Source organism: Podarcis bocagei (assembly GCF_964188305.1).
Source record: "Podarcis bocagei genome assembly, chromosome: 7".
NCBI classification, from domain to species: domain Eukaryota; kingdom Metazoa; phylum Chordata; class Lepidosauria; order Squamata; family Lacertidae; genus Podarcis; species Podarcis bocagei.
The window spans coordinates 84,655,782-84,869,854 of record NC_138132.1 but is presented as its reverse complement, the minus strand read 5'-3'; the positions used below and the strand labels follow the sequence as shown (position 1 = coordinate 84,869,854).

Sequence of the window (214,073 nt, the reverse complement as noted above, 5' to 3'; positions counted from 1 at the left end):
CCCTCTCTGCCCCATTGTTGTTGCACAGAGCCTCTCCTGAAAAGGGTCTTACGAGGAGTGAAAGATGAGTGGAACAGCATCCGAGAGAATGCACGAAAATATATTAAGCCAGAAAGGGCATCATCTAAAATTTAAATAGCTGGCTTGCTGCGTTCCCATTCTCCGTTGCTAATGAGCTGGAATGTATTAAAATAGGTTTCCTTTTGAAGTCTCTGAGCCTTTTTGGTGATGCGAAATGTCAGCCTTTTTTCAAAATAGACATTGTTATTCTGGGAGGTGGATAGTTCCTTCTAAGTACGTAACACTTTTAGTGTTGAAAAACTAAAACCGTACTGTTGGTATTTCCAGTGATCTGATTTCTCTTTGGGGGGGCTGGACTTGGGGGCAACAGAAAGTTGGGGGAGGAGAGAACATCATGCAAAAATAAGCCCCTCCCCTTTCAACCCCCACACTTTGATCTGAGTCGCCTAAGGAGCTCACCGCAACTTTCCACTAGGATTGCCAGCTTTCAAAACAGCCTCCGTTCCTGTTCCTTTCACATCTTCCCTAAACAATAGCCTGGCATGCAAAAATGTCGAGCAGGGAGCTTTCCTTATCATTTTTATATCCATGCCACAGAAAAGGCGCCTCTCAAAAGCTCTCAGAACCCTTAACAAAATGCATCTCCCAGAATTCTTTGGGGAGAGCCATGGCCATAGCTGTCAACTTACAGATTTGAAATTAAGGGACCAGCAGCCTCGAAAATAAGGGATCAGCAACCAAAATAAGGGATTTCAGTCAACCAGCTGAAATACGAAGTTAAAAGGGACCAGATAATTTGGGAGAGCAGCGCCGGTTTTTAGCCCTTCGTTTCCAGAGGTTGCTGCTCAAGACACCAGCTGATGAAACACTGCAATTAAATAACTACAAGCAGCAACCACATTTCGTGCAAAATGAAGTCCAAGCTACGAAGATGCTGCTGCAGTTCTGTATCTTTTCTCTCGTGCTCCATCTGCAGCTCTCAATTCCATCAGGCAGGGCGGGAGGAGGGGGGGAAATAGTGCCTGAAGTAAACCCGCAGATCAGACCATCTATGCTAGTCCACCACTACAAATCTATGGGAGAAGCGCTTGCGGTCCTTCCCTTGTAGCCCTGGGAACACCTGCCCATGCCTCCGCCTCCTCCTCTTCCTCCTCTCTCTGAACTGCTTTCTCTATGGTTGCCCTCGCTCTCCTCTCAAGGCTCCTCAGCAATTCATAGACCGCGCCAGGCTGCCCATCTCATCCAGGTCCTTCAGTGGTGCAGCCGCAGTACGGCCTAGTGGGAGCGGTGGCAGTGGCGGTGGGCAGAGGGGAGGCCCTAGACAGAGACGCTTGGTTCGGCGGCCGCAAGGAGGATGGCGGCAGAAGGATCTGAGGCTCCCGCCAGTCCCGGCGGGGAGGGGCTCCCAGGGGCTGAGGCTGGTGAGAGGAGGCTGGAGGGGGGCGGGCCGGGCAGCCAAGCAACACAGTTGGAGCCTCCCTCCTCCCTGGCCAGCAGGGAGGGAGGGAGAGGAGCTGCTTCCTTTGAAAACCCGGGAAATTTAAGGGACATCATCAATAAGGGACAGCAGCGGGACATGGCGCTGGGATGAGGGAGTTTCCCGCCAAATAAGGGATGGTTGACAGCTATGGCCATGGCTGTTTCAAGTAGCATCATAGCGCTTAGAATGTGTGGTGTGAACATTATCCGAGGCTCGCTGAAGGCATTCGCCAAGGTTGTGCTGGCTGGGAAAGAGGCTTTGCGCATTCCCCAGCTGCCCAGCCTTCCCATCTCATCAGACTTTAATTGAGTGGCCCCTCTCCAAATGGGATACGCCTTTAATCGGATCTGCGGAGACACCTGTCTGCACAGACGTGCAGATTACGCAGCCTGGTAATGCTCTCGCCGTTTGCCCTTTTGCAAAGTGTCACCCTGGGACCTCCTGGACTCCTTAGCAAACATTAATTAATTAAGCCCTGAGCCACCGTTGCCAGGAAAGATCATCCCTCCGCTACAACCATCGATGCGCCGGGGAAGCAGGGGGCGTCCAAGGATTTCAGCTGCATCACAAGAGACAAGGCAGCAAATGCAAGAGTTCCTTGACAGTTGAGAGCAGCAAGGGAGGGAATATTTGGGTAGAGAAAGGGAAGCAGTTGAGATAACACTCCCAGGTTAGGGACCTGACGAAATGCTAGAATGACCCATTAGAAGGAGAAGGAATAGGGTCCTGACTGGGTGCTTCATTATCCCCCATCCTTCCAGAGGATCCCTGCTCATTCTGAAACCTGGGAGACGTCATCCATCTTCCAATAAGCAGTGACCAGGCCTGCAAATTTCATCCACTTCTGGCAGAAAATGAAAAAGTTACAGATTTTTCCTTTGTTTTTTTTCCCCCTTTTAAATCAAACTTTCTTTAACTGCCTTCCAGTTCAGCATACATTTAAAGCAGCATTAAAACACTTTAAAAGGTTGTGGCTTCCCCCCGAAAATCATGGGAGCTGTAGTCTAAGGGAACTGAGAGTAGTTAAAGGTAAAGGGACCCCTGACCATTAGGTCCAGTCGTGGCTGACTCTGGGGTTGCGGCGCTCATCTCGCTTTATTGACCGAGGGAACTGGTGTACATGGCCAGCATGACTAAGCCGCTTCTGGCGAACCAGAGCAGCGCACGGAAACGCCGTTTACCTTCCCGCCAGAGCGGTACCTATTTATCTACTTGCACTTTGACATGCTTTCGAACTGCTAGGTTGGCAGGAACAGGGACCGAGCAACGGGAGCTCACCCCGTCGCAGGGATTCGAACCACCAACCTTCTGATCAGCAAGTCCTAGCTCTTTAATCCACAGTGCCAGTAAGAAGGCCCTTTATTCCTATCCCAGAGCTACAATTCCCAGATTTCCCTGTGAGGAAAGATTAACTGTTAACTATGTTGGAAATTTTAGCTCTGTGCCTCACACACCCCCACTGCCCTCTCGGCCCCCAACCACCCACCCCTGCCAAAATGTCACCTGCAGGGGTCAGACAAATGTTGTGTTTATGTTTTGAACTGTCCTGAGATCTATGGGTGGAGGGCGGTAAACAAATTTAAATAAGTAAATAAGAAGCTTCCTGTGAGATCCCATGTGTGGCTAAGATGTGAGAGAAGCGCTTAAAAGGCAGGTTCCAGATCTCAGAAAGTACCTTTCAAATAACTTCCAAGCGGACCCGATTCTAAAGATTTCCTTTGGTGGCAAATTATCTATCATTTTGAAATAGCTCCGTAATGCAATATAATCATGGGGGTGCAGGAGTCTGATGTAGCAGGCTGTATCCACATTACGGAATTCACTGGGATGGCTTTGGAAATGGGTTTGGCAAATGTAGAAGGAGGAGGATAGTCCTGTTAAGAGCTCTTAGACCTGATTTCCAGGGAAAACCTCCATGTTCAATGGTAAAAAGGTAAAGGGACCCCTGACCATTAGGTCCAGTCATGGACGACTCTGGGGTTGCAGTGCTCATCTCGCTTTACTGGCCGAGGGAGCCGGCGTTTGTCCGCAGACAGCTTCCAGGTCATGTGGCCAGCATGACTAAGCCGCTTCTGGCGAACCAGAGCAGCACATGGAAACGCCGTTTACCTTCCCGCAAGTCCTAGGCTCTGTGTCACCCACATCCCTCACTTTTCCTTAGGATGTCCCTATTTTCCTTGGAGAAATGTTGGAGGGTATGGAGTTATCCAACCCCCGAGCCGTCTGAAGGCAATCCTGTATAGGGAAGTTGTTGTTTTTTAAAAAAATGTTTCATGTTTTATTATGTTCTTATATATGTTGGAAGCTGCCCAGAGTGGCTGGTCCAACCCAGTAAGATGTGTGCAGTATAAATAGTAAAATTATCATCATGGAATGGGACACCCCTATTTTCATCGGAGAAAAGTTGGAGGGTATGGGGCTGGACCCGAATCAGTGGGTTCAAATGACAAGAAACGAGATGCCGATTAAACGCTAGGAAGAGCTTTCTTATAGTAAGAGTTGTTCAACAGAGTACTGGATTCCCCCGGAAGGTGATGGACTCTCCTTCACTGGAGATTTTTAATCAGAGGTTGGAGGGCCACCTGCCAGGGATTCTTTAGCTCAGATTCCTTCATTGAAGGGGGTTGGGCTAGATGACCTTTGGGGGTCCCTTCCAGCTCCACAATTCACAATTTGATTTGATGAAACCCAAAGATCCACTGAGTGCAGCCCAAAGTAGCCGACTGAACGCCACTGGAAAGCCCACAAGGAGGGCGCAAAGGCAAGAGCCTTCTCCTGTTGTTTAGCCCCCAGCGCCTGGGAATTAGGGACAGACTACCATTGAACATGTGACGCGGGTGGCGCTGTGGGTTAAACCACAGAGCCTAGGGCTTGCCAATCAGAAGGTTGGCTTAGTCATGCTGGCCACATGACCCAGAAGCTGTACGCCGGCTCCCTCAGCCAGAAAAGTGAGATGAACGCCACAACCCCAGAGTTGGCCACGACTGGACCTAAGGGTCAGGGGTCCCTTTACCTTTAAGGAAAAGTGGGACATTCTGGGTTCAGGTCAGAAATTGGGATTGCTTCTCTAAATCAGGCACATCCCTGAAAAATAGGGACACTTTGAGGGTCTGCAACCCTCTGGAGTAGGAGAAAACATGTAAATATTTGAAGGCAGCTTTTCTATCACCTCTCAGTCTTCTCTTCTCTAGGTTTTGAATATTCACAGACTGGAGATTGAGGTGGTTTTCCCCTGCCAGTCCCAACTCCAGGAACCTCATTTTTGCTGCTGCTCCTTTTTCGCAGGCATTCGAAGCTGCTGATTCATTCCTTCTGGCTTGCTGGGGAGGCCACGCCGGCTGCCTCCCCCTCAAAAGCGATAATAGACCAGAATTATGTACTGCTAGGAAAGGGCTGCCTCTGAAATATGATCTTACCTGCCCAATAAAACTGGCTCGATGAGCTGTGATGAGCGATTGCCTTATTAAACGGCGCCCAATGGTAGCTGTAGGTTATTCCGAGGCATTATCGATGAGGCCCGTATCGATCAGATGGGAGCTGAGTAAAGCTGGAGTGGCATTGCACAAGGAAGGGGAGGCAGAGGCGGCGAGGAGAGCCGCGGCAGGTCAACTGCAGCAACACTCCACTTTGACAGAAACAAATTAATTGATTCTCGTGGGTCCAGCCGCTGGAGCAGCGGCAGATCAGCGGGTAATCGATTAGGAGTCCGGACAGACAGTCCCTGAGGGAAGAGGTGGGGGCGAAGGGTTCAGTATTTCCCGAGGAGACTCCTTCAGACTTGAAACACAACGTTAAGCAAAAGCCTGGCATCCGAATGATGGGGCAGGTGTGGCCAGGTGAGACCTCTTTAAAAAGGTAAAGGACCCCTGGACGGTTAAGTCCAGTCAAAGGCAACTATGGGGTGCGGTGCACATCTCGATTTCAGCCCAAGGGAGCCGGCCTTGGTCCACAGACAGCTTTCCGGGTCATGTGGCCAGCAGGACTAAACCGCTTCTGGTGCAACGGGACATCGTGACAGAAACCAGAGAGCACAGAAACGCCATTTACCTCCCCGCAGTAGCGGTACCTATTTTTCTACTTGCGCTGGTGTGCTTTCGAACTGCTAGGTTGGCAGGAGCTGGGGCAGAGCAACGGGAGCTCACAAGAAAGTCTAGTCTTACCAAACCCAGAGCCACAGGATTGCAGCAATGGAAGAGGCTCCAAGGGTTATCTAGTCCAAACACCTGCAAAACAGGGATCACAGAGAAACAATCCTTGACAGATCGCCATCCAACCCATGTTTAACAGGGTGCAGTTTATTATTATTTATTTTATATAGACCTGCTCGATCCATCTAGTCCAGCATCTGATTCCCAAAGTAGTCAACAAGATGGCTCAAAGGGAACACAAGAGCTCACTCCCCACTGCTGTTTCCATCAGCTGGGATTTCACCCCTCCCATATCCAAGAATCTGCTGATGTTCTCTGCTGATTCTCCAGAGAGGAGGGGGCGGTTTCTACTCTCTACTTATTACGTTCCAGCCTCACATCACAGAGAGAGAGAGAGAGAGAGAGAGAGACTGAGTGTTAGAGAGAGATTGTATGTATAGATAAGGTTGCTGCTAAGAGCAGCTGCAGACACTCAGTGCAGTTCAGCATTTTTTGTTTAGACCTGATTTAGCTCTGTATATAGTTGTGTACTATAGTTGTAGATAGAATAAAGAAGATATTCTACAGAACTGCTCTCCGAGTCGTTTATGCTCTGCTATACTCTGCTATACTCTGCTGTGCGACGACTATCTTCTTGTGGAAGTGAAACCGGTGCTCACAACTCTAAGCTGTGAGTCCACAGCACTTTGACCTGTTCCTGTGAGGAAGGTGGTCTCTGGAAGTGCTACCCCAACTCGCCTGGCCCAGTCGGGGCTGAAGTGGATGAGTCCAGTTCGTGGCACTGGCTCAAGGGCAATGCTGACAGTTTAACAGGGTGCAGTTTATTATTATTTATTTTATTTAGACCTCCTCGATCAGGCCAATGGCACATCTAGTCCAGTATCTGATTCCCAAAGTAGTCAACAAGATGGCTCAAAGGGGAGCCAGTGTGGTGTAGTGCTTAAGAGCGGTGGACTCGTAATCTGGTGAACCGGCTTCGCTTCCCACATGCAGCTGCTGGGTGACCTTGGGCCAGTCACACTTCTCTGAAGTCTCTCTGCCCCACTCACCTCACAGAGTGTTTGTTGTGGCGGAGGAAGGGAAAGGAGAATGTTAGCCGCTTTGAGACTCCTTAAAGGGAGTGAAAGGCGGGATATCAAATCCAAACTCTTCTTCTTCTGGGGCAGGATTCGAACACAAGAGCTCACTCCCCACTGCTGTTTCCATCAGCTGGTACAGTGATACCTCTGGTTAAGAACTTAATTCGTTCTGGAGGTCCGTTCTTAACCTGAAACTGTTCTTAACCTGAGGTACCACTTTAGCGAATGGGGCCTCCTGCCACCGCCGCACCACTGCCACGCGATTTCTGTACACATCCTGAGGTAAAGTTCTTAACCTGAGGTACTATTTCTGGGTTGGCAGAGTCTGTAACCTGAAGCGTCTGTAACCCGAGGTACCACTGTGTTCAGAAGCATTGGTACCTCTGACTATGGAGGCAGAACATATCCATTGTGGCTAGTAGCCATCAATAGCCCTCTTCCTCCATGAATTTGTCCTCTTTTGGGGGAGGAGCCACCCAAGTTGGTGACAATCACTGCCTCATGTGGCAGTGAGTTCCATTGTTCACCTGTGTGCTGCATGATGAAGTAATTTCTATATAAAAATATATATTGAGGTGGTGTAAAGGTAAAGGTAAAGGGACCCCTGACCGTTAGGTCCAGTCGTGACCGACTCTGGGGTTGCTGCGCTCATCTCGCTTTATTGGCCGAGGGAGCGGCGTACAGCTTCCGGGTCATGTGGCCAGCAGGACTAAGCCGCTTCTGGCGAACCAGAGCAGCGCACGGAAATGCCGTTTACCTTCCCGCTGGAGCGGTACCTATTTACCTACTTGCACTTTGATGTGCTTTCAGCAAGCCCTAGGCTCTGTGGTTTAACCCACAGCACCACCCGCGTTCCCAAGCAGATAAAGAAGATCTTTAGGTATACGTTTTTGAAAAAAAACAGAGTCATTCCTGTTGGGAATGGTGGGAGAGGATATTGATAAGAATGACTGGAAACTGTTCTTATACGCAAAAACAGTGACGAGGTTATTGCTGGCCTAGGTGTGGAAACAGCAACGATTGCCTACAGTAGAAGAGTGGCAGTACAAGGTTATGGAATATGCAGAAATAGCTAAACTAACAGCAAAAATCCGACATCAGGGTGATGAAACATATCAAAAAGAATGGGGGAAATTTATGTTATATATAGAGAAGATGATGTGAACTGCTAGGTTGGCAGGAGCTGGGACTGAGCAACAGGAGCTCACCCTGTCGCGGGGATTCGAACCGCCGACCTTCTGATCACAAAACAACAAATTTTACCCAAAAAATACATATGCAGTTGCATATAAAAATGTTCCTATAATACAGAATTACTAATACACATAATCCGATTCCTTCTCCTAACAAGTTGACTCTCTTGGCTCTTCCATCAACAGTAGACATCCCCTGATATATTTATTTTTAATTTTAAAAAACCCCAACATTTACAGTGTTATTCTATTCATTTTATTTATTTCAATAAAATGTATATACTGCAAGAAAGAAAGAAAGAAAGAAAGAAAGAAAGAAAGAAAGAAAGAAAGAAAGAAAGAAAGAAAGAAAGAAAGAATCCTCAGAGCGGTTTTAAAAAAGAATAAAGTGATAGAATGATCAGTAAAAAAAAAACAGTTAAAAATAGCTCTAATGGTTCCAGGGGTTGCTCGTGCGTAAGCCGGTGCAAACACCTGGCTGGGTTGCCTGAGTGAACCTTTTCTGTCCGGACAGCCACTCACCCGTGGCTGTCTCAATCGCTGGCAGAATCCGTCAGTGGGCATTTCTTAAACTTCTTCCAGCAAAGAAACTCTTTGATGCCTAGTTTCCTCCTACTCTCTCTGCGCGAAAGCCTTCTGCGCAAGGAGGGCGCAGGCAGCGGAGGACCCCTACTCTCCCCCCTGGTCCCCAGCAAGGAGTCATGGGACCGCCTCGCCGCTTCCCCCATCTGCCCCACTTCTCCACTGGTGCTACATTGATTCTCTTCCCCAGAAGATGGGCTGCCTCTCCCAATCCCGGGACACTCTCTGGAATCCCTCTGGATTTTGCTCTCTCCCTCCGGCACTGATGGCAGTTCCCTGAATAGCAATTTAGAACATTTGAATAAAATGTTCAAATGTTAGAGTCAGCGGTACGTCAAAAACAGATTAAATGCATATATGCAACCTAGGCCTGTCTAAGCAAAGATGTTTTTAGCAGGGGCCAAAGAGTGTACAGTGGTACCTCGGGTTAAGTACTTACCGTATTTTTAGCTCTATAAGACGCACCAGACCACAAGACACACCTAGTTTTTGGAGGAGGAAAACAGCAGTGAAAGCAGCAATCCCTCTTGCTGTTCTGGCTTCTGTGATAGCTGTGCAGCCTGCATTCACTCCATAAGATGCACACACATTTCCCCTTACTTTTTAGGAGGGAAAAAGTGAGTCTTATATAGCAAAAAATACGGTAATTCGTTCCGGAGGTCCGTTCTTAACCTGAAATTGTTCTTAACCTGAGGTACCACTTTAGCTAATGGGGCCTCTCGCTGCCACCGAAGCACGATTTCTGTTCTCATCCTGAAGCAAAGTTCTTACCCCGAGGTACTATTTCTGGGTTAGCGGAGTCTGTAACCTGAAGCATATGTAAACTGAAGCGTATGTTACCCAAGGTACCACTGTACAGTGAAGACGCCTGCCTGATGTCAACAGGCAGGGAGTTCCAAAGTCCAGGTGCTGCGACACTAAAAAATCGATTCCTTACAGATGTGGAACGAGGATTATGTGGCAGCTGGAATGCTGCCAGTTCTGTAGATTGAAGCTTGAAGCTGGAGCACTTGCTCTGCATGAGGAGAGTCCCAAGTTCGAAGTCCGACATCTCCACAGCCGGCTGGAAACGTCCCCTGTCTGAACCCCTGGAGAGCTGCTGCTGCTGCTGCCAGTCAGTGTAGACAGTATTGACCTTGATGGACCAGAGGCTTAATGAGACAGTTTCTTTTGCTCCTGGTCCGATCCATAAACAAGGTGGAAGACGTCAGCTGCCCATCATTTCTCCCTCGCCTCCCCGCCCCATGCAAAAGCAGCAGCTAGTAATCTTATATTGATCAAGCGCCTGAGAACTGGAAAGGAGCAATTGGAAGCTCTTGGGATTAATAAAAACGTACCTCTCACCCAGGTCGTAAATCTCTCTCTCGCCTCCAGTCTTGCTGCCTTTGTCTACCATTTCCTTAAGCAAGCTATTGATTTGTTTAAAAAAGTGCACCACTGAAGGAGCCAAATGAGTCCACACTGGCAGATAGTTAAAAAGGTGGAGAAAGGAGTCAAGTCTGAGTTCCTCATATCTCCAACCAAGGGAGACTGTCTTTTTTGAAAGAGAGGGAATACTGGCCACGTGGGGAAAACTCAACCCTGAATACCTGGGAATACCCTGGAACACGGCTGCATGTTGTTGTTGTTTAGTCGTTTGGTCGTGTCCGACTCTTCGTGACCCCCTGGACCAGAGCACGCCAGGCACTCCTGTCTTCCACTGCCTTCCGCAGTTTAGTCAAACTCATGCTGGTAGCTTCGAGAACACTGTCCAACCATCTCGTCCTCTGTCGTCCCCTTCTCCTTGTGCCCTCCATCTTTCCCAACATCAGGGTCTTTTCCAGGGAGTCTTCTCTTCTCATGAGGTGGTCAAAGTATTGGAGCCTCAGCTTCACGATCTGTCCTTCCAGTGAGCACTCAGGGCTGATTTCCTTCAGAATGGATAGGTTTGATCTTCTTGCAGTCCATGGGACTCTCAAGAGTCTCCTCCAGCACCAGAATTCAAAAGCATCCATTCTTTGGCGATCAGCCTTCTTTATGGTCCAGCTCTCACTTCCGTACATCACTACTGGGAAAACCATAGCTTTAGCTATACGGACCTTTGTTGGCAAGGTGATGTCTCTGCTTTTTAAGATAACATGGCTGCATACACCCCACAATTCCATGCTAGCACAAAATACCATGCTGAGTGCAGGATTTCTTAGAATTTTGGTTTGTCATTTTGGGGGTTTGGGATGTTCTTTTTCAAGTTTCTAGACCTTATGGATGCAAAGCAATAGCCAGCATTAGAGTTTTGGGTTTAGAGTTGTGAGTTTTAGTACTGAACATCAGGTTGAGGGTACATTCTTTTATATGTGGTGGGCCTGTAAAAGGGTAAAAGAGCATTGGGAATTAATTTATAATGAATTGAAACAAAATGTTTTTTAAAAAACACAACAGAGTCCTTTTTGTTGGGGATAATTCAGATGGAAATTCCCAGGTGTCAAAAAAGGTTATTTATGTATGCCACCACTGCGGCCTGTGTTTTGTTAGCCAAAAAATGGAAAATGAGTGAGGTTCGAACGAAAGAAGAATGGCAACTGAAACTGATGGAATATGCGCAGCTTGCGGACCTAACATATAGAATAAGACAGGGGTCTGCAAACTAAGGTCCGCGGGCCGGATCAGGCCCAATTGCCTTCGGGATCCAGCCTGCGGACTGTCTGTGGATCGGCGTGGGGATTCTGTTCGTTTGGACTGTGCCATTTCTTTCCTCTCTCCCTGATGCACCATGGCGGCGCCTCCTCCCTCCCTCCTCCTGGCTTCTCCCTGCCCTGCCTAAAGGAGGAAGGAGGCTGGACTGAGCTGGCTGAGTGCCATTTTAAGCAGCCCCTCTCCAGAGCCAGACCTTCCGTGCCATTCATCTTCCCTCCGCTGCCATGGTGCTCCCGTGAACCAGAGAGTGGAGCGGACGAGCTCACTCTGCCTATCCACAAGAAGAAGCAGCAGTGGAGGCGGTGGCAGTGGTGGCAGCGGCAGCCCCTGGGAAGGTAAGCGCAGTGGCTGGGATTGGGGCTGGGGGCTGGGGAGGAGGCCTACTTGCCCCCCTCGCCTCTTCTTCCAGCCCCCCCCCCCCAGGGCTGCTTCTCCAGCCCACCACAAAGGTCTGAGGGACAGTGGACCAAGGCATGATTTTCCATAAAAAGCAATGCAAAACGGATTAATCCATTCCAGACTTCTAAAAACAACCCCTAAAACAGCAATTTAACATGAATTTTACTCTCTAACGAGACCACTGATCCATAAAATGAAAGCAATAATCAGTGAACTGTACTATAAAATAAATAAGACAGAATTGTAGGTGATAAGTGTTGGTGCTGACCTTTAAAGCCCTAAATGGCCTCGGTCCAGTATACCTGAAGGAGCGTCTCCACCTCCATCGTTCTACCTGGACACTGAGATCCAGTGCAGAGGGCCTTCTGGCAGTTCCCTCATTGCAAGAAGCCAAGTTACAGGGAACCAGGCAGAGGGCCTTCTCGGTAGTGGCACCCGCCCTGTGGAACGCCCTCCCACCAGATGTCAAAGAGAAAATCGACTACCAGACTTTTAGAAGACGTCTGAAGGCAGCCCTCTTTAGGGAAGCTTTTAATGTTTAACAGACTACTGTATTTTAATACTTTGTTGGAAGCTGCCCAGAGTGGCTGAGGAAACCCAGCCAGATGGGCAGCGTATAATTTTTATTATTATTATTATTATTATTATTATTATTATTATTATTATTATTAAAATTACTTTTTTTCTTACCTGCACTGATGATAGTCATTGTTTGGATGGGGGGCTTTTATCCATTGCCGCAGTCACACAATCAATCAGTAGCTGAACTGGGTTCCACACAGTCGCAAAAACAAATGAACCGAAAAACCCTCAAAAACAAAAACACAAAATAAAGAGCAAAAACAAAAGCGCCAAACTTAATCCGTTCCGGAAGTCCGTTGGACTTCCAAAATGTTCGAAAACCAAGGAGCAGATTCTGATTGGTGCAGGTGCTCTGGAAACAATAGCCAACAGCTGCATTGGACGTTTGGTTTCCGAAAAACGTTCAAAAACCAGAACACTTACTTCCGGGTTTTCGGGGTTTGGGAACCAAGGCGTTTGAGTACCATGGCGTCTGAGAACCAAGGTACCACTGTACCTGCATCTCTGGGGGGTTCGGCTAAATGACCCTTAGAGGTCCCTTCCAACTCTTATGATTCCGTGAGAGTTGATGCCAATCTGAGTAGTCAGTAACTGGACTCAAGGGAGAAATATTCTGACCCAAGATAAAGCAATTCCCCATGCTCTTAAGGCAAGGACCCTGCCTTCCAAAGTCACTCCCGTGGCAACCCGGGTCACAAATCCATTCAGACCCGCCTAATATGTATTTAGTGCCTATGCCCCATTATCACCAATCAATATAACAGTTATTACTTAATGGGCTTCAAAATTGAAATTCTGGTCTCTCCAAATCTGTGCACAACATCGCAGCTAATTGCTGCGGAACTTATTTTGGGATCTTAATGAAAATGCAAATGCGGAGGCATTAATCAAACAATTATTTCTTAACCACGAGACAGGCAATGCTCAACCTAATTAAGAAATAAACAAAGTTAATCAGGGAGCCGACAACATCAGTTAATCGTACATATGCGGCATGAAAAGAAATATTACACGACGATTTATTAACACGACCCTCCCCGCATCTGTTCTCCTGCTGTAGCTCCTAATGAAGCAGTGATGTAGATGCAAGGGAACAAAACGCTTGCATTGTTTTTTTGTTATTCACAAGGAATTTCATTCCTTTGAAGGTCTAGCTGGCAGCGGAGAAAAGAGAGTGGGAGTGAAGAAATTGCACAGACAAAATTAAGAATCGCAGCCATCTACCGAAGCAAGCCTGAGATATGGGGACATGTGCAGAGGAGGGAGACCGAGAAGATTAAAGGCCTGGAAACTTTATAAGGTATGGCTGAGGGATTTGGGTATGTTTGGAGAAGAGAAGATATGAGATATGATAAAGGTAAAGGTAACTCTGGGGTTGCGGCGCTCATCTTGCTTTATTGGACGACGGAGCCGGCGTACAGCTTCCTGGTCATGTGGCCAGCATGACGAAGCTGCTTCTGGCAAACCAGAGCAGCACAAGGAAACGCCATTTACCTTCCCACCGGAGCAGTACCTATTTATCTACTTGCACTTTGACGTGCTTTCGAACTGCTAGGTTGGCAGGAGCAGGGACCAAACAACGGGAGCTCACCCCGACCTTCTGATCAGCAAGCCCTAGGCTCTGTGGCTTAACCCACAGCGCCACCCGTGTCCCTATGAGATATGATAGCTGCCTTCAAATAGCTCAAGGGTTGCCCCATGGAAGACGGAGCAAGCTTGTTTTCTCCTGCTCCAGAAGGTAGGACCTTGTTATGTACTGAGTTGAATAGGATCCAAAACGCAGCAGTCTGATTGGTCCTAGAGCAATAGGATCCAAAATGCAGCAGTCTGATTGGTCCTAGAACAATAGGACCCAGAATGCAGCAGTCTGATTGGTCCACAAGAGCCACCCAACCAAGCTCCAGGTGGCAGTGAATCCGCAACCTGATTGGCCTACAGGAGAATCCCGGAATTAGCCAATCACGTGGGGCCCATTGTGTAAATAATGTATATAAAGCAGACGTTCTGGGGGAACTTCCATTCCTCCTCACCGCTTTAGCTGAATAAAGAGCATGAAATCCACTCTCGACTCCGAGTATATTTCAGACCTGAACCAATAGATTCAAAGGACAAGGGAAGAAGATTCTGACTCAACATCAGCAACAACTTTCTGAGGGTAAGAGCTGTTTGACAGTGGAATGGACTCCCTTGGGAGGTTGTGGACTCTCCTTCCATGGAGGTTTTAAACAAAGGTTGGAGGGACATCTGTCATGGATTGGGCTTGAAGACCCATCTGCAGTGATCATGGAGCCCAAGAAAGTAAAATCTCTCACTGCCTCCATTTCTTCCCCTTCTGTTTGCCAGGAGGTGATGGGACCAGTGGCCATGATCTTCTTCTTTTTTATGTTGAGCTTCAGACTATATTTTGCGCTCTCCTCTTTCACCCTCATTAAAAGGTTCTTTAATTCCTCCTCACTTTCTGCCATCAAGGTTGTGTCATCTGCAGATCTGAGGTTGTTTAGTCGATTAGTAGTGTCCAACTCTTCATGACCCATGGGCCAGAGCATGCCAGGCACTCCTGACTTCATGATAATGATTATTACTATTTAGAATTTATATGCTGCTCATCTGACTGGATTGCTCCAGCCACTCTGGGCGGCTCCCAACAAAATATTAAAAACACAATAAGACTGATGTGATCCACTTTATTGTCTAGAATAAATAAGATTAAATAATATATATAAATAATATATATATACTGGGGGGGGCGTTTTTGGAGCTCGTAAAACCGACCTCAACCAAGAGGCAAACTTTCAGTCACTTAGTTATTCTCCTGCTCAGATCAAAATCCAAAACAGAGGAGGATTCCCAGCCTCCCTCCAAATTTGTGTTTTTCAAATTTCAAATTACCTCACAGGGAAAATCCTTACCATTATGAAACCCCAGTGGAGGAATCAGGCAGTACCGGACATCTTGAGATATATATATATAAGATCAGGGAACAAATGAATTTGATGGTCCGGGGGTTAAGGATGGCTGAAACTAATCTCAAAATTGGTTGGCTTTGCATTGCGGCAGCTGTTCGTGGCTTCCCTGGGCGGATTTGAAAGTCAGCCCATCGCAGGCAGAAGCAATCTCTAACACGCTCGAGAGAAAAGGACAGAGCAAGATTTAAAACTGTCTCAGCTGGAAGGCTCAGCCTCATGAATACCTGGAGATGAAGCCCATGGAAGACTCTCCTCCATCCGAGAGCCTAGTCTGAAAGGAGGAGATGCCATTTGTTCAGTTCCGGGGAATAAAAACTTGCCGCTTGCAACAGAAAGGCAGCTACTGTTTATTTCTCTAGACCAGGGACGGGAGACTTTTTTTAGGACTCCGAATTCCTGCTAACAACGCTTGTGGCAACGGGGGCAGATGGAACCCAGCAATGCCTGGAGGGGCTCCCAGGTACCCCACTCTTGATACAGGCCAGGGGTTACCCTCTGCTCCAAGGGCAGCCTTCCCCCTTGGCACACACAAAAGCACCCTTGGCACATAATTCTCCCCTCCTCAGCTGATCCATGCAAACAGTCTTATTTTTATTCATTTCCTAAAATTCGTATACTGCTTGACTATAAACCAGGGGTCAGCAAACTTTTTCAGCAGGGGGCCGGTCCACTGTCCCTCAGACCTTGTGGGGGGCCGGACTATATTTTGAAGGGGGGGGGGAGAGAGAACGAATTCCTATACCCCACAAGTATCCAGAGATGCATTTTAAATCAAAGAACACATTCTACTCATGTAAAAACACCAGGCAGGCCCCACAAATAACCCAGAGATGCATTTTAAATAAAAGGACACATTCTACTCATGTAAAAAAGCGCTGATTCCCAGACCGTCCACGGGCCAGATTTAGAAGGAGATGGGGCCGCATCCGGCCCGCGGACCTTAGTTTGCCTACCCATGCTATAAACCTTAGATGGGTTTACAGAAAGGACGGAACATAAAAAGTTGTCCATGAAAACAGTGGATAACAGCTATTTAAAACGTTCAAATGATAATTAAAATCCGCAATAAGCTAAAAACATATTGAAACTTGTGTCTACATTCTGTTTATTTATTATTTCATACCACTTCCATGGTTCATTTTACATATCATAAATCCCTGCATATTTTACAAAGTGCAATATTCCATTATTGCATCCATCAAAACTTGTTTACACTGTTAATTTTATCTTAATGCTCCCAGCATTTCCAGCTGTACACAATTATTTTCCCCATATTCAACAAACGTTTTCCAATCTTCTTTAAATGTATGTTCTTCTGGTTCTCTTATTCTATATGTTAAGTCTGCGAGTTGTGCATATTCCATCAACTTAAGTTGCCATTCTTCTTTAGCTCCTTGCTCCTTTTCCATTTTGGGGCTAACAAAACACGGCCGTAGTAGTGGCATACATAAATAACCTTTTTTGACACCTGGAAATTTCATTCTGAATTAACCCCAACAGAAAAGACTGGGTTTTGGGGGGCAAAGTACTTTTAAACAATTCAATTCATTATGGACCATTTCCCAGTACTCTTTTACCCTTTTGAGAGTTCCATAGTTTAACTAAGCACGGCATGAAATTTTTTTCTTCTGTCTGCCCATTTGGCCACCATCACAACGCACACCTTTTCACCTTAATTTTTCTGATGTTCTTAACAATATCTGAGGAGTCCCTGGTAAGAAAGATAGAAAACAGACATGGAGAAAACAGAAATCCACAAACCACAGGGCATTTCTCCTTAGGACTCAAAGGAGGCCTACTCTCAACAAATGAGCCCAATGGGAAATTTTAACCCTGATAAATATCTCTTTCCAATTAATGGGATGGTGCCCTATTCCTGCAGAACCAAAGCTTTCTATCTTAGTATTGCATAACTGCGTAAAATTGATCCACCAGCATTAGACGTTCCATTTGGGAGATTAACCAGGCTGGGTATGGAATAATTTCCTGAGAATCATTAACCTAATGAGGGCGGCTTTCCATAAACTGCTTAGCCAGGTTGCAGGAAAATGAATCCAGATTTCTTGGGGGGTGGGGGAGTATTTTTGGAAGAATTGTAAAAGGTTCTGTGCCATTTGTGTCCATCACCTGGTCACTGCTGTGATTGATCTGTGAGAGAGCTACTTATATTCCTCAGGGAGGGACATCAAACTGGTCATTCTGATGAACTGATTTATTGCAATAAAGCAGAAATCAAAAGAAGTATCAGATCATGACATTTCTGCCTCTTGCACTTTGAGGGCTGACTCAAGGTTTTGTAAACAGTGGGTAATACTTGACTTCTTTCTTTTTATTATTATAGTTAAGAACAAGCCTTGTTGAAGCAGAACCAGCATGAGCTACTGCACACATTTTGCAAAGCAGGAGTGGGGAACCTTGTGCAGCTTGAGGTCCACGTTCCCTTTAGGGCAACTTCCATGGGGCTTTAATACGAAAATATGCCCTTACTCCCTTATGGGGGACACAAGAGCCCTTATAGAGTCCTTTGTACGTTCTCCATTGGTCGGAGGAAAAAACCAGAGGCCAACCAGAGAATACAGTGGTAATGAGGCATCTGATCAAGGCCTGTATTTTAAAATGAGCTTAAAGATATATTTGCAAATGTTTGTACGTTTCATGCCAGGCAGAAACCAGCTGGCTAAGTACTTTGGCAGTTGTTTATCTTCCTGCTCTCCTGAACAAGCCCCCCCCCCCCTGATTTATAGCAGTAGCAGGAGACAAGTTTCTCAAAGTTGTAAAAGGGAATTACAGGCTGGGAGCAAATGTTACACTGACCCTACATATTACAGAATACAATCAAGCTGCAAAAACACTAATTAAGAGTTGGTGAATAGTAAGATTTATTGTTTAACAGAAAATAGTACCATGTGCCTCCCATCAGACTCTAGCCATATTTTCCTAAGGTTTAAGGTATACTGAGAGAGTTAAAGGGCAATAAATTTTGGGAAGAGCTAATGGGAAAAGCAGCTTCTTTTGAAGCTGTTTTTACTGAGTTCCTTTTTTACTTTGCAAAGGCCTTTTCTTCTAAAAAGCTATCTATGTATGAGATTTGTTGGCTTAATGTAATTATGCAAAGGATTTAGAAAGTAAGAAATGTTAGATTGTTATGTTAGATTCTTATTTCATTGATGGTGTGTGAGAATGTGAACCCAAGATCTCTTTTTAGATGGAATTTAATACCATGAGCCATTTGTTTTAGCCATTTGTTTTGGAATGCAGGGGCAACAGGGGCAAAAGGTGATCTGGTAATTAAGGTGCCTTGTCGAGGCAAATGTAAGATATATGGCTACTTGTCTGCCATTTATGGATAGAAGGAAATATAGCTCTTTGTCTCCCATAAAAGGTAATAGGAAATGGGTGTATCTTTTATGATTGGTTCTAGCAAACAGCCAATAGGAATTTCAACCAAGCTGATTGGACAGAGGCAGCCAAAGGAGGAGCAAGGGGGCTGGGCTGAGGAAATATAAGTGCTGGCCATCAGGGCTGGAGGGGGGCAGAGCTTTGGTAACCATATACCACTGTGCCTATCATTTATTTGTCTGACAAATAAATTATTATTTTAATTTCTCTATTGCTGCGTTGAATATTTCATTCTAGCTAAGCGTTAACCACAAACAGGGTGCTACAGTACCTCGGGTTAAGAACTTAATTCGTTCTGGAGATCCGTTCTTAACCTGAAACTGTTCTTAACCTGAGGTACCACTTTAGCTAATGGGGCCTCCCACCGCCGCCGCCGCCGCACGATTTCTGTTCTCATCCTGAAGCAAAGTTCTTAACCCAAGATACTATGTCTGGGTTAGCAGAGTCTGTAACCTGAAGCGTATGTAACCTGAAGCGTATGTAACCTGAGGTACCACTGTATTCAGAAGCAAAGCAGCTTGTAAGCCTGATCTTTATTGAACTGTTGCAACAGGGTGCTCCCTTCACACACAGGAGAAGGAGGAGGACCCAGAACCAAGGTGTGTCCGCCCTTATATAGACATTTTGAATTACCAGCCCTGGAGTCCAAGACCACCCCCAGAAACATCATACCTACATCACAGAAAGGGTGGGGCTAAAGCAGAAATCTGAGTGGGTTGTTTACCTCCTGACTGGCAAGTTACCTGTTAATGCTTACTGGATTGATACTCTGGGGAGCCTGGCCAGTCTTTCGTAATGATAAATACCGTATTTTTCGCTCTATAACACGCACCCGACCATAACACACACATAGTTTTTAGAGGAGGAAAATCCGTAGGCATGCCACCCGTAGGCATTCCCTCCATAACACGCACAGACATTTCCCCTTACTTTTTAGGAGGAAAAAAGTGAGTGTTATGGTGCAAAAAATACGGTACTTAGTTCCTGAGCCAAGTCACCGGCTCACCCTCTTCATACACAGACATACCCTTAAGACAGGATTTGTGAAGGAAAAGACAATGGGGAGGCTCCTCCATTTGACCTTGCAGAGAAAACACCTGCTCAGCCTGGGAGTCAAAATGGCTCCATGGCTGCTCTCCTGTGCAGCTTCAGACATGTGGCCTATATATCTATGTACGTGTTTGCTTGGTACATTTATGAACCTTTATTATATACATAAGACCTTAATTTCTTTATTTCAGGCTGCATATCAGTTGTGGGTCAGGGGGAGGACAGAGGCAACAGTAGCACATCATACTCCTACAGACTCCTACTCCTCAGAGTAGGCTGAATGATGATGAAGTTATTTGTACCCTGCCCATCTGACAGGGTTGCCCCGGCCATTTTCGGCATCTTCCAACAAATATAAAAGCATAATAAAACTTCAAACATAAAAAACTTCCCAATACAGGGCTGCCTTCATATGTCTTCTAAACATGGTGTAGTTGTTTATCTGTTTGATATCTGATGGGAGGGCATTCCACAGGGAGGGGGCCACTACCGAGAAGGCTCTCTGCCTGGTTCCCTGTAACTTCACTTCTGGCAGTGAGAGGAAATCCCAGCCACAGAAAAGTCAAATGTTTATACACATAGACACACTCACCCACCCCTCACATTCCAGTCTGGCCAAGGCACCCAGGTGAGGAATGGAGGAGGGCAGGTGCAGAGTCCAACCTGAGGCTTTGGAGCCTGAGCTCTCCCAGGCCTGTTTTAATGGGGCAGGGACCCCATTTCCTTTTTGTATCTGATCACTAGGGTTCACCTGTCAGGAGCATACCAGCCGCTGAGATTTCAGGACCCAAACCTGAGGTGTAGGGGTGGTCCCTGATGATGTCACAGGGATGGGCCCTGGAGATGGAGGTTAATTGGGAAAGGGGAGCAGAGGAAGGCAGACCCCCGGCTGAGAGTGTCAATGCCATAATTTGCAGCCAGCTCCTGCCAGGCTGAAGCTGACAAGCTGCATGCACACTCTGTCTAATAACAAAGGTAAAAATATTTTAAAGGCACTCCTGCCTGGGAATATAAAAAAGTAAAGAACTTCTAGGAAATGATATATAATGAGATGAAAAAGATGTTGAAATATACATTTTTTAAAAAACCAGAAGCATTTTTACTTGGTATTATAGGTCAAGACATTAATAGGAAAGATGTTAAATTGTTTTTATATGCAACAACTGCAGCAAGAGTGTTGTTAGCCCAGAAATGGAAACAAGAAGAAATTCCGACGAAAGAAGAATGGCAGACGAAATTAATGGACAAAATGACAGGAAGGATTCGAAACCTGCGGGACCAGAGATTTACAGAAGATTGGAAGAAGTATATGAATTATTTGAAGAGCAACTGTAATCAAGAAATTACGCTAGTAGGATTACAAGAAGTTTTGTAAGGAGAAATACACGAAGTGTTACAAAGTAGAAAAAGATAGAGATATTGGTTATGAGTTTGAAATGTAATAGGGAAGATAAGAAATGCATACTGAGAGATTAGATTGGAAAAATTTCAGACAGGATTGGTGGAAGTCAAAAATTTGAATAAGATGTAAAAGTATGTTTAATTATTGTTGAAAATGATATGTTAAAAAACTAATAAAAAATTATATACAAAAAAAGGCACTCTTGCCCCCCCCCCCCTTGCTACCTGGAGAGGGCGAAGCAAACCCAAAATCTTCAGGTCAGCCATGGAGGTCTGGCAACTTTACTGATCGCCCTTTCTAAAATTTGATGGGCCCTAGCGACAGCGTTCTCTGTCTCTTCCTCCAAAGTCGACGCGCCACCACCTCCTCCCCGTGAGCAGAAAGGATTCAAAAGCAATCAGTGTCTCCCTTGCATGTCTTCTCAGCCACGGAAGGGATCAGCAGTTCAACCTCTGCTTAAACAACCTTTAATGACTAAAGCTGGGGCTTAGTTCCTTAATAAGGACAAGCCGGGGCGAAGCAATATCCATTGCATCCAATATATTACCAAGCAGAGAGAAGCTCATATTTAATTATTCAGATTGAACGGGGATTGGGGAAATGAGATTGCAGGGAGTTTAGGGTCTTTGTGCCAGAGAGAGGAGATAGGGGAGGAATATAGCAGGTCACTTTGAACTCTGATCAGTCACAGAAAAATCACGCACAATTTGTGTAATCCTCGGGAATGCAAGCAGAGGCCTGGTGGTCGGCTGGATTGAACCTCAAGATAGAAATAAGAATTGTTGGAAGTGTGGGGTGAAAGAAGGCAGTTTCTTCCACATGTGGTGGACATGTGACAAAGTAAAAACGTATTGGAAAAACACATATAAGGAACTAAAGAAGATCTTTAGGTATACGTTTTTGAAAAAACCAGAGTCATCCCTGTTGGGAATGGTGGGAGAGGCTATTGATAAGAATGACCAGAAACTGTTCTTATGCGCAACAACAGTGGCGAGGTTATTGCTGGCCCAGGTGTGGAAACAGCAACAATTGCCTACAGTAGAAGAGTGGCAGTACAAGGTTATGGGGTACGCAGAAATAGCTAAACTAACAGCAAAAATCCGACATCAGGGTGATGAAACATATCAAAAAGAAAATTTATGTTATATATAGAGAAGATGATGTGAAATAGGGAAACCAGTAGAATTGAAATAAGTCTCATAACAGGAAAATACAAAGAAATTTCTTGGATAATGATATCAAAATGAATTAAAAATGTATATTATGACCATTGTTGAGCAGTATTTGTAAATGAGTATTGACAGACAACAAGAATTGTACATATAGAAAGATTTATTTGTTTACAGACATTTCATGGACAAAAATTGAAGAAGAAGAACTATATACAAAATGGATAAAGACAATGCAAAAAGTTAAAGACGACACAAAAAAGCCAGAAGAAGGAAGGAGGGAAATCAGCTCTGGAGAGCAAGAACAAATGTAAAATGTAATGTAATATGTGTATGTATAGTATGTAATTTAAAAAATCAATAAAGAACATCTTTTTTTAAAAAAGAACATCAAGATACAATTTCCAAGATACTGGAACTCGAGGACATGCGACGAAGCTGAACGTTGGAAGATTCAGAAGAGATAAGAGAAAGTCCTTCACGTAGCACATAATTAAACTACGGAACTCACTCCCACAGGAATCAGTGAGGACCACTAACATGGATGGCTTAAAAAGAGGATGAGACATATTCATGGAGGAGCAGAGGGCTGCTGGTGGTGTGATAGGAATTTTATGGTCTTAGATATATGGTAATGTTCATAAGTGTACCAACCAAGCACGTACATAGATCAGCACAGGAAGACCAACCTGGAACCATTTTGATTCCTAAACTGAGCAAATGTTTTCTCTGCAAGGTCAAAGTGGAAAAGCCTCCCCATTGTCTTTTCCTTCACAAATCCTGTCTTAAGGGTATGTCTGTCTTTGAATAGGGTGTGAGCCTGTGATGTGGCCCAGGAACTAAGTATTTATCATTACAAAAGACTGGCCAGGCTCCCCAGGCAATCCAATCACGTAACCTGCCAGACAGGAGATAAACGACGACAGGAGAAAAACAACATTCAGATTTCTGTTTTAGACTGCCTTTTCTGTGATATAGGTGTGATGTATCTGGGGAGTGGTCTTAGGTTACACCCCTTCTGTGATGTATGTTTCTGTGGGTGGTCTTGATCTATAGGGTGGGAATTTCAAAAGTATTTATAAGGCCTTGCGCGCCATTGTTCTGGGTTCCTCCTCCTTTCCTGCGTGTGAGGGGAGCACCCTGTTGCAACAGATCAATAAAGATCAAGCTTACTAGCTGCTTTGCTTCTCAATACAGTGGTACCTCACAAGACGAACGCCTCGCAAGACGGAAAACCCGCTAGACGAAAGGGTTTTCCGTTTTGGAGGCGCTTCGCAAGACGAATATCCCTATGGGCTTGCTTCGCAAGACGACAGCCCATAGGGAAATATCCGGGACAGCGGGGAAGCGCAGCGCGTCTTCCCCACTGTCCTCGGACCTCCTCCGAAGCCGGGCGGTGGGGCGGGAACGCCTCCTCCCGCTGCCGCCGCCGGGCTTCGGAACGATGCTCCGAAGCCGGGCGGCGGGGAGGGAACACCTGCCCCCGCCGCCCGGCTTCGGAGCATCGTTCCAAAGCCGGGCGGCGGGTAGGGAACATCTGCCCCCGCCGCCCGGCTTCGGAGCATCGTTCCGAAGCCGGGCGGCGGGGAGGGAACACCTTCTGAAGGTCTTTGTTCCCCCCTGCCTGCCTTCCCGGGAGAGCGGAGAAACACAGCGCGTTTCTCCGCTGTCCCGGAGGGCTTTTGAAGGCAGGCGGGGGGGAACAAAGACTTTCGCCCCCCGCCCGCCTCCCCCCTGCCTGCCTTCCCGGGAGAGCGGAGAAAGGCAGCACGTTTCTCTGCTGTCCCGGACGGCTTTGGAAGGCAGGCGGTGGGGAGCAAAGACCTTCGCCCCCCGCCCGCCTTCAGAAGGTGTTCCCCCTGCCTGCCTTCCCAGGGGCTTTTAAATCGCCCCGGACAGCGGAGAAGTCCTCCGCTGTCCCGGGGCGATTTTAAAATGCCGCCCGCCAGCATTTTAAGATCGCCCAGACAGGGGAGAAGTCCTCCGCTGTCCCGGGGTTTTTTAAAATGCTGGGGGTGGGAAGAAAAGCCCTTGTCCCCCCCCCCAGCCTTCAGAAGAGGTCCGGGGACAGACTGTCCCTGGACCTGGTCTGAAGGCGGTTTCCCTAGGAACGCATTAATTGATTTTCAATGCATTCCTATGGGAAACTGTGCATCGCAAGACGAAAAACTCGCAAGACGAAGAGACTTGTGGAACGAATTAATTTTGTCTTGCGAGGCACCACTGTATTCTCTGGTTGGCCTCTGTTATTTTCTCCTACCAATAGGGAACCTATGTAAGGACTCTATATGGGCTCTTGGATACCCCATAAGGGAAAAGGACAATTTTTGTTTACAACAGTGGTTCCCAGCCATGATGGCTCTGCTCCCTGCTTGAAACCTGGGCAAGCTGCTGCCAGTCAGTGTAGACAATACTGTGTTAGATGGACCCATGCTCTGGCTTGGTATAAGGCAGCTTTCTCTGTTCCTCTGCTCTTTTCAAAATCACTTGACTTTTAAAAAATTCATCCCGAAAAGGACTCTGTCCTCACAGCCCCTTCTCAGCTGGAAGGATCTAGGGCTGAATTATTTAGTGGGGAGGAGGCAGAGGGGGAAAGCAGTGGATGTTCTTCAGGTGCACTCCAAAAATCAGGCCAGAGCTGTCCAGCATCGTGCCCCCTCCCTCTCCACCTCCTGTGATATGGATCTTCAGCATCTAAAACCAACTGAGGCTGCAAGCTCTTGACAGCGATGCAGGAAGATGGACTGGGGGGGGGGCACCTATTCCTCTTCAAATCTGGAAGCAAGGAAGAATGCCATTGGCTGTTGCTTAGCAACCACTTACAACATCCCTCACTTCCTCCCTGATGGACCAGATGCAAAGGAGAGCATCAGGACTCTTGTAACCTTTGAGGGCTCTACATATGCGAGGGGGGGATTTTTAGCCTAGCATCTGCCATCTTCTGGTGTGGCAACTGCCCAAATAATGTCAAATCGCCCCATTCTGCGCCCCCCCTCCACCAGCACAGCCCTTCCTTTCCCCCCTCTGTTCCCCTTAAAAGGCAGGACTTGGGAATTGTGTGCTAAAATTGAGGAAGAGTCTTTTGCACAAATTTCACGCCAGCAAGATGTGAAATCACCACCATTTCTCCCATTAAAATCCCTTATTATTCTGAAGGGTCAGTCTGGGAACTTGGAAGTTTAAAAATCTGAACATCATTCTAGACCCTTTAGTTTCAAAGATATAAGGTGGAAGGATTTCTGAATCTACTGAGTTATTCAGCCAACCATCTCCCTCTCCCCATAGATCTGGCCAGTTGATGCAAAGCAAGCAGCCAGTTCACATTTTTCCATAATGAGATACCTTTAACTTAAGCTCATTAGACAAGGTCATTTTAGCGTTTTGCTGTTTTGTTTATCAGATTGCAATGCTCACACTCAGGCAATGATCCCACAATTGCCGCCAGGACTTCTGAACTCAAGGACTTCTAAAGACGTACTACTCCCTTGGCAGACAAGGCTTTGGAGCCTTAGCCAGGAAAAAATAGCAGGGCTCTGTTCTGGAATGTTTTGCCATAAGCCAAAGCAAGAGTTTCCCTAAGCATGTGCAAAGGGCAGTTATCTAAAAAACAGTTTTCTTTACATACCCACAAGCTGAAGGCAAAAGGAAAGAGTATGGTTGTCTTGGCAAAGACACAATGTAGTGTAGTGGTTAGAGTATCAGACTGGGAAACACGGGTTCAAATCCCATGACACAGCCATGAAACTTCCTGGGTGACACCATCTTGGAGAAAAGGGCAGGATATTAATGCAATAAACAAATAAATAAACTCATACCCTCCAACATTTCTCTGATGAAAATAGGGACGTCACATTCCATAATGATAATTTTACTATTTATACCCCACACATCTTATTATTGGGTTGCCCCAGCCACTCTGGGCAGCTTCCAACATATATAGAAACATAATAAAACATTAAACTTTAAAACTTTCCTATACAGGATTGCCTTCAGACGGCTCGTGGGTTGGATAACTCCATACCCTCCAACATTTCTCCAATGAAAATAGGAACATCGTAAGGAAAAGTGGGACATTCCAGGATCAAATCAGAAATTGGGATTGCTTCTCTAAATCAGGGGCGACCCTGGAAAATAGGGGCACTTGGAGGGTCTGTAAACCTATGTTTTCCTCCGGCTGCTAGGTTTCCGAGGAGAGTCTCCAGGAGAGAAATTTGGCAACTGTTACCCCGCTGCAGATGGGATGCAGGTGGCGCTGTAGTCTAAACCACAGAGCCAAGGGCTTGCCGATCAGAAGGTTGGCGGTTCAAATCCCCGTGATGGGGTGAGCTCCTGTTGCTCGGTCCCTGCTCCTACCAACATAGCAATTCGAAAGCACGTCAAAGTGCAAGTAGATAAACGGCGTTTCCGCGCACTGCTCTGGTTCACCGGAAGCGGCTTAGTCATGCTGGCCACATGACCCGGAAGCTGTCTGCAGACGAACACCAGCTCCCTCGGCCAGTAAAGCGAGATGAGCGCCGCAACCCCAGAATCGTCCGCTACTGGACCTAATGGTCAGGGGTCCCTTTACCTTAACCTTTACCTGTACCCTGCTGCAGAAATTGGCAGTTCAAGAAAGGGGATTCCAGCTCAAGAAAGGAGAATCCGACTAAACATCAGGAAGAACTTTCTGACAGCAAGGACAGTTCAACAGCAGAATGGACTCCCTCAGAAGGTGGTAAACACTTCCATGCATGTTCTTAAACATAGGTCTTATGGCCATCTGTCAGGGATTCTTTAGCTGGGATTCCTGCCTTGCAGGGAGTTGGACTAGATCATGGGTAGGCAAACTAAGGCCCGGGGGCCAGATCCGGCCCAATCGCCTTCTCAATCCGGCCCGCAGATGGTCAGGGAATCAGCGTGTTTTTACATGAGTAGAATGTGTCCTTTTATTTAAAATGCACCTTTGGGTTATTTGTGGGGCCTGCCTGGTGCTTTTACATGAACAGAATGTGTGCTTTTATTTAAAATGCATCTCTGGGTTATTTGTGGGGCATAGGAATTTGTTCATCCCCCAATATATATACATATATATATATGCTTTCGTAGATTTTCACGGGTACAGGAATGCAGGTTTTGGTGTCTTCGGGTATCTTCCCGTGTACGAGTTGGGGTGTCTAGGCGACGTTTCGACGAGGTCTCACTCGTCATCTTCAGGCTGGTGCTTTCGGCTTCTTGTTACTAGAACAGAGCAGGATCTCAGTGTTTGAGTTCCTATAAATACTGTTGAGGGGGTGTGGTGTATAGCCTCCAACGTTCTGGGCAGAGAGGAAGTTCCCAGGTTATTGTGCCTTTTCTTCTTTTGTTCATTAATTACTTGAGGGATATCTTGAGTGATTTCTTGAGTGATATTCTGAGTACCACTTAGGAGGGTCATTAGGTGTGGATTAGTTGCTAAAGCTTTCGTGTCTTGACCTCTTGAGCTTGTAAAGAGTTTTTCTGAGAAGATGGCTGTACTGCACTTAGTTGTGCTCTGGCTTGGCTTCGTGTATAGGGGCGAGCTGTGGTTTTGTGCCCTGTGCCAGCCAGATCTGTGTTGGGATTGCAGGGGGGTGCAGCATCCGGAGGTGCCACTATGGTCACTATATATATATGGTCCATTCCCCCACAAGTTTTGAGGGACAGTGGACCAGCCCCTGCTGAAAAAGTTTGCTGACCGCTGGACTAGATCATGGGTAGGCAAACTAAGGCCCGGGGTCCGGATCTGGCCCAATTGCCTTCTCAATCCAGCATGCAGACGGTCCGGGAATCAGCGTGTTTTTACATGAGTAGAATGTGTCCCTTGATTTAAAATGCATCTCTGGGTTATTTGTGGGGCATAGGAATTTGTTCACCCCCCCCCCAAAAAAAAATAGTCCATTCCCCCACAAGTTTTGAGGGACAGTGGACCTGCTGAAAAAGTTTGCTGACCGCTGGACTAGATTATCCTTGGGGGTCCCTTCCAACTCTATAATTCTATGCTCCACACCAGCTTTGGAGCCATGAGTAGAGTTTTCTGGAAGCCAATTCCAACTGCTCCCTCCTTTACTGGAGATTTGCAAGGGCGGTGCCAAACCGGCAAATAAAGCACTTTCCACTGTATATATTTCCAATAAAATCAGCACAATGCATGGTTAATATTCAGAGCCTGATTAATCAAAAGCCTGCATCCCCCCCCCCATTCTTCCACTTACACTTGCTGTTCACCTTCAACTCCCGTCTTCTTTGCTTGTAAAAACGGAGTCAATTGCTACCCTGGATTTATGGCAGAAGCTGAAAGGTACATTCTCTGGTGGTAATAACTTATTTTCCTATTTATGCAGCATACAGTTCTTTTAATAATAGTAAAAAACCATCAGCAACAGCAAGGATATTTACTTCCTGGGGATTTGAAAAATTCATAGAGGCACACCTAGCAATTAACTGCATGGGTGTTTATATTTCACAAACGCCGCCAATGAAATGATGAATCTTGTAGGGGGGTGTTGTCTGCACTATTACTCACACCTCAAAATTTCACCCCAAAGGTGTAGCTCCTTACAAAACCAGCCATCAGAGGTTAATAATAATAATAATAATTTATTATTTATAGCCTGCCCATCTGGCTTGGTTTCCCCAGGCTCTCTGGGTGGCTTCCAACAGAATACAGTGGTACCTCAGGTTAAGTACTTAATTTGTTCTGGAGGTCCGTACTTAAACTGAAACTGTTCTTAACCTGAAGACCACTTTAGCTAATGGGGCCTCCCGCTGCTGCCGCACCACCGGAGCCCGATTTCTGTTCTCATCCTGAAACAAAGTTCTTAACCTCAAGCACTATTTCTGGGTTAGTGGAGTCTGTAACCTGAAGCGTATGTAACCTGAAGTATATGTAACCTGAGGTACCACTGTATTAAAAACAGAATAAAACATCAAACATTAAAAACTTCCCTAAGCAGGGCTGCCTTCACGTGTCTTCTAAAAGTCAGATCTTTGACATTTGATGGGAGGGCGTTCCACAGGGCAGGCGCCACTACCAAGAAGGCCCTCTGCCTGGTTAGAGCTCTGCCAGAAATTTCTCCTGTGCTTATTCCCAACAATTCTCAATAATGAGAAAAGAAATTGCATCAAAGGAGAGGGGAAATTCTGGTGGAAATCTCAGGGGTGGGATGGAGGGGGTTTTATCGTGTTTGTCTTATGGTTGCGATCTCTGAGTGACAAGAGACTCCAGGGGTGCCTGAGAGTTTCCCACGGTTCGGTTTCTTTGGAACCGAACGTCAACAGATATATGGTAATATAGGATGTATGGTCTTACGTATATAGTTGGCTCACATCTTATGCTGGAGTTCAGTTTCAAGCATAATGTATGTATGTAAAAGTTGCATATAGCTGAAATCAGGGCTATCCCAGGATGTTTTAGCCCTTGAGGAAAAACAGAAAATGCTGCCCCACCCCCAGGGATATATTTACCTATTTATTACATCCAAGCAGCTCCAGGTGTGCGTGTGATTCTACCTCCTCCCATCTCCTCCTCCCAGCAAACCTATGAGGTAGTTTGAGCTAAGAGGCAGCGAGTCAACCAAGGTTGAGCTTCATGGCAGAGTGAGAATTCAAACCCCGGCCTCCCAGGTCTTAATCTAGGAGGAGTCTGTGCACTTTCTAGAATTTTACAGAAATTCTATGAGAATCAAGCGGGGGGGGGGGGAATGCCTTTCTTAGGGGAAGAAAACTTGAGAAATTGACGTGCAGATTTCAGTATCACTGAGCCCTGGAGACAGAGGTTAATTGGGAGAGGAGAGAAGGGTGCGCCACCTTGAAATGTCTATGGAACTTTCAGAGATTGATGAAATTATTTGGGAGGGAGCGGGGAGGGAGGCAGACCCTTCCGAAACAGAGTGCATGCAACAATTTGCAGCCAGCTCCTGTAGGACTGCAGCTGGCAAGCTGTATGCAGTCTTCTGAATTAATGAGATGTAAGGGGGGGGCAGGTGATGCCACAGGATCATAGCTGTCAACTTTTCCCTTTTCTTGCAATTAATCCTATTCGGAATAAGGGAATTTCCCTTAAAAAAGGGGAAACGTTGACAGCTATGCACAGGAGGGGCCCTGGAGACAGGGGTTAATTGGGAGAGGAGAGCAGAGCAGAGCAGATTCCGCCCAAAAGCGTCTATGCAACAATTTGCAGCCAGCTTCTGCTGGGCTGCAGCTTGCAAGCTGCATGCATAGTCTTCTTCATAATCTTTTACTATCACCCACCTGGAAATTCAAGCCCTCCACCTGCCAGGCAACCTAGAGACTTCTGGTCAGCCCTGAGGTTTGGAAACCTGAGTCCAGCACTAACCAGGACTGCAGATCCTACCTGCTTTGGCATGCTCATAAAAATATGGGAGAGGCACCAGGACAAGTTGCAGCACAGAGGGGAGGGGGGTTTTCTCCTCCTTCCTGCCATCATCAAAAGCAAAACCTATGGGGGGGGAGCCCCAGGGGGAGGGCTTTTGCTCAAGGGGTGTGGCCTTCTCTTTCATGGGCCAAAGGCCAGAGTCAGCGCCTTCTTCACATCCTCAGCCAAAAGTATTTGGTCCCTTCAGTGGCTGGAGCTGGCCTCCGCCCCAGCGTAGCAAGGAATTGGCTTTTGTGTCCAAACCGCTTAGTCGCCGGTCTGCTGCGCAGTCCCCTGCCTGCCCCAGGGCCTTTACAACCTCTCAGCAAAGAGCAAGTATGTATTGATTTCCAAGTGACTAAAACTGTAAATTATTAGTCGTGACAACCGGCTCAGCTGGCTCCAAGATGAGATTCCTATCGATTGAGCCAAATCATGTTAGTGCGCAAAAAAAAAAGGGGGGGAGGGAGGGAGGGAGGCAGGAAAAAGGCGTTGGATCAGAAGTCAAGTGTTGTTGGGGAGGGGGTGTCCCCAAAAATGAGGACTGCCCTTTCATATAAATGCAATTGGGCAACATAAGTTAGAGGACTCTAGGAAGGAGCAGGTTGAGCGATGAAACAACATAGGAACCTTAGCGCCTGATTCCAGCAAGTGGGCGGCGATCACTGAACAAGGAAGGAAAGGCACTTTGCACAGGCTCAGAGACACCTTTGTTTTTGGTAGTTTTAAATTATATGTCGCTTGTCTGAGCCCTGGTGTTGAAATCAGGTTCCAAAGATGAGCTCTGGTGAGACCAAACTAGACCTTGATCCCATTTCTTCTGTGCAACAATGCGAGCGCCACCTGTCTGTCAGAAACATCCACGGCATTAAAAGGTGTCTGAATGCAAGAAGAGTCTTCTGGATCAGGCCAGAGGCCCACCTGTTTTCACAGCGGCCTGTGAGAAACCCAGAGGCAGGATTTGAGCACAATAGCACTTTCTCCCTTCCTGTGGTTTCCAGAGACTGGGATTTAGACGCTGCCTCTGGCTGCATGAAGAAGTCCTTTCAATGTCCTTTTTGAGGCGAGGCAACCAGAACTATATACAGCATTCCAGCTGCAGTCATGCTATAAATTTACATAACAGAATTATGCTATCGGCAGTTTCGTTTTCAATTCCTTTCCTAGTGATCCCTAGCATGGATTTTGGCTTTTTCGTGGCTCCCACCCATTGGGCTGATTATTGCAGAGCTCTTCCATACCCAGCTGCGTATGTGCACCTGTATGGCTTCCCGGATTGGTGCCTTGCCAGAAAAACTGGACACACACACACACCACCCCGCCAGTGTTGAATCCTGCCCCCCTTCACGTGCTGCTGTCCCAGAGTTTTTGCTGACAATCATCATCGTCTTTTGAGTGTTACTGCCACCTGCTGCACGCTTAAGATGATTACAAGAAGGTTCTGATTATTCCACCCAGATTCCCGAAGGTTTGTTTTGAAAAAGCTCTACACAAAGTTCTCTTTAAGCAGATTTGAGTTAAATAGGACTCTTCTTCGGATGGGATGTATTTCATTTCAAAAGCTCACATATCATGGACCAACACAGAGGTGCCAGCTCAAGGGTGGGGGGCTGAGCTCTTGGGGGGCCCTGGGGCTTTTCTGCAGCGGGAACTCACCAGAACTCAGTTCCAGCACCTCTCAGGTGGGTGCCATTGCCATTACAGTGGTACCTCGGTTTATGAACTTAATCCGTTCCAGAAGTCCGTTCTTAAACCAAAACCATTCTTAAACCGAGACGCGCTTTTCCTAATGAGGACTCCTGCCACCGTTTGTCTTCCATTCTTAGACCGCGGTAAAGTTCTCAAACCAAGACACTATTTCTGGTTTTGCTGAGTTTGTGAACCAAATCGTTCTTAAACTGGACTGTTCTTAAACCAAGGTACCACTGTATAAGAGAACAAGGTGTTCACGGTGGGTTCTGGCCAGGGCCTCTTTCCTCGACAGCCCCAGAGAGGAGGAGGTGGAACCAGGAAGGAAGGAAGGAAGGAAGGAAGGAAGGAAGGAAGGAAGGAAGGAAGGAAGGAGACTGAGAGACAACGAAGAAGAAGAAGAAGAGTTTGGATTTGATAGCCCGCTTTATCACTACCTGAAAGAGTCTCAAAGTGGTTAACAATCTCCTTTCCCTTCCTCCCCCACAACAAACACTCTGTGTGGTGAGTGGGACTGAGAGACTTCAGAGAAGTGTGACTAGCCCAAGGTCACCCAGCAGTTGCATGTGGAGGAGCGGGGAAGCGAACCTGGTTCCCCAGATTACGAGTCCACCGCTCTTAACCACACCACCACACTGGATCTCTTGGTTATACTGTAGAGTTATACTGTAGTGTGCCAGGCCTCAGACAGGATTGGAAGACTGATCAGATACCTTCTGCCCCACCCCACCCCTCCAACGATCTTGGATCCATCTTATTTATCTATTGAATTTCTAGCCCACCTCTTCCTCCAAGATGCTCAAGAAGTCATCTACATGGTTTCCCTGCTCCACAACCGCCCTGCGAGGTAGGTGCGGCCGAGGCAGTCAATGGCCCTGGGACACCCGGTGTGGCCAAGTGGAGATTTGACCCCTGGTTTCTCCCAGGTCCTAGTCCAACAATCTTTAACAAAACTGCACCACCCTGGTTCTTGGGAGTGTTTCCACCTCGACTTTTGCCTCAGGTGCATGTGTTCGAGAAATGCAGGTGACAAAAACACAAGGCAAAGTGAGGTTTCCCCCCAGGTTGTTCTCACTTTATTAGGTATGACATGAAGAAAAGTGGGGGGGGGTTCTTACACCTGCATGCAGCAGAAGGTCAGGTGGGATTAGGTTTTTGTGTTGTTGTTTTTAGTACTGGTGGTAGGTTGGCTGTTAAATAGTTGTAAACTGTTTATTTCTCTGTGAAGTCTCATTGCATGCTTGAGAGAATGCAATTGTCAAGAGAAGGAAGGGGGGGAGGGGAGGGGTGTGTACCATTCCTGATCTAAGATGTTCATGCTTTATTTACAAAGAACGAAAGCGGGCACATTACAAAATGGTCACAAACTGCCAAGAAGTTGAAGGGGTGGAGAGGGGGTGGACATCCATGAAAATCTGGGAGGGCGGATAGGAGAAATGCAGGTCCTTTCTTGGTTTTTCCCCGACAAGAATCTTCACACCGCGCTGTGCAAAAACCAGACTTTGGAGGAAAACAAACCACTTGCACAAAGAAGGCGTCTCCAGACGGCATGTGAAATGGAGGAGAAGAGAAACGCTGGCGCCAGAGGGGAGGAGTCCCTGTCTGGGCAGTGCTTGAAGGCCTTTGCTCTGCATCTAAACTTGGCATTAAATGAGACTGGCATCAGCCTTTGGGGGGAGACTTGCAACAGGTTCCTCTTGATGTGTATTTTGGAAAGAGACGACAGGAGCAAAGAGAGAAGAGTGCCACGCTTTGCACTCGCCTCTCTAACACCGTCCCAACTCTCTCCAGGGACACACACATACACACACCACACACACACACTCCACCCTACAAGAGTGCTTTGGCCTGACAGATGTGCCCTTGAAAAGCAGTCAGGATGGAAGACAAGAGATATTTCTGGCGGGAGGGGTGTGTGTGTGGAACCTCTTACATGTTTGTGAAGCTGGAATGTCGCTCATCATACAAAGTTCTGAGGCACCTCTGCTGTCTCACTCGTTTTGGCTTCGGGCTCCCACCCTCCGTCGGCAGGTGAGCCCCAGAAGTCTGCCCACATATGGTGGCCCTTGGATCAAAAAACGTTCACCGCCCCAGTCTTCATCCACCTGATGTCCCAACCATCTCATTGCCGTTCCCCAGAATTTAAATGTGAAAGAGAAAACATGCTTTCCTAGCATGAACCAGTGATCTTGGTTACATTCGAGGGAGAGCACTGTGAGTGGAAGTCCTGTGTGCTAGCAAGTCCCAAAGATACACCAGATCTGGGACCTTGTCACCAGCATATCACAAGGGATCCATTAGCCTAAAGTTCTGCCAGGTGGTCAGATGGCTACCAGCACAGCTAGGCTGCTGGATGGTTCTTGCTGTCTACAAAAGGAACCCAAAAAAATTCCCAGTAAGTTTTATGAAATCTTAAAAGATTTGTCTGGACAGATGATTAGATAGACAGAGTTGGGGACGGACGGACTCAAAGAGTCATCTAGTCCAACTCATTGCAATGCCAGAATGGATAGAGAAATAGAGTAATACTACAAGGTCAAGGTAGGTAAATAAGTTTGGCTGCACCAGAACTCTGAGGCTGTGACCTTCTGACAGGCCAACAAGGAAAAACAACACCCTGTTGAAACTCTCATCCAGGACAAGATAGCTGAGACATCTTTCATGAAGCTGTCCTTCACAAATGTACAACTAAGAGTCTATTGGACAAGGAAGATGAGAGGGAGATTTGCTACTGGAAACCACAGGGAAGAGTGGCCATTGGGGCCCTGCTCTGAAACAGCAGACCACTGTCAAGAACTGGGCAGAGGAGGAATGGCAGAGACCATCTCCCTCAAATCCTGACCCTTCCAGGGAGGAGGAACACTGGTTTGCGGGAGGTCACAGAGGCAGATGAGGGGAAAAGTTGGGAAATAATGGGAGAGAAGGAGGCAGAACTGGAACGGCCAGTCTTTAGAAAGCATTCCAGACTCTCCATCTCCCAGGACCCGGCGAGCCTTAAAAGTAGGACAGCAAAGAGCTTAAAGACAGAGGTCACGGAGCAGGACCCGTAGAAGTGACAGATGAGGAAGTGGGAGAGATTCACTCGGGACAATGCCATTATCCAAGAGGCTGGGTTCTCTTTAGCCTCTCTCTGTAATATCGGAATAAAAAAGGACAGTAAGAAACTTTCCCTTGTTTTTATACTTTCCTGGGCAACCAGCCAAAAGCCACTAACAGCATCCTGACACCCACACAAAAATGGCCCAGGTGCGAACTCGCAGGTGAAGGGTAATGGAATCAGCACTCCTGAAGGTGAGGCAGGTGGACGAGGAAGCGATCACAGCTCAGCGCCTACTTTTTACATAGGTTTGAAATTGTGCCATGTTGAATCCTTCCTGTCCGTTTCCAGATCAGGGTGGCCAGTGATTTGCATGGACTGGGGTTGTGTTTTTGTTTTCAAGTTTCAACACAGGTATAAGACCTAAGAAGTATGAAAATGTTGTATATCCATACAGATGCATGCTGGGCTTGAAGCCACAGCGAACGTGACCTGGGAGATTTCAGGTGGGCATTTTGACGGTGCCGCCACCAACAAGTCCAAGCTAAAGGAGAGGGCTTTGGGGAGAACTAGCTCAACAAGCAAGGAAACCTCTTGAGTGGCAGATAAGCCACATGGCGCTGCCCCTATTTCGCCAAAGCTTCTGGGTCAGGCTTGCTCTTTGCTGTGCACAAGAAGGGCCCTGCACAAATATTGCAAATGCACCACCGCTCCAAGCTGCCTCTACCTCTGAACGTCTGAACCTTAGATTCTGGGTGTGCTCCAAAAACAGTAGGGCACGGTCAATGGCAACACCTCTTGGAACTTCCATGTATCATTGGACTCCAGATCCCATCATCCCTGACCATCTGGCCAAGCTGGCTTCTAGGGCTCATGGGAGTTGGACAACACCTGGAGGGCACCAGAGCAGTAACAGCTATCCTATCCAGACAGCTGTCCTAGACAGGTCCCATTAACATGAACAGGACTTTGTCCAACAGCACCACACAGTGGGTGGGAGCAGAAGCACAGCATAATTTCTTTTTTTTTACTGGCCATTCAGCCCACGTAGTTGCCAAACCAGGAAGGACGAAGGTGGTTCTTAAAAGTGTCCGAGGTGGCACCAAGCAACGCTGAGAAATGAATCTTGGCGGAATTACATCTATGGCGGGTCACAGAAAAAGGCGAGACCAAAGTGAGGCTAAGAGTCGGAAGCCCAAGCTTTCTACAGCGCAGGCGTTGGTTTCCGAAAGACTTGTGCTATCTGGCTGGTTTGGTCTGGTTTCGTTTCAGCCGCCCCACATGCTCGGAGCAGCCGGATCAAAAAACCGTAGCCGTGCATTTTCCCATGAGCGATGCACAGAGTAGTTTGAGTGTGCAAAGAGGAGAATGAGCGCAACCTTCCACATGCCCAGGTGGAGACTGGAGGAAGGTGGGCAAGGAGGTCAATTCAAGGGCACTTAAGAGTACAAAGAGCTTTTCAACAGGTTGGGGAGAAGCACGGCGAAGTCGGGTCAGGTCGGGTGGGTGGGTGTCATTTAGCTGTCAGGATAAGCAGAGGCCAAACGTAAAATATTTCCAGTGCTGGGCTATTGCTTGAAAAAGTCTATACATCAATGCACCCACGGCAGGAGAAGGTGGCGGTGGCAGGAATGGGTCACGATACAAAACATAAAAGAGAACCTTTATCCTTGGCATGGAGAATAGAGGAGAAGCAAGAGAGAAGTTGCTTCCCGGAAGGAGGCAGACAAAGAAAGGGAAGGAAGAGAGAGAGGGGGACGAAGGGAGCAGCAGCTGCTTCCCGAAGGAGACAGGAGACAATGGAGAAGAAGAAGGAAAACAAGAAGAAAAGGGAGATGATTAAGAAGGAGGGAAGCCTCTCTTGCGAAAGAGGCAGGAGACTAGAGGGGAATCTTTTCCCCAGCAGTGAAAGAAAGACGTCTGGGAATCTACAAGGAGTTGGGTGGAGGAGGGTTCAGGTATGGTGGGGTAGGGGGCAGTTTCTCCTAATCACTGGCCACGTGGTTCTCGTTCTGTAAGGCGTGCCAGCGCTCTATCTTCTTGTCCTTGTTCTTCAGACACTCGTACCAGTGTTTCAAGCGCTCGCCTTTGGCTGTGATGCCCAGCTGGCACCCACCTGCAAGAGACAGAAAGGCAGCTGCAGAGAGAGGAGTTCCGTGCATCATAAGGTACCCCTGCCCGTATGGGCCAGTCGTGTCCGACTCTAGGGTTGTGCGCCCATCTCACTCTATAGGCCGGGAGCCAGCGCTGTCCAGAGACACTTCCGGGTCACGTGGCCAGCGTGACGAAGCTGCTCTGGCGAGCCGGCACCAGCGCAGCACACGGAAACGCTGTTTACCTTCCCGCTATAAAGCGGAAACTATTTATCTACTTGCACTTAGGGGTGCTTTCGAACTGCTAGGTGGGCAGGAGCTGGGACCGAACGACGAGAGCTCACCCTGCCGCGGGGATGCGAACCGCCGACCATACGATCGGCAAGTCCTAGGCACTGAGGTTTTACCCACAGCGCCACTCGCGTCCCTCCGTGCATCACGGCAGGCCTCAAACCGGGACCGCACTTCCAGGTTATCTTTTTTTCTTAAATCTGACAGTTCGCATCTCATTCAACCAAAACTCAACAGTTGCCCTGGGTTACCTGGCTGAGATGACCCCCTGCAATGCCCACGGTCCCATCAAAGATCCGGTGCCACCTCCCCTAACCGGGCCCCCCCTCCCAGGGGCTTTGGACTGCAACTCCCATCAGTCCCCAGCCAGCAAGGGCTGAGTGGGGCTGCTGGGAGTTGTAGTCCCAAAGCATCATTGGGTGGAGGAGGACCAGGAAGACCTTGCACTGAAGATTGTACTGCAAAGCACCTCTTGGTCTCAACTAGGGCCAGGGCCTTTTCAGTACTGGCCCCAACTTGGTGGAATGCTCTGTCACAAGAGACTAGGGCCCTGCGGGACTTGACATCTTTCCGCAGGGCCTGCAAGACAGAGCTGTTCCACCTGGCCTTTGTTTGGACTCAGTCTGACCCTTAGGTTTGCCTCCCCTTATGGTTTTGATCTATGGGCTACTATTAAAATGAGGCTGCATTTTAAATTGCATTTTACCCCGTATTTTTAATTGGTTTCCCCCCCGCCATTATGTTTTTATTGTAATTTTACTGGTGTTAGCCGCCCTGAGCCCGGCTCTGGCCGGGGAGGGCAGGGTATATTAAAAAAAATATTATTTGTTATTATTATTATTGAGAAAGAAACCCAATAAACAACCCATTCCTGGATATCCTAAGAACCTAAAACTCAATTTTTTTACACACCCACACACGTCACCGTGGTTTAATAAACCCTAATTAAACAAGCTGAGAGTCCCCCATTGTTTCTGATAGCACTCACCGATATAATCATTGGATTTGCCAATGTCGTAGTCCCAAACCGATATGTCGAGCTGCTTCTTGGCTAGGTCGCTGTGTTTGATATCGTAGAAAAACTCCTGCCAAAAAGATAACACTCTCCATCAAGGATCAAGTGGTGGAGCTTTGGGGAGGGGGTAGAAGGCCTTGGCCCGCTAGCCTCCCCCTCCTTGTTCAAAGCAGGCTTCTGTCGATAACCAGGAAGAAGAGGAGTTTGGATTTGATATCCCGCTTTATCACTCCCCAAAGGAGTCTCAAAGCGGCTAACAATCTCCTTTCCCTTCCTCCCCCACAACAAACACTCTGTGAGGTGAGTGGGGCTGAGAGACTTCAGAGAAGTGTGACTGGTCCAAGGTCACCCAGCAGCTGCGTGTGGAGGAGCGGGGACGCGAACCCGGTTCCCCAGATTACGAGACTACCGCTCTTAACCACTGCACCACACTGGCTCTCAAACTTCGTTCAGACGAAGCAAGGAGGGGGTTCAGTTCTAGGGACGGATGGAACTGAGCACAGGTGGGTTGATGTGAAGCCAGCCTAGCATTCACTATCTACAATATATACACCACAAACTCATCCCTGTTTCATCACTGCCCATTTCTGGGGCTGCCTCTAAAGTACTGCCTTCCTGACCACTGGCTATGTTGACTAGGGCTGATGGAAGCTGGAATCCTATCTGGGCCGGGTTGCAGCCCGGACTTTGGTAGCAAAGGGGTGGAAGGAAGAAGAAGCCCCAACAGTAACGGACTGGCATAATAAACTACACGAATTTGCTGAAATGGCGCAGTTGACAAATAGCCTGAGAGGCAACTCAAAACAAAAATTTATGGAAAAATGGGATAGATATATGTTCAAAAATATAGTAAAGGTTCGCTATCTATGCTAGCGTTCGATTGACGTTGGAGAGAAATTGAGTTGAGAAACATAATTAAGGGTACATATTGATATAGGAATGTATTAGATAAAATGTAAAGAAATATACAATAATAAGAGTACATTCATTTGTAAAAAAAGAATATACAACGAGATTGACAGGAAATCCATAGTGCTGGTACAAATATTATTTTGAAATGGCTTTATGTCTTTGTTTCTTTTTTCCCCTTTTTTTCCTTTCTTTAGGTACATAAATTTGGTATATAAACTTTGTATACATGTTGGAAATTATATTATAATATGCCCTGTAATGTAATATGATAATGTATTCATATGTGACATAAGAACTTTAATAATAATAATAATAATAATAATAATAATAATAATAATAATAATAATAATAATAATAATGAATCCTATCTGGGCCTTTTCAGTGGTGGCTCCTGGCTGTGCAATGTCTTCCCGAGTGAGGTGCACTGGTACCTCCCTCTTTATTGGCTTTCAGGAGGAATCTGACAACATTCCTGTTTTCACCCAGGCGTTTGGTGGCTGAAAAAGTACTGGATGGAAGAATGTTTTTGAACTTTGCAGAAACTGATTTTAGATGTTTTTAACAGTGTTTTTAGAATGTGTTAAACTGTTTGGTTTGTTTTGTTTGTTTGTTTGTTTAATGGTACATCTGTTTGTCACCCAACTCCTTGGGGAGGAAGAGCGGAAGGTTAATACAGCACATAGATAATAATGATGAATAAATAATCTGGAGACCATCAGGCTGGGGAAAGCCGGTGTGTGTGGCAAACAGGCTCTGAAAATCTCAGATCCACGAATGCACCACATGGAATGTGAGAAGAGGCCTTAGAATCATAGCGTCGTGGAGTTGGAAGGGACCACAAGTATCATCTAGTCCAACCCTCTGAAACACAGGAATCTTAGCCTTGCCTCACCTCATTAAACTCCGGGTTCAACGTCTTCTTTTTAATCTGAGTCTTCTGTTTCGCTTTCTTCCCCATGTCCGGCTTTAAGCATCTGAAAAGAAGAAGATGAGAGCGTTTTTCTCCAGAACTTGGAGGATTGTGAAAGACAGCTGGAAAGCTAAAAGGGGCAAGCATCAGTCCATGCGGAAGGAAATAGGGTCTCTCTTCTGACCAAGTTTTTGGAATGTAACGGTGATGCATAATCGTGGAAAGAGAGAGCAGGGAGGTGGTTTGCTGAACTGTCAAGCTACCATATTTTTCGCTCTGTAAGACACACTTTTTCCCTTCTAAAAAGTAAGGGAAAATGTGTGTGCGTCTTATGGAGCGAATGCAGACTGCGCGGCTAAGCCAGAACAGGGAGAGGGAGCACTGTGCAGGGCTCTGTCTCGCTGTTCTAGCTTAGGGGTTAGCGACGCAAAGCCTCCTCAGGGCAGTGGGGTGCCTTCATCCCACTGCCCTCCGGAGGCTTGGCGGGCTGTCCCAGAAGCCTCCGCAGGGATGAAGGCTCCCCATGCCCTGCGGAGGCTTCGCACAAAGCTAGACCAGCTACAGGGAGCGCTGCGCAGCGCTCCATCTAGGCATTCTGGCTTTTGGGTGGTCCCGCAAAGCCTCCGCAGGGCACGGGGATGAAGGCTCCCCTTGCCCTGCTGAGGCTTTGCGCAAAGCTAGACCAGCTATCCCAGCGGCTATCCCAGAAGCCAGAACAGGAAGAGGCTATTCCAGAAGCTAGATCCCTCTTGCTGTTCTGGCTTCTGGGATTCAGAATTCCCCCCCCCCATTTCCTCCCCCCCAAACTAGGTGCGTCCTATCATCTGGTGCGTCCTATAGAGCAAAAAATACGGGTATTTCTTTGGGGGGGGGAATGAACAGAAAACAGATTATCCCAGAGGTGATGGATTTGTGACTCTCCACAGGTGACAAACATGTTGGGCCACCGCTCCCACCATAGAAGGAGCAGCTGCTTGGCATGTAGAAGGTTCAACACTCCTGCCTGAAACCCAGAAGAGCTGCTGTCGTTCAGTGTAGACAATACTGAGCTCATGCTGCTGCTTCCCCTCTGCTACTCCTCCTCCTTCTGGCTCCATCTCCTCCCAACAGGGATGGGGCAGAAAGTTGGTCCAGTCAGCATTTTAACCAACCCCAATCACAGTTCCCAAAGCATTATGCGAACCAGAACACAGCCAAGCCCTAAAATGTGCACTTTCCCATATTTTGTGAGGGGTCCCTCCAGCCAAAACAAATGAATGTTTGCAAACATGGATATTTAGAGGAAAGCGTGCATATAAATGCATGTAAATTGAGGAGGGGAGAACCCAACGTTGCTCTGCATTCCGCTTGGAGAAATTCAGCTTTTCCTATGCTAAAAAGTCCCAAACACTGAAGCCTTTCTTCATAGGGGAGCCACACCCTTGCCTGCCACTTCCGTCCTGGAAAAAATGGGGTTGGATCGCAACATTTGCCAAGAGTTGCGTTATGTCACACTGGTGGCCAGCAGAGCTGAACGATTTGGTAAAGCGGCGAGATTTAGTAGGAATAGGGAAGGTAATGCAAGATTACATGGCAAAGCACCAAAATTCTTGAGGAAAGAGGCACACTTTTCCTGAGCGCACTCAGAATTGCAAGCGACTAAGTAATTAGAGACGTGGGTGGCGCTGTGGGTTAAAACACAGAGCCTAGGACTTGCCGATCAGAAGGTCAGCAGTTCGAATCCCCATGACGGGGTGAGCTCCCGTTGCTCGGTCCCTGCTCCTGCCAACCTAGCAGTTCGAAAGCACGTCAAAGTGCAAGTAGATAAATAGGTACCGCTCCGGCGGGAAGGTAAACGCCGTTTCCGTGCGCTGCTCTGGTTCGCCCGAAGCGGCTTAGTCATGCCGGCCACATGATCCGGAAGCTGTACGCCGGCTCCCTCGGCCAATAAAGCGAGATGAGCGCCGCAACCCCAAAGTCATCTGCGACTGGACCTGATGGTCAGGGGTCCCTTTACACTTTGCCTTTACTAAGTAATTGACAGGGACGCGGGTGGCACTGTGGGTTAAACCACAGAGCCTAGGACTTGCCGATCAGAATGTCGGTTCGAATCCCTGTGATGGGGTGAGCTCCCATTCCTCGGTCCCTGCTCCTGCCAACCTAGCAGTTCGAAAGCACATCAAAGGGCAAGTAGATAAATAGGTACCGCTCCGGTGGGAAGGTAAACAGCGTTTCTGTGCACTGGTCTGGTTCGCCAGAAGCGGCTTAGTCCTGCTGGCCACATGACCCGGAAGCTGTACGCCGCTGGCTCCCTCGGCCAATAAAGCGAGATGAGCGCCGCAACCCCAGAGTTGGCCATGACTGGACCTAATGGTCAGGGATCCCTTCACCTTTACCTTTACCTAAGTAATTGACAATGCCCAGGTGTTTGTGCCCAGGACGTACATTTTCACAAAAGGGTCAGAGTAGCCGTTGGCGTCCATGGCCGCTAAATGGACGCAACGCACGATGCCGACGACAAGGCCTCCTTTTGGAGTGCTGTACATGAGGGACACCAGGATTTTGCCCCGTTCCTCCACGTCGCCCGCTTGGCCCATCTGTGGGGGAGAAAGAGAGAATCTATATTTTGGGATAGAGTCACAGAATCACAGAATTGTAGAGCCACCTCATGAGAAGAGAAGACTCCCTGGAAAAGACCCTGATGTTGGGAAAGATGGAGGGCACAAGGAGAAGGGGATGACAGAGGACGAGATGGTTGGACAGTGTTCTCGAAGCTACCAGCATGAGTCTGACCAAACTGCGGGAGGCAGTGGAAGACAGGAGTACCTGGCGTGCTCTGGTCCAGGGGGGTCACGAAGAGTCGGACACGACTAAACGACTAAACAACAACAACAAATGGTCATCATCCGAAGCTCCTGCAATGCAGGAATCACCACTAAATCATCCCTGACTGGAGGCTTGCATATGTCAGTCTGCATTTCTTAGTGCAGAAAGCGTTGATCTGATGGGCAGAGATCTTTTCTATTCTGATTACTTCAAGAGGGTTCTGGAAGCTTCTCTGTGTGAAGGAAACAAGCAGAAGCTTCATGATGTTTGGGTTATTCCTTCAGAGAAGCTGAGTACAGCTGCTTTAAACTGGTTCTCTTATCTCTTTCTGTCAAGGTGATACTGGCCATAAAAGAAAGGCCATATGGGGCCTTCTGGCCTTTTCCTTCTGGTGTGGTGTTCTGTATACAGTGGTACCTCAGGTCACAGACGCTTCAGGTTACAGACTCCACTAAGCCAGAAATAGTACCTCAGGTTAAAAACTTTGCTTCAGGATGAGAACAGAAATCGGGCGGCGGTGGCAGTGGCAGCGGGAGGCCCCATTAGCTAAAGTGGTACCTCAGGTTAAGAACAGTTTCAGGTTAAGAACGGACCTCCAGAACGAATTAAGTTCGTAACCTGAGGTACCAGTGTATAGTGTTAAGGTTTAGCCTTATTGTAAGTTATTGTAAGTTTTAAGTTGTCTGCTGCAACTGGATTTCTTATAACACAGTGCCAATCCTGAATGTATTGGATTTGTGACCCGTAGGCTCATTTGCCTTCAGTAGCAATAAAGCTCTGCTGGATGAAATATTAATTGCCTCTGGTCTATTTTGGGGGGATCCTGAAACGTTTTTTAAGTTGTTACTCTGCTAACTATACAGTGGACGCTCGGGTTGCAAACGGGATCCGTGCAGGATGCGCGTCCGCAACCCGCAGCGTCCGCAACCCGCAGCGGCGCATTTGTGCACGCACGGGTTGCGATTCGGCGCGTCTGCACATGCGCACGCACAAAGCGCTTCTGTGCATGCACGACCACCGAAACCCAGATGTAACCCGTTCCGGTACTTCCGGGTTTCGGCGGAAAAAACGCACCCTGAAGCATCTGTAACCCGAGGTATGACTATACATTGGAATCTGCTCTGGATCAGTATTGAGTAGAATTTCCATAACAAAACAACTTCTACTGAGAAACTTCCAAGGGAGTCCTGTTCTGCTGTCGAACAGTTCTTCCAGGTACTTTAGCTGAAATCTCCTTTCTTGTAATTTGAATCCATTGGTTCAGCTCCTCCCCTCAGGATCAGCCTAAAACCAGCACTCTGGCCTTGTTGGAATCTGCCCTTGAACTGGATGGAGGAGCGGCAGCTTTAGAAACCTTTAACTCAACGGTTCTCAACCTGTGGGTCCCCAGATGTTGTTGGACTACAACTCCCATCCTCCTTGACCACTGGTCACATAGGCGCCGACTCCATGGGGCTTGAGGGGGCTCGAGCCCCCTCAAAAAAAATTTTGGGGGGGCTCAGCCCCCCCAATAATCTCGGGCGGGCGCCCTTCCAGCAGAGCGCCGCCGCCGTCCGCCGCCGCCTCCTCCTCACCTGCTCCTTCGCCAGCCAGCCAGCCGCGCGCCCTAATCGGAGGCACTGCCGGAAATCCCGCGAGAACAGGGGAATCCCGACTGGCCACACCTCCCAGCCAGCCAATCAGCTGGCTGGGGGGGCGTGGCTTGCCCTATTTAGGGCCGGAGCCACTTTATTTGCATATTCATGAGCTTATTTATTATTCATGAGCTTTCCCGGGCCCCCCCAATATTTTTTCTAAGTCCGCGTCCCTGACTGGTCATGCTGGCTAGGAATAACGGGAGTTGTAGTCCAACAACATCTGGGGACCCACAGGTTGAGAAACACTGCTCTGACTTCAAGCCCCACCCCCCACTCGCATGTGGCCCCTGGAAGGCTTGCCTTTTTGGCAATGTGGCCCTTGGGCTGAAAAAAATGGTGTAGATCATCTAGAAAGATATCAATACGGATTGGGTATTTGAAGAAATAAGCATTAATTTGCAATTGGGTTGGGGGTTTTTTGCCGGTTATTTTTGTTGATTTCCCAAATTGTTACAAATTGTTGCCAAATTACTTCAATTTAATACAATTTCCAATTAATCTGCAATGGTGCAAATCTTCTAGGAATTTCCCCCCCACCCCGATGGATTTCAATATGAATTGTGGTATATTTAAATCTATTTAATAAACTGATGGTTTTTTATATCTAAAAATTATTTTTTTAAAAAAAAGTAATCTGCATAGGGAAACACATTGTCTGCCTGGGTGGCCAAATTCAGTTCTCCCTTCAGTCCAAAGAAGCTTGGGTTGCCTTCACATTGTCATGTTAATCAGATCTACTCTATAAACTACCAGATCAACCATGCAAACATGAGAACAGCTTCCAACATCTGTTTGGAAGTAGCCATTTGAAAGCTTCATTCACAGGAGCCGGCATGGACGTTTCACATACAGTGGTACCTCGGGTTAAGTATTTAATTTGTTCTGGAGGTCAGTTCTTAATCTGAAACTGTTCTTAACCTGAAGTACCACTTTAGCTAATGGGGCCTCCTGCTGCTGCCGCGCTGCCGGAGCAAGATTTCTGTTCTCAACCTGAAGCAAAGTTCTTAACCCGAGGTAATATTTCTGGGTTAGTGGAGTCTGTAACGTGAAGCATCTGTAACCTGAAGCATATGTAACCCGAGGTATCACTGTATTCAGGTTGTCATTTGAGTGCTGCAGTCATCAAGTGACGGTCTCAGAAGCGGATTTAGGGGGTGGGGTGCCAAATTTTGGCGTCACACATACCGCTGCTAAAATTTGAGGCCCCAAGATCTGCCACTGATGGTCCGAAAAGCACAAAACAGACCCTTGGGTTTTCAAAGAGTAACTCAGAAAATGCGGTGAAATGTTAAGTGTGACCACATGAGGGCACCTTGTGCAAAAAAACCGTTCTAGGGCAGGGGTAGGCAACCGACGGCCCGTGGGCCGGATGCAGCCCAATCGCCTTCTAAATCCAGCCCGCAGATGGTCCGGGAATCAGCATGTTTTTACATGAGTAGAATGTGTCCTTTTATTTAAAATGCATCTCTGGGTTATTTGTGGGGCCTGCCTGGTGTTTTTACATGAGTAGAATGTGTGCTTTTATTTAAAATGCACCTCTGGGCTATTTGTGGGGCATAGGAATTCGTTCATTATTATTATTTTTCAAAATATAGTCCGGCCCACCACATGGTCTGAGGGACGGTGGACCGGCCCACGGCTGAAAAAGGTTGCTGACCCCTGTTCTAGGGGGAGTGGGATTTGCTCAGCAAGATTGCCCAGCCACCCTCCTGGCACCCAACTAGTTGGTTTCTGTCCTACTGACCCAGGCTTTCCTCTCCAGATTAAAAGAGTCCTAGCAGTGGTGTAGCGTGGGGGGGTGCAGGGGGGGCCGGCCGCACCGGGCGCAACATCGGGGGGGGCGCGCTCGCACTCGCAGCTCTCTGCCCCTACCTGGCTCCACGGGTTAGGGGGCGCAAATTACTTGCCTTGCCCCGGGTGCTGACAACCCACGCTACGCCACTGAGTCCTAGATCTCTCCCCCTAAGCTTCACATTTTGCAAAGCCAGCCAACAATCCTCAGAAAAGCGAGGAAACAGGAAAGAGACTAACAGCACTGCAGTCGGGAATTACTAACTGGGAAGACTAAACTAATTCATTCTTCCCCGCCCCATGGATTTCCAAATGTTGCATCTTCCAAAGACCAGCTTAGAACGGGACAGGCACCGTTAAAGCATTTTGGACTGCCGTCTTTTAGGAAGGAAATAGAAAAAAAGAACTGAGAAATTGCACAAAACAAATGAAATACCGTGAAAATCCCTGAAACGAGAAGTAACAGTCTTTAACATCAGCAGTAACACCTAGACCATGGGCGCGTTCCAGCCCTGTTCTTGAGTTTGTTCAAAATCTAAAACAGCTTTATCTCATATTCCTTTCTTTGAATTTGTGCCGTTTAGGTTTTTAAACCTTTTTGTAAAAGCAGCACTAGAATTTTCAGAGTTGAGTCCTCAACCCTTTATTATTGTGCTTGGCTTTCTTCAAGCTGGGCTTTGTTTAAAACTTGCTATTTAGGTTTTCAAACCTTTTTTGTAAATTCAGTATTAGAAACTGTACTTTTAAGTCCTCATCCTTATCCTTTATTACTGCGCTTTGCTTTACCTAGGTCAAGCTAGGATTATAATACGTCAGAATTTTTGGGGTTCTACCCTTGTTTGAATTTTGGTCATTTAAAGTTTATGATTTTTCCATTTCCTTCTGAGGAAACTGAATAGTTCAGTGAAACGAGGTTTGTAGCCGGCATCCCGTTAAGGCTTTGTTCTATTTTAGGTTTTTCTAATTTTTTCCCCTTAAGCTTTTTGATTTTATTATTTAGTTGATTTCCACATTATTTCTAGTCGATTACTTCTTGTTTCAGGGATTTTCATGGTATTTCATTTGTTTTGTGTCTTTTAGGAAGGAAGATCACAAAACAGTCTGTTCAATGCACTCCACAACTGGCCTTAAGGATGAATAGAAAGACCTTTTCCACAAATAACAGATCACCTTTCTACTGGTTGCAGCTTGTCTACTGATTGCTCCAAATCTGAAAGGTTTGGATAATTTGCAGTTGTCTGCTTGGAGATGAAAGGTTTGGACTCTGTGGCTCTCAAGGAAAAGCCGACTAAACAGTTAGCAGCACTGAATGGAAAACGAATGGAAAGCTGTTCTGTAGAAACAGGGTATGCCTTTACCTATCAGAAACTGACTCTGGCCTGTAACCTCTGGCATGGAGGTCCAGGAGGGATGAATTAACCATTAAATAAGCATGTGCTTGGGACGCGGGTGGCGCTGTGGGTTAAACCACAGAGCCTAGGACTTGCCGATCAGAAGGTCGGCGGTTCGAATCCCCGCGACGGGGTGAGCTCCTGTTGCTGTCCCAGCTCCTGCCAACCTAGCAGTTCAAAAGCACATCAAAGCGCAAGTAGATAAATAGGTACCACTCCGGCGGGAAGGTAAATGGCGTTTCTGTGCGCTGCTCTGGTTCACCAGAAGCAGCTTAGTCATGCTGTCCACATGACCCGGAAGCTGTACGCCGGCTCCCTCGGCCAGTAAAGCGAGATGAGCGCCGCAACCCCAGAGTCGGGCACGATGGACCTAATGGTCAGGGGTCCCTTTACCTTTTCCTTTTTAAGCATGTGCTTAGAGCATCAAGGGGCTGGAGAGCAGCACAGAAATTTTCCATTGCCAGATTTACCATGGACCATATGGTGCCGCTGAACAAGGTTCCACACAAAAAAGGCTCCCACAATAAATGAAAAAATTACATACATAATTACATTGAAAAATAATAATAAAATAGCAACAATAAAATAGTAATAACGATCAATTGTACTAATGATATACATTAATCTTGGGGATACAACAAAATTAGAATCTAGTAACTGGTAAACTAAAGACGCGGGTGGCGCTGTGGGTTAAACCACAGAGCCTAGGGCTTGCCGATCAGAAGGTCAGCGGTTCGAATCCCCATGACGGGGTGAGCTCCCGTTGCTCGGTCCCTGCTCCTGCCAACCTAGCAGTTCAAAAGCACATCAAAGTGCAAGTAGATAAATAGGTACCACTCCGGCGGGAAGGTAAACGGCGTTTCCATGCACTGTTCTGGTTCGCCAGAAGCGGCTTAGTCATGCTGGCCACATGACCTGGAAGCTGTCTGCGGACAAACGCCGGCTCCCTCGGCCAGTAAAGCGAGATGAGCACCGCAACCCCAGTTGTCCCCAACTGGCCTTAACGGTCAGGGGTCTCTTTACCTTTACCTTTAACTGGTTAGCTGCCACTCGGTCCACTGAGGCTTACGTGATCATTCCAGGTCTCCCAGGTCCTGATCTAACCACTGAACCATCACTGCCTTCCCCTGTCCTGCACTAACAGTCTGATCAAGGCCCTGGAACTAAAAAATATGTTTCAGTCTAAGAGGGCATCTGCTCAGAAAATAATTTAGCGTTTCTCCTCAGCAGCTTAGTTGTGGCCATGGAAAACGAGGCGAAACCTCCCCTCAGTCTAGGTAATGTCTTACCTCATCTTCGTACAACGCCATCCCTCTTGATGATCCAGTTGTACCTCCACGCTTCATCTTGGGGTTAGTGGCGAGTGAAAGATGGGGGGAGGAAAAAAAGGTTTCCTTTAATATTGTCCAGAAGGTAGCTTGAGAGACCTTGAATTAAGGAGTTCCTGGACCACTTTTTCCTACTCAAATGTACCGTATTTTTCGCTCTATAGGACGCACTTTTCCCCCTTCCATAATTAAGGGGAAATGTGTGTGCGTCCTATGGAGCGAATGCAGACTCCTTGGCTTCAGCGATAGCAACGCGAAGCCACCGAAGCGCAGAGGGAGCGCTCCCTCTCGCTCTCCAGGCTTCACGGATAGCCGCCTGAAGCCTTTAGAGCGCAGCGGGAACTCACACTGCGCTCCGAAGGCTTCGGGTTCCTTTTGCTGAAGCTGGGAGAGCAAGACTCTCCTGGCTTCAGCAGAGAGGGAGAGCTGCGCAGCGCCCCTTCAGTGAAACGGAAGGAGAAATGGAAGGGGCTCCATTTATCCTGCCGCTTCGCTGTAGGGGCGCTGAGCAGAGAGGGGGAGAATTTTTTCCCCCTTGTTCTCCCCCTCTAAAACAAGGTGCGTCCTATGGTTGGGTGCGTCCTATAGAGCGAAAAATACGGTATCTATGACTTTCTCTCCCCCCCCCCAACAACCCCCCACAAGCTGTGTTTGAATGAAAGCAGGTTTATTAAATACGCAGGCTGTGGCCCCAAACATTATCTCCCCAGAGGAATTTTCCCACTGAGTTCAATGAGGCTTCCCCCCCCCTACGTTTGTGTAACGGAAAATTCCTGCCTTAGCCAATTAATGGTACAACTTTCACAGCGCATGCGTTCGCTCACAAGGAAATCCCACATGTTTCAAGGCACAGAGCCAGAGTGAAGACCGCATCCTGAAAACATAGCGTCAGAAGACCTCCCTGTAGCTGGATCAGGCCAGTGGCCCAACTGGTCTAGAATTCTGTTCCCACGGTAGCCAACCAGATGCCACAATGGGAAGCCCGGGAGCAGGATCCAAGCACAAAAGTCCTCTCCCCAGCTTGTATTCAGACTGGGCACAGTACGCCATGATCGTGTCTAACAGCATTCTCCTCCATGAACTTGCCTAAACCACTTTTAAGGCCGGCGAAGTTGGCAGCCATTGGCACATCCTGTGAGAGTGAGTTCTGTAGCTGAACTCCGTATTTTTCACTCTATAAGACGCACCAGACCACAAGACGCACCTAGTTTTTGGAGGAGGAAAACAAGAAAAGAAATATTCTGAATTTCAGAAGCCAGAAGAGAAAGAAGGATCGCTACACAGCGAAAGCAGCAATCCCTCTTTCTGTTCTGGCTTTTGGGATAGCTGCGCAGCCTGCATTCGCTCCATAAGACGCACACACATTTCCCCTTACTTTTTAGGAGGGGAAAAGTGAGTCTTATAGAGCAAAAAATATGGTATGTGTTGTGTGAAGACTCCTTCCTTTTGTCTGCCCTGAGTCTTCCGGCCCCCAAATTCTACATTATAAGAGAGTGGTTTTCTCGCACATTTTTTCCACACCATACAAGGATTTTTCCACACTATGCAAGGATCACATCACCTTGTACTCGACCCAGGGGATGGATCAAGGCTGCAGCGCTTGGGACTTTTTACTTCAGATAAAAGGCAAGTGAACAGGTGATAGCAAAGAAGCTTATAAAATTATACACGGCATGGAGAAAGAGTAAAGAGAGGGGGGAAAGGTTTTCTCCCCCTTTCACGGTGCTGCAAGCCAAAAGCATGCAATGAAGCTGAATGTTAGAAGATTCAGGAAGGGCAAAAGAAACTACCATTTCACACAGCACAAAGTTAAACTATGGAACTCACTGCCGCAGGAGGCCGTGATGACGGCGACAAACTTGGACGGCTTTAAAGGAGGACTGGGGAAATTCATGGAGACAAAAGCTATCTAACTCTTGAGGGCTATGCTCGGCCTCCACAGTTGGAGGCACCAATGCTTCTGATTATCAGTTTGTTTGCTTGCTTGCTTCTTGATTGAATTTATATGCTGCCCTATACCCGGGAGTCTCAGGGACTCACAGAATAAAATCAAGATATAAAACCACAAAATACCTAATAAAAATAAAAACAACAACCCAATAGCCCCCTCCCCCCCCAAAAAAAAACATTTTAAAAGGGCATAGGATGTAAATCGGATCAACCAAAGGCCTGGTTTAAAAGGAACATTTTTGCCTGGCGTCCAAAGGTGTATAATGAAGGCGCCAGGCGAACTTCCCTGGGGAGAGCATTCCACAGACGGGGAGCCACTGCAGAGAAGGCCCTGTTCTCGTGTGGCCACCCTCCAGACCTCTTGAGGAGGAGGGCCTCAGAAGATGATCTCAGGGTCTGGGTGGGTTCGTATGGAAAGAGGTGGTCCTTGAGGTATTGCGGACCTGAGTTGCCGGAAACCACAGGAGGGGAGAGGGTTGCTGTGCTCGGATCCTGCTTGAGGGCTTCTCAGTGAGGCGTCTTGTTGGCCACTGTGAGCACAGGGTGCTAAAATAGATGGGCCATTGGCCTGACCCCAGTAGGGTCTGCTTATGCTCTTATCTGTCTTTAATCATAGATGCCCAGTGATGAAACCATGGATAGCATTTGCTTCCTTCTCCTTAACCCGCCGTGTTGATTCTTAGTTAGAAAAAGCCATCCTTCCAACTGTCTGCCCAGCAGACAACCTCTCCTACTCTTCCCAACTCAGATTCCCATCCCCTCTGTGCTACAGAGCAGGTCCAAACATGTTCACGTAAGAAAAGACACACAAACCATCACAATGAATGGGACAAGAACATAGACGACGGTGAAATGTACCGGGATGACTCTTTCCAGACAGATGTTGAAATTCTTCTTCTGGTTGGCCTTCACTTTCTTCAGGGCCACCCTCGTCTCACCTATGAACTCGTTGTGGCCAAATTTGTCCTCGTCACACACAGAGATCCTGAAAGGAACAAACATGCATGCTCTGGATATCTCCCGCTTGGACTACTGCAACATGCTCTACGTAGGGCTACCTCTGAAGGTGACTCGGAAACTGCAATTAATCCAGAATGTGGCAGCTAGCCTGGTGACTGGAAGCGGCTGCGAGACCACATAGCACAGGTCCTGAAAGACATACATTGGCTCCCAGTACATTTTCAAGCACAATTCAAAGTGTTGGTGCGGACCTTTAAAGCCTTGGCCCAGTAGACCTGAAGGAGCGTCTCCACTCCCATCGTTCTGCCCGGACACTGAGGTCCAGCTCCGAGGGTCTTCTGGCAGTAACCTCCCTGCGAGAAGTGAGATAACAGGGAACCAGACAGAGGGCCTTCTCGGTGGTGGCGCCCAACCTCTGGAACACCCTCCCATCAGATGTCAAAGAAATTAACAACTATCTGACGTTTAGAAGACATCTGAAGGCAGCCCTCTTTGGGGAAGTTTTTAATGAGTGCTGTTTTAATGTATTTTTAATCTTTTGTTGGAAGCCACCCAACTTGGGGAAACCCAGCCAGATGGGCAGGGTAGAAATAATAAATTATTATTATTATAAATAGCTGACTGGTAGCAGCTCTCCAGGGTCATAGAATCATAGAACTGTAGAGTTGGAAAAGACCTCAAAGAGTCATCAAGCCCAACCCTCTGCAATGCAGGAATCTCAACCAAAGGATCCATGACAGGTGGCCATCCAACCTCTGCTTAAAAACCTCCAAGGATGGAGTGTCCACTGTTAGAATTCCTGCTCCATGATTGCAGTCATGGGATTGTTGTCTTTCACATGACGGTATATGTTTTGACTCCACAGAGTGGGAAGTGACGGAGACAGGATGTTTGTGTTACTGTGTTCCGTGAAGTGGGACTATTGTCCTTTGTTCATTTGCAAGAGAGGGAGAGGGAGCTATGTTGCAGTGCTCCGTGTGTGTTTATATGTAAATAAAGTAGATTAGCCAAAAAGCTAAGTTGCTGAGGTCTATCACGTGCATGATGCACAAACTCTGCGGATCCCTAAGTGTGCCGGTGTCGGTTGCCATCGGTCGCTGTGATGTTCGGGCTGAAGAAAGCTTTTGAAGCTCCCGAACGATCGACCAGGAGGGAGAGAACATGCCAGTCGGGCATGTGTCTCTGCCAGAGTCCTACTCGAGTGTAGGCAACTCCTGAACCTCCAGAGGGAGACCAATCCCACTGTTACAACAACCCTAGTTCCCGCCCAGCCCCATCTCAGAAGGACCTTTGAAGACGCTTTGCATCAGGTCTCCAGAGGTAACTTTGTGGGTGTAAGCCGGAACGATCCCATCATGTTTGATTCAAAGTTTGACGCTTAACCCTTTGACTTGCCTCAATGTCTTCCTCTGCATGTCCTCATCCGTGATGCCATGGTACACCAAGGTCTCATTCCATGCAGGGTTCCGGGTGTTCCTCAAAGTCTTGGTCCTCAGCTTGTTTGACTGGAAAACAAGCAGAACTATTAAAACATGTATGAGTCCTTACAAACCTCCCTGATCTGAATGCCTTTGAATGGGCCATCATGCCTGATGGACTATATCAAGCCATATTGGAGTGGTTTGGGTTTGTTTTAGCATACAAATGCGCTATATTTTAATAGGTACCTTTATTCTGCAGGATTTGTCAAGGCTGTCTGAGTAAGACACCAGAAGGAAACTTGCAAAACAACCTTGATCAATTGACCCAGCTGAGGTCTTATCCCCATTTAACTTTCCCCTGCTCAGTCCACAATTCAAAGCTCTGTGCCTGAGCATTTCACAAAACTCACTGGCATTTCCTGTGGGTGGACAAAAAGTTTAAATTTGTTTGGCAAAGGGAAACGCCTCCTTGCTTCAGACTGGGACAATCCTGTCCTCCCTAGAACTTAGTTGCATAGAATTCCCCTTGCCCCACAGAGCACAGCTTGGCAGAGCTGCTCTTTGATACAGCAAAGAGGAAGAAAATCCATTAGAGGAGTTGAGTCACTTGTCAGCAGGTGCCCCTTTTTTCCAAGGTACCAATTAGACCTGGATAAAAACCTTCGCAGCAAACCAATCTTTTTAAACCCCCGGTAATAATTAGATTTTCGGGCAGAGGCTTCACCTCGCGGTAACAATGCCACTTTCTAGACCCGCCATTCTCATTAACCTGTTTCCCCCACAGAGTGCAGCTAGGAGCTTTGACAAAGGCTGTGGAACAGGCACGGAAAACTTCAGCCCCCAAAAACTGGGGATGGGGAAAGGTGTTGAAGGGGGGGGAAAGAACTGCATTTAATTTAACCATTAACAGGAGTCAGTGGGTGGATATTCTGGGTTAATGAACACAGATGAAATAAGAAAAGCCTGCAAGATCAGGTCTATGGGGTCTCATCCAGTCCAGCATCCTGTTTTCACAGATGGCCAAACAGATGCCTATTATAGGAAACTCGAAGGCAGGACCCGAACACCAGAGCCCTCTCGCATCCTGCGTTTTCCAGAAACTGGGATTCGGAAGTATTCTCTAGTTATCTCCTGCTTGGACTACTGCAATGCGCTCTCCGTGGAGCTACCTTTGAAGGGGACCCGGAAACTACAACTAATCCAGAATGCGGCAGCTAGACTGGTGACTGGGGGCGGCCGCTGAGACCATATAACACCGGTCTTGAAAGACCTACATTGGCTCCCAGTACGTTTCTGAGCACAATTCAAAGTGTTGGTGCTGACCTTGAAAGCCCTAAACGGCCTCAGCCCAGTATATCTGAAGGAGCGTCTCCACCTCCATCATTCTGCCCGGACGCTGAGGTCCAGCTCTGAGGGCCTTCTGGCGGTTCCCTCATTGCGAGAAGCAAAGCTACAGGGAACCAGGCAGAGGGCCTTCTCGGTAGTGGCATCCGCCCTGTGGAACGCCCTCCCATCAGATGTCAAAGAGAAAAATAACTACCTGACATTTAGAAGACATCTAAAGTTCAGGGAAGTTTTTAATGTGTGACCTTTTAATGTATTTTTCATCTTTGTTGGAAGCTGCCCAGAGTGGCTGGGGAAACCCAGCTAGATGGACGGGGTACAAATAAATTATTATTATTATTATTATTATTATTATTATTATTATTATTATTATTATTATATTTCTGTCTCCAGCAACGGAGGCAGAACACAGCTTCTATCATGACTAGTAACCACCGAGGGCTTTCTCCTCTGTGAATTGGTCCAATTGCATTTTAATGGCTTCCAAGTTGTTGTTGTTTATTGAATTTATATACCGCCCTATACCCGGGGATCTCAGGGCAGTTCACAGAATAAAATCAAGATATAAAACCACAAAATACCTAATAAAAATAAAAACAACAACCCAATAGCCCCCACCCACCCCCAAAAAAAAACATTTTAAAGGAGCATAGGATGTAAATCGGATCAAAGGCCTGGTTTAAAAGGAACATTTTTGCCTGGCACCTAAAGGTGTATAATGAAGGCACCAGGCGAACTTCCCTGCGGAGAGCATTCCACAGACGGGAAGCCACTGCAGAGAAGGCCCCGTTCTCGTGTTGCCACCCGCCAAACCTCTTGAGGAGGAGGCACACAAAGGAGCGCCTCAGAAGATGATCTCGGTTGGTTATCACTATTTCCTGTGGGAGCCATTTCCACGGTTTAACTATGCGACGGGTGGAAAGGTCCTTTCTTTTATCTGTCCTGGACGTTCTAAGATTTGGGTTCGAGTTCTCGCCTTATGAGAGGAGAAAGGAAGCTTCCCTCGTGTCTGTCTCTAAACCCTTTATCTGCCCCACCAGCTCTTGAAATGTAAAAGCTGAAAACATGGTGGCATCGATTTCTGCTCTCCTAGGTGAACAGAGCAACCTGACAGGCGATTAAGCTCCTTCTGGAGGTCAGGTGAGCTGGGAGGAATGCCCTTCCTGGTCAGGGTCAGCTGACATCTCTGCTGATCAGGGTCATGTGCCCCGTCAAAAGTGTGTGATTTGCTCGGGCTTTTAAAAGCCGGTTTTAGTACTACCTTCGAGATTTCCTTTATTGCTATGGTGTGTCACTGTGACACTGTGTGCTACTGTTTGGCTGACTCGACTAAGTTCATAAGTGGTGTAATTACACCGTGGTTCCATGTGCTGTGTTCTGATTTTGGAAAGGAGGGAGGATATTGGTTCATGTCTGCTGCTGCTTTAGGCCTTGGAGATTTCCTTCTCCCCATCTCCGCTGAGATAGGAGTTCGTGCATTTCCCCTTAATTCCTCAAAATGTTTTCATACAGTTTTCATACAGTCAGGGACGGATTTAAGTTTGACGAGGCCCTAAGCTACTGAAGGTAACGGGGCCCTTTATATGTCCAGCTGTCCTTTGACAACAACAAACCGTTGTTGTTTTTTGGTGTTGAATATATGCTATATGGTAATTTATGGACCTAAAGCCATTTGCGCATAACAAAATATGTATTTTATCAAAGTAATTGTTGAACTGAAATACAATTAAGAAGTATATTTATAGTGAAATACAATTAAGAAGAAGTATATTAATAGTGAAATAATTATTAAGCTCTAACTGTATGTTTTATTTGTTTTTTATCTTATATTTTGGAAATGTACATCCAGGGTGTTTTTTTCCTTTAAATTTTTTGGGGGCTCTAAGCTATAGCTTGTTTAGCTTATCTTCTTCTTCTTCTCTGGCGATCCCTCGTAACCAAGTAAGATTGTCTTCCATAAATATGGTTTTAACAATGAGTCCTTCAGTGACTGTGGAGGCCAGTTTTGGATCCACACATCCTTCCACAGTGGGGACATTGGTTTCCAGGTGGGAGTTGATCACGGTGAGGGTTTGCCAAGCGTGACTTCCTCTTAGCATGTTTCTCCCTTGCGTCCTGAGTTCGAGTGTCTTCAAAGCCCATGACACCTTTTTGTTTTTTATCTTATATTTTGGAAATATACATCCAGGGTTTTTTCCCCTTAAAATTATTTTGGGGACCCCAAGAGAGTGGGGCCCTAAGCTATAGCTTGTTTAGCTTATACATAAATCCAGCACTGCATACAATCATAGAGCTGGATGTGATCCATAGCTGTCAAGTGTCCCTTATTTGAAGGGACAGTCCCTTATTCCAGCGCCATGTCCCGCTGCTGTCCCTTATTGATGGATGTCCCTTAAATTTCAAAGGAAGCAGCTCCTCTCCCTCCCTCCCTGCCGGCCAGGGAGGAGGGAGGCTCCAACTGTGTTGCTTGGCTGTGTTGCTCACCCAATAAGAAGTCTAAGAACGACTGGGGGGTGGAGCTTGCATGCCTTGTGTGTGGCTAGTTAATGCAAGCTGAGAGGTTTTTTGAATGCTGGACGCCATTTTGTTGCACGTGCTGCTGCAAACTTTGCAGTGCAAAGCCAGGCCGGGGAGCCATCTTAAGTTGAGGCTGCATAGGCCTTGTGGTGCATGTGATTCAGATTCTATTCAGCTGAACCTCTGGTTACAAAGTTGGTTGGACAGTGTTCTCGAAGCTACCCGGCATGAGTTTGAGCAGACTGCAGGAGGACAGGAAGACTGGAGTGCCTGGAACAGGTGAGGCTGCAGGTCCCTTATTTTGGCTGCTGGTCCCTTATTTTCAAGGCTGCTGGTCCCTTATTTTCAAATCTGTAAGTTGACAGCTATGATGTGATCCCTCGAGTTATTTAGTCCAACCCCCTGAAATGCAGGAATCACAGCTAAAGAATCTCTGGCAGGTGGTCATCCAACCTCTGCTTCAAAGGCTTGGTTTCCAGACCCTTGACCATCTTGTTTGCCCTCCCCATAGCACCTCCCAGCTTGTTGTCCTGGATACAGTTGCCTCTTATCAAAGGAGGAGGACGAAGGGACAAAATTGCCTTACCTTACTGGCCCCTGGCAAAAGGTGCAGCTTCACATAAGGGTCTGCCAACCCATTGGAGTCCATCGGTTTCAAGCCCTGGGCAGGAATAAAATCAGGGCAGGCTCATTAACTCCGCCAGAGGCCAAGTTGTCTTACTGTATTTTTCGCTCCATAAGACGCACCTGACCATAAGACGCACCTAGTTTTTAGAGGAGGAAAGGGGGAAAGCCCCATCTTTTGGGGGAATCAGCTCACAGTTGTGCAGCTTCTTTTGCAAAGGGAAAAGTCCCGGTTTTTTGAGGATCAGCTGAAAGTTGTTGAGCTTACTTTGCAAAGGGGAAAAATCCTGTTTTTATGGGGTTCAACTCACAGTTCTGCAGCTTCTTTAGGAAAGGAAAGGGAGCCCTTTCTACAGTTTCCAGACAGATAATCTATTCAGCCAGTCCCATGTCGCTGGGGAAACAAACAGCCTCCGTCTGCAGAACATTCAATGGAGGCCTGGGCAAGGGGGTGAGGCCAGAAAAGGAGCCAGCGATCGACCACACATTCGCTCCATAAGACGCACAGACATTTCCCCTTACTTTTTAGGAGGGAAAAAAGTGCGTCTTATGGAGCAAAAAATACGGTAACTCATGCAATGATCAAACGAGGATGGAATAAGACGGGGTGGAGAATCCTTTCGGCTCTGTGGGCCAGATCTTTATCAGGATCTGCATAATGGGCCAAATTTGACGCTGTGGTGGGTCATCCACCCATTAATCACATGACTTAATGTGACTGACAGGCGGGCGGGGCTTTTTGCTCCAGTCTTAATGGCGTGGGGCTGCTTTAAAGCACTTTCCCCTGTGAGAGGGGAAAATCTTTCACTGCCCTCCGCTGCTGCTAGGGATAGGGTAGAAATTCAATTCAGTTTGCACTGGAAGGCAGATCTATCAAATCTGCACTTTCCAAAACAAGCAGCAAACTGAAACAAGGCTACCCAGATTCACACACCCCCGTAGAACAACTGGAAAGGTTTGTGCAGAAGACAAATAATAGGCATTGTGGGCCACCTCTGAGCCTGATAATCTTCCAGTTCTCTAGCTGATTTCCTCTTGAAGGACCCAAAGGGTGGCGCCAGTCCTGTGGAACACCCTCCCATCAGATGTCAAAGAAATTAACAACTATCCGACTTTTAGAAGACATCTGAAGGCAGCCCTGTTTAGGGAAGCTTTTAATATCTGATGAATTACTGTATTTTAATGTTTGGTTGGAAGCTGCCCAGAGTGGCTGGGGAAATCCAGCCAGATGGGCAGGGTATAAATAATAAATTATTATTGTTGTTGTTATTGTTATATTATTATTATTATTATTATTATTATTATTATTATTATTATTATTATTATTATTATTATTATTTACCTTTGCCTTGATGAGGGTGCATTGCAAAGAGCTGTTCTCCTGGTCGTACAAAAGGCTGAATTCCAGAGCACCAAGAGTAGCTGGGGAGAGAGAAGGGTTAATGCTGACAACATGGTTGGGCCCGTGGTGTTGCAGGAAGGTTAGAGGGAAACAATTCTAGCATTTGTTTTCCAGGAAAAAACGACTTTGGTGGTGGGTGTCCCACTCAAAAACAGATACAGTGGCACCTTGTTACTCAAATGGCTTGGCTCGAGAACAAATCGGCTCCTGAACGCTGCAAACCCAGAAGTGAGTGTTCCGGTTTGCAAACGTTTTTCAGAAGCCAAACATCTGGTGCGGCTTCCGACTGAGCACAGGAAGCTCCTGCAGCCAATCGGGAGCAGTGCCTTGGTTTTAGAACTGTTTCAGGAGTCAAACGGACTCCCGGAACGGATTAAGTTCGAGAACCAAGGTACCACTGTAGTTTGGCATAAGATTTGGCAGCAGTTCGCCTGTGAGATCACCTTACCCCAAGTATGCCCTCTCAACCGCACCAGTCTGCAGAACTGGCACTATTACAGGGGCCACATAACATCCGTTGTGCGCTGGTAAGAAATCAGTCTTTTAGTATGCTTCCCACAGCCTGGATCTCCCTGCATACCCACTTCTGTCTGCTCCATGTGCCTTTGCATCTGCCACTTCACCCTGCCCAACAGTAGAGCCGGCCCCGAACGAGAGGCTGAGCCAAAGGCTGTGCAAGAGAGATGCGTTTTGGGGGATTTGACACAACTCTGCAGATGATTCACATCTCTTAGGTAAGTCCGAAGATGGAAGATTCCAGTTTTTGCCTTTCACGTCGTGGGGCTCCCCACCCCCACCCCGCGAAAGAGCAGAGCTACATAAGAATGCCTGCAGGCTCCTGGATGAATAATTGAAATCATCCAGCGTGGGTGGGTGTTTTTTGTAGGTGTGAGCAGAGATGGGGTTGTCATCTTCCACCAGAGGAGAAAAACAGTTGCACTCCACCATTCCTCTCCCCAATTACTTATTTACTAACCATTAAAAGCACTTAGGGAGGCTCTGGAACGATGTCACGAGCCCCCAAAGGAGGGCAGCCACCATTACTTTGAAAAGGACAGCAGCCTGAGAAAATCTAGCACACTTTAAAAGTATAATCCAGCCATGAAAAATGCAGGAGACAAAACTAGGGAGCGCAACATGGGACTTCTGCAATGGCGTCTCCCATTGCATCACAGAAGCAAGGCAGTTCAGAATCTTGCATTGAATCACGGCAACACAACCACCAACTTCAGCTTCTGTTCGTTCATGTTGCAGAAATACCGTATTTTTCGCCCTATAGGACGCACTTTTTCCCCTCCAAAAATGAAGGGGAAATGTGTGTGCGTCCTATGGGGCGAATGCAGGCTTTCGCTGAAGCCTGGAGAGCGAGAGGGGTCGGTGTGCACAGACCCCTCTCGCTCTCCAGGCTTCGCGGACCTCTCCGCAAGCAGCGGGAGCGCTCCCGCTGCTTGCGGAGAGTTGCCTGCATGCCAAAGCCTGCGCGCGCTGAGATCAGCGTGTCCAGGCTTCACGGACCTCTCCGCAAGCAGCGGGAGCCAGCGCTGGGCTCCCACAGCTTGCAGAGAGCTGCCTGTTTGGGGGCTGGGGTCAGGGGAAGCTCGCGCCTCCCCAGCCCTGGGCCTGGGGGGGAAATAATTTTTTCCCCTTTATTTCCCCCCCAAAAAACTAGGTGCGCCTTATGGGACGGTGCGTCCTATAGGGCGAAAAATACGGTAAACTTTAAAGGCTTATTGGTAGGAGGCTTGGGGAAAGCTCCCAGGGCAGAGAGGCATGGACATTGGGAGATCTAAGAGCTCTAGGATCCCTCTCTGATCCCACCCACCACATCTACAAAAGAAATCAAAGTGATCCGTGTTGAGACAACCAGGATTGCATCTTACGTGGGGGTTCGGGTCCAAGGGTCCCATGTATATGCAAAAACGTGTATATGCAAAAACTCCATGGGGGTATATATTCAAACTGCCCCCATGGAGTCACTGCCTATGTAAGCATCCCTAGCCTTCCTGAGCAGGTGCTCTGAAGGGGCCTTGCCCCCTAGCAAGGCAGATAGCTTAAAAGCTCGAGGCAAAAAGAGCTTTTGAGCTTTCTGCCTTGAGTTTAACTTGTGGGATTTCAGCCGGCCAGCCTTCAACCTTATGCGGTTGAAATCCCGGGAGTTAGGTACGTGTAAGAGGCAATGGGACACGGGTGGTGCTGTGGGTTAAACCACAGAGCCTAGGACTTGCCGATCAGAAGGTCGGCAGTTCAAATCCCTGCAACGGGGTGAGCTCCTGTTGCTCAGTCCCTGCTCCTGCCAACCTAGCAGTTCGAAAGCATGTCAAAGTGCAAGTAGATAAATAGGTACCGCTCCGGCGGGAAGGTAAAGGGCATTTCCGTGCGCTTCTCTGGTTCGCCAGAAGAGGCTGTCATTCTGGCCACTTGACCTGGAAGCTGTATGCCAGCTCCCTCAGCCAATAAAGTGAGATGAGCGCCGCAACCCCAGAGTCGGTCACGACTGGACCTAATGGTCGGGGGTCCCTTTACCTTTTTAAGAGGCAATCAGACTGTATGCTCAGCATCTGTGTTTGCAAGGCATATATTCCTGGCCTCTTTAGAAGGAGGCACTGCCCTGTAGGCTAAGGAAGAGCTGGATAAGGATGAGCTACTTTGGCTTAGAGTCATGCGGCCCGTTTTATGTGCCCTGCAGAGATAGGGTGCAGGGACAAAGAAAGGAGGTGGCATGGTGGATCCCTGCCATGTTGCAAATTCCATCCTCTTTGACTCTGGTCCCACTCACAGCCAATGTGCACCCAAACACCTCGAAGCTTGTGACTCTTGGCAGAAATCAGGTCACTTGACACAAAAGTTGCTCATTCCTGCAGTTTTCTTCTCCAGTTTTAAATTACCGTATTTTTCGCTCTATAAGATGCGCCCGACCATAAGACGCACCTAGTTTTTAGAGGAGGAAAACAAGAAATATTCTGAATCTGCGCAGTGCCTCTCCAGCAAAGCGGGAGGAGAAATGGAAGGGGCTCCATTTCTCCTCCCGCTTCGCTGAAGGGGCGCTGCGCAGCTCTCCCTCTCTGCGCAGTGCCTCTCCAGCGAAGCGAAGTCAGAACAGCAAGAGGGATCGCTGCACAGCGAAAGCAGCGATCCCTCTCTGCGCAGTGCCTCTCCAGCGAAGCGAAGTCAGAACAGCAAGAGGGATCGGTGCACAGCGAAAGCAGCGATCCCTCTTGCTGTGCTAGCTTCTGGGATAGTTGCACAGCCTACATTCACTCCATAAGACGCACACACATTTCCCCTTACTTTTTAGGAGGGGAAAAGTGTGTCTTATAGAGCGGAAAAATGCGATATAAATTTCCCGAATAAAAAAGAAAGAGTCAAGCCATATCCTTGAAGCTTGAGTTGCCTAAGGAAGCAATCTTTTATCAATTGGAAATCACTAGAGACTAATCAGTGGGGCAGGTAAAAGTATAAGGTAAAGGACCCCTGGATGGTTAAGTCCAGTCAAAGGCGACTATGGGGTTGCAAAGCGCATCTCTCTTTCAGGCCGAGGGAGCCGACATTTGTCCACAGACAGCTTTCCGGGTCATGTGGCCAGCAGGACTAAACCGCTTCTTGCGCAACGGGACACTGTGATGGAAACCAGAGCGCATGGAAATGCCGTTTACCTTCCCGCCGCAGTGGTACCTATTTATCTACTTGCACTGGCGTGCTTTGGAACTGCTAGGTTGGCCGAAGCCGAGACAGAGCAACGGTAGCTCACCCCGTCGCGGGGATTCGAACCGCCGACCTTCTGATCGGCAAGCCCAAGAGGCTCAGTGGTTTAGACCACAGTGCTACCTATGTCCCTGATTAGTGGGGGCAATTCTTAATTGGCAGGTCTAAGGTTGGAGCACTTCCTTATCTTTGAAGCCGTGTGCCTCTTATGGGTTCCTCTTACACAGTCATGGATAAGAAAGAAGAAATAAAGAAGGAAGGAAGGAAGGAAGGAAGGAAGGAAGGAAGGAAGGAAGGAAGGAAGGAAGGAAAGAAAGAAAGAAAGAAAGAAAGAAAGAAAGAAAGAAAGAAAGAAAGAAAGAAAGAAAGAAAGGGAAATGGCCACTTTGCAACAAGAAAAAATGGCCTTAGCTCAGTCGTTGGAACTACAACCTACTTGCTTCGTCCGAGTCGTAGCTGTTGGCCTCATCTTCCTCCTCCTCTGGAGGCGGCTGCCGTTGGGGTGCAGGTGCAGCAGGAGGGGCAGCAGTTTGGCTGTAGGGAGCCACCTGGCGCATAGGTCTCTCCCCTGCGGGTGACGGATATCCAGAGGCAGCTTTCTCATCCCTCGATGTCCCAGCGGCAGAGATGGGGGGATCAGCTTGGGGTGGAGCCATGGAAAGACTTCCTATGCAAGCAGAGAGAAAGACAGCGAGAGGAAGGAGACTGGTCACAGGTAAGAGTTCTAGGGTAGATTTCTTTCCTTTTTTCTAAAAAAATGTATAGTATAGTATAGTATAGTATAGTATAGTATAGTATAGTATAGTATAGTACAGTGGTACCTTGGGTTACATATGCTTCAGGTTACATACACTTCAGGTTACAGACTCCGCTAACCCAGAAATAGTACCTCGGGTTAAGAACTTTGCTTCAGGATAAGAACAGAAATCGTGTTTCGGCGGCGCGGCAGCAGCAGGAGGCCCCATTAGCTAAAGTGGTGCTTCAGGTTAAGAACAGATTCAGGTTAAGAACAGACCTCCGGAACAAATTAAGTACTTAACCCGAGGCACCACTGTATAGTATAGTATAGTATAGACAGAATCCAAAAGGAAAAACAAGACATGGTCAGGTTAACAAATACAGTCATACCTCATGTTATGTTTGCTTCATGTTACGTTCTTTCAGGTTACGTCCCGTGGCAACCCGGAAGTACCGGAACGGGTTACTTCCGGGTTTCACCACATGAGCAGAAGCGCTAAATCGCGCTTCGCACATGCGCACAAGCATCAAATCGCGCCACGCAGCTGCGCAGATATGGCACTTCAGGTTGTGCTGTTTTCATATTGTGAATGGGCCTCCGGAACGGATCCCGTTTGCAACCAGAGGTACCACTGTACTCAAGACGGCTCGTGCACAGATAAAATAGAACTAGCTAAAAACAAAGAAAAGATCTTTAAAATGTAAACAAACACCAATAGTATTCAAATAATATAAAAAGGTCCGTTAAAAACACAGGCAACAATTTAAAAAACTATCACTGCATCAACCCTTTCCTCAAAAACATTCAGTCCCTTGTTGTTTAGTCGTTTAGTCATGTACGACTCTTCGTGACCCCATGGACCAGAGCACGCCAGGCACTCCTGTCTTCCACTGCCTCCCACAGTTTGGTCAAACTCATGCTGGTAGCTTCGAGAACACTGTCCAACCAATTCAGTCCCTAGAGCAGTGTTACCCAAGCCTGGGTCTCCAGCTGTTTTTGGACTACAACTCCCATCATCCCTAGCTAGCAAGACCAGTGATCAGAGATGATGGGAATTGTAGTCCGAAAACAGCTGGAGATAACAGTCTTGGGTAACACTGCCGTCGAGGCCAGATGGAATAGGAATTTGTTAATATACAAATCAAACAGTTTGTACCTTGTCTTTCTGGAAAGCGACCTCCAGGGCCTGTCCCTTGCCTCCCCGCAGCAGCTGGGCCTGCAAAGCAAAAGTCTGCACTGAACTATAGGTATTCCCAACAAGGCACTTCTATTTCTCGCTCTTTACATCTTACATTTCAAAAGCAAAGAGGTGCGTTTAGGAATATCCTAAGGCACGGCCGGGGAAAGGGGGTCGATCTTCTATGGGACAGCCCTTAAGATATTTGAAGATGGCTCTCATATCTCCTCTTTGTCTCCTCCATCTTCCAGGCTAAACATACCCAACTCCTTCGACCATTCCTCATAAGGCTTTGCTTCCAGACTCTTGATCATCTCTCTATATATATGCACATAGTTTTTCAAATTAAAATTTTACAAAGATATATCAAACATAAATCATAAAAACAAGATTCCAAGGAAACTTCTGGACTTCCATTCTCCCCTTTGTGGGTGCTATTATTAATCATTTCTTCCCGCATCGTTGATGATGATCCAAATCTTTTACATCTCCACTGTGTCCAGAATACACCCTTAAACTACAAGTGATATTCCAATCCTACTTGCAATTTTAACTGTTTACAATGGTCTTTAAGATAAGTTATAAATTTTCCCCATTCCTTATTAAAATGTTGGTCTTCCTGATTTCTGACTCTTCTGGCCATTTCAGCATAGTCCATCAACTTCATCTGCCATTCTTCTCTGGTAGGAACTTTATCTTCTTTCCATCTCTGGGCCAATAACATCCATGCAGCCATGGTCACATACATAAATAGTCTTTTCTGCTCCCTTGATGACCCTTGATCATCCTGTCCGCCCTGCTCTGCACACCTTCCAGTTTGTCAAAATCCTTGCTGACAAACGGCTCTCTGTCCTTCCTTCATCCAGGTGACCAGAGCTCAAGAGTACATTTCAGCTGGGCAAAAACACTAAAGCAGGAAGGGAAGACCAAGAAGGGAGGCGGTTTGGGGAGGGAATGGCCTCCAGAGTGCCCCAGGGGGCAGATAGAGAGGCCGAGGGGGCAGTTTTGATCCTCTACCCCTGTCCTAAGACCAAGGTCTCAAAGGGACATTTCAGCTGGTCGAGGGAATGGGGGTGAATTTCATGGGGCCTGGCATGGTGCTGCCTCGTCAAGCTGCCAGGGCGTTTGTAGAGATTCAAAATGGCAGCCAGCAACAGGAGAAGAAGAGGGTGTGCCAATGAGTTCACCTGCCTGCTCTCAGGATTCAGCCCCAGCACCCCCCAAAAAATACCAAGAGGACAGATCTTAGCCTCTGTTTCCTTACAGAGCTGCACACATACCGTATTTTTCGCTCTATAGGACGCACCGGACCATAGGAGGGGGAGAATGGGGGGGTCTTGTTCTCCCCCTCCAAAACAAGGTGCGTCCTGTGCGTTCAAGGTGCGTTCACCCAAAGCCTCCAGAGTCCAGCGGGAGTTCCCACTGGGCTCCAGAGGCTTTGGGTTCCTTTCGACCTGCTCTTTGGGACTGGCGGGGGAGAGCGCGGGGGGGGAGAGACCAGGCCGGGGAGCAGTGGGAAGGCGGTGCTGCCCCCCGAGCTTGTGGGGCTGGCGGTGGGGGGAAGCGCTGCTTTCCCCCACCGCCAGCCTCCAAACCAGGTTGGGGAGCAGCACAGAGGCGGCACGCCGCCTTCCCGCTGCCCCCTGAGCTTGTGGGGCTGGCGGTGGGGGGAAGTGCTGCAGCCTTCCCCCCACCTTCGTACAGCCTTTGTAGCCTCCACAGGGCAGCGGCGTGAAGGCACCCCGCTGCCCTGCGGAGGCTTTGCGCAGCTAACCCCAAGCTAGAACAGCGAGACGGAGCACTGCGCAGCGCTCCGTCTCCCTGTTGTGGCTTTGGGCTTAGCCGCGCAGCCTGCTTTCACTCTATAGGAAGCACACACATTTCCCCTTAATTTTTGGAGGGGAAAAATGTGCGTCCTATAGAGCGAAAAATACGGTATATCAGGGCATTCAGCCTGGCAGTGAAAACAAGAGACTCTATCCCAGACTTCCTCAACTTCAGCCTTCCAGATGTTTTTGGCCTACAACTCCCATGATCCCTATCTAGCAGGACCAGTGGTCAGGGATGATGGGAATTGTAGTCTCAAAACATCGGGAGGGCCAAGGCTGAGGTAGCCTGCTCTACCCCTTGTCCAAAACAGTAAGGAAAAGCAGCACAAGGTCTCTTGTTCCAATTTATTCTGGTTTTAAAAGGTACTGTTGGAAGGGGAGAAATACCCTGGAACTCAACAATCACCAGGCATACCTTGTTCTGCCACCTGGGCAGGTGGATTCTGGTGAGAAGCCAGAGGCCTAGCACTTGCAGCCTGGGCAGAAGCAGGTTGCTTCACACCTTAAAAAAAGAAGAAAGTATAATTGTCAGCATATCACAAAGTTCCCGGAATTTGTGTTATTGAATCTGTATTTAAATGAGAACCAGGACCTGGCAGATAAACCATTTTTGGGGATTCTCTTAATGGCAGCACAAAGGGTTAAAAAAATGTGCAATTTTTTATTTTTTATACTAACTTTGTTGACATTTTTAAAAACAATTACCAAGCATATAGTGTTGCCTTCCAAGACAGATGTTAAGCCTTATGTGCAATCATCCGCATGGGCATCAATACAGAAAATCTTAAAACATTTGAAAACTTGAACACTTGATTCAGGAGAGTATGGGACATTGTCGTTAATGGGGATATTGACCCACAAATGAAGACTGGCAAGAGGAACAAAGCACAAGGATTGCCTTTAACAGTGAAGCTTTATTTCGTTCATAAATTCTCCAGAAAACACACAGGATTAAACTAGCTTGTGGGTCACTTAATAAGAATGAGTTTTACAGATGTGTATGGCTATAAGTTGTGGTGCATGTACAGGAACACAGGTATTTATAATGTATTTGGGGGGGGTGACTAGGGAAATTTAAAGAATAAAAACTATTTTTTAAAAAAAAAGTGGGGGGGGGGAGAAAGCAGAGATTAGGGAGGAGCATCACATGTCTCAGGCGGAATAGTCTAAGTGCCACAGCTAAAGGGGCTGTTTAGAATCCATTATGCCTTGGAGCCATAACAACTATCAGTAGAGGTTTCCTCAGTTTTGCTACCAGAAAACCAACCATTGCCTGTACACTCCTCCATTAGTGCGCCATCTTTGTTCCGCTCAGACTCCTCTGCGATGCGCGTCGATGAGTGCATCCAATTGTAGTCTCAAAGCACCAGGACCATCTTTAGCATATCATAGAATCATAGAGTTGAAAGAGACCACAAGGGCCATCGAGTCCAACCCCCTGCCAAGCAGGAAACACCATCAGAGCACTCCTGACATATGGTTGTCAAGCCTCTGCTTAAAGACCTCCAAAGTAGGAGACTCCACCACACTCCTTGGCAGCAAATTCCACTGTCGAACAGCTCTTACTGTCAGGAAGTTCTTCCTAATGTTTAGGTGGAATCTTCTTTCTTGTAGTTTGGATCCATTGCTCCGTGTCCGCTTCTCTGGAGCAGCAGAAAACAACCTTTCTCCCTCCTCTATATGACATCCTTTTATATATTTGAACATGGCTATCATATCACCCCTTAACCTCCTCTTCTCCAGGCTAAACATGCCCAGCTCCCTTAGCCGTTCCTCATAAGGCATCGTTTCCAGGCCTTTGACCATTTTGGTTGCCCTCCTCTGGACATGTTCCAGTTTGTCAGTGTCCTTCTTGAATTGTGGTGCCCAGAACTGGACACAGTACTCCAGGTGAGGTCTGACCAGAGCAGAATACAGTGGCACTATTACTTCCCTTGATCTAGATGCTATACTCCTATTGATGCAGCCCAGAATTGCATTTGCGCCGGGGTGCAAAGATTCAATCAGCGCCCCAAATTACCATATTTCCCCGTGTATTAGACGAGGTTGTCCTATACACGGATGGGGGGAGGGGAGCTGTGCACTGCCAGCATAGCTGTCAACTTTTCCCTTTTCTTGCAAGGAATCCTATTCGGAATAAGGGAATTTCCCTTTAAAAAAAGGAAAACATTGACAGCTATGACTGCCAGCCATCTGATTGGCAGGTGCGCAACTCTCTCCCATGCCACTGCGGGAGGAGAGCACTTCCCGCAGAGGCTTAGGAGGGAAGCTGCGTGCCTGCCAGCCATCTGGCGCCTCCCAGAATTCAGCGCCGGGGTGCCCTGCACCCCTTGCATCCCCGGGTAAAGACGACCCTGCAAAGCACTACGCCAGAGCTTTCCAAACTCCTTATGTCGGTGACACACTTTTTAGACATGCGTTATTTTGCAACGCAGGGGACACCGGTGGCGCTGTGGGTTAAACCACAGAGCCTAGGACTTGCCGATAGGAAGGTCGGCGGTTCGAATCCCTGCAACAGGGTGAGCTCCCATTGCTCGGTCCCTGCTCCTGCCAACCTAGCAGTTCGAAAGTACGTCAAAGTGCAAGTAGATAAATAGGTATCACTCTGGCGGGAAGGTAAACGGCGTTTCCGTGCGCTGCTCTGGTTCGCCAGAAGTGGCTTAGTCATGCTAGCCACATGACCCGGAAGCTGCACGCCGGCTCCCTCGGCCAGTAAAGCGAGATGAGCGCCGCAACCCCAGAGTCGGCCATGACTGGACCTAATGGTCAGGGGTCCCTTTACCTTTTTATTTTGCGACACAGTAATTCAGTTTCACTAGCAAGGTAAAACGAACCCCTTATAAGAGATACGGACCCACATCGTGCGACACACCTGCACACTGCGGCCGACACACTAAAGTGTCACGACACGCAGTTTGGAAAGTTCTGCACTACACACACCCAACCCCCTGCCGTCCAATCTGCCTGCTATACCCATTGTTATTTCCTTCAATAAAGGCTTGTTCCCCAATTTTCCTTCTCATCCATCCGAAGCCACTCGCTCCACAGCCATTTAAAACTTTAATTCCCTCAGCACCTCCAGCGGCCAGAAAAAGCAGGCAGCGGGCAATCGCAGCTCTATCTGTCCAATAGGAACCAGAAACATTCTATTTAGGCTGTTAAACCGAGGAAAGCTTGTTTTTCTCAATGAAATCATGGATAAAACCGTTTGTAAATGCAGGATTCTTGCTTTTGGAACTTGAAAATCGTGTGTGGCCCCTTGCATTATGGGAAACCTGGTGTCTGCATGGTCTTTTTACCTTTACCTCAAAGTGTGAGACCACGTAGGCCGATACCCATCAGGGGAAGCACCTAAAGGGTTCTCCTTTCTTTTCCTTTTGATCAATGACCCTAGATAGCGTCAACGGTCCCCAAATATTCTACTGTTTGCCCAGGTGCACTGCCTAAAGGGATCATGAAGGCCCTGCCAGATATCACGGTTGTCATGTCAACAAAACCCAGCAAAAACCTATTTCTAATGCCAATGCTTTGTGTAAACTCCGTCTGGAACTACAGTGGTACCTCGGGTTACATACGCTTCAGGTTACAGACTCTGCTAACCCAGAAATAGTGCTTCAGGTTAAGAACTTTGCTTCAGGATGAGAATAGAAATTGTGCTCCGGTGGCGCGGCAGCAGCAGGAGGCCCCATTAGCTAAAGTGGTGCTTCAGGTTAAGAAGAGTTTCAGGTTAAGTACAGACCTCCAGAACGAATTAAGTACTTAACCCGAAGTACCACTGTATGTAAATCTTGCTAATAATCAGGAACGTGACACACCTTGACCTGCCTGGCCCACTGTAACTGCACCAAATGTGTGGTGTAATTTTGACATTTACCCAATGACTCTGACTGCTTTCTTGTAACATCTCCTCATGTTGTCTTATGAGGAAAGCGACCCCAGACTCAGTGGGAGTTCTCCAAGTTGCCAATCTAGTCACTTAAAAATGGAAACTGATTATCCCTGATCTGTCTGTACCCACTGAGACTTTTGTCTCATCCACAGATGCCTAGAAAGCACTTTTGCTTGTCCTGAGCTTTCTTCGGCACGAGACCAAGCGGTTTTGAATTTGCTCCGCCACTTTCCCCCGGAAAACCCATTCTTTAGCGCTAATCGGAACAAACAGCAATCTGTAGGAAACCCAATTGCCATTTGTTCTGATTCAGCACTAAAGATCAGGTTTCCCCAGGGGAAATGGAGGTGTGGATTAGCCCTCTCTCACTACCAACGGGGCTATACCTGATGTGACTACAATTGGATTAAGTCCCAGACCCTTTGGGGGGGGGGGAATGGATAGCTGGGTGCGGTTACCTGTGGAAGGTGGGGAGGACACTTAACACAATCTCAGAGGCAGTCATGTTCTGCCTATTCTAAAGGCTGACTCGTGGAAATATAAAATACTAGGTTTTGGAGCACAATATTAAGCCCCGGGACTTAGCTACAAAACTGTGCAGTTTTACTCCTAAAGAAGGCAGAAAATAATCTCTCGCTTCCCCCACCAGATAAATAACTCAAGTGGGTCAGCTATATTTAGGATAAAAGGAATAAAAACACAGCCAGCGATCAGAAACTAGGAAGCGGATAAGAGAAACCCTGATCAAAAACACCTTTTTAGGTTGTTGTTGTTTTAAAAAAAAATCTGCATCCATTACTCTGAAAATCCCTGAAGAAAAGATTGAGAGGTGAGATGAGAGCTGTGATGGCCTGGGACTCGGGCTTGGTCTCGGAACCAGAGGAGACTCAGTCTGCACCGGATCCTTTGCCTCAGGCATCATCTGAACCAAGTCTGGGGCCTGATTCTGAAGAGTCCCAGTCTGCACAGGTTCCTCTGCAACAAACACCATCTGGCCGAGTCAGGGGCCTGAGCCTGCCCTGGCTCCAGATGCGGGGATGACCTCGTTGCCTTCAGCTGGGACATCACTTACAGCTGCTCCACTACTGGTTTGGTCAGGGGAGGCTGAGGTGTCCTCTGGGTCTAGTAACCCACCGACATCTCCCAAGCTGCAGAGACTCAGGTCTGAGAGAAGGAGACACCTGAGTACTCGCAGTAGGAGTGCTCGCCTCCGGGTGAAACAGGGAGGTGAGTCGCCGGGGGATCAGGACCGGCCGTTACCCTGACAAAGATAAAAGGCTGTTGGACCCCGCCCCAGGTTGCGGGAGCAACATTGCTGTATGCCAGATCCTGCCTGAGATCCTGTACCTGTCCTTGCCTGGTTTCCTGCCTCGTGTCCTACCTTGGCCCTGTCAGACTGACTCCTAGAGGAACCTTCGGATTCTGGACTGGTCCTGGATCGCGTTTTTCGGGTTACCACCGGGCCCAGCACAAGAGCCATCTTCAAATATCTGAAGGGCTTTCTCGTGGAAGATGGAACAAGCTTGTTTCCTCCTGCTCCAGAGTCTAGGACTCGCACCAGCAGACTCAAGTTGCAACCTTAGCAAGAACTTTCTGGCGTTAAGAGCTGTTCGACGTTGGAGTGGTCCAACTCAGAAGGTGGTGGACTCTCCTTCTTTGGAGGTTTCAAAGCAGAGGTTGGATGGCCACCTGTCATGGATACTTTAGTTGTGATTCCTCCCTTGCAGGGAGTTGGACTAGATATCTCCTTGGGCGTCCCTTCCAACTCTACAATTCTGAGTCTAAACAGAAACCCCATCAAAGGAAAGGAAAGAATTGCCCGACAGTTTGGTTGTTTTCTCCACCCACCCGCTTTCTCAGACTTCCTCTATGCTCACCTGCCTCAAACAAACTTGAACGTGTTATTATCACAGCTAATGAATCCCTGACAGGCGGCCACCCATCCAGCTTAAAAACCTGCAATGAACAAGGTGGAACGGAATGCAATTAAAAGGATTGATGGACCAGATCTGTAGAGAGGGAGAAAGGTGCCAAAGTGGATTAACTGGGGAAAGACTTTCTGTCAAGAAAAAATGAACTGTTTTCAGCCTGCAAGCAAGAGGCTTAGGAATGTGACCCTGTAAAAACAGCAGCAAAGGGAACGAGAAAAGGGACCCAATATCCCTCCGCAACAGGTCTGAGAACATGGATTTGAATGACTACACACGTGAAAGGGAAATATGGAAAACAAAAAGAATACTGTTTGTGAAGTTGTATACAGTGATACCTCGAGTTACATACGCTTCAGGTTACATATGCTTCAGGTTACAGACTCCGCTAACCCAGAAATAGTACCTCGGGTTAAGAACTTTGCTTCAGGATGAGAACAGAAATCGTGCTTCGGCGGCGCAGCGGCAGCGGGAGGCCCCATTAGCTAAAGTGCTGCTTCAGGTTAAGAACAGTTTCAGGTTAAGAACGGACCTCCGGAACGAATTAAGTACTTAACCCGAGGTACCACTGTACAGTGGACGCTTGGGTTGAGAACGTGATCCACGCAGGAGGCACATTCGCAACCCGCAGCCTCCGCAACCTGCAGCATCGTGTCTGCGCATGCGCAGGTTGCAATTCGGCACTTCTGCGCATGAGCAAGCACCAAAACCTGGAAGTACCCATTCTGGTACTTTCAGGTTCGGCGCAGTGCGAAGCATCTGTAACATGAGTTATGACTGTATTGGCAGCTGTGAGAATGCTTTACATCTAACGAAGATTTCAAGCGGATTTTAAGAAAAAAGGAAGTGGCAACAACAGACGAAATGGACGTATGTTGGCAACAGGATTGGGAAACCTGATTTTTTTTTAAAGTATTAAATTAAATAAATTAGGCTTGATTTGTATCAATTTGGAAAACGAATAAAATTATTATTTTTTAAAGTAAACTGGAAGCAAAAAACCTGCAATGAAGGAGAGTATACCACCTTTTGAGGGAGTCTGTGCCACTGTCGAACAGCTCTTGCTGTCATAAACTTCTTCCTGGCGTTTAGTCAGAATTTCCTTTCCTGTCACTGGAATCCATCAGTTCAGGTCCTGCCCTCTGGAGCAGCAGGGAAAAAAGGTTGCTCTATCTACCATGGGCCAACCCTTCAGATCATTGAAGATAGCTCTCTGAGATACCTCTCAGTCTTCTCTTCTCCAAGCTAAACAAACCCAACTCCCTATACAGTGGTACCTCGGGTTACATACGCTTCAGGTTGCAGACTCCACTAACCCAGAAATTGTAGGAGTGCAAATATCCAGAGTGTGGGGTCAGGTGGGATTACTATGAGGAATTATAAAATATGAATCAAGCCATTGTGTCCACGATGAATGCATTGTGTTGACTGGGTTAGATACATTGACAATAGTTTCTGATCAAATCCCACAACCCTCTGCATCTCTGGCCATTTCCTCTACTGTCCATTTCTCTTGCTTGACAAGTCACGTACACAGCCCAGTTGCTTCGCCAGGCAGGCATCCTGGGCCATAAAGATAGTGGGCAAGTTTCTTTGATGTAGCTTTTCTGATATGTTAATCTTAGGATGTTAATCTTAGGGCCAGGAAACAGATCTCACCTGAAGGTGATAATGATCGCTGTCCTTCTGACCATCCTTCTTATCATGTGTATTGCTTGTTTATGACCTCAGGGGTTGCCAAATGCACCCCTCTGTAGTTCTGTTTTGTTTACCCCAGGGACACGGGTGGCGCTGTGGGTAAAACCTCAGCGCCTAGGATTTGCTGATCGCATGGTCGGAGGTTCGAATCCCCGCGGTGGGGTGCGCTCCCGTTGCTCGGTCCCAGCGCCTGCCAACCTAGCAGTTTGAAAGCACCCTCAGGTACAAGTAGATAAATAGGGACCGCTTAATAGCGGGAAGGTAAACGGCGTTTCCGTGTGCTGCGCTGCCTCGCCAGAGCAGCTTCGTCAAGCTGGCCACGTGACCCGGAAGTGTCTGCGGACAGCGCTGGCTCCCGGCCTCTAGAGTGAGATGAGCGTACAATCCTAGAGTCTGTCAAGACTGGCCCGTACGGGCAGGGGTACCTTTACCTTTTACCTTTGTTTACCCCAGAAATCTGTGTGCTTAATTAGTTCTGGTAGTTTAACTTTGTCCCCACGTGGGGTTTGTTGAAATGCTCAGATGAAATCTGATTGGTTCTTATGAACACTCTGTAAAAAGTTCTTTTGTGTACCTGGGCCGAGGGGTGGAGAGACACAGAGAGATTATTATATGCACCCTTCCTAGAGTCTTGCTGGTTCAAGCCTCTGTGTGTATTCTTATTAATCAGAGTTCAATCCTTCCTTTACTTTGGGAACGCCTCAAGAAATAGTACCTCGGGTTAAGAACTTTGCTTCAGGATAAGAACAGAAATCGTGCTCCAGCGGCGCAGCGGCAGCAGGAGGCCCCATTAGCTAAAGTGGTGCTTCAGGTTAAGAACAGTTTCAGGTTAGGAACGGACCTCTGGAATGAATTAAGTACTTAACCCGAGGTACCACTGTACTACCACTGTACTACCATTTACCCGAAGAGAAGCCCCTGCGGAACGCAAGGGAACTTTTTATCCCCAGCGGACAGATGCAGGATTGTACTTTAATTGAGTTTGCACTGTGGCAAGATTTGGACAGGAGAGATGCTGGCACGCAGTCAGCCAGTTTGCTGCCCCAGATCTTGAGATAATGAGATCAAACATTGCAGCATCGTTTTTTGCAATTCAGCCAAGATGAAAGCCAGGAGTCCATATGGCAGGAGGCGAGGGGATTACATGATGGGTATATCTCTTCTGCGGCAGGCTGTTTAAACATTCCCTGCATCGCGGAGGAATCTTGGGTCCTTTCCAGTTTGTGTTTAGCTCACAGGGCAAAAACCTACCCTCTTGGCTCCCCTAGCTAAGACCCCATCAAAAGACCCCGTCATCCTACAGTCCCCATCTTGGGAGACTCGCTCCTTGACAGATGCTGTCCATCAGCTGTTAGCTTTTTTCCGTACCAGGGCAATTTCCAAGGCCATATTACACCAAAGTCTAAAGGGACAACGCAGCTGCGAAGCAGGGAAACACAACTGACAGCATCACAAACACAGCAGCTGTGTTAATGTCAACTTGTGAAGCTGCAGTCGGTACAGAATGCTGCAGCACAATTGCTGGCAGGAGTGAGACCCCAACAGCAAAGAACACCTGTGCTCAGAGAGCGGCGCTGGCTGCCAATTTGCTACTGGGCCCAGTCCAAGGTGTTTATATTGGTACATAAAACCTTTAACAACTTGGGACCAGCTTACCTGTGAGAACACCTTGCCTCATATACGCTCCCTCGACTGCTTTGATCTGCAGAGCTGGCATCGCTACAGCTGCCACATAATCCTCGTTACACATTTATAAGAAATCAGTCTTTCAGTATGGCAGCACACAAACTTTGGAACTCCCTACATATTGACATCAGGCAATCACTTCTTTTGGCACCTGCTAAAAACCTTTTTCTTTAGACAAGCTTACTCAGGTGTTTACAAAGTCAGCGAGAGTTTTAATGTTTTTAGCTTCCTGCTGATGTTAAAAATCCTTTTTTTCCTGTTTTTCAAATAGCTGTTTTCAACTGCATTTACTGTTTCATTGTTTCCGAAAATTGCTTTGAGATTTGTTTGGGGTTTTCTTTTGCAAACAAGTGGCATATCAATTTATTAATTAAAAATAAATTAAGGCGTTATAAAGGCATTTTTCCTAAAAATCGTAGAATTGTAGTGTTGGAAAGGACCTAAATAGGTAGAATGTGAACCTGTGTTTTCATCAGTTTAGGGTTTGCTGTTTGTTTTAATTATTCTCTGAATGCTTTAAATGGCTGTTTTTAAGATGGTGACAACTCTTGCCTGCCTCCAATCTGTTCTCCCAGGTGAGCGGCATGGGGCTTAGCATGGGGCACTAGAATATATTATAGGTGGAACATTCTCACATGAGTGCAGGTACCGTATTTTTCGCCCTATAGGACGCACTTTTTCCCCTCCAAAAATGAATGGGAAATGTGTGTGCGTCCTATGGGGCGAATGCAGGCTTTTGCTGAAGCCTGGAGAGCGAGAGGGGTCGGTGCACACCGACCCCTCTTGCTCTCCAGGCTTCAGGAAGCTATCCGCAAGCTTGTGGAGCCCGGCGGGAGTTCCCTCTGGGCTCCGCAGGCTTGCGGATAGGTGCTTGCAGCCCGAAGTCTGGGGAGCGCGGCACTGCACACCCCAGGCTTCGGGCAGCTATCCGCAAGCCTGCAGAGCACGGCGGGAGTTCCTGCCGGACGCCGCAGGCTTGCGGATAGCTGCCGTAAGCCCGGGGTGCGCAGTGGGCTACAGCGCTGCACTCCCCGGGCTTTGGATAGCAGCAAGCTCCGGGACCGATGGCGAGGTTGAGTGCAACCTCGCCATGGCTCCCGGACCCGTTCTGGGGGCTGGGGTCAGCTCGGGCTTCCCCCGCCCCCAGCCCCGCAAGCTCCAGGAGTGATGGCGAGGTTCAGCGCAACCTTGCCTTCGCTCCCGGACCCCCAGCCCCGAGGCTAAAAACGAAGCCAAGACAGCTAGTGGGATCAATCCCGCTCGCTGTCATGGCTTCTTTGCTCTTTGGGGCTTGGGGGGGGGATTTTTTTCCCCTTTATTTCCCCCCCCCAAAAAAATAATAAGTGCGCCCTATGGGCCGGTGCGCCCTATAGGGCAAAAAATACGGTAGTTCTCTGCCTGCTTCTCTCTCACCTCCAGGGCTTTGACCAGCTTCATTCTCTCTAGTGTGTTCCCAGTTTTGGGTGTCCTCACTAATATATTCGCTGCCACCAGGCGCCATCTTGGCCTCAGAAGGTTTGCGGCTAATTTGTGGATAATTTCTCCGACTGGAAGCAGCTGTGGTTGGCTCAGCGCCTGCATAGACATCAGAAAAAGAGGGGCAGGGGCACAAACAGTAGGGAAGTTACTTTCCCATCGGAACAGCAGATGCAAAGAAATTCAGCTGGAAGTCATGACAACTGCAAGCAGGAAGGAAATGCAAGAAAACTGCAGAAAGGAGGGCTATTTGCTTCCTGGAAGCTCGCCAACTGACCTGCGGTGAAATCACAGAGAGGGCTGAGCATCCAGTGATGAAGGGAAAGTGTTAAGTTGTGGGTGAACATATCAGACGACACAGCGATTCTTCAAACAGCTCTTTTTTATTCACAGGCCAGAACAGAACTGAACTGAAGGGTTCAGCCAGCCTGCTTATATAGAGCTCCAGTACAACGCAACTGTAACACTTGCTGTAACTATCCAATCACTGAACGTCACTTTCAATCCCTTATTTGCATATGTCGACCTGAGTGAAAACTATGTACAGTATCCCCCTGCTGGCCCAGGGTGAGAACTTCAGTACATAACAGAAGGGATCAGTTGCAGAATGCTGACAACAAACATGACTCCAGTGCAGTGCGAATGGACAATATTTGGGTTGGGGGACTATCTTCATATAACCCTGTTCTAAAACTGTTTACTTTGCATATTGCTCAGCTTGAACTTTAGCATATAAAATAAGAGAACAGGAAGAACATACATTTAGAGAAGATTGGAAAACGTTTATTGAATATATGGGAAATTATTGTGTACAGCTGAAAACGTGGGCAACATTAAGATAAATTCAACAGCGTAACTAAGTTTTGATGGATGTAATGGTGGAATACTGAATGGTTTAGTTTTTGTAAAACGTGCAGGGATTTATGCTATGCAAAAAGAACCATGGAAAGAGAAGAAAGGAAGTCACAGATATTTTAAGGACATGAAAGTGAGTGTTTTAAATTGTATCACAGAAAAATTAATAAAAATTATATTAAAAATTTAAAAAGCAAAACTGTTTATTTTGGCCTGGGAATAAACAAGTGTGAGTTGATCTCCTGTGCTGTTTCCTCGCTTGGCATGTTGTGTATCTTAAAGTCATTGCCTTGTTTTGTAGGACGCCTTACCCCCAACCTGCAAACTGCCGGTTCTGTAGAGGTCGCTTGTGGCTTTTAAGTTCTACGTGCAAGGAACTCTGCATAGGCCCAGAGGCTCAGCTCTGGCACTGAAAACGGGTTCTAGGGCTAGAGCACTTGGGACCTCTAAGTTCTCTCAAAATCTCTTTTCTGGTGAGAGCAGCTTTTGCATCTCATTTGGAAACCAAGGACCCAGAGTCTGGAGGAAGAATGAGGAGGCACACAATGCTAGATGCTTGAAGTCCAGTGTAAAGTTTCCACAGTCTGTGTTGATTTGGGGAGCCATGTCATCAGCTTGTGTTGGTCCACTGTGCTTCATTAAGTCCAGGGTCAACACAGCCGTCTACCAGGAGATTTTGGAGCATTTCATGCTTCCTTTCGCAGATGAGCTTTATGGGGATACTGACTTCATTTTCCAGCAGGACTTTGGCACCTGCCCACACTGCCAAAAGTACCAAAACCTGGTTCAATGCCCATGGGATTACTGTGCTTGATTGGCCAGCAAACTCGCCTGACCTGAACCCCATAGAGAATCTATGGGGCATTGCCAAGAGAAAGATGAGAGACATGGGACCGAGAATTGCAGAAGAGCTGAAGGTTGCTATTGAAGCTTCCTGGTCTTCCATAACACCTCAGCAGTGCCACAGGCTGATAGCATCCATGCCATGCCGCATTGAGGTAGTAATTGATGCAAATGGGGCCCAAACCAAGTACTGAGTACATATGCATGCTTCTACTTCTCAGAGGTCCAATATTGGTCTATTTGCAATACTTGTTTTGCTGATTTCATTCAATATTCTAATTTTCTGAGATTGTTAATTTGGGGTTTTCATCAGCTGTACGCCATGATCATCAGAATTATAACAAATAAAGGCTTGACATATCTCGCTTTGCATGTCATGAGTCTATCTCATATATTATTTTCACCTTTTAAGTTGAATTACTGAAATAAATGAACTTTTCCATGCTATTCTAATTTTCCGAGTTTCACCTGTAAGAAAGGTATGAGCCTGGGGGGAGCAGTTACCCTTTATTCCACATGGGAAGGAGGGAGGGAATTTGGAATAGATTGACTTTTTATAGATTTTTTAATATTTATTTTTAGATTTTTAGATTCTTACTCACATCAAGCGAATTGCAATTTTACTGGCTCGCTGTGCCAAGGGGGAAGGAGATTCTTTGCAATTAGGAAAGGAGACTTGGCTTTCCAGCTGACAGCTAAGAGCCAGGCCACAATTGCAGTGTGCCAGCGCTTGCGTGCATCATCTGCCGCCACAACGAGCAAACTAATGACTGTCTTGACGGCATCAATCACCCAGCCAACGCCTGGCATTCCCGTGGGCGCCAGGCTCTTCCCTGCGATTTGCAGGCTGATCCAGATTTTAATAATGGGGCAATCACTCAAGATTAGCACCTCCTGATGAGCAGCTGACAGCCCCTCAGAATGACAGCGGAAGACAAAAGCTCATCAGTCTCTCAGGCCTAAATGGTGGGAAGAAGGAAGCACCAGGGAACTTGCCCCCGGTAGAACAGTTGTGTAAGGCCAAACTGGTCCAAGTTACTGGTTAGTTTACAAGGAGAAAGAGGTGCAGGGGCTGAAAGCTGCGGAGAAGTCAGGCTTTCACCCACTGAAGCCAGTAGAGAAAATTCACTGCACAGAGGGAGGGAAGGAATCCGACAAGTTTAGTTCCTGTTTCTTATTTTTCTGATCTTAAGCTAGGTTCTCAACATTTCTGCATCAGTTTGTTTAAAAAAACCAAGAAACGAGTCCTCACAAAAATTTGCCACTTTTTTAGTGCACTTTTCTGCTAATACAGTGGTACCTTGGTTCTCAAACTTAATTCGTTCTGGATGCCCGTTCCAAAACCAAAGCGTTCCAAAACCAAGGTGCGCTTTCCCATAGAAGGTAATGCAAAATGGATGAATCCGTTCCAGACTTTTAAAAACAACCCCTAAAACAGCAGTTTAACACGAATTTTACTACCTAACGAGACCCTTGATCCATAAAATGAAAGCAATAAACAATGTACTGCAGTCACACAATCACTCCATCAATCAGTAGCTGAACTGGGTTCCACACAGTCCCAAAAACAAAACAAAAAAGCCACAAAAACAAAAAAGCAAAATAAATAGCAAAAACAGACCTCAGCGTAGCACTCAAAACGGAAGTGTGGCACTCAAAACAGAGCACGTTCAGCTTCCAAAAAATGTTCGCAAACCAGGACACACACTTCCAGGTTTACAGTGTTTGGGTTCCAACTTGTTTGAGTACCAAGGCGTTTGAGAACCAAGGTACCACTGTATATGCATTTTTGAAAGCAATTTCGCCTAGTAGAATACAATGGAAAAGCTACAAATGCAATGAAGAGGAATAAATATGCCAAAGAAGTAAGATTTCTTACCATAGGATTCCTGCTCGATGGGGGCAGCTGCTTCAGCTTGACCTTGGAAGCAAAAGGAAGGGATTGTTTATTGAAAGGAAGTGAACAGGGCTGTCTTAAGCTTATGTGGCGCCGGAGTGCAAAGCTCCACTTGGCACCAGTCCCCCTCCCTGGTTGCCCTGTCCCAGGTGCGCAGGAGGGCAGAACCGGCCGGCTGGCTGCCTCAGCATCTCGCTGGCTCGGTCGCCCCCGAACTTGTGGCACAGAAAAGCCCGCAGCAGAAAAGCCCGCCGTGGCGCTCCGACTGACAGGTGGGCTCTTCCCCAGGCTCAACTCTCGGGCCCCGGACTCTCGGCCTGGTGCCCCTGAAATCCTGGCGCCCGGCACCCCTGGTGCTTATGGGTAAGATGGCACTGGAAGCGAATTCATACAACAAAAAAGGGAGTTTCAGTCCTGACCAGGTGCTATTGGAGGCAGAGCAAGCCCTGCCCCAAGGTACCATCTGTAACTAAGCAGAGCCAGCACACTCTTTGAATGCTGTCGATCTGATCTTTTAAAATTATTGAAAAGTCAATGTAAGCAAACTACTGCATTTGTTCATTTATTTTTCTGAACACATTGATAGATTGCCTTCCATATTGGAACAACACCGTGGTTTCCTGAATGAAATCAGTAAAAACTGTAAGAAACTAAAAGCAAATGTTACAGATATACAAAATTTTCAATAGCCAGTACAGTGGTACCTCAGGTTACATATGCTTCAGGTTACAGATGCTTCAGGTTACATACTCCACTAACCCAGAAATAGGCTTCAGGTTAAGAACTTTGCTTCAGGTTGAGAACAGAAATCGTGCTCCGGCGGCGTGGCAGCAGCAGGAGACCCCATTAACTAAAAAGGTGCTTCAGGTGAAGAACAGTTTCAGGTTAAGTACGGACCTCCAGAACGAATTAAGTACTTAACCTGAGGTACCACTGTACTAGAGAACGTCATGGCAGGTAAAGGTAAAGGACCCCGAACAGTTAAGTCCCGTCAAAGGCGACTACAGAACTCACCTCGTTTTCAGGCCAGGGGAGCCGGCGTTTGTCCACATACAGCTTTCTGGGTCATATGGACTAAACCGCTTCTGGCACAATGGAACACCATGACGGAAACCAGAGCGCATGGAAACTCTGTTTACCTTCCCGCCACAGTGGTACCTATTTATCTACTTGCACTGGCGTGCTTTGGAAATGCTAGGTTGGCAGGAGCAGGGACCGAGCAACAGGAGCTCACCCTGTTGCAGGGATTCGAACCGCCGACCTTCTGATCGGCAAGCCCAAGAGGCTCAGTGGTTTAGACCACAGCACCACCCGCTCCCTGCATGGCAGAACACCATTATCATAGGTGCCACAGAATCTCTAGGGGATGGTCATACCACTGCATGGGGGCCACTGCAGAGAAGGCGCTCTCGCGATGCAACACCAGGTGAATCTCTGCCAGGAAATGACTAAAAGGGCCTTCTCCAACAATCTCAGGCTGGATCTACACTGATCTAGAAAACGTTATAAAAAATATAGCTCTCAATGCAATTTCCCATTGGCGACAGATCACTGCTCTACACTGCCCTCTGGTGTCACATTTTTTATAACACATTTTTAACATTATAACTCACGAGTGTAGATTAGTCCTCAGTGAATGGGCTAGACCAGGGTTTCTCAGACTTGGGTCTCCAACTGTTGTTGGACTCCAACTCCCATCATCTATAGCTAGCAGGACCAGTGGTCAAGGATGATGGGAATTGTAGTCCAAAAACGGCTTGAGACCCAAGTTTGGGAAACCCTGGGCTAGACTAAACAACAAGTATACAACGTGCAAGTCATCAAAACATGTGCACCAATTTTATAAGCAAGGCTGAACATTCTCAGGAAAGGGAGGAGCTTAATATCGAGCCAATTTCAAATCAAGCAGGGCGGGGAACCACAATTTTTAACCATTGCATCTCCCATGCCTCTCTTCTTTCTTACTGCATAAGTTTGCATTGTAAACTCCTTGCAGCAGAGACCTATTATTTTGGAGTTTTTGTTTTTTAACCTATGCTGAAACCTAATCTAATGATGTTGTAGATTATCAGCGGTGCAATAATCAGTAGCATATTTTGCCTACCGCGATTCTGCTGGCGAGGATACGGCTTCGAGTCCTGAGCAGGGGCGGCTGCCTCACTGGGCAGCGGCTGCTGTTTGCTCTTGCTGATGGGCATTGGTTCGGGGAGCATTTGCTTTGGCACCCCCTTGAAGAACCACGCCCCAGAGCGCTTCCATACCTGAAAACAGAACAGGACAAAGACGTGTGAGAACCGTGTGTTCAGAGACGGCTGATGCTGTACAGTTTTCTTCCTGGGAATTGTACCGCTGGCAATCTGGGTGTCACCTGATTGAATGCTCTCGATTCCAGCATTGCAGGTAACTCAACTAAATGATTCTTAATCCAGAATGCGACAGCTAGACTGGTGACTGGAAATGGCTGCCAAGACCTACATTGGCTCCCAGTACATTTCCAAACACAATTCAAAGTGTTGGTGCTGACCTTCAAAGCCCTAAACGGCCTCGGTCCAGTGTACCTGAAGGAACGTCTCCACCCCCATCATTCAGCCCGGACACTGAGGTCCAGTGCCGAGGGCCTTCTGGCAGTTTCCTCCCTGCAAGAAGTGAGGTTACAGGGAACCAGGCAGAGGGCCTTCTCGGTAATGGCGCCCGCCCTGTGGAACGCCCTCCCAGGAGATGTCAAGGAAATAAACAATTATCTGACTTTTAGAAGACATCTGAAGGCAGCCCTGTTTAGGAAATTTTTTAATGTATGATGTTTTATCACTGATGATGATGATGATGATGGGAGCTGCCCAGAGTGGCTGAAGAAACCCGGCCAGATGGATGGGGTATAAATAAATTATTATTATTATTACCCTGTTAGAATTCCTGCTCCATGATTGCAGTCATGGGATTTTTGTCTATCGCATGACAGTATATGTTTTGACTCCACAGAGTGGGAAGTGACGGAGACAGGATGTTCGTGTTACTGTGTTCCGTGAAGTGGGACTATTGTCCTTTGTCCTTTTTCTCTTTTCTGTCTGATGCTAGAGAGAGAGGGAGCCATATTGCAGTGCTCTGTGTGTGTTTATATGTAAATAAAGTAGATTAGCCAAAATGCTGAGTTGCTGAGGTCTGTTACGCAAGCTGCGAAGACTCTGCGGATCTCTAAGTGTGCCGGTGTCTGTTGGCATCAGTCGCTGTGATGCTCGGGCTAAAGAAAGCTTTTGAAGCTCCCGAATGATCAACCAGGAGGGAGAGAACATGCCAGTCGGGCATGTGTCTCTGCCAGGGTCCTACTCGAGTGTAGGCTGAGCTCCTGACAGACCTTTGGGGTCCCTTCCAACTCTACAGTTCTATGATTCTTCCAATGGCAAGGCCAGATCTACATGGGCTTTGCCTTTTTCACAGCTGCCACACACTGGGCAGAGATCTTCATCTAGCTGTCCATTATGACCCCAAGGTCTTGTTCCTCATCCATCACCTCCAGATCAGACCCCAATGGCATATATGCAAAATTAAGACTTTTTGCCCCCAAACTTTGCAGTTGTTTACCATATTTTTTGCTCTATAGGACGCACTTTTTCCCTTCCAAAAATTAAGGGGAAATGTGTGTGCGTCCTATGGAGCGAATCCAGGCTCCTTGGCTTCAGCAATAGCAACGCGAAGCCTCCGAAGCGCAGAGGGAGCGCTCCCTCCGCGCTTCGGAGGCTTTGTGTTGCTTTCGCTGAAGCCTGGAGAGCGAGAGGGGTCAGTGCACACCAACCCCTCTCGCTCTCCAGGCTTCAGAGATAGCCACCTGAAGCCTCCGGAACACAGCGGGAGGTCCCTCTGCGCTTCGGAGGCTTCGGGTTCCTTTTGCTGAAGCCAGGAGAGCAAGACTCTCCTGGCTTCAGCAGAGAGGGAGAGCTGCGCAGCGCCCCTTCAGCCAAGAGGGAGGAGAAATGGAAGGGCATCCGTTTCTGCTGTCGCTTCACTGAAGGGGCGCTGAGCAGAGAGGGGGAGATTTTTTTTTCTTGTTCTCCCCCTCTAAAACAAGGTGCATCCTATGGTCGGGTGCGTCCTATAGAGTGAAAAATACAGTACTTTGAAATGCACTCATTTTTGAGAGGATTACAGACAAAGAAGACCACTTGCTTGCAACCAGCTGAAGGAGGACAGCGGTGGGGAACCTGTGGTTAATTGCCAGGGTTTTTTTTCCCCATTTGTGATTTTTAAAAAGCGTTTGTTTAAAAAAGCGCTATCTAAGGTATCTAACTTTTGGAGATACAATAGGGATAATGCTTCTCTAAAACATATGTTTTTTCATTGTCCTATATTGGAAGATTTTTGGCAGAAGGTAACTGAAACTATCAACAGAACTGTACGGAACAACCTTACATTTACAGAGCAAAATATCCTCTTGAATTATATGCCCAGCACATGGAACCTTACAAATGGACATTATGAGTGGATTCTCTGTGCCCTTACCACGAAAAAAAGACTGATACTGATGAATTGGAAAAATAAAAATGCGGCTCCCTTCTACGATTGGATTGGAGACTTATATAAGCACATACTTGCCACAGACAAACTCAATGACATTTGGGAATCCATACTTACAAATACTGTAATAGGTTAAGATCTGGTGATGTACAAGAACAACTTTGTAAAGTAAAAAATATATACAGTATATAAAATCCCATTTCTCCATATGTTGCAATGCACATCTCCAGCCAATAACTGTATACAAAAATGCATATCCCAGAGTTAGTAAAGGGTAAAGGGACCCCTGACCACTAGGTCCAGTCGTGGCCAACTCTGGGGTTACGGCGCTCATCTCGCTTTATTGGCCGAGGGAGCCGGCGTACAGCTTCCGGGTCATGTGGTCAGCATGACTAAGCCGCTTCTGGCAAACCAGAGCAGCACACGGAAACGCCGTTTACCTTCCCGCCGGAGCGGTACCTATTTATCTACTTGCACTTTGTGCTTTTGAACTGCTAGGTTGGCAGGAGCAGGGACCGAGCAACGGGAGCTCACCCTGTCGTCGGGATTCGAACCGCTGATCAGCAAGTCCTAGGCTCTGTGGTTTAACCCACAGCGCCACCTGTGTCCCTATCCCAGGGTTAAAGTGTGCCTAAAAATTTGTATGTCACTGAAAACAGCATATTAGAAGTAATGGCTTTGCAAAAGACCGTGCATGTTAGGCAAATTGCATAAGAAATTAGAAGAAATTCACACTAGAATGCTGGTGAATTTTCATTTAAGAAATCACAATTTTAAAAATTGCCAGGGGTAATAGGAGTTGTAGTCCATTGAAGCTGTGGAGGCCACGAGGTCCTGACTCCTCAAATAGGCATATTAGGATAGACCATCTGAATGAGTGTATACTCTTTGCATCGTTCATGTATTTCCCAGGAAAATGCAGATCTAACAAGCCACTTCCCGACTGACCTCTCTCTGTTCACAGCAGATCTTACACAACCAGATGGAGTGAGGCCGGTTGTTGCTGGTCTGGGTGCCACATTTAGTGCAGACGTTCTGCATGGGAAAGAAAGATACAAAACACTGTGAAAACAGCCAGAAAAGCCCTTATCAGAATGAAGATGGACTTCCATTATGTCTCTGTACAGGTGTCTAAACAGCCCATGTTGGTCTCCCAGATATGGCGCTGGAATACAGACAGTGCCCATTATAACAACACATATTTCAAATGCTATGGCACTGCTTTAAGCAGTGATGGCTTCCCCCGAAGAATTCTGGGAGCTGTAGTTTGTTAAGGGCACTGAGAGCTCCTATAGAGCTACAGTCACTGTGAAAAGTGTTTGTTTCTGTTCTTATCACTGTGGAGCTGCGTGGAGTCACTGGACTCTGTTTACATTCCAGACACCTTGCAGTCTCACGGGAAAGGGAGACGGGATGTGACGTTAGTGGTTTCCTGTTTCCTTTGTTTCTTTGTTCAGTTGCTCTCTGCTTTCATAGAGAGAGGATGTCTTTTCTGTTCTGCGTAGTTTAGAAATAAAACTCTTTACAATGTAGCCAAACCTCTCGACTCTTCCCTGTGCTGGGAACCCTGCTGGATAGAATGTGCTTGAGGCCCTATCAAAGGCTCAGGTCATTAAACACGTCGGAGGCGATTTCAAAGGCTCAGCTCGGAGGAAGATGAGGCCTTATCGGCTTGGCCGAGTGGAGATTCCGACAAAAAGGGATTAACTGTCAAACTACTCTGGGAACTGTAGCTCTGGGGGGAGGAATTGGGGGGGTCTCTTAACACCTCTCAGCACCCTTAACGAACCACAGATCCCAGGACTCTTTAAAGTGGAATAAGAGTGCTTTCAGATGGGCCAGATGGCCGGGGTATAAATAGTGGCATTATTATAAGCAGCGCTTTCTTCTGGGGAGGGGGACGCAGGGGTACGCATACCCCTAAACATTTTGTGAATCTTTGTCCATTTACTGTATTTATTTGAACTACAAAATGGTGGTTTTTGGCAAAATGAAAGTACCCCTAAACATTTTTTTAAGAAAAAAAGCACTGATTATTATTATTAATATCATTAATATTATTTGGATGCGGCCTGTCTGAAAGCTGTGCACACACACAAAAACACACGCACACTTTCCAATAACAACAATCAAGGAGAGTCACGTTTGTGACAGAAACGGCGCCAGACATTTTTTGGCCCGGTTGCAGAAGGTCGACTGCAGCAGATGGGGGAGCCTTCTCGTGCCATCTGTGCCATGCAGCCCTGGCGCTGCCACTCGCGCCCTTGAGGGGAGGCTGCCTCCAGCTTAATTAAGGATGTCATCTTTCCACCAAATACCTAGCACAGCGAAGCTTGCTTTCTAGATGGCGGGCAAGGAGGACTGCCTGACCATCTGAGCGAAGCCGCTCTGAGGCTTTGGTGAGGACAAGAGAAATGGTCCAAGGCGCAGGGGGCGCTTCCCCCTCCAAAATAAATAAGAACATAAGGAGAGCACCTGCAGGATCAGGTCAAAGGTCCCCCCAGTCCAGCATCCTGATCTCACAAGTGCGACTGCCTCTGTTCTCTGCCCACCTGTGACTTCCAGCAACTGGTATTCAGAGACATGGCACTTCTGGCAGTGGCGAAAGATCTGTCAGTTTGCATTTCTTAGTGCAGAAAGTATTGATCTGATGTGTAGATCCTACTCTAATTAATTCCAGAGGGTTCTGGAAGCCTCTCTGTGTGAAAGAAGCAAGCAGAAGCTTCATGTTGTTTAAGTTATACTTCCAGAGAAGCTGAGTACAGCTGGTTCAAACTGGTTCTCATATCTTTTTCTATCAAGGTCATGCTGACTATAATAGTCAGGCCAGAAGGAGCCTGGGTTTCACTTTCTCTATCTCTCTTTCCTTCTGGTGTGGTGTTTTGTATACAGTGGTACCTCGGGTTAAGTACTTAATTCGTTCTGGAGGTCTGTTCTTAACCTGAAACTGTTCTTAACCTGAAGCACCACTTTAGCTAATGGAGCCTCCTGCTGCCGCCGCACCGCCGAAGCACGATTTCTGTTCTTATCCTGAAGCAAAGTTCTTAACCTGAAGCACTATTTCTGGGTTAGCAGAGTCTGTAACCTGAAGCGTATGTAACCTGAAGCGTATGTAACCTGAGGTACCACTGTACAGTCATACCTCATGTTACGTTTGCTTTCAGGTTGCGCGTTTCCAGGTTGCGTCCCGCAGCGACCCGGAAGGGTTACTTCCGGGTTTCGCTGCTCGCGCATGCGCAAAAAGACATCACGCGCATGCGCAAAAGCAGCGAATCGCGACCCACAGACACGGGTTGCGTTCTTTTCAGGTTGCGAACGGGCCTCCAGAACAGATTCCGTTCACAACCAGAGGTACCACTGTATAGTGTTAAGGTTTAGACCAGGGGTAGGCAACCTAAGACCTGTGGGCCGGATGCGGCCCAATCGCCTTCTCAATCCGGCCCATGGATGGTCTGGGAATCAGCGTGTTTTTACATGAGTACAATGTGTCCTTTTATTTAAATGTATCTCTGGGTTATTTGTTGGGCATAGGAATTCGTTCATTTTTTTCTTCAAAATATAGTCCGGCCCCCCACAAGGTCTGAGGGATGGTTGGCCAGCCCACAGCTGAAAAAGTTTGCTGACCCATGGTTTAGACTTATTATAAGTTATTCTAAGTTTAAGTTAAGTCTGCTGCAACTGGATTTCTTATGGACAGTGCCAATCCTGAATGTACTGGGTTTGTGACCATTATGCTCATTTGCCTTCAGTAGCAGTAAAAGCTCCGCTGGATGAAATATCAATTGCCTCTGGTCTATTTTTGGGGAATCCTGCAATGTATTTTAAGTTGTTACTCTGCTAACTATACATTGGAATCTACTGTGGATCAATACTGAGTAGAATTTCATCACAAGATCATCCCCATCCTTAGTGTTTAAAGGCCAAAATGCCTCAGGCCCCAAGTATTTGACAGACCGCCTCTTCCCTCCAGACCCTCTTGGGTGCTGAGGTCGGCTGAGGGTGCCACCTTCGTAGTTCAGTCACCCTCAGAGTCTTGCCCTTTGTCCCAGGAAGCAAAAAAAGCATTGGGCCACCCCTGGAACAAAGCATGCGAGGGCAAGGGGGCCGGAAACGGGAGCAGAGATTTGGGTTCCTCACCTTTTTGCAATCTTCACACACCACACAGGCTGACCCCAGGCGCCCCAGCTGTTCGCCGCACAGGATGCAGCGGTTGACCCCGTCACCGGCCACATTTCGGCGCATATCTTCCAGACGGTTCATGAGACGCCTAAAGGCAGGGAGGCAAGGCAGCAGGGTCAAAACCAAAAAAGGGTGCTTTTGGCCAAGTTAATTGATTAAATCAGCCTAATTCCAACCCAGAAGTAACTACCATCAGCCCAAGGCTGCGCAGCCATGCTCCCACCAGCCTTAAGAGTCACATGGCTGTGCTCAGAGCCGTCTTTCCCATTGGGTTTACTGGCACATTGCTGTTGGGATACTGCCAGGGAGATAAAGTCCATCATGGCCCCAAGCCATCTGCCGGACGATCCATCGATCTCTGGTAGGCACGCAGTATCATCAATTTAGCGACATGAGCTCCAGAACATTCTAGGAAATATCTTGCCACATTCCAGAGCTCATGCACACTCTTATCAGCAGATAATGCACAGCAAAAGTCGCAGCCAGGAGAGCATTATTTACAAGCTTTATTCAGCGTTGATCAGAACAAAGAAAGACATGACTGCCTGCGTCAGTGTCTCCGACAGAGAGAGAAAAACGAAAGCAATAGGAAACATAAACATCCTGTGAACAGGACATGCGCAGACTCTCTGACTCACAAAGCCTGCTCCCTTTTAAGGTGGAACGGAAATATCCTAACAATTGCACCAGGGCGCCGGCTTCTCAGGGGCGCCCCAGCGAGTGGGGGAGCTGCGCGGCTTTGCCAGCGGCCTCCCCTTTCCTTCCTTCCTGCACACCCGCCAGCTGCGCCCCATCAACAATATGAGCCAGTGTGGTGTAGTGGTTAAGAGCAGTGGACTTGTAATCTGGTGAACCGGCTTCGCTTCCCCGCTCCTCCACATGCAGCTGCTGGGTGACCTTGGGCCAGTCACACTTCTCTGAAGTCTCTCTGCCCCACTCACCTCACAGAGTGTTTGTTGTGGGGGAGGAAGGGAAAGGAGATTGTTAGCTGCTTTGAGACTCCTTAGGGTAGTGATAAAGCGGGATATCAAATCCAAACTCTTCTTCTTCCCAAGCCCCTGCGGGAGAAGAGTGATCCCCGCAAAGGCTTGGGAAAAGGTCGACAACTCTGGGAAACGGGGGGTGGGACGCCGGTGGTATCTTTGCACCATGGCACCGGATATGCTTAAGACGACCCTGGCCCATGTGGTGGACGTGTGAAAAAATGAAAAAATATTGGGACATGATATATAACGAAATGAAAAAACTATTTAAATACACTTTCACAAAGAAACCAGAAGCATTTTTGCTAGGGATAACAGGGAATGAATTAAAAAAGGAAGATTACAAACCATTCATGTACGCAACGACCGCCACTAGAATCTTAGTGGCTCAGAAATGGAAATCCCAAGAAATCCCAACTTTAATGGAGTGGCAGACAAAAATGATTGAATACACAGAATTGGCGCAATTGACTTATAAGATTCAGAACCAAAAAGAAGCAAAGTTCGAAAAGGATTGGAGTAAATTTGTTGAATATATACAGAGTAATTGTAAGCATTTAAAAACTGTAGCAGGATTCATGTAAATCTTGTGATGTGGATGGAGTGTAAATAAGAAACTGTAAGAAAAGATTTGAGACATGAAAACCGTTGAAGCGATGGAAGAAAGTCCGGGCGCAATAAGGCACGGGGCAAATAAGAAGACATACAAATTTTTGAATGTAAGAGTATTTATTTTATTTGTTGTTGTTAAAAAAAAGCAATAAAAAGTATTTTTTTAAAAAAAAAGAAAAAAGAACACGGCCCTGGGCTGGGCTGGCTGGGGTTGAGGGCAGCAGACTGGCAAAGCCTGGGTTAGAAAGCTTTTTCTTAATGTCGGCTCAACGCTGCCTTTCCTTCTAAGGAGGTACAGTCCTTTCAGAAGTGAGAGAGGGGAGATCACACAGTCGAAGGCTGGACAACTCAGTTGTGGTGCTGATAATGCCAGGCTCACAGGGTCAATCCCCGTATGAGACTGTGGCATATTCCTGTATTCCCAGGGTCCCTGCCAACCCTACAACTCTATGAATTCTATTATTCAGCATCAGTTTCATATGAAACTTGACACAGCGCTGCAGGGATTGTGTTATATGCCTACATACTCATGGAATTCGTACTCCAGGGATGCAGGGGTTCAAGTTTTACTTCGTATCTGGGCTCATCAAAGCACAGAATTGTAGAGTTGGAAAGGGGTATCCGGGGTCATCTAGTCCAACCCCCTGCAATGCAGAAATCTCAGCTACAGAACCCATGACAGATGGCCATCCCGCCTCTCTCTAAAAACCTCCAACGAAGGAGAGTCCACCACCTTCTGAGGGCGTCTGTTCCACTGTCAAACTGCTCTTACCATCAGAATCTGTTGGCTCGGGTTCAACTCTCCAGATCCTTAATAGCTAATGGCTATTAATAGCTAGTGGCTTAGGGCCCTCGTATTTACGGGACTGCCTCTCCTGGTCTGCCCCACAGAGGACCTTAAGGTCCATGAATAACCATAGTTTAGAGGTCCCAGGCCCTAAGGAAGTCAGACTATCCTCCACCAGAGCCTTTTCAGTGATGGCTCCGACCTGGTGGAATGCTCTGTCCCATGAGACTAGGGCCCTTCAGGATTTAACCTCCTTCCACCGGGCCTGTAAGACAGAGCCTTTAATTTGAATTCAGCCTGATCTTTTATTTCCCTTCCCTTCCCTCCCCCTCCCCTTTTATGAAGATTACCTGCTCTGAGACCCCACATCTAATTCTCCCCTGGCCTCCTTGCTGGTCCAAGTAGGACTAATTCAGCCAGCCAGCTTATTAGATGGATTTCCCCCAAACTGATTTCTGAACTTTGAATTTTATTGTTATGCATGTTTTTATACTGTATTTATGCTGCTTTTACAATTAAGTGTTTTAAATTTGTTGTTAGCCGCCCTGAGCCCGGTTTTTGAACCGGGAAAGGCGGAGTATAAATAAAAAAAAATTATTAATTTATTATTAATGCTATTCTAGGCTGTATCAACAGAAGTCTAGTGTCCAGATCAAGGGGAGTCATAGTACCACTCTATTCTGTCTTGGTCAGAATACTGTGCCCAGTTCTGGGCGCCTTAATTTAAGAAGGGTGTTGACAAGCTGGTGTGCAGAGGAGGGCAATCAAGATGATCAAAGTTCTGGAAACCAAGCCTTATGAGGAACGGTTGAAGGAGCTGGGAATGTTTAGCCTGAAAAAGAGGAGACTGAGGGGATATATGGAAGCCAACCTTCAAATATCTCAAGGGCTGTCATATGGAAGGTGGAGCAGGCTTGTTTTTCTCCTCTGGAGTGTAGGACCCAAACCAATGGCTTCAAGTTACAAGGAGATTCTGGCTAAAGATCAGGAATAATTTTCTGACAGTAAGACCTGTTTGACAGTGGAATGGACTACCTAAGAAGGTAGTGAATTCTCCTTCAATGGAGGTTTTTAAGCAGAGGCTGGATGGCCATTCTGTAGCTGAGATTCCTGCACGGCGTGGGGGTTGGACTAGATGACCCCTGGAACCCTTTCCAACTCTACAATTCTGTGATTCTATTTTTAAAAAATGGCATAACAAGTGGCATATCAATTGATTTATAGCAAAAAAAAAACCTTCAAAGCAATTTAAAGAAACAATGAAACAATAAAATTACAGTGAACAGAGTTAGAAACAGCTGCTTAAAAAACAGAAAAAAATACTTAACACCAACAGGAAGCTAAAAACAGATTAAAACTCGAACCAACTATGTAAACATCTGAGTAGGCTTGTCTAAACAAAAAGCTTTTTAGCAGGTGCAGAAAACAGTACAGTGAAAACTCCTGCCTGATATCAACAGGCAGGGAGTTCCAAAGTGCGTATGCTGCCACACTAAAAGATTGATTTCTTACAAAGAAATGTGGAGCAACGATTGTGTGGCACCTGTAACAATGCCAATTCTTCAAATCAAAGCGGTCAAATGAGCATATATGAGGGTAAGAGGGTCTCGCAGGTAAATTCTGCAAGGGGTGCTCCTGAGATCTAGTATGTAGGGGAGCAGGGGATTTCAGAGAATACGCTGTTCATCTTTCCTTGCACCTCTGTGCATTTGTGGCCAACTAGGGATGAGGGTGGCGCTGTGGGTTAAACCACAGAGCCTAGGGCCTGCCGATCAGAAGGTCGGTGGTTCGAATCCCCGCGACAGGGTGAGCTCCCATTGCTCGGTCCCTGCTCCTGCCAACCTAGCAGTTCGAAAGTGCATCAAAGTGCAAGTAGATAAATAGGTACCGCTCTGGCGGGAAGGTAAACGGCATTTCTGTGCGCTGCTCTGGTTCGCCAGAAACAGCTTAGTCATGCTGGCCACATGACCCAGAAGCTGTACGCCAGCTCCCTCGGCCAATAAAGCGAGATGAGCGCCGCAACCCCAGAGTCGGCCACGACTGGACCTAATGGTCAAGGGTCCCTTTACCTTTACTGCTATGCAGCTTAGACTAGGAGGAAGAATCCAACCAAGGCAGAAGGTTCATTTGCCTTTTTCCGTTGAGAAACAAACTAAGTAGGGCTTGCAGGGGGGCTGCAGCTTGCAAAAACCCCTACCCCACCTGCCAATTGCACAGGCAGCCCCCTCTGCCAGCAAGGTGGGAGCTTTGCAAACGCCCCCAGCAGCCTCTCTCCCTGCAAGTTCGGTTGGGCAGGCATGCTGTGTAAAATCCCAAGCAGATAAAAATAGTGCATGCAATAAAAAATCTATTATTTATTCTGTTCTGAAGGGAATATATAAAGAGAAGGCGGGGGATAGCGGGGAAAAGAGAAGCCCTCTGGAGAGGTTTTCCAGAACATCCAGCATGCAGGATATTTCATCCCCTCCTGTCGCGGTGTGACCCAAATCTGACAAAACCATTAAATCAGTGTGCGTTATTTGGGGAAGTGTTGTTAGTGGAGACACACTTGCCTGAGCCAGTCAGCTTATGAAATTAAAACAGGAGCTGCAGGTAAAGGCTTTGCACCAATCCTGACTTCGGTACTGGGCTCAGTTCAGCTTATTTCGCAGTTCTAAGCACCCCCCGTGCTGAGCACATTATTAGCAATAAATGAACAGGTGATTTTTCTCATTATCTGTTCCGCTGATATAGGCAGACCATTTTCAAATAAATCAATTGCAGACTAATTGATTCATCTGAAAATGGCTTACCTATATTAGCAGAACGAACGAGGACGGAAAACGTGGAATGCAGGGTGTAAATTAGCTTTTACGTTCATCAAACAGTACATTTTTAAAATAAAAATCTGAAGTTAAACGTTTCTGAAGCTTAACATGATTTGAAAAAGGTGGTTTTACATACAAAAGAATATACAAGAACTTTTTTATCATATAATTAATGAGTACAGAGGAGTTTAGAGGATAGAACTCTGTATAACCGCGATGGGAATCTGATCTGGGGACAGAGATTGCGGAAGTAGATCGGAATAATTTGTGGGCTAAACCACCACCCCACCCCCACTAAAATCAGTATCAACTCAGATATGAGGAAATTCGTTTAGATTATTTATTTAAATTATTTAAATACATTTAAAATGTTACATCAATGGCACTAGGTCTTCCCAGGAGGCCAGTAAGGGGACCAGTTTCTGACCTCTAGCATCTGTCTATTTTTCTGACTTTTATTATAACAAAAGGTCTCGTAAAGGGACGCGGGTGGCGCTGTGGGTTAAACCACAGAGCCTAGGACTTGCCGATCAGAAGGTTGGCGGTTCGAATCCGCGTGACGGGGTGAGCTCCCGTTGCTCGGTCCTTGCTCCTGCCAACCTAGCAGTTCGAAAGCATGTCAAAGTGCAAGTAGATAAATAGGTACCACTCCGGCGGGAAGGTAAATGGCATTTCCGTGCGCTGCTCTGGTTTGCCAGAAGCGGCTTAGTCATGCTGGCCACATGACCCGGAAGCTGTACACTGGGTCCCTCGGCCAATAAAGCGAGATGAGCACCGCAACCCCAGAGTTGGCCACGACTGGACCTAATGGTCAGGGGTCCCTTTACCTTTAGGTCTCATAGACATCCAACGAAGCTGAAATTTGGAAGATTCGGGACAGAGCAAAAGACTATGCAGCGCATAGTTATAAACTACGGAACCCCCTGCCACTGGAGGAAGCGATGACCACGAACTAGGATGGCTTCAAAGGAAGATTAAGCAAATTCGTGCAGAATTACGCTACTGTAACATGCAAACAAGACCGAAGCACGAGAACACTTTCTTGCGGTTTCCAGAGACTCCTTCTGTGGTACTCAGAAGGAGTGCTGAGCTTCAGTTGTGCAACGCTATTTGTGCGAGGTCGATAGCAGGAGAGGGAAGCCGGTTTTAAATCAAACGTGTTTGCAAAGAGAACACGTAGTTGGCGTTATGTTAAGTTGCAGCAGCGGCAAAATACCCCCCTCCCTCCAAGAGTCTCTCCCCCCCCCTTTACAAACAATGTTTCTTAAGCATCCTGGCAAATTCCCATGCGTCCCAGAAAGAAGTCGTTTCCCACTCCCTGTTCCTCGTGAGAAATGGTGCACTGCAGCAGCTTATGGCTGGGAAATAAGTCAAGCGTACCAGCTCCTCCTTGCTGACTGGGCTGCTGGTGAGCAAGGGAGATGGGAGGCCTTTGGCAGAAACACACATAGAGGCCACTCGTCCCACCTATGAGCTCCCTCAGTGACAAAATTCTACGTCTCCTGGTGGCCTCATCCTGGGGAGGCAGGGAGGGGTGGCTTCCAGCAGTGAAGGGGATGGGAACTGAGTTCGAGGGCCCCTGAGTTCCCTGTGGAAAAGGACTGGTTGTTAAACCACTCTGGATACTGCAGCTCTCTGGGGGAAGATAGGAGTTGCACAACAAATCTCAGCACCCTGGATAAATGACAGGTCCAGGAGTCTTTGGGGGAAGCCAATACAGTAGTGCCCCGCAAGACGAATGCCTCGCAAGACGGAAAACTCGCTAGACGAAAGAGTTTTCTGTTTTGGAGGTGCTTCGCAAAACGAATCTCCTATGGGCTTGCTTCGCAAGACGAAAATGTCTTGCGAGTTCCTGCGGGGTTTTTTCACTCCCCCCCCCTTTTTCTAAGCCGCTAAGCCGCTTATCAGCTGATCCGATAAACTGATAAGCCACTAAAAGCCTCTAAAAGCCGCTAAAAGCCGCTAATAGCGCTAATAGCGCTAACCTGCTAATCCGTCAATGGGCTTGCTTCGCAAGACGAAAAACCGCTAGACGAAGAGAATCACAGAACGGATTCTTTTCCACTGTATTTTTTTTTAAAGTGTTCTCATAGTGGTTGAAATGCATGTATATGGCCCAACTCTGCATTTTCTCGCTTGCTCCCCTCTCCCATTTTGTTCACATACCTCCTGAAATAATAACAATGGCAATAACAATAATTACAGTGGTAAAGGTAAAGGGACCCCTGACCATTAGGTCCAGTTGTGGCCGACTCCGGGGTTGCGGCGCTCATCTCGCTTTATTGGCCGAGGGAGCCGGCGTACAGCTTCCGGGTCACGTGCCCAGCATGACTAAGCCGCTTCTGGCGAACCAGAGCAGCGCACGGAAATGCCGTTTACCTTCCCGCCGGAGTGGTACCTATTTATCTACTTCCACTTTGACGTGATTTCGAACTGCTAGGTTGGCAGGAGCAGGGACCGAACAACAGGAGCTCACTCTGTCACAGGGATTTGAACCGCCAACCTTCTGATCGGCAAGTCCTATGCTCTATGGTTTAACCTACAGCGCCACCAACGTCCCAATTACAGTGGTACCTTGGGTTAAGTATTTAATTCGTTCTGGAGGTCCTTTCTTAACCTGAAACTGTTCTTAACATTGAAGCACCACTTTAGCTAATGGGGCCTCCTGCTGCCACCGTGCCACCGCCACACGATTTCTGTTCTCATCCTGAAGCAAAGTTCTTCAACCGAGGTACTATTTCTGGGTTAGCGGAGTCTGTAACCTGAAGTGTCTGTAACCTTAAGCGTATGTAACCCGAGGTAGCACTGTAATTTGTATGCTGCCTGTCAGGGAACTGACATCGGAGTGAGAGGCGAAGGGGAGGCTCCCAGATGATGCTGGCGAAGGACCCAGCAGCAGGGGGAGAAACAGCTCAGTAGAGGGGGAAGCCAATCAGCGCAACACCAGTGATAAAGGGAGGCAGACGGGGGAAGTGGAGAGAGGGCTCCAGGACTCTTCACTGGACATCAGTGAGGAGAGCCCAGGTCCTCCGCTACCCACGCCTACCCTGTGCAGAAGACTCCCGCGCAGTGAGAGGAGGAGGAGACTGGGTGTCAAACAACTTTTATGCTGGAAGAGGTTCAAGAAACGCCCACTGACGGATTCTGCCAGTGACTGAGGCAGCCACGATGAGAAGGGGCTGTGCAGTCAGAAAGGTTTAACAAGGCAAATTAACCCAGAAAGGGACCAGTTTACGCACGAGTAACTCATACCTATTACACTGCCCATCTGACTGGGCTGCCCCAGCCATTCTGGGCGGCTCCCAGCAAAAATAGAGAAAAAACACAAGACAACATCAAACACTAAAAACTTCCCTGACCAGGGTTGCCTTGAGATGGCTTTTAAAAATCTGGACTACAGTGCCCATCATCCTTGTCTGCAGTCCATGTTGCTAGCAGGGGATGAGGGGAGACGGAATACAATGACACCTGGGGGACCCCAGGCCACCCACCCCTGTTTCTGCTTCAGGCAGAATTGGCTTGTAGTCTCCTAGCTCTGGAGCAGAGAAGACCAGGAGTGCAGAACACACAAAGAGAGAGGTACAAGCCCTCCAACAAAGCAAGCTGCCCAGCACCACAGAAAGGATGTTGGGATGGTAGAACAGTAGAGTTGGAAGGGGTCCCCAGGGGTCATCCAGCCAAATCCCCCGCAATGCAAAGATGCAAACAAGGCCTTATGGCCATCCAGTTGTTGATGGAAGAGAACAAACACTGGCCATGTTGGTTGGGGATGATGGGACCTGGTGTCTGGGAACATCTGGAGGGTAACTTCCATTATCTCCAACCACTGGCCATGTTGGTTGAGGCTGATGGGACCTGGTGTCTGGGAACATCTGGAGGAATGCAGATTTGCTACCTGCAGACAAATGCACACAGACCACGACTACCAACTCACGTGGCCTCCTTACCCAATGCGTTCCTGCTCCAACTCTTCCATCTTCTCGGCGCGAGCAATGACCCGGTTGATGATCTCCTTCTCCTCATCCGTCAGCTCTTCGTTCTTCCTCCCTCGGTCTGGCTGGGTCCCGTGAGCTGACCAGCTGCCGGGGGCTCTGCAGTGGGCATAGGAAAGAGGGGGATCTGGTCAAGGAGGGCATCTGAAGAGGACATCAAAACTGCTGCAAGTGGAACCCAACACAACATATGGGCCAAGGCGGACGGATACCTTCATAAGGGCATTGAGCCAGCTTAAAAAAAAATTTTGAAAAAACTTCTCTACCATTTAATAAAATATAGAAAATCTCCCAACAGGACACAAGGAATCTAAGTTGTTGACATTTCTGCTGCTCTGCGCGAAGAAACATATTTGATCTGAAAAGGGGACGGTTGAAAGGCACGATACCTCGTGGCCATCTAGTCCAACCCCAGGAGAATGCAGGAAATCCACGACTGCGCCATCCCTGCAAGGTGGGCACCCAAATTCTGCTTTCATGCACACGGACAGCTATTACAAACTACAGGTTTACTTCTAGGACCAAAGAAGATGTGACGGCAATGGAGGTGTGTCACTGCATTGCGGTCTCATTTTATTTTATGTTATTATTGTTTTTATTTTTTTTATTTTAGGATATAGTCTAGGAGGGAGGGCTACCCCCTCCCACACACTGCACTCCTGATTCCAGATTGAACCCCCCCATTCCCCAGTGCCTACTACTGGCAAGCAAAAATCAAAAGAGAAAGATGCCTTTATGCATCTTTGTTACAGTGGTACTCTGGTTCTCAGACTTAATCCATTCCGGAAGTCCGTTCCAAAACCAAAGCATTCCAAAACCAAGGTGCGCTTTCCCATAGAAAACGATGCAAAACAGATTAATCCGTTCCAGACTTCTGAAAACAACCCCTAAAACAGCAATTTAACATGAATTTTACTCTCTAACGAGAACATTGGTCCATAAAATGAAAGCAATACTCAATGTCCTGTACTATAAAACAAATAAGACAGTATTGTAGATGATAAAAATTAAAATCATTTTTTTTCTTAGATAGTCATTGTTCGGATGGGGGGGGGGCTTTATCCATTTCCGCAGTCACACAATCAATCACGAGCTGAACTGGGTTCTACACAGTCGCAAAAACAAATGAACCGAAAAAGCTTCAAAAAATAAAAATGCAAAACGAAGAGCAAAAACAAAAGCGCCAAACTTAATCCGTTCCGGAAGTCCGTTTGACTTCTGAAATGTTCAAAAACCAAGGCGCAGCTTCTGATTGGTGCAGGGGCCCAGAAACAATAGTCGACAGCCGCATCACATGTTCGGCTTACGAAAAATGTTTGAAAACCGGAACGCTTACTTCCAGGTTTTCGGCAGTTGGGAACCAAGGCACCACTGTATTATTATTATTATTATTATTATTACAGTGGTACCTCTAGATACGAATGGGATCCGTTCCGGAGCCCCGTTCACATCTAGAGGTAAACGTAACTAGCAACGGCGCGTCTGCGCACACACGCGCCGCTTTTTGTCGCTTCTGCGCATGCGTGTGACGTCATTTTGAGCGTATGCGCATGCGATACAACTTGCCGAGGAGCACAACTCAAATGCACTCAACTTGAAGCGTATTTAACCTGAGGTATGACTGTATTATTAGTATAGTTGTTACCATTATTATTATTATTATTATTATTATTATTATTATTATTATTATTATTATTATTATTCCCTTCACCCTAAAGTCCCAGGGCATGTGTTAGCATTAAAAACAATGTAAAATACCATTTAAAACAATGATAAAGAAAGCCTAAAAATAATTCAAGTGCTTTCATGCCTTCCATATTGCCAGGCCTTCCTTTTGCAAACTGTGAGTAACACACAGCAGGACCAGAGGCGGATGCCAAGAGGGTCAAGGCCTGGGAGACAGAGTTGTCACTCGCCTTTGCTTTTTCCTCATTCAAGGCTTTGCCAGCCAAGGGGTGGGGGGAAACTACCACCAGCAAAAGGGGGGGGAGGAAGGGGGGCTGAGAAGCCGCTCAGCAAAGTGCAAAATTACTATTGTTGCCACAAGCCCGTTTCCTTTTAATAATCAGTTTGTCCTCTTGGAATAATGAGCAAGAGCATTTTGGCCGAGGAGCTGTCAGCTTGTTTCCCTTGCGATGGCAGCCTATATTTTGTCGACTATAAGGAGAATTAAGTCTGCAGCCCAGCAGCGCCTGCTGCCAAGGAACTCAGGCAACGAGGAAGGGGGTTTGCTGCAGCTAAACTGAGTCACAGCCAAGGCAGCGGGCCAACGGCAGAGAAGAATGGCAACACGGGAGAAGCTCCTTCGCAACTCCTTGCTAAGTCAACATCACGGAGCAAAAGAGAAATAAAGTTCAGGGCTAGCCCCAAAGCTAGACACAGAAAGGTCCCAGCTTTCTGGGAGCTCAGGGTACGAGATGCCCATAACTTAAAGGTAAAGGTAAAGGGACCCCTGACCATTAGGTCCATCGTGGCCGACTCTGGGGTTGCGGCACTCATCTCACTTTATTGGCCGAGGGAGCCGGCATTCAGCTTCCGGGTCATGTGGCCAGCATGACTAAGCTGCTTCTGGCGAACCATAACGTCCCGCCCATAACTTAGGCACATTTAAATTGTTGTGTGCAATCAGCTTTACGCATATGGAAAGGGGAAGGTGTTCCGGGGGGGGGGGTGACTTTGGCAATCCTACCCATCATTGGACTTTTGGCTATATGCAATTTTGGCCTTACTCCCCCTGTGTAAGTTGCAGGCTGGGACGTGGGTGGCGCTGTGGGTTAAACCACAGAGCCTACAACTTGCCAATCAGAAGGTTGGCGGTTCGAATCCCTGCGACGGGGTGAGCTCCCGTTGCTTGGTCCCTGCTCCTGCCAACCTAGCAGTTCAAAAGCACATCAAAGTGCAAGTAGATAAATAGATACCGCTCTGGCGGGAAGGTAAATGGCATTTCCGTGTGCTGCTCTGGTTCGCCAGAAGCGGCTTAGTCATGCTGGCCACATGACCCGGAAGCTGTATGCCGGCTCCCTCGGCCAATAAAGCGAGATGAGCACCGCAACCCCTGAGTCGGTCACGACTGGACCTAATGGTCAGGGGTCCCTTTACCTTTACCTTTTAAGTTGCAGGCTAGCTATCCAGACCCTGCAAGTGTCCCTATTTTCCAGGAACAGTCCCAGATTTACCAAAGCTGTCTCGCTTTCCAATTTGATCCTGCAACATCCCGCTTTTCCTTAGAACATCCCTATTTTCACTGGAGAAATGTTGGAGAGTGTGGAGTTATACAATAACCTTATGAAATAGGCTAGGCTGAGAGGCAGGGACTGGCCTGAGGTCACACCCAGTGCGCTTCATGGCCACGTGGGGGGGGAGTTGAACCCTAGCCTCCCAGGTGCTAGCCTGATGCTCTAACCACTGCACCACGCTGTCACTCCCCACATGTTGCTGCACATGAGCTGTGCGCCTGCTCCTAGCCCCTGTATGATATTAGACCAGCGAGGGAGCCTCCCACCGACCCACCGTCCAGAAAACTACCAGCGTTCCAGGAAATGAGAACATGAAAGGAGTTGTCTTTTTGCAAAAAGACAGGCGGAGAGAGACTGGGCTTGTTCTCCGGATCTGAGGCTGCTCACGCTTTTCATCCTGCAGTGGGATTTGATGCAGCAATTTCCTCTGCAATCTGGGCTGAGAGTGTCTGTGAAATGAGCCAACAAGGTTCTCTCGCTCCCACAGCACAAGTAAGAAAAAGGAGGAGAGAAGGAACTCCACGAGGAAAACATCTGCCAGCCAGGCATGAAACGCAACACTTCCTAGCTAAGGAGGCCGGTGCTGTGAGCATCCCAAGGCCTTTTAGGACCAAGGCAGGTCTCATGCGTGGAAGAACCTGGCCAAAGCAGCTAGCCCTGCCAGAAAACAAATTCCTTGTGTTATAGGAACTCTAAGGTCTCATATAAGGGGCGCGGGTGGTGCTGTGGGTTAAACCGGAGAGCCTAGGACTTGCCGATCAGAAGGTCGGCGGTTCGAATCCCCGCGACGGGGTGAGCTCCCGTTGCTCGGTCCCTGCTCCTGCCAACCTAGCAGTTCAAAAGCACACAAAAGTGCAAGTAGATAAATAGGTACCGCTCCGGCAGGAAGGTAAACGGCGTTTCCGTGCGCTGCTCTGGTTCACCAGAAGCGGCTTAGTCATGCTGGTCACATGACCCGGAAGCTGTACGCTGGCTCCCTCAGCCAGTAAAGCGAGATGAGCGCCGCAACCCCAGAGTTGGCCACGACTGGAGCTAATGGTCAGGGGTCCCTTTACCTTTACCTTTACGGTCTCATTCATATATATATATATATATATATGCAGGTTTTGGTGTCTTCGGGTGTCTTCCCGTGTAAGAGTTGGGGTGTCTAGGCGACGTTTCGACGAGGTCTCACTCGTCATCTTCAGGCTGGTGCTTTCGGCTTCTTGTTACTAGAACAGAGCAGGATCTCAGTGTTTGAGTTCCTATAAATACTGTTGAGGGGGTGTGGTGTATAGCCTCCAACGTTCTGGGCAGGGAGGAAGTTCCCAGGTTAATGTGCCTTTTCTTCTTTTGTTCATTAATTACTTGAGGGATATCTTGAGTGATTACTTGAGTGATATTCTGAGTACCACTTAGGAGGGTCATTAGGTGTGGATTAGTTGCTAAAGCTTTCGTGTCTTGACCTCTTGAGCTTGTGAATAGTTTTTCTGAGAAGATGGCTGTACTGCACTTAGTTGTGCTCTGGCTTGGCTTCGTGTATAGGGGCGAGCTGTGGTTTTGTGCCCTGTGCCAGCCAGATCTGTGTAGGGATTGCAGGGGGGTGCAGCATCCGGAGGTGCCACTATGGTTTGGCTACTGGATGGTGTCTGTAATTTATCTGTGGAGAGGGTCTGGGTTTGGGTCTGGTGTGGTTGATTGGAGATGGCGTTCTGTGTGCCTCTGGTTCTGGTGTCGGTTTTTGTGGGGAGGGCTAATTTCCAGATGTCTGGCAGGCGGGACGTGTCGTCACGCTTGTTCATGTTGTGAGGGTGTTTCTCTATCTCGATGGCTTCCATGATTATTCTCTTGTGGTGATGTTCCATGTTAAAGAGCAATTTGGAATCTGCAAAATTAATTTCGTGTCCTGTTTCTTTCATGTGTTGGTAAAGAGAGGAAGTTTTTTCTTCTTTTTTGACGGCATTCTTGTGTTCTGCGATACGTGCATTTATTCGTCTGTTTGTTTGTCCAATGTACGTGGCTGGGCAGACTTTGCAGGGTATTTCATAGACCCCTTGGTTTTCTAACTGGATTTTATCTTTTGGGTTTCTGAGGATATTGGCTATTTTTTGGTTGGTGCAAAAGGCTGTTTTGATATTGTGTTTATGGAGGATTTTGCTAATTTTATCTGTAGTGCCCTTGATATAAGGAAGGAGGGCCATGCCATTGTTTTCTTCTGTGTCTTGGTTTTTGGGGGGTGTTTCTTTTTGGATTAGCTTCGTAACCCTGTTTTGCTGGTATCCGTTGGCGATTAACACATTTGAGAGATTCTGTAACTCAGTTGTCAAGTGGTCTTTGTCAGCCAGGCGTTTGGTTCTGGAGATGAGAGTCTTGGCTACGGAGTTTATTTGTGCAGGGTGGTGGTGTGATTGTGCATGTAAGTAGCGGTTGGTGTGTGTTTTTTTCCGGTAGATAGTGTGTCCTAGGGAGCCATCAGGTTTTTTGTAGATTAGGACGTCAAGGAAGGGAAGTTGGTTGTTGGCTTCTATTTCCATAGTGAATTGTATTTTGGGGTGTAGGCTGTTGAGATGTGTGAGGAAGCTATCTAGTTTTTCCTTCCCGTGTGGCCAAATTACAAAGGTGTCGTCAACATATCTGAGCCAAAGTTTGGGTTTGTGTTCTGACTTGTCTAAAGCATTGGTTTCAAAGTGTTCCATGTACAGATTTGCGATGACCGGTGAGAGGGGTGATCCCATAGGTGCTCCTTCTATCTGTTTGTATCTTTGTCCATTGTGGATGAAGTACGTGTTGGTTAGGCAGTGGTTGGTCAGGTCCAGGATGTATTCGGGGGGATTGTATTTGTTTTGAATGGCTGTCAAGGCTTCATTAATGGGCACTTGTGTGAAGAGAGATACAACATCGAAGCTCACAAGTAGGTCATCGGGATGTAGGTTTTGCTTCTTTATTGTTTCTATGAACTGGAAGGAGTTTGTAACGTGTGAAGCGATAGATTCTGCATAGGGCTGAAGTTGCTTAGCGAGAAATTTAGCGAGATTTTGTAGAGGTGAGCCTATGGAGCTGACTATTGGTCTGAGTGGTGTTCCTTCTTTGTGTATCTTGGGGAGACCGTAGAGTTTGGGGCATCTGGATGATTTTTCTCTGGGGATGATTCTTAGCTGGATTTCTTCACTGATAGGAGAGGCTTTTATTTTGGATTTGGTGGTTTTTTCCAGATAGGTGGTGGGATCTGTTTTTATAGGTTGGTAGGTAGGGTCTTGGAGTAGATTTGATAGTTTTGCTTGGTAGTCCGATGTGTTCATCACAACAGTGGCATTACCTTTGTCTGCTGGGAGAATGATTATGTTGTTGTCTTTCCTCAGGTTGGTGAGTGCTTTCTGTTCTTCTTTGTGTAAATTGCTTCTGGGTGGTTTGCTGGAGCAGAGGATGTTGGTGACTTCAAGTCTGATTTTATTGGCTTCATCTGGGTTGATTTTGGTTAGGCTAGCTTCGACTCCGCATATGATGTTTTCCGTGGGGATGCGTCTCGGGGCGACTGCAAAGTTGAAACCTTTGGAGAGTACTTTGGTTTCAGTTGAGGTGAGGATCCTGTCTGATATGTTATGTACTGTTTGTTTCATGGGTTGTTGTGGAGGGTGGCTGGGCTTCTGGCGTTTCTCTAGTTTGTGGAGTTTGTTGGTGTGTATGTCTGTCTTATGTGAGGACTCTGTTTCAGCTCTCCAAACGGCTAGTTGTTTGCATTTGTCCCAGAGTGCAGGGTGGATTTTGTTACAGAGTTTGAGGTGAAGAGTGAGCAGATCTTTGTTGGTTTGGTTTAGTAGGTATCTTTTCTTATGTAGTTCGTTTCTGATTAGGGATAGTTCAGTTCGTTTCAGGATCCTTTCGGTAGCTGGGGTTTTAGAGTGGAATTTAAGTTGGAAGCATGTGGGAATTAAGTTGTTGTCTCGGCAGTTGCGTAGGAACAAGAGATCACATAAGATGGTGGCTCTTCGGATTTCTAGTTTCTCGTAGGTTCTTGTCAGCTGGAAGGTTTCCTCCCCGTAGAGGTGAGATATTTGCTTTCGTAGATTTTCACGGGTACAGGAATGCAGGTTTTGGTGTCTTCGGGTGTCTTCCCGTGTAAGAGTTGGGGTGTCTAGGCGACGTTTCGACGAGGTCTCACTCGTCATCTTCAGGCTGGTGCTTTCGGCTTCTTGTTACTAGAACAGAGCAGGATCTCAGTGTTTGAGTTCCTATAAACCACAGCTCGCCCCTATACACGAAGCCAAGCCAGAGCACAACTAAGTGCAGTACAGCCATCTTCTCAGAAAAACTATTCACAAGCTCAAGAGGTCAAGACACGAAAGCTTTAGCAACTAATCCACACCTAATGACCCTCCTAAGTGGTACTCAGAATATCACTCAAGTAATCACTCAAGATATCCCTCAAGTAATTAATGAACAAAAGAAGAAAAGGCACATTAACCTGGGAACTTCCTCCCTGCCCAGAACGTTGGAGGCTATACACCACACCCCCTCAACAGTATTTATAGGAACTCAAACACTGAGATCCTGCTCTGTTCTAGTAACAAGAAGCCGAAAGCACCAGCCTGAAGATGACGAGTGAGACCTCGTCGAAACGTCGCCTAGACACCCCAACTCTTACACGGGAAGACACCCGAAGACACCAAAACCTGCATTCCTGTACCCGTGAAAATCTACGAAAGCAAATATATATATATATATATATATATATATATATATATATATATATACACACACACACACACACACACACACACACACACACACACATTATATATAAGACACAGAAGAAAACAATGGCATGGCCCTCCTTCCTTATATCAAGGGCACTACAGATAAAATTAGCAAAATCCTCCATAAACACAATATCAAAACAGCCTTTTGCACCAACCAAAAAATAGCCAATATCCTCAGAAACCCCAAAGATAAAATCCAATTAGAAAACCAAGGGGTCTATGAAATACCCTGCAAAGTCTGCCCAGCCACGTACATTGGACAAACAAACAGACGAATAAATGCACGTATCGCAGAACACAAGAATGCCGTCAAAAAAGAAGAAAAAACTTCCTCTCTTTACCAACACATGAAAGAAACAGGACACGAAATTAATTTTGCAGATTCCAAATTGCTCTTTAACATGGAACATCACCACAAGAGAATAATCATGGAAGCCATCGAGATAGAGAAACACCCTCACAACATGAACAAGCGTGACGACACGTCCCGCCTGCCAGACATCTGGAAATTAGCCCTCCCCACAAAAACCGACACCAGAACCAGAGGCACACAGAACGCCATCTCCAATCAACCACACCAGACCCAAACCCAGACCCTCTCCACAGATAAATTACAGACACCATCCAGTAGCCAAACCATAGTGGCACCTCCGGATGCTGCACCCCCCTGCAATCCCTACACAGATCTGGCTGGCACAGGGCACAAAACCACAGCTCGCCCCTATACACGAAGCCAAGCCAGAGCACAACTAAGTGCAGTACAGCCATCTTCTCAGAAAAAACTCTTTACAAGCTCAAGAGGTCAAGACACGAAAGCTTTAGCAACTAATCCACACCTAATGACCCGCCTAAGTGGTACTCAGAATATCACTCAAGAAATCACTCAAGATATCCCTCAAGTAATTAATGAACAAAAGAAGAAAAGGCACACTAACCTGGAAACTTCCTCTCTGCCCAGAACGTTGGAGGCTATACACCACACCCCCTCAACAGTATTTATAGGAACTCAAACACTGAGATCCTGCTCTGTTCCAGTAACAAGAAGCCGAAAGCACCAGCCTGAAGATGACGAGTGAGACCTCGTCGAAACGTCGCCTAGACACCCCAACTCTTACACGGGAAGACACCCGAAGACACCAAAACCTGCATTCCTGTACCCGTGAAAATCTACGAAAGCAAATATATATATATATATATATCCAGGACGTGGGTGGCGCTGTGGGTAAAACCTCAGTGCCTAGGACTTGCCGATCGTATGATCAGCGGTTCGAATCCCCGCGGCGGGGTGAGATCCCATCTTTCGGTCCCAGCTCCTGCCCACCTAGCAGTTCGAAAGCACCCCTAAGTGCAAGTAGATAAATAGGTACCGCTTTATAGCGGGAAGGTAAACGGCATTTCCGTGTGCTGCGCTGGTGCCGGCTCGCCAGAGCAGCTTCGTCACGCTGGCCACGTGACCCGGAAGTGTCTCCGGACAGCGCTGGCCCCCGGCCTCTTAAGTGAGATGAGCGCACAACCCTAGAGTCGGACACGACTGGCCCGTACGGGCAGGGGTACCTTTACCTTTACCTTATATACCGTATATCAAATGTTGCTAAGGCAAACACATACATAAGTATATAAACTATGTGTCTGAAATAATACAGGAGAGCAATCCTGAAATCATTTTGACTCTCCCAAATTTACCTCAAATGTTTCTCTGCAAAGAGGAAGGAAATGGGAAAGCCTCTCCATTGTCTCTTTGCTCACTAATCCTGTCTTAAGGGCGTATTTGTGTATGAATAGGGTGAACCTGTGACCTGAATTCAGGAACTGAGTATTTACCATCACAAAATAATGGCCACGATGCCCAGGTAAAAGCAATCAGTGACCATTATCAGGTATCCTGGCAAACAGATTTTCTGCTGTAGCCCGCCTCCTTCTGTGATGTATGTATGATGTTTTGGGGGTGACCTTGAGCTACAGGGGAGGCAATTTTCAAGTGTCTATATAAGGGTTTGCACACCAGTGTTCTGGGTTCCTCCTCCCTCCTGCGTGTGGTGAGTGAGGACCCTGTTGCAACAGATCAATAAAGATCAGGCTTATTAGCTGCTTTGCTTCTCAATATTCTCTGGTTGGCCTCTGTTATTTTCCCCTACTGACAGAGAACCTACTTAAGGACTCTATATGGGCTCTTAGATACCGTATAACGGAAAGGGAGCAGTATTTTTCTTATAACACTTGAGAACAACATTTCCAGATTTCCATTAAGAAGCTAAATCGCTTGGGAAGGTTGTCGTGTTGCTTCACATTTCCCCTTTTCCCCTCTGGTTTTTGTCTAAAAAGTTGGTATTTGCAAGGAGACAAACTCTCTGGTGGAAGGAGCCAAACCCCACGTCTCAGTTTCAAATTGCAAGCCAAGCCTTTGGCTGCAGCTCTTATCGACCAAATTGTATTCCATGTACAATCACGCCGTCAATAAATCTCTCACCACACCACACACCCTGCCTATTCCCAGGCCCTCATCTTGGATTACCAAAGTAAGCAGTTTATCCGGCAGATCTTTGCAACCGAGCAGAAATCCCATCAGGTGTTTTTCTCTGTTCCAATCAATAAACCATCTTTGTTTGGATTCCTTGGTTTATTAGATACTCCTCAGAAGGGCAATTAAAAAAAAAAACAAGAACGGGTGAACATTCCTGGTCGTAAGAAATAGGTCGCAGCAACAGAACCACAAAGCGAGCTGTGGTTCAAGCAACATCAATGGCTTCGGGGCCAAAATCTACCTGAGCAATTGTAGCTTTCTCAAAGCCATAGGTAGGCAAACTAAGGCCCGGGGGCCGGATCCAGCCCAATCCCCTTCTCAATCCAGCCTGAGGACAATCTAGGAATCTGTGTGTTTTTACATGAGAATGTGTCCTTTTATTTAAAATGCATCTCTGGGTTATTTGTGGGGCATAGGAATTCATTTTCCCCCAAAAAACTATAGTCCGGCCCCCGCACAAGGTCTGAGAGACAGTGGACCGGTCCCCTACTGAAAAAGTTTGCTGACCCCTGTTCAAAACCCGTGAAATCAAGGGCTTTTTTCCTGCCCTGATGTGGATCACTTTGCCAGACCCTCCTAGTATCCCTATTTTCCAGAGACAGTTCCTGATTTACAGAAGCCATCTTTGGTTTCTGATTTGATCCCAGAATGTCCCGCTTTTCCTTAAGGCATCCCTATTTACATCCGGGAAATGTTGGAGGGTATGGAGCTATGTGGACCACACACACCCCCGCCGCCGCCCTCCCGAAGCCAAAGAGATAAGTACAGTGGTACCTCAGGTTAAGAACTTAATTCATTCTGGAGGTCCGTTCTTAACCTGAAGCACCACTTTAGCTAATGGGGCCTCCTGCTGCCGCCGTGCGATTTCTGTTCTCATCCTGAAGCAAAGTTCTAACCTGAGGTACTATTTCTGGGTTAGAGGAGTCTGTAACCTGAAGCGTCTGTAACCTGAGGTACCACTGTAACTAGACAACCTTTGAAAGACATCTGTTTTTTTTTTTTTAATAAATTTTTATTGGTTTTACAGCATTTTTTAAAAAGAACAAACAAACACAAAACAAAACAAACATACAAAATACTTTCAAAGATATTTTCATAAACCTCTTTTCTTGGACTTCCCCATACCCCCCCTCTCTGCATCCCAGTGTCCATATTTGAACTAGCAACTCCCAGTTGTTACTTTCTAATCTCTGTCATCTTAGTCCTCCTTTATTATCTAACCTTGTATCCCTGTACCCTGTTACTTCTAGCAACCACAACATTTTAACATTCGTTGAGTTTGTAGTAGTCCTTAAGATAGCTCTTAAATTTTTTCCATTCTTCTTCCACCATCTCTTTACGTTGGTCACGGATTCTGCCTGTCATCTCAGCCAGTGTCATATAGTCCATCACTTTCATCTGCCATTCTTCCAGAGTAGGTAAATCTTGTGTCTTCCAATACTTTGCGATGAGTATTCTTGCTGCTGTTGTGGCATACATAAAGAAATTTCTATCTTTCTTTGTCACCAATTGGCCGACAATGCCCAAGAGAAAGGCCTCTGGTTTTTTGGAAAATGTACATTTAAGTACCTTTTTCATTTCATTATAGATCATTTCCCAGAAGGCCTTTATCTTCGGGCATGTCCACCAAAGGTGGTAAAAAGTACCTTCAGTCTCTTTACATTTCCAACATTTATTATCGGGCAAATGATAGATTTTTGCCAGCTTGACTGGGGTCATGTACCACCTGTATACCATTTTCATAATGTTTTCCTTTAAGGCATTACATGCCGTAAATTTGATACCGGTGTTCCATAACCATTCCCAGTCATCTGACATAATGTTGTGTCCAACATCCTGCGCCCACTTAATCATAGCAGATTTAACTGTTTCATCCTGTGTGTTCCATTTCAACAGCAAGTTATACATTCTAGATAAATTCTTAGTATTGGGTTCTAGCAATTCGGTCTCTAGTTTTGATTTCTCCACTTGGAAACCGATTTTCCTATCCTGTTTAAAAATTTCCATTATTTGGCGATATTGAAACCAATTTTCTACTTTGTGCTTCAATTTCTCCTGACTTTGTAGTTTAACCTTGTCTCCATCCTGTTCTAAAATTTCCCAATACTTCGGCCATCCGACCTCCATATTGAGTTTCTTCACTGCTTTAGCCTCCACTGGTGACACCCATCTAGGGGTTTTATTTTCCAATAAGTCTTTGTATCTTATCCAGACATTAAATAATGCTTTTCTAACAATGTGATTTTTAAAGGTACTGTTAACCTTGTCATACCAAAGATATGCATGCCAACCAAAAGCATTATTGAAGCCTTCCAGATCCAAGATGTCTGTATTCTCGAGGAGCATCCATTCTTTCAGCCAGCAAAACGCTGCTGCCTCATAGTACAATTTTAAGTCCGGCAGGGCAAAACCCCCTCTTTCTTTAGCGTCAGTCAGTATTTTGAATTTAATTCGGGGCTTTTTGCCCTGCCAGACAAATTTCGAAATGTCTTTGTGCCACCTCTTAAAACATTCCATCTTATCAAGAATCTGCAAGGTCTGAAACAAAAATAACATTCTAGGCAATACATTCATTTTAATTACTGCAATTCGGCCTAACATTGACAGTTTCAGATTTGACCATATTTCTAGATCTTTTTTAATCTCTGACCAACATTTTTCATAATTGTCCTTATACAAATTGACATTCTTAGGTGTTAAATAAACCCCTAGGTATTTGACTTTCTTAACCACTGTCAAACCTGTTTCCTCCTGAAACTTCTCCTTTTCCATATCTGTTAGGTTTTTCCCTAAGACTTTAGTTTTTTGCTTATTCAACTTAAATCCAGCCACCTGGCCAAATTGTTGAATTATTTCTAAAACCCTTTTCGTACTAGTGTTTGGCTCTTGCAAAGTCAATACTAGGTCATCTGCATACGCTCTTAACTTGTAGTGTTTAGCTCCGACCTGCACACCTTTGACCTGCTGGTCATTTCTTATCATATTCAGCAACACCTCCAAAACCGAAATGAAAAGTAATGGGGAAATTGGGCACCCCTGCCGAGTTCCTTTTTCTATCTTAAGTTCCTCAGTCACAACATTATTTACAATCAGCTTAGCTTTTTGTTCGGAATATATTGCAGCCATACCATTCTCAAAACCCTGGCCTACCCCCATCCCATGAAGATTCTTCCTCATAAAACTCCAAGAGATATTATCAAAGGCTTTCTCCGCGTCCACAAAGATCAATACTGCTTTAGTGTTTATATTCACCTCCAGCTTTTCCAAAATGTCTATTACATTCCTTACATTGTCCGCTAGGTGTCTTTTAGGGAGAAAGCCTGCTTGGTCTTTATGAATCTTCTCCATCAAAACTCTTTTAAGTCTTTTTGCCAAAATGTCTGCAAAAATTTTGTAATCCACATTAAGGAGTGATATCGGGCGGTAGTTCTTGAGTTGGGTCTTTTCAGTCTCTGACTTTGGTATGAGTGAGATATATGCCTCTTTCCACGATTCAGGTGCCCTTTTTCCTTCAAGGATCTCATTACAAACTTCTCTTAATGGTTGAATCAACCATTCCTTCAACGATTTGTAGTATCTAGAAGTCAGTCCATCTGGTCCCGGAGATTTGCCCAATTGCATATTCTGAATGGCAGCCTCTACCTCTTGTTCTGAGATTCTCTGGTTCAAGTCCATCTTACTTTGCTGAGAGATATTTTGTAATCCATATCTTTCAAGGAATTTGTCTATATCTTCTTCATTTTGCGGGCCTTGGGTGTAAAGTTTTTTGAAATAACTTAGAAAGCAATTTCTAATTTCATTAGGTTTAGATATACTCTTTCCATCAACCTCTAGGCTTGTAACTGTATTTAGTTTCTGCCTTTTCTTCAATTGCCATGCCAAAAGTTTACCGCATTTATTTGCTGATTCAAAAGTCTTTTGTTTCATTTGCTTTATCTTCCATTCAATCTCTTGGTTCATCAATTCCATATATTGAGTTTGATATAACTTAATCTCTCTTAAAATGTCCTGAGACTTTGGTTTTGTTCTTAGTTTCCTCTCTCCTTCCTTTATCATTTCCAAGATCTTCTCTTTTTTCTCATTTTGTTTTTTCCTCTTTATTGAATTTTGTTGAATCAAAAATCCTCTCATAACAGCTTTACTTGCGTCCCAGATCACTCTTTTCTCCACGTCAGTCCTCAAATTTATTTCAAAATAGTCTTTTAAGGTCTTTTGGGCCTTCGTGAGAATCTCCTTATCTCGAAAGAGGGTGTCATTCATTCTCCATCTAAATTGACCGGTTATTGTGAGTTTCATCTCCATCTTCACGGCGTTATGGTCGGAGCAAGTTTTTGGGCAGATTTCCACTTTCTTAATCTTTGGAGCCAATCCACTAGTAACCCAGATTTGGTCAATTCTGGTCCAGGTCATCATTGCTTGGGAGAAGAAGGTTCCCTCTCTCTCCAGAGGGTTCCTTGTTCTCCAAATGTCTATCAAGTCCATGTTTTCTGTCATTTCGAAAAAAGTCTTGGGGAGTCTCCCTTCTTTAGTGACTGTTAGTCTTTGTGCCTTGTCCATATTAGTGGAGACCACGCCATTCATGTCTCCCATGATTATCATATTATAATCCAGATAGTCCGTCAAAGTTTCATGAAGTCCCTTAAAGAAGTCAGATTTGCCTTCATTTGGTGCATAAATTCCAACAACTAAAAGTTTTTCTCCTTGTACTTGTATCTCCACAGCCAGATATCTCCCTTGTTCATCTTTAAATATCATTTTTGGAGCCCATTTCTCCTTCACATATATTACCACTCCCCTCTTCTTAACTTTGTCTGATGAGACAAATTCTTGTCCTAACCTTTTATTTGTGAGTAATCTCCTGTGGGCTCTAGTTATGTGAGTTTCTTGTAAACATATCAAATCCAATTGTTCTCTGTTCAAAATGTGAAATACTTGTCTTCTCTTCAAAGGCCCATTCAGTCCATTACAATTCCAACTAAGGAATTGCAGAGCCATCTTGTTATTTTCTTAAGGCTCCTCCAACAGCTCCAAGTTGTTGCTCTTCTTCTGACGGTGGTGGTTTTTGTCCAAACGAGAGATTCAAGATATCCAGTGCTCTCCTCTGTTCTGCAAGTACGTCCACAGTCCCCTTCTGTAGGTCCTCCTGATATCTTGCCAGAAATTTGTCTTTATCTTGAATTGTCTTTATTTTCACTTTCTTTGCCTTGTAGTCGAATGACAGTCCTTGTGGGAATTCCCACCTGAAGCGGATCTGATTTTTCTTTAACAAAAGCACCAAATCCTTGTAGAAGTTTCTTAAGTCCAAGATATATTTTGGTATGTCTTTAAAGATCTGTACTGCTGAATTTCCAATTTGGAGGGCTTTTCCAAAGTGTAGTCCTAAAATTTTATCTCTTTCCTCCTTAGATCTGAGTGTGATCAAACAATCTCTTGGTGTCTTTCTATCTTGCTTTTTGCCGAGTCTAAAGGCAGTTGTGATTTTAAAATCGTCTTCCTCCAGGTCCCAACAATCCGCAAACTCCCGTGTCAAATATTCCACAAGGTTGTCACTTTCATTCTCCGGAATCAGTCTTAATTTTAAGTTTCTCTCTTTCCTCTGTAACTCCCACAAGGCCAAGGTTGCATCATGCTCATAGACCTTCTTGGCAAGTGGCTCTAATTTCTCCTGCGTCTCTCCAGCTGTGGCTTTGGCCTCTTCGGCAATTTGACGCGTGGTGGCATTTTCCTCGACCAATTTATTTATAGATTCTGTATTCTGGTTTAATCTTGTTGATATTTCTGTTAATTTTTGTGTGTTCTCTGAAGTCTGTTTTGTCAAAGACTCCAGAGTCTGGTTTATCTTAAGCAAAGCTTCTGTCACAGCTTCCATAGAAACGGCTGCTCCTTTGTCCTGTCCTGTTGTTCCAGCTAGTCCGGCTGTTACGCCTAAGATCGAACCTCTTCTCTTTGCTTGTTGCAGCTGCAGCTGTTGCTGTTGTTGTTGCTTGGTCTTGGCTCTTGTAGTTATCTCTTCTTGTGGCCCACTCATGTCAAGGTCAATTCCCACGGGATTTATTCTCCCTTGGAAAATTCCACTGTCTTAGGCCGTGCTGGACTTCACTTTATCCTCTAGAGGGAGCAAATCAAAATGGCCATAGAAGGAAATTTCAAAATACATGAACAAAGGAGACCATCCAAGATGTAGAAAGAAAGGAGATTAACCCAGTCAAAATCAATGTTACTAAAGTCTTATAGCTTCCAATTGCCACAGTTGCCCAGTATACTGTTTATACTGTTTCTTCTTAAAATGTACAAAAGTCGGGCACTGTGGAAACTTTGTATCAAGGTGTCACTTCACAGGGAAAAGTCAGCTCAATGTACTAAGAAGGCAGACCGTTTCAGACTTTCAAGTAGATGAGATAGCAGAGGTTTTTTCCTTCAAATAAGTCATGCAGTTAATGGTCAAATTCGCCTCCCCTCTGCCCTGCTTGCTAGAGGGGAGATCAAAGGTTTAAATGTCCGGTTTAGCTGATCAAAGGATGAATTTAAACGGATGCAGGTTTAGAGCTCCGTTGCTTTCACTTTCATGCGGTCGGGGGGAGGCAGACTTCCTTTGTTTAAATCTCCCCCGTTTTTAGCCCAATTTTTAAAATTAAGAAAAGTCCCAGTTATTTTCCAGTTCTTACTCACGGGGAATCAGTCCGAATTTCTTTTCAGGAAGGAATCGGCGCTCTCCGCTTATGGCGACGCGGCTTCACTTCGCAGGCTGGGTAGCGACTCTCAGCACCGCGCTCACTCCCGATGTCGATCCGTAGCCTTTAAAAAGGCTCTTTCACGGTACCGGGGGGCGCAAAGGTGCCCACCGAGTCTCCTTGTTCTCAGGCTTCAGCGCCTGGGATTTTAGGGGTCCCCCGCTTGCCGTAGCGGGTAAGACCCGAACTTGCGAAGCAGTCCTTCTCCGGAGCTCGGAGGTAGGACCGCCATTAAGCGCTGGCACCGACCGGAAGTCCACCTTTGAAAGACATCTGAAGGCAGACCTGTATAGGGAAGGGTTTTTTAATGTTCAATGTTCTGTTATGTTTCTATATATGTTGGAAGCTGTCCAGAGTGGCTGGGACAACCCAGTCAGATGGGTGGAGCGTTGTTGCTGTTGAATAGGATGTCCCTAATAGATCAAACCTCTCCATTCTGAAGGAAATCAGCCCTGAGTGCTCACTGGAAGGACAGATCCTGAAGCTGAGGCTCCAGTACTTTGGCCACCTCATGAGAAGAGAAGACTCCCTGGAAAAGACCCTGATGTTGGGAAAGATGGAGGGCACAAGGAGAAGGGGACGACAGAGGACGAGGTGGTTGGACAGTGTTCTCGAAGCTACTAGCATGAGTTTGACCAAACTGCGGGAGGGAGTGGAGAACAGGAGGGCCTGGCGTGCTCTGGTCCATGGGGTCACGAAGAGTCGGACATGACCAAACGACTAAACAACAACAACATTTTCATCAGAGAAATCTTTAAATTGAACTGCATTTGCCATTTAAGGTCACCTTTACATCTCCGTACCTCCTTTCTGAGAGGAGGCGACCAGAACTGTAGGGAACATATTACTGGAGACACCTCAGAAAGGGGTACGGATGGCAACCCTCCAAATTCTCTCCGCCTACAGGCTCCCGTTACAATTGGGGAAGGCACAGGGATGAGATCTTGCCCACCCTGAGAGGACAAAGCCCTTTGGGAGCCCCCTCGCAGATCCACACCCACCCAATCGAGCAGAGCGCCTACAGATGGAGCCCGCCCCGCCCCGAATCCAAACTGCCATCTGCATTTCTATTCTGTCAGGAACAAGCAGAAATTTGCAGCTGAATCAAGGAACAAAAGCCAGCCTGCGCAGGCAGGGAGCTAAATAGGCCACGTATAAATAGTGCCAATTGTTCGTGCCCGCTGCTCACATCGTGAAATTGAGGGGGGCATTGAAAGGATCTCGTCTCCCATTCTTCCCCTCGCCAAGCCGAGGCGAGGTAGTTTTTTTTGAGGGGAAATCTAGACAGAGATGCCTCCTCGCAGGCTGCCGGCGTTAGGAGGGGGTTGGCAGATGAATTTCCCCATTCAAGGAGGTTGGCTCCTTTCAAAGTCTGGCTACGTTCTTGTGATGGCATCCTGGACATTGAGCCAGACCTTTGGTCCATCTACATCAATGTTGTCTACCCGGAGGGCTTGTCCACGCTTAACTTTTGCCCTGCTCTTTCCAGACACAGATCCACACTTTACAACTCCAGGTCCACTGGTGCCATTTTAGGTGGCCCTGATGGCCCGAGTACCCACCCCAAAATTGCTGTGGGTGCTTGGCACCCGCACAGCAGGGCCTCCAACGTGACTTCTGGTACATTGCGAAGCACCGGAAGTCAAGTCTGAAGCCACTCAGGGACTCAGAGGTGGTGTCTAGGGTAAGGTTACCAGATTTATTTTCAATGAATCTGGGGACACTTTTAAACTTCAATGGATTTTGTATGGGGACTGATTTGGAAATCCGGGGACTCTCCCCGGAAAACAAGGACATCTGGTAACCTTAGTCTAGGGCCTTGAGAGGCCTCAGAGAGGAAGTCCCAGGACTCACGAAGCCTTCTGATGCGACTTCACACCCTTGATATGCATACCAAATCAGAGCCTAGGGCTTGCCGATCAGAAGGTCGGCGGTTCGAATCCCCACGACGGGGTGAGCTCCCATTGCTCGGTCCCTGCTCCTGCCCACCTAGCAGTTCAGAAGCAGGTCAAAGTGCAAGTAGATAAATAGGTACCGCTCCGGCGGGAAGGTAAACGGCGTTTCCGTGCGCTGCTCTGGTTCGCCAGAAGCGGCTTAGTCATGCTGGCCACATGACCCGGAAGCTGTACGGCGGCTCCCTCGGCCAGTAAACGAGATGAGCGCCACAACCCCAGAGTCGTCAGCGACTGGACTTAACGCTCAGGGGTCCCTTTACCTTTATCATGATATTAATTGGCAGTTTATTTTCACTTCATTTCCTACTAATCTGTAACACTTGTGTCCCCATTTTCATCAAGCTATCAATCAGTCCCCACCCGCCAGATGCCATGAGTGTATATGTGAACTAAATGCACAACAGATAAACAGAGGACTTACTGTTCTTTTCCACTTCAAAGCAGCGTGGGGGGAGGAAAGGAAGAGGAAAAAAGTCAAATACATTATTGCACCAAACAAACATCATCAAAGGACGCTAATATTTCTCGGCCACAGCTGAATAAGGGGAGGCTGATCAAGTCCTGGACACACGTCTGCAGTTAGTGGTGGTCTAGGTAAGGGCCAATCAACCCGGTCTTGGCTGGGGAGGGTGGGGTATAAATACATGATATTATTATTATTATTATTATTATTATTATTATTATTATTATTATTATTATTATTCAGAAACATTGCTGACTCCAGCTGTAGAGGAAGGGCAGAGCCATCCTGGCTGGTAGCCATCAATAGCCCTCTCCTCCATGAATTTGCCCAAGCTGGTGGCCATCACTGCCTCATTTCCTTTTATGTGCCCTGAATCTTCTAATATTCACTTTCTTTGGATGTCCATGAGTTCCAGAGTTATCAGACTTCCCCCTCTTCTCTAAACTAAAAATTCTGCAATATCCCTTTCGAAGGGAGGCGGCCAGAACTTTACACAGTTACTCCAAATGCAGTCGTACCATAGATTTGTATAATGGACCCCTGACTTCCAACCTCTGCTCAAAAACCTCAAAAGAAGGCGAGTCCACAACCTCTTGAGGGAGTCTGTATTTCAGGTGTCCATGCAGGCGCCAGTCCCTGTGACCAATAGGACTTTGCAGCGTGGCCTCACAGGTGAGGCCGATTGGTAACTCACAGCACCTGGTGTCAAGAGCTGGGAAGGGATATAAGGTCAGCATTTTCCTTTTGGCTCTTTGCCACAGCAACACATTCCCTGCCTTGCTACATTTGGCTCCTTGTCTCCTTGCTTCATGATCCTCGGACCCCTGACTTCATGATTCCTTGCTTCTTGATCCTCGAACCCTTGACTTCATGGCTCCTTGCTTCCTGACCCTCGGACCCTTGACTTCGTGGCTCCTTGCTTCCTGACCCTCGGACCCTTGGCTTCTTAACTCCCGGCTCTCTGATCCTCGGACTCTTGGCTTCCTGACTCCTGGCTTCCTGACTCCCATTCCTGCTCCCACCCCACCATCTTGCCCCCAGTCCCGACTTCCTCAGCCAGGACTTCGATCGACCGTGAACCGGACCATGATAGTGTACCACTGTTGAACAGCTCTTGGTGTCAGAAAGATCTTCCTGATGTTTAGTCCAAATCTCCTTTCTTGTAAGTAACTTTCTGGAGTAGGAGAAAACAAGCTTGCTCCATCTTCTACGTGACAGCACTTTAGATATGTGAAGATGGTTATCATATCTGCTTGCCGTCTATTGGCAGTTTTATTTTCAATTCCTTGCCTAATGATCCCTAGCATGCAATTTGCCTTTCTCCCCCCCCCCCAAAAAAAAGTTGCCACACACTGTGTCAACATCTTCACTGAGCCAGCATGGTGTAGTGGTACACAGAGAGGTGGACTCGTAATCTGGTGAACAGGGTTTGATTCCCCGCTCCTCCACATGCAGCTGCTGGGTGACCTTGGGCCAGTCACACTTCTTTGAAGTCTCTCAGCCCCACTCACCTCACAGAGTGTTTGTTGTGGGGGAGGAAGGAAAAGGAGAATGTTAGCCGCTTTGAGACTCCTTCGGGTAGTGATAAAGCGGGATATCAAATCCAAACTCCTCTTCTTCTTCTTCTTCTTCTTCTTCTTCTTCTTCTTCTTCTTCTTCTTGTTGTTGTTGTTGTTGTTGTTGTTGTTGTTGTTGTTGTTGTCTCCTTCCAGGTCTGCCACTGCTAGTTCAGAGCCCATGAATGTGCACATTGGAACTCTGGGACTCCCCAATTATTTCCCCATTTCCCCACGGTCAACCAACAACATCATGGCTATCAGTTTCCTTACGTTCTGTGCCCTCTGACAATGATCTGCAAACAATTTAACATCTACTGGACTCTCTGTCTCTCTCCCCCTCCCCTCGGGTCATTAGCGGCTCCTGGAATCCAGTCTGATAAGGAGCAAACACTTCTGGCAAGGGAATAGCTGCATACATTATTTAAATTTAATCCCGCTGCCAAGCTGAGGGATGACTTGAGATAGATGGCAGTTTAAGGATCGGAATTAACGGGCAAAATTAAATTAGGCCATGGGTGGCTGGGTGAGGAGAGACTCGCGTCACAATTTTAGCTTTTCCAGCAACGCTTCTGATCACTGTTGGTGGACCAGAGGTGTTTAAGGGTCTCCTCACTCCACACACACACACACACACAGTTGCTGTCAGGACCTGCCAAAGCTGGAATTAGCAAGGCTCTTCTTGAGTTCTTCTTTGAAAGGTATCAACATCCTGCAACCAGACAGGCTTAATTCTGCAACCTGCATTCATGATCCCTGTTTCCTCTTCTTTTGCAGTGTGTTCCTACCAATTTGTGCATTTTATTCTCGTTTGCTTTGCTTATCACAGGAAGGAAGAAAGAAGCTCTGCAGAGCATTGAAGAACATACACACAAGCTCCCTTGATCAACTACCTCCTCAGGCTGCTGATATTTCAAAAGGTGACAGCCATAATGCATAATTCAAACAGATCTTTGCATCGTTATAACAACCGTTAATGCCGAGAACTGCTGCATGAGCTCACTTTTCCCCTCCTCCCTCCCCATTCCCTTTTCCTTGTGTGTCATGTCTTTTTTATTGTAAGTCTTTACAACTGATCTTGCAAACCACATTTTTTTGGCTAAAGAGTGGGGTGAAACTGGTTCTCTAAAGAAATAAGCCTTAGAAACGAGGAATGAAACCTCTGATTCTCTGGCAGCTAAATTACGCAACTGATAGCACCTTCTTCCAGGTCCTGTGCGTGCCTGTTGAATCACAGCAGGCACAAATACAGCACACACATTATTAAGCATTATGATAATATCTTATGCACAACTAACTTGCACAACTTCAACCTTGCACAGTTGAAAACTGGCCGGTGCAAGGCGGAGAGCTTAAAGGCTCCTTTGCATCGGGTTTTCCCCACGTGGAAAGACCTTTAAAGCTCTCCACCTTGCTTTCCAGGCAAGTCCCACTTGGAGAGGGGCTCTGGGATGCTCTCACGACATCCCATGGGAACTCAGACGGCTCCAGGAAATCTCATGAGAGCACCCCAGAGTCTGTGCGCTGAACGGGCCTTGCCTGGAAAGCAAGGAGGAGAGTTTAAAAGCTCTCTGCCTTGCCTGGTGGGGTGCAGGGATAAGGCCCACTGTTTGCCAGCTCTGGAAAGTCAGGACGGGGCGTGCGATTCGGGTATATGTGTTTTTTTGTATATGTGCCACCCCGGAACGTACGTTCCACACAAGCTGTGATATAATATACAAATCAGCTGGCAGGTGGTTGGCGGAAGTGGAGAGAGTCAAAGGCCAGGAAATCCTCTTACCCGCCCCGAAGAGCCATCTGTCTATCATTCTGATACAACCACTGACCAGTGCTGTTGCCAACGACTGTGTCCGTCATGGCTGAATGTTGAGGCTCCCTGAAAGACAGAAAAGCAGCAAAAGCCTGTAAGTCAGCAGCGAGATCAAGGGTTGAAGAGGTAATGATTGCAGCAGCAAAGAAGAGGGTGTGAGCTCTTCAGAATAGTTGCCAAGGAGTGTGGTGGAGTCTCCTACATTGGAGGTCTTTAAGCAGAGGCTTGACAACCATATGTCAGGAGTGCTCTGACGGTGTTTCCTGCTTGACAGGGGGTTGGACTCAATGGCCCTTGTGGTCTCTTCCAACTCTATGATTCTATGATTCTATGAACCCTGAGATTCGGAGTCTCGCGCTCTGCTGACAAAGCTACAAGGCAAGAAGCCCTTTAGACAGAGAAGCTCCCAGAGAATAATCTTCCTCTTTCATCCCCGTATTTGCAGGTCACTAACAGGTTCCTTCTCAAAGGACCATTGGGCACCATAAGTGGATAGGAAATAAACTGCCTTTCTGGTCTAGAGAGATTTTGCCGAGTTGCGATTTTGTTCACAAGGTGGGCTTCCTGAGGGAAAGCAGCACGGGGCATTTTATCTGATGCAAGTAAAACTGAATCTGTGACCAAGTTAAGGGTGCTATGTGAAGAAATGGTGACAAGGCTAGGCCTACTAGCTTGGATATTTTATAGGTTTCATAAAATTTATATACACTTGATCATAAGGAGAGGGAAAAACCTCAAAGCTGTTTACAAAAAAGAATAAAACAGGAAATTATCGATAAAACCAGTTAAAGCAGCTGTTGAAATAATGCAGTGATGATTGCAATTAATGATCAGTGAAAAACAGATTAAAACACTTGTCAATTTTCTGTGTAGCTGGGCAGGCTTGTCTGAGCAAGCAGGAGCCAAAAAGAGTACTGTGAAGGTGCCTGCCTGGTAGCTCAGTTGGTTAGAGCGTGTTGCTGATAATGCCAAGGTTGCAGGTTCGATCCCCCAATGGGACAGTGGCATATTCCTGCATTGCAGGGCTGCATTGCAGGGCGTTGGACTAGATGATCTTCAGGTCCCTTCCAACTCTACAATTCTACGTTATCAATAGGCAGGGAGTTCCAAAGTACGGGTGCTAGCATGCTAAAAGATCAGTTTCTTGGCAACACAGAACAAGTCTTACATAGCAGCTATAATAGAACCTGTTAAGTTGTAGGTGAACATATCAGACGACACAGCTATTCTTCAGACAGCTCTTGTTTATTCACAGGCCAGAACAGAACTGAACTGAAGGGTTCAGCCAGCCTGCTTATAAAGAGCTCCAGTACACATAATTGTTACAACTTTCTAAAACTATCCAATCACTGAACGTCACTTTCGATCCTGAGTGAAAACTATCTACAGTATCCCCCTGCTGGTGAGAACTTCAGTACATAACAGAACCAGTTCCGTAAATCAAAGCGGTCAAGTGGGCATTCATGGGGTAAGGGGATAACCTCCCATCTTTGAGATTTGCAGTGGAGGTGGGGGCACTTACACCAAGCCAAAAGGATTTCCCACTAGCTTACATTAGGAAGTATTATACCAGACCAGAACATTGGTCAACGGAGCACAGTGACGTAGCCCAAAGGATTTCCCAACCCTCTTGACTCAAGCTCTTTTTCACTGGACATGCCAGGAACTTTACATTAACAAAAAATAAAGGCGCTCTGCTCTCTGTGTGTTTTCAGTACAGTGGTACCTCTGGTTACATACTTAATTCATTCTGGAGGTCCATTCTTAACCTGAAACTGTTCTTAACCACTTTAGCTAATGGGGCCTCCTGCTGCTGCTGTCGCGCCGCCACCGCGCGATTTCTGTTCTCATCCTGAAACAAAGTTCTTAACCCGAGGTACTATTTCTGGTTTAGCGGAGTCTGTAACCTGAAGCGTATGTAACCCGAGGTACCACTGTATTGTAAAATCTATATTTACACATCTTCACTTTTCTTTTACATACCAACCGTATTTATGATGCATGTTTTTGGTGGTGGTGGGGTTTTCCAAAGATGTACCGTATTTTTCGCCCTATAGGACGCACCGGCCCATAGGACGCACCTATTTTTTGAGGGGGGAAATCAAAGGAAAAAAATTGATTTCCCCCCAGGTTTGCGCAGCCATCCCCAAGCTAGAAGAGGGAGACGGAGCACTTCATCTCCCTCTTCTGCCTTCAGGGACAGCCTCCCAAGCCTCTGTGGGGCAGCGCACTGCGCTGCCCTGCAGAGGCTTTGCGCAACCATCCCAAGCTAGAAGAGGGAGATGGAGTGCTCCGTCTCCCTCTTCTGCCTTCAGGGACAGCTTGGCCCGCTATCCCGCGAGCTTGTGGGGCTGGCGGGGGGAGAAGCAGGCTTGCTTCTCCCCCCGCCAGCCTCCAGATCAGGTCAGGGAATAGCGGGATGGCGGCGCTCCGCCATCCCCCTATCCCCCGAGCTTGTGGGGCTGGCGGGGGGAGAAGCAGGCTTGCTTCTCCGCCCGCCAGCCTCCAGATCAGGTCGGGGAATAGGGGGATGGCGGAGCGCTGCCATCCCGCTATTCCCCGACCTGATCTGGAGGTTGTGGGGCTGGCGGGGGGGGGGGGGAGAAGCAGGCTTGCTTCTCCCAGCCCCAGCCTCCAGATCAGGTCGGGGAATAGCGGGGTGGCGGCTCTGCGCCGGGCTTGCAAGACTTGGGATAGCTTCCTGAAGCCTGGAGAGCGAGAGGGGTCGGTGCGCACGGACCCCTCTCGCTCTCCAGGCTTCAGCAAAAGCCTGCATTCGCCCCATAGGACGCACCCAGATTTCCCCTTCGTTTTTGGAGGGGAAAAAGTGCGTCTTATAGGGCGAAAAATACGGTATATCCATACATACAACCTGAGCAGAGGACAGAGGGACTCACAGCATTAAGTCCTCAACAGAACTTGCTTCCCCATTAGAATCATAGAGTTGGAAGGGACACCCAGGGTCATCTAGTCCAACCCCTGCAATGGAGGAATCTCAGCTAAAGCGTCCATGGCAGACGGCCGTCCAACCTCTGCTTTTAAAAACCTCCAAGGAAGGAGAGTCCCCCTGAGGGGGACTGCTCCACTGTCAAACAGCTCTGACTGTCAGAAGGTTTTTCTGTATGTATAGCTGGAATCTCCTTTCTTTTAACTTGAAGCCCTTGGTTCGAGTCCTGCCCTCCAGAGCAGGAGAAAACAAGCTTGCTCCCTCTTCATTGTGACAGCCCTTAAGATATCAGGGGTCCAGGGAAGCCTGAATTCACATCCCTTGAGTCCATCACAGAGCAAAACAGGCTCAGGCCTCTGCCTTCTCAGCTTCCAGCACTAGCCAAAAACTCACGCACACAAGTCTCACATACAAAGCCCTCTTACCATTGTGCCAGTTGTTCTCCATCTCAAGATCCAGGGAGGTGAGTTTGGAAAAGACCCACCCATTTATCTCAATAATAATAATAATAATTTATTATTTATACCCCGCCCATCTGGCTGGGCTTCCCCAGCCACTCTAGGCAGCTTTCAACAAAATATTAAAATGCAGTAATGCATCAAACATTAAAAGCTTCCCTAAAGAGGGCTGCCTTCAGATGTCTTCTAAAAGTCTGGTAGTTGTTGTTCTCTTTGACATCTGCTGGGAGAGTGTTCCACAGGGAGGGCGCCACTACCAAGAAGGCCCTCTGCCTGGTTCCCTGTAGCTTTGCTTCTCACAGTGAGGGAACCGCCAGAAGGCCATGGCAACAGAGCAACCTCTTTGGTAAGTAGCAGTATTTACCTGGTCGGCCAAAGCCAGATTGGACTGCTTCTGCAGTCTCTAGATTTTTAACATCACTGGATGCTGGCTTACAGGCTTGGAAGGGACCCGGGACATCATCCAGACTGACCCCGCAAACCTATAACAGTTTTGTCATTGGAAGTGCATGGGGTGAACAGGTGTTGTGTACATGGGGTGCAGAAGCAAGCCACAAGGCCGGCACAGCAGAGCCCTGAACTCTAAAAACTTAAGGGATCTGTGAAGACATAATCAAGCTTGATTAATTGGGGGGGGGGGTGAACAGCTTCTACTGTGAAAGGGGGCGGTGCACACTTCAAACCTCAACCAAACCTGCCTTCCTTCCCTGCCAGGTGAGGATAGTTTTAATTACCTTGCAAAGTAGCTTTGGGGGGGGGGGTATAAGTAATTGATAAAAAGTATTTTAAGGTTAAAAACATAATATTTGAAAGGTACAAAATAAGATATGAAACAAGGTAATAATTTGCTGATATTTTTATTGAAAAGAATGCAGGGTGAGGAGGACGCGGGGAAGTCCAGTTAGTTGTATGAAAAAGTTTTGGAAAGTCGGTGTTTTCTTTTTTCATCTTCTTTCTTCTTTTTTCTTCTTTTTCTTGTTTCTTTTTTGTACTTTGTGTATATTTTTGAGTTTGTATCTGAAAAATGTAATAAATATTTTTTTTTAAAGGAAAGTAGCTTTGGGGGGAAAGCCCAGTTCACTTTGTGACATTCTCACCCATCAAACAACTTTTGTACTTTGCCCCACGGAATAGCAGAAACACCATTAATACCCTCTCCATCAAACAGCAGCAGGAGACATCCTCACACATGGATCATTAAAAGGAAAAGCTGCCAAGATTTCGCCAAGTATCTCGTTTCAGGCATGTGAAAAACATGATCAAAGAGGAAATGCTGTTTTCCTTTTGTTTTCTCCGTTCCTCAAATCCCCAGAGTGGGGGGAGGGGGAAGGCTCCAGTTTGCTTCCTGCATCTTCAGAGAACAGATGTGAACAAGGAAGGAAGGCAGCATCTCTGAGTGATGCCAGCTCTGTAGGGAACAGCCCTACATCTTGCTTCAGCCTTTCTGACCAGCGTCAAGGACTTGGGCTCCAAACTCTTCCATAAGGCAGCAATGGCTGCAGGTTGATGTAAACAAGAAATGGGGCAGACAGACACTGTGAGAGGGACCAAGTGATGGTGGCTAATAGCCAAAGCAGAATCCAAAGCAATGTTAAAATGGCTTATGGATAATAGTCACATAAATGTAAATGTAGAATTGTATAGCTGGACCATAAAGAAGGCTGATCGCCGAAGAACTGATGCTTTTGAATTATGGTGCTGGAGGAGACTCTTCAGAGCCCCATGGACTGCAAGATCAGACCTATCCATTCTGAAGGAAATCAGCTCTGAGTGCTCACTGGAAGGACAGATCCTGAAGCTGAGGCTCCAATACTTTGGCCACCTCATGAGAAGAGAAGACTCCCTGGAAAAGACCCTGATGTTGGAAAAGATGGAGGGCACAAGGAGAAGGGGACGACGGAGGACGAGGTGGTTGGACAGTGTTCTCGAAGCTACCAGGATGAGTTTGACCAAACTGTGGGAGGCAGTAGAAGACAGGAGTGCCTGGCGTGCTCTGGTCCATGTGGTCACGAAGAGTCGGACATGACTAAATGACTAAACAACAACAAAATAGCTGGAAGAGACCCCAAGGGTCATCTAGTCCAACCCCCTGCGATGCAGGAATTGCAACTAAGGAATCTAAGGTAGATGGCCCTCCAAACTTTCTTTAGACACCTCCAATGAAAGAGAGTCCATCACCCTTTGAAGGAGTCTGTTCCACTGTCAGACATCTCTTATTTTCAGAAACATCTTCCTAATGTCTAGTCAGAAACTCCTTTCTTGTAATCTTAATCCATTGGTTCAGGTCCTAGCCTCCAGAATAGGAGAAAACAAGCTTACTCCATCCTCCATGACAGCCCTTGAGATATTTGGAGATTGTAATCTCCTCTCAGTCCCCTTTTCCAGACTAAGCATAACCACCTCCCTCAACTGTTTCTCACAAGGCTTGCTTTCCAGACCCTTTATCATCTCACTCGTCTGCACACCTTCCAGCTTGTCAACATCTTTCTTAAATTGCGGTCCCCAGAACTGGACACAGGACCCCTGGTGTGGTCTGACCAAGGCAGAAGAGAGAAGCCTGTACCTTGGTTCTCAAATGGAGTCCATTCCAGAAGTTCTTTCGATGCCCATAACGGTTCGAAAACTTAGGCGCGGCTTCCGATTGGCTGCAGGAGCTTCCTGCACTCAATCGGAAGCCGCAGAAGCCGCGTCGGACGTTCGGCTTCCAAAAAACGTTCGCAAACCAGAACAGTTGCTTCTGTGTTTGCAGAGTTCGGGAACCAAAATGTTCAAGTCGCAAGGCATTCCAGAACCAAGGTACGACTGTATACTGATGATGTTGGTGGTGGTGATTTAACTACCCTCCGCTGAGAGACCCAACTGCTTAAGACTCCAAGAGGGAGCTTAACCTGGTTGGGAGAATGCCAACACCAGCAGCATTCCCACAAGACAAAAGAGAGGGACAGCTTCCACAGCAGTTAACTCTGGGGAGGGTCTACTGCTCAGGATGTCTGCCTTGCATGTAGAAGCCCCCACGTTCCAGCCCTGGCATCTCCAGCTTAAACAGCTGAACTGGGAAAGCCTTCACTCTGTTCACAGTGACATGCCAAATGTCCATCAGACATTTGGCATGTCACTGTGAACAGAGTGAAGGCTTTCCCAGTTCAGCTGGGAGGCAGTGTGGTGTAGTGGTTAGAGGGTCCGCCTAGGGCCTGGAGAGACCAGGGTTCGAATGCCCACTCGGCCATGAAGCTCACTGGGGGGTGACCAGCCACTGCCTCTCAGCCCAACCCGCCTCACAGGGTTGTTGTGGGGACTAAATGAGGAGGGGGAGGACTATGCAAGTCATCTTGAGCTCCTTGGGTGAAAAGGTGGGAAGGAAATGCAATAAATAGATATCATAAGCTTGCCAACCTGGTGTCTTCCAGATGTTTTGACTACAACGCCCATCAGCGCTAGCCAGTACAGGCTGATGGAAGCCTGCAAAGAGCATTAGGAAGAGCCTGCTGGATCAAGCCAATGGCCCAGCCAATCCGGCATAGTCTCATATTGACCAACCAGATGCCCCAAAGGGAAACAAGCGCAAGACCCCCCTCTACTGGCATTCAGAAGCATTGCTGCCTCTGACCATAGAGGCAGAACATCAGGTAAAGGGACCCCTGACCATGAGGTCCAGTCGCGGCAGACTCTGGGGTTGTGGCGCTCATCTCGCTTTACTGGCCGAGGGAGCCGGTGTACAGCTTCTGGACCATGTGTCCAGCATGACTAAGCCGCTCCTGGCGAACCAGAGCAGCGCACGGAAACGCCATTTACCTTCCCGCCGGAGCGGTACCTATTTATCTACTTGCACTTTGATGTGCTTTCGAACTGCTAGGCTGGCAGGAGCTGGAACTGAGCAACGGGAGCTCACCCCGTCGCGGGGATTCGAACCACCAACTTTCTGATGGCAAGTCCTAGGCTCTGTGGTTTAACCCACAGCGCCACCCGTGTCCCGAACATCAGAGCCAGGAGCTAGAAGGCTACATGAGCTTGAAATGGGAGTCGCTTTTCCATTTCGCCTTACCGAGAGCTGAACAGCACCCAGACCCTTAGCACACCCTGAAGCAGACTGGTCCCGTAGGAAAACCTGGAACTTGGGCAGGGGTGAAAAGGAGAGGCGCAAGGGGTGCTTCAGGTGCAGTTCCCGGGCACGGCATTTCCAGAGTGGGAGCAACCCGGCGACCGGCTTGTTTCCATCCCTTTCCCAGCTCTGCAATGCAGCTTTCTTAAATATTGAACAGGCTGGCTGATGCAACTCCGGCGGGTAAAGCCAAGACTGAGGGACTGCTTGGCTTTCTTTTCTTCCCCACGTTGAGGAAGCCTGAACGCAATCAATCTTCATTCAGGAAAAGAAGGGGGAACGACCAAAGAGGACATGGCAAGAGGAGAATAAAAGCAAGAGGGAGAGATCCGCAGAGCCTCTCCCTTTGCACGTGCCAAGAAGGTGCACAGAGGGGCAGGAAAGGTGGTCGGCTTTTTTCGGGGCCCATTTCCCCGCGAGGAGAGGGGCACAGGGCTGGGCGACCCTCCAGATGCTGGTGGACTCTCAGGGATGCTGGGTGTTGGGAACTTCTGGTTCACGAGATTGTTATATAATCGGTTTATGAGAAAATATGCAAGCTGAGGAGCAGGTAGGCACCCAGATGGGCAGCGCTGGGCTTTTAAAGCAACTTCAGCTCCGCACAAAGCGATCTGCCAGGCTGGCTCCTTGCCACCCACCTGCAAAAACACAGAAGCATCTGCATTGCAGGGGGTTGGACTAGATGACCCCCGGAGTAGCTTTCAGTTCTACAGTTCTATTATTCTTCAAGGTGGCGCTGTGGTCTAAATCACTGAGCCGAGGGCTTGCAGATCAGAAGGTCGCAGTTCGAATCCCCGCGACGGGGTGAACTCCCATTGTTTGGTCCCAGCTCCGTTCAACCTAGCAGTTTGGAAGCACATCAAGTGCAAGTAGATAAATAGGTACCACTCTGGCGGGAAGGTAAACGGCATTTCCATGCACTGCTCTGGTTCGCCAGAAGCAGCTTAGTCATGCTGGCCACATGACCCGGAAGCTGCCTGCGGGCAAACGCCGGCTCCCTCGGCCAGTAAAGCGAGATGAGCACTGCAACCCCAGAGTCATCCACGACTGGACCTAACAGTCAGGGGGTACCTTTACCTTTATTATTCTTCACTGGCTATGTTTAAAAGAGCTGAACGCCTTAACTGCAGCCTCCTGAACCCAACTGGGAGAGGGTTTGCAGGAGCCCCCAGCCCCCATTGAATCCCCTCTCCCCACTGTCAGCTATTAACGCCGGAAAGGTAATGTCCACACCTGTTATGACCTTATGGGCATAGCAGGATGAGTTCAGGTCAGCAGATAGATGGTCTTCGGGGGAGAGGTGGTTGCAGGCAAACTCCATGGTCCAACTCTCCCAAGAGTGGGGCAATATTTTCAGCCTAAGGACTACATTTCCTTGTGGGATAAAAAGGTAAAGGTAAAGGAGTCTTGCACAAAAGTCCAGTCAAAGGTGGCTGTAGGGTTGCGGCGCTCATCTCACTTTCAGGCTGAGGGAGCCGGTGTTTGTCCACCGACAGCTTTCCAGGTCAGGTGGCCAGCATGACTAAACCACTTCTGGCGCAACGGAACACAGTGTCGGAAGCCAGAGCACACAGAAACACCATTTCATTGGCTCCCAGTACATTTCCGAGCACAATTCAAAGTGTTGCGGCTGACCTTTAAAGCCCTAAACTGCCTCGGTCCAGTATACCTAAAGGACCGTCTCCACCCCCATCGTTCTGCCCGGACACTGAGGTCCAGCACCAAGGGACTTCTGGCGGCTCCCTCACTGTGAGAAGTGAGGTTACAGGGAACCAGGCAGAGGGCCTTCTTGGCAGTGGCGCCTGCCCTGTGGAACGCCCTCCCAGCAGATGTCAAGGCAATAAACAACTATTTTACTTTTAAAAGACAACTGAAGGCAGCCCTGTTTAGGGAAGTTTTTAATGTCCGATGCTGTATTGTTTTTAATATTCAGTCGGAAGCCACCCAGAGTGGCTGGGGAGAACCAGTCAGATGGGTGGGGTATAAATAATAAATTGTTGTTGTTGTTGTTTACCTTCCCGCCGGAGTGGTACCTATTCATCTACTTGCACTGGATTGCTTTCAAACTGCTAGGCTGGCAGAAGCTGGGACCGAGCAACGGGAGCTCACCCCATCACGCAGATTCGAACTGCCAACTTTCCGACCAGCAAGCCCAAGGGGCTCAGTGGTTTAGACCACACCACCACCCACTCCCTTGTGGGGACCAGGCGCTCATGGTGGATAGAGCCAAAGGCAAAGGAGAGGGGTTAGGCAATGGATGTGACTCTTACCTTTTTAAGGCGGCAACATCACAGCCATGCAAAAGCTTCTGCACCGAGAGACCTGCCTACCTACGCCAGGGCAACAAGGGGCATTATCAGCCATTCATAAGTACATTCCAGGCATGCAAAGGCCTCCGAAGAAGGCATGGAGCAGGGTCACTGAAGGTCATGACTTGGGGACAGTCCCAACAGCAAGGGCAAGAAGGAGAGATCTGCTGCCCAATGGCTACCAGCCAGGATGGCTCAGTTTTGCCACCACAGTGGGAGGCAGCAGTGCTTCTGAACAGCAGTTGCTGGAAACCACAGAGAGGGCTCTTTTGCTCGGCTTCTGCTTGTGGGAACAGGATCTGAGAACAGAATGCTGGACCAGTGGTAGAAACTGAGATACGAAAGCTAGGAGCTAAATGGCACCTTAAACCTGGGTTACGAGCACAACAATTGAATGTCTACGCACTTTTTTTATAACAAGAATACAAAGCTGAAAATGAATGAACTGCAGCTAAAATATTATGTTCCTTTTTCATATGGTCTAGTCCAGGGGTCAGCAAACTTACCGCGCCTCGGGCCAGTGTCTCCAGCGCCGATCACGCGGCGGGCCAGAGGGCGGGAGAGCACGTGCCCATACGCATGCGCACACGCTGTTTCCGGCGCACTTCCAGGTCGGAGGAGCACCAGAAATAGCTTGTGTGCATGTGCACGGCCTCTTCCGACCCGGATGTGCACCGGAAATAACGCTTGTGCATGCGCAAATAACACATGCGCACAAGCTATTTCCAGTGCTCCTCTGACCTGGAAGTGGGCAGCCGTGCAGCGCTGCGCCGGTAAGAGCAGGTAGCGGTGGTCGCCGCGGGCCGGATAAATGAGTCCTGCGGGCCTTATCCGGCCCACGGGCCTTAGTTTGGGGACCTCTGGTCTAGACCTTCCCCTGCTCGCCCCCCATAATATTCTTAAGAGGGTCTCTTCTCCAGTCTTCAGAGAGTAGCTGGAAGTGGGGAAGCAGAAAAAGGTCCTCCTTTCCTTCCACTCTGCAGTTTTAATCTGAAATCTTAAGGGCAATACTGTGTCCAGAGCTCAGAAACTGCTTGCCCTAATGAAATTCCCAGTCGCAAAATGCACCTAGAACAATGGGAGTTTCGAACACTGGGCTGGACCCGATCCTACAGGCTCTCCTTACGTTCCTAACCCCAGAGTCAGAGGCGCCAGCTTCTCAAGATGCTTGAGGGGACCCAACAAGACAGCCTGATGTCACGCACACGACATCGTGAAGAGCCAGGGCGCAGAGTTGAATGCCCTCTGAACATTGAGGGGACCTGGCCCCCTCCCCCCAAAGAAAGGTTGTGTGGAATGAAATGCCTCAGCTTCAGGAGCCGGCGCCTATGCCCAGAGCCAACCCATTTGGGTAACTGGAATTTCTGCAAAAACAAAACAAAGCAGTTCTCTACTTCCCCAAAGGGAGGAAAGACTCAAAGAAAGGGGTGTAGCATGGGGGGTACCATGGGAGCTGTGGTCCCAGGCACACAATTTTTGAGGGGGCTGAGCCAGGTGCCCCCATGCAGGTGGCCCCAGCGCAGCCTGGCCCGGTGCTCCTCTCCGCCCGCCAAGGGCTGCGTCGCAGGGGGGGCTCAGCACAGCCCCACTTTGCTCCAGTGGGGGTGGGGGTCACTTCAGTGGCAGTGGCAGAGAGGGCTGGGCTGGCGCCCTGCCCCATCCAGCGCACAAATGACCCCCCTCCCCGGCCCAGTGTGCAAACACACACACAGATGCCCCGGGCACCAGCAACGGATGCTACGCCACTGCTCAAAGACTGCAGAAGAAAAATGAGCATCCGCTGCTCTTCCTCCAGTATGAGCTGGGCATGCAGGCATCAAACCCAAATCCTCTGACTGCTTTGCTATCAATCTCTGCCCAGCATTTTCCCAGGAGCTGGGAACAACCTGCAGATTTTGCCAGTGCCAACACTCTTCTCAAAAGGGTGGGGGAGGCCCTCCTTCATAAACAGCCCCCCTTCCTCCTCCTCCTCCTCCTCACACCCTAATTCTTAGTCACCATCTATTCCAGGCACAGGAGGTATCTCAAATTGGCTCTCAAAGATGCCCCACAGCTCCCAATTAGCAATTTAATAAGCCGTTGTCTGGTGCATCCATCTAAGCAAAAAATGTATTTCAGAGAGCACAGAGGTTTCGAGGCCTATCAGCACACGGCATCTCGCTTTTAATGATGCTCCAGCTCCTCTATCAGAGCCGCGCATCCCAATTAAAACCATGCTCAACAAAGACCCCCTTGGCAGCAAGGGCAGCGGCGCAGGGAGGCATTTGCTGAGAACACAACGCCAAAATGGAAACAGCCGTCAATAAAAGCAGATCAACAGCACGGCAGGACCTGGGGTGCAATTGTCTTCTCCCATATTCTCAACTGGGCGTTGGCTTGCCATGATTGCTCAGTACCCAAAGAAGGCACCCTGCACATGCTCCTTTCGACTGCTCCACACCGTTCTGCCTAGGCATCTGCCCTTGCAAAGCCGCTGCTGTAGAGGTGAGCAGAAATAGATAAGATATGCCCAAAGAGCTTGCTTGCCAATGGCCCACCTCGTCCAATCTTTGTCAACCTGGTACCCTCCAGATGTTTTGAATTACAACTCCCATCAGCCCTAACCAGCACAGGCTGATGGGCACCTGTCACCTGGCAAAGAATATCAGAAGAGACAATGTTTGGATTTGATATCCCGCTTTATCACTACCCAAAGGAGTCTCAAAGCAGCTAACATTCTCCTTTCCCTTCCTCCCCCACAACAAACACTCTGTGAGGTGAGTGGGGCAGAGAGACTTCGGAGAAGTGTGACTGGCCCAAGGTCACCCAGCAGCTGCATGTGGAGGAGCGGGGACGCGAACCCAGTTCACCAGATTACGAGTCCACCGCTCTTAACCACTACACCACACTGGCTCATGGGATGTCCGTGGGAAACTCAGAAGCAAGACCAAAGCACAAAAGCAGTCTCCCTTCCAGTGGATTACAGGAAATGGTTTTCAGAAGCATTCCTGCCTCTGAACAAGAAGGCAGAGCAGAGAGATCCTGGCTAGCAGCCATCAATAGCTTGGACTACTGCAATGTGCTCTACGTGGGGCTACCTTTGAAGGTGACCCGGAAACTACAACTAAGCCAGAATGCAGCAACTAGACCGGGGACTGGGAGTGACCGCCAAGACCACATAACACTGGTCTTGAAAGACCTTCATTGGCTGCCAGTATGTTTCCGAGCACAATTCAAAGTGTTGGTGCTGACCTTTAAAGCCCTAAACGGCCTCGGTCCTATATACCTGAAGGAGCATCTCCACCCCCATCGTTCTGCCCAGACACTGAGGTCCAGCGCCGAGGGCCTTCTGGCGGTTCCCTCACTGTGAGAAGTGAGGTTACAGGGAAACGGGCAGAGGGCCTTCTCAGTAGTGGCGCCTGCCTTGTAGAACGCCCTCCCCTCAGATGTCAGGAAAATAAGCAACTATCTGACTTTCAGAAGACATCTGAAGGCAACCCAGTTTATGGAAGTTTTTAATGTTTGACTTTTTTACCGTGTTTTTAATATTCTATTGGGAGCCTCCCGGAGTTGCTGGGGAAACCCAGCCAGATGGGCAGGATATAAATAATATTATTATTATTATTATTATTATTATTATTATTATTATTATTATTATTATTACTGCATGAAGGACTTCATTTTATCTTCCAATATTCAGCTTTACTGCTGAATTCAAGTGCTATGAGAGAGGGAGAAAACCATTTTCGCCACAATCAACTGGCCCTCTGGAAGACACTAGGCATGCATTCAAAGCATGTTCAACGCGCATTTAAAGCACATGACTACCCCCAAAGAATCCTGGGAACTGTAGTTTGCTATGGGTGCTGGGAATTGTTAGCTCTTTGAGCTACAGCTTCCAGCTTCCAGTTGAATTTATGGTGCGGATCTGCCCATAGGTAAATGTTTCAGAGGGAAATGAATTATGTTGCCCAAATTAGAGGCAAGTTCAATGTCTCAGGATAAAGTATGAGCCCCAGGACCTGTTTTGTGCCCCTGTTGCGCTGTTCCTGCAAACACAGGAGATGGCAGGCTTGGAGTTGCAAGCCAGTGGCGGTGTGGTGTTTAGAGTGTCCGACTAAGGCCCGGGAGATCAGGGTTCGAATCCCCACTCAGCCATGAAACTCCCTGTAATTAATGCTCACGACTGCTTTGCGTTGGTGTTTGCTTTAGGGAAAGAGGTCGCTTTGCTAACCATTTCATGGCATCGCTTGAGTTTGATTTCCTGAGCGCTGCCGCGAGCGGGTGTCTTCTTGTTCCAGTGCTGCTCAAAGAGCTGGAAGGGACTTTAAGGGTCATCCAGTCCAACCCCCTGCAATGAACGAATCACAGCTAAAGAACCCCTATGTTCCTCTTCTGAATGCAATGCAATCTGGGAGAAGGAGGGGCTGGAATGTGGGGTTAAACCCCTCCCTTCTGCACCATGAAGTCAACAGCAACAAAAGGACTGGCATCACCTCCAGTTTGTTCCCAAGGTCCAAGGATGTGTTCATGGAGTCCTCCTAAATGTGGCCCTCAAGGCCTCGTTCTCTGGCCCCTGGGTCCCTCCCTGGGCCACGAGCCTTCCACAAACCACACCCCCTTCCCTGCCCCTGTCACGGGCTGCCCTCAAGTGTTTGTGCCTGGCTGGAAGGTGTCCCTGAACTGCTGTTTTGCCTCTCTCTTGCCCAGATGGAAGACACGAGAAATCCCAGGGGAAGCTTACTGCACAAAGGGAAGAGTTGTACCTGATGCTCCACCGGGTCTTGCGTCTGGCCCCACCGACTGCAGGCGTTTGTCATTATTTTGCATTTACGTATTTACCGTATTTTTCGCTCTATAACACGCACCCGACCATAACACGCACGTAGTTTTTAGAGGAGGAAAATCCGTAGGCATGCCACCCATAGGCATTCCCTCCATAACACGCACAGACATTTCCCCTTACTTTCTAGGAGGAAAAAAGTGAGTGTTATGGTGCAAAAAATACGGTATATCCTGCCTTTCTCCCAAGCCAGGATTCAAGGTGGCTTACAAAGTTTAAAAGCGTTATTGCAAAATATGCATTATTTTATATATATATGTATCTATATGTAATAAAAACACAATACAGTCGTGCCTTGGATCCCAAACAACTTGGTACTCGTACATTTTGGCTCCTGAACACTGCAAACCTGGAAGTGACTCTTCCAGTTTGTGAACGTTCTTTTGGAAGCCGAACGTCCGACAGGGCTTCCGCGGCTTCCAATTGGCTGCAGGAACTTCCTGCAGCCAGTCGGAAGCCACACTTTGGTTTCCAAATGTTTTGGAAGTCGAAGGGACTTCTGGATGGATTCCGTTCGACTTCCAAGGTACGACTGTACATTTAGAGCCAGCGGTTAAAGTGCAGTTTGCCCTGACAGCAGCCCAGCCGTCTGCACTGTCTACTTCTCAGTTTCCAAAGGCCTGTCGGAGCACAAAAGGTCTCAGCCTTAGGCAGATGGATAACAAGGAGGGAGCCGGTCTGCCCTCTCCTAGGAGCGAATCCCAGATTTGGGAGCAGCCACAGAGAAGGCTCTCTCGCGTGTCACCACCAGCCATGCCTCTTATGTTGATGGGACAGAAGGAAGGTGCTCACCCGAGGATCTTAGCACCCAGGCAGGTTTGTAGAGTCATGCCTCGGGTTACAGACGCTTCAGGTTGTGAGTTTTCGGGTTACAAACATGCTGAAACCCGGAAGTACCGGAACGGCTTACTTCCGGGTTTCGGCGCTCACGCATGTGCAGACGCACCGAATTGCAACCCGCGCGTGCACAGGTTGTGGACGCTGCAGGTTGCGAATGTGCCTCCCGCACGGATCACATTTGCAAACCAAGTGTCCACTGTATAAGGAAATGCCTGGGCCCCAGCCCGGCCAGCGCCCCTGGGAAAGTTCCCCATCAGGGAATGTGGCCCTTCGTCCGAAAGAGGCTCCCTGCCCTAGAGCCTGTGGGAGTGGGGTCCTTTCCCTCTTTCCTGGGAGCCAACCACACCCTGGGCAAACCCCAGTTACACTGCAACAGCAGATCCCAAGAAGCTGAGGCACTTCATGCGATTCCTGAACGGCTGCCCAGCCTTCCTTCTGCTGCGGCAGAAGGCGTCTCGGAGCTGCGCTCTGCTCACAGAAGGGAGAGGCAAAATTAAACGAAAACAGCACAGGAGCTTTTCAATGAAACACAGCCTTCTTTCCTCCTCCTCCTCCTCCTCCTCCCCCCACTTCAAAGCTCATTCACAACTCACGTTCCATTCTTGAGAACGAGGAATCCAGTGTGTTCCCGTTCCAGTCCGTTGTTGCCGAGAGAGCGTAAGGGAGCCGCCTCTGCTGCAATGTGAATTTCCTCCTGCTTGGTGCAGACATCTGCAGGGTGGCGAGCAAATTCGCCAGGCGTGCCCACCCCCAGAAAGAAAAGGGGGGAAAACCCTGCGATTGGCAACGGCTGCAGAGGAGAAGCAAAGCGCAGCTCCCCGGCAGGTAGATCGCAAGTCGCTCAAGTAGAGCAGCTCCAACTCCTACCCCAGCCATCATTGCAGGCAATGGGAACATTGGGCATCACAGCCTTTTCGTGCAACCCCCTGCATAGAGGAGAGGTCTATCAATGGCTACTGCTAGCCTCTGCCTTCCACAGTTGGATGCAACAGTGCTTCTGAATCCCAGTTGCGGAAGCCACAGGAAGGGCTTGTGTTCAAATCTTGCTTTCTGGTTTCGCACAAGCATCTGGGTGGCCGCTAGGATGCTGGACTAGATGGGGCACTGGCCTGATCCAGCAGGCTCTTCTTATGTTCTCCCTTATGCCTGGAATCCCACCCCAGAATACCTCTGCCCACTTCCACCCCATCCATTCCTACAAGCGCCTCAATGTTGGCATCTGTCTGCCTCAATAATAAATAATAATAATAATAAATTTTATTTATTCCCCGCCAAGACCGGGCTCAGGATGGCTAACACCAGGTATAAAAACAATTGATTGAAAGACAACTTAAAAACAAGATTAAAATACAACATTAAAATGCAGCCTCATTTCAGTAGGAACTCAAATCAAAAACTTTTTTTGGGATGAAAACATCAAGTCTTCACCAAGGCCAACTATCCAGACTGGTCCAACGTGGGCCAGAAAAAAGCCAGGAAAGAGGGGAAGGAGATCAAGTTGATTCCAAGCCAAAGGCCAGGTGGAACAACTCTGTCTTACAGGCCCTGCAGAAAGAAATCAGATCCCACAGGGCCCTGGTCTCATGACACAGAGCCTTCCACCAGGCCGGAGCCATTGTTGAAAAGGCCCTGGCTCTGGTTGAGGGTAATCTGACTTCCTTAGGGCCCAGGACCTCTAGGGTGTTGCTATTTCTGGACCTTAAGGTCCTCCATGGGGCATACCGGGAGAGGCGGTCCCATAGGTACGAGGGTCTAGAGACAAGTCAAACCACTGCATTAGCAGCACCAAAGTGGCAAGTTTGGACAGGGTGGGCAGCCCGGCCAGTCAAAGCTGCTCCTACCGTGTGGCTGCTATCGCATGCTGGTGGCGTCTAGCAGCCACAGGGGAGAGCTGAATGGACCAGAGGGAACCACAGATGGAGAAAGTACCCCAGAAGAAGCATTACATGTCCCCTAGCAGAAGGTGAAAAAGCTAAAGGACCCCTGGGTGGTTAAGTCCAGTCAAAGGCAACTATGGGTTTGCAGCACTCATCTAACTTTCAGTCCGTGGGAGTCAGCGTTTGTTCACAGACAGCTTTCAAGGTCCTGTGGCCAGCAGGAGTCAACCACTTCTGGCGCAACGGGACACCGTGACGGAAACCAGAGTGCACAGAAACGCCGTTTGCCTTCCTACTGAAGCGGTACCTACTTTTCTACTTGCACTGGTATGCTTTCAAACTGCTAGGTTGGCAGGAGTTCCGTCCGTCGAGGGGATTCGAACCGCCGACCTTCTGATCGGCAAGCCCAAGAGGCTTAGTGGTTTAGACCACAAGGCCACCCGCATCTGTTGTCCCCCAGCAGAGGTACTACCCCATCCCTAGTACGCCATACAAGCACCAGTCATTACCAAACTTCAGTCTACTAAAATCTTCCCTCTGCTGCCTTTCTCTGGACCTGAACCCCCTGCTTTTCTCTCTCTTCCCATCCCTGCCACCCAGATTTGGGGCTTTCTGACACTTTACGCCAGGGGTAGGCAAACTAAGGCCCATGGGCCGGATCTGGCCCAATCGCCTTCTCAATCTGGCCCAAGGGCGGTCCGGGAATCAGCGTGTTTTTACATGAGTAGAATGTGTCCTTTTATTTAAAATGCATCTCTGGGTTATTTGTGGGGCCTGCCTGGTGTTTTTTCATGAGTAGAATGTGTGCTTTTATTTAAAATGCATCTCTGGGTTATTTGTGGGGCATAGGAATTCGTTCATTTTTATTTTTTCCAAAATATAGTCTGGCCCCCCACAAGGTCTGAGGGACAGTGGACGGCCACCTGCTGAAAGAGTTTGCTGACCCCTGCTTTACGCTATGCTGGAAGAAGAAGGCATCCACTCACCCCAGCGCAGAGGAAATTAAGCCTGAGAGATGCAGGACATTGACATTATCCGTGAGGCAACCTCTTTTCCTAAAGCAAACATCATCACAGAGGAGCCGTGAGCATTAATTACAGGGGAAACAGAGCAGCTCTCAAAGTACCTGTGTACACAGGTAGATAGGAAGGTAAACAAACAGATGTGGAAAGGAAGAGGTAGATCTAGAACAGGAGGGAGGGGGGCACTTTATCCAGGATAGCTAGACTCTTTTGCAATGGGGAGGGGGGGTCTCAGAATGTGCACCACGACAGCAGCACTGCAGCATTTTGGGGAATGCCCTCCTAACAATCTCGTCTAAGCTCTCCAGCGCACGGTTCCTGGAAAATACCGTATGTCTCTGGAAAATGTGTCTCTGTGGACCTTGAGTCCTGCAGGGTGTTTTGGGCACCCACTGCAGCGAGAAAGCTGTGGGTGCAGGGCAGCCGGCAGTGGGGGTGGACGGACTCACTAGGGTTCAGCCTTAAGGTTTTCAAAATGTCCTAAGGCAGGAGGAGAAAGGAAACAAAGTCTGCAGTTTTAAAATAGCGCTTTGCCCACCCTTCTCAGGCCCCCCAGCTGGGGAAACAATTAAAAATCATTTTTTTAAAAGTGACAGCTGGACCATAAAGAAGGCTGATCGCCAAAGAATTGATGCTTTTGAATTCTGGTGCTGGAGGAGACTCTTGAGAGTCCCATGGACTGCAAGAAGATCAAACCGATCCATTCTGAAGGAAATCAGCCCTGAGTGCTCACTGGAAGGACAGATCCTGAAGCTGAGGCTCCAATACTTTGGCCACCTCATGAGAAGAGAAGACTCCCTGGAAAAGACCCTGATGTTGGGAGAGTTGGAGGGCACAAGGAGAAGGGGACGACAGAGGACGAGGTGGTGGGACAGTGTTCTCAAAGCTACCAGCATGAGTTTGACCAAACTGTGGGAGGCAGTGGAAGACAGGAGTGCCTGGCGTGCTCTGGTCCAGGGGTCACGAAGAGTCGGACACGACTAAACGACTAAACGACAACAAATACACCCAAATGGCAAGCAGTACAGTAAGCATTAAAATCCATTACGGATGATGAGGCCACCACACACACCTTCCCAAAGCCAGGATGAAGACCTTAAAAAACAGCTCCTCCTGCCCCCGCACACGCACCAGAAAGAGAGAGAACGTCATAAGCAGCACTCAAGCAGGCAGAGACAAAGACAGAGATAGTGATGTTATAAGAATTTAAGGTCTCAAATATATAAATTAAATGTTCACAAATTTACAAGGCAAACACATACCTAAGTATGTAAACCACTTGTCTGAAATAGTACAGGAGAACCATCCTGAAACCATTTTGAGTCTCCCAATTTTGCCATTTCGGCATAGTCCCTCATCTTCATCAGCCATTCTTCTCACAGAAATAAGGTGGGTCCTGAAAATGGACACCTCCAGTGTCAAGAGCCAGGGTGAAGAGATGTGTCTTCATCAACCTCTGAAAGCTGTGCATTGAAAGCACCAGGCGTACCTCTGTGCAGAGCGAGTTTCAAGGCTCAGGGGCCACCACAGGTTTCCAAGCAGGAGCTGATCACGGTGAGGGTTTGTCAAACGTGCCATCCTCCTAGCACGTTTCTCCCTTTCGTCCTGGGTTCGAGCATCTTCAATTGGAGTCCTCGCAGGCCAGTGTTACCCAGTTGTCAGGGTTTATACTACATTTTTTTTAGATTTGCCTTGAGAGAGTCTTTAAACCTCTTTTGTTGACCACTAGAATTACGCTTTCCATTTTTAAGTTCGGAATAGAGTAGTTGCTTTGGAAGACGATCATCAGGCATCCAAACAACATGACCAGTCCAACGAATTTGAATAGTTTTGATGGCACATATATACAGAGGTATGGGACGCAGGTAGCGCTGTGGGTTAAACCACAGAGCCTAGGACTTGCTGATCAGAAGGTTGGTGGTTCGAATCCCCGCGATGGGGTGAGCTCCCGTTGCTCGGTCCTGCCAACCTAGCAGTTCAAAAGCACATCAAAGTGCAAGTAGATAAATAGGTACCACTCCGACGGGAAGGTAAATGGCGTTTCCGTGTGCTGCTCTGGTTTGCGAGAAGCGGCTTAGTCATGCTTGCCACATGACCCGGAAACTGTATGCCGGCTCCCTCGGCCAATAAAGCGAGATGAGCACCGCAACCCCAGAGTCTGCCACGACTGGACCTAATGGTCAGGGGTCCCTTTACCCTTTATACGGTGGTACCTCTGATTACGTACTTAATTCGTTCCAGAGGTCTGTTCTTAACCTGAAACTGTTCTTAATCTGAGGTACCACTTTAGCTAATAGGGCCTCCCACTGTCGCCATGCCACTGCCATGCAATTTCTGTTCTCATCCTGAAGCAAAGTTCTTAACCCGAGGTACTATTTCTGGGTTAGCGGAGTCTGTAACCTGAAGTGTCTTCAACCTGAAGCGTCTGTAACCTGAAGCATATGTAACCCGAGGTACCACTGTACAACCCCAGCATAGGATGGAGGGGCTCACAGCAAGAACCCCAACAGATCTTGCTTCTCCAATAGTGGCAGCTATGGATCCAGCACGGAGCTAGCAGGTCTCTGCTGTCTCCAGCCTCCAGCTCACTCTCAACTCTGCTTTCTCACACACAACTTTGGCTATTGTGCTGCTACGTAGGAGCTAGAACAACTCCTTTGGTTATGCTAGTCATGGTGGCCAACGCCATTATCAAAGGGGCTTGTTCGAAAAGCTTGTTCTCTTTTGTTCTAACAGCCCTCCCCACACAGAATCCCAAAAATCAGAAAGGACTTGAGGCATCATCCAGACTTGACTGCTCCCAAACCCACAACCTCTGGATCTTTTTTAAAAAGGGGTGGGAACTGTTACAGATCACTGCAGATGGTGACAGCAGCCACGAAATTGAAAGACGCCTGCTTCTTGGGAGAAAAGCAATGACAAACCTAGACAGCATCTTAAAAAGCAGAGACATCACCTTGCCAACAAAGGTCCGTATAGTTCAAGCTATGGTTTTCCCAGTCGTGATGTATGAAAGTGAGAGCTGGACCATAAAGAAGGCTGATCACCGAAGAATGGATGCTTTTGAATTATGGTGCTGGAGGAGACTCTTGAGAGGCCCATGGATGGCAAGAAGATCCAACCTCTCCATTCTTCATGAAATCAGCCCTGAGTGCTCACTGGAAGGACAGATCCTGAAGCTGAGGCTCCAATACTTTGGCCACCTCATGAGAAGAGAAGACTCCCTGGAGAAGACCCTGATGTTGGGAAAGATGGAGGGCACAAGGAGAAGGGGACGACAGAGGACGAGATGGTGGGACAGTGTTCTCGAAGCTACCAGCATGAGTGCGACCAAACTGTGGGAGGCAGTGGAAGACAAGAGTGCCGGGCATGCTCTGGTCCAATGGGGTCACGAAGAGTCGGACACGACTAAACCACTAAACAACAACAAGTGTTACATCAAGGATGGCTTATATAGAGACATGCCAGGCGCACGCATAATCTCTCTCCAGCATTTATATTTATGCCACAGAACGCAAACAAAGTCTTTGGCATTAGCAATTGAACCAAATTATTTATCTGTTATCCTCTTAATAGCAGGTGCAGATTGTTCCTCTCCTCGCTGGAGAATTATGTCCTTATTTTGTTATGATGATTAAACCAGGGGAAAAATCCCATTGTAGGGGAAATTCATCACAGAAGAGCGCCCCCCCCCCTTTTTTTTCCCTCAGACGGCACGGCAGCAGCAGAGTTCAGAAAGAGAGAAAATAAACATTCTGCTGCTCCATATGCTTTGGATTTCTGAAAATGGCAAAGCAAAGCAAGGAGAAAATTCATGCCTGGGGTACAACTAAAGGAATACTACCTGTGCAAGCAGAACGGCCATAGCTCAGTGGCAGAGCTCCTGCTTGAAGAAGGTCCCAAGTTCCAGTCTTGGTGTCTCCAGGTGGGGTTGGGAGAGACTCCCTGCCGGAAGCCCTGGAGACCCACTGCTGCCTGTCAAGTGTAGGCACAAGGAGCTAGACCAGTGTTTCCCAAGCTTGGATCTCCAGCTGTTTTGGGACTACAACTCCCATCATCCCTAGCTAGCAATTCCCATTGTAGGGCCATAAGAACCCCCCCCCCCTCAAAGGCCTTTCTGAAAAAGGAGAGGTCCATCAGGAGAACAAGGCTGGCATAGATGGAACAGGCTCAAATGTTTATTATTGAAGGTTGTAAAGAGATAGGCAAACTCAGGAATGCACATGGCCGTGGTGGTGTTGGGGGGGCCATGGCAGGGAGGAAGGAGATTGTAGGAAGGAGGGAGGCCAAGGCCTTAGATGGTAATAGGAACTTACTATAACTTTCGATTTCCCAGAAATCAGGTGGTTTACAAGAAATCAGGTGGTATTGTATTCTGCAAATGTATAAAAAGCTGGCTCGCTCAGAATTTGGGGCGCAGACATCGGGCAAACGCTTGTCTGTACCATTTTTGTCATGACAAAATAAACGATTCTGTTACTGCTGTCATTTTGACTCTTTGAAGCAACGCCCTGATTGCTCCGAGGATCCCAGGAAAAAACAAAACAAAGGAAGGGTCCCTTCACCATCATCAGAGGTCCTGCTCCCTAGTAGAGCAGTCTTTGCCAACCTGCTGCCCTTCTGGTTTTGTTGACCTACAACTTCCATCAGCCCCAGGATGACAGGGCAATGCCGGTTGGGGCTTATGGGTCTCCAGCAGAGAAGGGTCTTCTTCCCCCTGGTACCTTGATCCATGTGCGAAGTGGGTTCATGGGACCTTCCATGTGTGAAGTGGGTTCTTGGCCTTAGAGGTAGGCTCCTTTTTTTTGATCCACTCACACGTCAGGAAGTCCTGGGTGTTCATAGAGGAATGGGGCAAAACACGCCCCCTGAATTTCAGTGGATCCAGTGTCTGGGGCAAGGGGAAGCCCCCCCCCCCAAAAAACCACCTCCACTCATTCCCAAACTGCAGCCTCTGCAATTTGTCCCTCCATGTTCATCATCATTCCATAGCATGGCTGGTGAGGACACAAGACAGAGCCTTCTCTGTGGCTGCTCCCATTCTGTGGAATTCCCTCCTAAGGCTGGCTCCCTCTTTGCTATCCTTCTGCTGGCAGGCTTAGAGCTTCCTTGTTCAGACAGGCCTTTGAGGTTTCAGAAAATGCTAAGAAGTGGGCCGCAGTCAAGGTTCAAAGACTTTTTCCCCGGAAGCTCCCAGTAGATCATGGGAACCGCTGAATTTTTACTTATTCATTTATCTTGCTAGTTCTAAATGTGTTCCGATGCATTTTCACTACTGTTTTTAACTTTTTTTGGTTTGCATTTTACAACGATGCTTTTAAATGTTGGAAGCAGCCTTGAATCCCATTTGGGGACAAAGGTGGGATATAAATCTATTAAATAAATCACGTTCTCCTCCTCTCCCCGTTCCCTACAAGCCCTTAACAAGGGTAGAGGAGACCCATGAAAGATACCCAGTTCTTATATTAATATTACCTCTTCTACTATTGCTACTACGATGAGCCGCAGTGCAATGCGGTTCTTTGCACAGAAAAGCAAGCGAGAGGTCTCTGCCCAGAGGAGCTTAAAAGCTAAATCTCAATTAAGGAGGAGGAAACTTGAGGGAAAGGGAAACTGAGCCAATGTCACAGAAAAGACCTCTTATATGCACTTATATGTCCCTTAGCTCTCAAGGCCTCCAGGCCTTTGGTATTTTTTGAGAGGGATGAATGCACATAGTCCAAACCTTTAGGTGGATTAAAGTGCTCTGACACCTTAGCAGGGAAAAAAATCATGTTTAAAAGCGGGGGGTGGGGTTGCTTTCTGCATTTGGAACAGGATGGGGAAACGAATAGGAAAGTTTGGGGTGAATGCATGATGAACACCCCGTACGCAAATCAGGATGAATTCTCATTGTTGTAACAGCCCTGCAAACATATCCAAACAAACGCTGGAGAATCTAAGCACAGAGTGAGCTTTGTGCAAGCAAATCAGGGTGAATGCTGAATAAACAGGTCACCTGCAGGGGTTCTTCATTTCAGCAGGGAAGAGGGCAGATCATCTCAGGAATTAAGCAGGACAAATGTCCCTTTACTGTTCCCCACGCTCATCCTGGTGTGATTTTTGCTTAGTAAAAACTCCCTGGAACTTGTCACATCACAGCTGCTGACCGTGCATTTTAACTATGGTGTATTTCAATAGTGTTGTGCAAGTGGTTTCTATATTTTGTAAACTACTTACATGCCTATTTTGGCATTAAGCAGCAGTGCTTTTTTCTTTAAAAAAAATGTTTAGGGGTACTCTCATTTTGACGCAAGAAAAACACCATTTTATAGTTCACATCGGGAAAAATCAATACAGTAAATGGACAAAAGTACAAAGGTTCACAATAGGTTTAGGGGTATGCGTACCCCGGCGTACCCCCAGAAAAAGCACTTTTAAGCAGTATATTGTTGTTATTGTTCTTGTTATTAGCTAGATCAGGGGGCCATAAGCTTCTTTAGATGCTTCCAGGAAGCTCACAAAAACCAGGCATGGAAGAAACAGCCCTCTCTCCCTTGTTTTGTCTCCAGCACTTTCAATTTGGTGATTGTTGTTGTTGTTTAGTCGTTTAGTCGTATCCAACTCTTCGTGACACCATGGACCAGAGCACACCAGGCACTCCTGTCTTCCACTGCCTCCCGCAGTTTGGTCAAACTCATGCTGGCAACCACCTCGTCCTCTGTCATCCCCTTCTCCTTGTGCCCTCCATCTTTCCCAACATCAGGGTCTTTTCCAGGGAGTCTTCTCTTCTCAGGAGGTGGCCAAAGTATTGGAGCATTAGCTTCATGATCTGTCCTTCCAGTGAGCACTCAGGGCTGATTTCCCTAAGAATGGATCGGTTTGATCTTCTTGCAGTCCATGGGACTCTCAAGAGTCTCCTCCAGCACCATAATTCAAAAGCATCAATTCTTCGGTGATCAGCCTTCTTTATGGTCCAGCTCTCACTTCCTTACATCACTACTGGAAGTTACCAGTTTAAACAGGGACATTGAAAGCTGCCTTCGACTGAGTCAGACCCTTGAGTTCATTTAGGTCAGTGTCATCTGCACTGGCCAGCAGCAGCTGTCCGGACTCTTGAACAGGAGTCAAGAGTTGAGGATGGGGCCTTCTGCATGCAGATCATATGCTCTGCCAGTAAGCTGTAGCCCTGCCTTCCACAGCGTTGTGGTCCCAATCCGAAATGCAGGAAGCTCAAGTCGCAAACGGCGGCAGACCCGCCAAGTTTCCCTATTTTCCAGGGACAGCCCCAGATTTACAGAAGCCATCCCGGTTTCTGATTCGATCCCAGAATGTCCCACTTTAACTTAAAGGTAAAGGGACCCTGACCATTAGGTCCAGTCGTGACCGACTCTGGGGTTGCGGCGCTCATCTCTCTTTATTGGCCGAGGGAGCCGGCGTACAGCTTCCGGGTCATGTGGCCAGCATGACTAAGCCGCTTCTGGCGAACCAGAGCAGCGCACGGAAACGCCGTTTAGCTTTCCACCAGAGCGGTACCTATTTATCTACTTGCACTGGTGTGCTTTCAAACTGCTAGGTTGGGAGGAGCAGGGACCGAGCAATGGGAGCTCACCCTGTGGCAGGAATTCGAACTGCCAACTTTCTGATCGGCAAGTCCTAGGCTCTGTGGTTTAACCCACAGCACCACTTACGATGTCCCTATTTTCATCAGAGAAATGTTGGGAGGGTATAGAGCTATGTGACACACAGACACCCCAGCCAAGGAGATAAGTATCTAGACAACCTTTAGAAGACATCTGAAGGCAGCCCTGTATAGGGAAGGTGGTTTTTTATGTTTTGTTATGTTTTTATATACGTTGAACGCTGCCCAAAGTGGCTAGGGCAACCCAGTCAGAAGGGTTGGGTATAGTAATAATAATAATAATAATAATAATAATAATAATAATAATACAGTGGTACCTCGGGTTACATATGCTTCAGGTTACAGACTCCGCTAACCCAGATATATTACCTCAGGTTAAGAACTTTGCTTCAGGGTGAGAACAGAAATCATGCTCCGGCGGCGTGGTGGCAGCGGGAGGCCCCATTAGCTAAAGTGGTGCTTCAGGTTAAGAACAGTTTCAGGTTAAGAACGGACATCCAGAACGAATTAAGTTCTTAACCTGAGGTACCACTGTAACGACATCACTATATTCATCAGAGAAATGTTGGAGGGTATGCAGTGGTGACACCAGAAAAACATTTGGAGTGGGGCTCAGAAGGGACAAGTATGTAGGCAAGTTGTGTTCCACATGTGAATTTAGATCTCTGAAGTGTCCATTAATGACAGGTGTCCATCGATGGAGGGGAAGCGGGGGGGTGAGCTCCTTTGGGGGGGACACCTTGCCCCCTCCTCTAGTGCCACCCATGGCCACAAATCTCCAGTCATGTGGCCTGTCCCGCAGTCCATCTTGCATCCTCAGAGAGAAGGCAAAATTCGAACCCAAGACTTCCCAGTCTCGCGCAGGGCCCCTCATTCCAGGCCTGAGCCTCGTCTCTTAATAACAGCACAGTCCTAGAGTTATATAAACCCTCGTGATACGCTGCGCTTTCCGAAACACAGCAGTGACCTGGCGGGGGGGAGGGGGGTCTGGAGGAAACCCAAAAGCTGCCACATTGCATCTCTATTATCTTTTACCCCCGTCGCCGTTCCGAAGGGCCCACCACCCTCTCCATCCCAAAAGAGCTTCGGAGGCAGCCTCACCATGGCAACCACATCCACTCCCCCCCATCCCCCCCCCGCAAGCCAGTGAACCACAAAATGCCAGAGAAAGCCAGGCGGAGAGATGGAGAGCTGTAAAAATAACCCACGAAGACGAAGGGGCTTAGAAGAAATTTGACGGGCTGCAAATCTCTGTTGAAAATCCAAAAGCGGGGCACTGAATACCTGCTGGGCTGAATTTTAAAATCCATCACAGGCAGTTAAAAGGGGAGGAAAGTGAGGACACCTGCTGGCTCCCTCTACTCCTCCTCCCCTCCCCGCTGCACCAATTCCTGAACTGAGCCACATATCGCATTGCTAAAGATTTGACCAGCAAACCTTCCCAGCTTCGGATCCTCACCTTCCAATGATGGCAAAAATGAGAGGTTTCAGTTTGTATCCACCTGGTTCGCCCTCCCCCAAGCAAAGCACGCCTCTCCTTCAAAATCCGAACCAGTCGAGATTTTTGGTGCCAAGAATAATGTATATAATAATCGAGGTAATATGTAAAAAATGCATTATATTAGGGAAACTGGCTTGCAAAAAATCTATTAGGCAAAACTGGTTCCATTAGGATGAATGCGCATGAAAGCGCAAACAAAATTCCACTTTTAAAAAAATAACGAATGAATGCAGAAATTGGGGGAACTGGGTTTAAGATTAGGAAAACGGGAACTGGAGGTATAGAAATGTTCTTCCATCCCTGTCTCCAATCCAGAAGATTATTCTGGATGATAATTTGCTTAATTTGCAATGCTGCCTCCAAAGAAGACAGGGTGTAAGTATAAAAGGAGAAAGATACTGGAATGGAGAGGGGGGTAGGATCCAGCAACAACAGTATGAGAAGCCAGCAATTGAGCAATTAAAAGGAGAGCTAAAAAATTTAATGAGGATAAAAAGGCTTAAAATGCCAAGAAACAAAAGCAAATTAAATGAGGAGAAGGGATCTAAAAACAAGACATTTCAAAGCAGCAAATTTTAAAAGCCTGGGGAAACGTAAAAGTCAGCAGACGATAAAAAGATCTTAAAGGAGGGATGGACAAACGCATCCTTTTCAATCTCTCATATTTCATAGAATCATAGATTTGGAAGGGACCCAAGGGTCATCTAGTCCAACCCCTAAAACTATCTTCATCAGTTGTGATATATGTTAGTCCTCATGAAAATTCAACCCACATTTTAAGGCACATGTGCAAACAATTTCCCCCAATAAAATTCATTTGTGTATGTTATTTTCATCACCATATACATATATGCCACTTTACACATTTTCCCTGAATATACATTTTTGTACACATTTGGGGGTTGAAAATTCAGAGAAGCATGGATTTCAAAGGACGCCTGTTTTGTTTCAGGAAGTACAAATTGAGCAAGTCCACATTAAAGTCAACTGAGCAGAAATGGAGCCACCAGCAAGAAGGCCCTTTGCTTGTATTGCAGAGATCAGCCTGCAGCAACCTGGTACCCCTCCAGATGTTTTGGGAATTGTAGCCTGCATCTGGAGGGCATCAAGTCAGTCGGTGGAATCTGGTACTTGAACAGCGGTACCTGGATCAAAAAACCTCAGACGTATTTACTTTTAGGACTAACCGATCAACAATTCCATACATTTGAGAGGTAGCATGGTGCAATGGTGAGAATGTTGAGCAAAGGCCTGGGGAGACCCAGGTTCGAATCCTGCACTCGGCCATGAGTATCGCTGGATGGAATTGGACCAGTCACAGGTAGATCACACAACTGCACAGGGTTGTGTGTGGATAAAATGTGACCCTTGGAAGAATATGGGAAGCAATAAAGCAGCAAAGTTAGGTATCACACTGTTTGGCCCTTCCCCATCTCCCTTAGGAATTCTAGAAACACAACACTGGCAAGCCCCTTCCCCACCTGTGCTGCGTTTGGGGGGCTGCGTCAGACAGCTGTGCCTGCAACAGCGTAAATCACGTTCCAGTGTTTTGCTGGATGAGCTCCGAGTTCAAATCCCTGCACAACCGTTACACACGAGACAGAATCAGAGAATTGTAGGATTGGAAGGTACTGCATGGAGCATCTAGTCCAATCCCCTACAATCTCAACTAAAGCATTTACGTAACCTCTGCTTAAAAATCTCCAATGAAGGGAAGCCCACCACCTTCCAGAGCCTCTTACAGCCAGAAAGTTTTTCCATAGGTTTAGCCGGAATCTCCTTCTTTGTAACTTGAAGCCATTGGTTTGAGTCCTACCCTCCAGAGCAGGAGAAAACAGGCTTGCTCCATCTTCCAGATGACAGCCCTTCAGATATAGGAAGATGGCTATCATATCATCTCTCAGTCTCCTCTTTACCAGGCTAAACATACCCAGCTCCTTCAACCGTTCCTCATAAGGCTTGGTTTCCAGAACTTTGATCATCCTGTTTGGATTCCTCTCCTCAGCACACCTTCCAGCTTGTCAACATCCTTCTTAAATTGGCCGTGCTCACTATATTGGATGCCCCTGAATTAAAGGATTAGTCAAATTTATGGTGGAGATCCATCCATAGCTATAAGCCTCCATATTCCAAAGCACTATACCTCCAAGTACCAGCAGGAACCAAGAGGGGAAAGCCATCTTGCCATTGTACCCTGAGCTTTCACGGGCTTCTGGCTGTGAACTGTTGGAAACAGGCCACTAATTCAAATGGACCTTGATTTGATTGAGTAAAGCAGTTATTAAGTCCTTCGAGGGGACCCTTGCCATGGATTGATTTTCGGGGTTGGGGGGGAGGAATGAGTGGAAGCAATGGGAGTTAAAGCCCATCAACATCTGCAGGTCCATAGACTACTCTCCTGTGATTTGCTGCATGTCCTGGCTCTTAGCCTCAGTTCCCCCAGCTGTGAAGTGGGCATAAATAATGATGCCTCTAGCCCAACAGATGGAGAATTAAAGATAGATAGATGATAGATAGATAGATAGATAGATAGATAGATAGATAGATAGATGAGAGAGAGAGAGAGAGAGAGAGAGAGAGAGAGAGAGAGAGAGAGATGATAGATGATAGATAGATAGATAGATAGATAGATGATAGATAGATAGATAGATAGATAGATAGATAGATAGATAGATAGATAGATGATAGATAGATAGATAGATATAGATGATCGATAGATGATGATGATAGATAGATAGATGATAGATGATAGATGATAGATGATAGATAGATAGATAGATAGATAGATAGATAGATGATAGATAGATAGAGATAGATGATAGATGATAGATAGATAGATAGATAGATGATAGATAGATAGATAGATAGATGATAGATAGATGATAGATATAGATAATAGATATAGATTCCAGCCTCCATCAAGCACTTCCACAAAGATGAACAAGAGAGGCCCTTTTATTTTATTTTTGCTGTGGAAACAGTCATTAAGGCGCCCCTTCTGCCCCCCCCCCCCCCAGCAACAAACTGATTTGCACAGAAGAAATTTTCAGAGCTGAGCTCCTGGGAAAGAAACCCACATTCACTGAAGGGGTTTTTTGGCAGCGAACGCTCAGTCCATTTTTGGCACTGTACATTCTGTATGTGTACAAACTAGTACTAGCTCTGCGTGAGGCTCTGCATCCATTAATGGGCCCATTTAAGAGCAGGGCATCTTAGAGAGCAAGCAGAAGCACCATGTAGCAAGCCAGATCGATTCCACACTCCTGATGTACCAGAACCACCCCGTAGCCTGTGGCACCAGACCTAGGGGGACCTGCGTGGAAATGTCACGGCTAATTCTGAAATGGATTAAAGCACCTTTCAAGCTCAGTTAGTAAGTGATGTCTCTCCGGGATTAAAAGGGGGAGCAAGCGGTAGCTGCAAGGTTCGACTTGGCCCCTAATTTGTTAGGTAGCCCTAGCGCAGATGATGCTGCCACACACACAAAGACAGCAGTACAGTGGTACCTCGGTTTGAGAGCAGTCCAGTTTAAGAACGATTTGGTTTACAAACTCCGCAAAACCGGAAATAGTGTCTTGGTTTGATAACTTTACCTCGGTCTAAGAACAGAAGCCGAACGGTGGAAAGGCACCGGCAGCAGGAGGCCTCATTAGGGAAAGTGCACCTCGGTTTAAGAACTGTTTTGGTTTAAGAATGGGTTTATGGAACAGATTAAGTTTGTAAACCAAGGTACCACTGTACATCGCTCAGTCCCCAGGTAGGGCTGGGACTGAACCCTGCTTGAAGCTTCATGTGAGAGACAAGCTACTCTCGCTCAGCTTCAATTTCACCATCTTCAGCATTAGAGATCAGAACATCCACTCACTTTACAGCAGATAAAAGGTAAAGGGACCCTTGACCATTAGGTCCAGTCATGGCCGACTCTGGGGTTGCGGCGCTCATCTCGCTCTATAGGCCAAGGGAGCCGGCGTACAGTTTCCAGGTCATGTGGCCAGCATGACTAAGCCGCTTCTGGCGAACCAGAGCAGCACACGGAAACGCCGTTTACCTTCCCGCCGGAGCAGTACCTATTTATCCACTTGCACTTTGACGTGCTTTCGAACTGCTAGGTTGGCAGGAGCAGGGCCGAGCAATGGGAGCTTCTGTTCGGCAAGTCCTAGGCTCTGCGGTTTAACCCACAGCGCCACCCGCGTCCTTTTACAGCAGATAAGAACACTTTATACAGATGTTCTTGGACCACAACTCCCATCATGCCGGTCTACTGGAGATCCTAGCCGGGTCTGATGGGATTTGGACTTCAACAACAGCTAGAGAACCACAGCCCTGCTTTGCAAGGTTGCCGTGAGGGTTGCAACTGGATAACACGCATGAAGCACTTTGAACAGTCAGAATAATTATTGCATTCCGTCTCCATCACGGAGTCCCTTGGGCAAGCCTCGGTTTCCCTTCCGCGGTGTGCAACCACCTCAGGCCTTTTCTTGACACAGAAACCCATCCTTTTAATCCCAGATGTATTCTTTCGCAGAACTGTAGCACCAGAAGGTGCATCGCCATTCTAATCCAAGCCCCTGCAATGCAGGAATCGTGGCTTTAAAAATCCCTGCCGGATGTTCAATAACCTCCGTTCAAAAACCTCCGAGAAAGGAGAGTCTTCCACCTTCTGAGGGAATCCATGCCGCTGATGATCCGCTCTTACCATCAGAAAGTTATTCTTGATGTTTGGTCGGAATCGCCTTCCTTGCCATTTGGCTCCACTTGGTTTGTGTCCTACCCTCCGAAGCAGGAGAAAATAAGCTTGTTCCATCTTCCATGAGACAGCCCTTCAGATCTTTGAAGACAGCTATTCCATCACATCATCCAGACTAAGCATAGCCAACACCCTCATCTGTTCTTTAATGTTATACACCCCACCTTTCTTCCATTGGTAGATGGAAGATGGCATACATGGTGAGGCCCTTTAGGGGTTAATTCCCAACGGGCCTCTCATTCAGACAATGACCACCCCGTCTGCTTAGCTTCAGGAAGGCCCCTGCACTACAGTGGTACCTCGGGTTAAGTACTTAATTCGTTCCGGAGGTCCGTTCTTAACCTGAAACTGCTCTTAACCTGAAGCACCACTTAAGCCCAAGGGACCTCCTGCTGCCGCCGCGCCGCCGAAGCACGATTTCTGTTCTTATCCTGAAGCAAAGTTCTTAACCTGAGGTACTATTTCTGGGTTAGCGGAGTCTGTAACCTGAAGTGTATATAAACTGAAGCGTATGAACTCGAGGTACCCCTGTACACACATTCAGGACCACCCTCTGTGACATGGGCTGTGGTTCCTCCACGGGTGAGAGGAAAACACACTCTGTACATCAGGCATGGCCAAACGTGGCCCTCCTGATGTTTTTCGGACTACAGTTCCCATCATCCCTGACCACTGGTCCGGTTAGCTAGGGATGATGGGAGTTGTAGTCCCAAAACATCTGGAGGGCCGAGTTTGGCCATGCCAGCTGTACATGGTCAGGCACATCCCAGAAACAAACTCCAGAATCCAGAGCAGGGCCCATGGCCAAGCCCACCCCCTAGCTATAATAATAATAATAATAATAATAATAATAATAATAATAATAATAATAATAATAATAATAATAATAATAATAATTTATTATTTGTACCCCGCCCATCTGGCTGGGTTTCCCCAGCCACTCTGGGCGGCTTCCATAGAAACCAAAAACACTAAAATTATCATACATTAAAAACTTCCCTGAACAGGGCTGCCTTAAGATGTCTTCTGAATGTCAGGTAGTTGTTTATCATTTTGACATCTGATGGGAGGGCGTTCCACAGGGTGGGTACCACTACTGAAAAGGCCCTCTGCCTGGTTCCCTGTAGCTTTGCTTCTCGCAGGGAGGGAACCGCCAGAAGGCCCTCGGCACTGGACCTCAGTGTCCGGGCTGAATGATGGGGGTGGAGACGCTCCTTCAGGTGTACTGGGCTGAAGCCGTTTAGGGCTTTAAAGGTCAACACCAACACTTTGAACTGTGCTCAGAAACGTACTGGGAGCCAATGTAGGCCTTGCTGCTCCGCTGTTGGAAAGACCACTGCCGTATAACTGCTGCAGACTCCCGTGACGAAAAGCCAGGCTCATCGACAGCCTTTTGCGCAGTTGCCAACGAGCAGGCGGGGAAGTGTTTCAAAATCTAGAGCTTGGTCAGGAAGATCAGGACCAGAATTGACAGCTATTGCAATGAGCTCCTTGCTCTCCCTGCTTGTGCACACACAGCTTATGACTCCCCAGAGGATATGGTCCACAGAGCCAAAAAAAAACACAAACCCCACAGGTGTGATTCTCAGATGCAGCAGCAGGGCAACCAAGTGGGTCACATGTCATCGTCACGCAGACACGACTTCCATGCAGGGCAGGAGCCAGGAGCCTTTCCTCTGTCACCTGGGGACAGGTGAATTTGTTGGGGACCCAAAATTGGAGCAGAGCCACAGCAAAGGGGGTCAAGGGAATCTCACAAAAAATCTTTCATGTTAGGGTTAAAGACCAGCATCACATAGAACACATTGTCCAAAAGTGTGTCGTAGGATAAAATAAGAATAAAGTCAGGATACTAGGAAGGGCATTGAAGGTGTGAAGAGGAGGACAACCGAAAGGATCGAGGGTCTGGAAACCAAGCCCTGGGAGGGATGGTTGGGGGAGCTGGGGGTGTTGAGCCTGGAGAAGAGAAGGCTAAGAGGAGAAGGGCTGTCCCATGGAAGATGGAGCAAGCTTGCTTTCTGGTGCTCCGGAAGGAAGGACTTGAACCAATGGCAAGAAAGGAAATTCCGAGTAAACATCAGGAGGAATTTTCTGGAGGTGGGAGCTGTTTTGACAGTGGAACCCTTGGGAAGTGGTGGACTCCCCTTCCTTGGAGGCATTTAAGCAGAAGGCTGGATGGCCATCGGTCAGAGATGCTTTAGTTGAGATTCCTGCATTGAAGGGGGGTTGCGCTAGATGGCCATTGGGGTCCCTTTCAACTTGACAGTTCTGTGATTCATGAAAATAAGATAAAAGGCAGGGAAATCTTTTTCCTCTCATTTGCAGGGGGCTTTCCCTTCCTTCCATTATTCCATCCATTTCCGTTACCACCCACCCCCCATTTCCCTCTCCTCAGAGGACCAAACAAAACTGATTGCTTGCAGAGGACTTTCCTCTCTTCCATTACTCTGTCCATTTGGGTTTAGCACCATCACGACCCGCTATTTCCCAGGGTTCTGTTCTGCCTCCCATTTCCCATCTTCATGCAACTTGGCTAAGGCACGGACCAGTTTCCCCGCCTAGCACAGAATATCTTTTCCAATATTCTTGCATTCCTTTTTTCTTTTCTTTTATGTATCTGTTAACTCTGCACGAATCCCGTTTAAATAGGAATGTGCCTTCTATTGCACACGTTCCCATGTTAATCATTTCTGCAGAACACAATGTGATGTACAGGAGTTCCCATCGGTTCGTATTGGAGCTACGAGCACTAGAATGTAATATCCAAACCACATTGCACCTGGGGTGCATCCCGTTTCCAGCAGGGGCCGGTTAGGCAGCTTAGCCCTTTGTTCCCAGTAGACTACCCCTAAACAGGGAGGCTCCATCCTTAGGGGCTGAACCCCATTGACAGACCTCACCTCTGAGAGTTTGTCCAAGTCTTTACAAGAATTTCCTTGCTGGATCCTAGCAAATGCCCATCTAGCCCAGAATCCTGCGGCCACCAGTAGCAGCCAGATGAATACCTCCGTAGAGCCCAGAAGGCACACGCACACACACCCTTCGTTTATTTCTACATGCCCATTTGGAAATACAGACGCACCTCCTTGGCCCCAGGCCACAGCCACCTCCTTCAGAAAGCACTCAGTCAAGGAAAGAGGGTGGACAGGGCTCCCGTATCATCAAGAGATGTGAGGTGGGCAGCTTGCCATTAAAGGTGCAAGAGCCCCGTTCTATTTTATACCTGGCCGCCCATCAGGAAGCTGTCCACCTCCATTCCTCTCAAGGCATTGCAGATCACAGCCTCCTTCATCGTCACCCCTCAAACATATTGCCACTCCAGGTGTACTTAGAATGGGATGTGGGCTTTTGCCCTTTCTCGGCTCCACAGCTCTGCGGGCCTGGGGATCAAAGATGAGCAGGGAGGAATCTGCAAGCCCCAGTAAGTCTGCAGCAAAGCGGGGGCACCAGCCAATACAACACACACCCTCCCGCTCATTTTGAGGGACACAAAGCCAACCTTCCACAAGCTTTCCCAAAGCAAGAGAATTTGTGCTTTTTCCTTTCCCTGCATCCCATTCACATACCAGAACTGTAGTTCCCCACGCCCAGCACTTCAGCCCCCAGCACCCTCAACAAACTACTGTTCCCAGGACTCATTCAGGAAGGTGATGCACTTTAAATGTATGGCAGATGCGCCCAGGGATTAGGGAGCCCTTTGCCACCAGCTGCCACCTGAGACTTGGCTGGCTTTGTTGTAACAGGCCGACACTGTTCAGAAACCTGGCTTGAGATGCTTAATCACAGGGTTGTGGGTTCAAGTCTCACGTTGGGCAATATATTCCTACATTGCAGGGGGTTGGACTATGGGACCCTTATGGTCCCCTCCAACTCTACAATTCTTTGATTTAACACCTGCAGGTCAAAATCTCACTGATCCCACCCCACCCCACCCCACCCAGCCCAGTTCAATCAGGTTTCAGGCAATGGAAGGCAGTTCCATGCCCAGCCAGCCAAGAGCCTGTTGCTGGCAAAGGCTTCCTGCGTGCAGAGCAGGCATTGAACCCCAGCGCTAGGACCCCTCCCCATTTGAGGCAGTGGACCAAAGGGGGGGGGCAAGGAAGAGCCACAAGAAGCCACTTGGAGCATCTGCCCAGTCTATCACAGCAGATCTGCCTCGTATATTTAAAGCACACTCGAGGGGCATTTGACTTTCTCTAAGTAATCCCGGGAGCTCCAGTTTGTGAAGGGTGTTGGGAATTGTAGATTGGTGAGGGAACTACAGATCCCGAGATACTTCGGAGGAGCTTTCAATGGGTGTTGAGTGTGCTTCAAATGCTCTGCCCTCCCCCCAAGCCAGACGCCTGCCAGGGAGCCCCCTCTCCTTTTGGGGGGTGTTTTGAACTAGATGACCCTTGGGCCACCTCTTCCAACGCTGTGATTCTTTGCAGGATACCGAGGTGAGGTTGCTGAGCTTTCCCACGGCGGGAACCATCCCGCAAGAAAGACCGTTCCCGTGTTTTCCAGCAGGAGGCGGGTTGGGGAAGAAACGTGGGAATGTCCCTGCCCGCAACCCGCGCCCAGATACCTCCCAAGCGCCTAGCGGCGTCGCCCGACCCGTGACACCCAACCGGCCAGCCAGCCCAAACAGGCGGGCGAGAGCGGCTTACCGTCAAGGCAGACTAAGGCTCTCCTTGCGCAGCGGGTCTGCGGCAGCGGTTCTGACCGAGGGAGGGAGAAAAAGAGAAAGTCCTCGCTCGCTGGCTGGCGCGCTTGTTCCTCGCTCCCTGCTGAGCCGAACGCGGAGATCAAAGGGAACCTGGAGAAAGGCGAGCGGAGGAGAGGTGACGTCGCCCGGGGGAGACGCCCGTGCGCAGCCGAAAGGGAGAGTGCATGCCCTGCGCGCGCCTCGCCGTCCAGCTGTGGCGCGAGCCCTCGCCTTCCCCGCATGCGCGAGCCGCCCGGACTAGTCGCAAGAGGCACATCAATCGCAAGCCCTGCCCCGCCTGCCAGGCGAGGCTCCCGCTGCGCAGAGCTGGGGGGGGGGGAGAGAGAGAGAAAAAGCGGGGCTGGGGGGGCGGAGGGACTGGCCAGCCGCGTGGGAGGGGCTGGGGAGGGAGCAGCTGGACAGAAAAGGAACCCGGGCCGGGTGCAAGGGAAACCACAATATACGCGCCGTTCCGACGTGACGGCCAACACGCAGGTTCCTCACTCTCCCGCGCAGGCGGACGCGTAAGCAGTTGCTGTCCTACGCCGGAGGTTTCTAAGCAGAGGTCAGGCGGCTACTACCTGCCAAGTATTCTTTAGTTTAGCTGCGATTCCTGCACGGCGGGGGGTTGGAGGGACTGGCCAGCCGCGTTGGGAGGGGCTGGGGAGGGAGCAACTGGACCGGGTTCAAGGGAAACCACAATATACGCGTCGTTCCGACGAGACGGCCAACACGCAGGTTCCTCACTCTGACGCGCAGGCGGACACGTAAGCAGTTTCTGTCCTCCGCCGGAGGTTTCTAAGCAGAGGTCAGGCGGCTACTACCTGCTAGGGATTATTTAGTTTAGCTGCGTTTCCTGCACGGCGCGAGGGTTGGACTAGATGACCCACGGGGTCCCTTCCAGCCCTACAATTCTGGGATTCTAATTCTGGGATTCTAAGTGCACGGTGTTCACAAACAGCCGTTGGGCTCATCCCTCGCGAAGGTTTTTTTTAATGGATCACACCACATTTCAGCTTTCCGCAGGACGGCAGGTTTGGGGAGGGGAGAGCGAAAGCAGAGGCTGTAGCTCAGGGGGAGAACATTTTCCTTAAATGCGGAAAGTGCCTGGTCCAATCCCTGATGGCGACCCCAGCCTGAAATTCCGGAGAGCTTCTGGCAGTCACTGTGTAGACAATACTGCGCTAGGTGGACCAAAAATCCGGCTCAGTGCATTATACTGTATATCCTTAAAGATCGTCCCAATCTGTCTCCGAAACCCCATCCCTCATTTTTGCTAACTGTGAAGCCTCCTTGGATATATATGGCTTCACAACATATATTTTGCAAAATCTTGGGGAACGTTCCGCCCAAATTCTCAGGCAAATTCTGTCTAAACTTAGACGGCGTCCCTGCCCACAATCTTCTCTCTTGCAACGCTTTCATCCTCCGCCACCCCCAGGTCTCCTGCTGTCCCGCTGCCCCCACCCCTAGGCTGCAGGCGCCCGCTGTTAACTCCTCAATCCTCCTTCCCTGCTCTCCAACTGCATTTTCTTGCATTCATCCCGTTTCTCTTGTCTGCATGGGGCTTCCCTTGTGCTCAGTGGCGTAGCGTGGGTTCTCAGCACCTGGGGCAAGGCAAGTAATTTGCACCCCCTAACCCGTGGATTTTAGCACTTGAGTCTCTTCCGCGCCCCCCCCCGATGTTGCGCCCGTGCGGCAGGCCCCCCCTGCACCTCCCCCATGCTACGCCACTGCTCCCACCACAAGTCTTCAGGACAGCCATCCGAAGGCTGGCGTGGGGAGAAGGTCTCTCCGCCCCACCGCCAGGCTTCGGAGGAGCCTTCCGAAGGCTGGCGGTGGGGCGGAGAGACCTCCTCCCGCCGCCAGGCTTCGGAGCAGCCTTCCGAAGGCTGGCGGTGGGGCGGAGAGACCTCCTCCCGCAGCGACTTGGAGAGGTTCCCGCTTCCTCCAGGGGGGCCGGCCAAACGCGCCCCCCCCAAATGTTGCGCCCGGTGCGGCTGGCACCCCTGGCACCCCCCACGCTACGCCACTGCTTGTGCTTGATCCGGAACCTGCAGTTAGTGCAGAGTGCTGCATCAGGATTGCTGACAGAGTACAGTGGTACCTCGGGTTAAGAACTTAATTAGTTTTGGAGGTCCGTTCTTAACCTGAAACTGTTCTTAACCTGAAGCACCACTTTAGCTAATGGGGCCTCCTGCTGCTGCCGCGCCACCGGAGCACAATTTCTGTTCTCATCCTGAAGCAAAGTTCTTAACCCGAGGTACTATTTCTGGGTTAGCGGAGTCTGTAACCTGAAGTGTATGTAACCCGAGGTACCACTGTATAACACCTGTGCTCAGGAACCTTGCACAGTTTGACTGATTGCTACCTGGCAGATTCACAGTTCAGCTTGGGACCAGTTTACCTGTGAGAGCAACACACCCCATAGATGCCCACTGAACTGCTTTGATCTGTGGAAACAGCGCTGTTACAGATGCCACATAGCACCCATTCCACTTTTGAAAGAAATGGATCTTTTGTGCTCTTTGGAACTCCCTGCCAATTGACATCTGGCAGGGACGCAGGTGGCGCTGTGGGTTAAACCACAGAGCCTAGGACTTGCTGATCAGATCAGAAGGTCGGCGGTTCGAATCCCTGCAATGGGGTGAGCTCCCGTTGCTCGGTCCCTGCTCCTGCCAACTTAGCAGTTCGAAAGCACATCAAAGTGCACATAGATAAATAGGTACCGCTGTGGTGGGAAGGTAAACGGCGTTTCCGTGCGCTGCTCTGGTTCGCCAGAAGCAGCTTAGTCATGCTGGCCACATGACCCGGAAGCTGTACGCTGGCTCCTTTGGCCAATAAAGCGAGATGAGCGCCGCAACCCCAGAGTCAGCCACAACTGGACCTAATGGTCAGGGGTCCCTTTACCTTTACCTTTTAGGCACCTTCACTATCTATTTCCCCCCCCCCCAGCGCCTACTAAAAACATTTTTTGTTCAGACAAGGCTACCCAGATATGCAGAATGTTGCCGTGTCTTAATCCGCTTTTAGCTTTTCACTTGTTTTAATTATTTTTTAAAAATATTTAGTTGTTTGTAATCAGTGTGTGTGTGTGTTGTAAACCATACTGAGGTTTTTTCTTTTTTTTACAATCAGGTGGGGTGTTTGTATGGCAGCCATGAAACTTTGTGGTCCTGATTTTAGGGATAGAAAACAGCCCCTTTTTTAAAAAAAAAAAAAGTGGGACTTTGTTGCAGAGGGAATGACAACAGCTGCTGCTTCCCCCCTTTTGAATTCAAACACCTGCCAGTTTTCACTGCAAACGCCTGTTTAATGTTTAGAAATCAATACGAGAGAAACAGAAGCAAGTAAGGGAATGTTAGCTGCATGGGGACAGAAACCGAATGGCCAAGTGTTACAGCCACAGGCAGTGTGAGGGGGGGCGCTTTGAGACTGCCACCCTCTGGCTTCTGAACTGTGGTGCGACCAGCTAACTTTAGACCAGGGGTCAGCAAACTTCTTCAGCAGGGGGCCAGTCCACTGTCCCTCGGACCTTGTGGGGGGCCGGACTATATTTTGGGGAAAAACATGAACAAATTCCTATGCCCCACAAATAACCCAGAGATGCATTTTAAATAAAAGCACACGTTCTACTCATGTAAAAACACCAGGCAGGCCCCACAAATAACCCAGAGGTTCATTTTAAATAAAAGCACACATTCCACTCATGTAAAAGCACCAGGCAGGCCCCACAAATAACCCAGAGATGCGTTTTCAATAAAAGGACACATTTGACTCATGTAAAAACATGCTGATTCCTGGACCGTCCGCGGGCCGGATTGAGAAGGCGATTGGGCCGCATCTGGCCCACGGGCCTTAGGTTGCCTACCCATGCTTTAGACCCTGGGCTCAATAGGTTCACAACAATGCCCCTTTAAATAGCTTGGGGGGGTTAAGGAAAAACTGCAACAATTTGTTGCAGACACCTGCAAAGTCATGGGCCAAGTCAGGAGCCCAGGACCAAAGGATAAGCCAAAATGGGAGGACAAACTAGGAGGCAGGACCACAGCAGAGTTCAGAGAGACTTTTTGGGATCCTCACAACTCTGTGGAACGGTTGCAGTGTTTGGGGGTTTTCCGTTTAGAGAAAAGGCGAGTAAGAAGCGAAAATGGCAGAAGTACATAAAACAATGCCTGGCATGGAGAAACGTTTTTCTCCCTCTCTCCTAACGCTTAGGACTCATGGAGACTGAACGTCGGAAGATTCAGGACAGAGAAAAGAAAAGACTTCTTCCTGCTGCGCTTAGTTAACCTGCGGAACTCCCTCCCACCGCATGCAGGGAACCTGAATGGCTTTCAAAGAGGACTGGGCAAATTCACGGAGGAGGAGAGGGCTCTCAATGGCAACTAGCCATGATGGCTATGCTGGGCCCCCATAGTTGGAGGCAGCAATGCTTTCAAACTCCAAATTGCTGGGCGTCACAGGAGGGGAGAAGGAGACCTGTTCTCAGGTCCTGTTTGCAGTTTTCCCACTGAGGCGTCTGCTTGTGCCCAGTGAGAACAGGATCCTGGACTTAGATGGGCTGCTGGCCGGATCCAGCAGGCTCTTCTTACGTTCTTAATGCCCCCTTGAAGTTGTGATCGGAATTTTGAGGTCTTAGATATACAGTGGTACCTTGGGTTAAGTACTTAATTTGTTCCGGAGGTCTGTTCTTAACCTGAAACTGTTCTTAACCTGAAGCACCACTTTAGCTAATGGGGCCTCCTGCTGCTGCCGCGCCGCCAGAGCCCGATTTCTGTTCTCATCCTGAAGCAAAGTTCTTAACCTGAAGCACTATTTCTGGGTTAGCAGAGTCTGTAACCTGAAACGTATGTAACCCGAGGTACCACTGTATGTTAAATGTTCATAATTGTACCAACCAAGCACATAGATCAGCTCAGGAAGACCAACCTGAAACCATTTTGATTCCCAAACTGAGCAAATGTTTTCTCTGCAAGGTCAAAGAAAATGGAAAAGCCTCCCCATTGTCTTTTCCTTCACAAATCCTGTCTTAAGGGCACATTTAAAATACGAATAGGGTGTGAGGCTGTGACTTGGCTCAGGAACTAAGTATTTATCATTACAAAAGACTAGCCAGGCTCTCCAGGCAATCCAATCAAGTGACCATTAAACAGGTAACCTGGCAGACAGGAGGTAAACAAAGCACTCAGATTTCTGCTGTAGACCGCCCTTTCTGTGATGTAGGTATGATGTTTCTGGGGGTGGTCTTGGACTCCAGGGAGGGAATTCAAAAGTCTATATAAGGGCTTGCACACCATTGTTCTGGGTTCCTGATCCCTCCTGCGTGTGGTGAGTGAGGATCCTGTTGCAACAGATCAATAAAGATCAGGCTTACTAGCTGCTTTGCTTCTCAATACAGTGGTACCTCGGATTACATACGCTTCAGGTTACATACGCTTCAGGTTACAGACTCCGCTAACCCAGAAATAGTACCTCAGGTTAAGAACTTTGCTTCAGGATAAGAACAGAAATTGTGCTCTGGCGGCGTTGCGGCAGCAGGAGGCCCCATTAGCTAAAGTGGTGCTTCAGGTTAAGTACAGTTTCAGGTTAAGAATGGACCTCCGGAACGAATTAAGTACTTAACCTGAGGTACCACTGTATTCTCTAGTTGGCCTCTGTCATTTTCTCCTACCAATAGGGAACCTACGTATGGACTCTATATGGGCTCTTGGATACCCCATAAGGGAAAAGGGCACATTTTTGTTTATAACAAAGTACCCACCTGAGCTCTGTTTTGCCCAAACACACCAGAGGCCTTGTCCTGCAGACACCCTTGCTTCTTCCTGCATTAATATTCAGCTGCTGCTCCTTCAGTGTGCGTCGACTCTCTTCTCCCCAAGAGCAGGGCGTCTGAAATTACTTGGCACCCTCCGTAACAGATGAGGCATCGCTTGTCTTTGCTGAAGAACCTCTCCATGGGACCAGGAAAGGCAAGGGCGTAGCAGGATGTCTGGAAGCCATGCTGGGGGGGGGCATGGAGTAGAGAACAACAAACTTATAAGCAGTGCCGGATTAACATATAAGTCAAACAAGCTATAGCTTAGGGCCCCACTCTCTTGGGGGCCCCCAAAAAATTTAAAGGAAAAAAACCCGGGATGCACATTTCCAAAATATATGATAAAAAAAATATGTAAAATAAAACCTACATGTAGCAACAGTGTTTTGTGTTGTGTAGGCTCCTATGATGTAAGTAATGAGCCCCGCCTGCTAGCCTGCTCCCTAAAATATCACATATTTTGTTATGTGCAAATGGCTTTAGATACCTACCTTTAGATACTTTAGATACCTATTAGGCCAGTGGTGTCCAAACTTTTTTCAAAGAGGTCCAGATTTGATGAAGTGAAAAACAACCAGAGTTGTTGACCTTTTTTTAGGATTAGGATTCAAGTTGTTGAGGTTTTTTTAAGACCTCAGACCTCAGGAAATAAACTACCACAGGGGCCGAAATGGACTTCATTCAACACAAAAAACAGCAACAATTTGTTGTTGACCAAGGACAGCTGGGCATATACAGTGGTACCTCGGGTTAAGAACTTAATTCATTCTGGAGGTCCGTTCTTAACCTGAAACTGTTCTTAACCTGAAGCACCACTTTAGCTAATGGGGCCTCCCACTGCCGCAGGAGCACAATTTCTGTTCTCATCCTGAAGCAAAGTTCTTATCCTGAAGCACTATTTCTGGGTTAGCGGAGGCTGTAACCTGAAGCGTCTGTAACCCGAGGTACCACTGTAAATGGCTCCATTACCTTCAGTAGCTTAGGGCCTCATCAAACCCAAATATGGTCCTGGTTATAAGGCAGGATTTTGCAAAGCATTTGTGCAAAATCCCAGAGGCCTGATTACGCTTTCCCCCACCCTGCCCATCCAGATACAGTGAGAGGCTAATGAGAACCAGGCATCATCAGGATTTCACCATAGCTGTGGTTCCTGCATTGCAGGGGTTGGTCTACATGGCCCCCGGGTCCCTTTCAGCTCTTCAGATTCTATGCTCCCAAAGCATTTCTTGTTATGCCTTTGCCAAGTGTCAGGTCTCATCTCTGCACACAAGACCCAGCTCTCCTTTGAAACAGCTTTTCAAAAGGAAATCTATGCGTGGTTTGACACCTCAGTGGAACTGGGTTGCTGTCCTCCCCCACCCCCCCAACACAGGATTTTGCATTCCTGTTGTCAATTAGGAACTCACAGCAGCTATTTTCATGAGACTTAGCCTAGAAAAAGGATTTGGCATCTCTCTGTTTCTCATGAATAAGGAAGGGGGGGCCATTCCCCCCACCCCGTACCGCTCCCCCTGCAAGGATGTGTTATAGGAATCCTATGGTCTCACATATATATAAATCATATGTTCATAAATGTACAAGGCAAACATATACATAAGTATATAAACCACATGTCTGAAATAGTACAGTCATACCTCGAGTTAAATACGTTTCGAGTTGAGCGCGCTTGAGTTGTGCTCCGCGGGAACACGGAAGTAACGGAGCGCGTTACTTCTGGGTTTCGCCGCTTGCGCATACGCTCAAAATGACGTCACGTGCATGCACAGAAGCGGCGAAAAGCGACGCGCATGTGCGCAGACGTGCCGTCGCTAGATACATTTACCTCTAGATGCGAACGGGGCTCCAGAAGGGATCCGGTTCGTATCTAGAGGTACCACTGCACAGGAGAACAATCCTGAAGCCATTTTGACTCTTCCAGCCACCTCAAAAATTCTCTGCAGTGAGGAAGGAAATGGGGAAAGCTCCCCATTGCCTCTTTGCTCACAAATCCTGTCTTTAGGGCATATTTGTGTATGAATAGCGTGAGCCTATGGGACGTGGGTGGTGCTGTGGGTCAAACCACAGAGCCTAGGACTTGCCAATCAAAAGGTAGGCGGTTCGAATCCCCACATTGGTGTGAGCTCCCATTGCTCGGTCCCTGCTCCTGCCAACCTAGCAGTTCGAAAGCACATCAAAGTGCAAATAGATAAATAGGTACCGCTCCGGCAGGAAGGTAAACAGCATTTCCGTGTGCTGCTCTGGTTTGCCAGAAGCGGCTTAGTCATGCTGGCCACATGACCCGGAAGCTGTACGCCGGCTCCTTCGGCCAATGAAGCAAGATGAGCACCGCAACCCCAGAGTCGGCCACGACTGGACCTAATGGTCAGGGGTCCCCTTTACCTTTACCTAGGATGAGCCTGTGACTTGGTTTCAGGAACTAAATATTTAGCATCTCAGAAGGAATGGTCAGGCTGCCCAGGTAAAGCAATCAAGTGACCATTATCAGTGTCCTGCCAGACAGGATTTCTGTTGTAGACTGCCCCCCTGTGATGTATGTATCCTGTTTTTTGGGGTGGTCTTGAGCTACAGGGTGGGCAATTTCAAAAGTCTATAGAAGGGCTTGCGCACCATTGTTCTGGGTTCCTCCTCCCTCCTGCGTGGGGTGAGTGAGGACCCTGTTGAAACAGAAGTATTAAAGATCAGGCTTAATAGCCGCTTTGACCTTGGTTGATCTCTGTTTCCTTCCTCTGACCGATAGGTAAGCTTTTAGGTTTTCCCAGTGAGCCTCCTACAGGCAGGGAAACAGGTTTACTGAATTCCCTTTTTAGTTGTATTGTCTATAATATTGAGTGCATCCCAGATTCCAGGCAGGGAAAGATTTCACAGATACCTACACCTTTCCAGAGTGTCGTTCTTTGGAATGAACATAAATGAAGACGGCGGTGACTTGAGGACATATAGTTTTTGTTTTTCATTATTTAGTTCATATTATTGATTGCCAGAAAGAAATTAAAAACCTCAAAGCAATCTGTTCATAGGATGGAGGGGTTCGTCAGCATTAATATTGCCGCTTCCCTGTTCGGTTTTCAGGGAAGCCGTAGGCTCACAGCTTGGGTTCCAGCTCAGAGCAAGCCCGCATCTCTGTTCCCCCAGCTTCTAGCTGCACCCCAGTGGAAATAAATTATATATATGACACCACGTCTTCAGAGCATGTGGTACCAAAGTTGGGGGGGTGTTTTTCTATTTACAGTAGGAGCATCCAGACGCTCAGGGATGATGGCTGGAGGTGCATGGAGTCACTTCACAGGTGATTGAGTGAGTCATGGGGCCAGAACCCAGTTTTGCATTCCGGATCCCACCCACCCACCCTCTCCACTACCCACCACCACCCCCAAAAAATCCACAAAGAATTAGTATAGTTGATGCATGTGGCAGCACACACAAGAGACACGTGGAGACAGTGATGCCAAAAGGCTCAGTCACAACCATCTGGCTAGCAAATTCACAACAAAGGATAACTTCACAGAAATTGTAAGGAAAAACCTGAACTCTCGACTTTGCTTATTTCCCCCTCCCTCCCAATCTACTTCCCTTTTGTGTTGTGTCTTTTAGATTGCGAGCCTGAGGGCAGGGACTGTCTTTTCCTTTTATTTGCGAGCTGCTATGTGAGCCTTTTTCAGCCCAAAAGCAGGATTGTGTGTGTTTTTTTCAGACAAAACTAGAAGTAAATAAATAGAAATCGTGTTTCCTTTTATACATTTAATAAACGAAGTGTATGGACCACCAGCAAGACAAACATCATTCCAGACAGATCTACTCTCTTGAACAGGAATCTACTAACTTGAAATGGTTTTTCACTCAATTTTGAACAATGGAGGCCAATTGTACTGATTGCTTTTATTGCTAAACAAGGAAGTTTACAATGAAAGCTATATATTTAAACAGGACATGCTCAGAGGCAGATGGGGCTCATCAACCATATGAGGTAGCCTATCCAGGAGAAGGGAAACTCTCATCCTAAACCACTGCTGTCTTGCGGGTGAAATAAAAAAATTAAAGTCTTATATATATAATGAATGTTCATGGATATGCCAGACAAAAGGTAAAGGGACCCCTGACCATTAGGCCCAGTCGTGGCCAACTCTGGGGTTGCGGCGCTCATCTCGCTTTATTGGCCGAAGGAGCCGGCGTATAGCTTCCGGGTCATGTGGCCAGCATGACTAAGCCGCTTCTGGCGAACCAGACCAGCGCACAGAAACGCTGTTTACCTTCCTGCTGGAGGGGTACCTATTTATCTACTTGCACTATGACATGCTTTCGAGCTGCTAGGTTGGCAGGGACCGAGCAACGGGAGCTCACCCCGTCACGGGGATTCAAACCGCCAACCTTCTGATTGGCAAGTCCTAGGCTCTGTGGTTTAACCCACAGCGCCACCCGCGTCCCTAATGCCAGGCAAACACATACATAAATGTATGGGCCACATGTCTGAGGCAGCACAGGAGGGCAGCCCATTTTGGCTCCCAAACTGACCAAATGTTTTCTCTGCAAGGTCAAAGGAAAATGGAAAAGCCTCCCCATTGTCTTTTCATTCACTAAACCTGTCTTAAGGGTATATCTGTGTATATCTGTGTCACTAAAAAAGACTGGCCAGGCTCCCCAGGGTATCCAATCAAGTAAGCATTAACAGGTAACCTGCCAGACAGGAGATAAACAATGACAGGAGATAAACAACGCACTCAGATTTCTGTTGTAGACTGCCCTTTCTGTGATGTAGGTATGATGTTTCTGGGGTTGGTCTTGGACTCCAGGATGGGCAATTTAAAATGTCTATATAAGGGCACACCTTTGTTTGGGGTCCTCCTCCTTTCCTGCGTGTGAAGGGGGCACCCTGTTGCAACAGTTCAATTAAGATCAGGCTTACTGGCTGCTTTGCTTCTCAATATTCTCTGGTTGGCCTCTGTTATTTTCTCCGACCGATGGAGAACCTGCACAGGACTCTATAAGGGCTCTTGTGTCCCCCATAAGGGAATAAGGGCAGATTTCCATTTATTACACGGGCCATCTTATGGAGAATAAAAGGCGAAGGAGTAAACCTGACACAAATCTGGAGTGGAGTCCCTAAGGTGGGCTTCATTAGTCTGAGCAAAACCTTATCACAGCGCAATGACATATTCCAGCCAGGAATATGCAGCCAGGGTGCAGAGCAGGGCCACTGATTAAGGGGTGTGTCTTGGGAGAGTCCCCGGGGCCAATTAGAGAGGTCTGAAGAGCCACAATCTGGGCCCCCCAGGACTGAGAGCCAAACCTTCTTATTCCGAGAGTTCAGCCTCGCCACCACTTTTTTCTATCTGATGCTGCTATCGGAGGCTGCTTTTTAAATAAAGAGTTTATTCAGCATGCCTCCAGGACCCTGGGCGCTTGCATGATTTAAAGGCAGCAATATCCGCACCTTGAGAATACTAAAAGGGAAGTCTCAAAATAAAATGAAAGGACATCTGGTTCCTTGCAGGCCAGAAGGAATGCAGGAGGAGAATATATTAGAAGACAGCTGTCCCTCTCTCCATAATTATTAAATAAAGTTTCTTTTCGGATGCTTACAAATATACTGTTGCACTTACCTCAATCTCCAAACTTCAAGAGACCTCGGCGCTTATCCAGGGTTCAGTTTCCTTGGAATGAAGGTCATTGGAGACTGTGGTGTCTTTAAGATATCTGGTTTTATTTACACATGTAAACAGTCAGAGCAGAGGGTGGCATACCCTCCAACATTTCTCTGAGGAAAATAGGGAAGTCCTAAGGAAAAGTGGGGGGGACGCGGGTGGCGCTGTGGGTTAAACCACAGAGCCTAGGACTTGCTGATCAGAAGGTCGGAGGTTCGAATCCCCGCAATGGGATGAGCTCCTGTTGCTCAGTCCCTGCTCCTGCCAACCTAGCAGTTTGAAAGCACGTCAAAGTGCAAGTAGATAAATAGGTACCGCTCCAGCAGGAAGGTAAGCGTCGTTTCCGTGCGCTGCTCTGGTTCGCCAGAAGTGGCTTAGTCATGGTGGCCACATGACCCGGAAGCTGCACGCCGGCTCCCTCGGCCAATAAAGCGAGATGAGCGCGGCAACCCCAGAGTCGGCCACGACTGGACCTCATGGTCAGGGGACCCTTTACCTTTAAGGAAAAGTGGGACATTCCAGGATCAAATCAGGAACCAGGGTGGCTTCTGTAAATCCAGGACTGTCCCTGGAAAATAGGGGTGCTTGGAGGGTCTGGGATAGAAGGTCTCACAGTAGTAACACCCCAGGATATTTTGCTTCCTCTGACAGGTTAAGTGGCCTATGATATTCTAAGCCTTCTTGATACACAATCACTCACCTGACTGTCATTCTGACTGGCCCCACAAACCTATAACACTATCTTACAAGCAGAAATCAGCCTGGGTTTGGGACGGCGGGGATTCTTCACATGGTTTGATCCTGACTTTCCCTTTGTAGTGTGTTTGACCCTGCTGCAGTTCAGATACATCTTCAGTTGTCCATCTTCCACATCCCTGCCGTGATTCAGGATAGCCTTTAAAAAAAAAAACTTTAAGTACCGCTTACCAGTTTTTTCAATGGAATAAGCTCATAATCTTTTTCCCCCTTTTAAAGACACACACACAAACAAAACAAAAAATTAAATTGAAAAAAACTGATTGGGGAAAGAAAAGGACTCTTGGCTGAACCGGTGCTAGCCAATCAGTGCTGTGCACAGTCAGCTTTACTTCATTTCCTCCCTGGGCAGACTGGCTGAGCGAATAAAAAATGTGGCAAGCTTCCATCTGCAGTTTCATCCACCTAGACCCTGCACTCTCATTTTAAATCCCGCTTCCAAAACCATAAGGACTAGGAACCCACTTGGCTTTCAATGATAATCAAAGATTCAGAAGGCTGGATTCAGAGAGCCTTATTATGCATGCAAGGCACACTCTCCTTGAACCATTAGAGCTGAATAGGTGGGCTGCTGCTGCTGCTACTGTTCCACATGCATTTTGGCTAACATGCTCTCATTTGTTCTGTTGCCAACTGCAAATTATCAGTAAGCTGTTCCCACAAGTAAGATGAGCATGGCAAGAGACGTCGGGATTTATTGCCATCAATGGAGAAAGAAGGGGAATTATTCCTGGTCTGTTTATGCTGGGTGGTTGGTGACTTTCCAGAAAGCAGCCACTGAGGCCCACGTCACCTGCTAAGATCACTATAGTTTTATGACGCAGACCCACTCCGAGCACAGGTATTACCCTAGCCTGACCCAGGAAAGGGAGCTCAGGAAGGCAGACCAGCTTAGCTTGTTTTCAATATGCCCTTCACATTCTGTGGCCACCAAGCAAGCATCTCTCTTTGTCCTGGCTGCCTCCACCTATGGGACCCGGCCAATGCACTGTACTCAGCAGAGCAGGGAGGTGATTTTCATATTTTCACCTGACATACTCGGTTCATGTTGCTGTTTAATTACATTAGCAAGTTTCCCGAGAACTTTTTCTGATAATTCAGCAATAAAGCAAGCAGATATGGAGAGGCTCCAGAGTTAAGCAATCTGCAATTATCCTGACAATTACGTGCGGTGAAGGCAGACCAGAAATTAAACGATCTCTTGGAAACACTTTCCAACTTTTTATCATTAGCATCAGTCGTTTTAGCCAAGGATCTGATTGCTGAAGTCATTGTTCTTTCTGTCTTCTGAGGAAGGGGACTCGAGGCATTCCTTCTGCTGAATTTTCTGTTTTCCTGGTTGCGTCCGCGCTTGTCTCCTTCTTTGGATGAAATCACCCGGTCTCTTAGGCCACATCCACACCAGATATTGAAAGCACTTTGATACCGCTTTAAACCCTGTTCCCCTCACTGAGCTACAATTCCCAGAGTTCCCTGTGAAGAGGGGTTGATTGTTAATCCATTCTGGGAATTTTGTAGCCCTGTGAGGGGAATAGTGGTCCCCTAACAACTCTCTCTTTTTTATTTTTAAAGATTCTTTATTACAAAACAATTTACATAGAACATAAACACAACAAAAACTGACATAAACAGACCATAGACACTGACTAACAACACCTCATCTGACATTACATTAGGGACGCGGGTGGCGCTGTGGGTTAAACCACAGAGCCTAGGGCTTGCCGATCATAGAATCATAGAATCATAGAATCATAGAATCATAGAATCATAGAGTTGGAAGAGACCACAAGGGCCATCGAGTCCAACCCCCTGCCAAGCAGGAAACACCATCAGAGCACTCCTGACATATGGTTGTCAAGCCTCTGCTTAAAGACCTCCAAAGTAGGAGACTCCACCACACTCCTTGGCAGCAAATTCCACTGTCGAACAGCTCTTACTGTCAGGAAGTTCTTCCTAATGTTTAGGTGGAAGGTCGGCAGTTCGAATCCCCGCAACGGGGTGAGCTCCCGTTGCTCGGTCCCTGCTCCTGCCAACCTAGCAGTCCAAAAGCACAAAGTGCAAGTAGATAAATAGGTACCGCTCTGGCGGGAAGGTAAACGGCATTTCCATGCGCTGCTCTGGTTCGCCAGAAGCGGCTTCGTCATGCTGGCCACATGACCCGGAAGCTGTACACCGGCTCCCTCGGCTAATAAAGCGAGATGAGTGCTGCAAGCCCAGAGTCGGCCACGACTGGACCTAATGGTCAGGGGTCCCTTTACCTTTTACAGTTCTGGATAATTCTCTGCCCATCGCTTCATCAGCTTGCTGCAGTTTGTGAGGATTTCTCCCAACAAGGTTTGCAGTGGTGCAGTTTTCCCGCCTGTTGGGCCAAAGACTTTCTTCATGTATTCATATAGATATAAAGTGTGTTTTTGTCTTTTTAGTTAGAAATCTAAAAATGTAACAGGCAAATGAGGCAAGGGCGCATTTAACAGCAGGTGCGTCAATTTAGAACAAACACCATGAGCAAAATGGAAATTTGGCATGGATATCTATCTATTTTATGACAATTTGAACTTGAAACTATTTAGCGGGTTGGTAGACTTATTTCCTTTCCTTTCTTTAATTCAAATACTCTTTCTGCTCCCTGCTTTGTTTGCTTGGAGAGAAACACACACACACACACACGACTAGAGTGAAGTAGAGGGTTTGTTCTAATATATTCCCCTTCAAAATACTATTTTATTTTTTTAACATTTGGGTGGTTGGGGGCCAGATACCCTTTCACTCCTCCTTCCAGACAGTTAAGAAAATATGCCCGTAGAATGAAAACAATGAGTGTTGTTTAATTGGCAAATTAAACAAACAAAAACCCTGTAAAGTAGGATGCAGCAGGCCAGGACGTCTTCAGCAATCTGCAACGAAGGAGGGTGCCTGGGCGATTATCAATGCAATGAGCACCCATGGGGAGGAATAACTCTATTTCCAGTTGGGAAAAGTGGCCAGGTGGGAGCCTTTGGTCTGAGCCAACCAGGTGATGAGCATGTACCATATTTTTCGCTCTATAAGACGCACCAGACCACAAGACGCACCTAGTTTTTGGAGGAGGAAAACAAGAAAAAAAATATTCTGAATCTCAGAAGCCAGAACAGCAAGGGGGATCACTGCGCAGTGAAAGCAGCAATCCCTCTTGCTGTTCTGGCTTCTGCGATAGCTGCGCAGCCTGCATTCGCTCCATAAGACACACACACATTTCCCCTTACTTTTTAGGAAGGAAAAAGTGAGTCTTATAGAGCAAAAAATACGGTACTTAGAATCATAGAATCATAGAGTTGGAAGAGACCGCAAGGGCCATCAAGTCCAACCCCCTGCCAAGCAGGAAACACCATCAGAGCACTCCGGACATATGGTTGTCAAGCCTCTGCTTAAAGACCTCCAAAGTAGGAGACTCCACCACACTCCTTGGCAGCAAATTCCACTGTCGAACAGCTCTTACTGTCAGGAAGTTCTTCCTAATGTTTAGGTGGAATCTTCTTTCTTGTAGTTTGGATCCATTGCTCCGTGTCCGCTTCTCTGGAGGAGCAGAAAACAAACTTTCTCCCTCCTCTATGTGACATCCTTTTATATATTTGAACATGGCTATCATATCACCCCTTAACCTCCTCTTCTCCAGGCTAAACATGCCCAGCTCCCTTAGCCGTTCCTCATAAGGCATCGTTTCCAGGCCTTGGACCATTTGGGTTGCCCTCCTCTGGACACGTTCCAGTTTGTCAGTGTCCTTCTTGAACTGTGGTGCCCAGAACTGGACACAGTACTCCAGGTGAGGTCTGACCATAGCAGAATACAGTGGCACTATCACTTCCCTTGATCTAGATGCTATACTCCTATTGATGCAGCCCAGAATTGCATTGGCTTTTTTAGCTGCCGCGTCACACTGTTGGCTCATGTCAAGTTTGTGGTCAACCAAGACTCCTAGATCCTTTTCACATGTACTGCTCTCAAGCCAGGTGTCACCCATCTTGTATTTGTGCCTCTCATTTTTTTTGCCCAAGTGCAATACTTTACATTTCTCCCTGTTAAAATTCATCTTGTTTGTTTTTGCCCAGTTCTCTAATCTGTCAAGGTCGTTTTGAAGTGTGATCCTGTCCTCTGGGGTGTTAGCCACTCCTCCCAGTTTGGTGTCATCTTCAAATTTGATCAGGATGCCCTTGAGTCCATCATCCAAGTCGTTGATAAAGATGTTGAATAAGACCGGGCCCAAGACAGAACCCTGTGGCACCCCACTAGTCACTCTTCCAAAAGGGGCAAGCTCTTCCAAAAGGGACAAGTAAATTATTCTAAGCTAGTATTTTGAGAGCACCTCAAACGGGAGATGGATCAGGGTGTTGCACTCCAAATCCCTTCACCACTGACCATTAGCCATGGAAGTCAGGGTTCTTGGTGGGAGAGGAATGCAGGCATTGGTAATAATCGGGGGGCAAGCATAACCCCATCATTGTGATTCTCTTTATGAAGAGGTACACATTCATTTGTTGTTGTTTCCCTGAAATGCCCAGCCTTTGCGGGAAATTTTGTGAGCTGAAACAGTTTCCTTCTCCCTTCGTTCTTCGCTCGGTGCCCTGAAATCGTTGCTATGGAGACTCCCGCTGATTCTGGCCTGATGAGCAGCGAGCAAGAACGCTGCAAGGTACCTTCTGATGGCACATGAGGGAGCATCAGCCACAGGTCCCAAGGCCTTGCCCAGCCAGCGGTAGTAACTGGGAATTCAGCTGTCTGGCAGGGAAGGTAGAAAATTACAACGACAGCTCAATTATTGTGGGAAAAGATCGGCAACTTCGTTTCCTCCTTCAACTTAACCCTCTGGGAAAAGCAACAGCCTGTGTGCTGAGATTAAGCCAACAAAACATCCCCATTGCTTTGTTTCCCAAGAAGGAAAAGAACCAGGAGCGTGTTAGGTCAGGGACTAACAACTGTCACCTGCCATCGTACCCACAAAGGTTATCTTTGGTGACCCTGAGCTTTGGAGACCCTTTAAAAAAAAAAAAGTTAGGAAGCAAAATGTGGAGGTTGGTGAAAGGTGCTGAGAGATTTTAGAAAGCCCCTATTCCCCTCATATGGGATGCGGGTGGCGCTGTGGGTTAAACCACAGAGCCTAGGGCTTGCCGATCAGAAGGTTGGTGGTTCGAATCCCCGCAACAGGGTGAGCTCCCGTTGCTCAGTCCCTGCTCCTGCCAACCTAGCAGTTCGAAAGCACATCAAAGTGCAAGTAGATAAATAGGTACCGCTCCGGTGGGAAGGTAAACGGTGTTTCCGTGCGCTGCTCTGGTTCGCCAGAAGCGGCTTAGTCATGCTGGCCACATGACCCGGAAGCTGTATGCTGGCTCCCTCGGCCAATAAAGTGAGATGAGCGCCACGACCCCAGAGTTGGCCATGACTGGACCTAATGGTCAGGGGTCCCTTTACCCTTTACCTATTCCCCTCACAGAGATATACCGTAATTCTCAGAGTTCTCTGTGAAGAGGGATTGATTGATTGATTGATTGATTGATTGATTGATTGTTAAAGCATTATGGGGAATTATAGCTTCGGGGAGGGAATAGGGGCCCGTCTCAGCATACTTAACAAACTATGGCTGTCCAAATTCTTTGGGGGAAGCCATGACTGCTTAGTGCAGTATCGTAGCACTTTAAATATATACTGTGAATGTGACCTTAGACCACTCAGAACATGTGCACTTTGCATTTTATATCATTTATTTAAGTATTTTAAATTTCTATTTTTTTTTTATAATAATTTTTTATTGCTTTTTTTCCAAGGTCAGAATACATCGTCAGTAACACAACAAAAGCGGTTTTACAGAGAGAGAAAAGAAATTATAGAAGAAAATTCACTTTTTCAAATCAATTTTCATGATCAACCGGACTTCCCCACGTCCTCCATCCCCTGCTTTCTTTACAATAAAAATAAACAGCAAATTAATACCTTATTTCATATGTTTTTGTGTTTTCATTTAGTTATATAGTCTGCAATTTATACTTTTCTAAATCATAACTTGGTTTCCGTCATTTACCAATCTCAATACTGAAGCATGTTTTTCCCAAAGGCTTAGCAAATTCTCAACATTCATATAACTTATAGTGTTTTTGTAAATAGTCCTTAAATTTTTTCCAGTCCTCTTCCACTGCCTCTTCTCCCAGATCTCGGATTCTGCCTGTCATTTCGGCTAATTCCATGTAGTCCATCAGCTGCGAAAGTATTTTAAATTTCTAAACTGCCTTGGGTGCCGTGGCAGAGAGGTAATATACAAATGCAGAGAACAAATCAATAAAATTGACTAGGCCTCATTATGGGATACTGCAAGGCTTCCCCTTAAACCTTGAACTCTTACTGAGCAAGACTCACATTTACTTTTGTTTTATTTTGTTAATTTTCATGGTTCAGTGTTTTCCACCACCCATGCCGAGCATACGTAAGATATTATTATTGTTTCACCACAGCTAAGGCAGCATGTTTCCCCAACACACACCATCTAGTTCTGACCCTCCAAGTGTCCCTGTTTTCCAGTGGCGTAGCGTGGGTTGTCAGCACCCGGGGCAAGGCAAGTAATTTGCGCCCCCTAACCCGTGGATTTGCGCCCCCTAACCCTAACCCCCAGATGTTGCGCTCGGTGCGGCCGGCCCCCCCTGCACCCCCCACGCTACGCCACTGCTGTTTTCCAGGGACAGTCCTGGATTTACAGAAGCCGTCCCGGTTTCTGATTTGATCCCGAAACGTCCCGCTTTTCCTTAGGACATCCCTATTTTCATCGGAGAAATGTGGGATGGTATGGTAGTTAGAGAATAAGACTACCCACCTGCCTGCCTACCTAAACACACTCAGGAGGGAATAATCTATCGATCTCCAGTCTATGCTAGATGCTGAGAAATCATAAAATAGGAGCAAGTTAAACTTTAATTTGGACAACAGTGCTGTATCTGTAAATTGCAAAACTAAATCAAAGATGCTCGTGGAGCATTAAAACAACGCATCAATTGGCACACAGCCTTCTGGGAAAAATCTGATGGTGAGAAAAACTAAACTGGACTCAACTACAGTGGTACCTCAGGTTACAAACGCTTCGGGTTGCAAACACTTCGGGTTACAGACTCCGCTCACCTGGAAGTAGTACCTCAGGTTAAGAACTTTACCTCAGGATGAGAACAGAAATTGTGCAGCAGCAGTGGGAAGCCCCATTAGCTAAAGTGGTACCTCAAGTTAAGAACGGTTTCAGGTTAAGAACGGACCTCCGGAACGAATTAAATTCGTAACCCGAGGTACCATTGTAAAGTAAAGGGACCCCTGACCACTAGGTCCAGTTGTGCCCGACTCTGGGGTTGCGGCTCTTATCTCACTTTACTGGCTGAGGGAGCCAGTGTACAGCTTCCGGGTCATGTGGCCAGCATGACCAAGCCACTTCTGGTGAACCAGAGCAGCACACGGAAACGCTGTTTACCTTCCCGCCGGAGCGGTACCTATTTATCTACTTGCACTTTGACGTGCTTTCGAACTGCTAGGTTCGCAGGAGCAGGGACTGAGCAACGGGAGCTCACCCCGTCACGGGGATTCGAACCGCCGACCTTCTGGTCAGCAAGTCCTAGGCTCTGTGGCTTAACCCACAGCGCCACCCGCGTCCCACTGTATACAGCTGCAAATAAAACATTAGAAGTGTGTTGTAAAGTGCATTATACAAATGTGACACTAGATGGCGATGGTGAGCTATGGCAACTTCAATATATATTTTCACAATGTTTTTTTAAAAAGCATTTCACAATGTTTTTTTATACGTGTCTAGATTCCACCCAAGACTCAAAAGCAGCCACCAAATCACCACACAATGAGACCATATCTTAGGGCAGGGGAGAGGAACCTTTGGCTCTCCATGTTGTTCCCATCAACCTCAGCCAGCTGTAGCCAGTGTGTCTGGGAGTTGTGGTCCAGCAACAAACGGAGGGCAGCAGGTTCCCCATCTGTACCTTAGGCTGCATCCCATAATCATTTGCAAGAAATACTGACATCCCAGCTAATGCCTGGAGGATGCTTCTAATCGTGGGAAAGTTCCTAGAGAGTAGTAAATGTGAAAATCACTTCGATTTCATATTCCGGTGATCAATCTGGCATCCTCCCAAACATCCACAGGAATTTCCCCAGGAGCTTATTTAGCAGCCGAAGGGCAAAGGGTCTCAGTTACAGTAGCCCTCTGCAGAAATTACAGCACTAACACCCACTCTTCTTGGGTCCATTACTGTGCTGGAGAGAAATCCCACTTTCCCCACTGAGCAAAGCAGCTGTCAGATAACCCCAAAAACCAAATAGCCCCAATTGCTGCCATTAATAGGAAACCACAGTCGCTGTAATTAAAAGCCTCCCAAGAGAAGGGTTTAGGAGAAAAGGAAAGTCGTTTTCATCCTGACAATGGAGCAGGATTTTCTACAAAGCAGAGGGAGGCGACTGTCTCAGGCAGCAGATGCTGGGATGGGGATGCAGGATGCAGCCCCCAGTCTGCTGTTCTGGAGCCTCCCAGTCATTCCTCATGTGGGATGTAACATAAGTAGTCAAATACAACATTTCCTGTTTGCCTGGAGTGGACATGCAGGGGAATGTTGGTCCAGCAAGTTGAACTTCCTGTTACACCTGGTCTGGAGCATCCTTCCTTTGCATGTGACCAGGTAGGTGGGCGTGACCATTCCAGACCTCACAAAAGGTCCGGTCACGCAGCCACCTTCCTCAAAAGGTCCTCACGCAGCATGTGGGATGAGTTCCTATATAACACATTGCAGTAATCTAACCTAGAGGTTACCATAGCATGAAGAACAAAGGTTTGGCTATCCCTGTCCAGGTAGGGGAATAAATTATTTTGAATGGCAAGTAAGAAATAAAATAAAAACTTGAAGCATGGGAAGTCCCTATAAAAAAATTATAATTTAGGCAGAATATTTGGACTATTTGATATGTATTTGTATAATTTGGAACATTCGATGTGATTTGATTGGATTGTTAAAATGGGAAACTTAATAAAAATGATTTTTTAAAAAAAGAAATAAAATAACATCCCCAGACCTCAACAAGCAGTTAATTTCCTACTGTCCTGAAGTCACCAGCAGTTTAAGCTATTTAAGGTTATGTCCAAACTTCAAGGAAATGTGGGGTTGGAGAGACATATTGGTAGGGTTTATTTAGAGCAGAGGGATCTCCGCAGGACCAATCCGGCCCAGGCAAGATAAACCTTGCCGACCCCTGATTTAGAGGATAAAAACAAGAATAATGAAGAAGGGAAAGGGCCCAAGAAAAACTTTGTGCTCCCTTGATAAAATTCCTCACAAAGGCTCTGTGTTGAAGCTTCTTTCAGAAGGTATGGTGCAGTAACGAGTCTTTCTTTTCTTCAGAGGAGATCGCCGTTTGAGAGGCGCAAGGCATTAATTACCCTCTCCGACTTGCAAAGCATCAATCTAAAATCCAAAGCCCCAGGACCACAAGCTCGGGTTACAAGTCACTTGATGTAAGGCACCTCTGACCTTTCTGCAGATTTTATGTGCAGCATTAACGTTTGTCCACTTAGGAAATCTGTATTTTAATTTTCCTGTTTGCTCTTCTTTTCCCCCTCCAGCACTCCTAGCAGAAGCAGCTTAGATTTCCGGAAACACTTGAGAAAAGTCGCTATTGAGAGGTAACCATCTATATAGGGAAGTGGGGGTCATTCTCCCCCTTTTTTCCTTTCTTTTAGCTCACCATATGATCCTGCCCAGACCCCAAGGTCATCATTTGAGGGAGTTCCGGGGTGAGGACAATGAGAGAACAGGGCCTTCTCTGTGGTAGCTCCCATTTTGTAGCATGGTCTCCCCAGGGAGACCCACCTGTTGCCAACCTTGCCATCACATCAGCACCAGGCAAAGGCATTATTTCTTTCCTCAGGCATTTGGGCAGAACCAATAAATGGAGGCTTTCCCTCTGTGTCTTTGACATATTTTTATGAAAGCATTTTATTATTCCTGTAAGTTGCTTTAGGATATGTCGCTCTGAGAAGCGAAACATGAATCCAGTTAACCGAAACACAAGTTTATGGCTCCCAGCATAGACCGTGTACCCTCTTTATTTTTCCTTCCGCCGCCCCAGGAGCCCAGGTGGAACCCCTTTAAGCAACAAAGAGAACATGGAGACTGGCACAGGACTGACACCCATCATGACCCAGGCTCTGCGGCGCAAATTTCAGGCAAGGATCTCTGTTGGCTTGGCAAAGCAAGTGTTGAAAGGGGGCTTCGAACGCACAGTCCCGTCTTCCCAAGTCAGGGGTGGGGAACCTCGTCCCCACAAGGGCCACATTTCCCTTGCAGGGGAAACCTTCCGCAGGCCATGTGCCGGGATGGGTGGGGCTAGGGGCAAAATTGGGAGGAGCAATGGAGGTGTGACTTGTACTTTTGCACACTAGTCTACATTCCAACTGCAAAAGACAGAGGCTTTTTGCACGTCTGTATATGTGTGTGTATGCTTGTGTGTATGCACACACACACACACACACACACAGAGGCAACCCCCCATTTGCACAGGGGTTATGTTCCGAGGCACCCCATGTTTAATAATAATAATAATAATAATAATAATAATAATAATAATAATAACAACAACAACAACAACAACAATAATAACAAGAACAATAATTTTTATTATTATTATTATTATTATTATTATTATTATTATTATTTATTTATTTATTTATTTATTTATTTATACCCCGCCCATCTGGCTGGGTTTCCCCAGCCACTCTGGGCAGCTTCCAATCAAACACTAAAATACAATAACCTATTAAACATTAAAAGCTTCCCTAAACAGGGCTGCCTTCAGATGTCTTCTAAAAGTTTGGTAGTTATTTTTCTCTTTGACATCTGATGGGAGGGCGTTCCACAGGGCGGGTGCCACTACCAAGAAGGCCCTCAGACTGGTTCCCTGTAACTTGGCTTCTCACAGTGAGGGAACCACCAGAAGGCCCTCGGCGCTGGACCTCAGTGTCCGGACAGAACGATGAAGGTGGAGACGCTGCTTCAGGTATACTGGACCGAGGCCGTTTAAGTGAATACCGTATTTTTTGCTGCATAAGACGCACTTTTTTCCTCCTAAAAAGTAAGGGGAATTGTGTGTGCGTCTTATGGAGCGAATGCAGACTGCGCAGCTATCGCTGAAGCCAGCAGAGCAAGAGCGAGAGCTGTGCAGCGCCTCTTGTTCTGCTGGCTTCCCAGCGAAGCGGGAGGAGGAACGGAAGGGAGCCCTTACACGGGAGCCCTTGCTCCACTGGGTTCAGCGATAGCTGCGCAGCTTCCTCTGGCTTTTCAGGGAGGTGGGAGAAGGGACGGAGGGCAGCCCGTCAGTCCCTTCTCCCACCTCCCGGAAAAGCAAGCAAGAGCCGCTCTGTCTTTAAAGAGCCACGCCAAGCGAGCGTGTCTTGCTGGCTTTTCTTGTTTTCCTCTTCTAAAAACTAGGTGCGTCTTATAGTCGGGTGCATCTTATAGAGCAAAAAATACGGTATTTGAAACGGCATTGAAAAAGCCTACAAGCAGTGCTTCCCTCACCCCACCCCTTCCCGTTCCGCTCCTTTTTGTGACATTTTCGGGTCACTTCTGGGTTCGGCGTAATGCACGTTCACATTTTGAACGCATGTAAATGCGGGATTGCCTGTGCACACTTACGCACAACCCTCCCCATCCTCCCCCAGCCCAAGCAAGAGGTGTTGCTACAATTAACATGCATTCTGCATCTGTACAAAAGAACTTGAGGGAGGGGGTGAAGTGAGGAGAGGAAGAGGCTTTAGGAAGTGTGGGCAGAACGGCGCAAAAACTGAAGTTACAGCCAGAAGGAAAAGTTGAAACCTCTCTCTCTCTTTTCTTGACAGTTGGCTCACCCAAAGAGTCCCTCTCCATCCCTGTTGCCTAAAGGAAGCAGCTTTGAGGAGCAAAGTTAGCAGTGCATCTCCTGCCTACGTACAGTTCCCCATGCTGGTTTTCTGGACTCTGCTGATGGGCACTACTAATGTGGAAGGAATTTATTTTTCAATAAAATACACTGGGAGCAGGGAGGGGAAAAGAAAGGATGATCTTCATCGTCCTTTAGAATAGAACTCACCATCCCCAGGTGAAACACACAATGGAGAGACAGTATAAGTATTTTTTCCCCAGCCTACATGCTGATTTTTATTCCTTTATGGATAGGGAAGCTGTGGCCCTCTGGATTTGTTGAACTACAATTCCCAGCAGCATCCAGAGAGCATCCCTCCTTGCTTGACACCATACTGGCAAATAAGAGGTTATCACTATAAAACACCTTTAGGATATAAAATACCTGCATGGGGAATTGGGCATTCCTAACCTTGTTTTATTTGTAACTTACTTGAAATGTTTATATATATATATTTAAAGTATTTACTATTTTTAAAAAAGATTTGGGGACAGTAACATTTAAAAAAACTCCCAAGTTCTTAAAATTCAGAAGGGTGGCAGTTAATCTTGGAAATTTCATCTAAAGTGGATGTGTACACATGAATTTGTGTATGTTTTCTCCATAATGAAGAATACCTTTTTACCTTCTCTTAGAGGGGGAAGTATATGTTTTCCTCAATAAGGGAAAATGCCCCTTTCTCTGAGGGGGAAAAGTGAATTGCAGAGGAGGTCTAACATGCCTTTGTACCGGAAGAGGCTGAATGTTCAGCAAACCTCAAATGAGGTTTTTGCTTCTGGTTTGAGATCCTGATGCATGTTGAGTCGTTCCTGACACCCTTTTGGTCTGCTGAGAAACAATGAGGTTCTGCCATGATGGAAGAGGTTGGAATCATCAGCTGGTCATTCAAACACTCCTTTAAAAAATGTGAGTAGCACCTAGAGCTATTTACAGAGTGTACCATTATGTACAGATTGTATCTGTAAGATGGAGACTAGGTTCTGGTTGAAGATGACAGCTATTGTTTTCAAAGTGCTGATGAAAGCGGCTTGTCTGCAGGGGTACAGACTTCTCATCAGTCCTACTCTCTTCGGTCAGACTGGGTTTTGAAGAACTTCAGAACTTGTTTAACTGGAGAGTCATCAAACAGAGGAAAGCTAGTGAAAAAGCCATAGCAGCTCAGCTAAAAAGCTGTATCGGCAATCTGAAGAGTGTATTCTTTGCCTTGAGTCTGCTTGCAAGTGCATTAAAAGGCAAAGTAAATTTGCAGAAACTGAAAAGGAAGCTTCAGCTCATTAGTTTTCCAGGGACGTTGACATGCTGCTTTTGCATCAAGCCCATGAGCAGCTCAAAAGGGCGCCAGCATCAAATGGCCTTGGCGGTGCAATGGAAGGAAATGCCTTAACTTAGATAGCAACCCTTTCAATTCAGACACTGTGGTAAACAACTCTTGGGCACATAACTCTTTTTAACGTTTATTTCTCCTTTAGATGCAGTTGGGTTAGATCCACACTATACATGTAAAGCACAGGTGCTCCCCACCCGAAAAACACAAAGAATTCTGGGAATTGTAGTTTATCCCCACAGAGCTATTATTCCCAGAAGTACAGTTCCCAAGATTATTTGTGAGAAGCAATGTGTTTTACATGTATGGTGTAGAATGTGGCCTTAGTGTTTTGAAGGGATATTGTGAGCATATGCGCACAAGTGGCGCCAGTTTTCTCCTGATATGCCTATGACACATTCTTGCGTAGCTTGGAATATTGGAGATTGTTCATCTGTGCAAGGACAGGGGCCTCTTATTAGCATCCTCACAAAAGTTCCCAGGGAGAAGCTTTAAAAAATTGGGGGGGGGGGTGAAGCTTTGTAGACAAGGATCTGGACCCTGTGGTCCTGCCAGACAGTGTTGGACTACAACACCCATCATTCCAGACCATTGGTTAAGCTGCCTGTGGATGAAGGGAGTTTGAGTCTAGTGACACCTGGAGGACCATAGACTCCCCAGCTTTGCTGCAGAGTAAACAGACACCCTTCAGACTGTCCATCTGAAACATGGAGCATTCCAGAAAAAAAAGATTGAACCTTTAATGCTAAGGTAGAGATGGTCAGTAGACTAAAGTGTTCCTAAATGTACACATCTACATATGCATGCTGCATTATACAGCTGTAACCCAGCTCACCTAGTTACAATTACTTACCAGTTTACACTGTGTTTCTGCATCCGTTTCTTACCCATTACTCATTTTATTGCTGTTTGTTACGTGTCTCAATTCAATCGCTTTGCTGCCTACCTCCTGCACATTTCAAAGACAAATAGCTTCTGTAGCTACCTGTGGCACATTTTGGAGCAACTTGAAACTAAATATTGTAAAGCTGCGCAGACTGAAATCAGTTCAATAAAAAATAATATGGCAGTCTGCTGGCTTTCTTGTTCTGCTCCTCATTCATGTTCTCTTTGCAAAAGAGTATTTTGTTATTGTTCAAGATGATGGGTCTCATCAGAAATGTATTACCGTATTTTTTGCCCTATAGGACGCACCGGCCCATAGGACGCACCTAGTTTTTTTTGGGGGGGGAATAAAGAAAAAAAATTATCCCCCCCCAGCAGCAGCTTCAGTGCACCCCGCGCTCTGGGCAGCAGGCTGCGGATGTGTGCCCGAAGCGCGGGGAGCTCTGCTGCAGCACGCCCAGCACTCCAGGCAGCAGGCTGCTATCCGCAGCCTAGGGAGCCCTGCGGGAAGTCCCGCAGGGCTCCCTAGGCTGTGGAAGCTGCACGAAGCCCGAAGCTTGGGGCGTGCTGAGCTCAACGCGCCCCAAGCTTCTGGGTGCAGGCAAGCTCTCCGCTAGCCGTGGGAGAGCTGCGCGACTTCACACAGCCCTCCCACGGCTTGCAGAGAGCTGCGCTAAGCCCGAAGCCTGGGGGCGCGCTGAGCTCAGCGCGCCCCCAGGCTTCAGGTGCAGGCACCTCTCCCCAAGCCGTGGGAGAGCTGCACGACTTCGCGGATAGCTTCCTGAAGCCTGGAGAGCGAGAGGGGTCGGTGCGCACGGACCCCTCTCGCTCTCCAGGCTTCAGCGAAAGCCTGCATTCGCCCCATAGGACGCACACACATTTCCCCTTCATTTTTGGAGGGGAAAAAGTGCGTCCTATAGGGCAAAAAATACGGTAAGTGGTAGCCAACGACACCTGGTAGTCCATTTACATGGTTGATGTATGCTTCAAGAAATGGCTGTAGCTCGGTGGTAAAGCAATCAGCGCTGCAATGCAGAAGGTCCCATGTTCAGTCCCCAGCATCTCCAGATAGATGGGGGGGGCGGGGAGAGGAATTTTAGTCTCAAACCTGGAGAGCTGCTGCCAGTCAGTGAAGAGGATGCTGAGTTGGCTGACTAATGTGTGGTCAGAGTCAGCAGGACAACAACAAACCTATGGTTACGTGAAACATACTCAATAAACACACAAGACGTAACCGGCTGTACTTTTGAATAAATAAGGTATACTATTCATTGAACTTTATGAGACTTCTGTTGAAATCTACAATACAATGAAAAAAGCAGAAGACCCAGTGGATCAGTTCATTGTCTAGTCAGTTCATGCATAAAGTCCATACATGTAAAAGTATCTATTCCACCTGTCTGTTCAAAGACTCCAATAATCCACATGAAGGGTTGTTTCAGTTCCACAGAATCCTTTCACAGAGTCTAAGACAAGGATTTCTGGAATATTAGCCTTGTTTCGCTATCCTAGGCTTCATCAGTAGAGCAGGCTCATATGTAATATTACAGGATAGTGCATCTTATAGCATAGTAGTGATTGCAGTAAACTTTATGAGACTTCCATTGAAATCTACAATTCGATACAATGAATAGTATATCTTATTTATTCAAAAGTACAGCCGGTTACGTCTTGTGTGTTTACAGAGTCAGCACTTCCTATGTGCTATAACCAAATAGTGGATAATGGGCTGCTGCCTACATAAGAGGTAAGCAAACTTTTAGACTTGTGGGATACGCTTGTTGGTTTCTGCTCTCTTCACTGTGCAGCGAAGTGCTTGTCACAAGACAATGTTTACATTCCACAGTCAGAGCACTGTTGGGTTTTCCCACGGGAATGGGAAGCTGGATGTGACGTACACTGGTTTCCTGTTTTTCACTGTACTCTCGGTGTTCTTCGTTCCGAGGAGGAGGACGGTTGCTTCTCTGCTCCCGCAGAGGCAAGATGCATGTTTGTAATTTCTCAACTTTGAACTGAAAATAAAGCAACTTTAAGCATGTGGCACGTACTGCTCATCATTCCGTTGTGCACAGGACTCTGCAATTACAACATTTTGGTTTCGGGCCCAGAGAGACGTAAGTCAAACTGAAGAATGGAGACTCCAGAAGCCGAGTCGGAATGCCGGCAGAGGTACAGAGAAACGGAAAGCGTTATCTGCTCTGCGCGTCAAGTTTGATTGATGAAGGTATGTGCTCATGCTCCGGGCAGCCTGCCAGCTTCTAGTTTATGGTTTTATGGCTGGACTTTGAACTTTTTAAAGCCGTTTTGCCGCGATACAGGCAAAGGCACAAGCTCACAGGCTTGGTGGCTGGGACAGAGAAAGTACTTTTTACAAGTGCTTTTGGAAGCTGCTGTACTGTGACGCAGCTTGTTTAAAGCAGCAATGATGACTAATGCAAAGCTGGCTGATGCTTTTGGGATTCCTAAGCTCAATAAGAAAAATTATACGGACTGGGTACTTTATGCAGAGGCTGTTCTGCGGAAAGAGGATCTGTTTAATGTTATTACAGACAACCCCCCAGCTCCAATTACAGATGAATGGACTGCTAAGGATTCCAAAGCAAGGGGAACACTTACGTTGATAGTATCCCCAGAAGAGCTCTGTCTGTTGCGTGGAAAGACCACAGCCAGACAAATTTGGGACACTTTAAGAGAGGCTCACTTGAGGACAGAAGCTGGTTCCTCAATGTACTATTATGCCAAGCTGCATGGCATGGCTCTTGCTGAAGGTGGAGATGTGCGTACACATCTGATGGAGATGCAGAATTTGAGACATGAGCTGCAACAGAGAGGACTCACCTTTCCAGAGGCTGTGTATTCCTTCATGATACTACATTCTTTGGGTCCAAGTTGGGAGTCCGTTGCCACTCAGATTGCTGTTCAACCAACTGCTCAGCTCACAGTAGCCTATGTTACTGCCGTGATCCAGAATGAAGCAGATCGCCGGGGTGCTAGCTGCATGGGTATGGGGGAGTCTTCACAGACGTCATCCCAGAGTGCAGTGGAACCACCAGAGGGCGCCAAAGCTTTGAAGGCAGTGAAATGCTACTCGTGTGGACGTCTAGGCCATATGAAGAGGGAATGCAAATATCCCAGGGCCAGGACAGAGCAGCGCAGCGGAAGTTCATCGCGTGGAAAAGGCCAAAGCAAAGGCAAAGGTCCGGTGTCCAGGACAACGCAGCACAAGGCAATGGTCTCATGCTTCACTCCAAAGGTTGCAAAGGTCCAGAAGACGTCTAGATCTTTCTTCGTTGTTGATTCAGCAGCTACCCACCACATGTGCAACGATAAGAGACTGTTCGTGTCTTTTACACCGCAGGAAGGTGTGATTCACCAGGCGGATGACCACACGATCCCCAGTCAAGGCTACGGAACTGTTGTTCTTCACAGTTTGGACTTATCGATACAGGATGTACTGTATGTTCCAGATGCCACACACAATCTTCTAAGTGTGATGCAGCTGAATGAACGGAACATTGACGTTTCCTTCAAGAACAAGAAATGCACCATCACAAAGAAAGACGATTATGTATTGCATGCTGAAAATGTTGATCGATTGTTTGTTTTGTATTATGATGATGTTGTGCAGAATGAGACTTGTTGCATTGCAGGTTCTAACAAAAGTTTGCATGCAGGATGTATTCATGATTTTCACAGGAAATTTGGTCATTTGCATTTTGAGACAGTTTCTAAAATGCCTGCCTTGGTTGAAGGTATGACTATTAAACCCTGCAGGTACCACATGAAGTGCAAGGCATGCGCAGCAAACAAGGTGAAAATGGCTGCGAAAGGTAAGGTGTCTAGTAGGCAAGCTACAGAACCATACCAGGTTGTTCATGCTGATTTAGTTGGTCCACTATCGCCCTCTTTGGGTGGCAATAGGTTCTTCATGGTTCTCATTGATGCATTTTCCAGGTATATTTATGTGTACAATCTCAAGCAGAAATCAGAGGCTTTTCCAAGGTTCAAGGAATTCTGTGCTTGGTTGGAAAATGTGCATGGTAAGAAGATAAAGACTCTTTTCACTGATCGCGGGGGAGAATTCACTTCTCAGCAGTTTGAAGCTTTTCTGACTGAGAAAGGAATTCAACACGATTTGTCCAGTCCTCGCTCACCATGGCAGAATGGACTTTGCGAAAGGGCAAATCAGACATTGCTTCAAGGGTTAAAAACCTTGCTGCATGATGCCAATCTTCCAGAGAGTTATTGGGCCGAATCTCTCTCATGTTTTGTTTACAGTTACAATCGCAGGTTATCTTCAGCGATTGGTTGTACCCCCTATGAGAAGATGTTTGGCAAGAAACCGTACATCAAACACATGAAAAATTTTGGTTCTGACATGTGGGTTCATTCACAACAAAGCTCCAAGTTAGGCAAACGTGGATTGCATGGTATCTTTCTAGGTTATCAGAAAGGTTCTTACAGAATAATGATGACTGACTCTAAGACAATTAAGCTCACAAGAAGTGTTGAGTACAATGCCAAGTGGGGGGAGAATGTGGGAATATTCCAATGTTATCCTGATGACAGTGATGAGACTGAGGATAAGCAACAGCAACCCACACCCACTGATGAAGGTTCTGAGTCTGAGTCTGAGACTGAATCGGATAATTCAGAGGATTTCAAGAGTGCGAAAGCCTCTATGCGACCCTCTGAAAGCTCTGATCAGGAATTGGAAGAACCATTGTTCACAATAGGTCACTTTTCTCCTAAGAAGGAAGAGGAGAGTGTTGAAGACCAAAGGCTAATTCGCAGGTCACAAAGAGCCACAAAAGGCAGACCTCCAAAGAGATTTGCTGATGAATTTGCTAAGACAGCAGTAGCAGCTGTTAAAAGCTCCAAGAAGGTATTTGAACCTTCAAGTTTCCAAGAAATCCAGGATTTGGATTCTAAGGAAGCTGAGCCATGGTTAAATGCTATGAAGGCTGAGCTTGATTCCTTAGAAAGGAACAAAACTTGGGAGCTAGTTCCAGTAGTTCCAGGAATGAAACTGCTTGGAAGCAAATGGGTCTTCAAAGCGAAGACTGATCAAAATGGCAAGATAGTCAGACACAAAGCCAGATTGGTAGCCAGAGGTTTTGCACAGGTACCAGGTGAAGACTATCACGAGACCTACTCACCCACCGTGAGATATGAGAGCATTAGGCTTATGCTCAAGCTAGCTGCAGAGGAGAATCTACACATTAGTCACCACGATGTAAATACAGCATTTTTGTACGGATCTCTAAGTGAATCACTTTATATGCTTCCACCTGATGGCGTACAGGTAAAACAGGGATTTGTTTGTGCTCTAAAGAAGTCCCTTTATGGTCTCAAACAAAGTGCACGGTGTTGGCACACAAAACTCACTGAAGCGTTGTTTTCTCTAGGTTTTCAGCAAGGGAAAGCTGATCCATGTGTATTTGTCAAAGAGGAGGGGCAAAAGAAGCTGTATTGTTTGTTTTATGTTGATGATATTTTATTCTTTTGGAAAGATGTCACAATGTACAATAACGCCCTAGCTCAACTGAAAGAGCACTTTGACATGAAAGATCTTGGTGAGGTAAACAACTACCTATCTCTGGAAATAGAGAAAGATCAAAGTGGTAACATTCTAGTACACCAGTCACGGAAAATTGCTGATGTGTTAAGCAAACTAAACCTGATGGATGCTAACCCTGTAGACACACCGATGACAACGGGTTATCAGGTAGAAAACACTGAAGAAGCATTTTCTGACACTACACTGTACAGAAGTGTGCTAGGCAAGCTAAACTTCATTGCCAGATGTTCAAGACCTGACATTGCTGTTAGCTGTAATTTGCTAAGCAGACAAGTTAACAATCCTACTGTTAAGGATTGGAAAGCTATGAAACGCATAGCACGCTATTTGAAAGGCACTATGCATTACAGACTGAGATTTAACAATCAGAAGTCTGGTGGTCTTGAGATTTTTGCAGATGCAAGTTTTGGAAGTGACACTGCAGACAGGAAAAGTACGTCTGGAGTTTGCTACATGTACAATCAGGGTCTATTTGATTGGTCATGCAAGAAGCAAACAACAATCAGCTTAAGTACTTGTGAAGCTGAACTGAATGCACTGTCTTATTCACTTAAGGATTGTGAATGGTTGTTACAATTGTGCAAAGACATGAAAATTCCTGTCAAATGTCCAATCCAGGTTTACCAGGACAACAAAGCATGTTTGGCTTTGCTGAATTCAGAAGGTTGTAAGCAAAGCACGAAGCACTTGCAATTGAAGGTGCAACATGCTAGGGAACATATTCAGAAGGGACTCGTAACGGTGTCCTATATGCCAGGTAATGAAATTCCTGCTGATGGATTGTCCAAGATTGTATCAAGGGATCAACACTGTACCTATGTACAGAAGTTGGGTTTGTACTGATATTGTACGAACACGCTGCCCAGTGATGTTCACAGAAAGGGGGAGGATGTTGGTTTCTGCTCTCTTCACTGTGCAGCGAAGTGCTTGTCACAAGACAATGTTTACATTCCACAGTCAGAGCACTGTTGGGTTTTCCCACGGGAATGGGAAGCTGGATGTGACGTACACTGGTTTCCTGTTTTTCACTGTACTCTCGGTGTTCTTCGTTCCGAGGAGGAGGACGGTTGCTTCTCTGCTCCCGCAGAGGCAAGATGCATGTTTGTAATTTCTCAACTTTGAACTGAAAATAAAGCAACTTTAAGCATGTGGCACGTACTGCTCATCATTCCGTTGTGCACAGGACTCTGCAATTACAACAACGCTAACCAGAGCCACATGTAAATCGGTGGCTTGGCTCAGGTGAGCGTTGCTAATCTACTGTTATCCATTGGCATAACATGCATGCCTCTGGGCCAGGCACCCCCAACTCCCATCATCCCTGACCACTGGTCCTGTTAGCTAGGGATGATGGGAGTTGTAGTCCCAAAAGGGCCGAGTTTGGGGATGCCTGCTCTGTGCAGATCTGCACTTGAGTTATGACAGCTCACCAATTTAAAGACAAAACATTAAAGGTGGCCAGTATAGCGACACAACAGGCATGGTGAAAAGCAACCAATACATATTTATAGTCTTACAGGAGAGAATCATGGAGGTTGATAGGCATTTGTCATAAGGCAAGCTGTGCTGGAGAACTACTTTACTTGCTTTTGATAAATTGTTGGGAGTTGGAACCTAGTTGCTGCACTGCAGATCGTGCAGAGTTCTACCTTTTTGCTCGGTCTGGGCAAGATACGTAGCCTCTGTCCCCTATCCACCGTCTTCGGACCTTTCTGTCTTGCTTCTAAGGTGGTGAACTGTAGCGCTGTAGGTGTTGGACTACAACTACCATCATCACTGACCATTGGCCATGCTAGCTGGGACTGATGGGAGTTGGAGTCCAGCAACTTCCGGAGGTTCGCAGGTTCCCCAGCCCTGCTCTTAAAAAGTACTTTAATGACAATCGCCGAGCACACGTCTGCATCTGTCAACAGGTGCGCGGGAGGAAATAAGTGGGGAATTCATGGAATTTAGATCATATGTTGCTAGCATATGAAAAGCTGCACAAGGCTATACACGTGTGCAATGCTTAAGGGCCCAATCCTGTGCACGTTGACTTAGAAGGGAGCGCGCTTACGGCAACACCCCGCCTGTAGCAGGTCACGTGCTCCATTCGGAGGTTCGCAGAAAGAGGAAGGGCAGTTCCAGGACGCAGCGCCTTCATAGTGATGTCTGAGCATGTGCAAGGAAAGAGTCCTTCGCCTCCCTGCCCTCACTTGTTTCAAACATAGACTTTAAAAGCAGACTCTCACAACATTTCCACCTTCTGGCTTGACTTTGCAGACCTTTTTTTCCCTTTGTCTCCTGCCTGCTGTGTTGGCAGCAGGATTTGGGAGGGTCCTTGGGGACGGAATCCTCGATCCCCGTCCCCACCCCGCGAAAACCAAGACGTGCAAGCGAATATTCCTGTTATTTATTTATTTTAACCAAAATAAATAATATAATTCAATAATTCAATAAGGTAGCTGGGCTGCAGCTCCCATCACCCCCGCATTGCAAGGGGGTTGGGACTAGATGACCCATTGGGTCCCTCCCTTTATTTATTTATTTATTTATTTATTTATTTCCATTTATTATTATTATTAGAATTAGAATTCCATTAACCCCTGTCAACACGTTCAGTGGTGCGGAATGATGCAGTCCCCGCGGGTTCTCCTTCCTTTAATGGGAAGCCCGCGGGGCTAGACACCTAGTAAGCCTGCCTAGGGTGCAACCTGACAAAACGAAGGGGTGGAGTGTGGAAACAACAGGGGAAATCTCGCCTTCCGACGCTGGGAGTATCCCGCTTCACTTTTTCCCATCTCTACGTTCGCGAAGGCCTTTTCTTTCTAGCCGCGGCGGCTTATTGGCTGGTGCTTCGACACATATCGCGCTCTTTTTCCTCCCCGCGCCTGCGCAGTTTCTTCCTTCGTGCTTCCCGGGCTTCGGACGGCGGCTGCTCCCGGGGGGCGACAAAACAGCCCTGCGGGGAGGCTCGCAGTGCCGTTGCAAAAGGCGAGGATGGTGGGCGCGACGGCGGTACAAGGCCCCGTGGGCTTGCATGAGTTGCTGCTGGTTGCAGCGGAGCGGGGAAGCAGCAGCAGCAGCGCTGGCATTGCTGCCGCCACCCCTGCCACCAGCACTGCAGCCGCTGCTCCTGCTGCCGCTGCCGCCCCCGCTGCTCCTGCCACCAGCACCACCACCAGCAGCAGCGTCGCCCCCGGGGTAATTACCCCGGGGGAGGAAGAGGAGGTCTGCGTGGTGGGGATCTTCGGGAAGACCGCCTTGCAGCTCAGCTCGGAGAAGGCGGCCTTGGTGAACACGGTGTGCGACAGGCAAGTCTTCCCCCTCTTCCAGCGCGGCGGCGAGGCCAGATCTTCCGCTGGAGGAACTGATAGTGGAGGAGGGGAAGGTGGTGGTGGCGGCGGCGCAGACCCAGAAACCGTTTCCCCCTCGGCTTCTTCCTCCGCTTCCGCTTCCTCCTCCGCCTCCTCTTCCGCAGCCTCCTCTTCCCAGGGCGACTACAACCTCCTGGAAGCCTATTACAGCCAGGATTGCAAGGTGCTCTACCTGGTCCTCACGTCCATCTGCGACAGTCACCAGCTTCTGCAAGCCTGCAAGGACCTGGATGCCATGGGGGACGCCCGAGGGCCTGGCAGCTTGGGGGCTCACCTCCTGGCCCCGGGCGGCTCCCAGCTGCCCCACGCCGAGGCCCACGAGTTCTGGAAGCACCAGGAGAAGCTCCACTGTCTCAGCCTCCTCTACCTCTTCTCCGTCTGCCACATCCTGCTCATGGTCCACCCCACCTGCTCCTTCGACATCACCTACGACCGGGTCTTCCGAGCCTTGGACGGCTTGCGGCAGAAGGTGCTGCCGTCTCTGAAGGCCGCTATCAAGGACTGCCCTGTTGGCAAGGACTGGAAGCTCAACTGCAGGCCTTGCCCGCCCCGCCTCCTCTTCCTCTTCCAGCTCAACGGAGCCCTGAAGGTGGAGCCCGCGAACCCCCAGATGGGTGTCACCAGTGGAGGCTAAGGCAGTGAAGAAACTCAATATGGAGGTCGGATGGCCGAAGTATTGGGAAATTTTGGAACAGGAGGGAGATAAATTGAAATTACAAAGTCATGAGAAAATGAAACATAAAATACAAAATTGGTTTCAATATCATCAAATAATGGAGTTTTTCAAACAGGACAGGAAAATTGGCTTTCAGGTGGAAAAATCAAAACTAGAGACTGAACTGTTAGAACCCAATACTAAGAATTTATCAAGAATGTATAACTTGCTGCTGAAATGGAATACACAGGATGAAACAGTTAAATCGGCTATGATTAAGTGGGCACAGGATGTTGGACATAACATTATGTCAGCTGACTGGGAATGGTTATGGAACACCGGTATTAAATTCACGGCATGTAATGCCTTAAAGGAAAACATTATGAAAATGGTCTATAGGTGGTACATGACCCCAGTCAAGCTGGCAAAAATTTATCATTTGCCCGATAACAAATGTTGGAAATGTAAAGAGACCGAAGGTACCTTCTAGCACCTTTGGTGGACATGCCCGAAGATTAAGGCTTTCTGGGAAATGATCTATAATGAAATGAAAAAGGTACTTAAATGTACTTTCCCTAAAAAACCAGAGGCCTTTCTCTTGGGCATTGTCGGCCAATTGGTGTCAAAGAGGGATAGAACTTTTTTTATGTATGCCACAACAGCAGCAAGAATACTCATCGCAAAGTATTGGAAGACACAAGATCTACCCACTCTGGAAGAATGGCAGATGAAAGTGATGGACTATATGACACTGGCTGAGATGACAGGCAGAATCCGTGACCAAGGAAAAGAGACGGCGGAAGAAGAATGGAGAAAATTCAAAAGTTATCTTAAGGACTATTATAAACTTGAAGAATGTTAGAGTGTTGTGGTTTTTAGGAACAAAGGGATACAGTGATATAAGGTCAGAATACAGAGATGACTAAGATGACAGAGGTCGGAAAGCAACAATTGGGAGTTGCTATAAAATTATGGACATTGGGATGCAGAAAGGGGGGGTATGGGGGAGTCTCAGAAAAGAGGTTTATGAAAAAATGTTATGAAATTATACGTGTTTGTATGTCTTTTTAAGTGTTTGTTTGTTCTTTAAAATTCTGTAAAACCAATAAAAAATTTATATAAAAAAAAAAATGAAGGTGGAGCCCGCGCCCGGCAGGGGGCAGGAGTTCTGTGGGCACCTGGAGAAGCCCCCCACAAAGAAGCACTCTCCCAAGCGGCGGCTCCAGCATGCCTTAGAGGACCAGATCTACCGCATCTTCCGCAAGAGCCGGGTCTTGACCAACCAGAGCATCAACTGCCTCTTCACCGTCCCGGCCAACCAGGGCTTTGTTTACATCGTGGCCGGCGGGGCGCAAGAGGGCGACGACCCCATTGCTGTCTTGCTGGACCAGCTGCGGAGCAACTGCACCACCCGGGAGGCGGAGGCCTCGCTGGCGCCTGCCTTGGCTGGGCCTCGGAGGTACCAGGCCATGCGGCACGGGAGACAGCAGCTATCTTTCCACGTGGAGAGCAGCAGCAGCAGTTCCAGCTCCTTGGGGCAGCTGGTGGACTGCACCTTGAAGGAGTACCTCTTCCAGCACGTGGAGCTGGTCCTGGGCAAGAAGGGTTTTGACGACAGTGTAGGGAGGAACCCACAGCCTTCCCACTTTGAGCTGCCCACCTACCGGAAGTGGGTGGCCACAGCCCTGAAGCTGTACGAAGTGGCCATTGAAGGCAGGGACAGCGACCCATCTTCGGCCATTGGGGAGCTGACCTCTAAAATCATGGGGAGCATCAAGGTTCTGGAAGGCTACCTGGACATTGACACCAAGTTCTCAGAGAACCGCTGCCAGAAGGCCCTCCCCATGGCCCTACAGTGCCTACCAGTCCAACCTGCCCCACAACTATACCATGACTGTCCACAAGAACCAGCTGGCCCAGGCCTTGCGGGTCTACAGCCAGCACGCCCGGGGACCAGCCTTTCACAAGTACGCCCTGCAGCTGCACGAAGACTGCTACAAGTTCTGGAGCAACGGGCACCAGCTGTGTGAGGAGAGGAGCTTGACTGACCAACATTGTGTGCATAAATTTCACTTGCTTCCGAAATCGGGTAAGTTCAGGTCACTCAGGGTTTAGAAGCTCATGGTCTGGACTGTCTTCCTTCCTCCACTCCCAATTTTCTATTTGTTTGCATATGCATCTCACTTAATATACACTCACACAAGTTTGGAATGGGCTCTGCCAGATCGCACTAGGCAGGAAGGCAGAGTCTTTTTGCTAATCTTTTAGGTTTCTAGCCCTCATTGTCCTTCACAGTATTGTTCAATCATTTCCTGCTACATGTTCAACTTCCAGAGTGGGGGATCCCTAACTGAAAGGTGAAACTTTCAGCATGTCACATCTTTCTATATACACATATATGGATGGCTAGATAGACACACACACACACACACACACACACACACATTTAGGCTTGGGGGTCTTTAATCTGTCCTATCTGCATTAGAAGCAAGTACAAAATATTCAGTATAATGACAAGCACCCTTTTGAATAAAATCTGTGGATAAAAAGGGCTTGCATCACTTCCAAAATGCATGGTTTTTTTGGACTGCAAAAAAGTGGGGTTATGATTCTCAAGTTTCTGGATTCTGTGTTGTTCAAAGCTTTTAAAGAAGCAAAGAAGTCAAAGGAACCAACTGATGGAAGTTTTCCTTCTGTGGCTCTCTTTTTTAGGGGAGAAACCTGAACCAGACAGGAACCCACCTGTCTTGTACCATAACAGCCGAGCTCGCTCCACTGGCACCTGCAACTGTGGGAGGAAACAAGGACCCCGGGATGACCCATTCGACATCAAAGCAGCAAATTACGATTTCTATCAGGTAATTATTTGTCACCTTCCTCTTGCCGATACAGTTGTTAGATAGATAGGTAAACTAACAGCTGAAGACTTGTCATTGTGTGGGCCTTTTCATCCCTCTTTAGAGCCACACTCCTTCTGGGGTAATCTGTCAGGGGCCGCCTTCTGCAGCTGGAATCTGGGCCGCAAGTGGGCAGCTTCCTGCCTTTCTCTGTTCCTTCTGCCGGCCCACCCCTGTGCTTTTCCTGCTTCCCTCTTCGTCTCCCCCCAGCAAGTTGCAAGGAAAGGGTTAGATTGCTCTTGCCCAAAGCTTTAAGCCGATTGCTTACAGAGGGCTTTTGTACTTAGGCCAGGGGCAGTAGATTTCCCACCCCTTTTTGAACTAAAGAGTGGGGCCAGGTGCATCTTCCCTTTGCTGCCCAGGAGGGAGGGGGGCACAACCTCCCAGCAGCCTTTGGATACCCAGCTTCCAGGCCTTGGGCTTTTACACAGCATGTTCCTGGAGGCATCTCTATATCGCAAGGGTGGCGAGCCTGTGGCCCCAGGTCCAGGTGTGGCCCTCTGTGTCCCTCTGTTTGGCCCTCAGGACTCTCCCCGAGTCACCCCTGTCCCTTGGGCCACATTCCCATTAGTTGTTTTTGCCTGGCTTGAACGCATTGTTGGGCTGGGACAATTGTTATTATAATTGGGGCAGTTCACAGAATAAAATACAAGATAAAACACCAGTAAATAATTAAACCGACAACCAAAGCCTGGTTGAAGGGGAACAATGGCCCTTGCTCACCTAGAAGGACGGAGGGGGTGTGTATCTGTGTGCAGATACGGCAGCCTTATGCATGACTGGGCTATGGCCTGTGTTACAAAGATAGGAATCTCATTCATTGCTCTACCTGCTTTTGCATCTGTTTTGCATCCACCACTGTTATGCAGCCCCGCAGAAGGTTACCTACAAGGAAACACAACCCTCAAGCTGAAAAATGTTCCTCACCCGGCTCTAGGTTGCAAACCTTCTCATTTCTACCCCTTTCTTTTGCTTTCCTAGCTGCTGGAAGAGAAATGCTGTGGGAAACTGGACCACATCAACTTCCCCATCTTCCAGCCAAGCACTCCAGAACCAGCACCGGCAAAGAATGAGACGTCGCCCAGCCCTCCAGAGGGCGAAGCCGAAAAGCTGAAGGAGAAGGAGCCGCAGACTCAGGGGGAGAGCACCAGCCTGAGCTTAGCGCTCAGTCTGGGCCAGTCCACAGACAGCCTGGGGACCTACCCAGCCGACCCTCAGGGCGGAGGGAACAACACAGAGTCTCACGGGCAGGCAGCTGACTCCAAAGGAGAGAAGAGGCCCAGATTGGTTGACCGCCAAGCCTCGACGGTTGAGTATCTGCCAGGGATGCTCCACTCCAATTGCCCCAAGGGCCTCCCCAAGTTTTCCAGCTGGTCGCTAGTCAAACTCGGCCCTGCCAAGGCTTACAACTTCCACACCGGCTTAGACCAGCAGGGTTTCATCCTGGGAACGAATTACCTAATGCCTTGGGACACTGTCATCCGGACACGGACGGAAGAGGAGGGGGAGCTGGACACGAATTCCTGGCCGGCTCCTAACAAGGCTGTCCCTGGGAAAAGGAGCGCAGTCGTCATGGGCAGAGGGAGGCGGCGGGATGACGTGGCCCGGGCCTTTGTGGGGTTCGAATACGAGGATGCCCGCGGCCGGAGGTTCATGTGTTCGGGCCCCGAGAAGGTCATGAAGGTGATGGGAGGGGGGCCAAAAGAATCGTCTCTCAAGGCTCTCAACTCCGACATGCCCCTGTACATCCTGTCGTCCAACCCGGGGCGGGGGCTGAAGCCGCACTATGCTCAGCTGATGAGACTCTTTGTTGTGGTGCCTGATGCTCCACTGCAGATAGTACTGACGCCACAGGTGAGAAGATTATAGAAAAGCTGGAGTGTATTGTGCTGAGGCCCTACTTTTGGGTTTCTGGCATATGTTAGAACAGGATGCTGGACTAAATGGGCCATTGGCTGCTCTTAGCACACATGGCAGGGTCTGGTTCTATAGGTCAGGGGAAGGCTGCGCAGTATAATAAGTCTTCACAAGATAACCACAGCAACTGACGTATCAGTATTTCAACATGTGCTTTAGTGAATGTTCTTAGAACATGAATAGTAGTAATCCATAGCAGCAGCAGAATGCTAGGCCTGTACTAAATGTCTTTCTTAGATTTACATCCTACCTTTCCAAGGCTTGTGGTCATAGTTCCCCTGCAGTTTTTATCTTTGCACAAAGTCGGTTTGGCTAAGAGGGGGTGACTGGCCCAGGGAGTAGGGCAGTTCTTTTGAAGCGGAGGGCAGATCAAATAGCTTTGTGAATTTTGCCTGTTTGGAGGCACTGATAGTCTTGCCATTTCAGTATCACACATCGTGGCTGGGTTTGGGAAACTTCAGGTCCTGAAGTGGACCTAAGACCTCCAGCTCTCGCTCTCTCTGTGGCCTTTGGGGTTCTCTCTCCAGGCCCCACACCCTTTGCAGTGCTTTTGCCTGACTGGAATGTGTCCTGGGAGAGTGGCAATACCTCTTGTTTGCCTGGATAGAGTGGGCTTATGTAGAAGCCCCTGAGTGTAGCCTGAGAGTCACATCCATAGATCACTCACTTTTGCCTGTGACCCCACCCACGACTCACATGTGGCCCCTCAGAAGGTTCCCCACGAATGAATGTGGCCCTTGGGGTGGAAATGCTTCCTTGCCCCTGGTTTATGTCATGTTACCTTTATTTGTATTCAGGGTGTCTTTAGACCACTACCCTTGATCTTAGCCACAAGGCTGAGAAGTGGATAGCTTTAAAAGAGGACTGGGCAAATTCATGAAGGATAAGGCTATCAATGAAGGGCTACAAGCCATGATGGCTATGCTCCGCCTCTACAGTTGGAGCAAGTAGTATGCTTCTGAATACCAGTAGTGCAAAACCACAGGAGGGGAGAGTTGCTCCTGTATCTGGGTAGCCATGAGCCACTGGCCTGATCCAGTAGGCTTTTCTTATGAGAGACTTGTCATTTTGCTACAGCTACCTGTCTGGAGATTTTGTTTATGTTTGTTTCTCTTTCATTCCTAGGTTCAGCCAGGGCCGCCACCTTGCCCTGTGTTTTACCCTGAGAAACAAGAGATAAAACTTCCTTCTGATGGACTGTGGGTTCTTCGGTTTCCTTCTGCCTATGTGACGGAGCGTGGACCGTCCTTCCCTCCAAAGGAAAACCAGCAACTGATGAGTTACAAGGTGCTTCGAGGAATATTAAAAGCTGTGATACAATAGGACTTACTTGACCACACAAGTTGAATTGGCTTTGGAATTTAGTATTTTCTTTCCCTCCCCCCAATCTAAATGATGGGAATTCACACAGCAATCACGGCTTTGGTTTTATTGCACTTAAAAAGTCCTGGTGTTGAAACCATATGTATGTGCCAAGTCCTATCAGAGACACTGGATTGGTGGGGTATATTAATGCAGGAGCCAAATTAAGTTCTAGTTTGTAAAGGTGTGTGGATCAAGATGAAGAAAGGAAAAATAAAACATAAGACCTGCTCTTAAGTCATTACTGTTTTATATTGTATTCAAGTGACTGCAACAACATATTGAAGTATATCCTCACTCTGCTGGCTGGGGCTGATGGAGTTTGCTCTTAGGAGGACGGGGATGCAAAGAGAGATGATATGAAAAATCAGCTAAAATGTGCTGCATTAAACTCACGTTCTGGATGCTATTTATTATTATTATTACTATTTAATGTTTATATCCCACTCTTTTACCAATAAATACTCAGAGCCGCTTTAAAAAAAGTGGGACACAATGATGTGATAAAGAACAAATAAAGCACTTTAAAAAGGATTAGAAGCAACCAACCATAAAAGGCAGCAGTTAAAAACAGCAGCAGAACTAGATGGTAAATGCCTATTTGCATAATTTCTGTTTCTTTCCGGAAAATGTCAGGGCCAGGCAAGTCACCACAGGGAGGGCAATTCAAAGCATTGGCACCACTACTGAAAAGGCCCTGTCTCTTGTGTTTAGTCACTTTGATCATTCATGCAGGGAGCGGGGCCTCCAAAATAGATCTTAAAATGTGGGCAGCTTTATATAAGAATCCTTGTGGGTAATAATTGGATCTAGCACAAGTCTAGAATTATATGCTCCAGTCATCAGGTGCCCCTAGTAATTCTGGTCACCTCCCTTTGGACCAACTGAAGTTTCCAAATCAATCAATCAATCAATTTCTTTATTCGACCGATAGTCAGAATTAAAACATTACACAATAATTATAAACTATAACATCATAGGAGATACATAAGTAAGGTAGGGCCACAGAACTAGACCTCTCACAGATAACCCACATCAAAGCATTCAGTTATACGTTTCCGACACTTGAGTGCCAGGAAAAGAAATTTAGCCACCGACAAGGTTGTTTTCCCAGAAGACTTATTTAGCAGATATGCTGTCTGCTTTCCTCTTTGTCAGGAACTGAGCTGGGGTAAGTATGGAGTTATAAGATACTGTCTTAAATCGTTGTAGAAGGGACAGCTCAATAAAATGTGCTCTGTGGATTCTACCTCACCCAATGCACAGTGGCATAATCTCTGGTCATATGGAACTCCTCCATATCTTCCCTTCAGGACCGCCGAGTCAAGAACATTCAGCCTAGCCGCAGTAAATAGTCTGCGGTATTCCACGTAGTGGATATCCGCCAGGTAGCGAGCTGGAGCAGCCCGATACAACTGCTCCCCCAGAAACAACCCAGGTTTCACACGGGCTATGTCCTCCTGTCTGGCAATATCCCTTAATCTTTGCGCGATCACCGCCTTTGCGTGGCTATACGTCATGGACTCTATATAAAGGGAAGACAACCCACACTTCTGCACTTCCTCCACTATCTCCCCTTCCCATGGAGATTTAAAGTTATCCCTCAGAATCAAGGGGGCCAAACCCACCGGTCTGAAACAGAGCTTGAGCCATAGCCATAGCTTCGCTTTCAGGGCCACATACCTAAAGGCTTGGCAACCGGTTTCCAATCTCATGATCGCGCCTGCCACGGAGGGGGGGATCCTGAGTATGGCCCTGAGGAATTGGGTTTGGATAGATTCCAATTTTTCAAAATCCCTACGTGAGCCCAAGGCAATGCCCACCAGCAGAAGAGGGAGGACTTTCATTTTAAAGAGACGTAAGGCAACATTGACAGTTTGTGCCTGTTTCTTGGAGTACAGGGTTCTAATCACCAGGGCTGCTTTCGATGCGTTCGAGGCTATGTATTCTCTGTGCGCCAGGAAGGACCTATTTGATCTTACAACCTGACCCAGGTACTTGAAGCAACTGACCTGCTCTAAAGGAATACCATTAATTGACCATAAATTAGGTTTCGGTCGAGCAGCAAAGACCATTATTTTGGTCTTGGCATAATTTAATTGGAGCTCGTGTTGGGTCTCATATTCATGAAGAGCTCGAAGCATCCTCCTTAATCCGATGGGGGAGGTAGCTAATAGGGCGGCATCGTCCGCATACAGTAGGACATTTAAGGCTCGTCCTGCCAGTTTTGGTGGATGGAAATCAGCATTTGCCATATGCACCACTAGCGAATTAATATAGAAGTTAAACAGAGCAGGGGCAAGCAAACAGCCCTGTCTTACCCCCCTAGTGGTGGCAACCGGATTGGAGACTAGCCCCTTACTATCCTAATCCTCAAGAGGGTATTTGTATGCAAATTAATAATCAGCAAGAGAAGGCGGCGGTCGATAGATGTCGCTGCCAATTTTGTCCATAGCTGGTTCCTGGGAATTAGATCAAAGGCCTGCTTAAAGTCTATAAAGGCGATGTGGAGGGCTTTTAGGCCATTGCCAGCGTACTTGGTGGCCAAGTGATTTAGGATTAAGATTTGGTCTGTTGTTGATCTTCCGGGGCGGAAACCTGCCTGCTCCTCTGCGATGATATTGTTGCTTTCCATCCAGGTCGTTAATTTGTTAAGTAGAAATCTTGAATAGATCTTCCCAATAACATTTAGCAGGCTAATTGGTCTAAAATTGGCCGGGTCTGTGCAAGGCCCTTTCTTGTGAATTAACACAATCAGTGCAGAGTTCCAGCTTGGAGGAAATTGTGCTGTTTTGTTTATATAAGTAAAAAGAGCTGCTAGGGGTGGACACCACCAATCCTTATTGGCTTTAATAACATCTATGGAAATAAGATCGTCTCCGGGTGCCTTGCCCGCCTCAAATTGGCCTATAAGTGTTTCCACTTCAGAGCAGGTAACAGAATCCCACTCTGGCAAGGGGGCCAAATCTAACCTTACTCCGCTGGCTGCGTGAGCTGCATATAAAACGGAGAAGAAGCTTTCCCAAGTGTCAGCTGAAATTTGGGGTTCTATCCTTGACAACGGTCTACCCAGGTATCTGGAAATTTGGTGCCAAAAGGAGGAGGGATTTCTATTTTCTGCAGCTTTTAGAAGGTTCTTCCAATCATTTCTTTCTGCCGCAAGCTTCTTTTCCTTTAATAGTGCTTTATACCTTCTCTTGAGGTTCATAAGGTGACTGCTAGGTGCGGAGTCATTTGATGCCCTATATGCCAAGAATTCATTATATAGGTTGTTCTTGAAGTGCCTACATTCCTCGTCAAACCACTTTTTTATGAGAGAAATGGTTACTATTCATTACCGGGGTCTTAGCCAACGAAGGTTTTAGCAGTTCTACTAAATTGTCATATATTGGCAGTGGCTCAACTGCCTGGACAAGGGAGTCCCTTGTCTCTTGCAGTTGGTCAGACCAAAGGAGTTCATTTATCCGTTGAGCCATATTGTCGGTCCATTTTAGGGCAGTGGGCCTCATCTGAAGCTGGCTATTTGTAATAGGCACACAGGAATAGGTAGCCAATTCTCCATCCAGGGTCAGAGAAAGTTCTAATGGAAAATGGTCACTTTCCAGCCTCGTTACCACCCTAAAGTTGGAAATTTTGGGAATTAGGTCTACTGATGTCCAAATAAAGTCTATGGTAGAGGCTCGGGAGCCTGACCAGAAAGTAAATTTGGCAGGGTAATCAGAACTGAGAGCTCCGTTTAAAAGGTGAAAATTAAGAGCCATCAAGGTTTGTCTACATTTAAAACCTGCATATGTAGCAACACTGTCTTTAAAATTCCTGGGTAAAAGGTCTGAGGTTAAAATGGGTAGTGAGGGATATTTATTATATTTAGCAAATAATGATTTATCAGAGCGAGACAATCGGCCATTGAAATCTCCTGCAACTAGGAAGGTGGCTTCAGGATATTTCTCTAGGAGAGTTTCAAGAGTCTGTTGAATTTCCCTCCATCTTTGGTCCACCAGGTTTTTCTTATAGATTGGGTGCAAATAAACATTAATCACCACAAACACTTCCTCCGCTGTTTGTAGCTTTACACCCAGCATGGATGACGACTGGATGTTGATTTGTTCCACCTGCAGGTTTAAGGCCAAAGAAACTAGGGTAGCCAACCCACCTTGTGGTCTGCCAGGTGATAGTAAATTCTGTTGTGCATTCAGGTAGAAGCCCTTATACCCTGATAGGGAGAAGCCCTCACAAGCCCAGGTCTCTTGCAGCAAAAGAATATGACTGCCTTTTATGTAGGCGACAAAGGATGGATCCATCAGCTTAGGTTTAATGCCAGCTACATTCCAGGATAAGAAAGTAAGTAATCTCCTGGTCACCCCTTCGAGTCATGCTGGGCCTTGCGGAACCAGCACGGCAGAATCCACCTGGGAATGCATGCGGCGAGGGGGGACAATAGGCTGGAAGAAGGAAGTAATTGTAGCTTGCTAACCAGGCAATTTCCGAGCACCACTTACCACAGCAGCAGCCATGGTTTGAGGCTTAATTATTGGTAGCTGCAGGGATGGATTCTGGTGCACAGGAGTATCACTTAACGACAGGTCCATAGACTCTACATTTAAAGTATGCTCTAAGATTGAGGGGGGTGGGCCTTTTGGATCTGCGGATGCTGTAGGGAACATGCAGTGTAAGGCAGGTGGAAGGCATCCTTTTCGGTTTGCCTCCAAAAGAGCATCCAGTCTTGCCACAGCTTCCGAGTTTGACCAGAGGGTTGTCGAATCTTCCACTGTATCCTGCCCGGGCTTGACATCCCGAGGCCGTGTACAGCCAGGTTGCAGATCAAGTGTCGTTAAAGCAGGTACCACTTGGGCTTGTGTAGACTGATCTACAATTGGTGAGGAATTCATCTTATTTACATGAGCATGATCTTCTGAGTTACGGAGACAGAGTAGCAACTCATCCAATCTGTCCGTTATCTCTGTCCGCTCCAGTTTTGGCAATTGGGAGAAGGATAGAAGTAACTCACGCTCCGTAGAATTCTCCAGATGTATAGCCTTTGTCAGTGGAGGCAGGGGGGCGTCAATCCAGCTGATTAGATCTGCGGCCAGGGGAGTTGGGGTCGTGGCAATTGGCGGACCCTCAGACTTATCTGCTTTCTTTTTGAACAAGCAGTTTGGTAAGAGGGGGCAGATCTTGGTATTGGTAAAGACTCTTGTAGCAAGGATTCCATAGTTAATTAGAAGGCTTCTTGAGGACATAATAAGTGCAGGAAGCTTTTTGGTTTTAAAGGAGAGCAGCACTCTCTGCCTCTGAGGTCTGCTGCTAATATGATCAATATGCCTCAGGTCAATAGAGCTAGGGATTACCCTCAGAAGCTCCGCTAGGTGTCTCCTTATATCACTCTTATAATGCCAGTTTATTACCTTGCCTCTAAAGGGGCAAACCGTTAGGCAGATTTTGGTAGCTTGCAGCAGCAGTTTGTGAGGAGGTGCAGAGTGTGGTTCCTTCTTATTTTGCTCACCTTGCTCACTTTTCTGATTGCCAGCAGCTTGAGGAATTATACAGGAGGTATGAGGTAAAACGGGTGCTCTGGGCATTTGTAAGGGCTTCATCTCAGGTGGTACATCAGGGGAACTGTCTTTACCCGTTAGGGATACAAGCGAGATAATCTTCTCCAAGGATCCTCGGATGTCTTTTATGTATTTAAAGATATAGTCCACTGTTCTAGCAACCAGATCTAAAGTAGTTGAGTGTTCAAATAGTATCTCATCAATGCAGCTTTCACGGGCTCTAGTGCAAACATTCGAGTGGATGCCAGTATTATTATTGCTTGAAGGTTTAGTAGGCAGGTTATCAAAAGGTTCTTTCACACTGGTTTCCTCGTCATTCATCTCTGCTAGCAGTGTGAAAGAGTTTGAAACCGGGATATTAAAAATATCCTTTGTACTTTCAGATTCGCTAATTTTCGTTTGTTTAGCAAGAGGCAGGCATCTCAATTCCTCTGTGTCGTCTATATCTCTGGAATCTCTGGTACGTTTCCCAGTTCCTCTCCCACAAGCAGGGCTGTATAGTTGCTTAGTCATTTCTCTCTTCATGCAACCGCCCCAGTTTCAAGGTTAATGGTTGTCTCCCCGATAGAAAAAGGCGTCCTCCTACTTACTAATTTAAAACTAAGACTAAAAACTAAAAACTAAAGTTAAAAGTTAAAAGGTTTCTATGCTCATTAAAACAATGTTAAAAGATAAATCAGGGAGCTCACACTCACGCTGACTAAGTGCCGTTCGCCATCTTGAAGTTTCCAAATCCTCTATCCAGTTTCCTGGGAATAAATGCCACTGAATTCAATGAAACTTACTTCCGAGTAGACAGCCAAAGGATTGTACTGAAGTGTGGATGTCATGACCATCTTCTATAAAAGGTGATTCAATCAAAGCTGCTAAAAGGCAATCTTGGCTGAAGCTGGTAAAACATACATCTGACAGCTAATTGTCTCCTGCTTGACAAAAGGGGAAGGGGTGAGAAGGAAAAACACAGACCGAGAGTTCCTTCAAAGAGGCAAACAGGGCGGGCCGCTTGTTTTATTTCTGTTTAAGTGTTGTTGTTGTTGTTTTTAAAAAAAGAAAAACAAAGAGTACATAATTACAAGTGCACAGAGTAAGATTAGTCATAAAAAGAAGAAAAAATGGTACCCATGTAGAAAACAAAACTAATAATAATAATAATAATAATAATAATAATAATAATAATAATTCTATATATTACAGAAGAGAAAAAGATAAAGAAAATTGTTATTGTAGTTAACCAGACCATAACCTAATACAGTGGTACCTCGGGTTACAAACACCTCGGGTTACAAACACTTTGGGTTACAGACTCTGCTAACCTGGAAGTGGTACCTCAGGTTAAGAACTACCTCAGGATGAGAACATAAATCGCATGGTGGCGGTGCAGCAGCAGCAGGAGGCCCCATTAGCTAAGGTGGTACGTCAGGTTAAGAACCGTTTCAGGTTAAGAACAGACCTCCGGAACAAATTAAGTTCATAACCCGAGATACCACTGTACAGTAGAGTCGTATCTTGGTTCTCGAACACCCCGGAACTCGTACGTTTTGGCTCCTGACAATCGAAAACCGTGAGTGTTCCGGTTTTCGAACATTCTTTTGGAAGCCTAACGTCCAACGGGACTTCCACGGCTTCTGATTGGCTGCAGGAGCTGCTGCCACCACCAGGTTTGTGGTGTGGTGAACCAGCTTATACTCGAGTCAATAAGTTTTCCCAGTTTTTTGTGCTAAAATTAGGTGCCTTGGCTTATATTTGGGTCGGCTTATACTCGAGTATATACGGTATTTGATTTTTAGAAGACATCTGAAGGCAGCCCTGTTTAGGGAAGTTTTTAATGGTTGATGTTTTGTTCTGTTTTTAATATTTTGTTGAGAGCTGCCCTGAGTGGCTGGGACAACCCAATCAGAAATAATAATAATAATAATAATAATAATAATAATAATAATAATAATAATAAAGGCAATGGCAATGGCAATGGCTCCCCTGCAAAAAGGATCCTGGGAACTGTGCCCTCAGTGAGCTACCATACTTAGCAAACTACGGTGGGAGTTTTCCAGGGAACTTTGCTACTATTTCCCACCCAGTGATCTACACTCATGGTTTATAGCCTTAAGGAAGGGTTAAGGAATGATTTTCATAACGTAATGGACACATTATGTTTTCCTTGTAACGTGAATAATGTGTTATTAAAATGTGATACCTGAGCACGCTGCAGAGCAACCAGGACCTGGCAATAGGAAAACTACATTGTTAAAAGGAAGCGACATTTTTATTTTTATAAATGATATTTATTAATATTTCACAAACAATAAAAAACAAAATCCAACATTTAAACGTTTAAACATTTAAACTACTAAAACAAGGCAAATAAAAATACACAGTAGAAAAACAGTTGATAGAAGAAAGAGAAAAAAATAAAAAATGGAGAGTAAGAAGAAGAAAAGCGAAAAATCAAAGCTAAAAATGAATTAATATTTTCAAGTCTTATATTTTCTTCACTAGTTTCTTGACCTCCTCGCACCTCCCATTTTGTATTCCAGTTCAAATATTAAATTCAGCAAATCCTTACCCTCTAGCATTTATCCTTACTCCATATATTAACCCATTATTATAAATATCCATTTCCAATTATCATTCCCTATTTACATTTTCTTAAGCATCTCTTTACCAGTAGGGAAGCGACGTTTTTAATTTACCAGTATGCCCTGTGACGTTTTAGAACTATATATCGTTCTAATAATGTTTAAAAGGTCAGTGTAGATCCAGCCAAGGTTTGAACTAGGCACGTGAGAACTCTTTAACTGCACCAGTTCCTTTCGAATTGCTATGGATGAATGAGCAAGTCCATGAAAAACAGCCTCGAATCCTTTCTTCCCCGCCCAGGTCCCATAGCCAACGTCATCATCCTGGAGCTGTTCCTCCAGCCATCCCGCTCCATAGCCTTCATCCTCGGGGGCTTTGTGCACTGGTTCCTGCACTTCATTATGGGGATGATATTCATTCAGATAGAGGTGAGTTGTTTGGATGAGAAGAGGGGGTGGTCTGAACTGGTTCGGGAGCACAGGAAGACGCCTTCCACTGAGTCAGGCCATTGGTCCATCTAACTCACCCAGGTGAGGAGCTTTTGGCCTTCCAGGTGTTGCTGAAGCTCTTCCCTTGTAGGCTCGTCAAACCAGAGTCTGCACATCTTCCAGAAACTACAAATGATGTTGAATATTTTTAATGAAACTACCTGGAGGTGGACATAATATTTCTTTCCTATATATTGCATTTATATCCCACCTATCCTCCCAGAAGCTCCAGGCGGCTTGCCTGGGTCTCCCCTGCACCTTTCCATTTCATCCTCACAAAAACCCTGCAAGGTACTTAGGCTGAGGGTTCATGACTGGCCTAAAGTCGCCCAGTGAGCCCCATGGAGCAGTGGAGATTTAAACCCTGGTCTCTCCCAGCTCCTGGTTCGACACTATAACCACTCCACCCCACTGGCTGTGTACCAGGGGTGAGAAAATACTGGCCCACAAGATGTTGCTGAAATAAGTCCTACTCCAGGGAGAGCTGCCGAAATTAATGGACTTTAGTAGTTAGCCATGTCCATTCACCTCAATGGGTCTACTTTGAGTAGGACTTCTTGGACTTTGTTGGTCAGCCGTGACTCCCGCTAATTGATTTGCGATCCTCAATCAGCGATTTATGGCCGCCCGGCACACTTCCGTTGCGTAGCTCTCAGTCACGCCTCAGCAGAGTTTCACACAGCGGTGTAAAACTGTCTCGTAGTTTGGCTTAGCTTCCAGACAAACACACACAGTACAGGTTTGTCTATTTACAGTGGTTTATTCCAACAAAACTCCGGAAAAACCGGGACTGCTTGCAGCCATTACAAAACTGCTCCTTTCTCCTCACAGCATAGAGTGAGACTGACAAACTCCTCCCAATCTCCTCCCAGCTTCGAAAGCTGACGTCAGAATGGTGTGGCATCATGGGAACAACTTAACCTGTTAAGTTCCAACCCCAACACCCCCCTTTGCCGCACATTCTGACAAGACCCTTTTGAGTTCAACACCTTCCCCTTTGCCTTGTGCCCCTTCCCGGCATTTTCCCCAGGCACCTGTTGAACCCCTTCAACACTTCCAGAATCACACTGTGCGAATTTTGCCCACGCACATGTTGCCTGGTATCTTTCAGGTGGAATGCCCTTTGTTGTGCGACTAGACCTTCTGGGCACAAACTCAGATGTTACCTCTGACTCACTGCCACCAGGAACTGTGTCCTCAGCATCACGGGATTCTCCCTCTGATTTAAAGCGTTTTCGAATCCTCTCCATTACACTCACAGGAGAACTGGGCTCGCTTTTGGGTGTTCTCCTAACATTTTGTGGAGAAACTACCGATACCTCCTCCTGTTCCTGACTTTGGTCAGTTACCTGATCGTCATCATCGGATTCTGAATCCTGATCTTGGACCTGGTCCTCATCACCGGGATCAGCCTCTGCCTCCCTTTCCTCAGAATCAGATAGACATTCTGAGAGCACATCACGCATGACAGCAGTTTTTGACTTTTTATCCTGCTCATAGAACTCAGCGTGTTTACTGATCAGTAACTTACTCTGATCACCTGATGGAAATGCGAACCTCCATGCACGTGCTTCTGGCTCATACCCGCAGAAGATCATTTTCCGGAACCTGGATCCATCTGGCCCCTGCAAAGCAGCAGGTACTGACACAGATGCACGTGACCCAAACATACGCAAAAAATGAATCTGGGGTTTCCTGCCATGCAACAACCCAAACGGTGTGTCCCCTACCATTGAATTGTAGGTACGATTCCAGGTGAAGCTCACATACCTGATTGCCTCCAGCCAAAACCTTGGAGGTAACCCAGAATCTTTCAGCAACACCTGTGCAGCCTGGACCAGAGCCTCACATCGGAGCTCTGACACTCCTCTCTGATTGGGTGAAGTCACTGTGTGACGTATCCCTTTCTTGCGAAAGAACTTCTGCAAAGCAGAACCTGTAAATTGAGCTCCTCTGTCACTTGTGACAGCTTGCACTCTGGTGGAAAACCTTTGTTCCACCTCCTCAATCCAACGTTTGATCAGCTGTGCTGCATCATCCTTGGATTTGAGACCGTGAGTCCAGGTATTCTGCGTAAAATCTTCCTGCATCGTCAGCAGATACCTGGCCCCTCCCAGACTTAGTTCCCTTACAGGACCCCACAAATCCACGTGGACCAGTTCAAAAGGTTTTGTTGTTATCCTCTCTACTTTTGGATAACTGCATCCTTTTACCTTTGCCAGTTTGCATGTTTCACAACTTATTGTATACCCACATTCTGCGATGTGACAACCTTTGGAAACCTCAGGTAGCACCTGTAGTTCTTCTAAAGAACCGTGAGCTGTTCGTGCATGCCAAGCATGGACACATGAATCATGATTGGGAATTGTAGCACGCAGTGCTTGTGCTTTCTCAACCTTCCCATCACCCTCCAGAGACGTTTTAAGAATGAAGAGATCATTCTGCCCCTTTTTAACCTTGGCAAGCATCCTCCCTCCTTTGGAGATTGTGCACACATCATCCTGAAAACAAACCGTAAATCCCTTTTTCAGCAAATAAGGCACAGATAAAAGACAGTGGTGCATCCCAGGAACAGTACAACACTTCAACGTCTCCTGTAAAATAGAAAAATGCACATTTACAGCATTCATCACATTTCTTTTCTGTCCATTTGCAAAGAGAACAGTCTTCCCAGCCGGAATTGCCTTGCAATTCCACCTCTCGACAGCAGGTGTCTCTGGAATCAAATTGCAATTAGCCGCAGAGTCAATAACAAAACTAAGCTCTGAGCCTGACCCACAGCTGTCTTCAGCCAACGCCAGACTAGCCGTGATCTGATAAGTCTCTTCCTGGCACCTGGCACGTCCACCAGCCTCAGTCCCACGCCTGGTTGTTTTTCCAGACTGGTTGCCATGGAAACTCGACTGGTTCCCATGAGAAGTGTCCTTGAAAACATCCTGCCTTGCCTTTCTGCTCTGGTGGGGGCAATCTCGACGCAGATGTCCCGCTGCATTACACACGTAGCAACGACAAACTCCAATGGAAAAACACTGCCTGGGGCTCTTTTCAGCTGGCCTGGCCCTCCTTCTTCCGGAAAAACACTTCTTGCCAGATCCGCCCCCCCTGAACGCCACTCCAGCACACACAGTGGAAAACTTTTCAAACTTGCCTTTGGAACTTTCCGCCCCCCCCGACTTGCTCACTAGCACTCCTTGAGGCTAAATCATCAGGAACAGGGGCTCCAGCCATCTCTAGGCTTCCAGCTTCCATCTGCCCTTGGCCCTCCGCTGAGTCTTCACACAGACGTTTCAGCACTCTCCAGGCCTCACACGCAGATTCAACGCTCTCCAGGTGATGTTGCAAACTAGCATGAACACCTGCTCTTAACATGCAGACCTCAGCTCTCATAGCTTTCTCCCTCTGCATTTTCTCCTCCAGAGAAACAGATCGCAGCGTCTGTGCATCTCTGTCATCTCTGTCCACCAGTAGTTCCACTGGCTCTCTCTGGTAAACGTCCCAAACTTCCGTGGCCAAAAACCACGCTCTCACCCTTCTTGCCCAGGTATTCCACGCTTGGGCGGTGAGTTCCTCAAGCTGTTCAAACGGAGCTTGAAACACCTCCTGGCCATCTGCCATGTTCTCCCGTTCTCCCAAGACGCCCCAAGCTGTACTCACAGAATCACCAGCTCCCCTGGCGTGGAGAAACGATTCCTTGCTGCTCTCAGCTCTCAGCAACACAGGCAAATCTCTGCGTCTTTCAGCTTGCTTGCTTGCTTGCCTCCGCCTCCTGCCGTGCTTCTCTGCTTGACACCGCAGATTTCAAAGCTCCCGGCAGTATCTCCAGTGACAGTTTTACGATCGGTGATTAAGGTTACCCATAACCTCTTGGACTTTGTTGGTCAGCCGTGACTCCCGCTAATTGATTTGCGATCCTCAATCAGCGATTTATGGCCGCCCGGCACACTTCCGTTGCGTAGCTCTCAGTCACGCCTCAGCAGAGTTTCACACAGCGGTGTAAAACTGTCTCGTAGTTTGGCTTAGCTTCCAGACAAACACACACAGTACAGGTTTGTCTATTTACAGTGGTTTATTCCAACAAAACTCCGGAAAAACCGGGACTGCTTGCAGCCATTACAAAACTGCTCCTTTCTCCTCACAGCATAGAGTGAGACTGA

The 214,073-nt window shown here is 47.4% G+C and overlaps 3 protein-coding genes and 1 long non-coding RNA gene across 6 annotated transcripts; 2 read left to right on the top strand and 2 right to left on the bottom strand.

Moving 5' to 3' along the window:
* Positions 1 to 36,787: 36,787 nt before the first annotated feature.
* On the bottom strand, positions 36,788 to 165,225 carry RPH3A (rabphilin 3A). Of its 3 annotated transcripts, none has more exons than XM_081203043.1 (20): positions 164,922 to 165,225; positions 122,198 to 122,293; positions 99,175 to 99,318; positions 89,997 to 90,126; positions 86,808 to 86,894; positions 83,455 to 83,611; positions 81,333 to 81,374; positions 77,693 to 77,854; positions 67,494 to 67,580; positions 65,229 to 65,288; positions 63,770 to 64,000; positions 59,572 to 59,651; positions 58,192 to 58,266; positions 53,719 to 53,828; positions 52,222 to 52,348; positions 49,375 to 49,431; positions 42,886 to 43,037; positions 40,444 to 40,525; positions 38,613 to 38,709; positions 36,788 to 37,356 (listed from the first exon to the last, which is right to left on the bottom strand). In XM_081203043.1, the coding sequence occupies exons 2-20, from the start codon at positions 122,272 to 122,274 to the stop codon at positions 37,226 to 37,228; spliced, it is 2,088 nt and encodes a 695-aa protein (XP_081059169.1). In that variant the 5' UTR covers positions 122,275 to 122,293; positions 164,922 to 165,225; the 3' UTR covers positions 36,788 to 37,225. The 3 variants fall into 3 exon arrangements, with proteins under 3 accessions (XP_081059169.1, XP_081059170.1, XP_081059168.1); XM_081203044.1 differs by lacking the exon at positions 164,922 to 165,225 and adding an exon at positions 138,296 to 138,393; XM_081203042.1 differs by lacking the exons at positions 77,693 to 77,854; positions 164,922 to 165,225 and adding an exon at positions 138,296 to 138,391.
* Positions 165,226 to 180,696: 15,471 nt separating this feature from the next.
* On the top strand, positions 180,697 to 186,593 carry LOC308591503 (proline-rich protein 11-like; the record flags this gene model as incomplete). The annotated part of the gene is made up of 5 exons (XM_081202275.1): positions 180,697 to 180,884; positions 180,993 to 181,052; positions 181,499 to 181,595; positions 183,267 to 185,821; positions 186,476 to 186,593. Coding segments are annotated over 4 exons (414 nt in total), but the record flags the coding sequence as incomplete, so codon positions are not given.
* A 7,214-nt stretch (positions 186,594 to 193,807) lies between these two features.
* Positions 193,808 to 201,336, top strand: LOC308591855 (nonsense-mediated mRNA decay factor SMG8-like). Its single transcript, XM_081202837.1, is given in 6 exon segments — positions 193,808 to 195,063; positions 196,266 to 196,979; positions 196,981 to 197,218; positions 197,842 to 197,987; positions 199,008 to 199,880; positions 201,069 to 201,336. Coding segments are annotated over 6 exon segments (3,135 nt in total). The 5' UTR covers positions 193,808 to 194,097; the 3' UTR covers positions 201,267 to 201,336.
* Positions 201,337 to 201,538: 202 nt separating this feature from the next.
* Positions 201,539 to 207,767, bottom strand: LOC308591856. The gene is made up of 2 exons (XR_014010293.1): positions 207,643 to 207,767; positions 201,539 to 201,632 (listed from the first exon to the last, which is right to left on the bottom strand). It is a non-coding gene; the product is annotated as an uncharacterized lncRNA (long non-coding RNA).
* Positions 207,768 to 214,073: the final 6,306 nt, after the last annotated feature.

Bases quoted from the DNA above. Each gene is read 5' to 3' on its own strand.
- RPH3A (XM_081203043.1), bottom strand. From the start codon at position 122,274: ATGACGGACACAGTCGTTGGCAACAGCACTGGTCAGTGGTTGTATCAG. The intron at 77,855-81,332 runs GTAAGAAATCTT...ATGTCTATGCAG, and splicing joins CATCGAGCAGGAATCCTATG to GCGCTGAGCCAACCACAGCT. The intron at 38,710-40,443 runs GTGAGGCAAGGC...TCTTTTTGGCAG, and splicing joins TGAACCCGGAGTTTAATGAG to GAGTTTTTCTACGATATCAA.